Source organism: Carettochelys insculpta, chromosome 29 (assembly GCF_033958435.1).
Source record: "Carettochelys insculpta isolate YL-2023 chromosome 29, ASM3395843v1, whole genome shotgun sequence".
Taxonomy (NCBI): Eukaryota; Metazoa; Chordata; order Testudines; family Carettochelyidae; genus Carettochelys; species Carettochelys insculpta.
Window position 1 is genome coordinate 11,321,719 of NC_134165.1, and position 238,045 is coordinate 11,559,763.

A 238,045-nucleotide genomic window follows, 5' to 3' on the forward strand; every position below is an offset into this window, starting at 1 on the left:
CTGTGCACACAGCAGGACCTATCACCATCCCTGACAGATTTTTTTTTTAATCTACTTGCCCCAGATCCTTAAATTGCTCCCTCAGGGATTAAACTCAGACCCATGGATTTAGCAGGCCAATGCTCTAACCACTGAGCGCTCCCTACCCTCCAATTGCCTCAATGGTCTTTAGGCTGGGACACACACACCCCCACACCCACCCACACACACACACAGGGCTAGCAGGGTGCATTCACACTGGTGTGGAAGGAATATATGGAGACATGACTGTATAAAAGGATGTGTGGGGATTTGATGAGGTGGGGGTTGTGGTCTCAGAGGAATACCCCTTTGTCCAGCAGTCTACAGGCTCCCCCGTTACCCCTTGCCCCCCCAATGCAGCCGATTGCACCCAGACACTCCCATACATCCTTGTTCCCCTCCCCGCCCAACAGATGCTTCTTGCACACTGCCCTGGGAGATGATTTTTATTTCTTTTTAATCAGGAGACTGTCTTTTTAATGAACCTCTTTCTTTGTCTAGTCTAAGCTGATCACTGGGGTTACCAAAGCCAATGCTGTCGATGGGCCCAGGCCAATGGGCCCATTGAAAGCCATGGAAAGACTCCAGCTGACTTCACAGGCTCCAAGGGATACAATGAAGAGATTACAGGAGCATGGCAGAAACCCAGGGGGAGTGCTCAGATCCTTGGCAGGAACTTCCCAATCTGGGGGCTCTGTTGGGGTGAGCAGATCTTTATTCCCGCCCCCATAGGGCTGACTTGCAAACCCTTGTGTGGAGGGAAGTGGGCACCTCTGGCGTTGCCTCTTTTACTTCCCTACAAACAGCTTCAAGCAGGGCTTTGCCTGTGGGTCTGTGTCCAAGGCCAAGCCAGGCCTGTGGTGGTTCTGATGGCTTTGAGTGAGAGGCGCCGTCCAAATCGCCGGCTCCTATCAAACCCTCTTCGCTGTGTAATGGATCAGGAATGCAGGCCCCCTCCCGCAGCCCCCTCCACCAGAGCGTTTATTTCATATCCTGAAAAAATTAAAATAACTTCTGTGGCCACTAACCTCCCCCCCCCACTAAGTTAAATATAATAAAAGTGAGATGAAAATGGAGGGAAAGCAAACAGAACCCCAAAGAGGGGCTGGGAGCCTTCCAAACCGGAGAGGCTGGGATTGAGGAGAGAATGCGAGACACACAGCCGGACGCACACGTGCATAATGACACACATAGAGAGAGAGGGACAGGCAGACGCAGACAGGCGGACAGACAGATAGGCCTTTGGATAGACTCACAGAAAGACAGCGAAACACACACACGTGTGGCCAGCAGGGTGTGGATGTGCTGGGGTGGAAGGCACATATGGAGGCATGATTGTATAGGAGGATGTGTGGGGGTCTGATGGGTGTGTGTGTGTGGTCTTGTATGAACGCCCTTTTGTCCAGCAGCCTACACGCTCCCACATTATTGCATGCCACCCAATGCAGCCGGATACACCCACACACTCCCATGGATCCTTGTTTTCCCACAACCAACAGAGCATGCCTCCCGCATGCAGATTCCTCTGCGCTCACAGGGTATGTCTATACAGCAGCCTTCTTTCAAAATAAGCTGCTCTGGAAGAGCTATTCTGAAATAGCTTATTTTGAAATAACGCTGCTAAACACAAAAATACATTTGAAATACAGCATCTACAGACAGAGCATATTTTGAAATAGAGCCATCAGATGCATCATGGCTTATTTTGAAATAGGCTATGTTCCCCATCTACATTGCCCATATGTGCAAAGGGGCATGTTAATGAAGTGCTTCGGAGCCGGTTGATAAGGCACTGATATGCATATTCAGTATCTCATGAGCATAATGGTGGCCAGTTGCGCTTCGAACATGCTGCTTTCAGAACGTAGACTGACTATATAGTCACGGGTGCTTCAAAATAAACCCACACTTTGAAATTCCCTTATTCCCAATTCTTGCAGGCTTGTGCCCCATGGGAGGGTGGGGTGTGTGTGTGTGTTTGTTGTGTGCTCAGGACTCTTTGGTTGCTTTTAAAAAGTTGATGGTAAGTGAAACATGATCGAGGGAGCCAGGGGGGTGAATATGGGGAACTGCGGGGGTGCAATTGTGGGAACCTCTCCCAGAAGCACAAAGCTGCCAGTGCCCCCTCTACTGCTGTCCCCATGCCACCCGTGTGGGGGACCAGTGGAAGAGGGGAGCTAGCGAGATGGAAGAAGAGGCAGGAAGGCCGCAGAGTTGCGTTGCTTAGGGGCTGGCTGGAACCCAGGCGCCGAGCTGGTGGTGAGCGGCAGACAGCGGTGGGGTCGAAATGAGGCCGCGGCCCCTTTAACTCCCAAGCCGCTCCCCCCCTCTTCCCCCGCGCGCGCAGCCGGCGGGGGCGGGGAACGAACGCGGGCTGAACGGCGTGTCCTTAGCGAGCTTCCGTCGCGATCCGAAGCGGGCCCGGGAAAAGCTGCAGGGGCGGTTGCTTGGTAACGCCAGGGTCCTTCCACCCCAGCGCGGCCTTTTTCCCAGGGCCGGACGGCGCCGATCCGGTCCCAGCGTGTAGCACGGGCCCCTCCCCCACATATACCGCAGCGTGCGCCCCCGGGTCTCGGTAAAGTGTTCGCTCCTCAGCCATGCGCGGGGCCTGCTCTGCCCGGGGGGGGGGGGGGCGTTGAGCGGGGCACGGGGTCTCCAGGCTGCGTGGTGGGCCGGGGGCGACGAATTGGGACCCCAGGGGGTTCCCCTGACCCGGTGCTGCCTTGGCCGTGTGCCCTGCGGGGAGGAGGGACTGTTGGGGCGGGAATAGATGGGGGGTGACCGGGGGCAGCTGGGTTACCGTCTCCCTCAGGCCCTGCAGTGGGAAGGGGGACCCTGAGGCGGGGCAGAGATGATGGGCCAGCAGGAGCCCCCCCCCCCCGCCCCGGCGGGAGCTTCCCCTCCCCTCTCTGACCCGAACCCGCTTTCTCCCCGCAGGACGGGCCTGCAGCAGGATGTGCTCCTTGGCGCTGTTCCCACCCCCGCCTGCCCCTGGGGATGTCACCCTGTACGAATGTAACAACGCTCTGGTTTCCAGCCACGTCTACGAGAAGCTCCCGCTGGCTTTCCAGGACCAAGTGAGTGTGTGTCTTCCCCCAGGAGCCAGCTGGGCTCTGCTGCTCTGCCAGGGTCCTCCGCTAGCGCCAGCGGCTTCTTGGAGATGCTGTGGATCCAGGGAGGAGCTGCTCTTCCCGGGGTCAGGTGAAGCAGGGGACCGGTGGAGTGAACCAGACCAAAGGGCAGCCTGGCCTCTGTGCCAGGAGAGCTGCCTGTTGGTGTTTTTTGGCGGAGTAGGCTCTGAGCGCAGCAGAGCTTTGGAGTTCCGTGTGCGAGGTGGGGTTGGAACAGCAGAGTGCTGCTGCTTGCTCGACCCTTGGAGGGGCAGGCGCATCTCTCTGGTTTTAGCGGAGGAGAGGAATCTGTGCTTTCTGTCTGGTCCCCCTTATTTGAACCCCAAAGTAGGTGGCGTTGTCGCTGAAGGCTTTTAATGCATGGAAGATGCTACTGCCAATCATAAACCCTCAAAACCCTGTTGCCTCACAGTTTCGTTACAGCAACGAAGGGTCCTGTGGCACCTTATAGACTAACAGAAAAGTTTTGAGCATGAGCTTTCGTGAGCGCAGGCTCACTTCATCAGATGTTTTGTTACACTCCCACAGCTGTTGTCACGTATCCACCTTTGTCTCTTGCCTTATACTTGGATTGTAAGCTTCTTGGGACATGGGTTGTCTTTGTTATGTGTTTGCAAATTACTTAGCAGAATGGGGGCCTTGTGCTATGAGGGGGTACTCAACCTGCTTTCTTCGTAATTGAAGATAAGGAAGACTTTTGCTGCAAGTATTTTCCATCTAGCACCAAATTCACAAGTTGCAAAAAAAAAAAAATACTTTAAAGCATTTTTTTTAAATTAACCAACCTTTTAACAATCCGAAGGAGCTGCTGTGCCTACTGGTCCCATTTTTTCCTCCTATGTGACCACCTTTGCAGGAATTATAGTCCATTACCTATAGACTGCTTATTTCTCCTCCTGTAACTGTAATTATATTGTCTGCTCTGCTGGTTATGCAAGATGGTTCCTTATGCATGTGTTGTGATCAGGTAGCACTGAGTCATTAATGTCTTCTCAGAACACATTGCCTACCTCAAGTTGAGAATATATCCTTTAGATCCAGTTATAGGCTATGCTTGGTTCTATGGCTGTACAGCGCTGCGTGTGGCGGGGACCTGGTTAACGATAGGGGTTCCAGTACAAATAATATTCCACTTCTTTTTCTTCTTTCCTCACCTGCTTCATTTTTTAGTAAGTGAATTGAGAATATTTGCTAGTCCCGGGGCCTGACTCCTTCTTTTATTCACCGAACAGATACAGTCGGACAAACAGGACAGTCTTTCCTTATATGCTGCCTATGCTAATGTACCTCAATCTTGATCCGGAAATAGAAATAAGAAGCTGGTTCAGTCAGGCCCAGTGTTCCCTCTAATATTTTCCATTTGTGTGCAGAATAAACTTTTCTATGTGCGCCCAAGCATGTGCCACTGTGCACCACCAATAGAAACAAAACCCTAGCTGTGGGCGCTCTGCTCATCAACCGTGTGACATTTGAATCTGTCCTGAGCAGCCGCACAAGTGCACACTTTACAAGGAGTACTCGTCAGGCCTCTTTGCTAAAGCTGCCCACAAGAAAGGTCACTTTTGATGATGGTTTTTGTCATTATAAATATTGTCTTTTTTTCAATAATGGACACATTGCAAAGAGGCAAATTCTCTGAACTACATTGACACCACCTAATGTGTTCCATGCGTGTTGCCCGTCGATTGGAGAGTAGAAGCAGCTTTCACATGCTCTTTGGAAAGGATGGCTTGGAAGTGATTGTTTCGATGTCCTGTTCCCAAATGCTTCAGTTCTCAGTTCTCAGATCAAACTGTTTCACTAGAGTCTGTTTGGTTAATTATTGGTTTTTGTATTTGCAGTTGGCGGATCTGCCTGTCCTAACCATTCCCAAGGAAACCCTGAAAGCTCATAGCCGTCTGGAGCATAGCACAAAACCGGCCTTCATTCATCACCAGGAGACCCTCTGGAAGAGATGTCTCAATGCATGGTGAGCTAGGGCAAGCCCCTGACCTTGCTTCCCAGCTGGAGCCCTGGAGCAGAGCAGTGGCACACATGGCCTGGATTAAAAGCTCTGAGAATCCCAACCTGGCCTGTGGGATGTAGTTTGTCCACCCTTCTATTACCATAACACAAACAATAATTATCAATAATGTGGGATTTGTGAGCTGGAGACTGAGGGGTTACTGTTCTACAGGTAACCCTGATTGTTCTGGCTGCCATTTTGAATTAAAATTGTGACTCACTCACTTTCATTGTGCTATGCTAGCACTCTGTAGCACCGCTGCCCTGATAAAGCCCCAGGCTGGAAATTCTCCTTTCAGCCCTCATTCGCAATCATTGAAAGGGTTCTAAGGGTGAGTGGAAAAAGGTTCTGAACACCAGACATTTCTGCAATTTCCAAAGGTGGGCACATGTTCCTGTTTAGAGTCTGGTTGCTGGATTCTGTGTCCAGATTGTTTATGCCAAAACCTCTTGCTTACCTGCAGATGTGACTGGGGGAGGATACCTCAGCAGGGATGGGATGTTTATGTAAGGTATGTGACTGTAGTATCTGAGAGCTTCAGTGTCTTTAGGGGATTTTTCTCCCTTCCACTCTAGTGTGGCAGGGCAGTGCTGTTATCCCCACCAGAGAACTGAGGCACAGAGAGATTAAGTGACTTGCCCACAGCCCCATGGGAAATGTGTGTCATAGCCGGGAACTGAGCCTGACTCTTCGAGCCCCATGCTAGCAACCTACATTGCTGGAGGAAGGGCTCCTCCCACTCCCTGCTGTCTAGCTTAAAACTGTGGCCTTGTGATCTGTAAGACACTCAAGAGAGTTTTCTGTCCACAGGCGCGATGTGGGAATGTATGGGGTGCTTAACGAGATTGCAAATGCAGAGGAGGAAGGTGAGTCTAACTGGGGGATAAGAAAGCAGCCCTGGCAGCATGTTGCAAAAGAATTAGGTAACTGTCTCCCATGCCGTGATTCCTACAGTCTCTTTAGTCCCTCTCTCCTAAGATTCCCCCCTCCTCATCTATTGAATCTCTTTCTGTGTCTCTTTCCTTCCCACCTTCTGGGGGCTCCTCTCCCGAGTTACGTGAGCCAGTGAGGGAAAAGTTCTAGCACTGAAGTGGCTCAGCTGGAGTTAGCGGGGAAAGGGGAGTGGGGATGGAATGACTTCTTGTGAAACAGCTGAAGCTTGGTATGGGATTGAGATAAATGATCAGTTTTCAGAATGGAGAGAGGCACTACTGGTGTCTCCACCATTGTTCCATACTGGGACCAATCCTGTTCATCATATTTATAAATGATCTGGAGAAAGGGACTGATAGTGAGGTGGCAAAATTTTCGAATAATCTAACCAAGTTTAAGTCCAAAGCAGCCCATGAAGAGCTTCAGAAGGATCTCACAAAACTAGAATTGGGCAGCAAAATGGCAAATGAATTTTAATGTTGACAAATGTAAAATAATGCACATTGGGGGGAAAAAATCCCAACTATCAATACAATAATATAGGGACTGATTTAGCAATTACCACTTGAGAGAAAGCTTGGAGTCATTGTGGATAGTTCTTCGAGAACATCCACTCAATGTGTAGCAGCAGTCGAAAAAGCAAGCTATTAGTAATCATTACAAAAGGTATTGGGAATAAGAGACTATTTTACTGCCTCTCTAAAGCCATGGTACACCCACGTCTTGAATACTGTGCACAGATGTGGTCGCCTCATCTCAAAAGAGAGATCTTGGCATTGGAAAAGGTTCAGAAAAGGGGCGGGGGTGGGAAATTATGGATTTGGACTGGCTATCATATGAAGAGAGATTAAAAAGACTGGGATTTTACACTTTAGAAAAGGGAGACTAAGGGGAGATATGACAGAGTTCTATAAAGCCATGACCGGCATGGGGAAAGCAAATAAGGAAAAGATTTTACTTGTTCCCATAATGCACCAAATAAAGTTAATAGGTAGCAGGTTTAAAGCAAGCAAAAGGAAGTATTTCTTCATGCAGCGCAGAGTCAACCTGTGGAGCTCCTTGCCAGAGGATATTGTGAAGACCAGGACATGAACAGGATTCAAAAAAGCACTGGATAAATTCCTGGAGGGCAGGTCTATCAGTACTTATTAGCCAGGATGAGTAGGAATGGTGTCACTAGCCACTATTTGTCAGAGACTGAAAATGCATGACAGTGGATGGACCATTTGATTAGCTGTCCTGTTCATGCCCTCTGGGGCATCTGGCATTGGCCACTGTTGGAAGACCACAGTACACATGTCTTGACTGACACTCTATTTGGGGGTTGCTGTTGGACTGTGCTAGCTCAGTGCTGCTCCCGGGGAGTCTGCGCTAATATCTGGTTACTGTTGTGTTTAAAGTCACGTTTGCAGAGTAACATGCCAAGCCTGTAAGCTACAGGTGGCATATTGCTTTCAAATGAGCATCAGCTGCCATAGAACATCATAGTGTCCCCCACCCTGAAGGGTCCCAAATAAGCTGCCTGTGGGGAATTGCTCCCTTGTGTCCTCTGAAATAGCTGAGTGAATCACCTGGGATTTGCCTTGCTGGTTAGAGCATTAGTCCTCCTAGTTCTGTGTGTTGTTCCCAACACTGGTCAGGACCAGATGCTTCAGACAGAGGTACAAGAAATCCTCTGTGGGATACCTGGGACTGACGGGAAAGTTACTTCCTGACCTTCACGAGGCTGAAGTTGGCTTACTTCCTGAAGCAGGAGGGTTGAGATCCCTGTCAGAATGCTTGAGTTTGGGTTGGTGGTGTTTTCAGCTCTTGTTGTAACTGTGGTGGTTAATTTCAATCTTGAGTACTTGTGAACCATGTCAGCTCTCAGCCTCAGTGACGTTTTGTGGCTGAGAATTCCACATGTGCCCCACCTCTGTTCCCCGAGTGAGTATCTCCTTTCTGATTCTGATGGTCCATTTTTTTAAATTTGTCATTTTTCAGTTTTGTGAAATCACTCTCTGTGCACCTCACTCTGCACAATTCCTCTCCAATTTCAATGGCTTTAGGCTACAGCCACATGCCGCGGAAGATCGACCTGCTTAAGGTCGATCTTCTGGGGTTTCATTTCACACATGCATGAAATGAAGCTACCAGGGATCAACATCGACCCCTGTGCTCCTCATGGGAGGCAAGGGATAAGGAACATCAAAGAGAGAAATGCTTGCTTCGACCTTCCACAATTTGGACAGACATGGAAATCAATCATGGATAAATTGATTTTAGCTACATATTTGGCATAGCTAAAATTGCATATCAGCAGTCTACTTCTATGTCTAGTGTAGACATAACCTCAGAGCACTTCACTGTGGTTTTCCCACCTGTCGTTGCCAGAGTTTAACCTATGGCCCACCTCTGCTCTTTGTTGCCTTTCTCTCCGAGGTGTTTGCATTTCAATGGCGCTTTGGAATCCTTTGGGAAAAGCCAGAGCTACAGAAATAGATGGGATAATGGTCCATGCAGTGCAGACGATACAAGTGTTCTTAAATTTCCAGGTTGACTCTCATGTGCTCATCCTTCTTTGGTCCTGACTTGGAAAATCATAAATCCAGAAGAACTGACGGCCCTTTTCTTATACTCTTCTGTTTCTTCCTAGATCTCCAGTGGATGAAAACAGGTTCACGCTGGACTTTGACTCTGTGCCACTGGGTCTCTTCTCTCCATGGCTCGCTCTTTCCCCATTTGTCGGTGAGTACTGTGAAGAATGAATCTGTCCCTAACTTAGGAAATTACTTTGATATAACTGTGTTGCTCAGCAGTGGGAAAAAATCATATCCACTGAGTGACGTAGTTAAACAGACCTAAACCCCAAGGTAGACTCTGTTAACCTAGCTACCTCCTCTGGGGAAGGTGGCGTACCTACACCAACAGGAGAGCCCCATCCATTGCTATAGGTAGTGTGTTCACTGCAACAGCTGTACTGCGCAGTTTGTAGACAAGCTCTCCAAGTGTAATGGAAATGCTGGCAAATGTGGCCCATGCTGTGATGTTTGCTGATATTAGAGGGCATGTCTGTTTCCCTGACTCCAGAGCTCAGTCTCGAACTGGGTGTAACACTGGACCAGCTGGGCAGGAGTAGAAATGTTGTTCACCCTATAGTGTGGCAGTTATACAAGGCAACCTCATGTGTATTTGTGTTTGGGGCCACCCCATTGCCATCCAGCAGCATGAGTGGCACAATACGGGCATCAAAGAAGCTGGTCCCCTTGTCCAAAATAAAAATAGTGCTTTGAACTTGCAGCACTTTTCACTTCAGAGGACTTTACTTAGGTGGCCTGAGGACATTATAGCTGGGGAAACTGAGGCAGAGACCAGGGCAAGTAGTGTGTGCCTGTGAAGCTTAGTGAATGAGTGGGAATAAGAATTCAGGTTGCCTGAGTCTCAGCCCAATCCTCGGGGCTACAGCTGCCTTCAGGATCCCCTTTACGCAGAAAATTCAAATAGGGGCCATGAGTCCCCAGTCTCTGAATGCACTGCAAGGAGAGATTGAAGTGGCTATCCTAACTGATTAAAGATCAGTTGATACAGACATCCTGCTCCTCAGAGGGTAGCAAATAACCTAGTCTGGTCACTGGAATTTTAACCTACAGTCTGTGTATTTACAGAGAATGTCCCATCCCAGGTCATGTATCCAGCAGAGGCATAGAGCAACCTCAGAGTAATAAAACTAGTAAGATCTGCGTGTTGAGAAGCAGAGAGATGCAGTGAAAGGAGTACTGGAGTGGGACTCTGCAAGCTGGATTCTGTTCCTCCTTTGACACATGCAGGATGGGGAGAGACTGTCTAGGAACTACTACAGCGGAAAGGGATCTAGGGGTTATAGTGGACCACAAGCTAAATATGAGTCAACAGTGTGATGCTGTTGCAAAAAAAGCAAACATGATTCTGGGATGCATTAACAGGTGTGTTGTGAACAAGACATGAGAAGTCATTCTTCCTCTCTACTCTGCGCTGGTTAGGCCTCAGCTGGAGTATTGTGTCCAATTCTGTGCACTGCAGTTCAAGAAAGATGTGGAAAAGTTAGAGAGGGTCCAGAAAAGAGCAACAAGAATGATTAAAGGTCTAGAGAATGTGACCTATGAGGAAAGACTGAAAGAAATGAGCTTGTTTAGTTTGGAAAGGAGAAGATTGAGGGGTGATATGATAGCGATTTTCAGGTATCTAAAAGGGTGTCATAAGGAGGAGGGAGAAAACTTGTTCTTTTTGGCCTCTGAGGATAGAACAAGAGGCAACGGACTTAAACTGCAGCAAGGGAGGTTTAGGTTGGATATTAGGAAAAAGTTCCCAACTGTCAGGGTGGTCAAACAGTGGAACAAATTGCCAAGGGAGGTTGTGGAATCTCCATTGCTGGAGATATTTAAGAACAGGTTAGATAGATGTCTATCAGGGATGGTTTAGATAGTACTTGGTCCTGCCATTGGGGCAGGGGGCTGGACTCCATGGCCTCTCGAGGTCCCTTCCAGTCCTGGTATTCTATGATTCTTTGACCAAGTCACCAGCCCATCCTGTGCCTCTCTTCCTGCCTCCATTTGTCTGTTTCGATCCCAAGTTATTTAGGTCAGGAGCTGTGTAGTTGCAAGGCACCTGGCATAATGGAATCACAAACTGCTGATGACTGTTCTAAAATAATGAATTGAAAGTTGCTATTTAAAACTCAAGACATTTAAATCTCCTTGTTACTGGTGGCTGAAGTTTCCAAAAGGGTCTAAGGAAGTTAGACACTCAGCCTTATTGAAAAACAGTGGATAACCCTCTGCAAGTCATCATATGTTGCCGTAACGCCTGGCATGATGGGGTGCTCTGGGTCTGCTGAAACTGCAATCAGAAAGTATGACTGAGGCTATGTCTAGACAGCAGACTTTTTCTGGGAGACTGGAGGTCCAAACAGCACATCCGCTTTTCTGAGACCACTCTTGGAAAAGTGGATGTGTTCTACCAACATCCCTGTACACCTTGCGCCCCGAGGCAGAAGGGAGGTCCTGGCAGAGGGGCTTTTCCTGACATTCGTCCCCTTGTGGATGGGCCAACCTCTCCCAACAGAACTGCTGAAAAAAGATAGGCAAATTGCTCACCGCATTTTGTCTGTCTTTTCCCGGTATTTCCCCCTAATGTAGCCTAAGCCTGAGCCATGTGTAGGGTAGCTAACTAGCTCAAAGTTAGCTTGAGTAACAATAGCAGTGCAGCAGCAGCAGCAGGAGTACTTGCAGGAGCCAGCTGTTGATAATCATATATCTGCATGTGCTGCAGTCATGTGTCCCAGCTGCAATGTAGACACAGTCACTGAATGTTTCCTCCTCTCTGAGGAAGGAGAACAGGATACTGAAAAACAAGGGTTACATCAGGCAGAGTATTCCAGAGGAACTGGGAAGGCTGAGGAGTGCATTTAACTGATGACTGTAACTCCCACCAACTTCTTGAGACTCTGATATCTGCTCCCCAGGCAGCTGCTGCCTTCTCTGTGCGTGTTACCAGATCTGCTACTAACACCTTAATTCTCTTTTCATCTGTCCCTAAGCTATGCAGCGAAGACATGATTGCAGAGTTCTCCCAGGCTGTGGACTGGTAAGTTCTGTGCATAGAGGCTCTGCAGTGTGTATATCTAGCTGGGCTTTTGAAGGGTGCAGAGGGGACCAAGTGGCTGGAGTGTTACAGAGAGGAGGGGGAGTGCAGTGAGGAGTGTGCAGCCTGAGACTTGGGAGACCTGAGTTTGATTCCTGGCTTTGCCTTAGACAGGTCACTTTGTCTCAGCTCTCCATCAGTAAAATGGGCTTAAATGCCATGCCCTGCTTGGTTAATACATTGTGAAGAGCCTTAGATGATCAGACCACCCAGCTCACAGCATGTGCTTGTCATCCAGCTGGGCACTTGGTGTCGTTGTGGGTTCTCTCTGCTAACCGAGCTCCACTGATATGAGAGAGTGGGACTTGGTCCCCCACGCCGGGGCTCTGTTAGCCCTTTCCTAACTAAGGAGAATCAACAGTCATGTTGTGTCCATCTGACTTGCTGCTTATAGGAGGCTGTCTTCAATTGTGTGCACAGCCCAGTTGTACTCAACATTTTACTTCCTTTGGCACAGCATGAACTGGGGGGTGCTGGAGGTGGGAGATTGAATTTGATGTTTCAGCACTTGGAATCAGGCCAGGCCTACACAAGGAAAATAAGTCGATTTTTGGATACAAATGCGCAGCTAGACTCGAAATTGACTTAACTGGCTGTGCTTACTGAGGAAGGTCCGCAGGGGAGCTTCTCCCATTGACTGCTCTTACTCCTCGTGATAGCCACGTGTGTCTGCGTGCCGGCCCCTGAGAGGTCAATTTCGTGCGTCCCTACCAGACTCATGAAATTGAGCTCCCGAAGGTGGACCCAGAATGGGTTGGTGTTCTGGGTAATGTAGAGGTGGCCTCAGAAAGGCATATGTCAGGATATTGCTATATTTGACATGGCGCTTGTCATCCTGACACTGTTCCTGTGTATACTGTGTGTCAGTGGTACTTACTGCTGTTATGGGGGCCAGTCTGATTTATTTAACAATTTACAATGTATTTATCTTCCCAATGGCTCTGTGAGGAAGGGAGACACTCTTATGGATGGGGAACTGATGCACAGGAAGACTGAGGTGATTTGCCCACAGTTGCATGAAAAATCTGTGGCAAAGCAAGGGACTGATCTCAGATTTTCTGATTTGTTGGCTAGCACCCAGCCTTTATAATGTATATGTTCAACACTTCTGAAATGCAGCTACCTCTGGGGTGGAACTGAGGAGGTTGCTCATTCACTGCACAACAGGGGGGAGGGTGATAACACTCCATAGAGAAACAAATTCTCACAAGTTTACTCTTCTTGGGAAAGATGGAAGTTTGTAGCGATGTTGCTGGGATTTGAACCCGGTGTTTTGCCTTTCCTGAGACATCCCTTACTTCAGCACTGGGCAACCTGTGGGCCACGGGTTGTGTGTGGCCCATTGGAGTTCTGTGTGTGTCCCAGGAGATATCTCATTTACTGTTGCTCATGTTTAGAGTTGCCAGATTCCACTAGTTCCTGTCCATGTATTTTTTTTGTTTGTTTGTTTGTTTCCCTTCCAGTATTACTAAAACAAACACACACACACACACACAAAAAGCAAGGATAGGTGAATTGAGGTGTGTGCTGATTACACACAACAATGACTCAGAGCTGCGCGCTCCCTCTGCATCCAGTCAAAGCACTGCTCGGGTCCAGGCAGCATGCACTGCATATTCTAGGTACACAAGTGCAGTGCAAAACTGCCCTATTGGAGAGACTGTCTTGGTTACGACAACCTTGCAGCCCACTGAGTTGACGGAGGGCCACTCATGGCTCTCTCACTAGGCTAGGTGACCCATCACGATCAGGCAGTGCTGTTTTCATCTCAGCCTTTCAACCCCATGTGTGATCCCCTCTCTTGCTCGTTTTTTTTCCAGGGCTGGTTGCTCCATCCGGGCTTTTTCCTGGCACCCTCACACCAGCAAGTTTGCTGTGGCCCTTTTGGACGACTCCATCCGAGTTTACAACACAAACAGGTGAGGGGTGGTGAGTGGCTGGGGAGTCGGGTTGCTTGTGCTGCTGCTGGCAGAGTGAAGACCAACTGGGGCAGCAAAGCTCATGTATGGCTCATGCAGCGAGGTGCAGACACCTCCATTCCTGCTACAGAGAACTCTCTGTGCCCTGGTGCGGAGGCCTGAGTCACAAGCCACTGGAAACAGCAGTACTCAAAGGCCATGTAAGCAGTGCTTTCCTGGCTGAGCTTGGGGAAAGGAGGTGCACCTCCAGTTGTCTCCAGTCCTTTGTTCCAGCTGTAGCTTGTGGGGACAGGAATCTGAGTTGTGTCTGACCCGGCCTTTGTCAGATATCTCTTTACAGGGGCAGGCCTGGCTATGGTCTCAGTTTGTAGCATAGGATTGTTATCCCGGCTTCTGGTCTTTTTATGTCAGCATGTCCCTGAGCCTCTGCATCTCCCCCTTGCTTCTGCCTCATACTGGCTCTGTAACTCAGCTTGGCTCCCTGAGCTAGCCAGTCCTTTCATCACACGCCTGTCTTCTGCTCTTGTCAGGCTCTCTGTGGTCCCAGAAATTCTGACTGGACATTTAGTAAAGTCTCTGGATGGTCTGCTTCCAGTTTTTCTCTGCTTTTTCCCCCTTCTGTTGATCTGGCTGCTGTGTCTGCAGGAAAGGTGAAATGACACTGCAGCTTGGGGATATCTGGTGTCAGAAAGGCCTGGCCCTGGAGGTTAGTGACGGGAGCCAGAGCGTCAAATAAATGGCTGAACAGAAAATTCCCCAGCGTAGGGTCTGGACCAGCCCTGTTACTGAGGTGGCCCCTTGGGTCCTTCTCCCATCTCCTCTTATAAACCTTTCCTCTGAGCCTTTGTACAGGGGCAGTGGTTGGACACAGCACAGACCCCATGTTCTCTGAAGAGCAGGTATGTGCTCTCTGTCTCTTGTCACGTTGCAAGCATAGCTCCTAGCACAGAGACCTACTTCAGGCCAAATTTCACCCATCACCCCACCAAGCAGCAGCTGTCAGCAAGGGCTGATCCATCCTCTTCAGGTTAACACATAAGAAATCCATAAACCCCACATTTCCCTATTCACACCACTAGGAGGCTGGGCTAAGTAAGAGAGCAGAGCACATCTCAAGTGGTGCTTGGAGTTAGTGCCTCTTCCCATGTGATGGCTCAGCAGGCAGAGCAGGTTCAGATGGTCTCCCACTGGCCTGCGAGAGGCTGATTTAGGAGACATCTCCCACTTTTCCCTCTTGGGCATCTGTTAAATTTCATCTCCTCTGCAGGTCTCCCCACTCGCCAAGTGAGTCCCAGCTGGCAAATAAAGGCATCCTTAAAAGAAGACTCTCTCAGCTTGTTCCGAGATGCTGCCGGCTTTCCCCTTCACGGGCTGTATCCCCCAGCTGGACTTCCATGCCAGCACATGCCAGATCACACCCAATAACTGCTGGCACTAGGCTGCAGGCAGCGCCGGGCATGCAGCTTACACGGACTAGGTGTGCTGCCATTGCTCTGTCTTGTCAGCTTCAGAATGTTGCAGGTGCACCAGCCCCAAGTTGTGATCTTGTCAGTGTCCCCCAGGCTTAGCAGTGTCAGGGCCTGGCCCTTACTGCAAGGGCCTCCTCCAAAGAAAACCCAGCATCTTGCTGGAAGTGGGATTGGCTGCACTCAGTCTGTGGTGATCCAGTGTGTCACTAGGGGGCTCAGCCTTCCAGATTCACTATGAAACTGAGCTGCTGGGGAGTCTGGGATTGGTACAAGTGGTTAAGAACTTTCCCAGGAATCAGTCTGCTCTGGTTAAATTCAGCCATGCTGTAAATCCCCCTGGTATTCTCCATCTCCTGTACCGAGCTGGTGGTCAGTGCTATATAACAGCTGCTGCTCCACCCCAGAGGGGGCCACATTTCAGTGGAGTGTGCAGGCTCTTGCATTGTTTCTCTCGCTTTGGTTGTGCCCATTACTGCAATGTCTGAGTGTCTCATAATCAGCAGCTTGTGTTCAGAGCCCTCCTGTGAGGCCAGGCAGTGCTATTATGCCTACTGGCACAGAGACCAAGTGCATTGCCAGAGATCACACGGGAAGCCTGTGTAGGAACAGGGAATCGAATCTGTCTCTGGAGTCTAGGCTGGCGCCCTAAACCCTCAGCAGTCCTTCCTCTCCATTTAGGTCAAAGGTGCTGTACAAGTAGACAGACTGTGTTAGGTCTCAGAGTTATGCTGTATGCGCGTGCAGGGCATTCACCCAGATAGGTGGGGTGTCTGGAGTTGCTGCTTAGCAGGGGCAGACACAGAGGCGCCAGTTACCTGGCTTCTCCTGCTGTTGTCTCTCAGGTCACACCTTTCTCTCCTCTCTTGCAGTGCGACAGTGCCCATCCTGAAACACCGCTTGCAGAGGAATGTGGCCTCAATGGCATGGAAGCCGCTGTGTGCATCCATCTTGGCTGTGGCATGCCAGAGCTGTGTCTTGGTTTGGCACCTGGATCCCACTTCCCTGTCCACCAGGTAACCCGCCACCTGGAGACATGGGTGTATACGTGTTCTCTCTTCCCGTATTGCTGGCATAGCTCTGCTGACAAAGAGGCCATGGCTAAAGCAAGGGCCAGAATCCCATGTGTCTGGAATAGCACTAGTACGCACATCTCCTGGGTGGGTGAGCGAAGCAGCGTGCTGTCATTCAGAGCCCAGTGCAGTGGTGTTTGGCTCAATCACCTGACCTGACAGATGTGGCTCTATGCCCCTTGCATGCTGCCAGCCTCCTTGAAACATGTCTTGGTGGTTTGGACCCTACTCACAAGGTCTCTCTCTGCTTTCCTTTAGACCCTCCTCTGGCTGCGCCCAGGTGCTTGTTCATCCTGGTCACAGCCCCGTTACCAGCCTGGCGTGGGCCCCCAGTGGAGAGATGCTGCTCTCAGCCTCGCCTGTTGATACCGCCATGCTTGTGAGTAAAGAGGGCATTCTTATGCCTTTCTCTGCCTGTGTCCTCCTCTGGGGTGCGGCACGGCTGGTGAGATGTGGCTACCTCTCAGCTGGCTGAAATAGCAGGATCTGCAGAACTCTCAACCGTGGCCATGTGCCCTAGTGCAGTGTGTCTCAGCCGGGGTATGTGTATCCTTGGGGGTACAACAAGATCTTCCAGGGCGTATATCAGGTCATCTAGACATTTGCCTAGTTTTACAAAAGGTTACATAAAAAACACTAGTAAAGGCAGTACAATCTAAAAGTTCATTCAGAGAATGACTTGTTTCTACTGCTTCATTTATCTTATGCTGAAATGTAAGTCCAATGTTTCTATTCCAATTCATTTATTTTATAATAAGATGGTAGAAAGTCAGCAAGTTTTCAGTATTTGTCTACTGCTATATTTTTGGATGATTTTAGAAGTAATTTTTAAGTGAGGTGTAATGTGGTGGTATGCAAAACGAATCTGACTCGTGCAAAGGGTACAGTAGTCTGCAAAGGTTGAATGGCGTTTGTTTCAAAATCTCAGGTTACCTTAGGACCATGTTTCTCAGCTAGTGGTATGTGAGAGAAGTCAAGGGGTACTTACAATTTTTTTTAAAAGGAGAATTTTATTAAAAAAACAAAAAAAAGTTTGAGAAACACTGCTATAGTAGACTCGCTTGACCGTTTCAAAGGGTTTCCGCTAGTAACTGTGTGTCTTGTTGGGTTAAATATGGGACATCTGGATCTAAAAGGCTGAGCTTCTGCTGCTTGGCCTCCAAATCCAAGAAGCAGGAGTGGGCTCACATCTCTGTGGCCAAGCCACTAGAGAGGAACGAGGAGCTGTACAAGTGGGTGTTAATGTAGATCACGTTAGCATTATTCCCTCAGTCAGAGGTGCTTGAGGTAGCCTTAGATGGCTGCTGTGTTGTAGAGGACTGGAAGGAACTCCTGGGTCCTCAAGTCCAATCCCCGGTTCTCACAGGCAGCCCCTTGCCCGGAGGTCTGTCGAAAGCCTGCTGCTCCTTTCCAGCTGTCAAACTCCATTAAGACACCTAAAAGTACATTAAATCGGCTCCTGATCTTACTCTCCCATGTTGCTGCCCCAAGGATGCTGCGTGATGGTGAACAGGAAGGGGGAGAGCCTCTGCAGTTACACCTTGCCCAGAGGCGTCCAGGAGACAATCCCGCTCTTTAGATGGGGCTTGGGCTTTGAGAATCTGAGTTGCCCCTGTTCTTAGACTGACCTCTTTTTGTAAAGACCCCCTGAGACTGAGTCCGGTGTTGCGCAGCTGGTCATAGTGTCGGCTCAGGCCTGGCTCAGTTTTCGAATAGAGGTGATCGATTGCTGCAAAACCTAGCCCAGCTGCAGCAGGGAGTTGCCCCTCAGGGCTGAGCTTGGGCAGCAGAGTTTTGCAGGACCTGGCGGTGCTGGAAGTCAGGAATGAGGGGCAGTGGCAAGTGCTGCTGCAGGGCCTGGAGGGAGGGAACCTGACTGGACTAGCTGGACTCTGTGTCAGGGCTGAGGGGCATTGGCAGCGCGTTGTGTGGGAGACGCTTCAGACTAGCAAAGGGGCTGTGGGTTTGGATTTGAGGGGTTTTGGCAGAGCATGTACCTGCTCAAGCTAGCCCTGTCTGGGCAATGTCTGAACCCACTGATAGAATGTTAAGGCCAAAAGCTCTTGGCCTCTGGGCAGCCTGTCTGCTGCTAGGAAGAAGCCCCAACTTCAGTTGCTAGACTCTGCTTCTTGCTTCACATTACGTGCCATGGACTTGTGACTGAAGGCCCCCAGGGTGCTGGGGCCTAACGCCTCCGTGTGGGATACACAACTTTCATCGGCTGTAGAGAGCTGAACAGTGGGAGTTGGTCAGTGTCTCTCTTGATCTTTCTGGCATTACAAGAGCCTGCCTGGAAGAGAGCTGGGCCAATGAGCAGAGACTCTGAGGTCCTTTGCAACTCCCAGCTGTATGGGTTGGAGGGAGGTCTTGTTTTTCCAGTGTTACCCTGATCTCTTCTCCCCCTTCGCTTCCCTCCCTCTCTAGGTGTGGGACGTGTCCACGGAAAACTGTGTCCCGTTGCAGTGGTTTGGAGGGGGTGGAGTCACTTACCTTGCTTGGTCACCTGAGGGCAGCAAGGTGTTAGCTGCCACGCCCTCAGCGGTGTTCAGGTGAGGACAAGGAGTGCTGGGATCCCTAGGAGCAAGGTCTAGGGGCTAGAACATGGTACTGGAGTCAGGACTGTTAGTTTCTATTCCCACCGTTGGCTCTGGGGCAAGTCCTCTCCTTTTTCTGCATGGTAGCACCTTGATCTGTAAAATGGAGAGGCTGACATGGACACATCCCAGAGAAGTTGTCAGTCTTCATCTCTAAAGTGCCTTGAGATGTGAGGGTGAAGATAACCGAGAAGTTCTTCACAGTTTTGACCTCCTCTGCTTCAGGCAGGTGGGACCTGGCTGACAGGATCTCTGAGCTCACCATCACCCCAGTTTTTCTGGCTTCAGAGTTGGCAGGGCTTTGTTGTGTCTCTGTCCATCCCCGCTCCGCCCCTCTGATACCAGTGACATCCACCCCTCACCAGGCACCTTCCATCCAGTGTGCTCCTAATGTTCTACAAACTTTAGCAAAGTCTTATGTCACTCAAGGGAGCAGCATCTCTGTGGCTTAGTTACTCAGGCACAGACAGAACCCAGCAGTGCAGACAAACAGCCCCAATTGCCTGTGCAGAAGATGATGTCTGCCTGTTGGTGCCAGTCGTTTGGTTCCTCTCAGAGGGGCAGAACTGGCATGACCCTGGTCTCCGCGATCTTGGGTCTAATAACACAAGAGGTGAAATGGAGGTGCTGGAAAGTCAGCAAGAGTGCTCTGGCCTTCACCCCATCCTATGGTCTCTTGCAGGGTGTGGGAAGCTCAGATGTGGACGTGTGAGAGGTGGCCCACCATCAAGGGGCGCTGCCAGGTGTGTGGGGTTCAGGGTTGTTCTTGATTCGCAGCTAGTGAAGGGGAAAGCACCAAGCCAATGGCTCTTGTATAGGTTAAAGGACAAACAGCTGAACAGTGAGATCCTTGCCCCACCCCATACACAGCAGCAGATGCAACGAGTCACTTTGCCTTGACCATCAAGGTGAGACTAGGTCTCTGCTTTGTTCTCCAGGCTGCCTGGCCCCTTCCTGACACGCCCCTGGGAAATTGATCCTAAATCAATGTAGTGGTTTTTTGTGCTGACTCCCATTCTTTGGGATAAGATTGACCAGTCTCCAGTCCCCCCCCTTCTCCCATCGTAGGCAACCCCTTGCCAGAGGTCTGGGAGAGCCAGCTTGGAATGTGGCAGCCTCTCTTTTGTTTCTAGCTCTCAGGCTCCATTAAGTCAGCTAAAAATGTATTTGCAGGAAGGGCCTTGAGCTGGATCACGATGGCATAAGGCCAGTGTTTCATCCCCAGCACTCCTCTCACATGATGGAGTCTTCCCTTGTTCATGTGTTGGGGTGGGAGTTGTTTCCCACCGGAGGGTAAAGCCAAGGCCTCGAGATGTGCTTGTTAAACAGCCTGGGGTGCTTTTGATCAGAACTGAGGCATCATCCCCAGGGACCTGGCTGAATTCCGCTCTACCTCCCTAAACTACTCCCCCTGCAGGCCCAGCTGGCTGCTGGATTCTCCTTCTGTCCCTGTGCTAAACTGTGTTGTGTCACTGCAGTGCTGCTCGGCAGCTGCTGTGTTCGATGCGCATGTGTCTGCATGTCCCTGCTGGGTGAATGATGACATGTGGGTTGAGCACTTCAAAGCTGAGTAGGGGAGTTAGCGATGTGTCTTCTGTTAACGATAAGGGCAAGCTGTGTAGCTAACTCCCTAGACAGGGCTGAGCGTAAAAGGTGTGATGTAGTTGCAAGTTACCGTCGTGATCCAGTGGGCAATACGTGCCTTTCCTTCCCACAGACGGGGTGCTGGAGCCCTGATGGCAGCCGATTGCTCTTTACGGTCCTGGGGGAGTCGGTCATTTACTCCTTGTCCTTCTCGGAGTACAGTGGTGAGTACGGTTAAACTTTCCAAGAGGAGATTGTGTGATTTCTCCAGCCACAGGGGCTGCTTGGGTGCTTTCCTCCTATGTGTGCTTGTTCATTTCCTCCTGGTCTGGTGAGCCCACCCTGGCTATGAAATGCGCTGAAATACAGACCCACCAAAGCCAGTGTTTGGGCTCATCTGTCAGTCTTTCCACACCTCCTCCATCATCCAGCCCCTTGTGCCCTAGCACCCTGTAATGCTGTGGCCCGCTGGGGCAAGGGGAGGGAGAAAACTCCTTGTGAATTTCACGATGCTTGTGGCTCTGAGTTACTGGTCATTAGTCGGGGGTGGAAATGGAAGGGGATTTTTTGAGGCACAAAGAGAAGTTGTGTCCAACTGCCGTGGAGAATTGGCACCTCATTTTTCATTGAAACCATGAAAACATCCTCTTTGTGTTCTAAACCACAATGCAGCAGCTTCTGGGATGGGGCAAAGATGTTATGCAACAGTGTGCAGCAGTGGAGAAGAATCCTGCATCCAACCCTGAATGCAGGGGGGCAGGGTGGAATGTGGTCAATGTTGGGGCCAACGCTGCAGCAACGCGTCAATTCCACTGATCCCCGATGCCCAGCCTGCGATTCAGCAACTTATCTGAGAGGCAGAATTCACCTGTCTTGGGCTCTTCCATTCCAGGCGAGTTGCAGGGGCAAGTAGGTGGGTCGAAAACGGCATCTATTGTGGCGGACCTGTCGGAGACCAGCTTCGAGACACTCTATGGGGAGGAGAGGTGAGAGCGGGGAAGCTGGTGCTGCTACAGGGCTGCAGTGGGTGGAGCGAATGAGGAAACAGTGCCACAGATACAGTCCACGAATGGAAGACGCAGGTTCCGGTGCCCTAGAGTAACCCCTGTCCATGTTACTCGTGATACTTGTGTTGGTGGGTGGGGGTGTACAAGGGCAGTATGGAGTTCTTGCACCGCATCTTTTTCTTCCACTTCCACTGTGAGCAGTTTCAATGGAAGGTCAATGTCGTTGCCCACAGCCTGGTGCGAAACAAGGAGTCGGTTATTGAGGTCTTATCTCTGCGCCTGTGAGCTCAGCCCCGGCTTGCAGCAGTCCTGGGTGACTGCAGTGCTGGGTAACCTTGAGGTGGGAGAACGGGGGACTGCATGCAGCAGACAAACTAAGCTGAATTCAGCTGATGCCTGTCATTTGTGACTTCATCCGGCGGGAAGGGGTCCCAAGCCAGGGCAAGAGGTGGAAGACTGGTGGGGGGCCACCCTACGGTGCTACTCATCTTACGAGTCCTGGGGATGGAAGAATGGAGTGCAAAGTTCCTGTAAGCTTAGGGTGACCAACTGTCCTGTATTGGGCAGGACAGTCCTATGTTTGGGACGCCAAAAAGGTGTGTCTACTTATTTTTTAAAAAGGACGAATTGTCCCGTATTTAGGCCCTTGGGTGCTGGGGGTGGGGGTGGAAGTGCCTGTGGCTGCCGCTTTCCTGGGGGCAGGGGGCGGGCAGCTCCCCAGGGCTTGGTGGAGCTGGGAGAAGCTGCCTTCCCCCATATCTCCCTGTCTTCTATTTGGGACAGGGAGATACAGTCGCCCTATGTAAGCTGTGTGCTTGGGTGGCCGCTCAGGAGAGGTTCCGATGCTGCCCAACTGTTTAGCCCAGTGCCCACAGCTAGATTCTGTTTCTATGGGTGGTTCACATTCACGCATGCCTTGGTGCGCAAAAACAATTTATTCCGCGTATACATGGAAAAGATGAGAGGAGACTATGCTGGCGTGTATCCCGACATCCTACTCTGTCCCCTCGGATAGAAATTCTGTGGCACACAAGGCAGCTTGAAGCAGAGTTACCCTGCTAGGGAAACAGTGGGGCATGGGCTTCTTCCAAGACCCCAGTATTGGCAGTGGGGTGCACTAGCTCACACTGATGGCTGCTCTTGGCAAGATCTGCTCTAATACCCAGGGTGTTGGTTTCAGGATTGGAGGGGAAGTGCACTCCATGGTCTGGGACCCCAGCGGCGAGAGGCTTGCGGCTGTCATCAGAGGTAAAGCCTTGAGCCCTTCCCCTCCGCATCGCCCTTGAAATGGGCTTTTCTTAAGTGACCCTGCCTTCTAAACTGTCCAACCTTGGTTCCTTCCCCAGTGTGAGGTTAGACAGGGAGTGGAGGCTGACTAACACAGAAGGGGAAGGGAGGCGCAGCTATGTCTAGCTGGGTGCGGTGGCTTCCCTGGTGCAGTCCCCTCTCACTCCACAGCTGGGCCTCACCTGAATTGTGTTAAACATCTGCTCCTGACCCCAAACTCCCTACGTGCAAGCCAGGAGTAGGATGAACCTCACTGCCCCACTGCATCTCAGCCTTCACCTGCAAGCTCTCTGGAGCAAGGAACTGGAAGTTCATGCAGTACCCAGTTATGGGCCCTGGCTCGGATCTCGGCTCTACTAGAACAATAACCAGTGGAGAATTCAGGCTCTGTAGCTTCCATCAGGTCTCATCCTCTGAGACAATGTGGTGGTCACTTGGCAACACCTGTGCTGGTGGCTTTGATGTGGACCGCTGCCCACGAGGGAGTAGGTGGAGACCCACCCAAGTTAATAGTCTTGCTGTGACTTCCAGTCTGGGCTGCATGAAAACCTGCGACCAAAGGGCCATTCCCAACCCATGGAGCCATGCAGTCCGATGCAGGGAAGTTCTGGCTGCTGCATAGCAGGCCTGGTGCAAAGAAGAGAACTGCTGCAGTGGCAAGCCAGCTGGCACCCTCTGCTGTGCCACTCCCCCAGCTTACTGCAGTGTCCTGTCAGCCAGAGCAGGTCTGTTCTGTGAGGATTTAAGCAGGTAACACTACATGCTTGAGAGACTTAAAATAACCCTCTTATCTGCATTTTAGAGCTGCAAGCAGGAGGCTGCTGGGTTTCTTCCCAAAGCCTGGCTGTAAATGAGTCAGGGTGCACCTTTGTTCTGTAGAGCACAGGAACCTAAGTAAATAAATAAGGAGATAGGTTTATCTCACAGAGCTGGAAGGCACCTTGAGAGAGGTGACCGAGTCCCATCCCTGCACTCACAGCAGGAACTATCACCATCCCTGGCAGATTTTTTTTTTTTAAATCTGTTTGCCCCAGATCCCTAAATGGCCCCCTCAAGGGTTGAGTTCACAATCCCTGGGTTTACAACCCCAGTGCTCTAACCATGGAGCTGCCCCTCAACCTGAGGGGATATTGTTGTGCCAGCCCCCACCTCACCCCCCAAAAGCTGCTGGTAGGAGTGTGGACAAACCAGTGGTGTCATTCCTGCCTGGGGCAAAAGGCTGGCCTTGCTGGGCAGTGTTGTGCACAGGGTCTTGGTGGCACTGCCCATTCATCCGAGTTCCTCTTTGCACCACTCAAGTGATGTGAAGTGGCTTTAGCAGTGAGAATTGAGCCACCGTGTGTGAAAGATGTTTTTCCTCCATTGCCCTATGAAAGACCCACACAAGCGACATGAGAAATTATCTGCCTGAGGTATCTGCTTCCCCCAGCATGCAGTGCAAGGCACTCAGTAAAGCTACTAGTAAACTAGGAGGAATGCTTCCCCCTCAGAATCTTTCAGTTGTAGGTGTTGTATGCAGGTGTGCTCTGGTGAGACGCTGCTGAGAGCACATGGCTGGTTTCCCGGGTCCCCCCTCAAGCTGCGGGAAGCTGGGAACAAGCAGCAGCCTTGGTCAGTTTCCTGGCCCCAGCCAGTGGAGGGGAGCTGGGAGCCAGGCTGCCACCTGGCTCCCAGCTCCCTGCCTCTTTGGGGACTGGGAAACCGTTCCTGTCGGGCAGCAGCCAAGAGTCAGGCTGCCACCTCTGACAGGAGCAGTTTCCCCACTCCTGTCAGGGATAGCAGCAGTCGCATTAACCCGAGACATGTGCAGTTGGTTGTGCGCATCTCAAGGGTTTACTCTATTTCACTCCCTTCATACCCAGTAAACACTTTTAGCACCATCCTGTGTCTGTCTCTGTACTAAAAGCTGTCTTGTTATGGGAAATGCAACACTTGGATCTTTGCCCTTTGTTTGTTACACTTTAGTAAGGAGGTAAGAGTATCAAAAGTCAAACCCCAAATTTTATCAGCATAACAAACAGGGTTATAGGCTGACATGTAATATCCAGTGGCTTTTGATCACGTAAGTGCTCCTGGGGTTTCCAAGCTGGCATCTAACCTGCCTTTCTGGCTGTGTTGTAATGCTTTGAGGCAGAGAAGGAGGATCTGATTAGCATCCCCGTTGCAGCCATTGCTTCTGATAATGGTAGGGGTGAAGTTGAAGCTGCTTAGTGAAAAATTGCTGCATTTTCCTGCTGGGACCTGCTGAAAAATAGTGACTTCCTGAGGCATATCTCCCCGCTACCTCCTCCATCTCAAACCAGCATCCAGGCTCTACCCTTCTGTCTGAAAAATAGCCACCATCCCACTGACTTGCTTTTTTCCTCTTTGCAGGGAATCCTGAAACCCCCGAAAGCAGGACAGTCGTTGCTGTGTTTCGTACTCGCAACAGTCCCGTGTTTGAACTCCTGCCATGGTGGGTACTGGCAGCCTAAGGAGTGACCCTTAGTGCCAAATGCCATAGGATTAGAGACAGCCAGTGGTGCTGGGTGCTGGAGTTCTAGGGGGGCCACCGGTAACTTGCCCCTCCCCATGATCTGCCCTGCCATATCCCCACCGCTTCTTCCTGCAGAAGCACGGTGCTGTTTTTGTGACAGTCTTCTCTCCTACCACCATACCCCCTAAGCAGCACAGCCTGAGAGTAGTATGCGCTAGGAAGTGGGTAGGAGGGAGGAGGAACTGTTCCTATTAGTTGGTCTGACCTCCTTCAGAACACAGGCTGGAGAATTTAACCCCTGCTGGAGTGAGGTCCTGTTTTAGAAAGACGTGATGCTGGGTTCTTCATACCCTTCCTTCTGAATTGGCCCTGAGCAGGCACCAGGAGGGGGTGCTGGGGTGGACCGTGTCGGTTGGGGGCTGTTATCTTTCAAGTAAGTCACAAAGCAGGGTTCCCGACTGGCTGGTTCTTAAAGATCCCACGATGCTGGAGTGAGAGTTGGGGCACAGCTTCTGGTGTTCTGGTCAAATTCTGCTTTGTGGGGCTGAGCACCTTCCATTTGCATGAATTTCCAAAGAGACATTGCTGGATCAAGCCTAAATTCCCCCTTATTGAATGTAGTCCTTTTGATTCCTGCCTTAAGCTGTCAAGGGAATGTTAGTGTGTGCTGCATCTTGCCCCAGAAGTGGCTGCATTTGAGATAAAGCGACCTCCACCATCCTGGTCCTTTCCCATGCTGGTAGGGTGGCTTCTACTGAGCTTCTATCTTAAAATCCACACCAAAAAACCCTCCTTGCTGGTGTGGGGCTGAGTGTAATGAAGCTCTGCCTGATCCCCTGAAGGGACCCCTGTCCCTGTATCTCACAGCCCATCAATGGCTGGTGCGGGGGTGAGTGCACGAGAGGGGTGGATCATGAAGTCACCCTGTTCCCTCTGTCTTCTCTAGTGGGTTCCTGCAGGGCGAGCCTGGGGCTCAGCCACAGCTGATCGCTTTCTATCCATGCTTTAAGAAGGGGGCCCTCCTGACTGTGGTGAGTGCGGTCTTGCTTTATGAGCTCGTCTAGGGGGGGCGGAGGAGTTCATTGCTTAGCTGAGAGATTCTGAAGGTGGAGGCTTTCGAAACGCAATCAGCCTCTTCCCCAGCCACCTGTCCTCATGGGCCGCCCACAAGGGAGAAGACGGCTGGTTTTGAGAATGGGAGGGGCTGTTATCCTGGCACAGTCCCGCACACCGGGGGTCCCTAAACCTCGGGCGGCCAGGAGGATCCCTCAAAGTGCCCTGTTCTGTTCACTCTCTGAAGCACCTGGCACTAGCTGCTGTTGGTAGACAGGGCACGGGGCTAGGCGGCCCATTGGTCCAACCCAGTATGGATGTTCTTGCGTCCAGTAGCCTCCACAGCAGAGCGGGGCTCTAACTGGCTGGCATTTGGGGTGTATTGAGCTGTCCCGGTGCTCATGTTTCTCTCCCTTCTCCCCTTCCCCTCTCAGTGCTGGTCTACGGGGAGGATCAGCCACATCCCGTTTTTCTTCGTGAGCGCCCAGTTTCCCTGCTTCAGCCCCAGGCACAGCCCTGTTGTGGCCCTGAGCAGCAGCAGCACCAGCGTGCGGGAACAGCCCCTGTTTTCAGAGCTGTGAAGAGTGGAGCTGAGAGCCTGGGGCCCGGCTCCATTTACACCCTGCAGCGCCTTTCCTTGGCCTGCTATTCATGCTGTCTAAGGAGTTTCCTTTTGCCCTGCTGCTGCTTAACTCTGGGGCTTGCTCCCAGTCGTGGTTATTCCTCTCCAGCCTCATGGGGAAGAGAGAAGTGGTCCCATCACATCAACTGGGGTCAGCTGTGGTGGCAGCATATGCTGGGAACTGGCCGATTTTTCACATTTGTCAAGTCTGGAAGGGGAGCAGTTTTGTTTGCGGACTTGACTGAAGGAGCCGGCGCAAGATGCTTGGTGCTGTCTGGATTAAAGATCACACTTCCACTCCAGCTTCCTTTCTCTGGCACTTCCCTGTGTGATCTGGATACACTTGCTCTGCGTCCACAGCAGCTCATGGGCTTCAAAAAAAAAAACAACTTTTAGCTGCAACAGGAAACTTGTAACCTGCAGAACTCTCTACCACGGGATCACAGGGAGCGGAGAATAGAGGGGAGTTCATACAAGATTAGCCAATTGTGAGACCAATGCTGTCCACTGTTCCACCTGATTATAAAAGCCACATATGAGTCTGCTCCTCTGGGGGCCAAAGGACTACCCCTCCCCCAAGTTCATTTGGGGGGGTTAATACCTTACCACTGGCAGAGATGGGACACCAGACCAGCGTCGATTATTGGTTGTGTTCGACTGTAGCAATTCTTTGGGGTCCTCTCTGTTTTAAAGCCACCTGCCTTCTGGTTTATCCTGCTACTAATTTGGGCTTGAACTACACTGAACAGCATAAGCATCTGGGAGGTTAGTACAGACCTGGTGGGTTGATTAACTCCAGGGCACCCGCCTCGCCTCTCCGGACATGCTGGCTGGAGTGATGGGCGGAGATAAAAGGACTGCTTATAAATAACTTGGGGAGAGGACAGAGCTTTGCAAAGCTGCCCTCTGCCCTGGAGAGAAATGAGCGCATTGATGTGCTTAAGCATTGTACAGCCATTCTATGAACAAGCTCATTTTCTAACTTGAAAGGCCAGCTCAGCGCAAGCCAGGGCCTGCAGTATGGTTCCTGGGCTGGAGCCTTGCAAAACTGAGGTGCTGTTCATTGAGCATGATCCTGTGCTTTGTCCAGGACCCTCTGAAGCAGACGGGATCCTTTTTGCTGAGCTGAGGGGTGCCTTTAATGCTGCTTTGAAACCAGTGACTGAATGCATCAAACAGGTATCTTCTACCTGGACATGCCTGGGGCCCTCAGCCCCATGGTGAGTGCCCTCCACCCTGATAGGTTCTGGCTTAGTCCAATAGTTGCAGAGCATGAGGAACGCTTGACCACAGCAGAGAGAGCTGTGTTAATGGCTGCTCTTATCTCCACGGAGAAGCCTTCTCTGGCCTTTAATACCTAGCAGCTCCCTATGCAGGGAGCCGAAAAAGCAAAGTTTTCCAGATCTGACCAGTCCAAGAAGGAGCAGAGATAGGATCCAGGACACACCTGGGGGCTGCCTTGCTGTGGGAGTGAAGGTGTCCAGGGGCTGAGCCCCACATGCTTTGCTGGGCTCCCTGCACTGAGCTGCTCTCACCCAGGATTTCCGTCCCTTCGGGCCAGGCTGATGGAACCCACCTGAGCCCTCAGTGTTTTTCTTCCCAGAAATGAGCAGTGCTACCCAAGCCATGCACAGGGGTCTGCGAGGACACCAGGAAGTAAAAGCTTTGTGTGTGTGTGTGTGTTTGGGGGGCGGGGGGGAGGCATCTTAAGCCTAAATCTGCATCCACAGTGACTCATGCACAATGCTTTTGGTTCAGCCATAATCTCCTTAAAGCCCTTGCTGGGCTGGAGAAATTAAAAAGGAAAAGCAGTAACCTGTGTCAGCTGAGCTGTAAAGTCCATACTCCCACCACCCCCGCCCCTGCCACCATGCTCTCCTTGTTCTAAGAGGCAGAGCCTGAAATACCAGCATCCCCAGTGCCAGTCTCATTTCATTTTCTCATCTAATTTGTCCCCGAGTGTGGCTGAGTGCTGTTAAGCTACCACCCATGTTCCACCCCAGAGCTGGCTGCAGTTCAGGTCAAGGAGGAAGTGAGGTGTGTTACTTGCAAAGCAATTTACAGTTACTGTATTTGGGGTGAAAAGCGCGACTGGGGGGAAAGAGCTTCAGTCTTCTGCTCTCCTCCCGTGAGGCGAGAGACAGCGTGTGCCCATCTGTGAATGAGAGGTACTGGCTGGAAAGGGACAGATGGGCCAGGCCCACCCCGAAAGGCAGGATTACAGGAGAGGGATTTATGGTGGCTTCACTGTTAATCCCCCACGTTAAGCTATGTTATGTCTGCTGGGGGAGCTGGGACCTCTGCCTGGAATGGGGGACAGCATGGGAAACCTGCCCCCACACCCACCTTTTGCACCCCTCCCACACAAAACAGCTTCTGGCCACGGTCTTCTCTCGCTTCTGGGAGCCTGACTCCTGCTCCTTCCGCCACAGGACATGCCACGTGCCCCTCCCACAACTCCAAAGCCCACTCTGATCTCCGCCACACAATGTCCTTTGCCCCCCTCCTCACTCTGGCTCCCTCAGTCCCACCCCCTTTGCTTGCCATGCAACTTGCAGCCTGTCCAGCCTTTCCACCCTCCTGACCTCGCTGCCCGTCATCCCCAGTGGAGATGAGGCACAAGGCACTCAGGTTCAGGGGAGATTTGGGGCCCAGCTTGCTGGTTCTGACTGACAGCACCTGACTGCCATGTGAAATCACTCAGCCTCGGGCCAGGCCCTGCTTGTGCTTCTGGGCTTCCTAGTAACACCCTCTGATTGCTCAGCAAGCTGACCTAGTGCCCCAGGCCTGAGCTGGTTTTGTAAGGCACAAGGGAGCCACTAGCGGGTGTCTTTGTACTGGTATAACTGCTTCATGTTACGCGTGCACCTAACGCAGGTCGGGGCGACCTAGTAATTGCCTTTGGCCAAATGTGGCCTGACTCTGAACCCGAGTGAGGTTTTAGCAATCAGGGTCCCAGCCCTACCCTGATGGGCTACATTGCTATTTTTCACCCCTTCAGCCCCAGCCTCATGAGCCAAAATCAAAGGGCCCTTGTTCTGAGGGAGAATCCCTTTAACACCAAGTGAGCGCACATCTGTAACAGGTCAGGCTGGTACTGGACTTGAGCTGCTCACCTGAGTGAAAAGTCATCACTGTGGCTTCACTGGTATTGTAACCTGGGTTAGCTAAACCAAAGTTCAGCGTCCTAGGAACCCAAAGCCAGCAGGGACTCCTGTGATGGGCCAGCCTCACCACTCAAATGCTCTGAGAAAACAGCCACACTTGATTTGAAAATGACCTGTGATGGAGAACACACCATGCCCCTCAGTGTATTAGTGTAGCAGGGATGTGGTTGAGTCCAGCAGAGGGCAATCAAACTGACCTGGGGGGGCGGGGTTGGAGCCCAGGACCTGCGAGGAGCGGCTGAGGGATTTTGGTTTATTTAACCTATAAAAGAGAAAAGTGCAGGGTGGTTTGGTAGCAACCTTCAACTTTCTGAAGGGGGCACTAAGGAGATGGAACGAGATTGTTCTCATTAGTGACATGGCAGAATAAGGAGCAATGGTCTGAAGTTGCAGCTGGGGGAGGTCTAGGTTGGCTATTAGGAATAACTACTTCACCAGGAGGGTGGTGAAGCACTGGAATGTGTTACCTAGAGAGCTGGTGGAATCTCCATCCCTCGAGATTTTTAAATCCTGGCTTGACAAAGCCCTGGCTGGGCTGATTGGTCCTGCTTTAGGCAGGGGGGGGCTGGACTCGATACCTCCTTGGATCCAGCCCTAGGATTCTATGAGTCCACAATGGTGCAATGATTAATTGCCAGCACTGTTAAACATTTACACCTTATTCCCAGGCCAAATGGGTCTACCTTCCACTTCCAGCTTTGGCTCTTGTTGAAGCTTTAAGATCCAACTGCTTTTGCAATCCAAACCTGCCCTGCACCTGTAACAAACCTCCCCTACGCCACCCAACCTTGTTATACCAGTACAGTGTGTGTAGTGCAGACCTGTAGGGGAAAGGGCAGAAGCAAGCTAATTGCATGTATCCCAGTGTAACTGTAGCCCCACTGAGGGGGTGTGTGTCGGGGGGGGTTGTTCCACTCTCACTAGAGGGGAAGAGTTAAAATACAACAACTTGTGTGCATAGCCCAGGCTTAAATCAGAGTTTAGGGTCTTAGTGTCAGGTACCCTGCTTAGAAAATTTTTGGACAGAGCCTAAGTGTGTTATGCTGATGCTCCGTGGATGCGCTATGGCAAAAGAGAGGGACTCGTCTTATGAGTGTGTTTAGATGCCAGAAGAGAGAGGGCCGTTCATGGCACATATTCCTGCCCCAGCGTAAGGGAAGGGGCTTGGGGTGAGCAGCTGGCTTGGCTGCCGTGAAATCCAAAGGAAACTGCGGGATTCAGCAGGAAGGCAACAGCGACCTGCAAAGTTGAATGTGGAGATGGGCTCTTTATTCCGGCTGAGTTTTAAAAGCCCACTGGGAGGCAGGAGGAAGAACATGGCCGTCTCTGGGCGTAGCTCACAGCACCTTTCCCAGCCCCACTGGATCACTGCCAGCAGCTGCTTATGAAAGTGTTCCAGGACCAAGTTCACAAAATGCTGGAGGGGGTTTTTTATGGAAGGTCTGGCAAAAAAATGAGATGTTCAAGTAACTTGGAGCACTTTTAAAAATTACCATGTTTACTCTGGTGCCTAAATTAAGGATTTTGCAGTCTAAAATGAACCCCCTAGTATTGACATCACCCCTGGGCAGGAGCTTCTAGACCAGTGATAGTCAACCACAAGTCCCTAGTGGGTCACAGAAATGACAGCCTGGCCCCCCCAACTCCCTCATGTGGCTCTCTCGGTACTTGAGCACTAGGGCCCTGGGCTTACCTGCTCCTCGCCCTCCCTCCTAGCACTTTTGGAGCATATGAATCACCTGATCCCCACTCCTTCCCAGAGCTGGAACAGCTGCAAACAGCTGATTCAGGGTGTTCCATCTCCTGGGGGGAGGGGAAGGAACAAGGGTGGAACAAAATCAGGCAATTCCTGTGTTTTGAAAGTAATGGGAGGGAGGAAGGGAGGGGAAGGAAGCGGGGGGGCTGCAGCACCCCAGTGCATGAGAGGTGGGTGCGGAAGGAGGGCAGACGGGGAGTCTAGGCCACAGGTTGCCCACCACCATTCTAGACCATCAGATTCCTTCGGAACTGTCTCTTGGATCATAGGCTAAATAAATGGAGCTCCATCTATCTCTCGCTCTGAGGCAGATTCTCCAGAACCTGAATCATTCTTGCAACTCTTGTCTGACTCATCACGTTTTAAATCCTCCTCATTGAAAAGTGGACACCAGGACTGGCCACAGTAACCAGTTGTGTCCTTGCTGGTGCTCTGCACCAAGGTAATGCCACCTCCCGACCCCAACTCCATGTCCCCCCTGCTTTGTACATCCTAGGAGTAGGTTTGTCTCCTCAGTCGTTACATTGAGCTGGGACATCGTGTTCAGCTGGTTTCTACCAGGAGCTCCTCAAGTCCTTTTTACAGCAATGAAGAGTCCTGTGGCACCTTATAGACTAACAGAAAAGTTTTGAGCCTGAGCTTTCATGAGCACAGACTCACTTCATCAGATGCTGGTCTTGGAACTCTGCAGGGCAAGGTATAAATAAGTCCTTTTGGGTCTCTTGCTCTCAGGACATACTCCCTCTGTCTGTGAGCGGGACTTGCCTTGTTTGTGCCTACATGCAGGACTAGGTGTTCGGCCATGTGTTGATGTTACCCAGGTGATCTCCATTGCTGCCTCTCATGAAGCTATGACCACGCTGTGGGGTTTTTTGGAAATAGCTTCTTACGATGTTCTAACGTTGAAATTTGTTATTTCTGAAAAGCGCATTCGTGCTGCAAGAGCATTTTGAAGTGGAGCAGTTACACAAGAGAGCCAAATTTTGAAATAAGCGCAAAGGCTGATTAAGTCGTAATTACTGCTGCTTTGTACACACGGAGTGAATTTCGGAATTGAAAGACGGGTGGGGTGGGGTGTCAGCAAAAGTCATTCCTTCTGGTGGAGTTGTTATTTCAAGTGAAATGCCCTGTTATTCCAGAATAACAAGCTTTGCAATGTGGACGCAAGGGTATTTTTCGGGGGCAGGAGCGGATTTTCTGGGGGAAAAAAAAGTGTAGACAAGCCCTCACTGACTGTCTTCCTTGTTATTTAATGCCCGTCATGTCCCCTGCCAACTTTATTGAGGGCGAGTCCATGTTTTCTTCTTGATGGCTGACAGATACTGGATTGCACTGAGCCAAGGACCACTCTCAGCTGGAAACACTGGCAGTACCCTGATGATTTCCCATTAATAATTGTTTTGAGCTCTAGGGCTTAGCTAACCTTTCCCTCCACTTGCCTTAGGCCTTGTCCACAGGGGGCAACTGACAAGAATAGCTACAGAAGAATAAGCTATTCCAGAAAATTCTGGAGACTCTGGGTCTGGCATAGTGGTTGCACTTCAGATTCATGCCCCACCTTAGTCTGGAATAACTTCCCTGTGAAGATGAGTCTTAAGGGGCAACCGGGGCACATGGATGCTAAGTGACTTGCCCAAGGTATCCCAGGAAATCTCTGGCAGAGTATGAAACGGGACTCGCTGACCCAGGCACCACTGAGACGACTTTCCTCTAACCCTTCCAGCCCTCTGCATGGTGGTGCTGTGCTGATTTGTCAGCCATCACGGGCTAAAGTCGGAGCCTTTCCCTTTCCCTGGTCATGGCAGAGGCTGGTCAGAGGATAGTACTGAGCGTGTCTTCCTCCATCTCCTCTTCCTCTGGACTCGGCTGTTTGATAGGCAGAGACTTGAGATACTCCAGGTGCCTGCGGGTTTCGGCCTGATTCCGTTCAACGTAGTAGATCACGTAGGCGATGACCACTGCAAACCAGCAGAACATGGTGACCAGCATGGCCACATCTGTGGTCCTCTGCTGGCCGCCACAGAAGTCGATGCCGGCGTCAAGCAGGCGGGCAAAGGGCTGGCCGACATACTCCTCCCGGGCCGCGCTGGCGCACACCACGTCCTCCACTGTCTCAGCATCCAGGGGCAGGGCCTCCAGCAGCTCCTGCAGGGAGCAGCCACAGTGCCACGGGTTGCCGGAGAGGCGCATCTTGGCCTGCAGGATGGAGGCAGCCTCGGTGGGGCCCAGTTGGTGGAGCCGGTTGTTGGAGAGGTCCAGCAGTTGCAAGCGGCTGCCCAGCTCCCCAAAGGTGGCCAGGGAGATGCTCTCGAGCAGGTTGTCAGAGAGGTAGAGCTCCTGCAGCTGGTGCAGCTCCCTCAAGGCACCGTCCAGCAGGTCGGTGATCTCGTTGGAGTCCAGGTAGAGGACCCGGGTGTCATGGGGGAGGCCTGGGGGGATCTCCCTCAGCTGCCCGTGGGTGCACCTCACCACCCCACTCTCCAGCAAGCAGTGGCAGCCCTCAGGACACGCCAGGCTGCCCCGCTGGCAGAGAACAGCCACGAGGAGCCAGGGCAGCACTGGCATTTCAGCATAGCTTCTGGCTGTCCCTTTGCGGCTGGCTGGGGGACGCAGCAGGAAAAGAGCCCCAGGAATGCTGCTGCCCGGCCTGGAAAGCAACAGACAAACCCCAAACTGTAAAGAGCACGGGGACGAGGGGTGGGGGGGGGAGAAGCAGGGCAGTGTGTGTGTAGGGATGAGGGTCGGCTGCTGCCAGCTGTGGGGGGAAGAGGATGAGGGGCAGTAGGATTAGTGGTTAGAGCAGGGAGCTCGGCATCAGAACGCCTGGAATCGCTGCCTGGAGCCAGGAGGGGAGCGGGGTCTAAGGGTGAGACAGCGCAGGGGAGTCAGGACTCCTGGGTTCTATTTCCAGTTCTGGGACGGAAATCAGGCCCGGTAGTTAAACAGAGCTAAGCCGCAGGGGACTGCGGTGGCATCCCCAGAGCGGAGGGGTTTGGGGTTTAGGTAGAGCCGGGGAATCAGCAACCCTGTGAGTTATTTCAGCTGCAGGTAGCGTGAGCTGGTGGTTAGACCGGGCAGACCGCTGACCCGCCGGCGAGCCCCCGCGGCTGGCAGAGAAGTGGCGCTGCGGGGTAACGAGCAGAAGGCTGGGGCGCGGCTCTGGGAAGGGAGTGGGGTCTAGGGGTTAGAGCAGGGCGCGCACAAACACCGCACGTAGTAACCAAGTCAGACACAGCTGCCCCCCCCCCCCACCACGACTCCAGTGGGAGCCAGGGAGGGGCCGCGGAAGGGGCCTGAAGCCCTTCACGCTGCCAGCACCCCAGGGGGCTAACCCCACGTGCCACCCCTGCCCCCTTCCCCGCCCCACCCAGCCCGACAGCGACCCCCACGCCCCGCTGCAGTTGTGTCCGGCGCTGTCCGCCCGGGGCTCGTGCCGGGGGGCCTGGGGCGCCGCCCCCCGCCGTCAAAGCACCCACCTGGGCGGGGGAAGGAGGGGGGAAAACGGTCCCGGCTCCTCGCTCGGGCTCCGGCCTGGCCCGACCCCGCCTGCAAACTTCCCGGCGGAGCCAGCCCCGCCAGCCGACAGCGTGCGTCAGCGCTACGGGCCCCGGCCGGCCCCGCCTGCCCCCGAGTGCTGCCCTCAGCTCCCACCCCCGCCTTCTACCTCCAGCCCTCTTCCCCCTCCAGCCCCCCCCCCGCCTTCTGCCTCCAGCCCCCCCCCCCCCCGCGCCTTCTGCCCTCTTCCCCCTCCAGCCCCCCCCCCGCCTTCTGCCTCCAGCCCTCTTCCCCCTCCAGCCCCCCCCGCCTTCTGCCTCCAGCCCCCCCGCCCCGCCTGCCCCCGAGTGCTGCCCTCAGCCCCCACCCCCGCCTTCTACCTCCAGCCCTCTTCCCCCTCCAGCCCCCCCCCGCCTTCTGCCTCCAGCCCCCCCCCCCGCGCCTTCTGCCTCCAGCCCCCCCCCGCCTTCTGCCTCCAGCCCTCTTCCCCCCTCCAGCCCCCCCCGCCTTCTGCCTCCAGCCCTCTTCCCCCTACAGCCCCCCCCCCGCCTTCTACCTCCAGCCCTCTTCCCCCTCCAGCCCCCCCCCGCCTTCTACCTCCAGCCTTCTTCCCCCTCCAGCCCCCCCCCCCCGCCTTCTGCCTCCAGCCCTCTTCCCCCTCCAGGCCCCCCCCCCCGCGGCCTTCTACCTCCAGCCCTCTTCCCCCTTACAGTCCCGCCCCCCCACACTTCTCTGTCGCTGGCCCCTTACACAGCCCTCTGCCCAACCCCCATTCCCCTCCCTCCCCAGTGCTGACTCCCTCCCCCAGCCCCCCCCCCCCCGACAATGTCCCCAGGGGCCTGGTGGGTTCCCCCTCACTGAGCCCTTTTACAAACCAGGGGCTGCTGGGGCAGTACCTGGGGCGGAGCAGCTGGGGGACCCAGTCCCGGCACCGGCCGCTGGGAGACCCTCCCCCCACCTGCGGCTCCGTTTTCTGACGCCTCCCAGACACGCCACCCGACAACCTCTGACCCCCCCCCGTCCTATCCTACCCCCCCAATTATCCACACGTCCCCAAGCTCTGCCCCCCCGCCCCCGGGCCATACCCCAAGACACCCTCCAGCCCCCACCCCCTGGGCAGCTGCTCCTCTGCCAGCACAATCTCGGACAAAACTGGGGGTGGGGGGCACTGGGTAGGGACAAAGGGCGTCTGCCGAGCACCCCAGTTAGAGCAGCCCCCCGCCCCCCCGCTCCTGCTGGGACAGGGGTCCCGCCCCAATAGCCTGGGCTTAAGAGCACCTAAATCCAAGCGCTCAAACAGGCAGCACGAGGCCACAGCCCCATGCTCCTGTGCCCCGCCCCCCACCCCGGAGGGGCAGAGTTGGTGTAGGCACATGCTGCCCCAGGCCTGGCCAGGGTTGCAGACACCCCCAGGCGCTTTCTGCAGGCTGAGCCAGAAGGGCAGGAGGCTGCAGAGGTGAGTGGGCGCGTGTGTGTGAGTGTCTCTCAACAGCTGCCCCCTTGGTCACACTGCAGGGGTGTGTTCCCCACTGGGGGGCATCCCCCATTGGGACTGGGGGAGGTAGGGGAGATTCTCCATTGTTACCAGCTCCACCCTTGGGACAAGCCAGCTCCAGCTCTCCCGACTCCATCAGAGCTACACCCTCTCCCACTCCCAAGGCAGTGTTGCTTAGTGGCTACTGCATGGAATTTGGCCACGTGTCTGTTCCCCCTCCCACTGCTCAGCTATTCCTGGGGGTCCAGGAGGGGCAGGATAGGGACTTACTCTCATTTGGCCGCGCCACACCCAGGCCAACAGCAGCTACGAGCTCAGTCGTAGCCAGGCCAGATATAGAAACAGACGACTGGAGCTCCCGCCCCACGCCCACTGCTTCTGGGCCTATGTCACAGCCCCACAGAGCCAGCAAAGGGGCGGCCTCCCTGCAGAAACACAAAGACCCTCCCCTTGCCGAAGCAACCGCACCCCCCCCATCCCGCTGAAGCAGAGCAAAAGCTCCAGCAAACTTTCCGTGTTTTTTTTTGCAATCGGTACACTTGCTCGTTTCATCTAAACCAGGGGGCCTGGATCTACGCGCTTGGGAAACGCCCACTGAGAACAGGAGCGGGGCGTTATTTTCTGTGCCGGACTTGGAGGCTCTATTGGCCAGGAGGGGGCTGGACAGCCCAAGACGCACATTCCCGGGGGCCAGTCGGGGGCTGGGAATTCGGTGCTGTTGCTCTGCTGTGTACGTCAGGAGCAGCGGCTGTAGCGACGTCAGCATACCCAGGACTGACGTGACTGCTAGGGGCTGTGTAGGGGCAGTTGCTCTCCCTGGGAAAGGTGCCCCAGGCCCTCAACCCTCTGGAGAACGTCACAGCCGGCGTTATTGTTCAGGCACACGCAGACCCCGGGGCTGGGGCTGGGGCCAGCCTGGCTGACCTGGGTTACATTACAGCATGGCCTGGCCTTACTGCATGCACACCACTGCAGACAGATCCAGCACAAACAGACCTGTCCCTAACCCTTTATTATTCCACTCCTGGCACCCTTCGGTCCTTGCTGAGGTTCGATGGCTGGTCCCAACCCTGCAGGCATTTCCGCTGGCCGGGGCTCAGTGCAGGGGTGCTGTGCTGGCTCAGACCCATCCAGCACTCCTCCCCGAGGCTGGCTCTGTTGGACAGCCCGGGGGTGCTCAGCTGCTGGGCGTGTCAGGGCTGGTCTGCTGAGCCAGCGTGCTCTGTGCCATTCGCAGTGCGCCCTCCTGGGTCCGACTGCCTCCGATGAAGCCGTTGGCATGCACAAAAACGCAGCCAGGGATGCCAGTGAGCTGGGAAAGTGCCTCGTCCCGGACGCCGTGCCACTCCTCCGGCAGGGACAGGCTGGTAGGGGAGGAAACCGAGGCAGGAGGAAAGTGATATCACATTAGGAGCGGGTTCAAGATGAACCCAAGGAAGCATCTCTTGGCCCAACTTTACTCAGTGTTTGCATTGGTGTAATTATGTCTTTAGCGGCTTCCATCCCCAACCCCCATCTCTTCTCCTCAAAGGGCCAGAGGGTCACCTCTCCCCCACCCCCTGCAGGGCCCTCATGGGTCAACAGCGTGTTATGAGTCAACAGGGTGCCCTTGTAGCCAAGAAGGTTAACGGCATATTGGGGTGCATTAGGAGGAGCATTGCCAGCAGATCTAGAGAAGTTATTACTCCCCTCTACTCAGCACTGGTGAGGCCACATCTGGAGTACTGTGTCCAGTTCTGGCGACCTCATTACCGAAAGGATGTGGACGCATTTGGAGGGGGTCCACTGGAGGGCAAGGAAAATGATTAGGAGGTTGGAGCATGTGACCTATGAGGAGGGGCGCAGGGATTTGGGCTTGTTTAGTTTGCTCACGAGATGAGCGAGGGGTGATTTGACAGCAGCCTTCGACTTCCTGAAGGGGGGCTCTAAAGAGGATGGAGAGAGGCTGTTCTCAGTAGAGACAGAGGACAGAACAAGGAGCAATGGGCTGAAGGTACAGAGGGAGATGTGTAGGTTGGATATTAGGAAAAATTTTATCCCCAGGAGAGCAGTGAAGCACTGAAATGTGTTACCCAGAGAGGTGGTGAAATCTCCATCCCCAGAGGTTTTTACATCCCGGCTTGACAAAGTCCTGGCTGGGATGATTTAGTTGGGGTTGGTCCTGCTTTGGGCAGGGGGCTGGACTTGATACCTCCTGAGGTCCCTTCCAGCCCTGGGCTTCTGTGGGGGTAGGGCTCTGGGAACTGAGCATCTCACCGGTTCTGGAAGGTGTGAAGCCCGGTGGGAACACATTGAACTCGCCACTGACCACTCTGATCCGCATACAGGACAAACTTGATGGGTTTCTTCACCCCCAGCTCGGACTCCAGGCTGAAGAGGTGCTCCTTCCAGGGGCAGCAGCCCTGAGAGAACAGGAGGATCTCGCCACTGGGGTCCACCTGCCGGGGGAGAGGGAAACATGAGACTCAGGGAGGGAGGGAAGCAGAGAAAAGCTCCTGCAACGCAAGGCCACGATGACCACAGAGGATCACACCCTGGGGTGGGACTATTCCCAGCTCTGCTACTGACCTGCTGGGTGACCTTGGGCAAATCACTTCGCCACTCTGTGCCTCAGTTTCCCCTCTGGTGTCTACAGTAGGAACTCTTTGGGCAAGGACTGTCCCTAACCAAGTGTCCCGGCAGTTCCTACTCCACCAGGACCTGGATCCCAGGTTGCTGCTGTCCCATGGTTAGCAGTCACTGCTCATGTTCCCTCTGTGCTTGGGTAGCTGCTCAGGAGAGATTCAGGCATGGCCCGGATGATCAGCAGAGTGGTCGGTTTTCTAATAGTGGTGCACATTCCCACATGCCTCAGCGCATAATGAAAAAAATGATTCCACACGTGGATGGAAAAGTTTAGTGGGAACATTGGTCACTGCCCCGGGAAGGGCACTATGGATAGAAAGAAACCCACCTGCCTGTGAGCAGAGACACTGGAGGAGCAGGTGGGAATAACCACCAGGCCCGTTCAGTGACCAGGGACACCTGGGTACAGGGCATGCTGGGAGTCGGGACTGTTGGGTTCTGTTCCCAACTCGCTGCATGGCTTTGGGGCGGCTGCTGCCCACCTTTTGCAGGGCGGTGATTTCTTAATTCACACCCACTTCTCCGCAGAGGGGCGGTGGGTGCTGCAGGCTTCACCTCCCACTGGACTGTCATGTGCTTGGAGATCCCTGGGTGGAAGATGCTGGCAAGAGATAAGGACTATCCCTGGAAAGCCAAGGTGGGGCACGAGGCCAGCCCCCCACCCCCATGCTCTGCTCCCCCAGCTCACCCTACAGCCCAGCGTGCAGCCAATAAAGAGTGATCAGACTCCTCCACCCTGAGACCCGCCCCCAATGTGAGACTCCCCTTTACTAAGCCACCTGGGAAGCCAGTCGCCAACTCCAGACCAAGAGCCCTGCGTGCTAGGAAATACCTCAAAGCGCTTCTGAATGGCGTCCTTCACCAGGGCCCGGGCCGGCAGCCACGAGTGGTGGTAGTAATCGAGACGGTCCCGGAACTCCCGGCCCACCAGCTCCATTGCCTTCTTGAACCCAGCCTGGAGGAGAGACAAGCCAGGGATGTCAGCTGCTCCTTCCCCAGGCTGAGCAGACGGCCTGCACCAGAGAGCCAGGCTCAGAGAGCGGCCCCTGCAAGCAAGTGTGCGGCAGAAAAACATGGAGATATATCTGTCTGTCACGGAGCTGGAAAGGACCTTGAGAGGTTGCTGAGTCCAGTCCCTGCCCTCACAGCAGGACCTACAACCATCCCAACAGTTTTTTGTTACTCTATTTGCCCCAGATCTCTAAATGGCCCCCTTGAGGGCTGAACTCACAACCCTGGGTTTACAAGCCCAATGCTCTAACCACTGAGCTATCCCTCCGCTGCTGCTCAGGGCTGCCCAAAGGAGCTCAGTTCTGCTTCTCAGCCACGCCCACTGTGCCCTGCCCACTCCTCTGCTCAGGCAAGGAATGTAGCAGGCAACCCAAGATTCACTTGTGTGTGTGCAGACTCCTTCGCCCCACGGGGGCCTGTCCCCTGCGTCCTCAGTACAGCCCACCTGTGTCCTCCCCTCCGCCCGCCCCTCACACCTACTTCCGTGTCCTGGTTCGCATCATTCCAGCGGGGGTTGAGGTAGGCCACCCTGGCGCTGAGGTTGGTGGTCATGGCGTAGCGAGGCTCCCCGTCCCACTGGGCGATGCCATTGTCGATGGCATCAATCTCCTCCATGAAGTTCTCATACAGCTGGGGCAAGGGAGAGAGAAAAATGGGAGCTGACATCAGAGTTCCCGTGATTTTTCTCCCCCCGTGGGCAGAATAAATTTTGCTGTGTGCACCAAGGCATACATGGAAGTGTACCACCACTAGAAACCCAAGCCAGGCCACCTCGCCTGGACACCTCCCGATGGACTCAGACTGCTGACATGCAGCTCCGAGGCTAGAAAAACAGGCCCGAGTTGGCAGCTCTGGCAACCTGGTGACTTCAGCACCAGAAAGGGGGTTAACTCCCCCAGCCCTTCACATCCTCAGACCAAGCTGGAGTCTGCCCTGGGCTGGCTGCCAAATCGACTGCCCAGCTCCCCCTGAAGATCCTTTGTGGGCCACCAAAAGGCATGGAAAGGACCCAGCTCGGCCTTTCAAAGCCCACACACTGCATTTTCAGCTAGTGGCTCAGGACCTGCCCCAGCCAAGTCCCATGGGCGCTTTTCAAGTTAGGACAGGGTGAGCCTGTACCAGGACCCAAACTGGCTCCCAGAGCTTCTGAGGATGACAGCAGCTCCCTGCCTTCCCCTCTGTCCAAGGGGGGATGAATTCCCCCACACCCCTGTAATGGGAATCTGAGACATACCTTACGGACAGCGAGAGTGGCTGAGAAATATGGGTTTTGTGGGCCAGCGGTGAGCGCAAGGTGATGGTGCCAGGACTCCTGGGTTCCACTCCCCAGTCTGGGAGGGGAAGGGGGCCTAATGGTTAGAGCAGGAAGGGCAGAGGATCCAATCCCACCTCTACTGGTGAGTCACTGTTCCTGGGCAAGACACACCCCTGCTCCGTGCCTCGGTTTCCCCAGCTCTAAACAGGGCCAAGGACACCAGCCCAGCACACAGGAGGCTGGGGAGGACCCTTGTGTCCACAGCACTCAAGTGCTTTGAGCTCCTCAGACAGCAAGGCCAGGGAGGGACAGTCATGATTTCTCTGAAAAGGCCAACAGGGTTTTTCAGCCTTGGAGTGGGAGTGCCCCTGGCTAGTGAATACCCATCCTCCCTCTCCTCTCCCTACCTTATCATACAGCACCTGCACCACCGGGTCCTCCTCCTCCCGCTCCAACAGGCTGGCCAGGATCTGGGAGCCAAAATGGAAATAAACCAGCCCTGCGCTGCTCAGCTTTGTTGTCCAGGGCTTGTCAGGCCTCAGGCTGTGCACGGACTGTGCAAAAGACCTGCCAAAGGCGGGGTGGAGTTAGGCAGAGCGCCCAGGGTGAGCTCCTCTGCTGCCCACTGCCTGAGCCCATTAGGGTGTCTCTACACGGGCCAGGCTCAAGCACTCGGTGTTGCCAGACAGACACCTGAGCAGCCGCACTGCACCATAAAACTGAGCTTTCCAATGCTGGACCTGAGTCTGGCAGCCGGACTAACCGGGGTTGCCTGTACCCCAGGTGCACCTGCAGCAGCTCTGGAGAGATTGAAATGCCGCCCAGCTAATGAGCAGTGGTTTTTCGTTTCTATTGGTGGTGCACATTCACACACGACTTGGTGCACATAAAATTTATTCTGCACATGGCTGGAAAAGATTAGAGGGAACTTTAGTGCCAAGCCACTCATACAGCACTGCGCTGCCCTTCTGACTCAGGTCTCTGACTGGAGATGCGTCCATGCTGCCAGATGACAGGACTTCAATCCCAGTTCAGTGGGCCTTGAAGGCAGCTCTCCCTTCCCCTGCCTGGCTGGGTCCCAGCTCTGGAGGGTTTGCCCACTGGAGTCAGGCAGATCTGTGTGTGGACGGTGGAAGGTCTGGGTTCAAACCAAGAACAGTGGTTCACGACTTTTCAGGGTCACATCCCCCTGCTTCCCCTCCCATCTGGATCTGGGCCATGGCTCTTAGGGCTGGATGGGTGGGGGGATGGCGATACGACTGGGGTAAGAGAGCCAAGGGTTGGGCTGCAGATGGGGTAGGGGGTGGGGGCTGGGGCTGGAGAGAGAGAGACAGCCAGGGGCTGAGGCTGGAGTCAGAGCACAGCTGGGGGCAGGGATGGATGGAGACCTCTGCCTTAGAGAGAGAGCTACAGGCCCCAGTGAACAAGTACGTGCCTCAGAGTCAGGATGCCTGAGATCTGTCCAGTGACTTGACGTAGGGCCTTGGGCAAGTCCCTTTGCTCAGGACCCCAGGATGCTAGGTGCTGCATAAACAGTCTAGGGGAGGTCAGACAAAAAGCAGGAGGGGAAAGGGGCCAAGAACAAAAGGAACACATCTAAGGTCAGCGGCAGAGCCTGGAATAGAACCCAGGTGTCCCGAGTCTCAACCCAGCAGCCTGTCTACTACTCCACTCCCATTCCCCTCCTTGTTGCTATGCCTCAGTTTCCCCATCTATGCAGGCTACATTAGCTATTACAGCTCCAAAAACAGATCTTGGAGCCACTGTGGATCGTTCTCTAAAAACAGTCACTCTGCCTCTGGGGAATCCTTAAGAAAGGGAGAGATAAGAAGACAGAAAATGCCTCTCTGTAAATCCACGGTACACTCACATCTTGAATACTGTGTGCAGATATGGTCACCCCAGCTCAAAACAGATACACTGGAATTGGAAAAGGTTCAGAAAACTGCAACAAAAAAGATGAGGGATTTGGAAGCACCGCCACAGGGGGAGAGATTAACAGGATTGGAACTTTTATCTTAAAAACGTTGACTAAGTTGGGGGCATATAAGTGAAGTTTATAAAGTCGTGACTGGGATAGAGAAAGTAGATAAGGAAGAGTGATTCACTACTTCCCGGAACACAAGGACTAAGGGGTCACAAATTAAATTAATAGGCAGCAGGTTTAAAACAAACCAAAGAAATTATTGTTTTATACCATACACAGTCAATCTGCAGAACTCTTCGCCAGAGGTTGTTGTGAAGGTCAAGACATTCAGGGTTCAAAAGAGACCTGGATAAGTTCATGGGGGGTAGGTCCAACAGGGCTATTAGCCAGAGTGGGTGGGGTGTTGTCCCCAGCCTCTATTGCCAGAAGATGGGAATGGGATGAGATGATTACCTATTCTGATCATCCCCTCTGGGGCACCTGGCATTGGCCACTGTCAGAAGACAGGACACTTGGCTAGACGGACCTTTGTTCTGACCCAGTGTTCCTCTCTAAATGGGGGTGTGATGGTCCTGTCTTTTCCTTTGTAATGTGCTTGGAGACCTCACGTGCATGGAGTGAGCCTTGTGGTTCTGTCCTCACCTCTGGTGGTGGTCGTACCGGTGTTTCTGAGGGTCGTACTCGCCACCCACATCCACCACTACGTTGCACTCGGCCAGAAGCTGGGGGTCCCGCGTCCGGATGATCTCTGCATCCTGGGGGTGGGAGGGAATGAAAGCAGATTCCAGCAGCTGTCCCTGATGAAATGGTTTGTCTGAGCCACAGTGCCCCACATCACAACACTCTGCGGTATGGGTGCAGATTCAGCTCCACCCGGTGTTTGTCAGCAGGAGCAGGAGCAGGGCTTAAATGTGCCAAGCGGGAAGGAACCGGGGTTTTCTGGGCCTGCGGTCTCCTAGGAAAGAGGATGGGAGGAATCCCAACCCCAGTCCCAGAGGGCTCTAGGGAAATCCCAGTCCTGTAGAGAAGAGGGGATGGTCAGTGGTGTGGGTGTAGGTGTGTAGAGGTTCATAGAAAAGGAGAAGGGTCCAGAAGCAAATGTGTGCCAGGTATGAGGTCCCAAAGGAGGGGTGCCCAGGGCCACAGCAAAGGGGGTGCTGGAATCCCCAGGGAACGGAAGGGATACGTTCCCCAGTGGTGGCAAGAGAATGGGCATGGGACAGGCATTTTGGACCTCAGGGTGGTGAGATGGGTGCCCCAGGGAATGGGGCCTGTTCTCAGGGGGCAGGAAGAAGTCCTGATTTGTGGTGATCTTGGGTGGGGATTCAGGAGTCCTGGGGTGCACAAGAGGGTGGATAACTCAGTTAAGGGTCCGAGTTCCTGCTGGCGGGGGAAGCCGCTGCAGGATTAAGGTCCCCGCTCCTGGTGGGTAGAAGGGAGTCTGGGGGGAGATCCAAGTGGCCCAGGTCCTTGAGAGATGGATGGGGGTGAGCTTTGTGACACTGGGGAAGAGGGTCCAGGGAAAAGGTGTTCCGGTTGTGGGGGGGGGGGAGGTTGGGAGGCCCAGGGGGTGCGGACCCCAAGTCCCGCGCGGGGGGGGGAGGAGCTGGGGGTAGGACGGGGAGGTCCCAGTGCAGAGAGACCAGGCTGATGGGGGCGGGGTGTCAGGGGACGGGGATCCTCGGTTCCGGGGGCGGGGTGGTAATGGTCCCGATCCGGAGTGGCGGAGCCGGGTCCCGATCCGGGCTGGCGGGGCGCGGCGGGGCGGGGGTCCCGTACCCGGTACTGGGGCAGCAGCCGCAGCAGGTAGCAGGCCAGCACCTCATCGCAGTGGAAAGTGCCGCTGTGGGTGCCGATGCGCGGGGCCATGGTGCCGCGGGGCCGCTTGGGGCCGGGGCTCGCCATGGGCCGGGGGCGGAGCAGCAGCCGGCCGGCACGGAACGGGAGCTGCATTCGCCGCTAGCGCGCATGCCCCGGGGCCCTCCGAGCATGCGCAACAAGGCCAACTGAAGCCACTTCCTGCCCGAACTCTGCCCTCACATGCCATGTGCTACCGGAGGCAGCCAGTCCCCTAGCTGGCCGGGCAGGAGCCCTGCGAGGACCGGAGCTGGGTTCGCAGTGGCCGAGCCTAGGGAGAGCTCGTGAGATCGTCCAACGTGAGCTGCACCAGACGGGCCGGGGACTTTCCGCCAAATAAATCCCAGAGAGGGTTTTTCTTTAACACGCATCCCTCGATTTTAAAATGCTGAGGGCTGGAGAACCCAGGGTAAAGCCGGAGAATTTGTGCCCAGGGTGAGCTCCTCTCACCTGGGCTGTTTAGTTTGCCCAGCCTAATCCTGAATGCCTGAGGGGCCCCGTATAAATATTTCCGAGTAAAACAATGGAATGCATAGAAGAGGGAAATTGTTACATGTGTTTGCCAAGTGTTTAGCGCCCACAAATCAGTGCTGGATTTGAATGCTCAGCTCAGAGCTCCTAAATAAAAGATAAAAGCCAAAGCTCCAAGCCATTCGCAACAGCCCTGCGCAGCTTTTCATGAAAGCTCAGGGTTTGTTTACGAAAGCTCAGGGTTTGTTTACACACCTCTCCTTCAAGGAAAAAAGGCAGTCAAGTACCACTTTAAAAACTAACAAAGTAATTTATTAGGCGAGATTTCGTGGGACAGAAGTTCACCTAATAAATTATTTTGTTAGTCTTTAAAAGTGCTACTTGACTGCTTTTTGTTTTCATAGTATATGCACTAGCACTGCTTTCTCTGTTACTGTCTCTAAAGAGTGCAAGGGATGAACACTAATCAGGCATCAGGGTTTCTAAGGAACAAAACAAAAAAAGCAGTCAAGTACTACTTTAAAGACTAACAAAATAGTTTATTAGGTGAGCTTTCATGGGACAGACCCACTTCTTCTGACCATAGCCAGACCAGAACAGACTCAATATTTAAAGCACAGAGAACCAAAAATAGTAATCAAGGTTGACAAATCAGAAAAAAAAATTATCAAGGTGAGCACATCAGAGAGGTTGTTCTAGTAGGGCTATGGTCTGAAGAAGTGGGTCTGTCCCATGAAAGCTCATCACCTAATAAATTATTTTGTTAGTAAAGTAGCACTTTAAAGATTGTTTTTTTGTTTTGATAGTATATAGACTAGCATGGCTCTCTCTTGTGATTTTGTGAGAGTGCTTGTAGGGCTTGCAGTGGAGGATGTCTTGAAGTCTCTTCCAAGCCTAGTATTCTGCCATTTTATGATTTAGTTTGACGTGTGTAACAGGCCAGAAAACATCACACATGCATCTGACAGAGCAGGTCTTTGTCCACCACAGTTTATGCTCCAAAATGTGTTAGTCTACAAGGTACCACAACACTTCTTGTTGTTTTTGAAGATACAGACTAACTCAGCCACCCCTCTGCTCTTTCAGACGGACAGCCAAGGAATCAGGTGACTCCAGAGCTATGTCATAGGCATCCTTCAGTCTGCATAGACTATGGATCGCGCCCTTTAAAGTTTCAATTGAGGGCTTCATTTACAGTGTCTATTGTGACAATGAAGACCCCCCAGCTTTAAAGCAAATGAGAACATCTCTGGAGGGTTTACCACTTTCACAAGATTAAAACCGTACACCCGAACACCCTAGTTTTTCCCTTGCTGCATTGGGGGTGAGAAGTGGCAGGACACTGTTGTAGGACTAGGGCGTGGCCCTGGACTCTAAAGCAGTGGGAAGGGAGGGTGAACCCCTTGGAGAGGGGATGTGAAATGTTACTTTATGTCTGTGTATTCATATTTACATGCCACTTAATAAAGGTTTTCTATTCTACAGACTTATTTTCTTACAGGTGCCCAAAGGGTTTTATTCCTCCATATGAACATAACTGAAATGTCAGTTTTGAGTACCTTGGATGGGTTTTGGGGACCCTGCTAATTGCAGGGATGAACACTGGGGGGCCACTGTGAAAGGTTTACGCATGCCTGCTTTAAAGCATAGAATCACAGTCACTTAAGTCCAGTAAAGATTCAACCCAGCCCCCTTGAAAGGAGCTCTTCACAACACCATGCATTTTATTGATAAGGCAACTGCATATTACAAATATGAAACAGCCCCCAACTTCCTCTGTCATAACATTAAAGCTCAGAAGTTGGTTTCACATTAATACACATTTCTTCCAGCTTCTCTTTTTTTATCCATTAGAAAAAGCTTCAGGCCAACAGAAGGGTGGAAGAGGACACAGCAGCTGCCTCTATTCTTCATCCTCATAATTAAAATAGATTTCTTTTCAATTTTTATTTATAAAGTGCATTGCCTTACAAGCTATAGTATAACAAGGCAACAATAGAGTTGTGTTTCACATTCAGAAATTTCACACAAGCATTGTACACACTTGTTTTACATGCACAAATGGAAAAAATATCGCACTATCAATTCAAAAGAGCAGCTTTGAATTATTTAAATACTTGGCTTAAAATCTGATTTACAGTTTACAGTAAAACATTTCCACTATATTAAATAGTTATTTACATTTTGACACTAAATTACTGAACAGAATTTGGTGCAATCAATCAGTCTATTTTTAACTAAAGTTTTGTTAGCAGGATCAATATTTAAAAAAAACTAACCTCTTTCCCCACCACCCTATAGAAATGTTTTCTTTTAACTAAGCCATGATTATAGGACAGTAAAAATCAGGACTTCCCTATTTTCACTTGGTTGTCTATAGGTTAAGTTTCGCCAGTCAAGCCTTTACTATAGTGCTAGTTTTTCCCCAGGGATGGCTCTTCACTGCTATGCACAATGGTCATAGGAAAGAAATCACAAGGTCAAGCAGTCTAGAATGGTGGTTTTCAATTTATTTTCTTGCAACCCAGTTGAAAAAAAAGTTGATGCCCATGACCCAACTGAACCTCTTTTGAGTAGTGTGGGGGCTTTGGAGTGGGGCTGGGAATAGGGGGATTGGGGTGAATGGCCTGGAGTGAAGCAGGGGATTGGTGTTTGGGCCCCGGCTCACCTCCTGTGGTTCCCAGTCAGGGGTGCTAAGGCAAGCTCCTTGCCTGTTCTGGCACCACAGACTGTGCTGTGCCCTAGAAATGGCCAGCAGCAGGTCTGGCTCCTTGGTGGAGGTGTGGAAGCAGCTCTTGCCAGCAGGCACTTGCTCCCACAGCTTCCTTTGACAGGGAGCTGGCCAATAGGAGTGTGGAGCCGTGCCGGGGCAGGAGCAGTGCATGGAGCACTGTGGGGCTACCGCCACCTCAGAGCTGTATCTGCTGCTGGTGAGTGGTGCACACAGCTCCCAGAGGTCACTAATCATTTAGTGCTATAGTTAAGGATGGTACTGCAGCACAGCTCATGCAATAAGTGCCTGTCCTATCCTGCTTACAGTCCAAAGGCACAAACAGGTACAAGGCAGGGCAAACTCCAAGAGGAGTGAGGTATCTACATCTGGAATACCTTCCCAAAATAACTGGCTTTGAGGCAGCAAAGAGAAAGCATTGACTGGGTGGACTGATCTATGAAGCAACATGGCAACAAGGCACAAAGCCAACAACAAGGGAAATACAGGGAATGGCAGGGCCAGGGGAAGGTTGGATGGTGCATATGGGCAGGTTAAAGGCAAAAATTGAGGAGATTTAGTCTGGGGCTGTGAAGAGGATGACACCAATGAAGGAATCTGTGAAAGGGGCAAGTGTCTTGGCAGCAAGGTATTGAGTCGTCTGTCCATCCCATCTGGCAGTAGCTGGAGAAACAGCTAGGGTGAAGAGGAGGTTTTCATCCCCCTCCACAACAGGGGATTGCTCCTCTGTCATTTGGCTGCCAAAAAAACAGGCACTGAAGCAGCAAATCCAAATGAGAAGAAGAGGGGGCTTGGAATCAGGGTAGAGTTATGTTAGAGTTTTCAGAAGCAGTTTTTCCAAAGAAAATTGGGGTTTTGGCTATGAAATTTCACATTTGCATCCTGAGAGAAAGGTCAACTCTTCTGGTATCAGTTGAGCACTTCTTGGGTTTTTGATGAGACGTCAACATTTTCCATGGGAAATTTAAACAATTTTTGAAAATCAGAAAGTTCAGCACTGCACCTCCCCCCATCAATTTTCCAGCTAGCTGGGAGTCAGAGCCAAGATTCAAAGAGAAGGCAGAAAGTGGGGGGAAAAAAAGGGGCCCTTGGTCCAAGGAGAGTGGGCTGAACAGTGCCCCAGAAGAAAGCTAGCAGGGCTGAGGCAAGATACATTAAAGGAGCAGCCGAGACATTTGACAAGGCAGAGAGCAGAGTTGAGGCAGCAAAGAGCAAGTCCTCACGGGTGCCGGATCTTCTCCAGACACCCAGAGGAGAGCAGTGTTGGGAGTAGGCCTGTAGCAGATCTGGGCAGCTTACACATGGACGTGACCCATACCATGGGACCAACCAACAGGGGAATCAACGGAGGTTAAAAGACACAAAGCATATAGATCTATTCAATGCAGTAACAAGACAGCTATATTTAAGGCACTGATGTCAAGCTCAAGTGACAACTGTATTCCACACCACAGTGATTTTTTTCCAGGGAAGGGGAGGAACTGCCTTCCCCATGGCTTTTCAAACAAGCGCAGAGACCAAGGAGGAGGTCAGTTCCCTGAGTCCCAGTGAGCAACATTTCAGACTGGCCAGACTCAGGAACACAGACAGGAAAAAGGTTCACTGTGCTGTCAGGAAGCTCCAGGCACTTCACCCCTGCAAAGAGCCACTTTCATTCTTACTATCAAAGCAAAAAGCAGTCAAGTAGCACTTTAAAGACTAGCAAAATAGTTTATTAGGTGAGCTTTCGTGGGACAGACCCACTTCTTCAGACCATGTTCTGGTCTGGCTATGGTCTGAAGAAGTGGGTCTGTCCCACGAAAGCTCACCTAATAAACTATTTTGCTAGTCTTTAAAGTGCTACTTGACTGCTTTTTGCTTTGATAGTGTATAGACTAGCACGGCTTCCTCTCTGTTACTTTTTCATTCTTACTGTTCTGATGACACCCAGTGGGCACAAAGAGGAATTGCAATCCAAATGAAATCAAAGCCGTCTCTCCCCCAGCTGGGGCATGGGATTTCTTATGAACCACAATATCTCCAGGGATTTACTTATCATTCCTATCATCCCACCTTTTCTCAACCATGAAAGGAAGAACAACTTTGGTTTCTCTTTGAGGATTCCCTATAAAAATTTAAAACACTCGTGTTTTATAATGCTGTGTCCCAAAACACCTCTTCCTCACACCCCTGTGCTGTGCAGCTGGGTACTTCAACTGCGCACATGTAAAACTGCATTCAGGTATTGAGATACCTAAGAAGCAGATGACAGGTGGGGTCTCTATTCCCATCTCAACTTCAGCTTTCTGGGAATTTTACTCAGTAAAGAGGTTTTCCTATTTATATTGAATCAAATAATTTTATTAAAACATAATTCAGGGCTGACTCCTGTTGAGCTGTGGCAGTGAGCAGAGCAGTGACAGTCGGCATTTCAGGTGTAACAACACACAGGAACCGGAGCAAAAGCATCATTTTAAACAAGAGAAATAACCAATTCCACATAGCCCACAAGAATATATTCATGGACTCCCTGCTCTCTGAAGTCACCTGTTAGTGAGTACTGCTGGCTGAGTTTTTTCCACAATTATGAAAATAGCTTTAAAAAAGGAAACATTTCTTCTCATCCCAGATCTCACCATCCGGGGGAATTTGCTCTCCTGCATTAAGTGCTGGGAGGTTTTGGCATATTATATAAATTGTTTTAATAAAAACTTCCTGAGAAGTGCATAGGACCATCCGATGTGTAACACAAATCTTCTCACATAAGTGCAAAAAGCAGAGAAAGCAACATCATTGCCATGCTGTAGCCACCAACAGAGGCATGTGAACATAGAGCTTCAAAGCCCAATACTGTTAGCATCAGGGAAATAAGCAAATCATTTACAGAAGCAGGAGCTAAAGGTGCATTTCAGTAGATGGCAAGTAATTTTCACAATACACGAAATAGACCTTGATTCCAAACATCATCTCCACACACAACGACTCATGGAAATGGAGGGATTTTCATTGCCCTTGTGGCATTTGGTTTTGCCATAGCTGGCAGGGCCTTTGCCCTCAATAGAGCTTGACCTACTGGAGGCTCTGGAGTGGACACTGTCCCCAATCTTTATCATTTCCTATGTTTGAACCTAGCCTAGCCCAATGGAGCATCTGACCCAATGTAGCCTGTGTCCTGCAATGCAGTGAAAGCAGGACTCCTAAAATGCACAGAAAAAAATCACGATGAAAGGCTGGGATCATTTCAAGCCTTAACTGGCTTTGTGATGTATTACTACACACAGTTTATCGGCTCCCTTGTCCCTTCTTTTCTTAGCTCTAAGAAACCAGGACTTAAAACTGAAATCTTGCTGCAAACAGGACATTTCAGGGCAGGAAAATGTGAGATTAATCCTCTCCTCAATTACCTCAAGATGTTGCACATTTAATAGAGTTGGAGAATAATTCGTTAAGCAGCTGTTTAATAACCACCCAGACCAGCAACCACTCCACTGGTCACCCCACAGGCTGAAAGGGAAATTTTGTTCCTGATCAGTTATCTGCTGTATCATCTCAAAATCTGGCAACATCAACACTGAAACAAAAGTGATACAGCAGGTTGGTTAGCATGCACTTTCCTGCTTTTAAAGATCCATCTTCACTCTACCACAGATCAATGGTGAAACTGGCAGAGACCTCTTCCAGTCTGGCTACACTTCTCAGAGCAGCCCAAGAGACTAGTGACCTTACAAATAACCCATTCATTCCTGTCACATTAACAGGGACACAGACCACAACGTGCCACTGTGTCTGAGATCTGAGCCAATGGAGATCGCTCCGTTATAGGCAGCAGTACAGGAATTTTTCTCCCTTGCTATGCATTTTCCTATTTATTTTGAGTCTAAGATAATTCAGTATTTTGCGGCTGGTTGCGGAGGGGATGGGTACATATGCTGGGATCATTTCCTGCCTCTGGGATGGAATAAGCCAGCAATTCTGAGCATTCAGACTGCAAGCTTTGGGAAGGATAGGAGGAATAACTAGGAACTGTTCTCTCACCACATACAGCATTAGGGGTTTGTTGAAGCCATGAATTTTCTGCTCACCCATGAAATCCCAGCCGTTTCCTCCTGACCAATGGCCGGATAGTTGACTGTTTACTTTGTCAAACAAGCCAACAAAGGCCCTGCTTCAAGAAGGCCCTGGTCTGAAGGCAACTTTGAAACAGCCACAAAGGGATATGTGAGCTGGTTACAGGAGGCAGGCAATCAGGAAAGCCACTTTCTGGAAGAAAAAGCAGCTTAGCTGGGTTGGCTGCTGCTCTGCAACAAGCCAGCCCAGGGGATTGAAGGAGTGCAGAAAACACAGTCCTACCCAGTAGTGTGAAACTAAACTGTATCTATAAACAAATGCGGGGTAAGGGTCACACCCCTCCACTCACTACCTGTGGGAATCAGACTGACTCCCTTTACTTCGGGGTGTGCTCTCCTGCATCCAAAGTCAGGAGATTTCATTGCCAAAAACTTCAAGGACCAGTGGGGTGAGCTGCATACTGTGCTCCGGCTTGAAGGAAAGGCAGCGGTACTGTTTGGAATGCTCCTCATTCAGGCTCCGCAGGTCTGCCAGCTTTTGGATCATCTTGGCATAGAGCAAGCGGTTGCCTGGGGGAGGATGTTTGCACAGAATATAGGTTTGCAGGACCTCTGAGAGGCGGTCCTGGAGCGACTCCACCAGAGCAGTGTCCTGCACGCCAGGGCGGTCTAGAAAGCAAAGCACACAATTCATATCATGGGAGAGGTTTAACTGGTTCGTACTGTCTGGGCTGGTCTAAGCATAATCCTGTCTCAGTGCAGGGAGATGACGCTGAGATGCACATCTATCCCAGGCTCTAGGAGCCCTATTGCTATTGCATGAAAACAATCAGCTGCACTAAATCCTTTCAACAGAAACAAACATCCACCCACTGAAAGCTCCTTCCCCCTCCCTCAGTTAGGAAGCATGTTCTCAGCCTTCTCGCTCACACAGAGGGGTTTGGCAGTATGCTTAGACTATTTCAGGCCAAGGAGGTGAGCAGGTTCCAGGATCACAGAGCCCTCTCCTCTCTCTTAGCAGCTGTGGCCATAGGGAACAGGGAGAGAGAGAGAGAGAGACCACTCTATCAAGCTGGCCAGTCCCAGGTCACATATGGCTTCACAAGACATAACTGACTTGGGAAAACGACAGGCAGCCCACACAGATCCAAGAACACTGTTGTCCTACTACCAAGTGAGAAGCCCCTCTCAGTGAGTCACTGCTGTGCATCAGCATTGGCCTCGGAGGGGCTTAGGGTGTAAACCCCTCATCCTCCATGCAGCATCTTGTCAAGCCCTGCGTAAGTCTAAGCCCCCTGCCTCAGCAGTAGCACTCAGGGCTGCGGTGCTAGGCTCGTATAGAAGGCTGATGGTTAGTTTTGTAGGCCCTGTCTGAAGGTGGCAGCCAGGCGACTTGCTAATTTTTTCCATTCATGGGCAGAATAAATTTTATACTGTGCATTGTGACATCTGGGGATGCGTTCCACCATAGAAACACACAGGGCCAACAGCAGGTGCTCTGCTAATCACTCAGGGGCATCTGACTCTCTCCTGGGCAGCTGCCCAGCACTCAGTTTATAGGGAACACCAGTGGCAGCCCCACTTCCTCACTACAGATAAAATCAGCTCATAGGTGATTGGCTCCGAGCATGGAACATGCAGCCAGACATCAAGTTTTCCTTACCAGGGGAGAGAATGCAGATGCCCATCAGCAGCACATGCTCCTCTTCGTGAAGACTCAACTTCTTTAAGGCGATCTGGAATTTCACGAGCGGTTCCAGCAGTTCCAGGCTGTGACCAGCTAAAAGACAAAAAACACAGCACACCCTTCAGAGCAGTCCTCTGGGCCTCCTGGGATTCAGCTCTCGTAAAGGCCAACTGCTAAGTGAAAACAAAGCCAGAGAGATCAGAGCTATCTGCAACAGGTCCGTCCACCTCAGAGAGTCTGGTCAACGAGAGGACCAAACAAATGCTTGAAAATTTATCAGGACCAACCTTTAGTTCTCATGTCGCAATTAAGCATTTGTGTCACAGCTCTAATAAACCTGAATGTTGCTACTCTAATCATGTCCGTCCCACTGCTGCCTCCTTCCCCAGATGTATCAATGCTCTTCATTCCAGACCCACAATCCTCCCTATTGTTTTTTTTTCCTGGGACTCCTTCTCGAAGAGACGCTTGCTAAATTGTAAGACTTTGGAGCAGAGACCTTGTCTTCATATCATACAAAGCTAGGGTAGGGAACCTATGGCCTACAGCCTGGATCTGGGGTACACACCTCCCACTCCCCGACAGCTGGTAGCCCACACTGCTACTCCAGCCCTGCCCCTTGCTGGCTCTGCCAGGCTGGGGGAGGAAGCAGCTCCGCATGCTGCTACTCCCCCTTCCCCCTGCAGCTGGAGGAACAGCAGTGTAGGAAACAGCTGGTCTGGAGGCTTTTCCCCTACTACTTCCACTGGCTGGAATCACCACCAATGAGAGCAGTCGCGGGGGGGAGGGGGAAGAGCAGCAGGTGGCATGGAGCCATCTATGCCTCCAAGAGCTGTGCAGGTAAGCAACCCTCACCGACCTTATGTGCCCTACTCCCTCCCAGACTTCCAACCTGCGACTATATTTCCCTCGAGCCCATATCCCCAACCCCCAGCCTGCTCCTGAATCTAACCTCCCCTCCAGGCCTCCCATCCCACTCCTCAAGCACCCTCCCTCCAGCCCAGACCCCCAAACCCAATCCTCTTCCTGCTCCTGCACTCTGCCTCCTATCCAAACCCAACACCCTCATCCCCATCCTGCTCACCAGGAGCCCACACCAGTACACTGAACCCCTCCTTTTCGGCCGCACCCCAGAGCCTGGGGGACACAATCTATTAGCTCTCGGCCCCCAGAAGAGTTAATCTGGCCTGGGGAAGTGCTGAATCTCAATCATCTCTCCTCTGCCCTCTGTGGGGCTGCAGTCAGGGGCCACATCAGTGAGGGTTGAGGTTTTTGTTGCTGGTTCTCAGTTTTGCGTCCCCTGACTAATTTTTCTATGGCCTCCCAATGCAAAAATGGTTTCCCACTCAGATCTAAAGCATCTGCACATGCTGCTGGTGATACACACTTTAAAGGCAAATAATTTTCAGAGCAGGGAGAAGGAATCATGGACACTTGAGGATCCTGGAAAAGTCAGCATGCTGATTTCTAGATAGTGGACTTACAAAAGGCGAGCATAGGGGTTTAACACAGTGCTAGGGAAGACAGTCGTTTTATTCAAGTGTCACATCTTGCGCTACACTCGTGACCTGTGGAACATCTGCATGCATACTAGCTCAACTTGCCTAAGGATTTTGGGGAATTGATAATTTCCAAGAATTTACTGTTGTAACAGTAAGAGGTTGGTCTAAGCCATCTGTTCCGGAAACAGGAACTTCCCAACTGCAGTAAACAAATGACAGCAGCAAGGACTGCATTACTGGAAACTCAAATTTCATGGCCAGACTGATCTGGGGTCAGTGATTGGTCTCTTCAGATTGTGGTGGGATTTTTGGTTTAAGTAACAACCTTTTATCACGAAGTTCAGTTTTTCTGGTTGGCAAGATAGACTGTCGCGCCTAAGAGGACCTGACCGCCTGTGACTCCAGGATAAGTTTGGCTAAGTGATCTAGGAGTTCACATTCATTGCTGGCTTGGGGGAAAGCTAATTACAGAACACACTTGATTTGGAGTGTCTGCTCTGTCCTGAGGTAGACACTTACAGTCATGAGCTGCGCCAGGACGCATGACAAAGACCTCATCTCATAAATAACGGATCCCTCTATCAGATATACAGTATTCACTTTGTATAGGTACTTAGACTGATCATGTCTCCTCTTAGGTAGATGAAACAGACTGAGTTCCTGAAGATTCCTAGCAGACATGTTATCAGGTCTCCTGAAATCTACCAGCATCAAACTGGATACAACATTAAGTCAGTCAGCAATAGCTCTTAAACTCATTAATTTCAGGTACCTCCTCTGGGCTCAGGAGACAGTGAAAAGAGGTCAAGTACAAAGACCTGTTACATTAAGGGCAGGAAAACAGTTTGAGTGACAACTTGTGTGTGACTTTGGCAGAGACTCATTCTACCAGATGTAGAGGCTCATGCTCTCTTCTCCATCACCCCATCTGTGCTTTTCTCCCATATTCTAATGGGTATTATTTTCAAATTACTAGTTAAGGCACTAAATATACATGCCTTGTTGGGCTCAAGTAGAATGTAAAGGGCATGAGGGCCTAGTGCGGGGGCTCTGCACAGGTATGCTTATAAAGTTTGTGGGTGACGCCAAGCTGGGAGGGGCAGCAAGTGCTTTGGAGGATAGGGTTAACATTCAAGGAGCGTTGTAAGCAAGACACAAGAAGTAATTCTTCCTCTCTACTTTGAGCTGATTAGGCCTCAACTGGCATATTGGAAAAGGTCTAGAGAAGAGCAACAAAAATGATTAAAGGTCTACACAACGTGACCTATGAGGGATGACTGAAAGAACTGGGTTTGTTTAGTTTGGCAAACAGAAGACATAATAGCTTTCAAGTGCCTAAAAGTGTGTTCCAAGGAGTAGGGATGCCAGATAATAAAGCCTGTACTGTACTAAATTATATTAAATGCAAACATCTACATTAAGGGTTGGGAAAATCAAAGAGAAAAAAAAAGTTATCATTCACCAAGCAACAAAGCTGCCATGTGCTTTGGATACAGCGACAGCCAGAGCTCATTTACCTTGGGTAACGTCAGTGACTTGGTACTTGAATTCATTGCTTCCACAGGCCCATGCCATATCCTCCAAGGAAAACGACTCGTTTGAACGAAGCATAATGATTTCAATGGCACTGGACTTCAATAAGGCAATCTGGTCCTCTGCAGTCAGATCCCTGAACATTGAAAGGTTGTGGTGGGGAGGGGGAGAGAGGAGGAGAATGATCAGCAAGACTTCAAGTAAATCTAACCGAACTTTGAAGAAACCCAAATCTGAAGTGGCTCTGTTCCACCAAAGCTCACCACCTAATAAATTATTTTGTTAGTCTTTAAAGTACTACAGGACGGCTTTTTTGTTTGCGAAGATACAGACTAACACAACTGTCTGTGACTGCCCAACCCTCCAGTTAGATTGCCAATGGACCTGCAACCAAACACTGCCTAGATAGGGAATGTCTTCTGGCTCACCTCCAAAAGCAACCGTTCTGGACTACAGAAACACAAAAGTAGAATGAAGCCCAAAATTCTCTTTAGTGGGTGGTCATTTGGAAATTGAAGACCCAAAATTGCAGTAAAAAGATACTGCAGTTCACCTGGGATGAAATGCTTAAGGGAACTGGAGTTGGGAAAAGGGACCTAAAAGACCTCTTACACTTGCAATATCCCCTTAGAAACCTGAAAAGAAAAATTTCCCTTACTGCCATTCCTATTTGAAAAGCTGGTATTTCCCTGGGCTTCTAACATAAATAAGGACACCATCATATTTTTAAATTATCAAAACAAAAAGCAGTCAAGTAGCACTTTAAAGACTAGCAAATACCACAGTCTATACCCCAGGAACACCAGTCCTGGAACCTTTCCCTGCAACAAAGCCCGCTGCCAGCTTTGTCCACATATCTTCTCTGGAAATACCATCACTGGACCTAACCAGGTTACTCACAGAATCATGGGCACTTTCTCATGCTCCTCTACTAACATCATATATGCCATCATGTGCCAACAATGCGCAGATGCTTTGTATATTGGACAGACTTCTAACTCCCTTAGACAAAGGGTCAACGGGCACAAAACAGACATCAAAACACTCCAGATTCACAAACCAGTTAGTCAACATTTTAATGGAATGGGGCATTCTGTTAATAACCTAAAGGTATGTGCGTTACTGAAGAATTATCGCACCATTCTGGAAAGGGAAGCAGCCGAGGTGGCTTTTATATTCAAATTTGGCACATTAACACATGGTTTAAATCGTGATGGGAACTTTCTGAGTCACTATAGGGGCTCGTCTGCATACTTGGCTCAATCTAATTCTTGACTTCCCCCCCCGCCCCTCCACTCTCCGATTTGCTCACCTTGATTATCTTTTTCTGATTTGTCCTCCTTGCTTACTGTTTTTGGTTCTCTGTGCCTTAAATATTGAGTCTGTTCTGGTCTGGCTATGGTCTGAAGAAGTGGGTCTGTCCCACGAAAGCTCACCTAATAAACTATTTTGCTAGTCTTTAAAGTGCTACTTGACTGCTTTTTGTTTTGATAGTGTATAGACTAGCACGGCTTCCTCTCTGTTACTATTTTTAAATTAGTTTGTTCTGCAGTAGAACTGAGCGGCCCCAGTCCTAGACCAGGGCTTCATTGTGCTAGGTGTTGTGCAGACGCAGAACAAAAAGGCAATCCCTGTTAAAGGGATTTGATAACGCAATAGTACTGACAACCAGCACGCATAGGTATCAAACAGTGTTTGCACTCTAATGAGAAGGCACTGTAGCTTAGTGGAAAGACCGTGGATCAGAGCAGTCAGGGAACCTGTTGTGACATTCCCCAGGGCACAACCTGGACTGCTGAACAGCTGTGTCCCCTCAGTTCTCCAAGCTGGGGTGCCTGTTACATTACTTTGCTGTGAGGCCAGCCAACCTCATTTGCTCTCATGTGGCCTCCAGCACATACATCACTCCTGGCTATGCCATATGAGCACTATGACCAGCTGCTCCTGAATTACACAGCTGGCTTAACCCCAGAAATATGCATCTCCTACTGCCCAGCCCCATCCTGCTCAAAAGAATCTCCTATAAAGTCAATCACTGCAGTAATAGAGAAGGATATATACCAATCTTAATAGCGCAAAAGAGTTTCCCCAAACACTCCAGTTAAGATCAAACAAGAATAGATTAAATGTTTACCAGTAATGAAACACAAAAGTCAGAAATGGTAACAAGAAAATAAAAGTTAAAGTGTAACTAATATTAACTCAACAAGCTGAATCAATTCAAAGCAAAGGTCTCTCTAACTACTTGCTCCAGCAATCTTACTGGCTGGTTTCCTGTCAGCCAGGCCCTCTCCCTTAGTTCAGTGTTATTTCCCTTGTCCTTCAGGTGTTGATGCCATGGGAAGAGAGAGAAAAGTAGTAATTTTCAGTGTTTGTTCCCCATTCTTACATTTTTTTCTTCTCTGAGAATCATCTCCAACTGGGGTTCAGGAGACAAATCTGTGGAGCCCGGAACCTCCAGCTGTTCCTTTGCAAAGAACTGCTACGTCACGTCAAAGGTCAATCTAGCTCAGTATTCTGTCTTCCACCAGTGGCCAAGGCCAGATGTTTCAGAGGGAATGAATACAGCAGATAAATGTCAAACGTTCTATCTCCTGTTGCCCATTCCCAGCTTCTGGCAAGTAGGGCTGGGGACACCACCCCTGCCCAACCTGGCTAATAGCCATTGATGGACCTACCCTCCATGAATTTAATCAAGTTCTTTGAATCCTGTTATAGACTTAGGTTTCACAGCATCCTGTGGCAATGAGTTCCACAGGTTACATGTCATGTGAAGACATTTCTTTGTTTGTTTTATGCCTGCTGCCTAGTAAGTTCATTTGGTGACCCCTAGTTTGTGTGTGAAGAGAAGTAACACTTCCTTTTCTCACATCACTCAGTTTTATGGAATTCTGTCACATCTACCCTTAGTCATCTCTTTTTCAAACTTAAAGGCCCCAATCTTATTAATCTCTTCTCATATGACAGCTGTTCCATATCCCTTATAATTTTTGATGCCATTTTCGTACCTCTTCCGATACATCTTTTTTGAGATAGGTGATCAGATCTGCACACAGTATTCAGGTGTGGGCACACCCTGAATTTATACAGAGACAACATATTTTCTATCTTCTTATTGCTCCCTTTCCTAATTATTTACAACTTTTTTTTTTTTTTTTTTTTTTTGGCTTTTTTGATTGCCTCTCCACATGGAGTGGATTTTTTTTCTAGGGAATGATCCACACTGATTCCAAGATTTCTTTCTTGAGTGGTAATACCTATTTTTGACTCACTGTTTTATATGTATAGTTGGGATTATGTTTTAGAATATGAATTGCTTAACATTCAATATTGATAAGTGTAATAATGTTACACATTATGTTGCACAGTCACTAAGTTTTATGAGATCTCTTTTTAGCACTTTGCAGTCTGCTTTGGATGTAACAATCTTGAGTAGTTTTGTATTATCTGCAAAATTTCCCACCTCACTGGTTTACCCCTTTTTCCAGATCTTTTATGAATAAACTGAACCTCACTGGTCCCCAGATATAAATTTCTCCCCTACACCATTTTTCCTGTCATAGAACAGCCACTTATCCAGCGAATGAACTTGAACATAGAATGAACACCGACATGGCTGTGGTGCCGGTTTGCCTTTTGTCTCTGAGCAGGTAGTTTACAGTGGCTTTTCAGCCTTTGGAATACATCTCAGTAATATAAACAGCAGGATCTTACAACTTTACGTACAATGTTGCCCCATATATTTTACCAGGACAATGATAAGCAGCAAATTATGAGTTTTCAAACATCATCTGATAAGGCAACCCTCCCCAGTGCCCCAGGTGCAAGACCTGAGGCAACCTCCACCCCATGCAGCAGGAATTGCCCCACCCTGGCTCTGCCTGAGCCCTGTCCCCTTATCTGCTCATCCTACACAATGAAGCCTGGGCATTACTTGGGACCAAACACTGCAGGGGCAGGAGGAGGTACCTCCCCTTCCTCCACTTCACTCACCAGGTGTGCAGTGGGAACAGCAGCCTGCTATGTACCGCCGTGATGGGCCATGCTACCCTCCTGGCCTGCTGCATCTCAGTCTTGGGAGGCTGGTGGGGCATGGCATGGCACAGTGCAGCGCAAGGGTGGAGCAGGTTTTTGCTTCTGCCACCCATGTGGTAAGTGCAGAGAGAAGGGAAAGTGATCCCTGCCATCTCTGCTGCACAACTTTTGGGCCCAGGTAATCTCCCATCCCTCCTGTCCATAGCTCAGATAGGGCACCCAGCATGCGCCCCCCCCCGCCGTGTCTGCCCCAGTTCATCCTACTCTGCCTGGAATAACTCCATTAGCTACAATGGATTCACTCTGCATTTACTCCAGCATGACAAATCAGAATTTAATAGGAGGGTTCAAAGATATACTGATGTCAACTTGGAAGAATGAAATACAAAAACAAAAGACAAATTGGGCTTTACTAAAATGACAGCACACATCGGGGTCTAACTCAAATCCAGGATTAGCTTCTGGAACAAATCATCAGCCCACAATAGTATAGGGAAAGTGACTAGAGAACAGCAACAGCTGTTCCTGGAATTCCCAGAAACAGAACCTTTGAGAGCACTGAAGCCATGTGAAACGGACAGGCAGTGCCACTTGAGTAGAGCATTGAGGTAAATGCTTCCGTTATTCCTCCTGGGAACTCTTGAAAAGTTCTCATCCTATTGCCATTCAGTGCTGAAACTAGCAGTAGCCACTTTCAGTCCAGCTGTACCCCTCCAGAGCAATCCACAGAAGATCAGACACCTTCTAGGAGTGATCATCATGCCAAGGTTACAGAACATTTTACTGAGTGATTTGTAAACTGAAGAAAATTGGTAGGTAACAAAAGATCTTAAAAACAAAAGTTAGTGATTAGATCTACACTTGCACTTTATCAACCAAACTTTTGTCATTCACGGGTGCTTAAACCTCCTTCCTACAAATGAAAGTTTTGCTGCAAGTGATAACGTGACTCCTGCTTTGTCAGCAGGACACTTTCCTGCTGAGGAAGGAATGCTGCTCATAGTGGGTGAAAGAATTTTGTTGGAAAAGGTGCTGACAAACAGCGTTTTCACACACTGATTTTTAGTGATGGAGCTGTGCTGACACAGCCTTATTGCTAAAAGCTGCCTGGTGCAGACATAGCCCTAGAAAGGGCAGCATAAGCAAGACACACCAAACGGCGGGGATTCACCAAGCTGGGAGTGTTTTGTGAAACCAAGGGAATGAGCTTGGATTGAGTTCTGAGATGAACAGGAAGCTAACAAAGGTGGCTGAAGACAGAGTGACTTTGGCTTTGGTGGGTGTTAATCAAGTGCTTAAGTGTCTTGGTGAGCAGTGATAACTAGGCTCACACATTTTCAGAGTTAGGTAGGTGCTCAAGTACTGTACTGGATGAGGGCCATTGTGGATACGGAAGCAACAGGAACAGAAGAATCAGCAATGGCTGCAGTGTAGGTAGTCCTGAGGGGCTGAAGGACCACGAAAGAAGAATGCTTGGGTGTAAGGAAGCAGTAGAGAGGAGTTCAAGAAAGTGAACAAGCTGCATAGAGCAGGATAGATGCGGAGTTATTTCAACCGAAAAAATAAAATAAAATCAAAGCAACATCTGCCAAAACTTCCGAGAACATACCATCCTTACCTGAACCCTGGGATCATTTTTGCAAAGCCAATTACTTTCTGTATGCTGTAGCTAACAAGGTCAGCCAGGTGTGGCAGCATGGAGAGATGTGGGATGTTAATGTCCACGGAGGGGCTTTCGTTAGTGTCCTCACTCAGCATCATGTTGGAGAACATCCTGTGCTCTATGGGCTCTGTGGAGGGGAAAGAGATGGAGATTTATATTGGTTGCACTATTTTCCTATGACAGGAAGTTAGTTCTCCAGGATAAAAAATCAGCCAAGAGGAGAGAGAGTCAAAGTAAATAACCACACAACTGCAACATTTGTATTCCTGTCCATGGGCACCACTGCCCCTTGTCCTCAGACGACTTAGGCTCGGGAATAACTCAGTAAAAATAACCAAGAGAAGAGCATGCAACAATCTCACACTACAGGGTTCTTAGCTATCCTTGGAAAAGGAGCCTTCAGAAGCTGCTGTGGCAAAATTAGGAGACTTTAGGAACCAAAGCAACACTAAAGCTCTGTAAAATCTGCAATCTCTCATCTGGCACCATCACCGTCAGCCTCCCTCCAGTCTATATCCCTGCCTTGCCCTTCGCGGGTTGGTTTCCTGGGTGCTGAGCACTTCAAACTGAGACCTCCCAGGGCTGAACTGGTTCAGCATCTGTATTGCTCTTCATGGTGGCAGTAGCACCAAATCTGAGCCTTGGCTGGGGGAGACCAGAGGCTCTGGCTCAGCAGGACAGGGTAGGGGACAGCCTCAGAGAGCAAGAAAAAAAAAAAGGGGCGTCAGTGGCACGCCAGCAGCAGACAACCCTAAGGGCACTTCTGTGACTCAACCCATCCTATTCACACCATGCCATTGCACCTCACTCCCAGACACTCAGCCATAGCCACTGTTTTAAAAAACTCCACTGCCTGATACCACCCGTGCAGCTAGTCACCTCTGGCATGTCTGTCTTCTGCTCCCTGCTCTTCCCCCAGCTCATTTATTTACTATCCTCTTCCTACCTATCCCTACAGCTTCCCTCTGTTCAACAAAGACACATACCTACCAGTGAACCCAGTGAGCCTACAGTTTCCTCTGTCACTGGACTCTCTCCCTCCCCAGGCCCAACTCTAGCAAACTCCCTCCCCATGGTTGTTTCCTGATCTCTGTAGCTTCCTAATCAGCCACATTCCTCTTGCTCTCTCAAAGATGCTGCAGCACTGGACCGGGCGTAACTATTGCACATTCCTGCTCTGTGCCAACACAGAGATATTTGCATGAGTTTGCTACGATGATGCCCTGTACAGCAGCTGTCCTCTGCCATTTACCCAGTCCCTCCCAGCCACACAGCCCTCCAGTCTGAGGGGTTGCTTCAGATTTGGAGCAAGAGAAGATGCCACTTGTGCTTAACTCCTTGTCCTTTTGAGAGACTGTAGCCACGTAAGCCAATTCCCCCTCTTCTTTCACCCCATGCTCTGCACCAGTAAGCAGCAGATATGACTGGGCCCTATGTCAGTTCTCAAGGACCTGGGTTATCGAGGAGATGTCTTGCGCTGGAAGCCAAATGCAGAATTAGGACAGGATCCAACAAAACACTGAACATGCTTAACTTTAAACACACGAGCATCCCCATGGACTTCAATGGGATTATGCACGTCTACTGTTAGGTACGTATTTAAGAGAATGCATGGTGGGGAGTGGGGCACATTTGATTTCCTACATGAAGGACCCAAAGAGTCAGAGCTGACAAACTGGGTCATAACAACTATTTAAAAGAGCAACCCACAATTGCTTAAATCCCTCATCATTTATTGCAGAGTAACTGAGAGCCATACACAATACCTGGAGAACTGCTGAAAGTATCTGCTGAGTCTTCTGATGAGGAGCCATGCATTAGGATGGATGACGATCTAGTTACTCTTTTGTGTGAGTTGATTCTCACAGGAGGCTGGAAGAGAATGCAGGGACTGACTGTACCTCTGAGAAAGTGGGCAGACAGAGGAACACCATATTTTTCTGTGTGTGTCACCCAGGGTAGAAGGAAGTGGGTCTTTAACCACCACTACCACTACCACCAGGAATGGGCAGGCTAGTCAATTGTTCCTGGGATGGTAAGGTGTCACAATAGGGTTGCAAGGCTGATTTAGAAGTATTTAAATTGTGGCTTTTGACAGCGTCAGCCATGTGTCCTCTTTTGCACCTCACTCAGAAATTTCTGATTGAACCCCATAGCTTCTGTTACAGTTACAGCAGGCCTTTTGGAAAGACATCAAATCTTGATTTATATCCTTCCAGTGATGGGCAGCTGCCATTGTCCCTTATGACCAGATTTTGAATAGAGTATAGATAGAGTGATGTTCTGGGAGAAAAATTGCATTGGCATTTTCAGCAGAAGTCAGGGAGTTCCCTAAGCTCATTCATTCCGAACCTACAGGGAAGGGGGCTCATAAAAAAGTTTTGGGAATGGGATCATGTCCATCTTTCTGTCCCATATGACTAGTTAGGAGGAAGGTCTCAAAATTTATGTTGTAATACTGGATGAGATAATGGAACAGGTAGAGACCACTGCTTTAGCTTACTTATCAGAATAATGGCACAGCCTTCTACCACCAGCAGAGGTCCTCCTAGTAACAGCAAGTGGGAAGACTTAAGCAGGAAAAGAGAAAACAGGTCCTGGAACATACCCGGAACTGGGTGAAGTCAGAGTAGGTTGGATCATAAGTTTTGTGATGGGCCTCAAGGAGAATATCAATGACTCTCTGCTGCTCCTCCGATAATCTGGGCTTCATGCTCTCTTTAAGAGCCTCCTCCTCCTTTCGCTTCGTTATCATCTCTCTCTTTCTCTGGACCTCCTCGTCAGTCAGAATAACTGTTTACACACATGTAGCAGGGGAAGAAAATAAACAAGAGTCAAAAATGATCCAGGAATTATCTACAAATACCTAGACATGGGTAAACCCAAAAGTTATTGCAGTGGATGACTCTGGAGTTTGCTTCTGAGACAATAACCTGTCCCTTTGGTATTGCCACATAATAATAAAGCTGTATTTTCTCCCTCTTGCTTTAGATCTTCTGAATTAGCAGATCACTGCTCCCTGTTATTTCAGGCCTGGTTCAGCAATGTCACTACTTCCATAATTCTAGGGAAGCATTTGATCCAGTGTTAGATGTACTGAGAAAGGGAGAGAGAGAGAGAGAGAGAGAGAGAGGTAAGGCATTTTGGTATCATCATCTCTGAACAGCTTGGCTAATAGCTATTGATGGATCTCAACTTCATTACTTTTCTTTTTGCAACCAACTTACACTTTTGAGCATCACGTCACCTGGTAGAAAGGAATTCCATAGGTTGACCCTGTGTTGCGTGAAAAGAAGTACTTCCTTTTGTTTGAAACCTGCTGCCTCAGTACGTTCTATCCCCAAGTACGTATTTTTAAAGTATTTGCAAAAGACATATGAAGTGCGGTACCTAGACTCCTCATCTGGCAGGGCTTCATGTTCCACTGTTGACTCAGACAGCCCTGTGTGGGGGCACTGTAGCAGAAAGGGTAATCTGCTAGGTCAGGGAACTTTGAGCAGTGGAGGAAGTATCAGATTGAAAAACCTTTGTGTTTAGTCAGAAGCACTAAGGCTGGTTGCCAAGTGCCTGCTAGCCCTTTACGAAAACCATGTTGACTGTTCCCCAACTATTTACGTTCATCTAAAGGTCTGACAATACAGGTTGAACCCTGAAATCCATAACTCTCTAATCTGGACAAGAGCCCCCGGCCATGAGCAGGGGCCAGGTAGCCACAGCTGAGCTAGTGGTCAGGAACCAGCAGCCAGGATACATGCTGAACTGGGAGCAGAGCCCAGTGGCTGGGAGCAGACTGACAGCCCACAGCATAATCCAGAAGCGGGGTCCAGCAGCCAGTAGGGGAGCATGATCCTCAAACTCCCAGATCCAGGACCACTCAGGTTCCAGTGTTGCCAGATGAGGGAGGGACGGCCTGTATTGTTTTTTTAATATAGCTTCAACAAATTTGCCTGGAACTGAAAATCAGGTTTACTAGCCTGTAATTGCCAGGATCGTCCCTGAAACCCTTTATAAAAATTGGCATCACACTTGCTACCTTCCAGTCATTGGGTACAGAAGCTGATTTAAGTGATAGGTTTGAGACTACAGTTAATACTTCTGCAATTTCACATCTGAGTTCCTTCAGCTCTCAAGTGAATTTATCAATCTGTTCCAATACCTCCTCTAACGACACCTCATTCTGGGACTGTTCCTCAGATCTGACACCAAAAAAGAATGGTCAGGTTTGGGACTCTCCCTCACATCCTCAGCCATGAAGACTTATGCAAAGAATTTAGTTTTTCTGCAAGGGCCTTATTGCCTTCGCATGATACTTTGGCATCTTGATTATCCAGTCGCTCCAGGGGTTGTTAGCAGGCTTCCTGCTTCTGATGTACTTAAGTTTTACTATTAGTTTTTGAGTCTCTGGCTAGCTGTTCTTCAAGATCTAGATTATGATTAGGGCCCTAACAAATTCATGGTCCACTATGGTCAATTTCACAGTCATTGGATTTTAAAAAATAATGTTTAATAATGTCAGCTATTTAAATCTGAAAATTTCCAGAGTTATAATTGTAGGGATTCAGACCCAAAAAGGAGGTGGGGGGAGGGGCGCGGTGTATTGCCACCCTTACTTCTCTGTTGCTGCTGAAGAGTGGCAGCTGTTGGCCAGAAGACCAGCTCTGATGGCAGAACCTCCCTAGCAGCAGTGCAGAAGTAAGGGTTGCAAATTATGATATTTCCACTCTTACTTCTGTGCTGCTGCTGGAGGAACACTGCCCTCCGAGCAGGATGCCCTGCTAAAAGCCACTGCTATCTGGCTTCCCAGAAGTAAAGGTGTCAATATTGCCCCTTAAAATACCCTTATAGCTCTCCTCCTTGCAAATCCCTTTTGGATCAGGACCCCCAATCTGAGAAAAGCTGGTCTTCTCTGTGACATGTGTATAGTATAGGGCAAAAACACACAAGACCACATTTCATAGAGGGAGACCATATTTCATGGTCCACGACATGTTTTTTGTGGCTGTGAAATTGGTAGGTTGCTAATATTGAGTCTTTTGAAGAGCTGATTTCACTTACTGTTTATATCCTAACACTTTAGGAAGAGAGGTTATAATAAAGAACCACCCTTGTAGAAAGTCTTCAAAATCCTTAAATTTTGGTCCTGGCATTTTTAGGAGAGAGGAACAAACTGTTTCATGTTCTTGTGAAATTAACATTTTAAAGGAATCTAGTGAACAAAGCATGACTTGAAACTAAAAATGCAGTAGAGCTCTTTTTCCACACACAGAATTCAAGTTTGTCCATTTTTTCGTCCCCACCCCCACAAATGTCTCATCAGGTTTCACGTGTGTGGTTTCTTGCACCATCAAAAATTGTGAAGAAAATTCTAGACTTGTAATTATCATGCCCTATGCATGACCCTGAACAGCACTGCAGACATGGCAGCATACGAAAAGTCAGATTCTCAATTCCTCTTTGAAAATACTGACAATTTAGAAAAAACAATAAGTCGTCCTTTGGCACCACATAGACCAACAGATATTTTGGAGCATATTTTGGGTGTTTTGTGGGCAGAAAGCTTATGCTCCAAAATATCTGTTAGTCTATAAGGTGCCACAGGACTTATTGTTTTTGATGATAGACTAATACAACTACCCCTCTCATATTGTCATGGTCAGGAAAGGTTTACACTACATTGCATTGCACTCTGCAGATACAGTTTAGAGAACTCGCAACATTTCCTTATGATTATATAGATTAATTTTGCCAAATGTACACAATTCAGTGACTGTGACACTGCACACAACAATATTTGTTCAGCAAAAGCTACCTGAATCTGCTATAAAACACAAGCTATACCCTACTCCCAGTTAAACTTGATTAGCAAATATTAGCAGATTTCATGGGATTTTTTTAAAATGAACATTAATGTGTAGGCTTAAAATGCACTAGTCAGAATGTGGAGGATTTCTAAAGGACCATGCAGCCTCATCTCTATATATTTATAACTTGATTGAGCAAGGCTGTAAGCCCATACTTAGTTTTAAACACATCGTTTAGCCAGACTCATGAACTGAAGTGATTTGCTGATTTTTGGTCTTTATATAGATCAGAGTTCCGCATACTAAATGAAGAGTCACAGCGATTTTGGCAAACAAAAAATCAGTCACAGTTTTCTCGGATCACTGGTCTTTAAAACCATTACCGGTCCCTCAGCCAAACTGTGCTTTTTTGGCTCTGGTCTAGGATTCATCTCAGTGATTTCCAGGATTTAAACCGGTGTACTCTGCACCATCCGAAAACAAAATGTCTGATATTCTAGCATCACAAAACTCAGGAAATTCAAAGCATTTCTCCTCCTTTGACTGTATCTTCTCCCCTTTCCACATATGTTTATTACTGTTCAGAATATTAACTTTGTCATCTTGCTACTATACATGAGCAGCAGTGGTTTCTAGCTACCACTCTTGCCTGTATTTCAGCATACAGGTTGTGACTTTCTGTATTCCCAAGGTCACATCATAGTACCCCCATATTTACCATGGTGCTATCATTATATGTTTGTGCAAAGTATACCCTGTAAGGTATCATTCTAAAAGTCTTGATCTGTTGAACATTAATATCCTGTTGACTTGCACGTGCTGTCATTGCATCTGAGGTTATGAATATTGACTATGTACCAGTATTTTAAATGTGTCTGCTCTTTGGGGTGAGACACACAAGATAGTTTAGATCCAGTTTAGCTAGCACATTGTGAACAAACCATTCGAGGTCACAGCCCATTAAGAAACAAAATAGGCTATGGAAGAAGTTTATCTCCACCTGATGGACTTTCCTTTGAATGTCCTAGTGAAGATATAGATATTGGCTCCTGCTATGACTCATGGAAGCCTGTACAGACAGGTGACCAGCTCATGCATCACTGGGTTCCATCATATGCTTGAACTTTTCCACTAACTGTGCTGGGGGCTTTATTTAGCACAATGACATTCCCTCAAGATTGAAAAAGGTATAAAAAGGGGAAGTGACATCATCACTTGGGCTCACGCCTCTCATAACTCAACAGATGAAAACACCTTAGAAAAAGACTGAGTTAGGGATGTGGTCCCAGGATGAAGGGATTTCTAGCCTGTGTATGGAAGACTGGTGGACTGTTTGACCATAAGGGTGAGACACCACTTGATTCAAATATTGTCTAATGTATAGAACTTATGGCAATTTTGTTTTAGTTCTTAAGTAATCACATTTGAGCTGCATACTACTATTTACAATCACTTAAAAGCTATCTTTCTATACTTAATCTGTTTTATACTTTTTACCCAAAGCAGTGTGCTTTTTGAAGTACAAAGGGAAACCTGCCCTGGAACAGGGGCTGACGCATTGTCCTCTCCACCTTAAGGGAGGGGTGGACTGGAAAATAAAGTTACACTGGTCAGGCTTTTGACCACAGAAAGATGGTACAGGTCTAGGGTCCTAGGCTGAGAGGCTGCAGGGAATGAGCCGGTTCCACCAAGCCGCATGAGCGCTCACCTCTCCCTTCTACAGCCTGTCGCCCGACAGTACACCCTCTATTTTTTTCCCATCTGTGGGCAGAATAAATTTTGGTATGTACACCGAGGCTTGTGCAGATGTTCACCACCAGCTGAACACAGACGGTGGGTGAGCAGCTATAGGCAGACTCTGCTTATCAGCCAAGCAGCACCTGAATCTCACATGGGTGGCTGCCCAAGCGCTCAGCTTATAGGAAACACTTGTCCCCACCCCATCCCTTTTTCAAAGCCCCTACCCCACACCTTCCTGACCCTAGTTCCTCTCACACCATCCCTTGTTGTTCCCTCCCGCAAGCATGCCTTGTCCTGTCTCCTCACCCTCCCTTCCGGCACTCTATAAAACAGCTGGTTATGTCAGGCCAGAGGTTCTGGGAGGAAGAGGAATTAAGTGAAGGGGTTGCCAGCAGGTGGAAAACTCAGAGGAGGAGGGAGAGCTGGCTGCTGAGCACCCACTCACCACTCACCCTCCCGCCCCACAAAGAAGCCTCTCTATTGTTAGTTCATGAGTGACTAGGAGATACATGAATGTAACTGCAGTTGGGTGTTTCCCTGACTATGTAAGTACAGGACCTGGTGATGACTGCAGCTTGCCATGACCTCACTGTGTGAAAGGGAGGCACACTGGCTAAGCCCTGCAAATCCACAGAAAATTGCAAATCCACGGTTTATCCACACGCACAGACGTAGATGCACCACTCATTTGTGTGGATATAGATGCGGACACCAATTTTGTATCTATAACACTGCAAATTTGCAGGTACCTGCAAATCATTTTTGCAGATGCCGATACTTATTTTGTATCTGCACAGAGTTCCATAGATTGGTAAGCAAGATGGCTCAGCAGTGTCTAAATTCCAGGTTGCACCCCAGGGAAATTGGCCTCCCAGGTCTCCAGCCATACAGAAGCATGAGCTCGAGTACCTGGTCCCTTGGCTTACAGCATATGTAGGGCCAGAGAGATTTTCTAAACCCTTACCTGCCTTGCTATTTCTAAATAAAGTTTGCTTGCATGATGGGGCCAAGGACATTTTGGTAATTTGCTTAACATCTTCAGCTCTCCCTGAAGTCAGTAAGGGTCAAATATGCCCTGCACCTCATAACATCAGGCTCTGAAACCCAAGTTTCCCCACAGAGAACAAGGAGAGGTTTAGGTTTATAGCTGAGTTTTCAGAGTTCACTTTACAGCTCCTAGCGAGAGCAAGAGGAGCTGCTGAGTGTGGAGTACTTTTGAAAGCCTGACAACTTATTTCGGTGTCTACATGGCAAATGAGCAGTATTGAAAAGCTAGCTTTAATTGCGGGTGCTATGTTTCTTAGGAAAAAAAATCTAGTCCTTATACATTTCCTGAGTCATTTGGGTAAAGCCCTGGCCACATCCAATTCGGAGACTTGTTTGTTTGTTTTGTGGTAGCCCATACAGACATCAATCAGAATGAACACCTCAATATCCCTCTGTGTTGGAGAAACACATGTGCCCTGCCACAAAAAAGTCTTCTAGGCCAGCTGAAGAGAGGCCCCCGCATAATTTGCTGTTGAGGTGAGAACAAACACAAGCTACTTCAGCTCAGATGGTACCTATACTAAAATGGTCTAGGCCCCCCAAAGTACAACAAATTGAAAAGCATTAAAACCGTAACTATATGGCTATTAACACATGATTAAAATGGATCCTGTGGCATAAGCACAGAGAATTTATCATCTTATTTCATCTTTTGATAGAGTTAAGGACAGCAACTGCAGTTTTTTCCACCCCCCGCATCGAAACCCAAAGCCAAACAGATAATAGAAAGGTCCTGCTTTAATACATTGACTTAACTCACCAGAGTAAATACACCTCGAAGGGTAGGTAATAAACCCTAAATACAGCAAAGAAGAATTTCACATTTGTTAAGACATTAATAGTCTTTTAACCGATCATTAACTAATTAAAAAAAGACTTATGACTGGAGGCTTTTTGCCAACATTAGATTGCAGCAGGAATATTTTACTTTGGTTAAGGTGGAGTTTGGAATGAGAGGTTTGGCACAAAAATAAATAAATAAAAAATAAAAAGCACAATACACTTGATGTAGCTGTGCTTAGAGGTAACATAAGGTACGACAGCCGTGCTAGGTAACCTTCAGTCAAAGTTGTAGGATTTCGCCACCGGCATTTTTCCAGTATAATTTTTTGAAGTTGCATAATACTCTATATGCCTCAAAATTATTTAAAATCTAGAAGGCCCTTAATGGAATGTTCCAGGCCAGAGGGATATGCTAGCAATTACACTACAAGAACTAGTAATAGAGAGAAAGCCGTGCTAATCTATATACTATCAAAACAAAAAAGGAGTCAAGTAGCACTTTAAAGACTAACAAAATAATTTATTAGGTGAGCTTTCGTGGGACAGACCCACTTCTCCAGACCATAGCCATACCAGAACAGACTCAATATTTAAGGCACAGAGAACCAAAAATAGTAATCGAGGTTGACAAATCAGCTGGAATTTGCTTTAGTAAAATAATTTTTGTTTGTTTACATTACAAATTAACCAGGATAAAAGACTGACAAATACAAATCCTCCTTTAATATCCAGCCTTTGACAGCAAAGTGAGGACTGCTCAGTTTCAATGAGCAACTTTTAAAAAGAGAGTTAGCAGTCAGGGTTCCTACACCAGTAGACTCTTTTATAGAATCAGATATCTGCAAATATAAAGAAAGGAAGCAGTGGACAAAAGTTACGATCTCCTGATCTCATTGAAGGTGCTGAATTTTGATTACAGAGTTTGAATATTCCATATCTAAAATCAGGGGTCAGCAACCCCTGGCACAGGTGCCAAGAGTGGCACGTGAGCCAATTTTCATCGCACGCAAGGAAGGAGCTCAGCCCCACCCCTGCTCCACCATACAGCTGGGAGCTTGCTCAAAGCCATGCCTGTGGATTTAAAAAAGACCAGCTAATGCTACAACTGCCACCTAAATGGTAAAGCTTGGCATCTTAATTTATTGGGGAAGGTCCTTAAAGAAATAGGCTGGTGGGGGAGGGAAAAAAAAAAAATCACTGAAGATCAGACAGAAGCTACTGAAGCAAGTTTCATAGAGCTAGAGCTTTTATTTCGCATTCTATGTCTCTTTCCAGCTACATAGAAATAGAACAAGATTATTAACATGAAAACCCTGTTTAATACTGGACTTTTTCTTCTTCATTAAAAAAGATTAAAATGATTTTTAATGGTGTTCTGCCATAGTACTAGGCAGACTGGAGTCCTACGTACCAGTCTGGAGCTTGTTTATCGCTAGTGTTATGTTAATATTGCTCAGGCCTTTTGCTCCAAACCAAAGCCAGAAGACCAGCATTTCAGCTGGGCAGCACACAAGCTGACCAAGTGCTGTCTGTAAATCCAGGGTGGATTCCTGACCTGCAGTCTGTGTCTTCAATCAAGTCTTCCTGCAGAAACTTCCTGAGATTTATGCAGAAGGACATGGACTGTGCTCTGCACAAGTGTGTTACCCATCAGCAGCTGGCAGAGCATTCCCTGTAATAGGAGAATTTAGGACAACAAAATGAAAGGGCTGGAATGTTCACGATACTGTTTCGATGGGCAGCAGTGGGGACAGGCCACACCAGGTGGCTCACAACCCAGCTGGAATATAGTTGACTTGATGGTTGATCTGCCCCACGCAACACATTAGGAACTCCCAAAGTTTACAATGATTCATAGTTAGGCAAGAGATACCAGTAGCATAACAGACAAATTCCAGGATGCTAGATGATGCAAAATTTATAAATAAAATAATGAATCACAGCTCCATGACGTGGTTGGTCACAGAGCCACTGTAGGACTCTATACATCCTGGGCTTTTCACATTTAATACACAAATAAGATTAAGAATGACAAGGGAGGGCCAGAAGTGATCCCCTGGATCACCCAGTCTGACCCCCTGCAACTTCACCGGGCAACTTAGTCCCAGCAGATGGTTTCAAACCAACAAAGAATCCAGCTTCGCACTGGATCACAACATAGGGAAGCCTGTTAACTGCTTTCCATGGGTGCCCCCATCTTCCGGGAAGCAGCAGCACCAGCAGAAATTGAAAGACTTGCCTAAAATTGCTCCTGTCAGTGCTTTGCAGCTCCCTTTGCCTCTCAACACCTCAATGCTGCTACCATCACCAGCTGGGGTGGGTCTCATTCCATGAGAACTGCTGGTATCAGGCCCTTTGAAAGGTAGAGCTGCAATAGTAAGGCAAGCTGCAAAACCGCAGGCTACAGAAGAAAAACGAACAAAAAAAAGTGACTCAGCAGCAGGACACAGGAAGAACAAAAGAAAAAGGGGAAAAGGTTGGAGTGGACCCCACCAAAGAGTTAAAGTGCAAGCCAAACTAACATTTGTTCCTTGTAAAAAAGAGTCGCCCAACTTTGCTGTTACAGACAGCGCTACAAAGCACTTGCCATTTCCAATGTGCTTCAGAAGCATTAAGGAAATCCCTTAACACTGGACAGTACCATTCCCTTATTAAGGAACGTGAAAATGAGACAGAACAATTTAATAAAATTATTTGTTCAAGATCAGAGCAAGTCAGTGGGAGAACCATGAGGACAACATGTGTCTCCTGGTTCCCATTCTCAGCCAACAAGGAGGGAAATATCAGCATTCTTGTCTATTCACTGCAAGTCAATGCCTGCTCTGAAGAATTTATTTGAAAAGAAACATACATACAGGAGGGATCAGGATGCAAAACAGGTATGCCATTGAGACACACTGGTCTCTAAATTCAAAACATACTTGCTATATCCAATTTCCCCCAGCATTCGTCAGCTTATAGGAGCCACAGAAGCAGGTTTTGAGAAGGCATATCCAAAGAAGAGGTCCATAGAAGTGAGGTGGTCAAAGCCAGCAGAGCAGCTGGGACTGTAACACACCAGAGGCGAAGGCATGCAGGGGGGGATAGAGGAGGAAAGGCCATAAAAATGAGGGAAGGTATGGGAATGGGGCTGATGAGAAGAAAACCTGGAACAGTAGCTACGGTAGCTAGGAACAGGCAACCAGACCAGGATGACAAGGCATCATGAAGTAGCAGCAAAACAGATACTCTGGTGCAGCAAGGTTGTACCTTATACCCACCAGCACAGAAGCAAAGAGGAGGTTCGTGTAAGTGGGGTCACAAACTGGCAGTATTCCCAACATGCAGAGGCATTATGAGTTATGGCACATGCAAAAAGAATCCTGTCCATAACACACCCTTCCATTTAGGGCTCACAGAACAGGCAGTGAGTGAGTGAGTCTTGTAACTCACTCTAAATGATTCATCCTTCCTGGGGAAAGGAAAGCAATAGTATATAGAAGGGAGTGAGCACCACAGTATGTGAGCCAGCTACTCTCCTGCTGCCGTCTGCCTCCCTTGTTCTCAGCAGCGCTGCTCCTCTGCCCTTGCTCTTCAGAGCATCACCACAACTAACAGCAGGCCCTCAAGGTCAGACCATGCCAAAATCAGGACATTTTAAAAATAAATACATTTGGAGTTTTTTGTTTGCTTTCTGATTAGGAATCTTTGGGGGTTCAGGTGTCCTTGCTTCTCTGCAACTGTGAGTTCTAGAATCCTACTTTCAAAAGGAAAGCGAACACAGATTCTTACATAGTCACCTGACTCCAGGAGCTAAGGCTTTAAAGAGTTAAAAATTCAGAGCTTCCAAAACTTCTGATTAAGTCCTTGGAGGTGACAACACTACTTGGCTTTGTTGTTGCTGACAAAGAAACACTTACTACTGTAAGACAGCAAACGTGCAATAGCCACCCTGCTGGAAAAATCTTAGTGAAGACAAGGCACCTATCATTTTTATTTACCTTTATAGCTATGTGAGGTCAACACTTAACCCTCTTCCCACAGCTGACCTTATAGTAAGGCCACAAGACTGTCTCCACCAAGATTTCACCAAAGGATACTGAATGTTTTTAATTTGCTTTACCCCGGGATAGTGAATATCATCCCAGGGTAAAAATACCTCCCCTCCTTCCCCTCCCCCCGCAGAGGAGACAGATTAAAAAGGGAGCTGTAGCAGACCTGGTGCGCTTAAATCGGATCCGACCCGCCAGCACCATGAGTGGCATAAGAGCACAAAGAGGCAAAGGCAGCTGCAGTTTTCTGTGCGAATGGTGAATGTTCATGTTAAGAATAAATACAATTCCTTTCAGACACAGCTGATCAGAGTGATGCTAAGCACTGCATTAAAGGAGAGGAATTTCTAGAAACAAATGGGAATTAAGCACCCAATTCCCACTGTTTTTCCTGGGTATCTTTGCATGTCCAAAAGAGAGAGATAATAAGAGCCAATGGTGCTGTATGACCTGTGATGCAGAGAGGTCCCCGAGACAGGGACCTAGGAAGCTTGTCTAACAAGACTGGATCCATCTATTGCTGCGAAGCAGCATTTTACTTGGATGGCAAAGATCCTTTATTTCTTTTTAAAATTACTCACAGTCCTCTTTGCCAGATTTTTTTAACGTCAGTTCCCAGCCCAAAGGCCAGTCCTTGCACAATCATATTATTCTTTGCTCACAAGATAAACTGTCTACCACATTCCAGATTTTGTTTCCTGACCTTTTTCTGTGTTTAAATGCAATTCCCATACATATTATTCAGAGAAACAAGGGATGCTGGAAATGCCACGTCCAATTTATAGCTTTTAGGAACACGGAATATTAGGAATGAAACTCAAGAGGGCTTTTTTGACCTCTGTATTAAATTAAAATCACAGCAAAGAACAGAAGAACATGCCATGATTTCTAACACTTTAGTGCAAGGGGAAGACAAGTTGTTTGGTTTGTAAGAGAACAAACCCTATTGTTCCAACATGCCATCTTCTGGCTGCAGCTGCTCTTGCATCAGAAGATTGGTATTAGCTGGGTACTAGTGAATTCTGTGGGGTGAATTCCAGGTTTGCATGCTATTAAAACTACTTCTCTCCACCCATCTTCCCCAACTGACCCAGGAAATACCGCAGTTACTTCCAAATAGGCTCCCAATCCCACCTACATTTTCCCGCTTATGACTGCCTTCCTCCTCTCCTTTCACATTCTTGCTCCCTATTTACCTTCTTCCTGGTGTGCTCAGTCACCTTTGTACTACTGTCCTGGTAAATACCATCCCCATCTCTGCCTTGCTGCTTCTCTTCCCACTGTCTGCCCTGCACCTCCACTCTTAACCTCCCACCCTCCTCCAGATGCTTACCTATTTCTGCAATTCACCTCTGAAAGCACCCCTCTTTTCCAAACCCCACTCCCCAATGAATTTCCAGACAAGTATCAGTAGTGCTATAGTTGAGAGTGTAAATCCTGACTCACCAAAAGCAAGGTAAGCAGCTTCTGCAAGCATGCCAAATTGTGGTCAGTGGACTTTGTGCACATGGTACTCCAGCGTCACAGCTAAATACACAATATATATGCTGACTATTTATGCCAAATTATCTGTGGCTCTTGTATATAGCTGTAACATTCTAAGGACCTTTCCCAGACCTGATGTAGAATTTTGAGTGGCACAGAAATTTGTCTCTTTTGCCAACACAAGTTGACCCAATAAAAGATATCCCCACACCCACCTTGCGTCTCTAGTATCCTGAGACCAATATGGCTACAACAACACTGTCTAGCCCAGACTAGAGTGAAGAGCCAATGACTTTCGGCTCACAGACTGCAGAACGGTTCATCCACATATTGTCAAGAGATCAATAGTTAACCTACAGTCTAAGCTAATAAAGATATAGGTTGTACCCAAGCAGAAATCAGGACTAACCATAGTGTGATCAAAGGCACTGAATTAATAACAACTTTAACCAAGACTCTTGTCATTTCCCAATAGATTAAGTTCAGAAGTCGTCCTTGGGTGATGACAAATTAAAAAACAAAAAACAGGAACTCTGAAGAGTCTTGCTGTCTGTGTCTTGCTGTTATTTAACTCCTTTGCTGCTAGATTATGCTGCATCTTTCAGGCAGAGGTGGAACAACAACTATAGACTTTCCTGCACCCCCACATAATCAGTAAGAAAGTCTCTGACCCAACAGTTCACACTTTAAATTAGGCGAAACAGAAAAAGGGTAAGGGGCAAAACAGAGGCAGAGAGGGGGGACATGATTCGCCCATGGGTCACAGGTTTAGTTGCAGTACTGGTAACAGAACCCAGGTCTTCTGAGTCCTACTCAAGTGCATTGCCTGTTAGACCACAAATGACTTTCAGAGGTTCAAATGGAACATCAGCCCTTACACATCTGGTATATATGGGCACAAGTGGAGGGCAGTTTTGTTAAAAGTGTTTGCTGCTGCCTGTTACAGTCAGTGGCAAAACAGAGTGGAGTACCCAGAGCACGCTCGAAATTGTCAAGAGTTGCAAACTGGAACTGTCAGGGCTGCTCTGGCTGGTTTGAGTCAGATATTTTATGAGCAAGTGAAGAATAGCTGTGGGAAATTGCAAGCATGACTGCTCATCACAGTAACACATCTTGAAGTAGAATTCCTCAACATGTTTACTCACATTCACTTAGGAGGTGTTGAGCTCTCTTATCACGCACAGTTGTGCCAGTGGAAAAATGGGTCAATGGTATCAGTGTCCATTATATATACTTTAAAAAAAGCGTGTGGAGTGAACTACCTGGAAACGCTTTCAATTAAATACCAATTTAAACACACAGGCCTTGGGTGAGATGCAGACAATTTTTTTTAAAGCTCTTTGAGTTTGCCAATTCACTGGAGCAGCTTTTCAACGTTTATTCGTATTCCATGCAGCCTAAAGCTCCCACCCCAGCAGGGCTGAGGTCCCATTGTGCTAGACACTGTACACTACAGGTGGAGAACCTATGGACTGCAGGTTAGATCCACCACTGCAGCTTGCCTGGATCTAGCCCATGAGGCTCAGGCCTCGGGTCCCCCACAATGCAACAGGAAGCCCACACTGGTGATCCAGCCCCATGACTCCCTTGCAGATGAAGCACAAGTACGGGCTTTCCACTGCAAGGGGCAACCCTGAGCTTTGCCAGCCAGATACATTTAAGACAGGACTGGAGTGGGACCTTGGGCTCTGCCTGGCGTGGGGAGGAGAAGGGGGCTCCTGCACACTGCCATTTCCCCCTCTGGCTCCAGCTGGGGGAATGGCAGTGCAGGGAAATACTGGGTTGGAGGCTTTTCCCCTGCTGCTCCCACTGGCCAGAATTATGGTCAATGGCAGCTCTGTGGAGTGCGGAGCCACACCAGGTAACTGCCCCCACCACCCATTTCACACATGCTTTTTTTTCCCCCCCCAAGATCCCATCCCACTCCTGCACCTTCCCATCCTGATTGCCTACCCTCAGTCTGCTCCTGCATCCTCCGTCCTTCACAGATCCCTTATCCCAGCCCCTTCCTGCAGCCTCCCTTCCTTCTCAGGCTGACACCCTACCGTGAGAAGTCAGGTAGTCCAGGAAAGCAGGCTTGGGCTATGTCAGTGCTTTCAACCTGTGGACCAGGGACCCCAGAGGTGCACAGAATATATCTAAGATTCCAAAGGGTTCCTCTCCTCCATTTGATTTTTTTAGGGTCCACAAATAAATAAAACACCACTTGTTTACATGGTGCCCTGGACTTTGGCGACTACACCAGTTTAGTTGGGTGTGTTTTAAAAATCAATTTATTTAAATGAGTGTGAACACCCACCTGGATGTTCTTAATAAAAGCAATTTAAATCAGTGCATCTATGTGTTCACATTGGTTTTTAGACTTGTCTACCACAAAAGATGCACTGCTTTAATTATACCAGTACAGTTTAATCAATGAAACTCCCCTTTCGTGGCTGCAGTTCTACTGGTATAAAGATGCCTTCCACCCACAGAGGGAGGGGGAAAAAAAAAAAAAAAAAGTCAGCTATATCTGTAAAAAGCATCTGCATAGAAATATTGGGCTGGGAGGGACCTCAAAAAGTCCCCAAGCAGCGTGCCCCAAGGCTCGGTTGTGGGTCCAGTGCTGTTCAACATCTTTATTAATGACCTGGATGAGGGACTGGATTTCATCCTCCGCATGTTTGCAAACAACACTAATCTGGGGGAGAGGCAGATACATTGGAGGGTAGAGATAGGATCCAGGGTGACTCAAATAAATTGGAGGATTGGGCCAAAGAACTCTAATGCGGTTCAACAAGGAGAGGTGTAGAGTCCTGCACTTGGGACGGAAGAATCCTAAGCATTGTATAAGCTGGGGACTGACTGGCTAAACAGCAGTACAGCGGAAAGGGATCTAGCAGTGTTGGTGGATAAAAGGCTGAATCTGAGTACACAGTGTGCCCTTGTAGCCAAGAAGGCTAATGGCTTATTAGGGTGCATTAGGAGCAGTATCGTGAGCAGATCTAGAGAAGTGGTTGCTCTCTCCTATTCAGTACTGGTGAGGCCACATCTGGAATACTGTGTCCAGTTTTTGGCCCCCTGGTTTAAAAAGGATGTGGATGTGCTAGAGCAGGTTCAGCAGAGGGCAACAAAAATGATTAAGGGGCTGGAGCATACGACCTATGAGGAGAGGCTGAGGGACTTGGGCTTATTTAGTTTACGGAAGACTGAGGGTTGCTTTAATAGCAACCTTCAACTTCCTAAAAGGGGCTCTAAAGAGGATGGAGAGAAACTGTTCTCAGTGGTGACAGATGGTAGAACAATGAGCAATGGTCTGAAGTTACAGAAGAAGAGGAGCAGGTTGGATATTAGGAAAAACTATTTCACCAGGAGGGTGGTGAAGCACTGGAATGCATTGCCTAGAGAGGTGGTGGATTCTCCATCCCTAGGAGGTTTTTAAGTCCCAGCTTGACAAGGTCCTGGCTGGGATGACTTAGTTGGGGTTGATCCTGCTTGAAGCAGAGGGCTGGACTAGATGACCTCCTGAGGTCCCTTCCAGCCTGATGAGTCTATGATTTGCATAAGTTTTATTTCCTGTTTCTTAGCATTGCCTGAAACTGGGGAGAAAATACACTAAACCACTCCATGCCCCTTTCTTTCCAGTCTAAGCATCTCTGCTCACTCACCATCTCCAACACTGAGCAACCACAACTACAGTCTATGCCTGTGTGTCAGTAGAATGCCACAGCTATGCCACTATAGCACAGACACTTCCTACAACAAAAAGGAGTTTTTCCACTGGTAAGTATTCTACCTCCTTCAGTTGTCACGAGTTAGATTTACAGAGGAGTCTCTTGTTGACGGAGCCATGACGACGCCAGCTGTCAGGTCAGCTTGCCCACAATGCTCAGAGACATAAGTCTTGTCTATACTGCCATGGGCAATTGACCTAAGTTACACAACTTCAACATAACATAGCTGAAGTAGACATACTTAGGTTACCACAGTATTTTCATTGCAGTAAGTTGACAGCTGATGCTCTCCTGTTGACTCGAGCCACTCTTCTCATTTTGGTGGAGTACCAGAAGAATGCTCAGAAGTTGATTTATCGAGTTTATACTAGATGTGAGAAATCGACAGCCAGTGGAGCAATTGCTGCCCTTGGCTCCAGAGGGTAGTGAAGACAAGCCTACTGCCACGTATACTTAAAGGAAAGTCATGTCTACTCCTTGCCCCTCGACCTGTCACTGAAACCTTGTCTCTCAACTCCCACTCATTGTCATCTCAGCACATTCCTCGTGTGCTTTCAGACCGTGTCTGCACTGCCATTTTCGGCACTAAAGTTTTAGTCATTTAGGGGTGTAAAAAAAAAAAAAAAAAATGTCCCGTGAGACAAAAGCTGAAAAGCTCCAATATAGTCAGCGTGACTCCCAGCGATAAAGCTGTTCCACCCCCATTCAGGGCAAGTTTTGTTTTAAATCATGAGAGAACTCTTCCCTAGCACTGACTACACTGCCCATGTCGTAGCATTGCCATGGCTGCACTGTAACATGGGCAGTGCAGATGTACCCTGAGATGCCTCTCTTTAACTCCAGCTCTCTCTCTAATCTAATCACTATCCCTTCTCCTTCCTCTCAGCTCCCTGAGCAAGCCATCTTCCCCACTTGACACCACATCTCTCCTAGACTGCCCTGCTAGCCAGCTTCTCCCTCTACAGCCCTCAAAAGTCATCAAACACTTCTTATCCAAGTCAGGGCTTTCACATGGCTGCTTTTTTTTTTTTGGCGCAATACGCTCAGACCCCAGGTTGGAAACCACTGCCTGAGATCATGTATCTGCACTACTGGACTAAAATCAGACCAGTTTCACTCTGTTGCCTCTTGCATAAACAGCAATAGGGATGTCTCAGAAAGAGGAGGTATCTGTTGAAAGATCACTCCTTCTAGGAGTTTTAAACCTGATTCAACCTAATAATAATTGAAGTATGCTTTGTTTGGAGTCCCATTCATTTAACGAGCAGTGAAACGTTCAGAAGGTCCGTTTTTAGTTACTCTGAGTTAGATTTTTAATAAAATATGGATTTCAATAAATCTTCATTTATAAAGGTAAATGCTATGCACCTTTGCTGAGGCAGAAAAACAGACTTCCATTTTGCTGCTACTAAATTTTCCTGCAGTATTCATGAACTAGTGCAAGTGGATATAATCCCCTTGATTTCAGTGGAGTTGCACCTGCTTATGCCAACCCCGCGATGGACTCCAGTAAACAGTCATTCATTTGCATCCAGTTGGCTTTTTAGATTCACATATTTCAAAACATTTTTCCTTTCTAATAAGCACAACATTTGCTCTCTCTCAAAGGCCATTTGTATAATGGTTACAAGATAATGTCAGTTGAAAAACAAACTTTGTTCTCAGAGAACGATCTCCTGCCATGGAAGGAGGCCTGTGAAATTCCCGCCCCCCCCCAATAACTACTTCTGGAATAGACCGAAAAAACCTCTAATTCCAAGAAACATTTTCAGAATTGTCTAGATGCTGTTGACAAGTGGATCTTACTGACGAAAGCTCATTATGTAATAGATTGGTTTGTCTTTAAGGTACTACAGGACTGCCTGTTTGTGCTGCTCTCTAAACAGCCAGGGAACAAAAGCATATTTAAACAGTCTGCTATACCAAATTCTGTGTGGTATCTTACATTACCCAGTGGACCCCCAAAGTGCTTACACAGAATCCAAAATAAACCATTAACAGAAGACTGAGAGCAGTCTATTAACTCTGTTAACATGCACATGAGCCTTAACCTACGCCCCTCCAGTTGGCCTACCATGCTCTAGCAAGAGACTGTGTCGGTGGGACTTGATTTAGAGTAAGAACTTTACAGGTGAAGATATAACCTGTTCTTGAATGCAAGTAAATTGTAAACTGGCTACAAAACAAACAAACAAAAAATCTGCAGTGTCAGTGGTTACCCAGGGTTAACCAGGCCCTTTTTCCTCTTTCCACGGGACCTCACCTACTAACTAGTTTTACTGGAATCTGTCTATTTGTTAGAAACATGTAGATTTTTCCACATGTGCTGAAGGTACAAGTATCTTCTGGAGCATTCCAGTAAATTCTGGTTTTTGTTAAAGGGCGATAAGTGACGTTCCTTAGCTGCACCCACTTACATAATGAAGCTGTTTTTTCTCTCTCAAATACAGAAAGTTTACAGGAAAGAGAAGTGTTACTGAAATTTTCAAAACTAGTTGCAGACTTTTAAATCCATCAATCATCAGGTGGCACAAGGTCTTCTGAGCCTGTGCCACTGGTTTTCCTAAAAAGACAGTCAGTCATTCTCTTGCACCGTAAGGGTGAGGCTGGCTGGAAGAGAACAAGAACTCTCTCTGAACAAAACCACAGAGGAGACACCCCTCCTCTTTCCCAAGTGGAGCTGACCCACATTCCAGCTGAAATGGGACAAGAAACAAGTGTTGCTTCCATAGTGTCTGTTCCGCTTCCCCATACGAGAGGGGAATCTCCTCTGCAGATGAGAAGAGGGAGTAACTAAGGACGGCCACCAACCCTCAATGAGACTCACCCTACTTCAGAAAACCATGGGGGAGAAGCCAAGTCTGATTCTCCCCTGCTTGCATCATAGCATGCATCATTTATTCCTGTGCAAACTGGATGCAATACACTAATATTTTGATAGAATAATACTTCACACTCATTTGTGCATGTAAAATACAAGGTACGAGGCAGCGCAGGGTCTTTTGGCTACTTGCACAGGTTCATCCTATACACCATAACACCCAGACTCTGCAAGAAGCTGTAATCAGAACCTCAAAGCTCCTGCAGGTTTCTGATCCAATGAAGGCGGATTATTTTGGTTTGACTTGAATCTGGAGGGAAGTGAAAAGAACATGTACGAACAAACTCATAGGACATGTATTAAGAGTTACTTGTCTACCATGAAATGGGCAAACTCAGAAAAAATAACTATTTTGATAACATTCATTTGCTTGAACTCAGTTGAACTATACTCTCCTGAGTTATTGCCCAGGCCTCTCCTCTAAGCACTGTTCAGTGCTACCAGGAGACTCAAGGTCACAAAAGAGAACTCTGCTGAAATTAATACCAACAAGAAATACCATTAAGGAAAAACACAAGGAAGTTCCACAGCAAAAAACCCAACAGTTAGATATATGAAGCCAAAGTTACATGGAAAATTTCTAAACAGAAGTACAGCACAAATATTTCTACTGTTTGATTTGATAATATGCCACCAAAGAAAGGAGTGTCCACAATCTGGAGGCTGTTACTACCTTTCTTGAAACCTACTAAGGAGGATACCTCAAAAGAGACAAGTGTGATGGATACTGTCTTGCAAGACAGTAGATCAACAATGGACAACACTGCCATTCAGCTCAAAGAACTTCTCGAATGGCACAGAGCCATTTCCACCTTTACAAATCACAATATGGAAACTAAAATAATTAATCATTAAACAGCTCCCTCCGCAGGAACCATACGTATTGATGACATCCTGTTATAATCAAAACAAGTCCTGTGAAATCCTGAGATACATGAGGAAAATGTTGGTCCACCTTTTCAATTCAGGAAACATCAGGCAGTACAGTCATGAACAGATCACAATCTCTAGTGGGTAGACATACGTCTCATATCACAATGCTCTCTAGAAAGAAATAGGTTTAAAAGACGGCTTCATTTCCATGCCGTTAAAAGGTGAGCAAACTGCTTTGTAAACAAAACTAAGAGCAGCTACTTCTAAATGAGACAATGACAAACTCTGTTTTAACATGGCTAGGCAGAAGTAAGATTAACTAGATGACCTAAATGGGTTTTTATCATGTCTAATTTCTATGGAATTCAATTTTTAAATAAAGCAGTCCACCTGTTCCTGCTGTCTGGAGAAAATACAAGGTTTCAAAGAAAGGCCGGGCAAGAGAGATGCTTGGTTGGGAAGCTGAAAGCTCATTTAGAAAGCAAGTATCTACAGAAGTTAGATGAATGTGAAACACACAAAACTTGTCTGGATTAGGAAACTGTACCCATCATATTTCAATGATGCAACTGATTACTGGGGTAAGTTGATTTAGTGCTGTGTGTCTGCATTAAGGGTATCCATCCATACAAGGTATACAGTTCCCTAGTTTGATTCTATTTGGGAGCAGTGTATTTCGTCTCAAATTTAGTCTACTGCAAAAATTCTTCTTTAAATCATTGTGAATACTAAAAACTCAACTCACGACTGTGGATCTTCTTAACCATAAATTCCTGCAGTGTAGCTACAACCCTAATTAAAATTTAGGATGGGCAAGTGATGCATAAAGTGATCTATACACTACTACAGATCTGACTTATTTGTCTGTTCCATGGCAGTGTCTAGTTATTCTAGGCACCTCCATTTTTGGGTACTTAATGGAAGATATATCCTAAAGAGGCCTGATTTTCAGGGGGCAGGAACCGACAGAGAACAGGAAGTGAATGTTTATTTCCAGTGGGTGGAGCAGAAGTTGGTGGTTAGAAATCAGAGTCAAGAGTCAGAACAGGAGTCAGAGGCCAGGGTCAGAAGCCAGGAAGTGGAGCTAAGGGTCAGGATTGAGCTACCTGAAGTGGGGAAGGTTGGGAACAACATAGGAGCAAGGGTAGCAACAAGCAGGCACAGGCACTATCACAGCCATGAACAAATGCTTTGAGCAGCTCTTGAACAGCTGCTTGCCTACTGACTTTTCCAGCCAGCCAATCAGGCAACCTACTACAGGTCATCTATGCTATTTAGGTGGCCCAGAGACGCTGCTCTTCCTACAGGGGCTCAGCACCTCTCTCAAAAGAAGCCCCTTTTAGAGATGACCCCTGAGCAAAGAAACAAAAGCATCTAGAGAATCGCTAGTCACTTCTAAAGATTTAGGTCAAACATTTTGAGCTAGAATTTTCAAAGTGACCCAATAAAATGACAGTTGGTCATCTGACTTAGTCAAGTGCCTCAACTCCCCAGGTTTAAACAACGGAAAAACAAAACACACAAAGCAGAGAATCACTGGACACTTGTACTGTATACTCACATTCTTTCATCATGCCTATGTCCACACAACGCTTCAGCCGGCAAGCTTGGCAGTGTCGTCGATTATCTTTGGTGATTCTGCAGTCACTGTTGAAGGGACATGTGAACACTGCTTTTCTTTTCATGCTCCTCCTGAAAATAAAACACAGATATGATACCTTGATTTGTAACGCAATACATGTTTACTGGAGGACAGTCAAACTTTTTACACACCGTTTCCTTACGCTTTACATGAGTGTGCTCGTACCACTGTCTTCCTGACTTTCACTCACAAACCCACTTATGCCAATCTCACTTCACGTTTAATATCAGTTTTCTTTCTTAAAATGTGTGTTACCCTTCACAACAGGAATGCCACAAGCTTCCTTTTCTTTTTCAGAATCAAGACGTTATTAGCAACATGATCAAAACACAGATACTGCACATATTAGAGGGTGGAGTTATCCAACATTTCAAGATCACGTATTGTTTGTTATTTAGATATGGAGTTGTTCATTGTTTGGCTTTTAGACATTGACCGTTTATTTAAAATAATTAGGCTTTTTTTTGTTTTTGTTTTTTAACTTTGCAATATCATTAGGAGCCACAAAGAAGTCCTTAAGAGCTGCAGGTTGCAGACCCCATGTTTTAGTGTGTTTATATAAATAATATTGTATATGGTGTGCTTTTTAAAGACTAGTTAGTAGAATCATCAGCGCTTCCACATTAATCTTGGTTTCTGTACTGCAGATAACACAGGAATCATTCATCTTTCTTTTGAATGAAGACTGCAGTGTAATTCACAGCCCAACTGTGAGCACAGGCTGAAATTTTCTGGAGGAAGTTGTATAATTTGAGGAGATGAGAATACAAAACTATTTTATTTTTTTTTAGAAAGGAGGTGAAGTGTGATGAAGCAGCAGAGACTGGAGCAAGAACATCTCCAAACAGAGCGCTAAATAGCAAAGATACTGGGAAGGACAGCAGCCCAGGCCCGGATAGATACACTGTAATTTTACAGCCCAGAAGCCAAGCCTTGTGAGCCCAAGCGGGCCAGTCACAGGTGTTTTATACCCAACCCCACACAGGTAGAGAAAGATCTCAGGTTGCCAATTGGACCTGCAAGTTAAAAGGTACTGAGAGGCAGCATAGTATGATATTTAAGGGACTGGGAGGCAGGAGATCTGCATGTTATTCCTGGCTCTGCCACTGACCCTGGTGAGTAACTTCGGGCATTTTACTTTTCCACTCCATACCTGTTTCCCTTCCCACCCTTTGTCTTGTCTATTTAGATTGTTAAGTCCTTCGGGATAGGCTCTTCCTGTATTTACATATAATGCCTAATAGCATGGGGTCTTTGGAGCCTGAAGGCAATACAAAGCATAGTAGCTCAAATTTGGCTCTCTTTTTAAAGTTATGAATCAATCCCCTCTCCCTTCCCCTTAACTTTTCATTGCTCCTCTTCTGTGATTCATGCAGTGGTTCAATCAAATGCACCAGGGCACAGAAGCATAAGAGACTCCAGAGGTGAGAACTCCAAGCAAATCTTTTCTTGGCACAAAGCCTTAAATTGTGTTTCCAGCTTGATCTTGTAGCCTTTATGCACTAGTGTCTACCAGGCAATTCAGAAGGAAAGGCTGAAAGACAGGACCCTATAAAAGCTAATTATAACCTCATTACATTCATATGTTTGCTGTTCATTTAACCCAAAGGGGAAAGCAAGATCATCGGACATACTGTAAACTGAAGTTTGGTTCCTGAACAAGATTAGATGGGCCAAAATCTCCAATAAAAACTCTCCCCTGTGGAACTACTCTTACTGTAGTTCTGAAATACAGCTGGGGCAGCAGTGTTTAGGAGATGGGGCCTAGAAATCAGCTTACCTGGGTTCTATTTCCAGGTCTGCAGAATGACTGGGCAAATCACTTTGCCTTATTGCCAACTCTCTTGATGTTATCACAGGTCTTGTGATATTTGATGCATAATTAGGAGGATAAGAGCCCCTGGCTTTCATTAAAAAAGTTTCTATCCCTTATGCTTATGGAGAGAAATTTAAAAAATGTGACCTGAGTGTATCCTGCACTGCACATTGCCAAGCAGAGCAGAAGAGGAAAATGACAAGGTTTTAAGAGGTTTTTCAAAAGCAAACCTGATTGCTCAGAGCACATGAGCATCTTGCATCTTTATTACAAGAGAAATAATTACAGAGTGAGTGCAGTGGGGGCAGACATCCGATCAAAGGAGCACAACAAGACCACAGGCTGACAGGCTCTGTCCTGCTCCTGTATATTTTTATAAAACCTTACAGAACTTGCCCTTTCAAGGCTCACTTAAAACTATGTCCCAGGCATACTACTGAAAAGTAAAGATAACCAAATCCCTTCCTGCACTAATCTTTCCCATGTGCAAGCACAAGCAGGTTCTGTAATCAAATAAAAGCAGAAGAGCAGGCCAGTGCATGCCCACCCAGAGGTGTTTGGGGCTCTAACCAAAATCTGAAAATGAGGCCCTCCACCTATCCCCCTCCTCCCCATCCAAGAAAAATCACTCAGTGGAAGAGCTGGAGTGAGACTGCCCTGCAGCAATGACTCCTGTCACAGGAGGCTGCAGCCGGCTCCCCACTCTGGGAGTTACAACTCGACACCTGGGATTGCTGTACTGATCAGGTCTGGCCAAGCTGTTTCTAGGAGTCTACCAGGCCAAATCTGCAAATATGTGCCAAAGATGCAAATACCACGCTGTCTAGGGGCCCAGGGCAAACTGTCCCCAACTCTGAGCAGCCTTGGTGTATGTTCTCAGCGTAGCAATGATTCTCTCAAAGCCCAGAACTCACCTGCTTGGATATCAGTGAGAAATGGAAGATATTTCTTCTCATGCTCTCCTTAATCAACTACCTGCTGAGTGCTTGAATTAAAAGTTCTCACACTGTGCAAAAGCTCTGGACAGATCCACGTGACTTCAGGAGGAAGAAACTAAACCTGCATTCAGCTAAATGCGAAAAATCAACGTGTTGCAATTTTCAACATACTCTACTGGAAACCCAACTGAGAGTGCCCAACACATAGAAAATTAGGCACACAATTTAAGCTAAGAAGCTTACAAGAAATGGAAACTTGGACAGACAACTAGGGAAGAGTATAAATATATTGCTCGAACATGCCAGGGTACAATCAGGAAGGTCGAGCCCAATTGGAGTTGCAGCTAGCACGAGATATGAAATGTAATAAGAAAGATTTCTACAGATATGTTAGTAATAAGGTGGTGATCAGGGAAGGGGAGGTATGAGGCTGTTATTGAATGGGGAAGAAACCTAGTGACACATAACGTGGAAAAAGCTGAAATAATGCTTTTTTTGCCTCTGCCTTCAGGGATAAGGTCAGCTCCCAGACTGCTGCATTGGGTAGCACAGTATGTGGAGGAGGTGGGTGGCCCTCAGTGGAAAAAAACAGGTTAAAAACCCTAATGCACCTAAGGGTGCTGAGGGAGTTGTCTTATGTGATTGCAGAGCCACTGGCCATTATCTTTCAAAATGTCTGGCGATTGGTGGTGGTCCCAGATGATTGGAAAAAGGCAAATGTACTGCCCATCTTTAAAAAAAGGGAAGAAGGACAATCTGGAGAAATACAGACATGTCAGCCTCACCTCAGTCCCTGGCTAAATCATGGACAGGATCTGCAAGGAAGCCATTCTGAAGAGCTTGGAAGAGAGGAACTGATCAGGAATAGTCAGCATAGATTCACCAAAAGCAAATCATGCATGACCAACGTGATTGCCTTCTATGATGAAGTAACTGGCTCTGTGGTTATGGGGAAGGCAGCAGATGTGATACCCCTGGACTTTTGCAAAGCATTTGATAGTGTCTCACAGTATGCCTACTTCAAGTTAAAGCAGCATGAATTAGCTAAATGGACTGTAAGGTATCTAGAAAGCTGGTTAGATCATCGAGCTCAACAGATTGTGATCAACAAGGCTCATTGCCTGGTTGGTGAGCGGTATCAAGGGGAGTTCGTCAAGCAGGGGCTGGTTTTGTTCAACATCTTCTTTAATGACCTGGATGAGGGTATGGATGGCACCCTCAGGAAGCTTGCAGATGACATTAAGCTAGGGGGAGAGGTAGATACACTGAAAGGTAGCTATAGGTCCAGAGTGACCTAGACACACTGGAGGATTGGGCCAAGAGAAATCTGATGAGCTTTAAAAAGGAGAAGTGCAGAGTCCTGCACTTCGGACACAGGAATCTCAAACACTGCTTTAGGTTGGGGACTGACTGGCTAAGCAAGAGTGCTGCAGAAAAGGGATCTGGGCTTTACAGTGGGTGACAAGCTGGACTTGAAACAACAATATGCCCCTGTTGTTGAAAAGGCTAACAGTTTTTTGGGCTGCATTAGTAGCATTGCCAACAGATCTAGGGAAGGGATTAACCCCCTTTATTCAACATTGGTGAGGCCACATCTGGAATACTGTGTCCAATTCTGCCCATCCCCACCTTACAGAAAGGTTGTGGACACACTGGACAGAGTCCAGAAAAGGGCAACAGAAGTGATCAGGGGGCTGCAGCACATGACTTATGAGGAGAAGCTGAGGGATTTAGGCTTATTTAGTCTACAGAAGAGAAGAGTGATGGGGGATTTGACAGCAGTCTTCAACTACCTGAGGGGGATTACAAAGAGGATGGAGAGAGGCTGTTTTCGGTGGTGACAGATGACAGTACGAGGTCTCCAGTTGCACTGGGAGAATTTTAGGTTGGTTATTGGGAAAAACTTTCACCAGAAGGATGGTGAAGCACTGTAATAGGTTACCTGGAGAGGTGCTAGAATCTCCATCCTTAAAGATTTTTAAGGCCCCACTTGACAAAGCCCTGACTGAGCTGATTTACTTGGGATTGATCCTACTTTGAGCAGGGGCTTGGACTTGACTTTCTGAGGTCTCTTCTAGTCCTCTGATAAGTTTGAAGAGACATTTGGTTCAAGCCTGGGCTAGGATCACACTCCAACTGGTATTCATATGGGTAGCTGTTTAGGTTGTAAGCTCTTTGGACCAGGAAATCTCTTTTTGGGATTCATTTACAGAATGCCTACCACAGTGAAGTCCTGTTCCTTGACTTGGATTCCTCTAAGGTGCTTCCACAACACAAAAACAATAAAACATTTACTCCTAGGGAATTCTGCTCACTGTGCACGCAGAGAATTCAAGTTACCCACATATTTGCTTCTCTGAAGAAAAGTGACTTGGGGAACCAAAGGAAAGCTACACGAATAGTCATGTGTTCTACCCCACCTGTGAAGGTGTGTCATCTTGGGCACTGGGAGCAGATGGGGGAAGAAGCCAGTCACAATGGGGTGGGTCTGGGATGTCAGACAATGGCTCCTACTCTGTGCCAGGATCAGATGCTAGGTCTTAGTTAAGGCCGGACAGGATTACTTTGCCTGTGAGGAGCAGCTAGTTCAGATTCCAGTCTATGGCTGAAGCTCTGAGGTGATGTGAGAATACAAGTTTATAGTGCATGCCTTAAGTTACTTGAGCCGGCAACTGCTCTATGGATATTTACATCAGAATGTATTCCAGGCAAAATACAAAGAGAAGAGAAGAGATATTAAAAATGTGATTCAGATTCCCATGCACCCCACAGATCCACTCCCCACACCCATGAAATAGATTTTTGGCAGCACACTTAATTAGAAAATTTAATTAAAATTTAATTAAACAAAATGAATAAAAACATTGGTTGGACCAACTAGTGATGGCCTACTATGGGAGGCGGTGGTGCTGGTGAGAGGGAGTACTGAGAATTCACCATCTCAGAGATGCTATTTATATTTTGTTCTGGCTTAGTCTTTTACTGAAAGAAAAAAAAGTCTGATTTTCAGAGAAGTTTTCAATTTCACTCTCTCAATCTTAATCAGTACAATGACCTTTACTGACAACTACACCCCCACGTCTAACACATTTGTGAAACCTGTGAATTGCTCAAAATTTCTGCAAATTACTTTGTCATAACCAGAAGCACAGAGGAGTACCAAGTGGCATATTTTGTTATGCATGATCTATCCCCTAGAACTGGGGGACTATCTGCTTAATCTTAGCAAGTCATTTCACTCCTCACTTTATGGCATTTCCCGCTCCTTTTGTGTTAGCTGTAGAGATCAGCTCTGCGCTGCCTATCTAGGTATTTATACTGCACTAAATACCTAGCACAATCAAGGCCTTGTCTATGAATGGGGCTCTAAATGCGCAGCTGCAATTTTAAAGGAGTGTTCCATAGGTTAAAAATCCCTGACTGCCCATAATCCCAGCTAGCCCCATATTTTCCAGATGCTGTAAAATTTCCAAATTTAGGCCTAAGATTTCCAGAGTCAGTTCATTCATTCTGGTTGCCTTCCATTTTTAGGTGTTCACTCAGTGTCACAGTGGGCCTGATTTTCAGAGCCAAGAACCCACAACCACCAGTGGAAGTCCACAGAATATGCAGGTAATTGAAATCTCTCTTTATTTAAAAAAAAGGCCCAAAGTTTCTCAAGTTTGGCTACACAACATTTGAAAGTAGCCACAACAAGTGCATAGTTTAGAACATATATATGTAAATGGATAAAACAGAATCATCCTCAAAAGGGACTCCCCATTACAAAACCACGCCTGCCATTAGCTTCAATTACACAGAAAGGTTTGGGAGGACAGAAGAGTGTTCTGATGTGCAGTGAAGGTCACCAAATCTCTCCTGAACCAAAGATTTCCAAGGTTAAGGACCCCAGACAGGAAAGATCTGGTTGCTAGCGCCCTCTTTAAACCACATATAGTGTCAGCTTCTGTGCCTTAGATGACTACAACTGTAGCAATGTCATCCTGCCATTTGGCAGATTACTGGCAAGGGCCTAAAAGTATATGTCCAGTGCCTTCACTTGGAAAATCAGCTGGTAGGTTCTGCAGCTCACTACATAGGAGAGACATTCCCACATGCAAATTAGGAAGATCTGCTCAGAGGCTTAGGGATCAGAAACTGTAATTTAAACTCATTAATTAGCAATTATAATTGTCCTTACATGTTACAGTATTGCTACATGTACCATCAAAACCTCTTACCACCAGCTGCAAAAGGAAGTCACACCTGCATACCAAGAAATCACTGAAATTAAACAGGTGGGAAAGACAGGCCCTGGGAAAAAGACAGGAAATCCCACGGACAACCTGGCATGAGAATTAAGAGAATGACTGTGAGAAAAGCAAAGTGCTTGGGTCAACTTCATGGCTACGGCACTAATCTGTCATTTTCGTGAGTTGTAGTCTAGACTTTAGCAGTCTATTTCTAGGCAAGAGGAAACCTGACATCATTGTTAATGTTTCTTTAGTTTTCCTAGATAAAAAAATATTTTGTTTAAAAAGGTATTGCCATAGGGATATATACTGGGAAGGGGGAAAAACAAATTGAACCAACTGTCTCAGGAGGAAAAAGGAAAAAAAAAGATAGGATCTTCTCCCCCGAGGACAGACCGGTGGAGTTAAAAGATCCCCACAGGGAGCACTCAGAACAGTCATCTCTACTCATAAGGCAGACCAAGTAGGATTCTATTTTGATAAAGAGCAACAACACTGACTTGCAGTGTGAGCATGGTGACTGCACAACTAAGAGAGGAAGCGTGTTCGTCCCCAAACAAATAGATGGTACATGGCAAAGTTAAATTCCCTGAGATTTGCCTTTGGTAACACTCACTGAAAGCTGCAGTTCTTTGGCAACACTTTGGCCTGTACCCATATATAATGTTCCCTCTAATCTCATCCATCCATCCATGTGCACCGAGGCATGTGCATGCACATAGTCAGTAAAAAACAAACCCTCGTGGTGGGTGCTCTACTAATCGGCTAGGTGGTACTTGAATCTCTCCTGAGCAGGCGCACAAACACACAGTTTATAGGGAACCAGAAGAGAGCAGTGCAGTGATTGCAGGGGATGCCTTAAGAGTAGTACTTTTGGTCCGCACCGCTGTGGTGGAGGGGTGGGCCCGTCCTAATACTCACTGGAAGCAGCAAGGTGCTCACGGTGAGTGAGGGTAGCTACACTGGGCTTTGTGCACCCCCGCCCCCCATATCCCCTGCCCACATGTATGTTTGCAGAAGTAGAATAATTGCTATAAACTCCATCCTGCAATTTTGTTTCAGATTCCAGGCATTGGGTTACAAATGCAAGACAGACAACTACACCCTGCCCAGAAATGCATTTATCAAGAGACCCAAACTGCATTCCTACCAGGAAGAATTAGGACTGGCTTGTTCAACCCGACCCTTGAACTGAGACAAAGAGCGAAAAAGTCCAGAGGGATAATTTGTGCCTGGTTTCTTTATCTTAGTTTTGTCTGCAGCAGTCTCATACATTTAGTGAGCAACTGAACAGTTCATGAAGGTTTATTTCCCTTGTCTGGGTGACACTGTCTTATGCAGAAGGTCATTAAGGCCTCCAGCCTTGAAACCTATGATTCTACTTTAGTGTTGTCATATCTTTAGCACACATAAAGCAGAGTATCATTTTCTCTTAGTAAATGTTCATAGTACCACCCTTACACAAGACCCTTTCAAACAACAGATGTGCCAGCTTGTGAATTAATTATGAGACAATTTCTACCTAAAATTATTGAGCCTGACTCACGATTGCAGGAGAAAACTATCAAATGTCATTTTTTTCCCCTCATCTGTGGCTGGAGAAAAAACTCCTGACATTTAAGTGTTCTATCCCACCATTATTAGTCAGGTGCAATAATTTTACTTAAAAATTCTTGGTCAACCAACCCCAAAGCTGGCAACAGTCATCGCAGCTGCCCACAGCTGAGAGCAAGAGCCCCTCTTTGGAGGGCCTCTCTGAAGACAGGCTCCCAATCTCAACTGTCCAGGAGTCCAGCCACCTGTGATGTCAGTAGATGTGCCAACTGGGAGCTCTTTTAAGTCTCAGAAACCAGAAGAGAAATAAAAGAGACCCCAAATTTTCATTAGAAATCCTCACAACTTTTAAGGCAATCTCATGATTGCTGGGGGGAAGGGGGTCTGACTCCATGCTTCCTCTAATTTTTTCCATTCATGGGCAGAATAAATTTTGTGCGCACCAAAGCATGTGCACATATGCACAGCCAACAGAAACACGTTGCTTGCTGTCGGTGGCTGTGGGTGCTCTGTTAATCATCTGTGTAGCACCAGAATCTCTCCTGGGCAGCTGCCCAAGCGCTTAGTTTACACAGAATACCCGTATAACACATGATTTGTCAGTGGGATGGGATGACAACACTGCAGAAGTAAAATGTCCCTGATACACAGAAGTTGCAACACAAAGGTGAGAGCCGTGGCAGACAAGGGCATGTTCAAAGTGAGTAGGGAAAGGGTAGTCTATGTGGATGGAATCCTTTAAGATCAAACAGACCTTTAGAAGTTTTAGAAGGGAAGGAAAAAAGCCAACCCAAAATGGTGAGCATTATTGAAGAGCACCCTGCGAAGTTAAACCTGAGCTAGTCAACATTTTTTGGGAATTTAAACTTATGGGGAATTTTTTTAATTGTAAAAGCTTTCCACTATGTCTACATCAGGAGTGGGTGAGGGAGGAGTAGTGAGCCATGGGTGGAGAAGACTGAATATACGATGAAGCACAGGATGGGGTGTAAAAATAGGAATGGAAACAGTAGCAGCTTTCAACAGAAATTGAGGAGAGGCCACAGAGCCTGAATTTAACGTGAAAGGACAGAGGAAGCCAGTTATAAGACTTGGCATGTGGGAGTCAGTAAGAAAGGTACGGTGGAAGGAAAGTGATCTTGGCAACTACCTGTTGGACACATGCAGGAGAGAAGATTGAAAATAATTGGAGTAAGTGATAAGGAGTTACAGACTAAAACAAGACCATAAAAATGGAGAAAAGAATGGATTTAGGAGAAAAGGGATGAAATAACAGAACTTGGGGGGGAAAAAAGACAAGCCATGGAGACAAGCTGATGAACTTGGATGACTGGTGATACTATCAACACTAAGTGACAGGGAAAGAGAGGAAAGGGCTGGATGAATAGATTAAAGAAATTCTGCTCTTGTCAATCCACAATATCTCCATTGACTTCTGGGCTATCACTCCAGGATTATTCTGTGCACAACAAATTTAGTACAGTTAAGAGATTCTGAGCAATCAGCCAGTGCTCAAACACAAGGCCAACTGATACGTATTAAGATCATTAGTAAACTGTGGAACTGTGACTTGAAATGTCAATTGGCCAAAGATTATCTAGTGTCTGTTAGTACAAGACATTTCAGTGTCTCTGTATGAACTAATACACTGCCTTGTAAGTGTGTAGCAGTTAAAGGGTCTTCCTAGGCCCTGCTGGTTTCAAACATTTGTAACTTTAGAACTATGATGAAGATGCACTTTAGGATTTATAGATGTGTCAAAGCCAGTTTTCCAGTAAGAAAAATCAGTTTAGAAGAAAACCATCATCACTATGTGCTCTTGCGGATGCAGTGCAGCACAGCCATCTAAGCGCACATCAAGATTTGGCCATGCAAACTGCACTCAGTACAAGCAGGCAAGGGATCTGTCTGTGGAATGAGCCAGAGAAGACTGAATTAATGTGGCGCCCAGCCACCTTCAGGAAAAGTTGCACTGGCTCTTGGGTAAAGCTCTGCCACCACAGCCAGAATGACATTCAGAGTGACTACCACTGTCTTTTCAAAATTAAGAATCTCCCCCCATGCAGAAACCACGCTAACCCTATGATGGAAAAGGGGCCAGAAATGCCATAAAATCTGCTAGAGAGAGTCCACATTTGTTTTATGTGGCAGGCACTCACATGCTACCACAAAGGGCAGCAATACAAGATGTTCTGTCACACGGAATCCCTGGGCTCCCTCATCCAGTATGCGGCAACTCTTGCATTCCTCTCCAGTGAGCACTATACAGTAGGTAGCTATACAGCGCAGAGCTGGTTTAGGATCCATACCTAAAAGTACCTTCCCCATATCATTGCAGTATTGTTTAGCAGAGGCTTGACTGCTATTTCTCCATGAGAGGCAGGTGCAGTACCCAGTAGGGGTGGAGGGTAAACGAGCTTCTCATATGGACAGGTGAAGCAGGTCTGGAAGGAACTAGTTTTGTCCCAAGGTCCTGGACTGTATCCCTCCCACAAGATTTCACTGTAAGAGACGTGGGGCTTCCTACAGCGCATCTGGGTTCAACATGTGACCCATGAGACTTTTTGTTTACGATCATTCACACAAACGGTTGACAGATTCCACTGGTTTCTGTCCACATAGGTTTTTTCCTACTGGCATTACTCAAGTGATATGCACGTAAAGGCACCTGAAGTGAGGTGCACACTGACTGTATACCACCCTAACTGCGAGCTGTGAACTCTCTCTGAACTGTAGCAGCGCTTTGATTGGATGCAATTGGCACACCCCACAAATTCTAGGTATGCAAGTCCTACCCCAGGAGACTGTTTTGATTATGAAAGTCTTGCAGCTCACAGATGAAGGAGGGCCACATGTGGCCCACTCACTAGCCAGGGTGAGTCACTGCATAGCTACTTCCTTCACACAGCCTAGCCCATCCTCCTGTTGTAAGAAACCTTCTGGACAGGTGTTTAATAAGACTTAACATGTAACCATAAAAATAGGGAAGTGTTGGGGTTTGGGGCTATATAAGAGTCAGGAAGCAAAAGACTATAACCAGTGGAAGCTATTTAAAGTGACAAGATTTGGCTTTGGGTGGAATGATCGTGGAAAATCATAAGTACCAGTTTAAAAATGGTTTTAAAATGATTGAAATGTTTGTAAACCAGAAACAAAATATTCAGAATATCCAGGTCTGGAGAGGGGGAGCCCCAGGACCGGGAGGTTGCCAGATATTCAAATATTCTGTCTAATAGTGGTATCCCTAGCAATGCATAACACTGAAGAAAAACAAGATTAGATATTAAGAAACAAAAATATAAGCAGAGTACTTTATAAACCTAAACTGTATTTATATTTACTTTCACTATACTGCACTTGTGGAAAACATAACTAAAATTTACCTATGATTAAAATACTAGTTATTTGAGATTTCTGGCTAATAGAATGCCAGACATGAAAGGGTTTACTGTACCATGGATTTTGGAAAAGGAGCTTTAAGAAAGAAAGAAAAGAAGCAAGCCAAGAAAGCAAGATAAAAACACTAATATTAAATCTTTGCGTGAGCCCATGGCAACTGCTTAAGAAAAACCAAGCAGGTCTATGGACAGTATTTGTGCTGCTTTAACTACATTAGTTTAGAAACAGATATAGCTAATAGAACAAATCTCTTAGAGGAGGTACAGTAACTTCAGTATAAATGGTGTTTATATAGTCTATATGCAAGAATTTACACAGGTTGAACCTCTCTAATACAGCACCCTCAGGGCCTGATGGGAGAATTTGCTGGGTCACGCAAGGTCATATTATCTAGCAGCATTACCAACACTTCCTCTGCTTACTGGGCTCTTAGACACTTAGGGGTAAATTACAGCTAAACAACAGTACAGACCATTAAGAGCCAGGAATGGTGGCTGGAAACATGGTCACATGTGATAACTGGTCATCCAGATAACTAAAATCTTGCTGGATTATGGAGTTTGCCAGATGAGAGAGTTCCAGATTAGAGACGTTCAACCCGCATCATGATTCCAGTACAACGGTGAGAGAGACTTTTGTTTTGATAGTGTATAGACTAGCATGGCTTACTCTCTGTTACTATACCAGGGTATGTGCAGCTTTAATTATATTCAGGTAAAAAAAATTATCCCCAACTAAAATAGTTTAATCCGTACAAAAAAGGGTGTAGGTAGGCCAACCCATAATATCAGTGTTTCAGAAGATGTGCATACCTCTAAACAAAAAGAAAAGCCTACACAGAGTAAAAACTAAGGGAGAGGGAAAACTGGCAATTTATCCTCTTCTGTGTCACTATGACACAATTCTTGGTATGCGTCACCCAGGCTGCATGAGCCGTATTAGCTGATGATGCTGAACACGTGCATAGAAATGAACACCTGAAAGACGACTTACTCACTTAGCCACAGTAATTGAGGAAAATGTTGTTCTAGTTATCTGGGCTGCAGTGTAACCCAACTGGAAAACAAGCTGTAAAGCTGTGGTATGCAAATATCTAGCACAGTAATTTCTGCTCCTATTTGGCTCCTATAGCAATGGAAATTTAGGTTTTTAAAAACCCAAGCTCAGTTTTAGGTATGAAGTGCATTCCCACTCCCCACCTTGTTTACTTTAATTCTACAACACAGCTAATCCTACCGCCACCTGTTACTATTGCCTCATTACAATGCTAAATGCTTAAATGAGTTTTGCCTTATATTAGTCACAGTAGCTATTATCCGATTTAATTATAGCAGCTGTTAGTAATTACATAATTTGTATCAAACAGAAGATGTTCCCATGCAAATCATCTAGTATTGTCAGTACATAAATATTCTGTAGGACAGACACAACTGCTTTATTACAGATAATTACTGGGTGAGGGGACAATTAGCATACAGAAGTCCCTGTTGCCTGGAACCCTCTAAGTTTGCTCATAGCTGCCCTAGCAGCTCCCAGAGGGAAATTCACCTTTAACAGTACAGAGCTTATGCATCACTTAAATCCCTTTTGAGACCTATGTCTTACTTGAATGTCAAGAGGAGAGTTTGCTACCTGGTGGAACCTTCTAACAGGTGTTCTCTGATTAGAGAAAGAGTTTATTATGTGTGTCCGCCTGTGTATAGAGGCAGGAATAGGAAGCAAAAGGAGAGAAAAAAAAAGAAGAGCCAACATGAACAGGAGAGGAACTCCACAAGTGAAAGGAAACATACCAATGCAAGGGAAACGTGGGTCAGAGTCTCATTTCCACCATTTTGGCAATGTAACAGGTCTCAAACTTTACAGTTCTTCCTCTCATACAACTCACTATGCGAAAAAATGCAAAGACCCCTACACAAATATACAGGCTGTTTTATGTTAGCCAGTATCATTTTACTGTATAGAATACTCACTGGACTTTTCAGCAATTGTATTAGTCATGGCCTCCTGCATCAGCACAAAAGTAGTTTAGATCAGTGCACAGGTCAGACAAGTTTGCTCAAACGTACGACATTCAATTTTGCAATGAGGCTGATCGTTCTAACAAGGAGTCAAAAAGCAGGAGGATCTTCTCCTTTGCTCAATCTTCTTAATTAGTCAGATTGTTAATTGACGAAGACTGGTTTCTAGTTAGTTTTCATTCGCATCAAAAACACCACTTACCTAAAAAATCCTTTGCAGCCCTCACACGTCATGGCATTGAAATGAAAGCCAGTTGCCTTGTCCCCACAGACACCACAGATACGGGGAACATTCCTATCAAATTCACCAGCGGGGTCAGGAAGAGGTGTGCCTGCTGCCACTGTTTCCATTTCGGAGACTGAGGGAAAAAGCAAGAAGGTTACAGAGACCTCTTTACAAAAGGAGTCTTGTTCAGCAATTTCAAGTTGGAGGCATTGGATTTCTCCTGACTCACTGGCAAAAATACTTCTGTGTCGCTCTCTGTAACGTACAAGGAACATAATACAGGAATGCGATGGAATCACAAAATGTTCACATGCAGATTTTGATCATCTGCCCAGTAATTGCATTACTAATCTTCACTCCACTGATTGTTCCAGTCTGATCACATGTACCTTGAAGCAGTCTTTTTTAGTTAACCTGGGGAATGTATGTACATGGATACATGCCAATCTGAAGTTCATCTTTTGTCCCTACCCATTCATGCTTTTTTCAGAAAAAGTTATGCATTAAGATTGTCACTTGGAAAACATGCAGAAACAAGTATAATTTCCCCTCTGCACAAAAAGGAAGTGACCCAGGTACACCTGTGCCACTGTATGAGGAGATGAGTAATATCACAAACACAAGTCAAACACGGCCACTTAAGTGAGCAGGTTTTTCTGTCTTGTTCTAAAACAAGGGGGAGGAGGGGGTAATTGCTTGCATGCTTGATTGGTAGATTTGTTTTAAAGGATGAAGAGGAAAGGGCTGCTGCTTCACAAAAAGGAATTCAGACATTGCATATACTATATTATGTGCTCTGTGGCAGTGAACCTTAGCATTAAGCTTATAGGTAGATTCCCATTATAACCTCATTATTACACAGAGGAGCTCACAGAATTGCTGGGCCCCTGGGCAAGGTGGGTGTGAGTGGCTTCATGCTCCCAGAAGAGGCAGGACTGCCGCACCCCCCAGCCAGCCATTGGTGCTCCCCAGAGCACATTGTGCAGTACTCTGGAAGTGATTTAAAAGGTCCAGGGCATGCTGGCTGCCTCTGCTACAGCAGCAGTGGCAACAGCAGCTGGCAGCCCAGAGCCCTTTTGAATTGACAGGCCCCAGGGCAATTATCCCCTTTGTCCCCCTTCTCCCAATGGGCCTGTTAGTACAATACAACATGCTTATTGTAACTGTAGATAAAGTTTTCCACTTAGACTACTCCAGATCCTTTTTATGAAGCTCAAATTGCTAAAAATTTTGAACTTCCCATGGTATCCAGGCCTTGGTGAATAACAGTCTCTGGCTTAATAAGGGGAAAAAACTTCTGTGTGCCTGCGTATATAGTGTGTTGCATATAGTTTTAAGTTTGTACTTTTTACATAAAATTATTGCTTGTCAGTTACACACAGGTGGTTTTGAGCTACTTTTTGATTGTGGAACTCATCTTTGTGCATGATCAAAATGTGGAACTGGTCAATGAAGCCAACAGAAAGACCAGCTTCAGCCTTCTGCTCTCTCCTACCTGTACTCACTACCCATGCTTGAACTCAGATTACATAACTGCAAGTTACTGAAGGAGGGTTTTTATTTTAAAAGCTTTCAATAACTTTACCAGAATATGCAAGTGTTTTTATTGTTCTGCCAATGTTAATTCCCAATTGCACCAGACTTTCAGAAGTGCTCAGCACCTGCTATACACAGTGGGACGTATGCTCCCACTGTGTTCCAGGGCAGCACACAGCATTTGGCTAGAAGGTGACAATCTGGTTATTTATTCAAGCACCTCAGGTGGGAGCTGAGCTGGCTCTTGCAGTTTTGAGGTTACATAGAGACGACTGGGTTCCATTCCCAGGTCTGCCAATGACCTTCAGGAGAGAATCTTGTCACTGCCATGCCTTAGTTTTCCCCTCTGTAAAGTGGTATTAACTCTCCCACAGAGGAACTGAGAAGCTTAAGTTAAAGCAATGTACAAATTCAATAAAAGTATGCCTCAGACAGAACTGGGACATGACAAGTAATACACTTGTGCTCTATTTAATAGATACTCTCTCTGTAAATAGCACTGAATTTAACTTACTCCAGTGTTTAGGTTGCCTGAGTAACTGATGTTAATTTACCAGGCATGAGGGAACTGTAATGTCTGATTATCGGTTGCAGCAAGGCAGTTTTATATGGCTATGGCAGCATCGCAGGGCCTCAAAGAGCAGTGTAGAGCTCCTTTGATGTACATGAGAACCAGGGCCAAAAAGTCTTGTTTATAAACTAACATTCAAGGCTCCTTAAATAAAGCACCTATATGCAATAGAATACAAGAATGTATTAACCTACATATCTTCTGGTACTGGTCTAACCATGCTCTTTAGCTTCCTACCACTATCATGAGGAATATTATTACACCTTTCAAGTGATGAAAATACCTATGCCACCATCTGAAAGTCTTTTTCAGCGAGTACCGGAATTATCCTGTACAATGCTCTCTTCAGGCAGTGATTAATCAACAACCAAGGCCCCAGATTCAATAGTCACATGAACAATAAAAAGGCATTAAGTACAGTATTACTGGCGTTTGTTTTTTTTTTTTTTAACTCAACCATTTTTAAATTTTGATTTAAACCCATTTCTAAAGAAATTAACCAATGTTTCTTGCTAAAAAAAAGCTAATCCACAAAGTGACTGGAAAACTGCACTCCACCAAAAAGCAAATTGAAGGTTTTCAGAAGTACACAAGGACCAGATTTCTAAAAGGTGGTTCAGGCAGCTAGTGTAATTTTCAGAAGTATGCTTACCATCCACAGGCAAATATCTGGCCCAAGTGATTTAGGCCAATCAGCTCTTATTTTCGAAAGTCACATAGGCACTCAAGAGCCTACAGTCCCATTGAAATTCTATGGGTCTTAGACTAAGACATTGAAATGCTGCAGCTATGCTGCTGTAGTGTTTCAGTAAAGACATTCCTGGCATGATAGGAGGGGTTCTCCTGTCCATGTAGGTATTCCATCTCATAAGGGACCATCGCGATCATTCAATCTGCCCTCCTGCACACCACAGGTCATAGTGCCTCATCCACCCACTGCTGCAATAGACCCCTTTGTTTCTGGCTGAGTTACTTGCTCAACCTCACCTCCTATGTAGATACCACAAAATCAGTGTTTCCCAAACTTAACACATTTGCGTACCCCTTTTGGGACTTCAGCCTTATCAGTGTACCCCCTCTCCCAGTGCCATTCCAGTGTTTACCTTCTGATTTTTAGTAATATATTTTCTGATGTGTACCCCTTGACATCCTTTCACACACATATACCACACTTTGGAAAACACTGCAGTAAGTCAATGGATGAATTCTTCTATTGACCTAGCTACCGCTGTTGGATTAACTACACCAAACAGGAGAATCCCCCGTTGCTGTAGTGAGCATCTATACCAAACTACTTCGGCTATATACCGCTTTAGTTGTTTAAATGTAGTCATATCCTATGTCACTTCTGAAAATTGGACTTGCATGCCCAAGCAGTTTAGGCACTCTTCAACGTTCTACCCCTTAAAACACAGTGAATGTTTTTCACAAGTGCATTTAAGGGCTGGGATTTGCAGAGGTGCCTTAGAATGTGACTGAATTTTAACTGATCTGGGAAGCCTCACTACTTTACAATTCATCATACCCTGTGCGCTCAACTCCCTCAGGGTCCTACAGAAACCCCAGCCAAGAATTACAGGGATTCAGTCCAAGCTCTATTAGAAACTCACAAAGATCTTGCTCTTGCCTGACATACTACAGAAGCAAGCAATAGGCTTCCCAGTACAGAGATATTCCTTCTGTAAGAAATGACTACTTTACCGTCATCCAGAACATAAGTCGCACCGTCCTGGTATAGCCCCCAACAGTCCTGAAGCTGTGACATGGAACAACCTGCAGTGAAAAGTGTTGTCAATGTAGTTACTCAAAACATTAATGATTGTTAGACAAGTCAAATGGATAATCTCAGGTTCTTCATTCAGTCTGGGAATTTACACCTGCCTTTAAATCTGACGTAAGCAATATACATTACCTGGGTGTGGTGTTCTCAAAAATAACCCCACCCTCCTCACCACAAAAACGTCTTGCAGCACCAAATGCTATGTTCAGCTTTCCACGGCTGAGAAGTTCTCATAAATAACTGTGCCTCCTGTAGATTAAGTGACATTGCTAACAGGGCACACTGCCCTCCAGAGGCCCAGGCCACGCAAGCTGCTTTAGGGAATCTGAGCAGTGCTAGGGGACAATCCATCCAGTGCTTAGACACAGGAAGAAGAACAAAGGATGACACTGATGCAAAGCTAGTTTATTTAAATTTTGATAACGTTTCCTATAATGTAATTTTCACAATTCACTTCAAGTGCTTAACAGTGAGGTACTGGCAGGTTCGTGTGGGATGGAGTTAAGTAGCGCTGAATGGCTTTTCCCAGATTTGACCTTGATTCAACAAAGGCATAAGCACGAAGTCAGTGAGATCATTTAAAAGTTGAAAGTTAGATACATGTTTAACAACCTTGTGGAACGGGAGCCTTATTTCTTTACTTTGCTGTCCTGCTGGCACAAGTACAGAACAACAGTGGTTTACTGTGTGCATTCTCAGAGCCCAGAAATAATGAACCAAGTTAGCTTTTTTGCTTTGGTGCCACTATGTTAGAACTATATGGATTAATCCAGTAGTTTTCACACTGTAGATTGGGACCCCAAAATATGGTTGATACCATTGTAATGGGGTCACCAGCAGGGTTCCCTGTAACTTTTTCCATCCATGGCCAGAATAAGTTTTGTTATGTGCACCAAGGCATATGGGGATGGACACTACCAACAAACATACGCTGCCATCTGTGCATGGTTTGCTAAATCAGCTGGGTAGCACTTGAGTCTCTCCCAGGTGGCCACCCAAGTGCTCGTCTTACAGGACACATTCGTTACCAGGACCAGCCTTAGACTTTCTGGGATGTGTGGCTGAAGCCCAAACTCCACCCCTGGCAGTGGGACTCAGGCTCTGGCCCCTTCTCCCCGACTTGCACCAGTGGAGCTAAGGCTCTACACCTCCATCCCCTTCTTGTCACAAGGGGATTCTGCTGCACTGAATGAACTGCTGAACTAATCTATGCAGCTGCTCTGCTTCCTTCTCCAGATCTGAAGAACTACAAAGCTCAATAGCTTTCACCTTCTACCAACAAAAGTTGCTCCAAAAAAAGATATTACCTCATTTACCTAGTCTCTGTTCTATGAAGTAGACAAACCTACTAATTTCTCTTTCCCCATCTTCTGGGGGGAGTCACTACCATCAGTTTCCAGTTTTGAAGAATAAGATATTAAGATATTTAAAATATTAAGGTATAGGGCAATGGAGAATCAGACCCTCTACACACAAACTTTGCATATGCTCCAGACTTGGGATTCTGTATCTCTCGCTCTCACATGAATACAAAAATCTGTTAGCTTCTCTTTTGTCTTTTGCCAGAGACAACATATGGCTAAGAGTAAGGCCATTGCCTAAACAAAGAACACTATCAGTGCAGTAATCGCTGTGCCATTGTGACAGATACTGCAACCCGTACAATTTTTGGAGCAGGGAGATGACAATATTAACATTATGAATGGTTTAAATAGGATTGTGTTCTACTGCATAGGAGAGCGGGGAAGGGGCCAACCACTAGAGTCCTGCAAATGCACAGATATCTACAGCCATAACAGTGGATAACTGCAGGTGATTTTTTCATACAAGGATACAGATATGGTATCTGTGCAGAGCTCTAGTACAGGAACAAGAAGGAGCAGGAGAAACTTCCCAGCAGTTGTAAACAATCCCAGAGATGTTCCACCCCACAGTGTAGTTTGAACAGATGTGAAGAGCCCACTTTTCGAGAGACTAGGTAACAAATAAGGAAGGATGAGATTAAACTGGACTTGTGGTCTTCCTTTTGGTTCAGCAAATGGACAGTACCTTCTGTCCCAGGAAAAGCCCCAACCCTTCCTTAAGGGTTGGAACGACTGTTGATCTGTCAGACCGATCACGTGTAAGATGAGGGATTTCTGGCTTGTTTGGTGAGTGTGTAGGAACTTGTTGTTTGTATAGGCTTTTTTGTCCTAAAAATAAATGTACTCTGCTGAGAAAGACCACTGTGGTCACTGGCAAGAAAAAAAACAAAAAACAAAACCAAAACACTGAAGCAGGTTTTGCCCACAAAAGCTCATGACCTAATAAATTTGTTGGTCTCCAAGGTGTTGCAGGACTGCTTGTTGTTTGTGAAGCTAGAAAGTAATACTGCCACCCTTTTAAGACTCTGGTGCAAGCCGTTCAGCAGACATGCTCACTAGGGACAGGACACTATGTCGGGGAGCTGTACAGTCTTAAAAGCCATAATCATCAGAAATCAGGATGGACAATAATCCCTACCCAGCAGTAGGTGACAGTTGAGACTCAAGACTAGAGTGGGTGTTCCTATAATGGACCATGCGGGGGAAATACAAGAACAATTAACTTGAAAGTCTTCCTTTTAGGTCTCCATAAATCCAGCAGATCAACTCTGAATCCACAGGCCACACTGACTGTGAAACATGGCCAGATTCCTCAACTCATTTGGACTCCCTAGCCCTGTGTCTTTAAAATAAAGATATTTTCCAAATGATTAGTTTTAGAGTTAGAATCCCAAACCCAACGGAAGAACAATCCAGCTGGACTCCATACTCATTTTTGCTCTACTTTTAATTCTTGTCCATAATCCAGAATGTCCTGGATTTTTCAACTCACTGCCAAGGTTCAAGATGCAAGTTTTCCACCCTTCGTGCTCTTGTTTGCCTGATCAGCAGGGACATTAATGTAACCCACAAGCTTCATTAACCAGGTTACTCAGATACTGTAAAATGCGCACTGGATTATCTAGGCACTGAATATGTTTGTGGAGGATGTAGAAGTTTGCTGGGACCCTATATGGAGAAGACAGTGATTTGTCTACTTTCCATCCTTTCCACTCTGCCCTTTACCCCAGCACAGGAGAGGATGGCACTGTGCTGCTTGCCATTTCTGCATCATCTGCCAGCTAGTACCTTGGTGCCCAGGTACTATAATGATTAGGAATGGCTGTATTCTTCCTTCCTGAAACTTATCACTTAAGCATGCCAGCTCAGTCTTTCTGCTGTCCTCTCTACCCACCTGCCATGCAGCAGCTTCCTTTTCTCAGCTCTCACAGAACGTCCACCAGACTTAGTCACTGCTATGCCCTTGTGCTCTACTTAAGCTGATGGAAATAGGTTGCCCCAACATCTCTGTATTTTACTTCAGTTCTAGGGATGTGGATAGGACATGACAAGCCATCTAACATTTTTCCAAATTGTCCATAATGAAGGTGGCTTCCCTGGCTGAGTGTGACATTGTTCTTTAGAGAAATGAGAGTGCAATATTAAAACCGATTGTCCTGCATCCCTTAAAACAATACTAGATGAAGAGATTTGAGAGCATTCTTTGTTGCTATCTACATAAAGCCAGGTAAACATTCATAAACAGCTGGCATGCTTAAGTGATAAGTTTCAGGAAGGAAGAATACAGCCACTTCTAATCACTACAGTACCTGGGCACCAAGGTTCTAGCTGGCAGATGATGCAAAAATGGCAAGCAGCACAGTGCCATCCTCTCCTCTGCTGGGGTAAAGGGCAGAGTGGAAAAGATGGAAAGTAGACAAATCACTGTCTTCTCCATCCTCCACAAACATATTCAGTGCCTAGATAATCCAGTCAATACTAGCCCCGAGTCACACTGACCAAGTGCTCCCTGCTCTGATGAGACTGTGGCCAGTACATCTGCAGGAAGCAGAGAGCACACTAGCATCAGCACTCTAGTTCCCACCATGCCTGTGCAGTTTAAGCAGAAAAGAAAAGCAGGCTGGTCACGGCCAGTGTTTCCTGTAAACTGTGTTCTTGGGCAGCCATCTAGTAGAGATTCAAATGCCACCCAGCTAATCAGCAGAGTGCTGATATCACGCAGCAGCCAGCAGCATGTGTTTCTACTGAGGGAGCAAATCCACACCTGCCTCAGTGCACATAAAAAATTTATTCCACACATGGATGGAAAAAGTTGGAGGGAGCATTGGTCAGGGCTACCTTTCTGTACTTGCTATAGGGTGAGGTAGCATTATTACTCTTGCAATCATACTGTATATGCTTCATCCCTGTAGTTTGTGCTTCCTGCTATTAGCTTACTTAAAATTTTAATGAAAAGCAAAGGTGGTTTGTCATTAAAACTACACAATTATTCTGCTCTCCAAATAAGCAGATGCAGTCACTATGGAATTAGCAGGCAGTTTAGCACCATTTCATGTTGGAATTCCCGGAATATGTTACTCAATACTATAATGATCCATCCCGGCTTCTGATAGCAGGGTTGTAGGCCTGAAGGAGTTTCCACCCACAGCCATTAAAAGGTGGCTGTTTCATCAGACTGACGTTCTTCAATTTTTGAAACAGCCCAAACTATCGTCTTAAGAACAGTTGGCCCTGCTCACATACCTCTGACTGGGGAGTTGACGGCTGGGTGTGGGGGAGGGGAATGGGGTGAGTCAAACCAGTCTCACATCTGTAAGGAGATGACCTGGTTATTTTTGTCCCAGTAGAGTCTAAACAGAGGGTCTAAAAAAAAAAAAAAAATAATCTATGCAAAACCAATGGGAAAGTTCAATAAGTCCTACTCCAATGAACAGAGCAAATGGAGGTTAAAAAAAAAATGTTTAAAAGTTAGGAATCTTCACGGTTAGGATGACAAGCTTCCACTGTTAGGTTGACTAAGAAAGAAAGAAAACACAAAACCACTATAGTCACACTGAGCTGGTTAAGAATACAGTATGACAATTAGAACACCATATTGGGACACTACCAGACAAAATACACAAAGTGGACGCAATTACAGTAAGGAAGCCACTAAGGTGAACCATTAATGAGATGGGAGGAAACACTAATACACAACAGTAAACTTTTTCATATCCGGCAACCCCGGGATGTTCAAATATTCTGCTTAATAGAGGGGTGGTTGTGGGAGCCCTGTCAGGGGGGCAAGGGACCCTGCCAACCCTGCGGCAGGGAGCTGGCTAGGGCGCAGAGCCCCTCTGGCAGCTCCAGCCCCAGGGAGCAGGCTGTGGCTAGGGGCACTTCATCAGCTCCAGGGCTGTGGGAACTTGGCTGGGGACTGGGGAACCTTGGCAGCCCCAGGGCTGGGAGCCCCTCTGGAAGCTCAGAGGAAGGCAGTGCAAGCACTAAGCAGACCACCCCAAGGGGTGGTGCATTGCTCCTGCACTCAGTTCAGGAAGCTCATGTTGGTGCCTGTTATTTAAGAATTCCAGTTGAATGAATACTAAAAAAAAAAAACAACAGAGTTTACTGTATGTTCAATTATTATTTGTGCCCTTCTGTTCCTTCTTACATAGAAGTGACTGAATTCCTATAAAATACACAAAAACTCCTCCCAATAATGATTAAGGTGATCAAGTTTGCCAGAACATTTTTACATTTGATCCCTCTACAGCAGGGGTGGGCAAAAAAAAAAAAAAAAAATTAACTTCAGAGGCTGGATCCGGTCTGCCAAGCATTCCTCTCTGGCCAGCTCTGCTGATGAGCAGAGCATGCATACTTTCAGCCAGCTTCATGTGTTCAGCTGCCCTTACCCCTACCTTGTTCCATCTGCAGCTGAGCTGCTCTTAGGATTCTCCTGCTAGCTGCGAAGAGGGGAAGATATAGAGAGGGGAGGAAAATGCTCAAATCGGAGTATTCCCTGTACCCCATCTTGGCAAAACAGTGATTAGGGAGAGGGACACACAGCAGAGCTGCTACACTGAAGTATGGATGGTAAGTGACTCAGGTGTGCAGAGCAGGGGAGGGGGAAAGACAACAGAGCGGGACAGATTTCCTTAAAGAGACAGAAGGTAACTTCTCTCAAACTTACTCAGCAGCGGTCAGGACACACATTGTGTCACTGTCACACATACCCAGTCTGTGCCACACTGCAGCACGCAATCCGTGTCACAAAGCATCTCTCACACTCACACACAGAATTTCTCCTTCACAGCCCCTCTCTCTCTGTAACCTGCAGCCCTTCTGGGTGGGAGTCCAGAGTCAGATCTGGATCAGTATGGAAGTTCATGGAGTGGCTCCTCTGTAAAAATTAAATGCTCACCTCTGCTCTACAGGATGTTTTGTTTTATAGTCACACGCTACTATTAGCATGGATGGGTGAAATTGAAGGCAGGATTCACTAAACTGTAGGTATGGGCCTGCAAAATTTGGAATAAAAAAAATCCATGGGGGGCCCTTTTTCTCCAAAAACAAAAAGTGCATGGGGGTGGGAGAATGAGTGGTAGACTAAGTAACTAGCTTGGGACTCAGATCTGGGGTCACTGCAAAGCTACCTCATTACCCACTTCCAGCTACTCAAAAAAAACACACCACCTCAACATGCATATACAAAAAAAGCTTTCCTTTCCCATGATGCCTACAAAAACTTCACAGTGGTTAGGACTGCTAGTGTGAAAAGAAACCTAACTACCATGACGACCAATATTATCCACTAGTACCTCAGGAAGTTCCTAAATAGAAGCTACTGAAATAAGACTGATTTTATATTACCAAGGAGGTTCCAGGAGATCTGCACTAAAAATAATGACGTAAAAGGTATCACAAAGAGGACAAATGGAGGTGGAGGGGGTGTCTCTCAGGATTAGGTCAGAGATGCACCCCCACCCCCACCTTCATACTTAACTCTACTTTAAATGTTTCTGCTTGGGAACAGACTGTTTCCACAGCCAAATGACAGAAGGCAAAGTGCTGTTCCGTGAACCACATGTTTACTACTCTGGAAGTTCCTATGTGGGGGTGGGTAGACAGACATGGGCTGGGCCAGATTTAACTGCTGTGGCTCAGCAAGCTAGCGACAAACAAGAGGAGAATTCTTCTGGGGAACTCAAATGCGTAGACAGATGCATGCTTTGCATGAAAACTAAGGAGGTCTATTAAAAAAAAAAAACCCCAACCAGTTCTGTAGCACCTTAAAGACTAACAAATGTATTAGGTAAATGAGCTTTTGGGGGTAAGACCCACTTCTTCACATTTGGTTAGGTCTACGTAAGCAAAAATAATGGAGAGGATCTTCTATTCCAAAGGAGGAAGTGCAAAAGTTCAGATAAAGTCACAGAATAAGAAGAAGAATTAAAAATCAGAGGTCCCATCTTGGGGGACATCTGAGACGTATGCGAATGATGCAGAACGGTAGAAAAACCACAGTGACATTACCGAAAAGACACATTCACGGAAGCATTAATCCTAAGAGTCCAGCTAAGTTTGGATTAGGCTTTAAAAATGATAAGATTTAAGTTAAAAAAAAAAAAAAATGCAGAGATGAGCAGCATGGGAAAAACCATCAAAAAACAAGGACAGAAAATAAACCCTGAAGAGAGACAACAGGTTTCTTAGTCTGTGAGACAAGACAAATAGCCTATAATAAGAAGAAATTCCATAGCATTATTCAATAGTAACAGAGAGAAAGCCGTGCTAGTCTATACACTATCAAAACAAAAAAGCAGTCAAGTGGCACTTTACAGACTAACAAAATAATTTATTAGGTGAGCTTTCGTGAGACAGACCCACTTCTTCAGACCATAGCCATACCAGCACAGACTCCATATTTAAGGCACAGAGAACCAAAAATAGTAATCAAGTTGGACAAATCAGAAAAAAATTATCAAGGTGAGCAAATCAGACAGTAGAGAGGCAGAAGGGGTCTTTAAAGTGCTACTTGACTGCTTTTTTGTTTTTTAGCATTATTCAAGTTATCCTTTTGTGTCTTGTTCTTAGTTTGTAGTCCAGATGCAGAAAGTTATCTAGGAACCAGAGATAGTGAGTAAGAGCAAGATCTAACAGACAACTTGACCAACAGCGAGCTTGCAAAATCCTTCCAGCACTGAAATATATTGTCATTGAAAGGATCACCAACAGTAGATGGCAACCAGTGGCCATACAGAGAGAATATGACAATTTAGAGAGCACTGGAATAGAATTAGCATCTAATTCTAACATTCAGCACTGATCCCTAAACAGATAGGATACTAACCTTTTCAGTTCAAAATCCACAGGGTTTTGTTAGGCAGACTGACATTAAACTTAGAAGAGGAGGGTGGAGGGAGTGGGTATGTGATGACTTCTCATTTCACTAGAAGTCTGGAAATCAATTTAAAATAGTTAGAAGATGGACAATCTGATTTGACATTACCCATGACAGCACAGTCACTTATATCAAGGAAAAACTATATATGACATGGGTATGAAATACCCATGAATCCAGAATATAAACAACTGGTACAGGGAACTATAGACCAGATTATCCATTGTCTCCCCCAACAAAGGAGTTAAAAGAATACTCAAGAATCTTTCATCTTAAATTTATCAGCCTCAGGAAGAACTGGAAGTGCTAACAAATAAATATAGCTATGACATCGTTGGCATCACAGAAACTTGGTGGGATAATACACAATTGGAATGTTGGTATTGAAGGGTACAGCCTGCTTAGGAAGGACAGACAGGGAAGAAAGGAGGGAGGTGCTGCCTTATATATTAAAGATGTACACACTTGGACTGAGGTGGAGATGGACGTAGGAGATGGATGTGTTGAGAGTCTCTGGGTTACACTAAGAGGGGTAAAAAACAAGGGTGATGTCCTGCTAGGCGTCTACTACAGGCCACCTAGCCAGGTGGAAGAGGTGGATGAGGCTTTTTTTAAACAACTAACAAAGTCAAGCAGGGCCTCAGATTTGGTGGTGATGGGGGACTTCAACTATTCAGATATATGTTGGGAAACTAATACAGCGGGGCACAGACTATCCAGTAAGTTCTTGGACTGTAATGGAGACAATTTTTTATTCCAACAGGTTGAAAAAGCTAATGCGGGGAAGCTGTTTTAGATTTGATTTTAACAAATAGGGAGGAATTGGTAGAGAACTTGAAGGTGGAAAGCAGCTTGGGTGAAGGTGATCATGAAATCATAGAGTTCACAATCCTGAGGAAGGGTAGAACAGAAAAACAGCAAAATAGAGATAATGGATTTCAGGAGGGCAGATTTTGATAAACTCAGAGCTGGAAGGTAAGGTCCCATGGGAAGCAAAACTGAGGGGAAAAAACAGCTGAGGAGAGTAGGCAGTTTTTCAAAGGGACATTATTAAGGGCCCAAAAGCAAGCTATCCCACTGTGTAGGAAAGAAAGAAAACATGGAAAAAGACCACCTTGGCTTAACCAGGAGATATTGCATGATCTCAAAATAAAAAAAAAGGAATTGTATAAAAAAAAAGTGGAAACAAGGAAAAATTATAAAGGATGAATATAGGCAAACACCACAAGAAAGATTAGAAAGGCTAAGACACAAAATGAGCTCAAACTAGCTACAGGCATAAAGGGAAACAAGAAGGCTTTTTATAAATATATTAGAAACAAGAGGAAGACCAGGGACAGGGTAGGGCCATTGCTCGGTGAGGAGGGAGAAACAGTAACAGGGAACTTGGAAACGGCAGAGATGCTTAATGACTTCTTTGTTTCGGTCTTCACTGAGAAGTCTAAAGGAATGCCCAACATAGTGAATGCTAGTAGGAAACGGGTAGGGTTAGCAGTTGAAATAAAAAAAGAACAAGTTAAAAATCACTTAGGAAAATTAGATGTCTGCAAGTCACCAGGGCCTGATGAAATGCACCCTAGAATACTCAAGGAGCTCATAGAGGAGATATCTTTGGAAAATCATGGGAGACAGGAGAGATGCCAGAAGACTGGAAAAAGGGCAAATATAGTGCCCCATCTGTAAAAAGGGGAATAAGAATAACCCAGGAAACTACAGGCCACTCAGCTTAACTTCAGTGCCAGAAAAGATAATGGAACAGGTAGTTAAGGAAATCATCTGCAAGCACTTGGAAAGTGGTAAGGTAATAGGAAACAGCCAGCATGGGTTCGTAAAGAATAAATCTTGTCAAACTAATCTGATAGACTTCTTTGATAGGATAACGAGCCTTGTGGATAGGGGAGAAGCAGTAGATGTGGTATACCTAGGACTTTAGTAAAGCATTTGATACGGTCTCTCATGATAGTCTTATCAAGAAACTAGGCAAATGCAATTTAGATGAGGCTACTATAAGGTGGGTGCATAACTGGTTAGATAACCGTACCCAGAGAGTAGTTCTTAATGGTTCTCAATCCTGCTGGAAAAGTATAACAAGTGGGGTTCTGCAGGGGTCTGTGTTAGGACCGGTTCTGTTCAATGTCTTCATCAATGATTTAGATATTGGCATAGAAGATACGCTTATTAAAGTTTGCAGATGATACCAAGTTGGGAGGCATTGCAACTGCTTTGGAGGATAGGGTCATAATTCAAAATGATCTGGATAAACTGGAGAAATGGGCTGAGGTAAACAGGATGAAGTTTAATAAGGACAAATGCAAAGTGCTCCACTTGGGAAGGAACAATCAGTTTCACACATACAGAATGAGGAGAGACTGTCTAGGAACTACAGCAAAAAGGGAGCTAGGGATTATAGTGGACCACAAGCTAAATATGAGTTAACAGTGTGATGCTGTTGCAAAAAAAAAAAAGCAAACATGATTCTGGGATGCATTAACAGGTGTGTTGTTAACAAGACACGAGAAGTCATTCTTCCACTCTACTCTGCACTGGTTAGGCCTCACTGGAGTAGTGTGTCCAGTTCTGGGCATTGCAGTTCAAAAAAAGATGTGGAAAAACTAGAGAGGGTCCAGAAAAGAGCAACAAGAATGATTAAAAGTCTAGAGAATGCGACCTATGAAAAAAGGTTGAAAAGAATTGGGCTTGTTTAGTTTGGAAAAGAGAAGATTGAGGGGAGACATGATAGCGGTTTTCAGGTATCTAAAAAGGGAGTCATAAGGAGGGAGGAAGGAGAGAACTTGTTCTTCTTGGCCTCTGAGGATAGAACAAGAGGCAACGGGATTAAAAACTGCAGCAAGGGAAGTTTAGATTGGACATTAGGAAAAAGTTCTTAACTGTCAGGGTGGTCAAACAGTGGACTAAATTGCCAAGGGAGGTTGTGGAATCTCCATCGCTGGAGATATTTAAGAACAGGTTAGATAGATGTTAACAGGGAAGGTTTAGATAGTACTTGGTCCTGCCATTGGGGCAGGGGGCTGGACTTGATGGCGTCTCGAGGTCCCTTCCAGTCCTAGTGCTCTATGATTCAATTCAGTTACAAATAGTCTCCCGTGTAAAGGGGAAGAAATTTCCATCTCTTTGGCCATTTATACCTAGACTGGAGATGTATAAAGGAACAAGACTGCTCTGACAGAGGATTAATTGGATTAATGTACCCGAGACTCGAATTTTTAGCTACCATGATTAGAACAGATTCCCTAGGGTTCTGCAGTAGGCACTATTTTCCTCAAGTCAAACATTTTTCTTCACGCAACACCCCTTAACTTTTTGGAAGGCAACTATGCTCACCACCACACCACTTTGTTATGCAGCTTTATACTTCTTCCAGGCTTTAGCACTTAGTGTATATTGGATTCTCAAATGGCTACATTTTCTATGGCAATTGCAATTAGCTAATGCTTAATTCCCTAGAACTGCAAAACAGGCACAAACAAGTTTAAGTCTTGACAGAAGGAAGATATTTTCGCCAGATGACCATTCTTGCTAAGGAATTTAGTCTCTCTAATTCATTGCCTGCATAGCAATTTCTGTATCACAATCACAGTACAGAACTGCCTTGTTCAGTAGTTGACTAAATAAACAAACAGACAACTATAAAATGTTCCAGTTTAGACAAAGATAAAAGCCAGGAATTGATGCTAGTAAAGGCTCAAACCAACCTTACTTACACTTGAGATGGAAGAATCCCAAGCATTGCTACAGGCTGCGGACCAACTGGTTAAGTACCAGTGCAGCAGAAAAGGACCTGGGGGAGTGGATGAGAGGCTGGATAGGAGTCAGTGTGCCCTTGTGGTCAAGGCCAATGGCATATTGGGGTGCAGTAGGAGGGGCATTTCCAGCAGATCTAGAGAAGTTATTATTCCCCTCTACTCAGCAATGGTGAGGCCATATCTAGAATCTCATGTCCAGTTCTGGGCCTCAATATAGAAAGGATGAGGACGCACTGGAGCAGGTTCAGCAGAGGGCACTGAAAGCGATTAAGGGGCTGGAGCACATGACCTATGAGGAGCGGCTGAGAGATTTGGGCTTATTTAGTTTGCAGAAGAGAAAATTGAGGGGCGATTTGATAGCAGCCTTCAACTTCCTGAAAGGGGGGGGGGGGGAGATGTAAAAAGAGGATGGAGAGCTACTGTTCACAGTGGTGACAGATAGCAGAACAAGGAGCAATGGTCTGAAGTTACAGAGGGAGAGATGTAGGTTAAGTATTAGGAAAAACTATTTTACCAAGAGGGTGGGTAACACATTCCAGTGCTTCACAAGAGAGGTGGTGGAATCTCCATCCCTACAGGTTTTAAACCCTAGCTTGACACGGTACTGGCTGATCCTGCTTTAGGCAGGGGGCTGGACAACAACATGACCTCCTGAGGTCCCTTCCAATCCTAGAATTCTGTGATTCTAGGAGATTAAGGAAAACAAAATGCAATGCAAAGAGTACCTCATTATCAGATTACCCAACACCAATTAATAAGTTTGTGGGAAATTTGGTTTGCACTTACAGTTCTCAATAGATCTCACCTCAGTGTAAATTCTTACACCCATTGCAATATGGATTTATAGACATTTACACATGGTCAGTTCTCATTTGGATGCTGTGTATAGTAATGTCTCAGAGCCTAGATAGCAGACAGTCAAGTATGGGAAAGCGTCTAGAATGAGCAACAAATCTAATAACCTAGGATTTAAGTAATAGTGGTGGTAAGATTAGAGTGCTCAAAGGCCTACAATAGTGGAAGGCCCACTGAACTAAATGCTGTGTGAATACAGCAAGAGAATCCCTGTCCTAAAGAACCTGCAATCTAATTAGACAAAACAAAGAGTAGGAGGGGACACACAGGTGAAGTGACTGACCTGAGGTCAAACAGCAGGTCAGTAGTAGAGGCAAGACCGGAACCCATGTCTTTGCCATCACCGTCCTACACTTTATCCACTGAACTATGGTGCTCCACAGAGGCTCTTCTGATGAAATCTATTTAGTCTAGCGGCTGCAAGGAGAACTAAGTCTGAGTTATATGCAAGAGGGACCCCCATGTAAAGGCAAAAAGCAGCAGTTAGGATAAGAGCAAAACCTAGAAGTTGAGTTTATAATGGGTCTAGGTTGTGTAACATAGAAAGAGGGCCATACGTGGAGCCACTAGTGCTAATGAATTTAGAGTATTGAGGTTTCCCATTTCATGGCCTTCTTCGTTTGGTATAAATGCCAGGGGGAAAAAAAAAAAAACACCAACACCACCACCAAAAAAAAGATTGCTGTAGTTAATACACAGTGACACCATTCAAAACCTCACCATTAAAGAGACATATCACCACTTACGTTACATGACTATTCTATTCCCTTTATGGTTCACATTTGTTTAACAATACTGATCAGTGAAAAACAGAGTGATCCTCCCTGCATTATCATAAGACACTTTGGCATGGTACTTTGAAATTCAACAGGCCTTTTCAGTACAAGTCTGGCTATCCATTATGTGTAATTATGACAGATGTGCAGTCCCTCTCTGGAACAATAAAATTAAATCGCTTCCTTTGGCAGCTTCAGAGAACCTTATTATTCAGCTGCCTTTTATGAGAGTTATTGAACTGATGTCTGCTGGCTTCCTAACATAAAATATAGATACTGGAATCATAATAGCTCAGTATCTAACAAAGCTATTTGATGCAGAGGCCTAGATAAGCTGGCTATGGACAAAACATGCTAAAAATTTTCCCCCAATAACTTAAGTGTCAGCTCTGAGCCCTAGGCATTTAACTGAAAGTAGAAAGGATTTTAGACTAGTACCTCCACCTGTGCAAGAAAACAAAAAATTACACAGAAACATGGAGGTGAGGCACAGAGTCGTTTCCTCAACATTGAAATATCCACACAATAATAATTACATTTAGATGGATAATTTATGCATGTCCATACACTGCATCTAGGATTTATGCACTATAATAGATGCACTTACATCCCTAGGCATCTACTTCCCTGAATGGAATTTCCTTTAAGCCCCACTGCAGTTCTAACTGGGGAGTGGTTCTCTTCTATGCTGTTCGCTGTGTCTTGCTCGTACGCATAACTGCCAACCTGCATCCTAGCATCACCGTGCTACAATGCTGCATGCACATCTAGCTGCCGCATGTGGCTTATTTCTCCCTTTCCAAGTTGCCTCCACCAATACAGAACTAAATCCTCCATTAATTTTATTGGTTATCATTTTCACTTGAGCTTCCAGAGACCCTTATTAGGATCATGGGCTCCTTTGTGATAGATGTTGAACACAAACCTCTCCAGGATGACAATCCTGAAGTGCTTCCAGTAAGATGGTTGAGGGCAGAAGACAGTCACTGGGCTGACACTTTCACAGGAGAATTCAGACATACTAGACTTGGGCTTTAAGTAAACTCAGCGCTGCTGTGTGGCATGAAGAAATAATTTTCTTTGCAACCAACAGTTGAAAAGAGAAAAATTATTCTGAGCTAGCGTCAAAAGATGTAACATCCTAATTTAAAAAGGGAACGGTTACCTCATTAACTTTGAGGAACTGAATGGCATCAGGGCCTCTCAAAGCTGTGCAAAGGTTTTAACAGTCAAACAAACCCATCAACACAAGCAATTTGATTATGGATGTCTACAAAGCCAGAAAGCTGTAAGCTAATATAGTTAGACCCAAGCTACTGAAAAGCAATGTCCTGGTATTAAAAGTTAAAAAACAAGGAAAGTTGGCCAAGCAAGGTTATACACTGAACTCAATGACATTTCTATCTATAAACACAGGAACTTTTGCGTGCAACAGGAAAAAAAAAAATCCTAACTTTTAGGTAATGGAGAGAATCCTATGGATTTTGGCCGGGGTGGGAGGTGTGTGTCAAAAACTGGAAGGGTATTGTAAAAGCCCTGGCCAGAGGCTGTGAAATGGCAACAGAGGTTAGATCACTTGATGATTACCTGTACTGTTATTCCCTCTGAAGCATCTGGCATTGGCTACTGTCAAAAGACAGGCCATTGGGGAAAAACCAACCTTTAGTCTAACACAGTAGAGCTGTCCTTACATAGGGGAAGAACGGGGCACTGAATCCCTTTCTTTTGAACTCTCCAATTCACTGCCAGAGTAAAATTGTACAGAATCACTAATGTCGGGTGTTCACTTACATGACCAGCAAGTTCTGAAAGCAATTGCAATACGTTGTTAGTGTCATGTCTTCATGCAAATACCACTTCATGCTACCACTGGTTAGATCATGGCGTGCAGGGTCCTGGGACTGGTTAACTTAGCTACTTCATTCTGGCCAGTTAGAACTGCTGAGTTAAAGTCAATGGTCTGAGATATGCAGGGGGTCACGCTAGAGCAGGATCCAGTCAGGTCTTAATATATGTGAAGAAAAAGTGTCCATTTGGACTACAAGAATGTGTTTATTGTATTCTTGATGTCGTAATGAACTATAAATCTGGCTTTACATGGTCTAACTGAAGAGTAAACTCTTTTACAAAAAGACAGGGTGGATTAAAAATCCAGGATTTAAAATGAAAAAAAAAAAAAAACCAAAAAAATTCTAATTAAATTCATTTATTTTGAAAGACAAATCAATTTAAAATTAAATTAGACATTAGGCCAACCTACATTAAAAAGGCTAAAAACTTACCATAATCACTAAACTACTTCAAAATTACACAATACACATCTCAAAGTTGAGGCATGGAACAAACGGCAAATCACTGGCTAAGCATCTGGAGCAAAAGTTAGTTTAAGTGCTGAACCAAATTTTGGCAGCAGTAGCCTCTTCAGTAAGTCTAGACAAAAATCTTTTCTTCAACTATTTCAGTTCAATGATTAATTCATGCAAATAAAGAACAAATTGGAGATTTAAAAATAGCAGAAAAGATGGTCTTCCTTTTCAAAACTATGATTTAAGAGGATGAGATTTACTCGCTCTAACCTCCTGAAGAACAGGGTGACCAGATATCCATCAGTTCAGGTCATTAATTATGGCGACTTCTTTTGTCTGATAAATCTGTTAAATATCCCCGGAGAGCTATCCAGCACATTTAAAGTTTATTTTTATTTAAGAGGGAAAACATGTAACTTATAAAATAATTTTTAATTCTAATTTCCATCCACATAGAATGTTTCTCAAATCAAGAATAAACAAATTTAAATAAATAAAAGATGCATTATTCACTGTTTTCTAATACAGAAATTGTTAAGTTAAACAGCTATATATAGACCTAACATACCCTCCCGATTTGCAAGTGTGTGTAAAGGGCTCTCATTGTCTAGCTACTCCTAATTAGCAGCCAGGTGATCTGCCTTGGCCCTCCAGCCTGGCATAAAATTTTCCTCCTTTCTCTCACATGAATTATGGATCACACAGCAGGCTGCCACCAGAAGGGAAATGTTCCTTTTGCTGAGATGTAACTGAGTCAAGAGGCTCCTGAGCCTGTCCTTTAAATGGCCAAAAGAACATTCTACTACCATTCTGCACTTTGGGCTGCCTGTGTATGGCTTAATGAGCCAAGGTAGCAAGGGGTAAGCTTTCCTGACCATCCCACACTAATACTGGGGAAACAACCCTTGTGATTCACTAGTGCCTGCACCACTATGGGGAAGTACCGCTTGTGGTTTATGTACTCTGTAGCAAGGTAGTCTGGGGCCAAGGTAGATGGAATAACATCCCTATCTCCCTACTGCAGTTAGGGTACCCCTTCACAGCAAAATCATCCACTATGTCCCGCACATTTTCCAGAGTTGATGTCTGGCATAGCAGAAGGGTAATAAATTGCCTTGGCTACATGCATCACAGCAGCCCCCACTGTACATGTGCCCACTTCAAATTGATCACCCACTAACTGGTAGCTATTGCAAACTTCCACAGGATTACCACCACTCCTGAACCATGAGAACCAGTCTCATTTCGATATTGCAGCACTTCAGGGTGGGAGAAAGCAATTTTCATGGAAGCGGCCTTACACATACGGAAGTTTTTTTAGCCACTGCCGATTGTCCCATACCTATAGAACAATGTGGACCCACCAGTCTGAATGGCACCTGGCATGCTGGTTTGCTGTGTACAAAGCATCAAGTGCAGCCAGCATCTCCTCATTTCACCTATCCAGTGTTTCATGCTTGTGTATATCTGTGTCCTCCTCAGAGTCTTCATCACTCTGAAGGCTGCTTAGGCTATGGCTATAGTAGACACAAAAGTTGACCGCCAACATGCAATTTTAGCTATGAAATCAATTTATCGGTGGTCATCATCCATGTCTGTCCCCATGGAAGGTCAACAGAAGAAATGCTCCCATCAACCTTTATTCCTTGCCTCTTGCAAGGAGTACGGGGTCAAGGTCGACCTCTGGTAGCATCATTTTTTGCACGACCAAAATGAAACCCCAAAGATCTTCCAGTGTAGTGTGGCTCTAGCCTTAGGCTCTACCCATACTGCAGCACAATATATCAGATGCTCTTAATACTTGCCACAACACTTTAAAGGTGGATGGGCTCCATGCTAGCCTTGCAACAGCATCTGCATGGATGTGAAAAGAGGGCATGAAAACACTTTTTGCCGTTGCTTTCGAAAGGGAGGAAGTGGAGAGAAGTGCACTATGGGAGGCTGATGACACACACCTAGAACTACCTAGGGCACTTGTTTTGTCCCAGACGACACTGGGAGCTTAACCCACAATGCAAGGGGGCAGCATGAACTGTAGGATGGGTCCTCACAGTGCATTGCTGACACAGTCAAAGCTGCCTACCCTAATGGGGATACATTCCATCAACTTAATGTGCCAGTGTGGATATGCACCCTTGACTTTACAAAAATCATGTGCTACAAAATCAAGCTTAACAAATTCAACCTAATTTCCTGGTGCTGACATCCCTTTAGTGTAATAACCAGCAGTTACAGCACACCCAGTTACCTCATCACCATCCAAAGAGTTTTGTAGACATCACAGCACAGCAAAGTTTTAAAGGAGAAATGTGAGCAGCCAGACAGGATGAAATAGCTGCTAGTATAATCACAGAAGCAAAAATTGACTGTACTAGGCCCAAAAATAAAAAAAAAACATTTAGATTAATAGCTCAATAATGTTTTCAGTACAAGGTCATTGCCAACTCCAGTGATTTTATCCGAGTCATGCGTTATGTGGCATTTTTGGTTTTTATTTAAAAGGCCCACCTCCTAAAATCGTGTGATTGTGTACTGGTGGTGGGGATGGAGAGTTTCTAGGCTTCATGGTTATGGAGACAAGCTGGAAAACATGAATCTTAAAAGGCTCAAAAAAAAGACAAAATGACCCAGCAAAGTTTTAATGCAAATTTTCCTGGGGGCCTAGAACATGGATTTCTGAATGTCCGATACTCGTCCCTGTATTGCCAGTAAAATAAATTGCACCCTTTATACAGAGTCCTCAAAGTAGAAGTTTCTGGAAGTAATTTCTCTATTATAGGCAAACACTACAGTCAGAGCTGGTCAAGGAGTTTTCGTGGCAACAGTTTTCCATTGCAATGTATGTAATTTTGTGTAAATTTTTTTTTTTTTTTTTTTTTTTTTGCTAGAATGCACTAATTTATTTTTAATGGGAAGGAGTCTAAATATCTTAATTGGTATCATTTTGCTCTGACTTCAGTGTAAAATACAGCATTAATGTTAGGGTTCACATATTAAATATATACAATCAAGTATTATGTATTTAATTATGCATTTTAAATATGTCTGAATATAGACTATTAAAATTATGCAACAAGTCTAAACCAGTGGTGTCCAACACGTGGGCCCACGGGCCAGAACCTGGGCTGCAGAGCCTTTTAATCTGGCCTGTAGAGACAGCAGCGGCGCCATTTTTAAAAGGTGGGTGCGCTGCTCTCAGGACTGGATGTGGCATGGTGTGACTCCTGGGGCTTGCGTAGCTCAGTATAGCGCAGCTCTGGATGCTGGGGTGTGTGTTAAGTCTGGGGGTGGCTTGGGGCTGCGAGGGGTGAGGGCATCAATTCAGGGCTATTTTGTGTTCGGCCCCCGGAACATATAAAAAATTGCCATGTGGCCCCTGCTGGGGCAGGGGAGTTGGACACCACTGGTCTAAACAAAATGAATCAACTAGTCTCTCTGACAGGAGTATCGCATCAGTGGCTAAGAGTCAAACTGGAAAGATATATCAAGTGGGGTATTGCAGGAATCTGCCATAGGTCTAGTTCTAGTCAGTATTTTCATGAATGATTTAGACTGATACAGAAATACACAGTCTACGGTTATACCAACAAGTTTTTCTGACAAAACCGGTGGAACATCGGCATGCAAAATGCATTTTGTCAACAAAACTCAGCACTTTCACTGGCAGTGTTCTGCCTCTCAGCCATGAGGCATAACCCTGCTGTCAACAGATTCGGTTGACAAAAAAAAAGGCTGGGTAGATGCTTGGCGTGGCAGAGGGGCTTCTTTCAACAGACAGGGTATCCAGAACAATGGGCAGCCCTGTCTAGCTGTACTTCCACGTTCCTGTTTTGATAGATAGAGCAGTCTTCCAAGGGGCTTTTGTATGCGGCTGCACTCTGTCAACAGAAGTTTTGCCAGGAAACTTCTTCCAACAGCAACTTCTGTCAACAGATCATTGTAGTGTAACCGTAGCCTGCAAGTTTGTGAACAGAATCTAGCTGGGAGGGGTTACAAGCCCTTTGAAGGACAAGATTAAAGTTCAAAGTGATCTTGAACAACTGAAGGACTGGCTGAAATAAATCAAATGACAAATGAAAAGTACTGTACTTGAGGAACAATCAGTTGCACAAATACAAAATGGGATGACTGTCTAGAAAGAAGAACTATAGAAAAGGATTGAGGGGTTATAGTGGACTATAAACTAAATGTGAGTCAGCAATGTAACAGTTACAAAAATTGTGTGTGTGTGTGTGTGTGTGTGTGTGTGTGTGTGTGTGTGTGTGTGTGTGTGTGTATATATATATATATATATATATATATATATATATATGAGAGAGAGAGCACGAGCGAGCGCGAGCGCACACGTCATTGAGAGATGTATTAGCAGGAATGTTGCAAGCAAGACAAGTACTTCTTCCACTCAGCACTGATAAGATCTTAACTGGAGCATTCTGTCCAGTTTCTCGGCACCCAACTTCAAAAAGACAGACATAATGATTAAAGATCTAGAAAACATGACCTTCAAGAGGGTGGGGGGGGGGTTTGTTTAGCCTGGAAAAAAACAGCAGCGTGACAGGGCACATGATAACAGTCTTCAGTTCATAAAAGGAGAAAAAAAAAATGTATCCCCTTGCTCAACCAGTAAGAAAAGGACAAGCAGCAATGGGCTTAGATTTCAGTCAGGGAGATTTACAGTAGACATTGGGGGGCGGGGGGGACGACATTTAACTGTAAAGGTTGTTAAGCACTGACACAAATTACCTGGGGAATTTCCATCACTGGATGTTTTTAAGAACAGGTCAAATGCTTGTAAGGTATGGTCTAGATCAGGGTGGGCAATCATTTTTGTTGGGGGACCACTCCAATAACTGGGAGAGTGATCATTTTTCTGTGATATTAGCAAAGGGGACAAAGTCTGGGATAGAAGTTGATTTGATATAGGAGGAAACCGAGTATGGGACTGGGATGCAGAGAGTCTGGGTGGCGGTTTGTGTGCAGGAGAGGATTCTGACTTGGGGAAGAGGGTGTAGGAGGAAGTTGTGACCTGGCTAAGGAAGTTGGGTGCCAGATGTAGGCTCTGGCTTGGGAGATGCTTACCATAGGTTGCTCTGAGCAAGCAGCCCAGTAGGACCCTCAGGCAAGCTCCCTGGGTGCCATGCCCCCTTGTGCTGTTTGAAGCAGCCAGCTCTAGGGGCCAGCATGTACAGCTCTGCACAGAACACCCCTCGGAGGCAGAGGGGAAGGGTCACCAGGACCTGCATGTGCCTTCAAGCACTGCACAGCTAGCTCCCATTGGCTGGTTTCCATTTAATGGGAACTGCGAAGATTATATGAGGGGGGTGGGAGAGCACATGGAGACATCCCTCAGATACGTATGCTGGCCCCATTTTGAGCAGCACATGGGGGCATGTCAAGAAGTGAACCTGCCCCAGGGTTTCTCTGGGCCACAGATGGCCCAGAATATCACGAAAAGCTAGATCCAAGTGTTTGGCAGACCAAAACTGGCCCATTGGGTGTATTTTTCCCACCTGTGGCCCAGGTAGTCCTCAGTAACTGCCTCAGGACAGGGGATTGGACTCTCTACGCCCCCCTCTAGTCCTACACTTCTAGATTCCATCAAAAAAATTTTTTTTTTTTTTTGGAATTTGTTTCATGGGGAATTTTGGCTTTTCACTCTGAAAAGTTGAGGTAACCTAGGAAACAAATTCTAGTTCCTAAGCAGCTTTAGCTAAGACAGTCTTCCTTGTAGAAAAAAACAGCTATAGCTTTTTTTCTTGTGATAAGTCAGCATTCTGCTTCTGATGGGCAAATGCTAACGACTTGAGAAATAACCACTCTAGATGTGCATTTCACAAATAAGTGCTATGTAGCAAAGTAAAAAAACAACCCACAGAGAGGTAGCCATGTTAGTCTGTATCTTCACGAAACAAAAAAAAAAAAAAGCAGTCCTGTAGCACTTTAAAGACTAACAAAATAATTTGTTAGGTGATGAGCTTTCATGGAACAGACCTACTTCTTCAGCTCTGGAATATTCTGATAAAAAAACCTCAGACGGCTTTTTAAAGACATTAGCTCCAGTGTGTGCACCAAAACAAATTCTTCCTAGTATTACCATGCAGCAGGACATCTTTTGTTGCATCTGGGTCAGACCACGTTGACCTAGTAGATTTGTGTTTGGACTTCTCTTTGGACTCAAAGCAAAAGAATAGGAACTCTTCTAGTTGTCCCTGTTGCAGGCTCCTATGCAGGAGACTTCTGCAAGCTGCAAAGCGTGCATGAATAGGAAAAATGGAAGGCCAGTAAGAGGCAGGAAATTCTCAGCCTCTCCAATCTATACTTATGTACTATCCCAGTTGAATTTGGTTATATTTCTTATTGTCCTAAGGACTATGGTGTTTAAAAGAAAGGAGGGAAAGACAGTTGTCTAACATGGGATAGAACATTATTGGGATTTGGCTTAGCAAACCACAGCTGTGAAAAGTGGGAAATAAAAAAAATGGGGGTGGGACATAACAGCTGGCCAACTTTAAAAATATAAATCTAATACAGTAGACCCCCAGCTTATGCAGAGGTTGCATTCTTGCACAATCCTGTGTAAGTCAAAATTTCTCATAACTCCGAGGAGCCAGGAAACTGACCAGTCAGTAGCACTGGTCAGCTTCCTGGCTGCTGCCAGGGGTGACAGCCTTACTCTCTGCCCCTGATAGCAGTGAGAGTCAGGCTGCTGCCACTGACAGGAGCTGGAAAATTGACCAGTGCAGCAGGGCTGGCCAGTTTCCCCACTCCTGTGAGTGGCGGAGAGCTACTGCCTGGCTCCAGGCTCTCCATTGCTAACAGGAGCCAGGAAATTGACCAGAGCTGCTGCACTGGTCAGTTTCCTGACTCCCTTGAGTGGTAGGCACCCAAGAGCCAGGTGCCAGCTGCCCACCACTCAGTCACGTTAACCTGAGATTAACACATGTCTCAGGGTTCTACTGTACAGTGAAATTTCATAAAACATGTCTTATGAAAAAAAAAATCAAATAAATTCGTGTTTCCTTTTTCAAAAAACAATGAACTTATGAACATACTAAACTGCTCTGGCTGGCTAATTTAAAATAATGTCTGTTTCAGTGAGTTTAAATATGTACTAATCTGGAATGATTAGTTTCTGAAGGCTTAAAAGTATATTGAAAGCATAAAATCAGCTTAGAAATACTGATGAATAAAATGTAAAACAGAAGGACTGAATCATGTATTCTATAATATTTAATGTCATATTCAGCAGGACAAAAACCATTACTAGAACTGAGCTAATCACATCTACTGATGGCCTCTACTTCCAAGGTTTGTTATCCTGCCAAAGAAAGATAATAGGTTGGTTTACTTGATTTTTTTTTCCTTTGTTAATGACCATTATATATCATTGTATTAGTTTCCTGGTGCTTACAAATACATTGGGAGCATTTTGATTCAGAGTTTTGTTATGGTCTCATCTCTTATTTAAAAAAAAAAAAGAATAGAACTCAAATACTGTGTATGAACTTAACACTTGTATAATACTATAGAAAAGTAGATATCCTGCCTGGGAAACTAAATTCTCCGTGTCAATGTTTTATTAGATTAGAGGTCTGCATGGATGTCTGATTTTATTTATTTTTGGTGAGTAAGGATACTTGGCAATTGGAAGGATGCTTTGAGGAAGTCACATGGGATAATTCACTTTTGACGCAACCTGAACATCTAAAACTGCCAGCACATGGAAGAAATAAAACAAATTCTGTGCCTTCTTTTGACTCAAATAACCCAAGCTCTTTCAGTTCTTAAGAATTCTGAGAGCCAGTCTGTTCCTTCATATGTGATGGATGAACCCATAGTGAAATGTTGGCAAAAGAAAAGATACCAAACCACTTCTGATACTACCTAAAGCACCACTCATTCCAGAGTCTCTCTGGTGTACTGCAACAAATCTGTGTCAGAAAGCGGAAGGATGAAACAGTCACTGACTTGCCTCTGCAGGTCCACTTAAAAAGAGAAACATTGCTGAAGGTCCCCCCCGCCATCAGATTTAACACTCCCCACCGCCAAATTCTCTGAAAAAAAAAAAAAAAAAAAAAAAAAAAAAGTAACAATCAAGTAGCTAGTCAAGATTTGCAGTTCTGCTAGGAGGTACACACATTGGAGAATTCTGAACAAGTGGATTACAGTGCTACGTGCCAGTTGGCAGATAAGACTATCTGTTCCCAGAAAAAAAGAGAGCCAGACTAATAGAACAAACACTTTGCTTAATCTAATTCTTGACTCCCCCAACCCTAGCCTCTCTGCTCTCCGATTTGCTCACCTTGATTTTTTTTTTTTTTTTCTGATTTGTCAACCTTGATTACTGTTTTTGGTTCTCTGTGCCTTAAATATTGAGTCTGTTCTGGTATGGCTACGGTATGAAGAAGTGGGTTTGTCCCATGAAAGCTCACCTAATAAATTATTTTGTTAGTCTTTAAAGTGCTACTTTACTGCTTTTTTGTTTTGACAGTTATACAATGTGTCTCCAGCAAGACAGCCACACCAGAGAAAGGGTTAGCAATTTAAAGGCTGTCACATTAATCTTGTTAAACTATATGGATAATTTTGTTCCCTCCTAAATTTCATAAATCCACAAAGCTCTGGGTAGGGCAGTCATCCCTGAGTGACTAATAAAGTACTAAAACAGCTGTTTACAGAACACGTGCTGTTAACATATACTTACCTGGTGGGAGCATAGTTCAATAGTAACAATATATGTAAGCTTGGAAGATTAAATATTCAGTTCTCAAGTTTTTCTTACCTGTAAATGGTCAGTGTGTGTCTGTATGGTGAAACTGACTTTTACTGATAATTTACTTTGCATATTTTGACAAAGTTAATTTGTGTTTCAACCATTGTAAATCGTTAGCTTTTTGAATCTATTTTTCATTAAATATTTTATTTCCTTCCATAATTTCCTGCAAGTATAAAAATGTAAAAATCGACAAAAAATAGATAAAATGCTTTAAAAACAAAACAGGAATTTAGTAGAGGTGCTAAGCAGTCACTCTTGAGTGACTGACAGTCTCAAAAACTGACCCACCCACTCCTTTCAATCTTGCCCCCAGTTTCTAAGATACTTAGAGACCACAAACGCAACTATTTTTAGTATGCAAGTCTGGGTATCGCTGGAAATATATATACATTGGTAGACATCAGTAACTCAGTCTGTAAGATTCTGTGAATATGAAGTTCAACTTGTTATCTAGCCACCATGTCATTCACAACACAAAGAGGGGAAAAAGTAGCTCTTCAGAGAGCACAAATCAACAACTATTCAGACTTTGCTCCGTGGATTAAAAGTGGCTCTTGCTTCACAAAGGAGCTTGATGGGTAAGCCTAGCACAAACTAGCCCCTATCTACTTTTGCCACCTAGGACCTAGCAGGTTTCTTTCCACTTCCAGCAACAGCTAGGGCTATTTCCTGAGCACTTGGAACAGGTACAAGACACTTAATAGGTCAGACCAGTGCAAATGATACAAAAATCTAATGCTTTATAAATATACTAGGTTATAATGGAATGTATAATAAAAACGGGAAGATTTGTCAGAGGTCAACAGCTCCTTGCTTTTAAAGTTAACCAGAGAAGGTGATGAAAATTATTTGGGACATAGGTTGAGAATGCAGTCAGAGCATCACACTTACATAGCAGGTGTGCCATTGAGCAGCTGAAGCTAACTAAAAGAATTCCTCTGTTGAATATTCAACACACTAGGGAAAGCTTATGGTACTTGACATGGGTCTAAAACACTAGAGTTCACAGAATTTCTTGCCTACTTCAACTAACTGATACTAAAGAACATTAACGTAGAATGTTAAGGAGGTACCGCAGCCTCCACAGCTCGCTTTATGCAAAGTTAAAGCATTGAAGGAAAAAAAAAAAAAAAAGCCTATTTTGTAGGCTGTGAAGCTACTGTAGGCAGCTATTAAAAAAACACTCAGACAATTAACGAAGAGGCTCTTGCTGTGCTCCCACATTATCCATTGGATACAAGTTTTTAAAATGACCAGGGTAAATAAAGAGAGATCATTTACTGGCATAAGATCACTAGATACATATATTCATAACTGATGCAGTTGGTATTTATTTGCAAGCAACCATCCCCAGGATCTCTCCTAAAACGTAAAACAAAACTCAGCCCACAGGGCAGTCTTCTCCATTCTGATGGCATTGCTAGAGGGCACGGAATGTGTGCTCTTGTCTTTGGTTGGAGGACACATTCTTTCATAATGCCATTCAGAAGGTGGTAGGATCAAAACTTGCTCATTATCTTCTGGAAGGGAGTTCCAAAGGGCAAGGGCATTCCACAAAAGAAACATGGTACATGGGGTCCAATAATTGTCACATAGGTATCTGCCAGTTCCAGGATCTCCTCTGATGGTAACTGTCATCCCAAGTCAGGAGAATGTCAGGTCATGTATTCAACCAAAGACCAAAAGATGCCATGAAGTGGAATTGGCACCAGAGTAGTCAGAGAGGTAGCTGTGTTAGTCTGTATCTTCACAACACAAGAAAGCCATCTTGTACCCACAACAAAATAATTTGTTTGGTGACAAGCTTTCATGGGCCAGACCCAGATCTGGAAAATTCTGATAAATGAGGATTGAGACAAAGAGGATTTAAGAGAGAGACTGAAAAATAAAAAATGAAATAAAAACTGATGAATCAGCTAAATAGGACAGAAGAGGAAGAAAAATGCTTACTGCAAGTGTCTATTAAGTTCAGCAGACTGCCTGGAATCACTACAAATATCAAAGATAGGGAGACTGTCCTTGTAATGCATAGGGAAATTGATACCATTGTTGAGTCTGAGGTGTAAAGTATCAAGTGACGAGGGAGAAATAGTAACAGGGAATTTGGAAATGGCAGACATGTTTAATGATTTCTTTGTTTCGGTCTTCACTGAGAAATCTGAAGGAATGCCTGACATAGAGAATGCTAGTGAAAAAGGCGTAGGTTTAGAAGTTGAAATAAGAAAAGAACAAATTAAAATTTACTTAGAAAAATTAGATGTCTGCAAATCACCAGGGCCTGATGAAATGCATCCTAGAATCCTCAAGGAGCTGATAGAAGAGGTATCTGAGCCTTTAGCAATCATTTTTGGAAAATCGTGGGAGACAGGAGAGATTCCAGAAGACTGGAAAAGGGCAAATATAGTACCCATTTATAAAAAGGGGAACAAGAATAACCCGGGAAACTACAGGCCAGTCAGCTTAACTTCTGTGCCAGAGAAGATAATGGAACAGGTCATTAAAGACATCATCTGCAAGCAACTGGAATGTGGTAAGGGAACAGCCAGCATGGTTTTGTTAAAAACAGATCATGTCAAACCAATCTAATAGCTTTCTTTGACAGAATAACGAGCCTTGTGGATAAGGGAGAAGCGGTGGATGTGGTATACCTAGACTTCAGTAAAGCATTTGACATGGTCTCACATAATATACTTATCAATAAACTACGCAAATACAACTTAGATGGGGCTACTATAAGGTGGGTGAACAACTGGCTGGATAACCTTACCCAGAGAGTAGTTATTAATGGTTTTCAATCCTGCTGGAAACGTATAACTAGTGGGGTTCTGCAGCGGTCTGTTTTAGGACCAGTTCTGTTCAATATCTTCATTAACGATTTAGATATTGACATAGAAAGTACACTTAAGTTTGCAGATGATACCAAGCTGGGACGGGTTGCAACTTCTTTGGAGGACAGGGTCATAATTCAAAAGGATCTGGATAAAGTGGAGAAATGGGCTGAGGTAAACAGGATGAAGTTTAATAAGGACAAATGCAAAGTGCTCCACTTAGGAAGGAACAATCAGTGTCACACATATAGAATGGGAAAGGACTGCCTAGGAATGAGTACAGCAGAAAGGGATCTAGGGGTTATAGTGGACCACAAGCTAAATATGAGTCAACAGTGTGATGCTGTTGCAAAAAAAGCAAACATGTTTCTAGGATGCATTAACAGGTGTGTTGTGAACGAGACACGAGAAGTCATTCTTCCACTCTACTCTGTGCTGGTTAGGCCTCAGGCTGGAGTATTGTGTCCAGTTCTGGGCACTGCAGTTCAAAAGATGTGGAGAAACTAGAGAGGGTCCAGAAAAGAGCAACAAGAATTATTAAAGGTCTAGAGAATGTGACCTATGAAAAAAGGTTGAAAGAACTGGGCTTGTTTAGTTTGGAAAAGAGAAGATTGAGGGGAGACATGATAGCGGTTTTCAGGTATCTAAAAGGGAGTCATAAGGAGGAAGGAGAAAACTTGTTCTTCTTGGCCTCTGAGGATAGAACAAGAGGCAACAGGCTTAAACTGCAGCAAGGGAGGTTTAGGCTGGACATCAGGAAAAAAGTTCTTAACTGTCAGGGTGGTCAAACAGTGGAACAAATTGCCAAGGGAGGTTGTGGAACCTCCATCGCTGGAGATATTTAAGAACAGGTTAGATAGATGTTAACAGGGATGGTTTAGATAGTACTTGGTCCTGCCATTGGGACAGGGGGCTGGACTCGATGGCCTCTCGAGGTCCCTTCCAGTCCTAGTGTTCCATGATTCTATGATAATCAAAAAGGAGCCTGCTTCAAGCAAGCCATCCATCACTTCAGGAAGCATCAACTTGTTTCTTGCTTCCCATGATCAATTCAAGGGACTAAATCTGCCTGAGATACTAGGACACCTAAGTGGTAGCACTGTTTGGATGTGATTCGAAAGAGATAGTGCTGAAATAGTGTACATGTTAATCACTTTCAAATCCAGGGTCTAATGACCTCCTTTAGAAGTCTAATACACATTGAATAAAGGCTCCAAAAAATAGGAGCTCAACATTGATCCAAACTATGGTAACACAAACGTCTGTTTGGGGCGACAGGACCACTAATAATGTCTCATGCTAATTACTGGTCTAAAGGATATTAGCAGAGGTCAGCTGCAATTGGAGAATGTTCTCTCTACTGGGGTGGCTGAGAGGATAGCTCAGCAAGTTAGAGACAGGGTGATATTTTACAAAGTCATTGGCACTAAGCAACACCTCATGAACTGGTTGGACTAGTCTAGTAGACTGCTCTGGGGAAAAAGCAAAGATCTTTCACAGGTTTCCACCCATAGAGGTCTGAGTCACACACATACCGGTTCATTCATTCCTCAGTTATGCAAATGTTTCCAGGTACTTGATTGGGCCAAAAGCCATATGAAAGTGTGCTGTACCCACCAGTCAAATAATTAGATTCCTGGAGTCCAGACAAGTGGTCTCGTATAGGACGACCCTGGTCAAGACAGAGAACTCAAGTAGGAACACTTCCTGTATGAAAATTAATGAGGCAAGTGAATGACGCAGATGGGGGAAAGATATACACTTAAACAGCAGCAATCTGAAACTTCATTTCCCACCTTGCCCCTGCACAACTCCCCCTTAGAATTGTCACCATCGGGAATCCACCCAATCATCAGAGAGGTTGGGAAATCCATGTTGGGAATCTCCTCCTCATGGTAAGAAATATACTTATTAGGGAAAGCAGGGAACAGACAAGTTAAAGGCTCTTTAGAATCCCAATATAGCAGTGTTGGAGCAACATGAGACACGCTTCAAATAAGGTAGGTCATCTCACCAGAGTGGCACTCCCACTGATACAAAACACAGGAGCGTGGGGGAGTAACACTTTGTCCCTGGGTGCAAGCTTTGTGGACTCAGAAGAACAATTGCTAAGATGCTAGATAGTTGTGCACTGCCCCACCTTGAACTCCAAGGGTAAGAATTCTTCAGAGCACTCTCTCATCTGGTCAAGAGGGAGAGCATTTAAATGTTTCTTAGAAGTTGGATCTGTGTATCACTTGTTTCCATAAAACACCATCTGTTCTGCACAATATTTGTCATTAGTGACAAACTCAAAACTCATCCACAAATAATCAGTAAAAGAGAGGGAGCCGTGCTAGTCTATATACTATCACAACAAAAAAAAGCAGTAAAGTAGCACTTCAGAGTCTAACAAAATAGTTTATTAGGTGAGCTTTCATGGGACAGACCCACTTCTTCAGACCATAGCCATACCAGAACACTCAATAATTAAGGCATAGAGAACTAAAAATAGTAATCAAGGTTGACAAATCAGGGAAAAAAATCAAGGTGAGCAACGATGATTTTTTCCCCTGATTTGTCAGCCTTGATTACTGTTTTTGGTTCTCTATGCCTTAAATATTGAGTCTGTTCTGGTATGGCTATGGTCTGAAGAAGTGGGCCTGTCCCACAAAAGCTCACCTAATAAATTAAGTCTTTAAAGTGCCACTGGACTGCTTTTTTATTCCACAAATAATCAGTGGCAGATGTCTTTAGAGACCAAATACAAATAAGATAGCAGGGGTAAGAGATATGACATGCAGTTGGACAAAAAAAAAAAAAAAAAAAAAGAGGCAAGTAGGGATTTTATATTTTGTTTTTAATTTCCATTTCTTTTCTAGAACAATTATTTTCCCAAGCTACTTCTTCCACTGGGAAGTCTGCCTTTAGCTTAGTTAACATGATTTCCATACTGATATTACTATTCACGTAATTGCAGTACCCATCTGTTTATACTGCTGCTTTCCAAGGGGCAACATATTCACATCCAGTTAACTCCAGGATATGGCAAGGATGGCATAGAGGGAAAGTTCTGTTCTTTGAAACAGTTCCACCCTTTCACAAATCATAAACAAGAACAACTAGTGTGCGCCAATAATGCCCCCCTGGCCTGTATATTGGATGAACAAGACAGTCAGTGTGCTGACGGATAAATGGACATAAATCTGACATAAGAAATGGTCACACACACACAAACTTTTAAGTGATCATTTTAACCTCCCTTGACATTCAACCATAGATTTTAAAGTAGCTATTCTTCCACAAAAGAATGTTACCACAAGATTACAGAGGGAGACATCTGAATGAGAATTCATTTACATGTTTAACACCATTAACCTTGGCCTGAATAGAGGTCTGCATTTCAATGGCAATTTCCCCACCTTTGATATTGAGATACATCCACCTTAATTTGCTCCATTAGTTGGCCCTACAACTGACATTCTTTTAGCCTCTCCCCCCGCCCACACACCCCACATTTCCCTCCAGTTCTCTGAAATATAAACCAGTGGCAGGAAACCCATAACTTGCAGTCTGGATCCAGACCTCAAGGCTCCCCTCTGGGCTCGTACATCTGGCCTGTGGTCGGGTTGGGAGTGCAGAGCCTGAGCCTTGTGAGTAGAATTAGGCAAGCCAGGGCCAGATCCAGACCACTGACTCTGCTCAGGGCAGGGAGAACAGGGAGTGGCTCCAGGCTCCACCTCCGTTCCCCCAACCAGAGGTTGGGGTGGGGAAAGGAGCAGCTTCATGCAGTGAAGGGTACCAGGAATGGTGGGAGAGGGAACAGAGCCATGTAGGTCTGGGAGTTAGCAGGTAAGTGCTTACCTGTCACCCAGACCACATACCCCTTGACCACTCCTCTGCCCCTTCCCATCAGGAACCCCACTCCCAGCCCCTTTCTGTGCCCTCCCTCCCACCTGTACCCTTCCCCAACCTCCTCCCAGACCCCTCACCCATCCCTTCCAGACTCTATACCCCAGACACTCTTGTGCTCTTCATCCCACCCAGACCCCACACCCCAGTTGTCTCCTGCACCCCCTCACCCACACAGCTCCCCCACAGCCTGCCCCTACACCATAACTGGCCCAGATTGCACACCTGTGCACCCCACTGCTACCCAGATCCACACACCCCCATTCCCAGCCTCCTCCTATACCCTCCCTCCATCCCACCCAGACCCCATAGCCCTGGACCCCCACTAGAGTCAGGGAGTTTTCTCCCTGCTTTTTTTTTGGGGGGGGGGACTTTTAACTTGTGTGACCCCCAACTGATTTGTCTAAGAGTCAGTGGTCTGTGATCTGAAGAAGTTTTTCCACTCCATTGACATCTGAAGAGATAGGTTTTACCCACAAAGGGTCATGATCTTTTAAATTTGTTAGTCTATAAGATGCCACAGAATTTCTTGTTACTTGTGAAGCCACAGACTAACACGGCTGCCCCCAGAGACTTTTTACTAGCATGGGAAAGTGAAGGTCCATAATGGAAGTTATCATCCTTCATATTAACTATCCCAAAGTACATTTAAAATTAAATAATGCAATTACTGGAGAAGGTGACAATTTTCCTTCCTGAATTTTGGAAGGAAATGGAGAGTAGACAATTAACTTGCTTAGCCTCAAAGATCATCACTTTGTTTAGTTAAAAAAAAGCCATAGTTCAGGGCTGACATCAGCAACCTTTCCAAGGCGGAGCACCAAAATTTGACATCGGGATCTCTATGTATGGTCCAAGTGCTGGTGATACTTTTTAAAGTCACTAATAGTCCTACTTAGAACAGCTGCTTCATAAACTAAGATACAGAGTTTTACTATTTAGGGGCTGGTTGGTAGCATTAGCTAGCGTTTTGTTAATCCAGAGGTGTCATGGTTTTGAGCAAGCTCTTGGCTGCCTGGAACAGGATGGAGGCGGGGCTGAGTTCCTGCCTCATGTGCCGATGAAAATCGTCTCACGTGCCATTCATGGCACCCATCCTGGAGGTTGCTGATCTGCTATAGTTTATACCTACTTGGACTGACAGTTCCCCCAGCAAGCGAACCATCAATTCCCCCTCCCAATCTCCCTTCAAATCTCAGGTGAAAACACACAAATTTTAAAACCCAGTTTCTTGCTTCCTCTGGTACCTGGCTAGATTTAGTTATTGCATCTCTCACTCCTAACCAACAATCCTTTTTCTTTCGGAAACTATTTCTTGCCTTCTTATGCTATGTAGTGTGTTTCCCGTACCTCATATTCCGAAATACTTGGAGGAAAAAACAACAAAAGTTAAGAGGTAGGGAGGAGTTTTCCTTGCATTAAGCAAATCCTAGGCTCAGAATTTTAAACATCTTGAGAAGATACAGGAACACATATAAACCGTTAAACTAAACACACATATTGAGGAAACAAACAAGCAGCCAGGTGAAGGAGAAACAGAAGGCTGAACGAAAAGGAGTTTCATGCAGCTTTTAAAAAAACTGTAGGGAATGTGGCAGAAGGAACAATGCTGCTGAAGGCTGGGAGGAATGTGTCTCCCAGAGATCATTTGCATGAGAATGCAAAGGTGTGCATGTGTGATACCTTTTCAGGCAAAGCCTAATGGGTAGGAAGTAAACCATTAGATTTGGTTTATTGTAAACATGTAGTTGTAAAAATCACAATTTAAGCTGACACTTAGTGTGGGAGTTGCGAGATCTCACCAATGCTCTGGGTTGTTGTGGGGGACAGGGCAGTTATAAGACATTGATTACACAGGGCTCCCTGGTTTAAAGCATTGTAAAGGAGGAGGGGAACGGTACTGGTTGAGCGTCTTGGCCCTGCCTATGCCTTGGCCCTATAGCTATAAGACTGGCTTGACTAACCCTCCCCACCTGTTGAAAGATGCAGCTGGATTGTTTGTGAAACCCCACACTAGAGATAAAGAGCTGAAATCACAGAGTAGCAGCTGGGGCCATGCAGAGCTGAAATCACAGGGCTCTGCCTCACAGTGATCCCAAGCAGTGGAGTGGGGTTGGGAGCAGCGGCGGACCGGTGGGCGCCCAGTAGGAGCAAGGGGAGGCTGCAGACAAGTGGACAGCTAGTACTGCCCTGGCAATGTATCTGTGGGCTTTGGGACTGCACTGCAGAAGGTACACCCTGTAACTGCATGTGGGGTAAAGGGCCAAGAGACCCAGCAAGAGACTTGGTTCTACTGCATATGGGGATGGTATCTTGGTAAAGGGGTTTGTCTCTTCTTTGCTTAGATATACTGCATCTGTCACTGTAAGCTTGGGGTAGATTATGGTCATTAAACAAGCCATTTCTATCTCAGACTCTGTGCTTGCGACGGGGGGCAGGGGGGAGAACCGCCTTACAGGCACCGAGCACAGGGGTGAAACTGTCCCAGGCCACTGGGTGGGGGCTTGAGCTGGTTGGTTGTATCCTTGACAGGAAAACCCCACAGGAGTTGAACCCAGCCCTTCTAGCAGGCATCTGGCATTAAATAGAAGGGTTACAAAACCAATTTTCAAGTATTATGCCAAACCCCAGAATGCCTCATGATATCAGGACTCAATCCTCAAATGGTGTAAATTTAAACCATTCCACTGAAGCCAATACAGCTATGTTTGATTTACTGGCTTCCAAACTTTGGGCCATCAGAGCTTTAATTTCAGCAATTCCTAAAGTCAGGGAAAGGGAGGTTGTACGAAATCCTTTCATCCCATCACTTAAAAATAACAAATGCAAAAACAGTCTCTGAGGGATAGCCACATTAATCTGTGGCTTCATAAAGAACAAGCAATCCTGGAGCACCTTAAAGACTAAATTGTACAGTATTGGGTCATGAACTTTTGGGGGTAAGAGCCACTTTGAGAATAAACTAAATCTGTAAGTCTTTAAAGGTCACCAGGACCACTTATTAAATGTGAAAATGTAGCCAAATTAGACAGAATGGCAAGAATAATGCGTGCTGTGACTCTGAACTGTCAAGTAGGCGAATGAGGACCAAGTAAAGAGCTGAAGAACTAATTTAATCCAAGTAGTTAAAATAAAAATGCCGTTCAGCTATGGCAGGGTCTTACAAGTGTGCATGCAGCACTGAAGAACTGAGAGGTACTTAAGGCAAGTCTTAGAGAACAATGGTTTGCTGGCAAATCATTCACTACTTACACATTCATCACTGCAGCAATTAACAGTGGGATGTCCCACCAATTCCCACTTGCTCAGGTGCTAAATACAGAGCTTCTGTGGGAAAGCAGGGTAAATTCAGAATTCAAGGCCTACAGATTAAGGATGAGCTTTAGGAAGTGGCAACCCATGCAGAATATGCCTGAATCTTCATTAAAATTCAAAAGATAAAGTAAATTTAAAAAAAGTGATGCTTTTGATTAGGTAAGAACATAAGAGCTGCACTTTCACTGCCAGCAAAAGCAAGCGAGTTATGGCCAGGATTTTAGGCACTTTGATCACCATAGGCTATAGTAACAGCCAGTATTAAAAAAAAGGGGGGATGGTTTCCTGGCATATGGATCCCTCCCTCACAAAAAAACACAAGAAGAGAACTTTTGGTCAGCCCAGGGAGATATTCTGTTGAGTAAGGGAGAGACATCATTTGATGCATGGTAAAAATATCTGCGGTCAGATAACTCCTTAAATTCAGATCATTTGACTCTTCCTAGATCCATATAGAAATCTGTGCTATAGGCAGAGAAAAGACTCATGGTAGGAGCTTTAATCCTGATTTCACACACACAGGCTGCCTACTCTTACTGAAAACTTTGATTTGGCCATTAGTATTCTTCGAAATGGCCATGCTAATGAGGCACTGAAATGAATATTCAGCGCCTCATTAGCACGTCACCAGCTGTGCCACAGTTTGCTCACCCGCAGCTCGTCTACACAAGGATCCTCTTCAAAAGGACCCTGCCAGCATCAAAATTCCCTTATTCCTACCAGCTGATAGGAATAAGGGGATTTCGATGCTGGCAGGGTCCTTTCGGAAGAGATCCTTAGGTAGATGAGCGGTGGGTGAGCAAACTGCAGCACTTTTGAAGTGCCTTGGCCAGCGGCATGCTAATGAGGTGCTGAATATTCATTTCAGCACCTCATTAGTATTCTTTGATTTGGCCATTAGCATGGCCATTTCCAAGTTTTTAGTAAGTGTAGACATGACCACAGAGCATTTGGTTGCGTTTTGCAAGAAAAGGCTTAAAAATCTCTCAGCATTCCCAGTCTCTCTCCATCTAATAAATGTCTCCCCATTAAATACAAACCTTCTCCCACAGGTGAGCTGAGAGATCTGCAACCCAGGATTTGTCTATTAATTGAGTTTTTAGGTTGGAATGGAAGAGTTGAGGACTGTTCTAAACTCACTAAATTCATTGGACTTATTGACCACGAAAGCCCTCCAACCAAGCTGCCCATTTTCCTATATGCCTCCTACTCAGAGCTGAAACCTCAGCAAAGGCCAGGTCTCCTTTTCCCCCTGAACTGCACCACACCTTCAAGTATACAGTTCAGGGGGCAATTTAAATTTTTGTAGCAAAGCTTTTTATAAAGTGCTCATAATATTTATTAATCGTCTGTCCGTAAGGGTGAAACTATCCAAAAAGCCTTTTGCCCCGACGGTAACGGAACCACCTATCATTCTCTTCCCTAGTTCAATGTACCTCCCCCCACCCCTTCAAAAGCATTTAGCAATACACCCATGTCATCCCTGCTTTCTAAAGCAAGGAAAATAATTTGGAGCCTATGCCACTCATTGGGACTGGACTCTGGTTATCCTGGCACAGTCTGTCCACCTTGAGCTGACCTTGGCACTCATTGTCTCTCTCTAATAGCAACAGTTTTCCTTCTCCCTGGTGCATTAATGCTGTTTCTCCCAGCCTTCTCTCTTGCTCCAGATCTGCAAGCAGTCTGATTTCCTGATGCATGCTTTCCCTCACCAGTTGTTCCTTCAACTGACCTAACTGTTGAGCCATCCACAGTTCTTGTTGCACCAGTGCCTTCAATCTCAATGGAACACAGTTGCCATTAGTCATCTTTTATAGGCCTCCCTCCTCCTGGGCTCTGCATGTGGGCTCAATGTTCCCTGCAAACCTGAGCAATCATTTCTCTTTTGCACATGCAACTGTAGAAAGACACAGCAAGCCAACTATCTATAGTCCTCAGTACTAAGCTCCCTTCCTCTGCATAGCTCAGCTAGCTGATTTTTCTTTAGCTATTCATAGTTTATTTCCACCCCAACCCACCACTTTTTTTTTTTTTTTTGCTAACCCTTTTCAAAGAGGGCAAGCCTTTTCTCGGTGCTTTCCCCTTTCGTGGTACTTACTTTCACTAATGTTGGCTCTTAACAATAATTCACATCATACATCCCACCCTATATGAGTCACATGTCAGGGTCACTGTGCCTGTATTTCCCCTCTGTGGCCCTTTGAGGACTACTCACCCCCACCTTTCTTGGGTGGTCAAGCACATGCACTCCTCTCCCGACCTGGGTTTTTCCAAGGCTGCACAGCTTCCAGCCTACACAGTTATTCCCTGAAAGCCAGACTATATAACCAGGCCAGTGTCTGTGCTTTACTGATGCTAAGGCTATGAAAAATGTAACTACTGCAGTTTAATTTCTTCTACTGCAAGAAGCCTGGAAATGGCTCTGATATGGCTGAATGATATTCATGCTTCGCAGATCTGGAAGAGGTGTAGATTATTAAGATCTACCTGAAAAATTAGATTTTAATCCAGTAGTATTGTCCAGTAACACAGATTTCCTATTATAAGCTAACTATGGTGTGCTGCAACTTGCTTTTGGGTCACGAATGGACAGTTTTGACAAGACCAGTGGGGATCAAACACAGTACATAACTCCACCCTATACAAACCATACCTGCCTCTATCTTTTCATAATCTTTGGCAACACCTTTATGGCATATTAAAGTCTCTCATTCATAGAGATTAATTGTGTGGTTTGTCATAGGATTCATAGCTCAGTGGCTTGAGCATTAGCCTGCTAAACCCAGGGTTCAAGTGCAACCCTGCAGGGGACCATTTAGGGATCTGGGACAAAGATTTGAAGAAAAAAGGGTGGGGGTGGGGGTAGATGGTGCTTGGTCCTGCCAACAGGGCAGGGGACTGGACAACCTCCCGAGGTCCCTTCCAGTTCTGTGAGATGTGGATATGTCTAACAATCAAGTTAAATGTTCAGTAGTTTTTTCCATGGATGCCTGGGATTCTGAAGCAATATGCAACTTTTTAAAATTTGAGTTATAAAACTCAATTTACATGGTCTAATCTTGCACACTAGCCTTCTCTGCCACCTTTGTGCAATCTCAGTACATAAATTAGTCATCCAAACAAACAATCACTAGACAAACACTAGACACCCAAACAACCACTAGACACTCAGAAGGCTTGTCTATATTTAGATGAAGGTCAACTACTAGCACAACTATGAGTCCTACAGTTATATTAAAGAAAGGAAATTTCAGTAGTCCTCAAATTTCTCTAGAAACAGATTAATTCTACTCCTCAGGGATTGGGAAAGGGAGAACAGCACAGAGCAACCTGAACTTAAAAAATAGTCTGTTTTGAGTTAAGTTTTTTAAGTAAAATCAGACAAGTCAGAAAACTGTTCAGACTTATTATGAATGTACAATAGTTTGAGTCAACCTCACTTTTCTTGTATTCAAAACAAGTCTGATTTTTTTATATAAAAGGTAAAGTGACCAGATGTCCCATTTTTAGAGGGACAGTCCTATATTTAAGGCCTCCTGAAGGTGTCCCAACTTCTTAAAAATTGGCAAATTGTGACTTATTTTATGTATTCCCCTCTCCCCTCAAATCAGTACTGATGTGTTCTGCTGCTGGCCAGATCTCTGCTTGTCATCTACCTGCTCAAATCATGAGGAGTGGCAGGAATTCTAGTGGCAAGTGAAAAGGGTGGGTATACAAGACAGGGCGTAGAGCAAAAATGCAGCCCATAAACCAGCAGGGAAAGCAGCTAGCCCCATCAGCACAGCCCCTGCTGGCAGCAGGGTCATGCCCTCCATCACATTTCTAGCTAGCATTGGGTGAAGTGGTAAGCCACCTCTGCTGCCCACCTATTGTTCCTTACAGGCTTACCCACCCTCCAAAATCCCTGCTGTCCCATGAGGGTGCAATATGGAGAAGCCTGTCCTGTTCCTGGCACTAACTGAAGAGCCAACCCATGATCTGAGCATTGAGCTCGCCAAAAGCCTGGCTTGTAGGCTGAGCCAATGCCCCAGGAAAGCCCAAGACCCTCTGGCTCAGGGCAGTGGCCAGGAAGAGCCAAGCCTTTCATGTGCCAAAGCCCCACACAGTGCTAGTAGATGGGAGCCTCTCTGGTCCTCAGCTAAACTCTGATGTAACAGGCAAGGGGTGAGTAGTTTGCAGCTTGCTCACAACCCAAACCCAGAGGCTCCACAGCAGCTCCCAGGGCAGAGGTTTAGCATGCTCTTCACACCCCACCAGTATCGGGTCCTGCTCCATCCCAATGAGTGCCCTTCTCTGATGAGCCACTTTTCTGACTGGGTATGTTGAAGCCCCTGCAGTCAAGTTCCCTGTGCCCTGGTGCACAGGGCATTCAAAAGACTTACACCCTGTGATAAAACACCCCTGCACTTTATGAAAATTGGCTTATGAATATAAATATGCATAACTCAGATGCTTTGGACAAAATTCTTCTTGTAACCTATCATATTAATGTTACAGTCTGCTGAATCTGTATACCCTGATGAAGCGGGTCTTTGCCCACAAAAGCTTATGCTCCAAAATATCTGTTGGTCTATAAGGTGCCACAGGACTTCTTGTTTTTGAAGATACAGACTTACTCGGCCACCTTTCTGATACTTATCCTATCTTTATGCACGTACCTTTCTTGTATGTGTGATGTTAGAAATATGGAGCATATGTCTGTTCATAGTTTTAAGTGTGCTAATAAGGGCCATCACTGGTGCCCCAACCCAGACAACAGGGTGATCAGCTTAATGACTTTTAAACAGATTTGTTTGTCCTGGCTGGACTATCTGGGTGGCCAGAAGCAGCCTGGAGCCATTAGCTGCCTTTTGACACTGCAGCTCTGCAGGGAGGAGGGGACAGCTGCATCCACCCACACTGCATCAGTGGTAAGGGGTGGGGTGAGGAGAGGTGGTCTACCAGATCATGGCTCCCACACAGTCCCAACTTCCACCACACAACTTGAAGCAGATCCCATTGTTTCTGTCTTGCACTGTGTGAAAAAGACTGCTGCTGCCCCCACTTTAGCGAGAACCTAGTGGAAATCTTGGGGGGGGGGGGGGAAGCATGTGACCTTGCATCCCCCTCCCCCCCCCCACATTGCCACAGGAAGACACCATGCCAGTTATAAGGAGAGGTAGGTCCATCCTAGGAGATCAGCCAGGCATGAAATGAGGAGTGCTAGGCATGCAAGATTGGGTTAGTCATCTCTCAGATGTGACAGAGGTTCATGGGCGAGTGTGTATGTATCCTCCTTCCTCTTCTCTAAGGCCTCCAGGTTCAAATGAGAAGGTAAATAAGAAGAATACAATTACATAATATTTCTTTTAGCAGGGGCTCAGTCAACTTGATGTTAATTTGAATGTTTGTACGACCGATTGCATTTGAACTTGCTGAATGACTAATTTTACCAGAAACAACAAGAAGTCCTATGGCACCGTATACAGTAACATAATTTGGAGCATAAACTTTCATAGGCAAAGACCTGCTTTGTCAGATTTTAGCAGGTGTCCTCTATTCAGCATAGTGAAATAGGATCATACTAATGAAGGATTAAGTGTAGTCATAAATTTACACCTGACATCAATACCCACACACATCTCCAATCCAAACCCTTAAAATAGTAAAATAAAGGTACCTAGTTACAATTTGTGACAGACAGGATCGAAGACACTTGAATCCAGAGATTAAGTTGTTTATAAGTGGAATATTTTCTAGCGCCTTTATACTATGACCATGGAACACACATCTGTACATGTTTTTCAAAAATCTGTCAAGTCTATTCTTGATGTCATGGATCCAGGGACACTCACACAAGCATTTGTATTCATTTTTATGGGTTCAAGTCTTATATTAAAATCTAAATAATAGCACATCTAGCCCAGCATTCCATCTGCCAGCAGTGGCCTGTGTCAGATACTTCAGAAATAACTAAGAGTACTAGGCAATATGTGGAAATAGACAACAGGAGGAGAGAGCTCACTCAGTGACCACCTGTAAGGTTCACTCCCTCTGGAGCATCTGGCATTGGGCACGGTCTGAAGACAGGATAATTTGCAAGCTGGACATTTGGTCTGACCCACTATGGGCATTCTTAAGACCTTTTGGAACAGAACTTTGTTGCAGTAGAGCCTGAGACACATCACCTGGCATAAGGCCCAGCTGAGATGAAGCAAAGTTAGTGAGTCAAGTTGCAATCAAAAGTCAGGCCCTGTTACAAAGCAGATACCTATCTAACACAGGGACTTGCCAAGACCAGGACTGTCATTGCAAAGGCACTAGCACTAAGTATTTATATAAAACATCCTGATACAAGGTTATGGTGTAAACACACTCCTGTGATATTAAGGGGGTAGCAGGGCAAGAGGGTTCACACGTCCTTACGATAAGGTCAGGATGATGAACAGAAAGGTCAGGACAACGGATGAAGATGTTTTAACTGAATTTACAGGTACAAGATAAAGGGTGGTAACTAACTATGCCCAGAGGGACAATATGTACATGCTTGTATCAACATATAAAAGAGGGATCACAGGGAAAAGGGGTGTTTGTCTGGCTGAGTGGGGGAAATGGAAAGTCCTGCTGCTCACTGAGCTCGTCCACTGTTGAAGGTACACCACTACTATGTGTGCCTGGGAGCCTGCACAGCATCCTTTGATATATAGCCATGCAGAGAAAGCACATCAATTGGTAATTATCTGTGTATAAACACTTGTCAAAGGGTCTCTGAAAGTCCGAGTACACTATATCAATTCATGTAATTCACATTTTATCTAAATCACCCGTTAACAATATTTCCTGGTACAGAAGTTAGGCTTCAAAAGACTAATTGCCAGGATCACCTCTGCAGCCTTTTTTAAAAAAACTGGTACTATATTAGCTACACAGAGGCTTTTTAAGCTACCACAGTTAATAGTTCTGCTATTCCACATTTGAGTTCCTTGAGAACTGCTGAATGAATGCAGTCTGGGCCTAGTGACTTATTGTGGTTTCATTTATCAATTTGTTCCAAAACTGACAACTCAGTCTGGTACAGTTCCTCAGATCAGTCACTTAAAAGAATGGCTCAGGTATAGAAATATTCCCCACATCCTCTGCAGTGAAGAGATGCAAATTCATTCAACTTCTCTTTTGTCTTTCCTAAGGGCTTCTTGTCACCTTGATCGGGGTCAGCAACCCCCAGCCCTCCTGCCCCATGCAGCCAGAAGCTTGCTCAAAGCTATGCCACCTGCGGATTAACAAAAGACCAGCTGATGCAGAGCTTTACCATTTAGGTGGTTGATAGCATCTTAATTTATTAATGAAACTGTTGTAAGTAGGACTATTGATGATTTTAAGAAGTATCACCAGCACTTGAACCATACGTACACATCAAAAGGTCAAATTTTGGCACTCTGCCTCAAAAAGGTTGCTCAACCCTAGCCTTGATCATCCAGTGGCCCTATTGATTGTTTGGTAGGGTTCCTGCTTCAGAATTTCTAAACCTCTGATATTCGCATTTCTACATAAGATGAGACACTGCCAACCTGACTTAATTTGCTTCATTAACAACTGGCCCTGATAATGACAGGTAACTTCTTTTGCTGCTCTCTATACCCTGGATTCTGTAATTTCCACACTACTTATCTGATGAAGTGGATTTTAACCATGAAAGCTCATGAGCTAATAAATTTGTTAGTCTAATGTGCTACAGGACTGCTTGTTAAAAAAAATTACAGATCGGCACAGCTAACTCCCCAACACCCTGAGATTTAGATTTTGTGGGTTTTTACCCACAGATTTTGGCCTGTCTTCTTATACTTTGACTTGCCAGATTGTGTTCCTTTCTACTTCCCTCAGTGGTATTTGCCTTTCAGTTTTTAAAAGATGCCTTTTTTGCCTCTAGCCATCTCTTTTACTCTGTGTAGCCACGGCACTTTTTTTTTTTTGTCTTAATCTGGGATATACATTTAATCAGAGCCTCTGTTTTTTAAAAAAAGTTTAGGCAACTTGCAGGCATTTCACCCTGGTGACTGTTCCTTTCAATTTCTATTTAACTAGGATTCTCTTTTTTAAAGGTAGCATTTAACTTCAAAGGGGGAAATACTATAGTGGGTTTCTCTGGGGTCCCCCCCACCCCCAAAGGTGTTCTAATTTAATTTACATTATGCTTGCTATTAACAAGCGGCTCAGCTATATTAACCTCTTAGAGCAGATCCTGCATGCCACTTGGGACTACATGAAGAGTTACCCCTCTCCTTGTGGGCCCCATGACTAGCTGTGCTAAGAAAGTCATTTTATGGTACTTGGAAATTTTCCCTCTGCATCCTGTCCAAAGGTGAAAAGTCTCAAATCAAACATGAGAAGAGCTGAAGCCCCCCCGCCCCACCCCCCCACTGATGCTAGGTTTTGTGTTTTTGTAGCCTCTCTGTCATCTCCCTGGGCATTTCACAATCACCATCACCATTCTGATCAGGCAGCCAATAGCATATTCCTAGTTCACTATAGTCAAGCAGGGAATTTCTATCCACAAAGAATCTAAAGTAGTTTGATTCACTTTACTATATTTGACTCCATGCTCTTTCATTTACTGTGCCACTCCTCCACCAGCACAACCTAGTCTATCAGTCCTCTGTATATTGTGCTGCAATATTACTTTGCCCCATTGCATGTAATTGTACCACCAAGTTTCTATGGTGCCTTTTGTATTAATATCCTTGTTTAGAAAAATACTGATATGAGTGAATTTCAGAGAATGGTATTAGTGTTATTTGCCCCAGTCCCTAAATGGCCTCCTCAAGGATTGGACTCACGACCCTGGGTTTAGTGGGCCAATGTTCAAACCACTGAGCTATCCCCCTCCCCCACCCAAAAAAGTATATTATATAATTGGAGATACACATCTCCTAGGACTGGAAGGGACCTCAAGAGGTCATCTAGTCCAGCCCCCTGCTCTCTTGGCAGGACCAAACACCATCCCTGACATCTATTTGCTTTTTTAGACAAGCATTTAAACCTTCTACATATTTGAGTCTATGCAACTGTGTTTGTTCAAGAACTCCTCCTAAACAATATGAGCTGGGACCACCAAATTTGGTGTACAGCTTCCTCCTATAATTTAAAGCAAGGTAAGGGTTTGATTGTGTTGGGTGGGCGGGAGGAGAGGATTGAAACTCCCCCCACCCCTCAAATTCATTACTTGATCTTCCCCTTCCTGTCAGGGAGCAAGTGCTGTTTGCTGCATTCCTCCCTCTGGCTAGGGAGGACAGGTAAGCTCTAGACTTTGCTCTTACTCTCACACAGGGGCAGGAAGGGAACAAGAAGCTGGGGGTGAGGAAGGACTCAGGGAAGGGGATTGGGGGTGTGTATGGAAGGGGAAAGGAGTCAAAGCAGGGGGCTAGGTTTGTGGGGAACTTGAGGCAGGGGATTGGGGTACAGGAATCAGGGCAGGAGGCTGAGAAGGGGCTCAGGGCAGGGAGTTGGTGTACAGCAGATACATTTTCCTTTTATTAAAAAAAACCCTCTCATCACTATTGACTGAAGAACCCAAACAATGCCAGGCAAATTTTTGCTAGTTTGCCAATATTTAACTGTCTGTCTGTCTTCGTGTGCTATAACTGAATGGGACTCACTGGACAGTTTTTCAGTTTCTACCTGCACTTTATGAAAGGGTCCTAAGGGATCCCTCTCTAAGTCATTTGCTCTTCTTTAGCCATCAGGTTTCTTCTAGCTCTCAGTTTAAAAAGAGCCTAGAGGAGTTTTTAATCTGGTTCTGTTTTGGTTTAGATGAAGCCCATGCTTCCTGTGTAAGTTCATCCTTTCCTAAAGGAAAAAGCAGTCAAGTAGCACTTTAAAGACTAGCAAAATAGTTTATTAGGTGAGCTTTTGTGGGACAGACCCACTTCTTCAGACCATATCCAGACCAGAACAGACTCAATATTCTGTTCTGGATATGGTCTGAAGAAGTGGGTCTGTCCCACAAAAGCTCACCTAATAAACTATTTTGCTAGTCTTTAAAGTGCTACTTGACTGCTTTTTGTTTTGCTAGTGTATAGACTAGCACGGCTTCCTCTGTTACTTTCCTAAAAGGTTCTGCAGTTCCTAATAAGCCTAAGTCTTTCCTCCAGAAAGCATCTCCATCCACACATTAAGACTCTGCAGATCTGCTTAAGTGGTCCTGCACACAATGGAACTAGAAGCATTCTCCGAAATGCTACCAGGGAGGTCCTGGACTTTAATCTCTTACTTAGCATCCTAAATTTGGCTTCTAGGATTTTTGATCTGCCTTACCCTAGGTCATGGATACCTACATGTGCCACAACTATTGGCTCCTCCCCAGCACTGCATATGTATCTGTCTAGCTGTCTTGATATGTCTACAATTTCACACCCAGACAGCAATTCATCAGGAGGTTTTAGTAGTCATAACAATACCAGCAGTTATCTCTTTGCAACAACTGAGGTCCCTTCTCATGGGCAGGATATCATGACCATCTGAAAACAAAAAAAAAAAAAAACAAAAAAAAAAAAAACACTTATCAGGACCCTAATACCAAAAATAACTTTCATGTTTAAACTTTACACGCTGAAAAATCCTCCTGACTTCAATGGGATTTCCTCTAGTCTTTGATTTCATACAGCTACTTAAGCTTTTGCAGGATCTGATCCAAAGAGAGAAGTGCAGAGCTGAGCATCTCTTGCACCAGAGTCCTGGTTTGAAAGTAGGATTAAAAGAAGCTAACTTTTCAATTGTCTGTGCAGCTCATGAGTCTGCCCAAAAACTATCAGCTTGCTATGGTGCCACTATTTAATACAAAATAAAGCTGCAACAACAAAAGGTTACTGGAATGGAAAGAGAAGTAGTATGTGTAAACTAAAAATTGTGGCTTGATGTTCCACCCTCTCCAAAAAACAAAGATTAAAGATGCCATAGAGCTGTCAAATATAAGCACAATACTATTTAATATCTGAATCAGTGCCAAGTAACTACAGTTTGTAGATTCTACATGCCAAAATACTACAGCAACATTACTGCCCTTAACTTTTGCAGGTGGGAGGGGGGGAGGGAAGAAAAAAATCCAAAAGCTTTTTTGTGTTAGACAAAAATATTGCTGAAATTGCTAGCTCAGGGACCAGTTAAGACTTTCAGAACAGAGAGAAGGGGAGAAAACACAACTTTATTCCTAATTTGAGGGGGAAAGTCATGTCAAACGAAAATGAAAAGGAAATAAAAGATAAAGTGAAGTAAATGGATTGTTAAACCTACTGAATATTAAATTAGACAGACAGACATTAGGGATACTTTTCTAAAATAAATCTTACTATACCGACTAACACAGCTACCCCCTCGGTGTTTCAGAAAGGTTATCATCTCATGCCTGCATTAAGAAAATTACTGAGAAAGATCACACTACATGCAGTGAATGTTACACAAAATTAGCAGAATTGGAGCAGGGAGACTGAGGGAGCATGTAGGAACTGGGTAAATCAGTAAGCTAGATTTTAAAAAGCTATTTACCTGCAGTACTTGATCTCTGGAAACATGCAGCTATAAGAGGTCCTGGCAGGCAGGTCTGTCTCTCTAGTGACAGACTGGTGGAGTTGACTAGTAAACTGAGAATATAGGACTCTGAGCAAAGCTGTAGTCATGTGACCCAAAGGCAGCGTCAGAATGCCCCAGCCCTCAATTGTCAGTTCCTTTTCTAGCAACATTGCTGACGATTCACAGGAAGCAAGTGGGCGAGACTGGATCTGTTATGATCATGTACTTTTGGAGAAACAAATCACAGGTTCCGGTAATGTTTACCCCTTTCCAGGGATAAGTTTTGATAACAGAGCCTTACTCAAAGAAAGTTGAGAAGACAAAACTTCTAGAATCTAAACAGTTTACAAGTCAGTGTAACCCCAAAGGCACGGAGACCGCCTACAAGAGAGATTGAAGTCTCGGCTCTATAGCCTTGGCTGAGCGCCAGTAGCTCACGTGATACACTAGCCCCTAATGTCACAGGTTCAATTCCCTCCTGCCGAGGGACCAGGGTTGTCACTGCCTCTGGGATTACATCAGTTTACTTTGAACTAGAACAACTTTAGGGTCAGAAAGTAGCCTAAGCAAAGACATTTGGGGCTGGGAAGGAGAGGCTATGTATATCTGGAGAAAAAAAACAAAACAAACAAAAAAAAACACACACACACTTTAGTCACAACTGGAGACAAAAATCTCCTCTTCCCATTCACCAAGTGGAGGAGAACTTTACTGAGCTGCTTTGTATTCTGAACATTCCATCTCTGACCCTGCAAAGGACATTTACATTAAAGCAGGATGTGAGTAGTCCCATTACTGTCACTGAAATCTTCACATTTAATGCTAGTGATCAAGTCCTCTGTAGACTGTAGGCATCCTTCAGTCTGCACAGACTATGGATCGCGCCCTTTAAAGTTTCAATTTAAGACTCCATTTACAGCGTTGAAAGCTTTTAACACAGAACAGGTTAAGTTTTGTATTACCAGGGTTTCATTACTTTCAAAACAATATTCACACACATTTTTCTAGGTTATTGAATTGCAAGCTAAACAAACAGTTACTTAAGAAAAATCTCCTTTGCAAGGACTACTGAACTGCATGGTCACTGACTATACATCAAATAAGATTACATCTACACTTACTGCAACAATTGATCTAGTAAATACATGTTAATCAAAACGTTGAGAATGTCCCCATCAGCCTCAGTGGCTGAAGAAGTAAGTTGAGAGGTGCATTTGGCACTGTGGGAACAGTGCCAAAAAAGTCAAGATACTGTCAACTTCAGCTACACAATGTAGCTGAAATTGAGGATCTCAGTTCAAGCTTATCCCTAGTGTAGAGCTGGCTTGAGTAAATCCCAGCGTGTTTCACAGTCATTGGTATGAATAATTATTATTAGCAGTATTACAGTAGCACCTAGAAGATCAAGATTGGGGCCCTATTATGCAAGGCACTGAACACACATACAAAATGACACTGCCTTGAAAAAGCATGCTGTCCAAGTAAACAAGACAGACAAAAAGCAGAAACATATGAAGTGACTTGATCAAGATTGCCCAGAAGATAAGTACCACAGACATGAACAGAAACCGAGTTCTATGAACTCCCAGTTCTCATTGTTTCATCCAGTTGGATATTAAGAAGTAAGTTTCTGCCCTATCTGAACATGAAGGAGACAAGGCCAGAAGGAAATAACTTCACTTCTGACCACACAAGTCTGAGATAACTACAATTATACTATTTTTAGCCTAAATACAGATAAGAGCTCCACACCTGAAGTCACAGGTCAGAGGATTGCAGATAAAGCAATATACTTATTAGCAAAGAGTGTGATACTACCCTGGGGAGAAAAAAAATCCTCAGAACAGATTTGAACTAACCAGCTTGGTCTCCATACTCTTGTAAGTCAACATTAAACTATCGAATACTTTTTAAAAACAGGAAATATGCTGACTTTAATAGTCAATACCACCACCCATAGCCTTCTGACTAGCAGTACTAACTATGTAGCAAGTTACCTATAGATGACAAAGTGCAGTGTGAGGGCTCTCAAAGTGCATCACAAAAGGAGTTAGTTATTACCATTTTACACATGAAAAATCTGAATCAAGCAAACAGATTAAGTGATTTGACCTGTCACCCAGGTCAGTAGCAGTACTGGAAATACGTACCAGGTCTTCAAGTCCCAGTTTAGTGCCCTATGCACTGAGCCACACATTTACTCAATTGACAAAAACTTGGTGAATGACCCCAGTTCTGAAATTGAAAAGCTACATGTACTTGTGAATTAAGCAAAAGTATATTTAGACTGCAAGCCTATGTATCTTATCTGCATTCTGTAAAGCACAATTTATGGTGCTATAAAATATTTACAAACAACTACAGTGTCAGCATATTCACAGACTCTACCACTCATTTATAGAAATGAGAGACTGAGGCCATATCTATCACCAGGACTAAACTAGCATACCTAACGACTATATCACGTGTCACCATAACCCCATAGTGCAGAAACAGCCTATACAAGATTTTTTCCATCAGTGTATGGTCATCACCTCGCTGCATGATGACAGTTAAGTCAATGGAATAATTTTTCCATCAACCTAGCTGCATCTACATTGCAAGGATTAGGTTAGCATAGCTGTGTCACGCAGGAGGGCAGCTGGCTACTTCACACCCCAAGTGAATAATTATATTAACCTAAATAAGTGTAGGACAATGAGCCCTAAAGATTGGACGTGCCTAAACTAAAATCAGATGTATAGTAATCTGCAAGGAGACAGACAAGTTCTTGAAATATGAGGAACAGATGAAGATTTTCTGCTACTACTGACAAGTATACAACACTGACTTAGAAAGAAAGGGTTAAGCAAAATCAGATTCACATAATGTGAACATCATGCTAATCAAGGGTCCCTTATTTCAATGGGTATTGTCCATATTAGTCCTAAACTTCTTTAGTCTACGTAAATGTTTCTTCACTCTAAAGCTGCATTTACACTAGCCCCCTCCTTTCAAAAGGGCTGACATGAATATGCAGCACCTCATTAGCATAATGCCAAACAATTTGAAATTGATGCTTTCGAAACACATGCCACACATGTAGACAGGGGGCCTGTTGAAAGGACCCCCTGACTTCAAAAGCCCCTTCTTCCCATTTGGTTTTTTGTTGTTTTCTAATGTGATTTGGGTGGCTAATATGTTGCAATAGGGCTTGGCCTCACTCATGCCACCAAGACAAACTATGCTAGTATACACATCAAGCAGAAGCAGTGAAGGGGGAACTATGTATTTTAGTTTGATTTTCACAAAATTAGATGATAGGGCAACCAAAAAAAGGCAAATTAATTTTAGTCTTGATAAATGTAAAGTAATGCATGTTGGAAAAGATAATACAGCTATACATACAAAATAAAGGGGGCTAACTTAGCTATTAACACTTGAGATCTTGGAGTCATGGAAAGTTCTCTGAAAACAGCCATTCAATGTGCAAAAGCAGTCAAAAAAAGAAACGTTATTAGGAATCAATAAAGAAGGGATAGAGATAAGACAGATACGGCCTCTATATAAATCCATGGTATACCCACATCTTAAATATTGCACACAGATGCGGTCGCCTCATCTCAAAGAGACCCCCTGGCATTGGAAAAGGTTCAGAAAGGGCAAAAAAAATGGATTAGCAGTTTGGACCTGGAAGAGAAATTTCAAAGACTGGGACTTTTCAGTTCAGAAAAGGGGAGACTAAGGGAGGATATGATGGAAATATATAAAATCATGAAAAGGTGTGGAAAAAAGTGGATAAAGAAAAGTTAATTTACTTGTTTCTAACATAAGAACTAGAAGTCAAATGAAATTAGTGTAGCAGGTTTAACACAAACAAAAAGGAAATATTTCTTCACGCAGTGCATAGCCAATCTGTGAAATTCCTTACCGGGGATGCAGTGGTTACAAGGACTTTAATAGGGCTCAAAAGAGCTAGATAAATTCATGGAGGATAGGTCCATCAATACTTATTAGCCAGGATGGGTAGGAATGGTGTTCCTAGCCTCTGTCTGTCAGAGACTCAAAATGGGTGGCACAGAAGGGTTACCCGTTCTGTTCCCTGCCTCTGGGGCATCTGTCATTGGCTGCTGTCAGAAAACAGGTTACTGGACTAGATGGACTTTTGGTTTAACCCACTACAGCTGTTACGTTCTCATGATTTGCAAACAACAACTCCAGCCTCTGTAAAACACAGGGCTTAACGCTCCACAGCCATCACAAAACTTTTATGCCAGATACATACCTTTCAACAGAAGACATTCTGATACCCTCTATGCAATCAAAAAGTATGAACTACCACCACACTTCCAAGGTCATTAGAACAAAAGCTGCTAAAAATTCAGTTCCTGATGCAGTTACACGAAACCACAGTTTCTCTGCTCTGGCAGCATGAAGGACTTAAATTGGGTATGATGCCTCTTTACACTGCCAGTGTGGTATGTAAGACCCTGTGGCTATGTCTACACTAGAGAGTTCTGTTGGCAAAACCCACATTTTGTCAACAAAACCCATGGAGTGTCCACATTCCCAAGGCGTTCTGTCAACAGTAAATTCACAGAACGCGGTGCTTTTGTCAAAAGCGTTCTGCCACTCCCCCATGAGGCAGAACACCTCTGTCAATAGAAAGCCAGTCTAGATGTTCTGGGAGAAACTCCTGTTGACGGACAAGGGTTCTGGGACACTGGGCAGCCCTGTTTGCTGTGCTTCCAGCTGACTGTCAACAGAATGGATCATTCTTTTGAGCCACTTTGCAGTCTAGCTGCTATCTGTCGACAGAAGTTTTGTTGGAAGATAGCTTTTGACAAAAACTTTTGTTGACAGATCACTTTAGTGTAGACATAGCCTTAGAGGTAATTGAGGATTCAGTTTTCTGAGCTGAAGTAACTAATTTTTTTGGAATGTGTGTTTCTGTAAGAGACAACATTTAGAGTTGGCTATTAATGCCAAAAGGAACCATAAGTAATCAATGGATAATTTGTAATTCTAAAATACTTTTGTAAAGAGCTACTTACCAATATGCTGTCAACACAAATGTTTTAAAGTCAAGATACAGAAGACTGATATTGGCACCTGCTGATGCTCCAGGCAAGAAGTATATAATCCTGGCAACAAGGTGGCAGTCTCTAGAATCAAGAGACATGTATTAATATTTCAGATGACATTCACATTTTCAACAAGCTATAACCCAGAGTTGCTTCTCAGAGTTAGGTTTATGTTGATAACATTAGTACCATGTGCATGGAACAAAGTAGCCTTTCTGAATTACAGATGATTCAGCAAGTTACTTAAGCACATACCTCTCTAAGAATGAAAATAAGGCCATTGAATTTAGTGGTGCTGTTTAAATACTGTGCAGAATTTGTGCCTAATTATTGAAAACAACATGCTACTTGTAGTGATCTCTCTAGCACAGTGAAAAGTAGTGATGATAGAAGGTTGGAACTCAGTCTGCATATAGAAGGCGAAGCAAAAAATGGCGGTCTCTGTCCCATAACACAATTATTATGGCTTCACAATACACAAATAAAAATATTCCTTAGCTTGACCAAGAAGAAAACCTGATAGCTAGTTTAAAAAGGTCTCAAACCCCTCCCTCTTCTTCTTTCTGCCCCTTAACCCCAAGAGATAATATATTAAAATCTCTGTCAGTTGATAATTCAACTAGAAAGTGCTAAAGCCCAAAGAAACAAAACTCCCATATAATATCAACCAAGGACGGTTTAAAGCACTAAACATATTTGATATTTCAGCCTTCTTCTCTTTGGATATAACCAAACAGCAAAGAACATTAACTGGTATGCGTCATTTTTTCCACTAATCATCCATGGCTTGCTTATTTATCTTTTGCTAGGTAACATCTGCATTGTAAGCTGACTTTAAATGCACACACAAATTAAACACAAGTAACTGGATTTGGGACTTCTAGGCATGATTCAATTTCTCCCAGTCCCTTTACCCTTCGGCAATGGCTATTTTTAGGTCTATGTTTTAAACAGTTGCTTTTAGTTTGGGAGGCTCAATTTGTGACACTTTGTGTCTTATTTTCAGGGCCTGTAAGCACCCTCTGGTCCATGCAAATTTGGTGGAAGCTGAGCTCAGCACTACTGAGCAAAAAAAACACCCAATCAGGCTCAAATTCAATGAGAAACAGAGACATCCAAAAGACAAGGGATACAGGTGTCCATCTGGAATCTAAGAATATCCTTCACATAGCCTTCCAGTCTCAATCTAGTAATTAAAAAGCTTTGTTTTAGATGTCTCACCAAGTCTTCTCCACCCTCCTCATCCACACAAGCTATTCTCATCCGTTGTATTTTCCAGAACATGGCCTCAATAACCATCAGTTGACCCAGAATACCCTGCCAATTTTAACAAGCAAAATATGCTAGCATTTTAATTCTCCTCCCCTTAAGCATCTTATTTGCTCAAGAATGAGTTAAGGGGGAAAAAACAAACAAAAAAACAAACAAAAACACAGCAACTTTAAACTGACATGAGTCTTTGACCTGGCTTATCTGGCTGGACTTTTGTTCCCTTTCTAATCTTGCAGTTTATATTCCTCCTGTTCTGATTTACCAGTCCCTCACTCCCTCCCTCCCCTGCACAACTACCTGCTGTTTCTACGTGCCAGAGTTGCTGTTAACCTTCTCACTGACATTAGATCAGCCATTTGCATTATCAAAACTACTTTCTTTCAATAGGCTATAAAGCATTTGGGAGTCAATTTCCTTCCACCCAATGAAATTGTTATTTTTCCACCATAAAGAACTACATTTCTAAAGCTGGGGAAGGGGTTATACAAGGACTAAAAAATGAAATCCCTCTCTCAGGAACTAATATTTAAGCAACTTAAAACACTTCCTCTCCCCTCTCTGTGAGGAAGAAACTTCTAAAGACTTAAGCTTTATCATTCAACTTCAGGTGACTTGGGATAGGCAGACAAGGTAGAAATTACATGATATCTGTGGACCCTGCATGGGCGAAGCCTTTCTTTCCCACAATATTTTTTGCAGTGGCAAGAGACCAACAGTTATTTAACAACATGTTTCTGTACAGTTTGCTGGAAATGTTTTTATAACAAATTCATGGTGTTACACTTTGATTTACAGTTAAGAGTTTATTCATTTCCATGTGTTTGGGGTTGCTCAGCATACACAGAATCAGGGCTTTTTTTCAGCAAAACCCAAAGGACACTTACCTGCAAAATGTATTTAGGTTTATGAGAAGCTCTAGAATAGGGCTGGACAATAACTGGCCCACAGGCCACACAGTTCACCAGGGTTAGTCCTGTTGGGGGGCTAGACATTTTAGTTACTTAAGCAGCTACAGGTACAACCACTCGCAGTTCCTGTTGGCCAAGAACGGCTATCTGTGGCCAACAGGAGCCACAGGAAGCAGCATGTGGCAGGGCTAACCATAGCAAAACGCATCTAGCCCACAGGTGGCCTATTGCCCTCCCCCTTCTAGAGCATGCATGCCATCAGTTAGTAAGTACCTCGAAAGACCTTATTTTGCTAGAGTCACCAGGTACTTGCAGCTCCTCTCTTGCCCAGTGCCCTAGGGCAACATACACAGTTACTCGGCATCTTTAAGTGGAGCTACAAAAATTGGTTGAGAGATTCCAGATGAGCACATTCTTGGACCAAAGCTCTGTTGTAATAGAAAAGTCTGCAGGTATTCCAATATCCACTGGCAAAGAATGCAACTGAACAAGAAGGTGATCAATGCACAGTAGGATTTCCAGATACTTGCATGGGCACTTCTGAGCCATGAGTGCCCAGGAACATAACCACCTAAGGTATGCTGGCAAGAGTTCTTTTAAAGGATAAGGTAGCATTAGCTATATCCTACATTCATTCCACTTGGCCATCCCAATCCTCAGCTACTCTGAAAAGATCTCCACAATTTAATCTGGAGCAGTGCTAATACTTTGAAACCCAGATTAGTTTGACATCTACAAAGTAGGTTTCTTCTGTCAGCTATCCATGGGTCTTTTGCAGACAGGAAAAGCTAACAGTGAGTCGAAATTACAAGCTTTTTAAACCAAATTAAAGTGTTTTGGGCAGCTCATGGGGACAGAAGTTTAAATGCTTTCCCAAAATCAAATTTCCTAATAAGACTCATCTTTAACCAGTGTAAGCCACACACCACATGGCAGGATATGAAAGACAGTCACACTTGCCTGTGGTGAGTTAAACTATTTCTTGGATAGGTTCCATCAGTTTTTGCAGAATCTAAGCTTTTAAAAACTTTAAAAAAAGTCTCTAGCACTTGTGCTGCACAGATGCATGTAGCCAACAGTATCGTCTTTCCCAAACAGACAACTCTTGTGCCTCTGCTGATGCTCAGTGCTCTGCCAATACAGTACAGTGAGAACTGGCCAGTCTTGGAACCCTATACTTTAAAGTGGGAAATTTCCTGAGCTACTAGGTTAATATGATTGAATGGCTTGTACAGATCTTGTTGTTTTTCCAGCATTTAGTCAACACTGACCTTATGAATAATATACTAGCTAGAATGCCATAACTTAAACAAACCGTGTTCGAGAGCATGCGGATTAAAACCCAAATCATCCAGCGTAAGACACAGAGGTCCTGTTTTGCCTCTACTTTGCAATACATCCAACATGAAGGGTTATTTAAAAGTTCATGGACAAAACTGATATTCCCATAACAAAGGGCATTGGAGAAAATATTCCCTCCAGCTAATGTAATTGTATACATATACTATTATTTTCCTCTCCCATCATGTCTGCAAGAGTTGAGGGAAGGTTGATTTTAAGACATCTGAAATCTATTTGGATTACTGCCAGTATGTGTACCCCAAACTGAGTAGATCTACCTCATATGCTGAGCTAAATATACTCCCACCTTTAATTAATTTGAAGCACAGAAGCCTTGGTTTCACTGCAATACAATATTATGCACCTCAGAGGTACAGATGGTACTAGATCCTGAATCTCCTTAGTCCTAACCAACAAAGAGAGAAGTTTGTCAGGAAGCTCACTTTTAAACGCCAGGATTCTCCATTTCCCCCCCCGCCCCCCGAGCTCAGGATTTTTCAAAGTAAAATTTAAAAAAATGCAAAAAACTTATTATCTGATCATTCTTTATCCAACTGCCCAAGACTCCAACACTTCCACACAGAAGGTCACCAGAAGTTTCAGCTGACTTGTTTTAGTTTTGGCTAAATTACAGGAGGTATAAAAATGCTTTTAAACACACAGTCAGCACTTTAGCCAAGGACAGAAATAGCTGCCTCTCCACAAAGTAAAGTTATATTTGCACTTTACATGTTATATAGCTGTTTTAAGTATCTTGGTATCTAAGCAGAAAAAAAATGGTACAAAGCAAGCAATACAGAAACCAAATTTCCTCATAATCCAAGGATTTGTTTTGCTTCCTGTTTCTCAAAGAGTAAGTCTGAACTTCTGTGGTCCCTAATATGGACGTGTGATCCCATCCAAGACTGGTCTCAGACCTTCAAGACCACAAGCAGTCTTTTCTTGGCATTTTCCAACTGCATAATCCCTGTGGAGCACGATCACTTGGGTAAATTGTGAGTGATGATATGAAGTCTCAAATTGCCAAATCCAGTGGGAAATCTCTGGAAGATTAGGACCAAGACAAGTTTGTCCTAGAAGTTAAATGGGGGCGAGGGGAGGGGAGAGCGAGGCACTAGTATTTTCTACAGAAAAATAGAGAGAGAGAGTTTGCATTAACTTCTATTGGTGAAGACATGAATCAGTTGCCCAATCTATATCATGGTGAAGCAACAAATAGTAAAAATCTAAGGGTTTTTTTTTCCCCGTTATTTTCAATCTATTGTAAATCCATATGTACAATATGAGGGTGTAGTGTCCTAGCTAGCCAAAATACATCCTTGCAGAATACATCTCATTCCAGGACAGCAGCTTTTTCTGGAGGTGGGGTTGTGGAGGATAGGTACGTGAGTTATTATGCAAGAGGATAACAGAACTCGTTTTCATACATGTTTTAGGAGTCTCCTTTAAGAAGGATTCTAAGTTTCACACAGATTTCCATGAATAACTGCTCCTAATACAGTAAGTGAATTTTTACAGACACAGTATTCAGTACCATTTACCCTCCCTAGCCACTATTCAGAACATAGCTCAAGTCTCTAGCACATTTGGTTAAAACTGTTCTGATCTGACTAATCAGTACACTTAACTCTCACATAAGATTAGTTGATCTTTCCTGCATTTCAAGTTTGCTGACAGATTCAGAAAAGGCTCCTTAATTAGAATGCAAAAAAGTTATCTGAATGACAGCAAAAATCTTCCTCACAAGCACATGCACTTTCTCAAGCATGTTAGACTCACAGCAAACCTTTCAAATTTGATTCCGTTTGTAAACTGGCAATACTGTGGTAAAAAAAGAGGCTTAAAAAAAGGGAGTAGTAAATGACTAAGTTTTACATAATTTTTCTGTGTGGGGCCAGTGACAGGTTAAATATTCTTTAGAGACTATGCTGTCAAGGCCTTTATAAAGCCACAAGCCTACTGACCCAGCTCACACCTGCTAAACTGCACATGCAAGAGAAGAGTTGATACACAAATGGCAGCAGCCACAGAGTCTGGATTTTTCAGACTCCATAGTAAAGGCTGAATTCTGAACAAAGTTTCCCTTTGGAAGGAAATGCATATAGTCCTGCACAACTTCTTAAACTGAACCCATAAAGGAAGATGAGTCACTGACCTCATCTAATGTGGGAGGAGAGCAAGTCATAGAACAAAGCAAGCCCTAGGAAGGATTTTCATGAAAATTGGCTTATGTGGAAACTTATTTTAATATTAGAAGACTGCCAGAAACCAGCACTTTGCAGTTACTACATCAGCAAGTTAAAGTCCCAAAAAGGAAGAGAAATCTTTTCACACCTTGCATCTTTGCCCCAAGCAGACAGACACTTAACCCTCTTAGCTCAACATGCCCATTTCCTTTCCCTGCTTGCTCCCCTCCCACAACTTTCTCCACCCTGTCACACTGGGGTTCAGAGATGCCTTCATCTTGTATCTATGTCCCAGATACAACCCAGAGAAGCCCACAGTTAAGGAAGGGGCTGTACACCAGGGAGTTTACCCCATGAAAATGAAGAAAAAAAATCTTGCAATTAGATTCCAAAATGGCAAATATAATTAGGAATATATTGGAACAAGTCACTACAAATCTAGAATTTATCAGAATTAGAGGGATTATGTCTGGATTTTAGTCAGGCATTCTATACTATACCTCACAAAATCTTAACTAGGAAGTTAAGATTCAATTGGCTCAGACATAATAGCGCCTGTGGATTGTGAGCTGGCTGGAAAACTATAAACACAACAGTTATGACAAGTAGCAAAGTCACTGAGAAAGCAGGGTCAAGACTTATTTTTAACATGCTGAATTATCTACAATAATTAATAAGCAAAATATTAAGGACATCCACATGGTAATCAAACACCAAACAGCATATAACTATTCTGCTGACAGACAGCTAAGGGGTCTGGTTTTTCACAACAGTTTGGCAATACTTGTAATCCCAATAAAGCCTTATTAAACTGAGCTGACATTCTTAAATTAAATGGAAATGAGCTGCCCACACCACTGGGGATAGGGAAACACTGGGTGGGTATGTACCTAGGGAGATTAGATGAATGGGAAGAGATTTTAAAGAGATTCAACTTAGAAAAATGCAGCTAGTGTTTTGGAGGGTGGGGAGAGGGGGACAATCTAAATTAGCTCCTTCCAAGGAACAAGCAGCCAAGGAATTAGTAATGCTGAAAGCCCTTCTTCACCAGGCTAGACAAAAAGTTAGCCATCAGTTTCTATAGCTTTGTGGCTGCAAATAAAGTAAACAAGCTTAATGCAATTTTAGGCACAAGGAGGTTTGTGAGGCCTTCTATACAACCACACAAGGAATATGGCCTTTAATTGTAGGCACTAGGTTACCAGACAGAAATCAACAAGAGTGCAAGTGATTAGCCATCGAAGAAATTAGGGAGGCTGGAGGCATCCAGTAGGGAGAAAAGATTCAGAATGGAGTGGAACTTGGTTGAGTGACAGCTGGGGAGGGGGGGCTAAGGGGACCACGAGCCTAAAGGGGCAGGAAGGGTATAGGCAGGACTTCAGCTACTGCAGAGTATTTCCCAGAGCCACCCCCGCCCCATGCCTCCAACATGCTCTACAAATGCCAAAGGGAGGGGGGTGCGAACATTTACCAGAGCTCCACTCCAGCTGCACTGAAGCTGCGGGGATAGGTCTGGAAGGGGAGTATTAAGGGTAGCCCAAAGCAGGAGTGGAACTGGACAGAGGAAGGGGGAGGGGGAGGAAGCCCCACTTCTGCCCAGCCTCATCCCTCACCCACTCTGGGCGGGGGTGAGAGCCAGCACCCCCCACCCCTGCACCAGGCTCACTCTGCCCCCCCATGAGGGAGAAACTAGCACCCCCGACGGGGGGGGGGGGGGCGCAAGCGGGCACCTCAGAGCCAGACGGCGCTCCCCGCCCAACCCAGCTCAGCTGCGCCCGCCGCGGTACCTGCGCGTGCCGGTGGCGCCAACCGCTCGCCGCCCCGCACCCACCCCGCGCCGCCTTTTGACGGGAAGCTACCGGCTCCCCCGCCCCGCCTCACCGGGGCCGGGAAGAGCCCGCCCCCGCCCCGCCCCGCCCCGCCCGCTCCCAACGCCCTCCACCGGCGGCTGAGGTGCCCTCCTCCGGCTGCCGCCGGCCCAGCCATCCCCTACTCCCCGCTGCTGCCCCCAGCCCCTTCCCTCCACCCTCCTGCTGCCCCCAGCCCCGCACCACCCCCAGCACAGCCGCCTTTGCAGCCCTGCCCCTTCCCTCCGCCAAACCTGTCACTCTCCCAGCCCTCTAACCCCTAGTCTGCTCTCCCTACCCTGTCACCCCCTCCCCCTTCTCCCCACCAGCTCTACCCTCTGCCCCCACCGACCCCCAGCTGCCCTTCCCTGTCCCCTTTTCACCAGCCCAGCTGTGCCACCACTGGAGCCACCCCCTATCCCCCCTTCCCTCCCCTCCGTTCCACCCACCAACCTCCCCTACCCTCTATCAGGCCTGCCCTGCCACCCCCGCTTTGCTGCACATGCCCCCCCCGCCCCGGCTTTGTCCCACTTCCTGCAGACTCAGGCAGGGATGTCTGCAATGATGAACCCTCCAGATGAGAGCTCAGTACGTCTGCTGGCCGGAGGAGCTAGAAACTTTTCTCCCCGCAGCGCATAGAGATGCGTGGATACAGCCTACTGTCCAAATCCAGCCTCTGTGTTTGGCATGCTCAGGTCTAGCTTTTCCACACCAAACAGAGGAGCTTGACACACTCAGTGAAGTCATCTACGGGACTAAAGGAGTCTGGGTCTTCTCTTGTACATTCACAGTCACCAGCAGCTTTGTCAGTACAGTGTACTAGTGCGCAGAGATAGAGAACCGAGCACCTTCTCTTCATAGGCTTCACACAGCATAGCATATATTTTTGGGATGGCTGCTAAGCAAAAGAACTTTCAAGTAAGTTGTTTGAAATATTGCACTTTTTAATGACAGCAGTTGAGACACTCGGGAAAGCACGTGTATGCCAAATGGTTTTATGAATTGCATCAGTACAAACCACATCAGCTGTAATAGGGTCCAAGTTGGGCTCCTCCCAGAACAGATGTCAGTAGCAGTACTGAACATTTTTGCACTTGATTAAGTACTAAATCAGGGTTGCTCTGTCACAGTGTGTTTTTCCGCTCACCTCTTGGCTGCCTGGGTTGGTACAGCACTGCATCTGCTGGCACTCATGGCCAAGAGTGGGACTGAAAAATGAAACAATAAAAAAAGTTCTATAACTCCTCGGTATCTCAAATCACCAGCCAGACTCCCTGCTAAAGGTTGCTGTTTGGCATGGACACACCATCCAGACACAAACCTATACTCCAGACCCATATACCCATTCTGAATGCTTTTTGCACCATGTAGTCAGCAGAATAACAGGCCCCAGGTGCACAAAGAGAATCTAGCAACTTTATAAATTCACTTAGGGACTCTGCAGAGCCCCAACAAATGTCCCCATTCTAGCCCAGACAGAGCTATTTTACAAATAGGGAGACACAGCACAGGGGACAGATGAACCTAGACCTATCTCAGGCAAGGAACATGCACCCATCCCCTAGCTATGCCCAGTGGAACTGCAGCACCTAGAGAGAGGTGCATCTCACCTGACCCACAGCTCAGAAGTAGTCCTTTCTCCACAGGGCAGCCTGCATATTGAGCCCTTCACCCTCAGCCACACTCCACAGCAATGATTTAAATTCAGAAAAACAAAAGCCAAGTTAAGGACCCAGGCAAGAGCAACGCCCAGTAAAACCTTGCAGTGAATAAATAAATAAATAAACCTTGCAGTGAATAAATAAGTGTTGGCTGCTGCTGATGTGTCCCTCTCCCTGGCCCCCCAAAGATTTAAATACCAAACCAAGAGGTCTGATTCAGACTTCCCATCCATCGAGGCACCATTAACTGGTTGCATCCACACCCTTCAACAAACCCCAGATTTCAACTGCTGTTTGTCCTCTGACCCAGAGACCTCCTTACAAACCCCACTCTGTTCCCATCTTGCCTTCCCCACTCCTGTGCATCAATAACTCACTAAGTTCTTACCACATGACCTTTCCAGGGCCCAGCCTTTTATTGGGTGTTCATCAGCCTCTTTCCTAGCTGGGTCTGCTCAGCCCTTGTACCCCAAGCCCAAATACCTGTTCATAAAGAGGATCTACCACAGGCCAGAGCTATTTGTCTGGCCAGTTTGCTGCTAATAATAATTATTCATCATTATAATTGTTAATTGTTAAAAATTATAATTAACAGCTCTCCAAATCTAGAGGAAACTCTGAGGTACTGTTTTACTCTGGCAGCAGTGGCTTTTCTTTTCATAGGCTATTTTCTGTTCCCGGCCTATGCCCTAGGCTACAGCAGTTTGGTTGCATGTATTCTTGCCTCACCTATGACTGACCCTGCTAGGGCAACTGTGGTCAGTCAGAGCAGAGGTTTTTAACTAAGGCGTGGAGCCAGGTGCCGTGGCTGGAGCCTAGAGATGATGGAATCTAGTACCCTTGAGGCTATGATGGCTCCTGGCTTGTTTAAAGCATGCAGTAAGGCGATGCTGAACTTGTTGAATGGACTTGTTGCAACTGCACAAGTAGTCATGGAAAAAGAACACAGAGCATAGGAGCTATTTGTTCATACTTCTAAGTTTAAAGCACTGCTGTGGTAGTGATTTAATGCACAGAGTAGCCACTGTAGAAGTTGTGGGAAAAAGCTCTCCCAGCACTGTAGATAAATCACCTCCATGAGGGGAGTAGCTAACAGCACTGGAAGTCTATTTACACAGACAGACACAGAGTTGTTTTTTCACATCCCTGAGCAAGCAAGCTATGGTGCACTAAAATGGCAGTGCAGACAAGCCCTGAGGAGAACTCAGTTCCAGACAGCATGTCAATATAGAGTCAGGTGAGTCCAGAGGGAGGGATATGTGTGAAGGACCTGGGGCAAACTGCTTCCAGTGCCTCAGGTGCCCCCACCCTGCTCACCAACCCCCTCCCCAGTCAGACTGGCCAGGGATTACCTGGGACAGAGCATGATAGGAGACAGAAGTGGGAGCAGGTGGTTGCCTCCCCCTCCCCCTCCCCCTGCAGAGAAGTGAGGCTCAGAAGGCTAGTAAGTCATGGCAGAGCACAGCAGGCTGCTGCTTGCTGCATGGTGAATGCAGGGCAAAAGGAGGCGGCGGCGGTGGCTGCTGCTGCTGCTGCTGCTGCCACCTGCCCCCAGCATCTGCATCCTGCTCCAGGTAATCTTCCCACCTCCAGTCCATAGGATGTCTGGGGCAGCCGCTGCAGGGTACCCATCAGCATGGGGCCTATGGCAGCTTGCCCCTATGGATGGGATGGCTCTGGGTGAGTGGATGCAGCAATTCTATGTTCTGTTAGAACAGGGCCCTGTAAATTATGGCCCATGGGCTAGATGCAGCCTGTCAGGTCTTTTACTCTGGCCCATGTTCCTACAGCAGCAGAGAAGATTTTGCATGCTGTCTCCACCCCCAGCAAAATCTCTAAGCTCTTATTGGCCAGAAAGCAGCCAATGAGAGCTGAGAGATTTTGCTGGGGGTGAGGCACTGCAGCACAATTTCTCAGCTCCCATTGGCAGGTTTCTGGCCAATAGGAGCTGAGAGAGCTTGCTGGGGATGAGGGCAGGGCATAAAACCAAGCCCTTCCCATCCCAGTACAGTGAGCCAAATAGACCAGTTGGGGAGTCTGTCTGACAGCTGACAGCTGCTGGCTGGGAGCTGCTGAGGTAATTGTTTCCTGGCCAGAGTCCGCCTCTGACACTTCACCCCAACTCACTGCATGACCCTGCACTACATCCTACACCACTCTCCCAGGCCACAATCCTCTCCTGTACCCATATCCCTTCTGGAGCCTGCACCCCAAACCTCTGTTCCAGGTCACCACCCAAACCCTCTGCACCCTCCTGTCTCAAGTCACAGATCCTTCTTAGATCCCACGCACCCTCCTACATCCCTCCCCCAGGTCAGAATCCTCTCCTGCCCCCATATGCTTTCCCAGGCCCTGTACCTCCAAACCCTGCCCCAGGTCACAACCTCTTCCTAAACCCAACCTCCCTCCCAGACCCCACATCCCTTCTATACAGAAGTGTGGCCCTTAACCACTTACCAAAAACTTAGAGTGGCCCCCACCATCAAAAATTATTGCCCACCCTGTGTTAGAGGCATTATTGTCCTGTGGCTTGACTACTGTGTTGGCCCTCAGGGGACCTTGTTGCAATCCTGGATCTGCTGTTGAATTGCTGTGTGACTTTTGGCAAGTTATGGCCCTCTCTAGGCCTCTGATTGCCCTCCCTTGGTCAAGTTCGATAATCAGCTCTTTAGTGCAGGGACTGTCTCTTAGGGTATGTCTACACTGCAGCCTTATTCTGAAATAAGCTATTCTGGAATAGCTATTCTGAAAAATCTTATTTCAAAATTATGCTGCTACACACAAAAATGCATCTCAAAATAGCATTTATCTATTTTGATATATATCATCTAAACACACACAGCCTATTTCAAATTAAAGCCATTGGGCGCACTATGGCTTATTTCAAAATAGGCACTATTCTCTGTCTTAACAGGATCTCTTTCGAAGTACCTATTTTGAAATAGGTGCTATTCCTCATGAAATGAAGTTCACCAATTTTGAAATATGCCAACTGCTATTGTGAATTTATTTTGTAATAGCATGTGCATAGTGTAGATGACATTTTAGTTATTTTGAAATAATTGTGTAGTATGACATAGCCATACTGAACTCACTGCTGTGTTGCTGCAATTGTGCAAGAGTTTGGTGCTATCGTTCTTTTGTAGTGCACATGAATACAGCTATCACAATAGAGTGTAGAGTTAGTTCACTGTCAGAAGAATTATTAGGCTCTTTCTTTCTCATAACTCAGGAAAGATTTCAGGGCTGCTCTAAGTGTCAGCAACCCCAGAGGCCTGGGCCCTCCTCTGACTCTGTCCCATCCACTGAACAATAATATTTTTTATGCACAGCAACTATGAAATCTTCCTGAAAAAAAAAAAGACTGACAACAAAAAACAGCAACATATACAGCAAAGACAAAATGAAGTAATTTAATCAGGTATCATAGTAATGAAGAAGTAACGTTGTATCTGGTTTTAATAACAGAAAATATATACATGCGCCACACATCATTGCTAATTTCTATGCCACTGCAGCACACCTGGTTACAGGGAACTTCAAGGGCAGCAGCTGGCTGCAGGTTAAATATTGGTAATGCGCAGCTGTGTAATTATAATGTTGTTATTTTAGTTCTTTTTTATATTTATAATGAAGCTCATAATGAAAACACCTCACTGATCGTGATCAGCATCACAGCTCTTATGTTCTGAAATCCACCTTCTCGGAAGAGTGCATGGGGCTGGAGTGCACTGGAAGACCTGGATGGTACTATGGCTTCCTCCCATGAACCCACCAGTCTTTCTCCCCTCCCCTGCCAAATAACCCTGCTTATTCCCTCCCCACAATCTCTTTGGCCCACACCATTTTCCCTTTAATTTCTCTACTCCTCTGACTCCTAATGCTGGCCCCTGCCTCGAAAGCATTCACATGCCTAATTTCTGTCCCCCCACCTCCAAGACTGATAATACCATCAAAATCAAATTGCCACTTGTCATTCTCAAATTACAGCACTTTAAAGGAACCTATTCCAAAACTACTTTTGTTTAATAGGGTTGGCTTATCCACAGTTATGTTAACTGCTGGTTGGGTGAGTTCACACCATTTGTGTAAATGAAATTTGTCTGTGATTTATCTAAACATACTCAGTACCTTATTCTCTGTTCAACAGACCAAAGGGAAACAGATTTTGGGGCACAGATGGTAACTCAGGCTTGGTCAAATGACCTCACATTTGGATCATTAGTGCTACTCTGCATCCCCAGGAGGTGGACTTCCAAGCAATCAGAGTAACCATTCAGACTTTAGAGCACTTAGGTTGCGTTTTAAAGCTCATAAAATGGTGGGAGTCAGTGGAAACCATCTGCTGTTTTTCTGTAATTTGTCAGCCCTGGTGGATCCCTAGATCTTGGTACTGCAGGGAGGGGAACCTCAAGGCTGAATCCTGCTGCTGGAGAAGTGAAAAAACAAGGAGGACCTTGAGGTGATGGCTGTCCTCCTGCCCTGCTTGATAGCAAGGACCCCCCTCCACACACACAGACCAGGCCTAGGAGAGGAAAGAAAGGACAGTGGAAGGGAGAGGTGTGGAGCACTGGGGAGGAGCACAGTTTTGGGATGGGGTGAAGGGTCCTGGTAGAGACTGGCTGCTGGCACTTACCTATTCTTGGAAGGTCCCACTGCTGAAAAAAGGGAGGGGTCTGTCCCCTGGAGATGGAAACATGGAAGGGCAGGGTCAGGCCAGGTCAGGCTGCCCGGCACAGACTGCATGCTTGAGTGGCATTTAGGAGTTTGATGAGCACTAGCAGGAAACACCCCTGTCTCCCACCAGATACAGCAAGGTTCCCCATATAACATTTCAGAGTGCAGACCAGACCCTGCAACCTGATGAGCCTCAAAATATTTTGCTGCTGTAGCTCCTATCTGGGTTCTTCCCATGCTGCCAAATAGCATGTAATTCACACACTGAGTCCCTGTGTATAGCCACATTCCTGGTCCAGCAATCTGAACCCAGCAGCCTGTTAGGAAGTGACCACCACACACTGGCTTCCAGCAGCCTTGGCTACTTGCAAGGTGATCCTAGGAAATTCCCAGAACTGGATTTCCCCCTGAAATCTTTTCTGCACCACAGAATCCTAGGACTGGAAGGGACCTCAGGAGGTCATTGAGTCCAGCCCTCTCCTTGACAATCCAGATGTATTAGGTCCGTTTGCCCTTCTAAGGAGATGAACATGCAACAGTTTGCTTCCCTAAATGAGTTATTCACATAGTTTACAACACTAAATTAGTTTTGGATGAAGAATAAAGCAAGTGTATTTAATGTGCTAAGCAAGTACAAGCACAAGGCTTTAAAATAAAAACTTGAAGCATTTTATCTTTTATTCTCTTGAAACCTACTAATAAACTGATCAAACTAGACTCGGTTCAAGGTGAGGTAACTTACTATATGTTTCCAGTAACACTACTGACCAAACCAGTGGAGCCGACATACCTGCTGGAGCCATGGGCAAGGTGGGGAGGCAGCTCCAAGCCCCAGAAGGGGCGGGATCACAGGTAGAAAGGGCAAGGCTGTTTCTAGCTTCCACCAGGCGGCACTCAGTGCCACACAGAGTGCACTGTGTCTCTCCACAGGCTGCCTGGAGGGTGCTGTGGAAGTATAGGTGGAATTTTAAGGGCTGGGGCTTTAGCCTCTACTGTTGCTGCCATGGTAGCAGCAGTGGCACCCAGGAGCCCTGGGTCCTTTTGAAAGACCAAGTCCTGGGCTTTTGCCCCTTTGCCCCCGCCTTAGCAGTCCTGGACCAAACCCTCAGGCAGGGTTGGCCCCCAAAGTCCAATGGCTGTTTCTTTCATCCTCTTAAGTGACAAGAAGAGAAATGGACCAGGAAAGATAACACGAGGTATCTTTGCCCCTCACCTTCATAATTCAGCCACGCTTTGAAATGCATTTTCCTGAGGGCTGACTCTAGTTCAAATTCAAACAGCAAAGAAGGTGACATGGTATCTTCTGATGAAAGAGGTTGCATGCTGTTTTTTCTCACCTCTGTGCTGCAATGCAAATTTGTCTTCTGTCTTTCCCCTCTCACTGTCAGAGGACTCTGTTTACATCGTCTATGAAACGGCATATTCCTATGTTTATGACCTGCTTGACGAGTCCTGCCTAACCCAGCTTACGTGGGTTTCAGCATGTGCTAAGGATGTTATTCACTGGAAATTCAGAACCATATATGCTGGATTGAGGGGAGCTCCTGCACCCTCTGGCTTGAAGTGATTTCTATAATACAGTATACAGGATTTACAGTTTGGCTGAATTACTCTCAGCACCGCCCCCGCCCCCCGCCGTACAAATTGTTCCAGCACCCCATGACTTTGCTATATGATTCATCATATTATCGACCAACCAGTAGTGAGTTTTCAAATAATACCTCACATGTATCGTGTCTACACATGCACACTACTTCGAAGTAGCAGCCCCAACTTCGAAATAGCGCCCGTCACGGCTACACGTGTTGGGCGCTATTTCGAAGTTGAAATCGACGTTAGGTGGCGAGACGTCGAAGTCGCTAACCCCATGAGGGGATGGGAATAGCACACTACTTCGAAGTTGAACGTCGAAGTAGGGCACGTGTAGACGATCTGCGTCCCGCAACATCGAAATAGTGGGGTCCGCCATGGCGGCCATCAGCTGAGGGGTTGAGAGACGCTCTCTCTCCAGCCCCTGCGGGGCTCTATGGTTATCGTGTGCAGCAGCCCTTAGCCCAGGGCTTCTGGCTGCTGCTGCAGCAGCTGGGGATGCATGCTGCATGCACAGGGTCTGCAACCAGTTGTCGGCTCTGTGGATCTTGTGTTGTTTAGTGCAACTGTGTCTGGGAGGGGGCCCTTTAAGGGAGCGGCTTGCTGTTGAGTCTGCCGTGTGACCCTGTCTGCAGCTGTTCCTGGCACCCTTATTTCGATGTGTGCTACTTTGGCGTGTAGATGTTCCCTCGCAGCGCCTATTTCGATGTGGTGCTGCCCAACATCGAAGTTGAACGTTGACGTTGCCAGCCCTGGAGGAAGTGTAGACGTTATTCATCGAAATAGACTATTTCGATGTCGCTACATCGAAATAAGCTATTTCGATATAGTGTGCACGTGTAGACGTAGCCATGGTGTATTTTGTACAAAGATTATTACACTCATTGGCCTTTCAGGACCACTTTTCCACTTGCAGGGCATCTGTGGGATATACACCCCAGCATACCTAATCCTTTCCCCGTTTTGTCTCTGAACCAGGATTTGTATTGCAGTACTGGGGTGCAGAGAGCTGCTGTGACTGCTCAATGCCCCCTTAATGGTGGCAGCAGAATGTACCCACTGAATCAAGAAGCTATATCAGCTGCTGTATACAAATATGAATAGTAACAGAGAGGTAGCTGTGTTAGTCTGTACTCCAACAAAACAAAGCAGCAGAAATGTAGCACTTGAAAGACTAACAAAATGGTTTATTCGGTGATGAGCTTTTGTGGGACAGACCCACTTCACCCTACTTTTTTTTCTAAAAGCCCAGTAAGAAGTGGAAGTGTTGGTAATGCTGCTAGACAATATTGACCTCCAGTGGCTCAGCAAATTCTCTCATTCAGCACTGGTCGGGTCTCAAGGGTGCCAGACTGGTGAGGTTCAGCCTGTACCATCACACCTTCTGTTTCAGCATAGTTATACCCTTAAATCTATCCTTTATGGATCAAGGTGTAAAATCTGGTTCATATTGATTTAGCACCATCAATAGGCACCTAAAAACATGTGCCCATACAGTTGCACTGATTTAACATCTCCTATTTATATACACCTACCTACCTCATAGAGCTGGAAGGTACGTCCCATGGTCATCAAGCCCAGTGCCCTGCACTCACAGCAGGACCTAGCACCATCCCTGACAGATTTTTTTTTTTTTAAATCTAACCTGCCCCAGACCCTTGAAAGGCCCCCTCAAGGATTGACCTGACACCCCTCAGTTTACGAGGCTAACGTGCTAGCTACTGAGCTATTCCTGTCCCCTCTAGTTACACCCATACAACACTGCATGTAGACCAGGCTTCTGTTGCTTTTTGAACCTGTTGAACATTAGGGTTTGAATACAGGCAAGGCCTTATGTTCAAGAGCCAGAGTGAGACTTGTATTTAAATGGCCAGACTTGGGTCTACCACACTGGCCGTTCTATTGCCTCCATCTTTGAGGCTGCATGCAATTCTTTGGGGAACATTTCTCAACGATGACAAAAGTGACATTGGTTCCGCATGACCCCTGGCTCTGGTTCTGCAAGTTATTAGCCTGTTTCCAGGAATTACTGGGGGAGCTTCTCTCGGTTGTGTTATGCAAGAGGTTCGTCTAGATTACCAGAATAGTTGCTGCTGACCTATGACTGACAACTGGGCAGCTGCTCTGAGCTAAGATGAATTCCACCCCAAGAATGCAGAGAGTCTGCCCATGTGGATTCAAAAGACGCAGCAGGCCTGGGATAATTTCATTCTTTGGTTGTACACTACAGGGTCAGTGTGTACTGTGTCCCTTGCTGTCCCTGACATACAAAAAATGTGCATGTGTCATACACTCTAGCTACAAAGCCTGGCTCTTTAGCTCAAACTGCAGCAGATTAGGCAGTCAGCTCTGGAAAGCCCTGATGTTCAATCATCCATATTGGCTCAGGGTGGCTGTATATGGCAATCACTGGGTGCGATATTAAAGCTAGTGCTAATTAGCTACCTTGGGTCCTGGAGCAGTGAAGCCCAGACTGCCCAGAAACCTGGGTAATTTCCCATGTGGAACAAGGGCATGTAGCTAGAACTTCACCGCTTTGGCACCTGAACTACATGAGCTGGCCCTGTGATTATGGTATAGGCAGATGGCAGCTGTCACAGGTGTATGTAGGGAGGGGAAATTTAAGGAAACTTGCACCTTTCCATTTGTAGCCCTTGCTCTCCCAGGAGAAGGCAGAGCCATAGGCTTATCCATCCACTTCCCAGAGCTGCCCAAAGATCTGGCTGCTGGCAGCATAATGCCCTTCTTTAAAGGATGGGGAAGCAGTGCTGCAGTCAGTTCCCAGGTGCACAAACTAGTCCTGAGCAAATTCACGTTGTTTTGCTCTCATGAAGCTTCTGTCAAAGGAAGGGCCTTTGAGGGTTGTAGCAATCTCTAGATCATGTCTTTACCTGTTTAAAGGCTAAGATTGTACCAGCATTTAATTACCTGCTGGGTTTTCTGTCTGGAGGGATGACTAATTTTGATTGATCTGGATTTACAACAGCCCTCTTTTGTGCTGGTCTTTAGTCATATTTCCTGCAGACTCCGGGCACCAGCATTTGTGCACACATTGTACTTCTGCAATGTGCTCTTGCTTAGACTGCAAAGCAGAGATCTTCCAAGAGATTTGGATCCTTCATTCCCATTAATTTCCCTTTCTTTGTCCTTCCATCCCTTCTAGGGATGTAAAATCCCATTTAATTGGTTAACCAGTTAAATGCTAGGTTTAACCCTACCCTCCCACCCTGCTGCAGGGCCCGCCAGTGACTGGGGTGACCTGGCCCAGCTGGAGTGTCCCTGCCCATGATGCCACTATGGATGGAGGGGGTGGCACTTCAGTGCAGCTGGAGAAGTCCCCATCTGCAGCAGCCCAGACTGGGAGTGCTGTGGGCAAGGATGCTCCAATCCAGCCAGGGCAGTCCCCGTCTATGGCAGCCCTGGGCATGCCACAGGTTAGGTGCTCTCCAGCCAGGATGGAGCAGTCCTGTTCCACAGCAGGGGAGCTGTTCTAACCCCACTGCCCCCTTGCCTTACCTAGTGCCCTATACATCTCCCACCTTTCGGGCCTCTGCAGATGGGTCTACACCAACCCAGGCAGAGCACCCCTGCCCATGCAGCGCTGTACTGGTTAACTGGTTATACTCTAACATCACTGTTTCCTTCCTCTTAATGACTCCCAGCTTTTTCCCATGTATACTGTTATGACAGGAGTCCACAGATGGTGTTGTCACACAGAGTCTTACCCATTCTTAGCGTACAAGCAGCATACAGTCCTTGAAGAAATGTTGTATTGCTACTAGTTTTGTAGTGCACATTCTTTTTGGAAGAGCCATTGGGAGCAGTAGAATTTGTTCTCAGCCTCAGTCTCTCAAACTAGAGTTGATTTTTGGGGTATCATTGCTTCCTGGAAATGAAGCATTGACTGCTGGGCTGAGATCTGTGGAAGAGGGGATTTGACTGCCTGCTGTTTGTGACCCACTCTGTTCCAGGGCTGGTGTATTACTGTGAACCAACAAGTTAGAAGGAGAAAACACCCAGGCTGTGCTTCACTGATTTCTGCACTACTGGGAAACTGTCATGCAAGGGCCCAAGATCTGCTACCACGTAGCAGAGAGATGACAATGCTTTCTTCTTACCTCAAGACTTTTCTGATATCTCCCAGTCACTTAGGAAAATTACCTCCTTTCACACCAGTGCAGAGACCCAGCACAAAGCCTATGCAAGACTTCAGTACCAGGTAAGTCCCCAAAACATCCTGATTTACATTACACACCAATATTTCATCTGCATACAGATTTTGTGCTCTTTTTATTGGCCTTCTGGATTTGCAGCCTTTCACCTGATATATATGATCTCAAAATTTTCTCTGCAACTGTGAGGGATAGAGACTTATTTCCCACTCCCCTACCCAATAACCAGAGCTGAGCATCTCATGTAATCACCTGATTCCAGAAGCTGGGGCTTTAAGAAACACCTAATATTACAAGACTTGGAAACACAGGGACTACCATATAAATCTGTACAAGATTTCAAATAACTAAGCTGTTTCCTCATTTTCATTCTTGACATATGTCAACAAAAGCATCTGTGAATTCAAATTTTAAATCAAGGTTTAATATCTTTCTAAAGGGTTTGGTCTAGGAATTATTTTGGAGAAGTTCTGTGGCCTAACTTGTGGAAGAGGGCAGACTGGATCCTCACAATGGCCCTGTCTGGCCCTGGAATCAATGAATCTATGACTTGGAGCCCTCTGTATAAAATGGTGAGGGAACTTGCAGTAAACTCTAGTTAAATGCTGACAGGATCAAAGCTGGCCAAATAATGAATTTTCAGTTTGTTGGGCATTCCCAAAGGAAATCAAGGTTTGGGGAGGAGCATGATAGAATTGCAAACATTTTTTTAAAAATTTCAATAAATCAGAATTTTTTTAATGTAGATTTTAACATTTAATTTAAAAAAATTAAAGGAACTTTCTAAACAAGAAGTATTTTCTAATGGAAAGACCAAAAGCTTTTGTTCTAAAAATGTGTTTGTTTGTTTTGGATGAGTTTTGGGGGATTTTTTCAAAATGAATAATGATGTCAAAAAGGTACAAATTCACAAAACATTTTGGTATTATCAAATCTGCATTTTTCACATTTTTGTAAAATTTGGGCTGGCTGAATGTCTTGCACATCTTCTGGCTGCAGGAGAAACTGGTCCTTTGACCGACTGCCTGTGAAGAAAGTAAACCTGCATCAGTAAAAAAAAAGAAGAGGCGTTTGACACATCAGCACAACAGAAGAAAGGCACTGCTTTCTTACCTATGAACCACAAACTGTAAGTTCAACAACTTTAATTTGCCTTGGAAAGATGTTTTGCTAAACGTTTGTAAATTGGTTTAATGGTGCCGATCAGAAAAATAAATCTTAAAGTCAATCAAAATGTGCAGAACTTTGCAGTCAGCTGGGGTGAACACTAGTTATAATTGTGCAAGACAGAGTTTGTGGGGGCAAACAACTTTTCACAGCCTCACAGTGGAGAAATACAGCCCGGCAAATTCTCCCTCACCCTGGATCTTGTGTGAAATGAGTATAAAATGCTACTAACTCCAAATTGTGTTGATTAGAAGCCATGTGCACTGATGTCTCTGACTCCAAGTGCTCACAAATCACGTGTCAAGCCTCTCCCTAAATCACTTGATTGGCTTAAAGATCAGAAAACTTTAAAAAAATAAGAAATTCGAGGTTTTTTTCACCAATTTCTGGGGTTGGAGATCTCAGAGATCACATAGATTTGCTATAGGAGCAATTCTACTTCATCATTTTCAATGAGAGGTGAGATTCTCACATAATTCCATGACTCCAGGCACTGGGGCTTTAAGGAAAACACCAAGTATCATAAGAGGATAACATCATAATGACTATACAAAGAGTGGACTGCAGTAAAAACAATTTGTTGCTCAGATTCGTTTGACTTCCCTTGGGGCCCCATCTACACTCCAGAACTTATGCTGACTAAGCCCCCTGTGTAGGTGGAGCATTTGCCAATGTATCCCAAAGGACAGAGCCTTCCTTGCAAAATATGTAGTTGCACAGGGCACCTGGAAATCTGGGGCATGTCCCCGCACTTGCCTCTTCCTAGCTCCGTCCTATGGCTCTACGTCTTCTGGAAAGCATCTAGTTAACTTACTAGTGAAAAAGCCTGGTCAGAACCTGTGAAAGAGCCATTCGAGAGGTAATGAAACCATTTAACAAGCATTTATCAACCCCTGTCAATTTCTGAATTTACTGTCTAAGGGTATGTCTATAGTTACTGGAAGATCAACTCATTCAGGGTTGATCTTCTGGGATTCAATTTAGCAAACCTAGTGGGTCCTGGTACTTCTTATTCTCACGAGGAGTAAGGGAGGTGAATGGGGGAGTTTCTCCCATTGATTTCCCTCTGTGTGGACAGCCAGAAAAATCAATCTTCAATGTGTCAGTTCCAGCTATGCAATTGTCATAGCTGGAACTGTGTATCTACGATCGATTTTTATGTCTAGTGTAGACCTGGTCTTAGTCTACAGGACCAAGAGGTGATGTGTGGGGGGATCGCATGCACCCCACAGCATTGCCTCCACCCCAAACACTCACCATCAGCACTGTGCTGCTTCCAGTGAATATGGGAGTAGTCCCACTTCTCCTCAAGTGGCAAAGCCTGCGAACATCTGGAGTTTCTTAGCTCATGTTGCCCTCAGACTGCGCCACTCCAGGGGAGGCAGGGAAGGTCTCCACACCCACCAGAAGCAGAGCAATGCCTCTGCAGGCGGAGGTGGGGCATGGGCAGAGCAGAGGAGGAGAGAGGGTGAGGCATGGGCAGAACAGAGACAAGGAGGATCAGGAATGCTTGGTGGGGGTGGAGCTTAGGTTGGGGGGTTCCCCCCCAGAATCCCTCCGCTAGTCTCCTCTGACAGGACCTTAGTTTAAATTTAAAAAATTAATTTGATGCTGAAGATTATAAAATATCATCTCTAAAAAATCTTCACCCTCCTGACTGCCATCACGCATAGGGCACCAGTTTAATAGTACTACCTAGGACCCCCAAAATCTAAGGATGGCCCTGCCAAAGAACACTAGGTAAGGTAATGTGAGTGCTCTTCTGTTGGCATCATTGTGTTTATGCAGGGGCATTGTCTGTGTTGCTATGTTGGCAAGGGAGGGGATGAAATTTTTATACTCCCCCCAACATAGCACAACTTCCTAGTTCAGTGTATGCCTGGGATTTGGGCTTCTAACACCTCCACATCCGGCTATCTCTGGCTTTGGTTTACCGATGGATGAGATCATCATCAAAAGTGCACATGTAACCCACACACCACAGGGTGTGATTCACTGTCCCATGTAGCAGTACCTAGACCACTTACATAGAGAAAGATTGAGTCTCTTCTACAGCCTTAGCTGAGAGCTTGCTGGCTTTTAGCTCAAATGGTAGAAGCTCCTGCACTAAGCTCCAGCAGTTCCAGGCTTGAGTCTGCCTGTGGGAGGTTACATGTGGGAGCTCTCTGGGGGCTCAGGTCCAACTTCCTCAGCTTGGGAGAAGTATATAGCCCACACACCTACAGGGTGTGGTTCATTGTCCCATTTAGTGGCACCTAGACCACTTACATGGAGAAAGAATGAGATTGTGTCTATGTCACGAGGAATATCAACCTGGCCAGGAGGGATCTTCCAGGGTTTGATTTCATGCACGTGGTAGGGACATGCAAAAGTGAACTATCCGGGGTGGGCAATCAACCCTGTACTCCTCAATATCACAAGAGGAGTGAGGGAGGCCCCTTTGTGAGGACGGCCAGGTAAGTCAGTTGTAGATAAATCGAGTCTAGCTACACAATTACTATAGCTGGAATTGTATAGCTGCATTTCACCAGTGTGGACCTGGCCTAAGTCTCCTCTGGCACTTTATCTGTGAGTTAGCTGGCTTTTAGCTCAAACTGTAGAGGCTCCTGCACTACGCATCAAATGGTCCAGGTTCAAGTCCACCTGTGGGCAGTTATACACAGAATATGAGGACCACTGTACTACTCAGAGTGAGTGTGGCTGATGGGAGTGACCCAGGTAGGATGTAGCAAAGATCCCAGATCTGCTTCAATCCTGCAAATCTGTGAATCTCTGGGAGGGCCACCGGGGCAATACCAAATAGGGTCAGGGTATGCAGTCCTGTGAGAGTGTGGTGTACACAGTGGTTTTTTTCCTCCATCCTGGTGAGATGGCCAAATTTATTAATATAACAAGCAACTGAAGGAAGGCCAAATCTTTCTCTGACTGTGACATTTGCACAAAGTCAAACCACTTTATGTTCAGGATTCAGTGCTGACTGTGCATAAGAGACGCCACTAGGCCTGCAAGTCTGCCTGTAAGAGGGGTCAGGTGTCTGACCCGTACAGCAAGGCAAGTAGTACATGGGTCAGCACAAAGACAGTTATGCATCCATAAGTGACATGCACTTCACCCAGGAGACAGTAAGACCTGTTTGTCGAAGAGCAACGTCTGGATTGCTGTGACTGTTTGAACTCTGCTTGCTGCCTAAGGCAGCTGAATTTGTCAGTGAGAAGTGACATAAAGTGTCTTGTGTTAGGGAGAGTTTAGGGTAATAAAACAAACCCAGGTGAGGTGCTGATAAGATCCATGGAGAAGTATGGACCCTTAACCAAGCAACTAGAAATAAGGTGCAATTTTTTTGTCAGTGGGGGTAACTAGCTGCTGGATCAGAGGTGATACTTGGGGGAGCACAGGGAGTCACATGCACCCCCAGAGTTGGGGGCTCACCCACCATCAGTGCTGTGCTGCTTTGGTGAGTGCAATGGCAGTCCTGTGTGGGTCCTGGAGTGGCATGACCCAAGAACAGCATGAGCTTCTAAGGGAGGTGGGCCAGGATTACCTGACACTCATTGGAAGCAGTGTGGCACTTCTGCAGGAAGAGGTGGGTGGGAATGGAGGAGGGGTAGGGGGCAGAACAGGGGTAGGAGGAGGAGGGGCATTGGCAGAGCATAGGAAAGGAGGAGGTGGGGCCTGGGCAGGGCATGGGCAGGACAAGAGCCCATGGCCAGTGCCCCCTGGAATTCCAGACACACATGGATGGAAAAAAAAATAGTGGGAGCACTGATCACATGGCATTGTTTCTGCTCTCTGACAGGATGATTTGAAAAGCATGAGCTATCAAGAAGGTTGAGCAAAGGCATCTCATGTGAACACCCACTGGCACAAGTATTGCACATTCACACACAAATTTGGCTCTTCAGCTGAGAGATTGGGTGTGGCTGAATTCCCTGGGTCACATTTAAGATCTATAGGCAGAACCACATCTCTTGGCTTCCAAAGACAGCATCTGCCTTATCTGGTTGCTGTAGCATCTATGGGGTTCTCCCAGAATCAGGACCCTCTTCTACTTGGTGCTATACGGACATATAACAACAGACCATCACCAGAGAAACTGCAATGTACGTAGAGTAAGGCTGGGAGGGGAAGTGACTCACCCAGCGTCCCGTGGCAGGTTAGCAACAGCAGACTCCCATTGCAATGCCTTGTCCACTGGATCCGTTATCATCTTAAGACATACACAGCTGACTGGGGCACGACTGGTGTTCCAAATTGAGCAGTGCCCTGTGCTGGACATGCCTAGGATCACCTCTGGCTGTGGGCAGCACTAGCTCCAGAGACCTCAATCCCCCAGCCCCATATCCTGGCCCCATCACACCAAATACCCTGGCCCTCTATCCCCTGCTCTGCCTTCTGGCTCTGTTAGACTCAGTTCCCTGGTCCTCGACCCACTGCTCCACCTCCTAGGCCTGTTGGACCCAGTCCTCTGGCCCTCTGCCCCATGGCCCCAATCCCTCAGCCCCCCTTTCCCAGCCTTGACCTTACACCCTCTGCCACCCCATGCTCCAGCTCCCAGCCCCATCAGACACAATCTTCTGACTCTCCACCCCTTGCTTGTCTTCCTAGCCCTGAACTCCCAGTCCCCCCACCTGCTGCCCTCCCAGCCATCCCCCACAGCTCCTGCCCCCAAAGCCCAGAGCACAGCCACACCCCCTGGAGTGGCTGCCTCCCACTTCATATGCAATGAAGGATGCAGGTGCTTGGGCTGTGTAGGGCACCAGAAATCTTAAGGAACTCCCTGACTAGATCACTCTCTCAGCACCTGTCAATATTTTGTTCTTTGCACCCTCTTCAGGGCCTTTTCTTTCAGGTTTTTTCCATCAGCCTCCTTTACGCTCTCATATCCTGCCAAGTTCTTAGAAATTGGTTTGCCCCAGGTCACCTGCTCCCAGCCTCTCGCCTGCTATAACACCATACTGCTATAACACCCTTATCCCGCACCCATGGGGGTTGTGTTATGTCATCACAGGGCCAAGTTTTAATTTCATCCAGGCAATAACTACATGTAGGACTGGGTGACTAAGTCTGGAGGGGCACATCCTAGTTGTACAGTGCTGGACAGCAAGGCAGTGCAGTATGGTACTTTCCTAATTGTGGTCTCAAAGCTGATGGTGTTTAGGGCAGGGATTGTCTCCCACTCTGTGTCTACACAGCACACGTGGATCCCTGAACTCTACTATGGAAAACAGATAATGGTCATACTGATTTGGCATCTTTTTGGCAATATTATTATTATTGTTTTTTTCTCTAGCGTCTAAAGAAGATAGCCCATTGTGAGATGTGGCAGCTGAGCACAGGATGCTTAGGTGGACAAAGACCAGGACATGAAGACATCACCATGGCCCTTCTGCATCATTCTCATGCACAGAGCCCAGAGAAGAATACAGCCAGTGTGGGAGAGAGTTGCTGTTGTGAACAAACTCAGCATAGCTGGCTACTAGCTCAGGTGATGTTGGGACTGTACCACAGGTGTGACTGCCCTTTTGGATACATTTCTTCTGTGATCCCAATGGTTCATCCTATTAATACAAGATGGTCCCCCAGTAGCTGGGTGGGAGATGGTTTTCCCATCCCACAAAATTTTTGCAAGTTCAAAATATTTTGCCATCTACCTTTTGTTATAGTCACAGAGAGATAGCTGTGTTAGTCTGTATCTTCACAAAACACAAAAAGCACTCATGTAGTACTTTAAAGACTAACAAAATGATTTATTAGGTGACAAGTGTTCATGGGACAGACCGACTTCTTCAGATCTGGAAACAGTGCTTTTGATATATTGCCCTGCTCTAGAGGTACCATTAGCCTCATGAGTATGGGATTCACTGGTGAGCTGAGAGATCCTGGTTCAATTTGCTGCTCCCATGGTTATTTGTACAATGTGAAACAACTCCCAAGGAGAAAGACCCCACTCTTGAACTCTTGAAATAAGGCACTCAAGGTAGGATCTAGTAGCAGAAGGACTTGAAGCTGTATCTCCCATGTGTCAGATGAGTCACATAGCCAGGGGGTTTATTCCCAGGTGTGAATTTTTCTTTGAGTTTGACAAATTTTTCTATCCTGGACATGGGAAATATTTTTTATCAAAATGAAAATCTTCTGTTTTACTGATTTGGCATTTTCTAAAGGAAACCCCATTTTGTCAAAAAATTCCCAACCAGCTCTCTCCCCTCTGGACCAGGCTGTCACAGGAGCTATTAATGGCACTTGACTCTGGGATCACTGGCTCATCAAAGAGGCAAGCAGGAGCCTTCTTCGTCCAACCTAAATCTCTCTTGCTGCAATTTAAGCCTATAACTTCTTATCATATTATCAGAGGTCAAGAAGAACATTTTTTCTCCTTCCTCTTTTAACGCCATTTTTGGTACTTGAAAACTGCTACCATTGTCAGGGATTTTTAATCCCTCGGGCATAATCATCCCCGTGGGCCAGGGGAAACAAGCCTTTGGCCATTAAACATCATTACAGGGGCAGGTAGACTCTAAAAGGTACATAGGCTGCCAGTTAGCAGCGCCCTGTAACGGTCACTCTGTGTCAGTTGGTTTCCCCGGTAACCTGAACTCACAAACACCTCAGAATCATGGATTTGAAATCCAGGCTCCTCATTGGATGCAGGTGAAGCAGCTTCTAGAAGCTTCCCTGGCCTGGAGGACCTGTTTGAAAGCATGCACTTAGAACTCTCATATGGAAATCACCTCATGAATCATGCATAGACTCTGTGTATATAAGTCAGGCTGGTCCTGGCATTCGGGGCCCTTGGGTACTGCGGGCAAGGATCCTGCTGACCCTACATGGAACAGCGAGGCCACTAGGCGTCCACTGAGAGTTCCGAGGCCAGGCTGTAAAGCTGAAGAGAGCTGAATCACAGCCGCAGCTGCGGCCTTGAGCTGAAATCACCTCAGCACTCGCCTCTAAGCGGTGCTGGCTGAATCACTGCCATGCTAGTCATACCTAGCTGCACCATCACTGTCAGGACCCTGAGCCGCCTTGCGGCCTGAAGCAGCGTCTTCGCACCATCGCACCTCACCGCTCCCTAGCTCACGTTTGCGCCAAGGAGCACCAAGCAGCCCTGAGGTGGATCAGGCGGGCGGCGACCTGGGCTCACCACTAGGGTGAGGTACTGCGTGCAAGCCTGTTGAAGCCCAGGGCCTGCCATCACAGCGGCACCTTCGCTCCCGCCACCTGCCATCTTGCGGCATCGATGCTTCACCACTACCAGACTGGACTCATACTGGACAGGACCTTATCTAACCGGACTGGAACACGTAAAACTTGCCTTGACACAACTACACACATAGACTAAACACCTTCCCACCTGGGTAATCGGGACCCTCTACGAGGGAACGGGGGGTTGCTCCTCCGTTGTTCCCTTCTCTGACGAGGGGAGGGAAGTGCCCAGGGGTCTGATCCCTTAAGGCCGGGCCTGGACGCTCAGGCAGGGTTTTTCTCCATACTAACAAAGCCTAAGCACATTTAATTAATAATTAGTATTTAATAGTTAAAGGTAGAAAGTTTAAATTGTTATAGTGTGTTGCTCTTAATGATAAGCCTTAACTAACCTTTATCCCTCTACCCTGTATCCCTCTATCCATACTCACCTCCTTTAAATAAACTGCAGGACAAGGCATTGCCTCCCTGCCTCCCTTAGCTGTTAATCCTACCACAGTGACCTGAGGAAGAGCATAAGCCTCCCAGGTACACTTAGTTGGGCCCACTAAGAGGGTACCGGGGACCCCCAGAAAATAAAGGGACAGTCCCGACTGGCCCTCGGGTACCAACCCCTTGGGTTGGGCTAGCAACCCGACCCCGCATGGAGGTGGGGTTCAGCACCCCCACTCCGGCTTTGGAAGGAGACAGCGGGGATTTCTAAACTCCCAACAACCCTCATTCCTAAACCCCTCTATCCTTCCACCCTCACTCCAGTAACCAAATTTTTTACCTTGCGGAGTAATAAAATCAAATTCAAGGATTAAGGAGCAAGATGGATACAGTGTCAAACATAAGTGTAGGTATTAATAGAGTGTAAATAAGTTTGTTCTTTAAATTGTTACTTGTTGCATCCTGACCTTGTTGTGTTCCTTAATAAAAATCTTAGTTACTTTGTTTTTTGTCCTTTCACCCTTGTCCTTGTCTCATTGTTCCTGCTAGCTACTCCTTTCCAGGAGGCTCAGGGCGGAGTCCAGAAACTTACCTGGGCGGGCATTATCCTGGCTGGGTTTCATAGCGGGGATTTGGTCTGGGTCCTGGCCTCAAACACACACGGAGTTTGCTCCCTTATTCAGGGACTCATTTAAATATTATTTACTTGACCATCCAGAGAGTCCTGTCAACCATGTCCCCTCTCAGTCTTCTCTTTTCCAGATTAAACAAACGTGAGTCTTTCCGTCTTTCCTCATAAGTCATAGTTTCAACACCTTTAATCATGTTTGTTGCTCTTCTCTGGACCCTCTCCACATCTTTCTTGAACTGTATGCTCAGAAGTGGACACAATACTACAGTTGAAGCCTAATCAGTGCAGAGTAGAGTGGAAGAATTATTTCTCTTGTCTTGCTCGCAACACTCCTCTTAACGCATCCCAAAATCATGTTTTCTTTCTTTGCAACAGTGTCACATGGTTGATTCATTTGTAGCTTGTGGTTCGCTATGACCCTAGAACCGTTAATGCAGTACTCCTTCCTGGACATCACTTCTTATTATGTATTCAAAAAACTGAGTCATCCTAAATGGAGTACTTTGCATTTGTCTTTATTAAATTTCATCCTATTTACCTCAGACTATTTCTTCGGTTAGTCCAGATAATTTTAAATTCTGACTCCGTCCACCAAAGCACTTGCAACCCCTCCCAGCTTGGTATCATCTGCAAACTTTACAAGCACCAGGAGTGAGTCACAACCGGGGACAGTGGGTGAAGCTTCTGCTTGGGGAGGAAAGCATCCCAGCCTGTGGCCCCACCCATACTCCACCCCTGCTCCTCCCAGGTCCTGTCCCTGCTTCACTGCCCCTCAGCCTCCCCATTCTCTCCCTCTTCTCTTTGCTCACCCGTTCGAGCCAAATCTTTGAACCCACGTGTAGAAAATAACTTTTGGGGAAAAACACTCTTCTAAAATTTCTTTCTAAACATAATGGAACATGTTTTCCACTGTATGCCAGAATGGGAAGACTGGATATGTATAAATTACTAAATCTGGGATTGAAAAAAATGTTAGTTACAGGGTTTTTTGATATACCTTGGACTTTGTCAGAGATTTCTTTGCAAAAACTTTGTAGTAAAGGCAAGTCAGTGGTCCTGCTGAATACAATATTAAATATTCTAGAATATATGACACAGCTCTACTCTTCTTTACATTTTATTCATCAGTATTTCTGAGGCGATTTTATGTTTTAAATGTACTGCAAAGTCTCCGTAAAGTAATTATTCCAGATTATTACATATTGTGACAGACCACAGGCAGCGTGCTGCAAAAGCCTAGTGGAAGTCAAATGTACCAGGAGCTGGGTCAAGACCTTTTTGTTCCTCACCTAGGCTCACAGAGTGTGGCCAAGCAGCAAAGGCAGGCAGCTGGGGTTCATTAAGAATAAGTCTGCAGAAAAAAGTCTAATCAGACACCTGCTGCCAGTTAAGGCCTTTTGGCTCACTACTAGAGGTTTTCCTACAGGCAGAAGGAGTGGAAGGAAGAAGAGGAGTGGACCAGGAAGGGAGGCTGAAGGACTGAGGTTTGGGAAGAGAGAAGAGACTCAGCCAGGTACAAGTGGGAAGGTGCTAGAGGGAAGCAGTGAGAGGGAAGTGGTGGGAGAAGTGGCCCAGGCAAAGGCTGCTGTGTTTGAGGCAGGGAAAAAGCCTCACCAGCTGCTTCCCACCTAGGGTCCCTGGGCTGGAGCCCAGAGCAGTGAGAGGGCCTGGGCTCCCCACACCTTTCCCCTGGAGAGCTGCCCTAGTGGAAGCATGGGAGTGTCAGAAACTTATGAAGGGGTCTTGCCTTCCCTTCTGGTGATTTTGTCTGTGAGGAGATGGCTCGATAAGTGGAGACCATTGCCTCTGGAAAGACCAAAGGCAGCAGAAGAGCCACTGTGAGTGTCTGAGGCACACACTAAAACCTACCAAAAAGCGTAGAACCCATAAGGGGCCGACAAGGGACTTGTCACAATATTTAAACTCATTGAACAAATATATTATTTTACATTAACCAGTCAGAGCAGTTTAGTGTGTTCATAACAAAGTTCATTATTTTGTGGAAAGGGGAACACTAATTTATTTTGTGTGATTTTCATAACAAGACATGCTTATGAAATTTAACTCTATATTTCTGTCAATATATGTTTCAAAAGATTTTAGGCACATCAAAGGATTTGATATCTTAGGAAGGTACTGATTTGGGTGGAGGGTTCTCTTAAAATAGTTTATCAAATAGTCAGAAATAAAAGGGAAACTCATTTACCCAGCTTCCTGGAAGAAAAGGAAAGTTGCCCCTATAAGAGCAAGAAAGGAGAGTAGGGAATGGATAGAAAGGTCAGAAAGACTTTGGAAGTAAGTTTTGTCCTGTAGTAATTAAAATGTTAATATTTTAGATCAGGATTGTCTTTTGAAGAATTTATTTGAAAAGCTGTAGGTCTGAAGATCCAAGCATTCAAGGCTAAAGCAGAATACTCAGATTGCTATGCAACAACTTTTAGCGATGTGATTTTATAACTTGCAGCCACAAAATAATGACATATTTAAAGCAAATTTTAAACTTAGGTTCTGTAGACATAGTAATGTGCAACTGCTTTTGTCAGTAAATAGCGTTGGCACATGCCCATTAAATAGTTTTATTACTACTAAAATTGCTCTTTCACAGGTTTAGTGTTATGCTAGTACGATGACCATCTGTCCCATTTTTCCTGAGACAGTTATTTAAATTGTTCCCCAGGCATCCCAACTTTTTAAGAAAATGGGCAAATTGTCCCATATTCTGTGGGGCTTTGTTCCCCAGCACCCATTGTCTGAGGGCAGCAGCCTCTGCTGCCAGGGAGCCCTACTGCAGGACAGCTGCCCAGTTCCCTGGCACCCTGTGCCTTGGGGCAGCACCCCCACAGCCAGAGAGCTCCTCTGTGGGGAGGCTGCTCTATTACCTGATGCCATGTGCCTTGGGGCAGCAGCTCCTGCTGCAGGGGAGCTCCACCGTGGGGCAGCTGCCTCGTTCCCTGGCACTCCACTCCTTGGTGAGGCAGTTCCTGCTGTGGGGCAGCTCCTCTGTGGGGCAGATGCCCTGTTCCCTGACCCCCCTCTGCTGGGAGGCTGTGAAGCCTCTATTCTCAGCACACACACAGACTTCACCAAGATGTTGCCAAGTCCCCATCCTCCACTCCCACTCTTCAGGAGCCTGTGGAGCCCCCATCCCCAGTGCCTCACCATGGGGCAGCCGCCTCCATCGCCAAGAAGCCTAACATGGGAGAACATCTCTGGAGGCAAGTGTCCCCTACTTGCCATAAGGCAGTGTGGTCACCCTACTAATAGGTCAGGCAAGCTGGAAGCATTATCACTTTTAAATTAATAGATCCACTGTGAGGGAAGAGTCACCAGTCTGCAACAGCTAGTTGTGAGTGCTCTCTGGATCGGTCAGAATGGGCATAGGGACAGGAAGAGGGGAGACCTTGAGCACTAAGACCCAGGGGAGGCACTGCTTCCCTTTACCTCTTATACCTGCTGCCCATGGTCACAACTCAAGTAGACATACATGTGCTTGTTTTTCTTTAGCTAGCACCTGAAAGTGGAAATGAGGAAGCAGTGGTCTGGGCCAGCCATCTTTTTATGTAGCGAATGGGCAGGGCAGAGGATGGTGTGTGTACACATCTACCTGTGCTGTAAATTATCCCTTCCAGCTGCTGTGAAGACATATCTGCAGAGAAGGGCCCTGCAGGAGGGGTTTCAAGAACCTGAGCTAGTCTGAAATTGGAGGGAGGTAAGATGTAAACTTTAGGTTAGGCAGCCAGACATACGGATCCCTTACAGAGCTAAATACTTTCTTCTCCTTTGTACCTTCTGCCTACTGTCAAGATTAAATGTAGATTGAGAAGAATTCAGTTTTTATTGTTTTACAATTTCAACTCATAAATGCAAAGTTTACTTGTAAGCCTGTTTTTCCACCAATTTTTTATCTATGCAAATTTTCGCTGTTGTGGGTAATTATGTGTGGGTGGATCAGAAAATAGGGAAGCCAGACAATAACGTTTCATGGCTGTCAAAAGTTGAGATTCAGAATGTTAAAGCTTTACAACCCTTAAAACACCAGTGGGCAACACTTGTCACAATGTCCTCTAAATAGCCTTAAACCACAGTCTCTTCCCTTCTCAAGCAACATAAGCTCTTCCTTTGCCTATCTGTGAATGTCAGCTATTATCAGTGGGAATGTCTTTTTGTCAGGTGTATGTGTGCGTGTGGTGAAAGCCGTATTTTTCCGAGGAACATTGAATCCTTTCGAATCTAATTATATGGTGTTTTGTTTTGAGAGGGTTCATTTCGGTCACAGAGGGAAGTCTTGCAAGGCAGCTGGAGGCAGTGAGGCCTGCTGGATAATTGCAGTTGTTCAACTGGTTGCTGTCGGTTGGCCTGCCAATGGTGGGGGCATATGGGGTGGTCGTCCCGGGCCCCATTGATTCAAAGGGGCCCATGGCTCCTGGACACCTACTGAAGCAATAGCTGAAGCTCCAAGCCCTTTAAATTGCTGACGGAGTACTATTCTGCATGGCTGCCAGGGCAAAGGCACCCAGAGCCCCAGCCCCAACCCAGCCCCTCCCACACGAGGTCCTGCCCCTTCTGGGGCCACAGAGCCAGGCTTCACTCTACATGTTGCCTGGGGGGCTGCAGAAGCTGTGAGACCCCCTGTGCATCTGAGAGTAGAAAAATGCTGGAATTCTACCTCTGGACAGATGAAGGCAAAGGTCTGCTTACTTACTGGGTGGTCAGAGGTGCAGCTAATCCTGATTCCATAGACATTTCGGATGTCAACCTACTGACAACTCTGGGCAGTAGGAGAGCACCACACCCTTTTCACATGGGGTGAACAAAAGCACAACATACGCTGATGAAGTGTGTGTTTCTCCATATCCAAACCTTCCCATGACTCTCTCCCAAACCTTCATTATCTGTTCCAACCTTCATGTTCCTATCTCCTCAGATGATCAACACATCTCTGTTTGGTATCTCCTTCAACATCTTTGTCAAGTCTTTATAGAACAGCTTGATCTCTTCCTCTGTACCATCCAATGTGGGTGCATACACCTGAACGACCAAGATGTTGAACGCTACCAAATCTCAACACCATCATTCTCGCGCTCATTGGTTCATATCCTAACAATGCTCCTCTAGCTCTTTTGCTAAAAAGGAATCCGACTCCTGCCTCATGCTTCATTTTGTTCCCTGACCAGATGACTTCACAACTGCACATATCTCACGATGCCATCCAGTGCATCTCTGTCAGTCCAAGTGTATCACATTGGTATCTCTGCATCTCCCTTTGAAGCAGCTCTAACCTTCCACTCACCCACAGTGTTTGGATGTTCCATGTTCCAGTTGACAGTATATGTGTTAGTTGTAATTTTCTTTCAGTAGGCAACTTATTGACCCAACCCTGATTGCTCATTTACCTTGTTTATCTGAGCAACGTCTGAGATGGCATCTTTTATCAGTTAGTCGTACTGTCATCGGATTTCATTTATATTGTTTTACAATCAGCGTATTGTCACTCATCTGACCAACCCTCTTCCTTTATCCAGGCTTGGGACTAGGATGGAACCCCTTGAGGCTTCATGGTGGGGTTAGGAAATGCCTTACACACACTTAATCTGAGGCAGAGCTAACCACTAAACTCTTCTTCCCTGAAGCCTATTGCCTGAACCATAAGACCATCTTTCCCCAGTTTGGGCTACAGCCATAAGACTTCTCCATCTTGAACCACCCTCCTCTCTCCCCCTGAATGCAGTCTACTGCTATATACCACAATGTACCAAAGCAAGGAAGTCCTGTATGGGTTTGCATGAAGCCTGAGATGAAAACCTGTGCTGTTCTTCCTCAGATTCCTGCAGTTCCAATCAGGTAGCATCAAGCTATTAGAAGTCAGAGCAGCAAGGGTAATTCTTTACAGCAGCTGCAGCTCTTCACAACACATAAGCTGTGTCTACACGTGCACGCTACTTCGAAGTAGCGGCACTAACTTTGAAATAGCGCCGGTCGCGGCTACACGCGTCGGGCGCTATTTCGAAGTTAACTTCGACGTTAGGCGGCAAGACGTCGAAGTCGCTAACCTCATGAGGGGATCGGAATAGCGCCCTACTTCGACGTTCAATGTCGAAGTAGGGACCGTGTAGACGATCCGCGTCCCGCAACGTCGAAATTGCCGGGTCCTCCATGGCGGCCATCAGCTGGGGGGTTGAGAGATGCTCTCTCTCCAGCCCCTGCGGGGCTCTATGGTCACCGTGGGCAGCAGCCCTTAGCCCAGGGCTTCTGGCTGCTGCTGCGGCAGCTGGGGATCCATGCTGCAGGCACAGGGTCTGCAACCAGTTGTAGGCTCTGTGTATCTTGTGTTGTATAGTGCAACTGTGTCTGGGAGGGGCCCTTTAAGGGAGCGGCTTGCTGTTGAGTCCGCCCTGTGACCCTGTCTGCAGCTGTGCCTGGCACCCTTATTTCGATGTGTGCTACTTTGGCGTGTAGACATTCCCTCGCAGCGCCTATTTCGATGTGGTGCCGCGCAACGTCAAAGTTGAACATCGACATTGCCAGCCCTGGAGGACGTGTAGACGTTATTCATCGAAATAGCCTATTTCGATGTTGCTACATCGAAATAAGCTATTTCGATGTAGGCTTCACGTGTAGACGTAGCCATAGAGTCAAAGGGTTGGAAGAGACCTTAAGAGGCCATTGAATCCAGGCCCCTGCTGAAAGCAGGACCATCCACATACTCATCTTGAAAATATGTCGGGAAGATTTCTTTTTGACCCTCAAAAACTTTTTAACAAAAAGTTAGGAGCACTGAAACTGCTGTGACCCAGAGAACAGAGCTGGCAGTTAACCAAACACCCGGCAGAAAAGTCACACTCTGAAATCTGTTAGGGAAGAAATAATTTCCACAAAATAAACTTCCTGATTAGGGGACATGTGGGAGTGTAAACACACACTGATCGCTTGGCTGTTTTGGTAATTACACAGGTATAGGACTATGACGGGAGCTTAGGCTCTGTGGGCTGGAACAACTCAGTTCAGAAAGGATGCTCTGACAGCGTGACAACTCCAAAGCTGCAGGGGTTCACCACCTCCTGGGTCTGACGTTGGAGCATTCAGCACTTGTTCAGCGTGCGGGCTTCCCTCAATGAGTCCACCCGGATGGGACACTGGGGGGAGACTTACACATTCCCCAAAAGGCCAAGTACCCCAACTCTTGCAGTCAAAAATGTAAACATGCCCTTAATCCCTGCACTGACAGGCTAGATCCTCAAAGACATTTAGGTACCCATCTCATAGACGTCAATGAGAATTAGGTGCAACAGGACTGCTTGTTATTTTTAAGGATCTGAGTTATATTGACAGGCACATCCTGCCCTGAGGAACTTACATATAGTGTAAGTACAGCACAGGCAGGAGACAAAGCGACTTGGGCAAGGTCTCACAGGAGGTCACTAGCAGTGAATGGGCTGGAACCTGGATCTCTTGAGGTTGACCTTTTTCTGAATTTTGTCTGTCGCTGGGTTTTGGGGGTGATGGGCAGATGCCTGAAAGCTGCAGCACATAAATTCACCACTCTCAAAGCAGTGGAACAGGTTTCTCCGTGCTTGTTGAGATGCTGGAGCAATTGATGCAGCTGAGAGAGGGGCTCATTTTCAGTTCCTATGCTTTCATGTGGGTGGTTGTCCATGAAATAATGTTCCTGGGCATGCTGTCTGATGGCTGTTTCCATTAGCTGATAAGAGGAAGTAATGGGAGGTCACTGGAGCGTTTTGCATAAACAGTTTCTCTGACCTGGCAGGCTTTTATGTTTAATCCCTGGTGCAAAATTTACCAAGAAACTGATTAAAATCAGCGCTGGGCAATTCATCCTCACAATGAGGAGCTATTTATAGACACGGGTGCTGATCTGTTTGTGTAATCTCCTAGACAGCCTGGCAAGGGTAAAAACAGAATTTGCCGTTTACCAGCACTCAGTGATGTCTTTAACACACTGGGAAGGCTGGCAGCACAGCCAAAACTTGGGGTTGACTATACCTATAATATCACCATGGCACAGCTGTAGCAAAGACAGTACAGTAGGACCCCGCAATAAAGGCACTCGAGTTGCGTGTATCTTGGGTTAACACAAGTTTGAGTGGCAGGAAGCTGGTGCCTGGCTCTGGGCGACCTGCCACTAAGGGGAGCCGCGAAACTGAGCAGCACAGTAACACTGGTCAGTTTCCTGGCTCCCATGCATGGCAGCAGCCCAGATCCAGGTGCCAGCTCCCTACTGCTCAGAGGAGCAAGGAAACTGACCAGGCACCAGCTCCCTGCCACTCACAGGAGTGGGGAAACTCACCAAGAAGGCAACCTCCGCGTAGGTTTGGGGTATACTGAGCCTACAGCAGTGGGAGGGGCTAGTACCCTCACAAATTTCTTTATCCCTTCCACACTTCAGGGACACACACACAATCCCTAGGGCTCAAGGCATGACCTTATTAATTCAAACTCCCACACTTACCCAATTCCTAGGGCTCAGGATGTAATTTGTGGTGATTGTGCAGGATCTGTGCCACTGAAAAGTCCTTACACAGTAATATTCTTAATCTCCATTTTATTGACAATTGCCCAGCAAGCAGAAGTCATGCTAAGCACTCAATGTCATGCTTACCAATCCTGATAAAGAGAGGCAGACTTCCCCTGTTGGCCAGACAAATTCAGTCTCTGTGGATGCTGGTTGCTGCACCTCACGGTCATGCAGAGGAGTCCTGGCAGCTCTGGTTTTTAGGTTGTCAAGGAGATGAGTTATTTTTCCAGGTCTCTTTCCCACCTTTCTCCTTCCTTCCGGCTGTTTTTCCTTCTTAGACCCAGTTTATGTAGTAAAACTTGAGTCCTGCATAGCTATAACTTGACCAATTATTTTAGAATAATTTTACTAACCAATCATAATCTACTGTAACAGAATTACCCAACCAATAACACCCCCCACCTTAATTTGATTTACACCGAGCAAAATTAATTCTACAGCAGACAGAAACAATTACAAACCAGACTGAGATCATACAAACAATAGGAAAGTGAGGAAAATCATCCTAGAACTAGGATTCTACTGTCTCAGCTACTGATAAGTAGTTTCTCGACAGACAAAATTCTGTTAACTAAGTTTTGTCTACCCATTTTGAGATTTGTTTCTTTTCTTGGTATTCTTTGTAAGCAAACAGAACTGCATCAAAGCATCACCTGATCCCACCACCAATTTCTTTTCCTAATGGAAACAACTGACAAAACCCTAGATATTGGCTAATTGCTTGGATCATAAGGGGAACTAGTGGAAGCTAGATCATCTCTCAGTTGTGCTGGGTGCTGTGTAAACACAGAGTCGGAGACAAAAGTCCCTGTCCCAAAGGACCTGCAGTCTAAAGAAACAGACACAGATGGGAAAGGAAAGAGAGGCAAAGTTACTTACCCAAGATCATACTGCAGCTCAGTAGCAAGTCTTGTGCCCAGTTCTCCTTAGCTCCAGGGCTTTACCTACCCAGTGGGCCAAACTACCTCTCAATGGCAAAGCTTTGTCTATGTTATTCATCTAGCACACTCTAGATTTTAAAATAGGGTGCTGTCTGCAACTAGATGCAATAGGAAATTCAGCCACTCTCTTCCAGCTCTAAGAACTTGGGCCTGGCCTACACACAAACATTGCAGCATATAACAGTGCGTGTAACAGTGGTGGGCAACCTGCTGCTGTTTTTCTCTGTTAACTTTCCACAGCCATCACCACTGCAACTCTCAGCGGCCACCATTAGCCACGCCCAGCCAATGGGAGTTGCGGGAAGTGGCAGCCCGCACATCCCTGCAGCTAGGCCAATCAGAGCAGCGGACGGCAGTGCCTGGGAGAAGAGGTGAGGGGGCACAGCACAAATCAAGCCACAGTGGGCTTAAATTGCAGCAAAGGAGGTTTAGATGGACATTAGGAAAAATTCCCTAACTGTAAGGGTGGTTAATTACTGGAATAATTTGCCTACAGTGGTTGTAGGATCTCCATCAGTGGAGACATTTAAGAACAGGTTGGATAAATATCCAATAGTGATGATATAGATGGTGCTGGGTCCTGCCATTAAGGCAGGGGACTGGACTTGGTGACTGTAGTAAGTACAGGCCCAGTATGAGGCCTTAGGCCTGAACCAAAGTAATGGTCAAGACTTTGCTAACAGAAAGCAAAGTTCAGCTGTGAGCTAAAGGAGTGCATTGCTCACAGAAGTTGGCGAGAAGAGGGTTGATGCTGCATAAACGTATCTACCTAGCAAATTGAAGTAGGAACATGGTACCAGAACACCCTACCCTGGAACATTCCGCAGGTAAGAAAGAACAGGCTGACCCATCCCAATGACAGGGGCAAAAGGGTAATATGATGGATAGAGTTGTTTTGTTCGAACCAACATGTACAAGGTGAGAGGCGGCACCTGACTATGTAGAAGGGTTGTACCTCAGGAGTGATGTGTAAATTGTTTGCACCTGTGTATAAGAATGTACTCCTGGGGTGTGGTCTGGGTCCGGCCGAGGGGGCAGTGGAAAGTCCTGCCACTGGTTGAACCGAGTCCATTGACCGCGGGTGCATATTTGTAGTATGCCCTGACTTAGACTAAGAAGTCTACAGGGAACTACTATTGTGTCCAATACGGCAATAAACCTGGCCGACATGCCTTCGCACCTTACTAGACTCTGTGGTCACTGGGGGTTCTCTTCGGGTCTGCTGTGTTGGCTATCTGCAGAGCTGGGGCAGCGCACAGAGGGAACACATGCACACAGTCGAGTGATACCAACATTGGAGAGAGCAGAGCACCACGCTGGTAGCATCTGACAACAGTGACCTCCTGAAGACCCTTCCAGTTCCAGTATTCTATGATTTTATGGTGGGTTTAAATCAATGAAGTGTTACCTGAAGATGAGCTCTTGCGTGGCTGCCCACAAGAGATTCAGGTGTCATCACACTGTTGAAGCACAAGACTTCTCTGTGTTTAGGTGGCTAACATTCAGCTTTATTGAATTCAATAAGGCAACAGATGAACCAAATTGGACACTAGTAAAACCAGGTCCAGCAAGGCTGCTTGATGCAGCTAACTCTAGTATTTTATACCCTTACACAAACAAAGCCCAGTGTCAGAGGCAATTTAAATCACTTCTCAAAGAGAAACTGTTATCAGCAAAGAGAAACAGGTACCAGGGAGCTGGAGCCTTGACTCCAAACAGTTCATTATCACATTCCATAGAACTCATGCCATTCCCAAGTAGGTCAAGGGAAGTACAGACACTTGTGTGCGTGCAGAAGTAAGGGATGTGAAATTGCTTCTTATACGAGATGGCTTCCACAACTCTGATTAGCAGAGTTCCTACAGCCAGCAGCCTGTGTTTTTTAGTGATGGTGCCTATCCACATTTCTTGGTGCACAGAACAAAATTTATTCCACATATGGATGGAAAAGTTTAGAGGGAACCTTGATGTCCACATGTGGGTTTTACTAAACCAATTTAAACTTCTAGTTCAATTATAATGTTGCAGCCTTTTGATGCAGACCATGCCTGAGGTACTTGTCCAGATCCCCAAATGTTGGGTGAATCAACCTAGTTTTGTTACATTTATTGGACTCACACCAACAGGGAATCTGGCACAACAGACTTCACTAAACTGCTACTTTACACCAGATGGTGATCTGACCCCTTCAGCTTCATTGGCACTATACACAAATTTACACCAGCTGAGAATCCATCCTTCTAATTACTAACCCCTTTACACTGAGGCTTGCATCTCTATAAATAGCATCTCATTGTGAGGGAAAATTCATTGCCCAGTGCTGATTTTAATCAGTTACTAGGTAAATTTGGCTCCAGGAATGAACCTAACCCCCGCCCCCCCCCACCCCTTGTCTGAGAAGCTGCTTACTTGAAATGCCCGTGACCTCCCATTGCACTCTCTTATCAGCAGCTATCTTTATGTCAGCTCAAAAGAGCCAGTTACACTGAGCATCACATGGTGCTGAGGAAAATGATTTCACGAAAGTGCCCGTTCATGAGGATCCTCACTGAAGATGAACGTGGGGAGAAAGCAGCTCCTCTCCTGGCTGCATCAGTTGCACAATGTCTGCTCAAGCACAGAAAACCTCTTGCGCCCCTTTGAGCGTGGTGAGTCAGAGGATGCAACTTTAGCATGCAACTTTCATCTGCCTACCAGAGCCAAAGCCATCCATAAATAACATCAGAAAAGTCCGTTCTTTGGAAAGGCCAGCGTGGCTTCATGGTTGGTGTGCTAGACTGGGCTTCTAGTGCTGTGTGCCTCAGTTTCCCCATCCTTACAATGAGGATGACATGACTTCTTTTGTCATCTCCAAATGGAGTGAATTAATCTTGCCACTTGATTTCCAGAGGTTCTGGCACCTGACAATTCTCAGCTCCTTAGAAAATGATCCCTCTTCGATTTTCCAGGTCAGGGAGTTTGTTGGTTGACATTGCATGAGTTCAGCTTCCATTAAGAGCAGAGGTTTGTCTGCTAAGTTGCACTTGTGCCTAGGGCATTATACAGTGGATGGAAAAAAAAAAAACCATATATACTGGAAACAATGACGCATGAGACATTTTTCTTGCCTGTCCTCAGAGGTTTGACGTGGGAGTCTACAAAGAACAATTTGAATAGTCGTTGTGCATTGAATGCATTGCACACCCTGTATTTAGCCAAGTGTTTTTGGAGTGAGTGAGGTGAAATCTTGTACTGGACCGAGTTCTGCTGGTGAGGCAGACAAGCTTTGGAGCTACACAGAGCTCTTCTTTGGGGCTGGGAAAGATCCTTAGAGCCCTCTCCGCTACAGAAGTACTTTGGGATAACCATGGCTCTGATGGGGTGTGAATAATCCACACGTCTAAGCAAGGTAGTTATACCAGCCCAAGTGTTGGTGCAGACAAGACTACACCAGTGGTAGAATTTCTCCTGCCTCTCATGGAAGTGGGGTTGTTAAACTGACAGAAGAGCTCTCTCCCGTCATCTTAGAGCATCTTCACCTGTAGTGCTACAACCAGAGCTGTCCTGTCCATAGGATGAAGCGGGGCAGCTGCCCCAGGCTCTGTGCTTTTGGGGACCTCGTGGTGGCCACGCCAGCCATCCTATGGACATGAGAGACTGGAGGGTTATGGGGCCTGCTGCTGTGGCAGCGGGGGTTGTTGCCTCCCCACTCACCACATGGGCAGCAGAAGCTCAGAATTCTGCCCTGCTCTGCTGTGCTGCCCTCCCGGCCCTCTGTGCCCAGCTTACACCTCCCATGTGGGAGGGATCCCTGCTGCTACAGCACCTGGCCCCAAAATTCGTTGGGCAATGTTGCTCAGAGGAGGAGGTAGACAGAGAGGCAGAGCCTGCAGTGCAGCAGGGTGGAGGATGGTTGCTCCCAGCCCCACATGGACCCCCTCAGTACAGCCCTGGCTACAGCTGCATCAGGACAGCTGTGCTGATGCAAGTTTTTAGCGTAGACAAGCCCAGAGCACTGGATCAGGAGTTAACACACTGCAAGAGACCAATGGCATCTATACAATCCTAGCCCAAAGGGGGCATCTAAGGAGTTTTAGATTGCTGTAAGAAGCCATAAATCCAGTGTCTTTATGAAGTCCATGATTTGGGGTGTCTAGCAAAATTATGGATTTACATTTCCAGGCCTCCCTTTGGAAGGTGCTGCTGCCTTTCTCCTCTTGATGAGTGTAATTAACAGTCTTTGTCTTTTCATGTTTCTTGATGGCTCATTTTGTTTCATTGGGCCTTGTCCACTGACTCTGAATGCTGGGGGAAGGGAATAAAAATCCCTTACTAGAAGGGACTGTAGCGCTGTGCTGCTTGGAATTTGAAAAGGACAATATTTCTAAGCATAAGCAAGGGATCCCAAGCTGCTTGGCTTGGCTTGGGATAGCTCTAAAGGCGATAGAAAGCTTGTCTATCAGCCCATAGCTGCTTCTGTACCTGTCAGAACCTGAGACCAGGGCTCATTTGTGTGTATGAGTGTTTATATGTTTTAGCCTTGTAAATAACTTTATTATTTTTCCTAGTTAATAAATCTTTAGTTAGCATGTTAATAGGTTTGGTCATAATCATTGTCTTTGGTATGAAGTATAAGGGGCCAACAGGCTCGCGTTGTCCTTGGGGAAGGTGGGGGGCAGGTGGGCTGGCTCTGTGCCCCCAGAAGGTAGAACCTTGGGCAAAAGGGGTGGGGCTAGGGCTAGCTTTCCCTAGATGGAAAGGGTGGGGGTCCAGAGGCAATTTAAAGGGTTTTCTGCTGCCTTTTGAATTGCCAGGCACTGTTGCCCACTTTTTGCTGGGCCTTGTTGAAAATGACCCAGGTTAAGTGACTGGTCCTTTGGAATTGGAAGTAAACTGAATATTGATCTGATATGTTGTGTAAGGGACCAGCTATCACACAGATAAGTTTCCCTGGGTGGCAAGATACCCCAGAGGACCCAAAGATACTGTCAGTTTCTAGGGTCAGGTGCTATAGTGCTTGAGGATATCACACTTATTGGGTTGGTGAAATCTAAGATAGAACTCACTACCAAGCTGGGGTTTGTGCCCTGCCTCTTAAGTCTATGGCAGATAGTTTGACAATAACTACTTTAGATAAGCAGAAAATCTGCTGAGTTTGAAACAAGAGATCAGCAGAAGTCCAAAAACCCACAAGTATCATGAGACTCTTGTTAAAATCACAAGAATTGACTACTACGTATATTGCTATAGCACCCACTTGGATCCCTGGAACTTAGAGCCCCATTGTGCAGGGTGCTGTACAAACATCAAGGCAGTGTCTGTCTTAGGAGGGAGTGCAGGGTTGCCTAACACATGTTAGATAACCCTGATCTTTTCCCTAATGTAGATGCATGTTAAAACTTCCTCTCTCCGTTTACTTACATTCCTCCTTGATCTTAGCCAGCTAAATTGAGGTTAATCAGAATCTGGGAAAGAGTATAAATTAAAACCTTTTTCCCCAATCTAGACAAATTTAGAGCAAGAGATACTCCTGTGCCTCGGCATATACATAGAATCATAGAATACTAGGACTGGAAGGGACCTTGAGAGGCCATCAAGTCCAGCCTCTTGCCCTAATGGCAGGACCAAGTAGTGTCTAAATCATCCCTGATAGACATCTATCTAACTTGTTCTTAAATATCTCCAGCGATGGAGATTCCACAACCTCCCTTGGCAATTTGTTCCACTGTTTGACCACCCTGACAGTTAGGAACTTTTTCCTAATGTTCAACCTGAACCTCCCCCACTGCAGTTTAAGTCCATTGCCTCTTGCTCTATCCTCAGAGGCCAAAAAGAACAAGTTTTCTCCCTCCTCCTTACGACACCCTTTTAGATACCTGAAAACCGCTATCATATCGTCCCTCAATCTTCTCTTTCCCAAACTAAACAAGCCCAATTCTTTCAGTCTTTCTTCATAGGTCACAATCTCTAGACTTTTAATCGTTCTTGTCGCTCTTTTCTTGACCCTCTCTAATTTCTCCACATCTTTCATGAACTGCGGTGCCCAAAACTGGACACAATACTCCAGCAGAGGCCTAACCAGCGCAGAGTAGAGTGGAAGAATGACTTCTTGTGTCTTGTTCACAACACACCTGTTAATGCATCCCAGGATCATGTTTGCTTTTTTTGCAACAGCATTGCACTCTTGCCTCATATTTAGCTTGTAGTCCACTATAATCCCTAGCTCTCTTCCTGCTGTAGTCATTCCTAGACAGTCGCTTCCCATTCTGTATGTGTGAAACTAATTGTTCCTTCCCAAGTGGAGCACTAGCATTTGTCCTTATTAAACTTCATCCTGTTTATCTCAGACCGCTTCTCCAATTTATCCAGATCATTTTGAATTATGACCCTATCCTCCAAAGCAGTTGCAACCCCTCCCAGCTTGGTATCATCTGCAAACATAATAAGTGTACTTTCTATGCCAATATTTAAATTGTTGATGAAGATACCGGTCCTAAAACAGACTTTTGCGGAACCCCACTCGGTTCCATTGCCCACAAGAACAGAGGGCCGGTTGTTAGTAGAGATTTCTGTGAACAGGTACAAAGGGTATTTTTAAAGTTATTTAATTAACAGGGCCTTACTAAGTCCAGCATCAGGTCTACTGCTGCTGGCCAGTGTTCCTTGTAAGCTGAATGCTTGGGCAGCCACCCGGGGAGATTCACATGTTGCCCAGCTGATTAGCAGAGTGCCCACAACTACTAGCATGTGTTTCTAGTGGTGGTGCACATCCGCACATCGCTCAGTGCACATAATAAAATTTATTCCATCCATGGAATAAACTGAGCCCCTGGACTACGAGTCAGGATCCTTGGGTGGAACACTGATGCTGGCTCACTTTCTCCTTCTTGGTTTTCCCGGTAGCTGCGCTTAGAAGGTAGAACTAGTAGGAATTTTTTTAATGGATGTTTTTTTCCCGTAAAAGGTTCAAATATAGCCAAGTGATTAGGACACACACCTCAGGGTAGAGGAGACCTACAGTCAAGTTGCTGTTCTATGTCAGGCAGAGAAGGGAGTTGAATCTGGGGCAGTCTGGTCTCCACTGAATGCCCAAACCCTTAGGCTATCGGCTGCCTGGGGCTGGTGAAGATAGCTCTTGTTTTTCATAGAAAGTTTCCGATGCCAAATGAAACCTCAATGGTTTTCCCTGTAATGGAATTCCTGTTTTCCGGACAGCCTTATTTGAAAGTCAAATAACATCCCTTTGCCTCACCTCATGCTGTTTTGTGGCTTGCAACCATTCTTTCCCAAACTCCACTCCCACTGCTTAGCACGTCCTCAAGCCTCATGTTTTTCAGGGTTATTTGTCTGTCCTGCCCCTTGCATCTAGAGCGCCCTCTAGGCCAGTGGTTTTCAACCAGTGAGCCATGAGAACTGTCCAAGTGTGCTGTGAAATGTTGCCAATTTCCCCTCCCTGTGGCTCAAGCTGCCTGAGTCCTTGCTGGTGTGGGGTTTGTCAATTTCCCCCTTGCAGTGGCTCTTTGCTGCTTCTGCCTGAACAAGCTGGAGTGGAGCCCTCCTCCACTCCTTGATGTGGCAAGAGGGAAGGAGAGAAGACAGGAGCCTGTTGGAGCTGGGACGTGGTTTAAATGCCACGTCCTGGCTCCAACGGACTGACAGGGAGGGGAGCCTGCTTTCAGTGGTTACTCAATTACTCAACATCCCTACCATGGTGTTGAGCAGATTTTGAAAATGCATCTGTGCTCGCTGTCTAAGACAGTGTATTCTGTGATGGGTTTGAAACATTAAATTTAGCTTAGCTTGTTGTATGCATTATTTTGTTGCAAACCTCTCTAGTAAGACCATAAGCATAGTAAATGTGATGTTTATGAGCAATTGATTCAGCTGAAAACAGTGGGTGTGCTGTGGAATTGTTTGTCTCACTGAAGTGTGCTGTGTTATTGAAAAAATAGGGATCAATGACCTATGCCCTTCTCCGGGTCTCATTGCCCCTGGAGATGTAATGCCTGCAATGTCCACGCTTTCTAGTTACTTCGTATGGTCTTTAGGCCCCCCACAATGCTCACAACTGGACAGGTCTTTTGAAAGGTCTTGCCTACGTCTGTCCAAACTCCCACTCTCTTAAATGGTGCAGGCTGTAGCATCTAGGAAGCCCAGCGCTGGATTCTTTCATCTTCTCAGTGCTGCAGTGTTGGAATTGCAAAGCCCTGGAGTAGATGTTTGTGTAAAGACACATACTTCCATTGGCCTGTAAAAAAAGTCCTTTTGGTGGGGAAAGAGGGGCTCTGAAAAAGCTCACCCTTCCCTGCTTTCCGAAGCCTTGGAACCAGGTTGCAGTAGGCGTTGTCCTCTTCAACACCCCAACATGGCAGGCCTTGTATGGTTTATGAAATTCATTTCACAACTTTATCAGTAACATATTGAGCTACCTGTTTAACTGGAAAGACTGGAACAGCACAGACCACACCAGGTAGAGTCACCATACTTAATAGCAGTGGGATTATCTGAGCCAGAAGGCAACTGAGCCAATGGTGTAGGAGTCAATCCTCAGAGGTCTGGGAGTTAGGCACTTTTCAGGAGTTGGCTTTGGCTTCTATTCCCAGCTTGGACACTTCTGGGTAAATTCAGCAGGGCTGTCATTAGAATTTATGAAGCCCCATTTGCCCCCTCCCCCGCATGCCCTACAATGTGACTTGTTCTTACGCCCAACCCCAGGCCCCCATGCTCTCCCCATTCCCTCCCCATGTCATCTTACCTGGGAGAGTAAGTTGGCCCCCATCCAGGGGGAACCAGTGGCACAGGTAATCAAGTAACCCTCCCCACCCTGTGTGCCTGCTCATATCACCACAATTTGGAATACCACTGGGACAGCAGAGGAGAGTGAGTTGGCTCCTAGAGAGCTGACTTACTCTTACCTGTTGTCCCAGAAGTGCCCAGAATTTTTTCATGCCTCACACAACCATGTGTTTTGCATATGTATAGGGACGTCCCTGGATTTGGGCAAGTTGTGCTCTGTGCCTCACTTTACCCAGCAGTCAATTTGGGAATAATGACTCCGCCTTTCTTGTAAAGCAAGTTGAGATCTAGTATTAGACACTGCTAAAGATTCTTGTGCCAGATGGTCTCTAGATCAGTTGTTCCCAACCTTTTCACTAGTGCAGACCCCCAATCACCCCCAACCTTTTCGTGGACCCCCCCATCAAAGCCAATTCTTGCTGCTATGTACAATTCATTAGATGAAAAAGAAAACATAAATAATTAACATTCAGACCAGGGTTCAGAAACATTTCTGAGGCAGAGTGCTGAAATTTGACTTTTGACCTCTACTTACAGTCCAAGTGCTGGTGATACTTTCTAAAGTCACTAATCATCCTACTTACAAAAGCTTCCTTAATAAATAAATGAAGATGTAAAGCTTTACCTTTGAGGTGGTAGTTGGTAAAATTGGTTGGTCTTTTGTTGGTCTAGAGACCAGGCAGCTTGGCTTTGAGCAAGCTCCTGGCTGCATGGTGAAGGAGAGGCGAGGCAGAACCCATGAAAATCAGTTCATGTGCCACTCTTGGCAACCATGCCAGGGGTTAACTGACCCCTGATTTAGTGGGGTGGATGCATCACTCTGCTCATCAGTCTCCTTTCTCTTCAGTGAGCCTGATTTCAGCCACAGATCATGTAGAATGTCTGGCTAACATTTGCATGCATGTAACCATTGCCATCGTTTTGTCATACAAAGGCATAGATTTTTCAAACAGCAATTAATAACATTCCTGGAAGATATTTAATTTGAAAATAATCATTGATTGTAACTTTGCAATTTATTTAAAAATGACCATAGAAAATAAGTTTTATTTCTTTTCTTTTTTTTTTCTCACGGACCTCCTGCAATACCTTTAAAGGCCCCAGACTGGGAACCACTGCTGTAGGGTCTCTTCTGTCTCTGGATTGTCCGAGCACCTACTGAATAATTAAAATGAAACCCAGCAATCTTGCTGCTTTCTTCCTTCCCAGCCCCAACTACTTTCTCTGGGAGTGTGAAATGAGAGAAGGTGCAGGGAAGGAATGTGAAGCTGAGTGGGGTACAGGGGGATGTGTGGGGCAGAGAAGGTGGAGGAAGTGGAAGAGGCAGGTGGCATTCCTGCTGTGATATTCTGTTTATGTGTTCCCACCAGCACAAAGCAAGTGTTTTTTGGGTGGAAGCCAGGAATTTGTCGTGGCTCTGGGCCCGGTATGTGTTTTTGTGGGTATGGGCAGATTGGGCACTGAAAGGCTAGCAAAAAGCAGGAAGGTATTTTAATCTGGGAACATCTAAGTAAAGTTCACCATGGAAACTGAGCACAGATTTGGCATTCTAGGAAAGCACTTCAGGGATCAGTTGGTATCCCGCTAACCTTGCCAACATGGTGGGAGTCACAGCTAATGGGCTGTTCCTTGGAGCCCCTGAAATGGGAGTGCTGGAGGTAGCAGATCAGGAGATGTGTGCTCTTGGTCCTCATCACATTCCAGTCATTGGCTGCTTCTTCCTGTGTCTGGTGTCTCTGGAAACGAAAGAGAACCAGATGGATTCTCCAGTCCAGTTCATGCAACATAGCAGAGAGTACCCAATGTAGAGTTCCTTCATTTCTGAATATTCAGGCCCTAGTTTTCTAGGTATATTAATTCATTGAGTGGGCTGTGGGACTCAGAAGTGCATTGTATGTACAAAAGCATCAGGGAACAGGAATATGAAAACCTCTAGAGTTATAGTCTCAGCTAGCATAGATCAGCCCAAGTCCACCAACATTAACGAGGCCAGATCTTCAACTAGAGTAAATCATCAGAGGTCCATCAGCCTCAACACAGCAATGCCCATTTATGTCAATGAATAATGTGGTTGTCCCCAGTGTTCCCTCTAATTTTTTCAGTCAATGTGTGGAATAAAATTTATATACACCACCAATAGAAACACATGCTGCCAACTGTGAGCGCTCTGCTAATCAGTTGGGCAGCGCCTGAATCTCTTCTGTGTGACCGCCAAAATGCACAGCTTACAGGTTACCCTGGCTGTCACTCTAAGCATGCTCAGTGGCTTAACACAGATATTAGCTAGCAGAAATGCTCCTGGGTAGTGTGGTCCAGTAGTGATGGTACTAAAATAGGAGACAGGGGATGTGATTTCTAGTCCTGCGTCTACAAGTGGCTCCCTGCGTGAAACTAGCCTGTTCCCTCACTGTGCTTCTGTTTCCTCTCCTACCCTTTTTCTACTTTATTTCTTTACATTGTATATTCCTGAGGGCAGGGACTATACAATGCCTACCTAGAACAATAGGGCTGTGATTCTAGGGTGGCCAGTTTTAGGTGCTACTGGATCACATCAGAGAATTCAAAATGTCTCATGCAGGCTGTAGCAAAGTACACACAGCCCTGCATTGTGTCATGAGCCTCCAGGCAAAAACATAGCAATATCTTGCTCATGATAGGAGCTGGTCATAAAAATGGAACACACTGGAAAATGCCAATCTGTCAAAACTGACACGTTCCATGGGAACATGTCAATTTCTGCAAAATTCTGGTTTGGTTTTTTTTTTTTTTTTTTAAAGTAAAACTTTCCATGTTGACCTTGCGGGCATGGCAGGGTACACATTTTTCCTTCAAAATGCCTCTTGGTCTCAAATGCATTTTTCCACTTTTTTTCTTATTTTATATTGTATTATTTAACAGTATAGATCAATAGTTCCCAACCTTTTTACTATTGCAGACCCCAATCACCCCCCCAACTGTCCAGGGACCCCCATCAAAGCCAATTCTAGAGACTATGTCCACTTCATTAAATGAAAAAGGAAACCACAACATACATTTTCAGACAGCAATTCATGACATTATTGGAAGATATTTAATATAAAAATAATTGGCTGTAACTTTGCAATTTATTTAAATCTTATTTTCTATGGTGATTTTTATTTATCTTTTCTTTTTTTCATGGATCCTCAATATTGAGTCTGTTCTGGTACAGCTATGGTCTGAAGAAGTGGGTCTGTCCCACAAAAGCTCACCTAATAAATTATTTTGCTAGTCTTTAAAGTGTTACTTGACTGCTTTTTGTTTTAACCAAATCCCAGAATTTCCCAAAAAACAGAAATCCCAGTTCCTGGACAGCTCCACTCAGTAAGAGGAGAAGCCCCCCCACCATTTTGTCAGAACATTTTCCTACAAAGTCATTTCATTTCCCAAGAACATGATTTTTTTTTCCCCATGACCAAGCCAGAATGATGGTGCTTTTTGAGAGGTGCATTGCAGTTGGTATCCACTGTGGTGACATATTCAAAATTGCCTAAGTGACCTAGGAGCCTGTCCCAGTTCTCAAAGGACCTAAGGATACAGACAGATGCTTAATGGGATTTTTCAATCTGCAACTTTAGGTACTTAAATCCCCTTTTTAAAACGGTGCCCTAGACACTTAGCAGCTGTAGTCTCAGTGAAAGGCAGGCATTGGCTACACTGCAGAGTTAGGTCAATATAAGTAATCTTGTATCCATCTATTTATACGTGTATCTCTGGCTGACATATGTCTGAAACAGCTCGCCATGGTTGTGTGCTGCTGCGTAACTACCAGGCCAGGGGAAGTAATTTTGCATTTCCATGGATTAGATGTACTTCTGCCTGGAGTAGATAAGAGAGATGGGCCCAAGAGAGCCAACAGGGAGAAGAGCCATGCAAGCACATCTGCCTGCCAGCTGTAGAAATGTGAACGTCACAAGACTGAAGGGGTGGATGCAGATGAAGGGGTACTATGCAGACCAGCAGCAGTGTGGCAGGGATCCCTGGGGACTGTAGCAGGCATATCACAAAGCCAAGGAGGCTGACCAATGATCTGGAGCTAAGCCGCAGACCCGCCACTTCTACAGTGAGCCGTGTGTCTTACTGAGCAGAGACCCATCAGCACCTAACAGCCCCCATCCCTTTTGAAAATGGGACCTAAGCATTAAGTCATGTCAGTGCTTTTGAAAAGTGTGCCCTGTTGTCATTTCAGTGAAGATCACTGGCGGTGCTGAACAAATAGGAAGCTTCCAGATGAAAAATAAAACAAAATAAAAATACATGAATAAATACAAACTTTATGGAATTGTCAAGCTCTTTTCAACAAGAGGAAGTGAGGGCTGGTGGATTGGCTGGAAAGGTGGCATGTAAACCACCTGTTTGGGGAGACTAGTTCCTGGCCCTGCCCTTCAGCCCAAGGCCCCACCCAAGGCCCCACCTGTTCTGCTCATCTCCCCTGCTGGAGCTCTGAGACCAGAGGAGCCCTGTCCTGGGTCCCAGCTTGTTGGCTGCCCCCCAGTTCCAAAGCCTTAGGCTGCATTGGACACTGGTCCCCACCAAGCACCTGAAGCCTAGAGTGTTGGGCCCCAGCACCCGTATTATTGCAGTGGGTGGGCAGCCACAGCGCTGCCCTGAGTCCCAGGATGTCAGCCAGTACGTATAGCCTGAGGTCCATCCACTGTAAGGAAGAGAAGCCCCTTTGGCTGGGACCACAGGGTAAGAGCACGGAGCAGGAGGGGGCTTCAAGGCAGAGTGTGGGCTGTTTGGCAGGCACAACCTGCACTTACCAGCTGCATATGACTGGGTATTGCACTGGTCCTTCAGAGACCATTTTAATAGTCCTAGCTCTGCCACTGATCGACCGTGGGAAAGTAATTTTGCATCTCTTCATTTCAGTTTCCCTTTCTGAAACTGTTTTCCGCAGCCCAGTAAAACGCATGGAGAAGCTCTGGAGGAAACTGCGCTATGTAAACAGACCTGGAAAGGTTATGCTTTTGTCAGCGGACATCGATTTCACACTACACACGCACACAGAACAACAATGTTTCCATCTGTCATAATAAAAATGTACAGATAGGCAAAGTTTTTAAAAAATGCTGCTTGAGCACATATTAGTGTCAATAGCCAATGATTTAGATGTTTGAATTAGGCTTGTTACAAATGGACTAGCAAATGAATAGGAAAAAAAAACGGATAAGAGTTGTTGATTTAAGGCTATTTACTGTGTGTAATTTGACATGATATGTTGACAATTTGGGTTGTAATGGTTTATAAATCATTATCTCCTTGCCTCTCGACATCTGCTGTCATTAAATAATTCTATAACTATCTACAACTGTGAAAATTTACACCTATTACAACCTGAAGAAAATGTGCTTCAAAATTAACCTCGGTGTTACCTGTTGAAATGATAGGAAAATAAAAATCTGCCCAGGCTATATATAACACCAAAGATCCCCAGTAGAACTGAACGGACATTCAGATCTCTGAGTGGGGGCCCACAGCTTTGTGTCCTCAACTGGCATAACAAAAATGGTGGTAGCAGATTTAGAAGGTGGACAAAGGGTCTGGCTTGGTGGGGCATTCCTGTCCTTAACTTTGTGAAGACCAGAAATCTACCAGACGAAATAACCACATGAATTGTCACAAGAATGTCACCAAGAGGGTTCAGTGCTGGATGGGGGAATGGGGTTGGAGCGGTGTTCCCTGTAAGCTGAGTACTTGGGCGGCCGTCCATCTGATTAGCATGTGTTTCTATTGTTAGTGCACATTAGCACATGCCTTGGTGCACATAAAACATTTATTACACCCACAGATGCTAAAAAATAGAGGGAACATTGATTTGAGTGGAGAATCTTTGGAAATGGGTAGTCTGAACCCTAAACAGGTCAATGGAAGCTGGAAAATATCTACACTGTCTGGAAACTTTGAATTGGATCCAGCTATGAGTGATGCAGGATCTAATCCGTCTAGTTCCCTCTGTCCATTGCTGCATCCACCCATTCTAGGTTTAGGGCTCACTGAATGGTAAAATTTCCATTGCCATAAATGGTGCAGGATCAGGGCCTTATACTGCAGCTGTCCCTGGGTATCTGAGCCCCTTCAGTTCAAAGAAGAGGCATCATCCGATGGTGCTTTTCCCGAGCCCAGCAGGATGCAGATCATGGGGTTTGGCTTTGTTAAAGTGGCAGTGTTATTTCTGCTGCCCATCACCTGCCCTGACAGAGCTGAATTGGAGCTGAAGAGAGGCAGTGATTCAGGCCAGGTGTACACTAGACCCGAAAGTCAATTCTAGATACACAATTCCAACTCCGATAAGTGAGTAGCTGGAACCAATGTATTTAGGATCAACTTATCTGGCTGCCCTCACAGAGGGAGGTTGACAAAAGAAACTCTACCATTGACCCCCTCCCCCCGGCTTACTTCTCATCATAATGAGGAGTACAGGGGTTGGCTGCTGAGCCCTGATAATTAGATTTCATGTGTCTCCATTAAGCGCGTGAAATCTAATGCTGGAAGATCGACCCTGATAGGGTCTATCTCATGGTAAGTAGAGATGTAACATTGCCCACACTGGAATCATAGAGGAAGGGACCAGTAATTTCCTAGAGCAAAATCTGCTTGGAACTTGGCGTAATCAGGGCTCCTTGGCTTACGCAGGTTCTTGTGCCATGATGTGATACTCTAGCAGGAGTTCACAGAAGCAGCACCTGGCCCGTAACACTTTAGGCAGAGTGGAAGGGATCAAGAAGTGAGCACTGGGAGGAGAGGGGCTTCCAGGATTTGAAAGCTGAGAGGGAATGGGAATGACTACCAAGTGCATCCTGCTTGTAAGTAGCCGGGGATCAGACGAGCTTGAGGAGCAGAATGCTCAGACCTTGGACAAACAGAAGCCAAATCCTCATGTCTGGTTTGGAGGATGCAGGGGGCTGGACTCGGTGACCTCCTGAGGTTTCTTCCAGTCCTGGGACTCTATGATTCTATGATCCCAGGAACTGAGGCCCAAACCAACACTCAATAGGAGGGAGGTGATTCTGAGTACTGAAGGCAGGGGAAGCAGGGGCTCATAGGAGCCAGGTGTCAGCGCTACTGTCAGGTGAAACAGGGTCCCATGAGAGCTGAGTGCCAACACAGGGCTTTGAGTCAGCAGAGGCTCACGGGAGTTGAGCCATCCAGAAGCCCACAGCTGGCACACAATCATAGAATACTAGAACTGGAAGGAACCTCAAGAGATCATCAGGTTCAATCCAGGGACCCCGTGGCAGGACCAAGCACCATGAAATCCTCCCTGTTAGATATTTATCTAACCTGTTCTTAAACATCCCCAATGATGGAGATTCTACAACCAGCCTAGGTGTGTAAAATTTCAGCCTAAATTGTTAAAGTTTGACAAAGTGATAACCAACGCAAAACGGGCAGGTAATGGGAAGTGTTGAGGCAGCCTCAATAACGGACCCCACCCAAAATAATTTGGGTTTCTCTTCTTAGTTCTACAGAAAGCTCGCCATCTAGAGGCAAATACCAGTAACTGCCACTGTTGCATATGTGAATTTCATGATTCAATAAAGTTGTTGTGATGCACTGCAAACAGGGGCACATAGAGCCTGACGCTGAGCTCAAATCAGTGCTGTGGTGTTACAGAAGAAATTCTGTCCCGTTCCTTAGCCCCTGTTCCACTGGGTGGTACTGCACCGTTACAGGAACTTTGTGGTTATCTAACTACCATGTTGTAGCCCAGCTTTGGCCTACCATGCAACAGCTCCCAGGGGCACTGGAACAATTTCTATAGTCGGGGTGCTGCTGAGAGCCATTGAACCCAACTGCAACCACTGTATATCATGGAAACCACTTCAAGCCATAGTATGCCGCACCCCCTGTTCCAGCACCTGTGACAGCTCCCCTTTGTTTTCTGGCTCATCTCTGCACCGATCAGTGATACAAGACCATGCATTGCTGAGCACTAGAAGGAGGTTACTAACCACAGATGCTGACTTTTGTTTTTGCCAGTGGATGCTTTTCTCTGCCCGCCCCTTGCTTCTCATGCAAGCAGAGGGCAGGGCTTCAGCAGAAAGAGGCTAAATGGAGGCAGGGTGGCAGGGGGAAAGGTCTTTGGCCAGAACCTGGGAAGCAGGGCCACCATCTGGGTGCTGGGGCCAGTTTTCCCTGTAAGATGAGCTCTTGGGTGTCTGCCCAGAAGAGATTCAGGTGATGTCCAGCTGATTAGCAGAGCTCCCACAACCAGAAGCATTTGTTTCTACTGGCAGTGCACATCCATACATGCCTTGGGGCACATAAAAATTTATTCTGAACATGCATGGAAAAAATTAGAGGGAACATTGGCTGAGGCCCACAAAAACTTAGTATCTGACTCTGCTGGTGCTGGTATTTTTTTCAGTTGGTGATTAAGCCCCGACACACCCAGAGTCAGCCCCTATGTTACTAGTGTCTTGTCTGTAAGAGGTGAACCGGGAAATCATGCTGGCATTTTGCTGCTGGGAAGGAGAGAGTAAATGATCCATAAAGTTTCCATCAGCAACATCAATTGGCAGCAAGAAAAAAAAAAGACACAAAGAAGATGCCTTGGCCTCTGGAGGTGTCAGCTTATGCGGTGCAGGTGATAAGTTTATTGTGAAGTTTTCATGCAAAAAATTTCACTTTTAAATATGCAAAGGTAGCAAAGGAGAAAGAGGCTGTTGATTACAATGAGAAAGAATCCAGCTTTCCATTCTGCTTACATGGGCTGTTGCAGAATGGGAACATTTTAAACTTTTGTTTGTTGATTGTCCACTGTGCTGAATTTAGAAATACAGGCCTGCTCTTTTTCGGAGCTGTTTATCAATATTTTGTGATGGCTGAAATTTTTTTTTTCTTTTTCGAAGGCGTGCAACAAGGTTTGCCATTTTTGAAATAAGCCAACCACTATTTTGAAATAATTTCAAAGTAGTGATTCTGTTGTATAGATGCTCGCACAGTTATTTCAAAATATGGGTGATTATTTTGAAATAACTTTGCTGTGTGGACATAACCTGAGCTGTCCACGATCCCCCTTTGAATCCTTTCCTCCCCTTTCAGGAGTGTGGGGAATTGAACCTGGGGGGTCCCAGCTGAATGTGCTGAACACGGGGCTAAAAGTGACAAGCTGGATGCTATCTCCTCCAGCCGTTTGGGGGGTTGACTGCTTGTTATTTCTGCAAGAAATACCCTTGGGGCCCAAGCCCCCTGACTCCAGCAGAGGGGCTCCTGGTTGTGGATCATGCATGGCTGCTTGGATTTAGGCACCTATCTCCCTCAGGGGGCAGAGATTAGCACACACCCCTCTCATGGGCCTTTCCCATTGGGTAACTTAGGCAGCTTCTGCCTAGCATGTTGGCTTTTGTGAATCATATTTTGAGGTTCCTCTGGGTGTGTCAATCAAAGCTCCACAGCATATCTGCAGCTGGCATGGGTCGGCTGACTCAGGCTTATGGGGCTTGGGCCGTGGGACTAAAAACAGTGCAGCCCTTTGGGCTTGGACTGGAGCTGAGGGTCTCAGAGCTGGGACTCCTATAGATTCCTAGGGCTGGAAGAGATCTCACGAGGTCAGTGAATCCAGCTTCCTGGCCTAAGCAGGACCAAGCCCAACTAAATCATCCCAGCCAGGACTTTGTCAAGCCAGGACTTAAAAACCTCTGGGGATGGACATTCCACCACCTCTCTAGGCAATGCACTACAGTGCTTCACCACCCTCCTGGGGAAATAGCTTTTCCTAATATCCTACCTTGACTTCCCCCACTGCAACTTGAGACCGTTGCTCTTTGTTCTGCCATCCCTCACTACTGAGAACAGCCTCTCTCCACTCTTTCTTGAGCCCCCCTTCAGGAAGTAGAAGGCTGCTATCAAATCGCCCCTCACTCTTCTCTTCTGCAAACTACATAAACCTAAATCCCTCAAATTCTCTTCATAAGTCATGTGCTCCAGCCCCCGTCATCATTTTTGTTACCCTCAACTGGACTCTCTCCAATGTGTCCACATCCTTTCTGTACTGGGGACCCAGAAGTGGGCACAATACTCCAGGTGTGGCCTCACTGGTGTTGAAATCCTTCCCTGGAAACTGGAAATTATGATGTGTGCTTTTGAAAGGGTCCATATCCTATATACAGCTAGCCAGCAGGATCAAAGAGCTGATTTTTGAAAGCAGAAACCCCTTTATTGGAATCAGTGTGTTAACAGCCCCAGATCCATCCAGATTACAATGGAAAAATCCATTTTGTATTGGGAGGGTGCTTCAAATTAAAAAAAAAGGGGTTGGGGGGATGATTTTAAAAAGTTTGAGAACCTCTCTCCTAAATGTAAGGTGGCAACCATACCCCACCTGTAGCAATAACATCTCACCCAACCCATCACAATAGTAGTAAGCAGTAGTTACTGTCCATCAGAAAACTAATGAACGTTAAATATTTTGTGTGTGTAGAGATTTGAAGGAGGAGAATATAACCTTGGGGATTTTTTACAAGGCATCCTCCCACATGTTAGGTCCTTATATAGTTTTTACAGCCCTCTTATTTTATCACCTGTTTATTTGCCTTTGGGAAATTTTTGTCACTTCATTATGGTGGAGACACATTCCTGGGCAGGTTGGCAGGGGAAAGGGTTAGGTGATATGACAGGTGAAGTGGGAAGGCAGAAACTCTGTCTCGGCAGAGAGCAGCCACTGAGGAAGGAGTAATTTGCCTTTATAGCTTGGGAAGATGCTGAGCTGAACCCTGACCCTGTCAAAATAACAAACAGCAAAGATTTTCCAGTCATAAAAATCTAAGGTGGGAACACTGAGGGCCAATAAAATGGATGGAGCAAAGATCAAGCTCTCTTGTTTTCCATCCCAGACGTTTCTAGGCAGCACTTCTGGACACTGATGGGGGACACTTCTATGGCTGTACCTAGAGGGATAGCTGCCATGCAACCGATGGATAAGGAGAGCCTGGTCACTGAAGGTTGTTCAAAATGTTTCACCTAAGCTGTTTTTCAACAGGAAATCAGCTTGTCTGCTTAATGACAATTTTCACAACAGATGTCTGCTTCCTGTGGAAAAAATTGATTTCTCGTGGAAAAAACAACTTCCCCCAAACCAATGTTTCCTCTAATAGTTTCCATCCATGTACAGAATAAATAAATTTTGTTATAGGCACTGAAGCATTTGCAGATGTGCACCATCAGTAAAAACACACTGTGGGCTCTCTGCTAACCAGCTGGATGGCATTTGAATCTCTCCTGGGAGGCCATACTAATGCTCAGTTTACAGGGACTATTTTTCTGACTCAAATATTTCGATTCTGAAATGTTGCAGGCATGGCTTGGAGGAACTGTAGTTCAGTTGCCTCTTGTCCCCATCATCCTCTGCTGGCTGAGTTCTTCTGCCTGACTATGTCTCCCATGATGCACCATGTTTAGGGACAACCATGATCCACTATCTCCCCTCTCCAAGAACAGACAACAGGGTATGTCATGGGATCTGTAGTCTGATCAGGGAACACACCCTTGAGTGGAGAATGCAGGAACAAGGCACCTGAACTGCACCTCCCATGAGGCACTGCAGCAGCAAATCAAAATATTTCGGGTGTTTGCATCTGGGCTGAAATTTGCAATGTTCTGCAGAAAATGTTCACAGCTCTGGTTTCTGGGTTTAAACACAGGCTGAGATGAACTATCTCAATGAAGAGATGGGACAACTCCTACCACTTGCCAGAGGGGACGCATAGTCCACCCCCTCCCCCAGTTATCAGGTCTGAAAAAGTAATACTTGGCTCCTATACCATTTTTCATCTTTAAATCTCAAATCACTTTATAGAGGAGGGTTCTATCCTTATTCCTGTTTTACAGATGGGAAAACTGAGGCACACTGCAGGGCATTGCCCTGCCCAAAATCTGTCCACCAGAAGAGCCAGGAATAGAATTGAGATCTCTTGAATGCCTATGCAGGGTGCTAGTCACTAGACTGGGGTGAGCAAACTTTTTACATAAGGCCCCACTTTTTGTCCCTGCAATTAACAGAGCCCCCCCCCCGCATCTAATGTAATCCAAACCAATAGAAATTTCAGTTTATGGGTGGCAATGTGTAATAGATAGATATGCTTCTTTCTGGGACTTACCTACTTACTGACAAAAAAAATCACATGCACCAGCCAAGTGACCTCAATCACAAATTAAGATAGAGAATTCATCTGCCCCTGCAGCACAAAGTGGCCTCAATAGATTTGCAAAAGCCAAGGTTGTTCTGTGAAATGGCTAGTTTCCTGAGCCAGAACCTCCTTGGGATATATTCTTAGTTGGTAAAAATTGGCATAGCCATAAAGATGCTCTCCAAGCATAGAGTTCACCTCTGTGCACAGGGGCTGCATGGCTTAACATGTAAAAAGAGAACTCACATGGGATTTAAGAACCACTGAATCCTTGAGCTGCCCTCTGCACCTGCATGAATTTCATCCTTTTAGGCCTCATTGCTCCAGCATGAAGATTCACTCTGAGCAGGTGAGTAGGGTTCTCGCTAATTTTTTTCCATCTAGGGGCAAAATTAATTTCGCTATGTGCACCAATGCATGTGCAGATGGGCACCACCAATAGAAGCCCATGCTGCCCCCTGTGGGTGGCTCTGGGCAGTCCGCTAATCAGCTGGGCAGCACCTGAATCTCTTCTGGGCAACCACCCAAGTGCTCATCTTACAGGGAACACTGCAGCTCTGGACTAAGTCCTGAGCCTTAAGACCATGTTGATGAAAGTTTGGTGGTCCAGTGAACTCGGGCTGGGCTTGTCTTCACTGGACAGTTAACTTGGGACTCGGCCAATCCCATCTACAAAGGAAACCCTCTGATTTAGGTACTTTAAGCCTAAGCTAGCCAACTCAGCAGGGGGCAAGGCTCAGATTTGGGATGGGAATCTGCCTGGTACTTTGCAGCCATGATGTGGGCAAAAATCACTGGAGTATAGATAGTCCTCCAGTGCCCTTCCCACAAGGATCAACAAATTCTTCCACAGTAGGGTGGAAAAGACTAGGAAGAAATGGGACGCGCCCCCTGTCACATGTCAGGAAGGACCCAGCAGTGGGAGAGGCTTGCTCGGCTAACTGAGGTAGTAATCATCTGAGCAAATTGTGCAGTGAAAATAGATCTTTAGCTATTCTGGGCATGGGTGATGCATGTTGGGTGCACAGAGGGCCTCATGCATTCCCTTCCCACAGGGTCTGCTCTCCCTGCATTCACCATCAGCTCTGCCCCACTTCTGGTCAGTGTGGGGATTGTCCTCCACTTCTCTCAGAGCGACGCAGCCTGTGAGCAGTGTGAGCTAGGCAGGGCATAGGTCAAGAGGGGTGGGGCATGTGTGCGGCAGGGGATGAAGCATGGGCAGGAACGGGGAGAGAGCATGGTGGGGCACATGGGTGGTGCCCCCCCACCCCCGGAACTCCCACATTAATTGCGTGCCTCAGTTTCCCATCTGTACAGTGGGCATAATAACATGACCTAGCTTCACAAGGAGCATGGGAGAATCCACACACTTTTTAAAGGCTGCGAAGTGGCCAGATTGCCTAGGAATGAGTGCCACACAAGCACCTGAAATATATTCGCACTGAAAACATGGCTTCTCTATGCCCCTTTGGGGGTGTCAATTACTATTACATGCCCTTTAAGGACCCAGTACATAGCCAGAGTGACGGGAAGTGGCCACAGTGAATGTAAATGTCCATTGGTCCCTGTGAAATATTTTCCCTGTAAGTTCTGGATCATAGTGCATCTGGATTCTACTTGTTTATTATTTTTGCGTTTCGTGCCTTTTCGCAGACGGGCTGGGATGTGTGGCCCACAATGTTCCTGGGATTGTTTCTCTCTCTCGGCTCCTCTTTCAGCTCTGAGCGGAAGCACAGCCTTGGTTTTGTTCCGCAGCTTCCTCACCACCGCTGGGTTTTGTGATCTGTCCCCTCCTGGCTCTCATTTCCACGTGAATCAGTCTCTTTTTCTGCTACAGCTGAGTCAGCCTGTGGCTGAAATCTCTGCCCCCGGGTGGGTGTTGAGGGAGACTGTGCTGCTGTGGGTGAGGTAGCTGATTCTGTGCCACCACCCTGAGTGGTGAACTCTAGACATTACACTCTGTACTGTGACTGGTGCTGGGTGCTGAGGTTTGGAGATTGGGAGTATAGTCCGGTGTGGCCAATGGTTTGCATTTCCTGCCACCCTCAATCCCGGTGACAGAAGGAATGTGAGTTGCTGAGATGTTTCTTGTCCATGTCTTGCTTTATTTTCATTGGCTATCCCCTTTCTTTGAGCTCAGACCTGTAATTCCTGCACTGGCTTTGGGATGCTTCAGGAATGTGATGCTGGATGTTTTCAAGCCATGAAATGCCACAGCTCCAAACCTTCCCTTTGAAAGGCCCAGGAGGCTGTTGTCAGTAGATGCAGAAGGCATCAGTGAGCGGTTCCTCAGCTGATGTAAATTGGAATAGGTCCAGTCAAGTCAAAGGAACAACACTAATTTACAGAAGCTGAAAACCGGACCATCTTCTGCAAGAACTTCGGGCTGCTGGCATCATCCAGGAGCCCACACCTCTCTAATATAAATTCTTGGGGTGGGACTTGTATATACAGTGCAGTTGGGGACCTTCAGGTGCTACTGCCAAAGGAATAATACCCTGTAATTGTGGGGAGAAGAAAGAGGAATGTCATATTGGCGAGAAAAAAGAACAGTTTTCATTCGAAACTAACTAAAGTATCTGTTTGGAGCTGAGTGAGTAATAATAATTAATGTAGCTGTCTGCAGACCTGTCTGCACTACAGAGTTATTCCAGAATAGCTTATTGCGGAGTTGTTATTCTGAAATAAGATACTCTGAAATAACACGTCCACATTCCAGGGAAGCCTCAAAATAAGCAATCTTATTCTGAAATAGTGCGTCCACACACAACAGAGCCTATTTCGGACTAGAGCCCCTGGAAGAACTGCTCCCAAGGGCTCTAATCCAAAACACTATGTCTACGGAGCAGCTTTATTTCAGAATAAGCTATTCTGGAATAGCCCCTCTTCCCTGTCTACAAAGCCCCGATTCCAAAATATCCATGATGGAACACACGCTATTCCTCACAGAACAGGCGTGTCCAACCCGCAGCCCGCACGCGGCCCTGGACAGCTAGTAATGCGGCCCCACAAGATCGTAAACTTTTCACATTATTATGTGATTTATATACATTAACTATATTATATATTTTATATGCAGCCCAAGACAATTCCTCTTCACTCAGTGCGGCCCAGGCAAGCCAAAAGGTTGGCCACTCAGGTCATAGAATGAGGTTTACCAAATTAAAAATAAGCCAGCTGCTATTTCAAAATTATTTTAAAATAGAGGCTGTATTGTGTAGAAGCTCGCAAAATTATTTCAGAATAGCAGCCCTTCTTTGGAAATAACTTTGATGTGTAGACACACCCTGCGTGTGCACCGAATACAGAGAGATCAGTGAGTGATCAGCTATGCCAAGAGTGGAAGATGATCTTGACTACCTCCCACTCCCAGAAGCAAAAGTCATTTTCAGTATTGGACCTATAGTGGCTATTGACTTTGAGACATCAGTTACCAGTCCCGCCTCTGATACCATGTCTATGCTACGGTGGAGAAGATAAGATGAAAACTACTTTCTTCTGCTAATTACCAATTTGAAAGAATGTTGCATGACTCCCCTTCCACTGTTTTGCTCTGCTTCACCAAGTCTGCCCACTTTGCCCAGGTAGAGGGTAGGAATGCTAAATGGCAAGAGTAACTGTTGCCATATTGAGGCCATGTGGTATGGATCCTTAGACAATCATATTCACGGCCCTGCCAGTGACCTTAGCCCAGTCACATCCCTTCTCTGTGCCTCAGTTTACTCACCACCTTTTGTCTCTTTAAATAGTCAGTTCTTTAAGGGATGACCTGTCCCTTGTGATGTGTACAGTTCCCAACACAACAGAACCTCAGTCTAGGTTGGAACCAATTTGTGCTACTTAACTCATAACTAATCATGCACTAACTAATAACTTGAATGTTCAGTGACAACCTTAACTTGGAACTTACAAATCTCTTTTAAAGAACTGTAACCATAACATTTTTTTTCATCAGTGTTTTTGGAAATGGGAATAATTCTGCAACTTTCTTGAAGAGTAAGTTAATGTTTTGTTTGTGCATTTCGGCTATGTCTACACGTGCACGCTACTTCGAAATAGCTTATGTAGAGACATCGAAATAGTCTATTTTGATGAATGGCGTCTACACGTCCTCCAGGGCTGGCAACGTCGACATTCAATGTCGACGTTGGGCAGCACCACATCGAAATAGGCGCTGCGAGGGAACGTCTACATGCCAAAGTAGCACACATCAAAATAAGGGTCCCAGGAACAGCTGCAGACAGGGTCACAGGGTGGACTCAACAGCAAGCCGCTCCCTTAAAGGGCCCCTCCCAGACACACTTGCACTAAACAGCACAAGATACAAGCCGACAACTAGTTGCAGACCCTGTACATGCAGCATGGATCCCCAGCTGCAGCAGCAGCAGCCAGAAGCCCTGGGCTATGGGCTGCTGCACACGGTGACCACAGAGCCCCGCAGGGCCTAGAGAGAGAGCATCTCTCAACCCCTCAGCTGATGGCCGCCATGGAGGACCCCGCTATTTCGATGTTGCGGGACGCGGATCGTCTACACGTTCCCTACTTCGATGCTGAACGTCAAAGTAGGGCGCTATTCCCATCCCCTCATGGGGTTAGCGATTTTGACGTCTCGCCGTCTAACGTCGATTTCAACTTCGAAATAGCGCCCAACACGTGTAGACATGACGGGCGCTATTTCGAAGATGGCGCCGCTACTTCGAAGTAGTGTGCATGCGTAGACGCAGCCTTACAGTGTTTTGTGTTACTGGATTCTGATGTTAATTTATCTTCCTTGTATTGATTTCACATCAATGTATTTACTATCAGGTAAGTTTTAGACATGTTTATGCCAGTGCCTGTAAAAGCAAAAACAGGCCCTAAGACTTCATGATGGGGTACAGATTGGAATGCCACTTCAAATGAGTCCCCTGATCTGAATTACACAGCTGGGCCCAGAAATCCTCATGTTCAGTAAAATGCATGGTGCCAGTTTCAGGGTCTGCCTGTAGTTCATGTACTTAAACACTTCCTAGTCCCCATCCTGGGCTGCCTCTGAGGAAAAGCCATTGTGGCTTGAGGGAGAAGAGTAAAAAGGATGGCTCTGGCGCCCTCTCGGAGACTTGGCTGGGCTTTGTTCCTCCTCTGAAATCTGACTTCTATTTCTAGATCCTACTGTTTCCTTGTGGCTGTTCTCTGTCTCAACTGCTATCTTTAAATTTCAGGTTCCAGATGGGGTTGAATTTCTTGTTCAAAATACTTATGTTCTGGGAAACAACCATGAAAGGCAAATCTGTCTGGACCATCTGGTTCTGTGCAATACAAATTACATGTTGCCAACTTATTCTTCCAAGGCCGTTTTTGTGCTGCCATGCACCAAGTAAACCATATGCTTCCTACGGAGCAGGCCCTGTCCTGTTTTGTCTACTGTAAGCAGAGCCATAGGATGAAGTGGGGAGGCCACCCCAGGTTGTGCATTTTTAGTGGCCCTGAGGCATCCACCCCAATCATCATACAGGGGGGCCTGGCACCACAGCAGCAGGGGTCACCCCCCGCTCACCACGTCGGCAGCTGAAGCTTGATAGCCTGCTCCACTCTGGCCTGCTGCCCTCTTGGCCCTCTGCACCCTGCTTCTCCATAGCTGTGGAAAGCAGAGGACCCAGGTGCCAGAGTGGTCCATGCTGCAAGTGGTCCTGCTGCAAAGAAGCAGGGCACAGTATGCTGGGTGGTGGCGGGGCACAGCAGGGCGGAGCATTCCTTCTGTTCCTAATGCTCATGTCATGAAATATGGGAAGGCAACCCCTGTTGCTGCTATGCCAGGCCCCATAGCCCCTGGCAGCATTGCTCAGGGGAGGGGGTGGGCAGGGACAGGGCTAGGGAAGGGGTGGAACCTGTGGCATGGCAGGGGGTTGCCCCAGGCCTTGCCCCCGAGACCGGCCCTACCTGTTTGAGCCTCACAGAAACCCAGTTAACTCGGTTGCTGCAAGTCAGATTTCAACAGAAACAATTTTACCATCTTCAGCCTCTATCCATTTTCTTAGATCTTTGAGGCTTTTTAATTCCCTCTGCCCCCAGCCTTGTTATTTCCCATAATTTTTTTCTGGGTGCTTTCTCCTGGGGAGAGTATGTACCATATTTGACCTTTCAAAAAAGAGGACACCCCTGAGAGGGAGTTTATCTGTATCAGTATCCACCAACTCACGTTGTATTAATGTACCATATGTACTATAACACATTAATACAAAATGAGTTGGTAGATAGTAATACAGATACACTCCCTCACAGGGATGTACTCTTTTTCGTATGGTAACCCTAGATTATTATATTGCCCATCTTGTTGTTATCTGATGTTCCCTGATTCCTCTCTGTTATTGGTCTTTATTTAATCATTGTTGAAAACAATGATGATTATTAAAAAGTTTTCCCCATAGTGTCATGAAAATCTGCTACACTAATGGGTTTCCTCTTGGACTGCAGCGTTAACAGCTAGGAGATGGTAAGCTCTCTGGGAGCAGACACACCGGTCCACAAACAGGTCTTCAAAGTGCATTGGAATACAAATTCATTATTATTATTACTACTGGGACCCCGCGGGGAATTTTCAGAAGTGCCAGAAGGTGCATCTTCAGTGCAAAGAAAAACCTGTGGAGAAGAGCTAAAGGCATCAGTTGACTCAGGTCCACAGGGCTGTGGGGCTAAAATGAGCAGTGCAGACCTGCCCATTTGGGCTGGAGACTGGGCTCTGAACAGGGCGTCTGTGGAGGGCCCAGGGGAGCCTCCATAATGCAGGCCCAGCCCTTCCCCAAGCCTCACCCCTGCCCCACCCCCATCATGACCCTTCCTGCTGCTGCTCCCCCACTTCTCCCATGTGATGCAAGCCAGGGGCCAAGAGGCAGCAGGGGTCGCCCTGCCCCTACCCTCGAACTCAACCTGGTGGCAGGAGCTGGACCAGCCTGGCACCATGCTCTGCTCCGCTCCTCCCAGCCCAGCCCACTGCCTCTCCATTCTCCGTGGCACTGAGAAGCAGAGTGCCTGGAGCTGGGGTGCTTTGCTTCTAGCTGCTGTGGAGAAGCCAAGAACTGCAGAACCAGGAGAATGGCAGTGGGGTGGAGCTGGCTGCTGAGCTGGGTGTGGGTGCAATAGTTGGGACAGGAGGTTGGGAGGTGTAGGGGGGGCTCAAGGCATCCCCAAGGCTGGCTGGGACTGCAGTGCCTGGCTAGTGGCTGCTGCTTGAGATTGGAAGGGGCCATGCTGCTTGGCCTGTGAGTGCTCCCTGGGGTCTTTGACAGTGAGGCCAGCACTGTCTGGCTGGTGGTTGCTCCCTGAGGCAGGCCAGGGCTGTGCTGACTGGCTGGTGGTTGCTCCATGGAGGAATCATGGCAGCAGGGGCTGTGGTGCCCAGCTGGGAGCTGCTCCCCAAGGCCAGCTGGGGCTGCACTGAGTGGCTGGCGTTTGCTCCCTGTGGGGCTGCAGTGACAGGAGGGTGCAGTCCCCAAATGGGATGGCAGGGGCCTAGTTTGCTGGCTGGGCTCCACTCCCCTCTCTCCACACCAGGGCCTGGCACTGGGGCCGAGTGTTTGGGTTGTGGCTGTGGGACAGGAGGGCCACTTACTGCTGGAGGATGGACAGCAAGATTAGGGTGACCATCTGTCCCACATTAGGTGGGATGGTCCTGTATTTGGAATGGCAAAAAGGTGTCCCTACTTGTTTTTTAAAAGGGACTAATTATCCCATATTTATGCCCTTGGGAGCTGGTGGGGGGGCAGGAGCACCCACTGCTGCCACTTTCCCGGGGCGCCGGGGCCAGGAGAGCCCGCCACTGCTGCTTCCCCAGGGCTCTGGGCGGGGAGTGCCCATGGCTGCGGCTCCCCTGGAGCTGGGTGCAGCTGGGAGGAGCTGCCCCCTCCCCCATTTCTCCCTCCCCCCTATTTGTCACCCTAAACATGCAGATCCCCACCCTCAACCTTCTCTTCTGTTAAAGGTGCGCCTGCCTCCCAGTGGTTATTCTGGAATGTAACTGTCCCCTGTGCTTACTGCCCCCTGAGATCATTCCAGAAAATAACTCTCCCAGCTATCAGACCCTATCCTTTCCATGTAATGGAGAACAATCACGTTCCAGGCACATCCCATTGTCAAAAAGCTGGAAAGCGTGTTTTAGTTTTCCTATCTAATAATGAAAACCGTATGTGAAAGGATGAGATCTACTATTTCAAAAATCTTGAAGGATGTCACAACCATCATACACTAACTACAGATAACACTTCATTTGTTTACTCAGTCATTACGTTTGTACACAAAGCAGTTTCTTATGTATCCAGACCATTGTAATGTAATTTTACTTGACAAAAAATTAAATATTTGGTTTTATATATTTTAATTGAATTTGAATTTCAGTCCATATAGGCTTGACACAAATCACAAGTAAAAAAGCTAATAGCTAGTAAATTAGAAATGTGTCATTCACTATTTGACAACAAAAATATAAAAATTAAAAATCTGAATAAATGTAAATTCAGCTGCATAATTGCTTAAATAAATGTGTACAGATACAGCATATCCTCCTAGTTAGAATTTGCAAATCAATGTGTTTTAATGGTTTTATGACAATCAAACATTTTTTAGGAAAATAAAAGCATAAATGCAACAGACAACTAAAATGGAAGATTTAAATTAAGTATTCCTGTCTGCCGATTAGTCATGATTACAATTGGTAATGTCACTCATTTTTTAAGTTAGTGATGACTGAAAAATTGTAAGCTGTTTTCAACTTCAAAGAGGGGCACTTTTTGAGTCATTGCCACCCCAAAATACACATTAAAAGCATTCTTTTACCTTAAAGAAGCACGCACACTTTCCTATGACAATGCCACCTCCCTACAAAAATGTAGAAACAAAATCAAAATAAGCACTTTAGGTTCAGATATTCAGAGCTATCATAGAGTTTGAGATGCCCAAATCTATCTATCTATTTTATAGTGTCATCTATCCCTGTAGTATCAGGATGCCTTCCCTGTAAAATCAATAGCTATAGTCTCTGCTGGACATCAAAGCCCATTAAAATGAATCATAATTGAGTGTCCCCAAAACCTCTGGCTGGCTTTGAAGTTCCGCCTACCATGGATACGTGGGTGGAATCGTAAGGTAACTCTGGAATCCTCAGATCAGAAACTGCACCTGATGGATTTCACATCTCCACAGTGTGTACTGCATATCAAGCCTTCTTTCGAGGGCTGTGTCCTGTGTTAGCTCTATTTCTTTCCATCCATGGGCAAAATAAATTTTATTATGTGCACCCAAGCATGTGAAGAGGTGCATCACCACTGGAAACACATGCTGCCAGCTGCAGGTGACTGTTGACACTGGGTGGCACCTGAATTTCTCTTGGGCTACCGCCCAAGTGCTCAGTTTACCAGGAGCACTGACTGCACCCATTACTATTAACTTGAAAGAGATGACTCTGCTAGACTCAGTGGGAGCTGGTTCATTAGAGCCTATGTCGTATGACATCTCTGGACAGGAGGGAATTTTGCCCTTAGCTATTCTTATCTGTATTGATTTGCTATCTACCCTCCCCCCAGCAAGTGAATTCTGCTGTACTAGCTGGAAGTTGCTGATCATTTGATTCATCCATAGCTAATCAAAGGTCACATCAGGGTTATAACAAGGAGGGTTGCAATACTGAAAAAGAGAACTGTTTTTTTTTCCTGTCACTAGTAGATTCAAAGAAGCTTTTGCTCTTCTCCCACTTAGCCCAGGCAAGGACACCATGACCTGTTCTCAAGTTCAGCAGGTTCTTGAACTGTCTGTACCCTTGGGTTGCCACAGCAACAGAGTTCATCTACAGACCACCGACCCCTTAGCTTGTGTTTGCAGCCAGATGTGCCTGGGGAATGAAAAACTGTGTGTTTAAGCCTCTGTCGCTTTGCTGAATCAACCTCCGTCATGCGGCTCGTCTGCCAACCTTGCAAAGGCCTTTAAGCTTAACTCCATGTTTGCCTGTAAGGTGATAATATTTGACCGCGTCATTGGATCATATAGATGTAAATACCCATTTAAAAAGTTAACCAGTTATATGACTACAATTAACTGAGGGCTGGGGCAGAGCAACTGGGGTCCTGTGGTGGGAGCTGCTCCAGGCAGGGGCTGCCACAGCCGGGTCCTCCCAGCCAGCCCACCACTCCTCCTGCCAGCCCTGCGTGGGTGGAGCTGCTCCAGCCCAGCCAGCACACCACACCACAGCCAGGGAGCAGGATGCTTTGACCAGCTGCTGCATCCTGGGCAAGGGGCTGCTCTGGACGGGCCTCTTACGCCAAAGCAAGAGGCTGCTCCCTCCAGACCTAGCTCCCCAGTTAATGGGTTACCAAGTAAGCATGCCAGTAAGGCTAATGCTTACTGGATAACCTGGTAAAATTCCAGGGATCCCTGCTAATATTTCTCCCCAAATAAGACAATTGAAAGGGGGAAGATGGGGCATACATGGAGCCCCTGATGTTTGATTAGCACAGCCACTGCTTCAATCACCTCACCAGCTGTTTCTGGACAAAACGACTGGAGGGATGGCTTCCCTCATAACCATACCCGTACACATTCTCTAACGGTATTGAACATGTTGATACGCTGAATGATTTGCCTCTCTGACAGAAAGAATAATACAGGGAGGGGCCCTGGGGGTCATGAGGAGAAGGGGGTGTACACACAGCCCATGGGATGAGGAGGTTGGGGGATCCTGGTATGAAGGGAATGGGGGCCCCTAGCATGAGGGGAAGGTAGATCCCCTAGCATGGGGTGAAGTGAGAAATAGGGAGAAGGGGTAAGGAGGTTTCGTATAGAACCTCCTTCGCATTGGAGAATAGGGGACCCTGGAATGAGAGAAGAGGCTATGGGATCATGGGAGGGAAAAGATGGTTCACACAGAGCCCCTGCCATGAAGGGAGGAGGGGTTCCCTGGAATGGAAGAAAGGGGGCAAACAGACCCTGGCATGTAGAAGAAGGTGGGAACAAATGGGGATTGTGCGGAATGCTGGAGCACGCAGACTGCCTGGTGTGAGGGGTTTGGGGAACTTGGTTTTGCCAAAGGGGATGGGAGAAGGCACTAGACATGGAGGGAGTGGAAATTGGGGAGCACACAGAGCTGCTGGTATGGAGGAAGAATAAGTGTCTGTCTACACAGCAAAGTTATTGTGGAATGTCTTATTTTGGAGTTATTATTCCAAAATAATTTTTTCCAGAATAAGGCATCTACACTACAGGGAAGCCTCAGAATAAGCAAATCTTATTCCGAAATAGTGTGTCCACACATAAGAGAGCCTATTTCAGATTAGAGCCTCTGGAAGCTCTGCTTCCAGAGACTCTAATCCAAAATACTATGTCTACACAGCAGAATTATTTTGGAGTAAACTATTCTGGAACAGTTTATTTTGAGATAGCCCCTATTACTTTTCTGCACAGTCCTTTTGCAATATCTATTTCAGAATAGGCACTGTTCCTCCTACAGTGAGGTTTACCAAATTCAAAATAAGCCATCCACTCTTTTGAAATTATTTCAGAATAGGGGTGGCGTTGTGTAGATGCTTGTGAAATTATTTTGAAATAACTTTGCTGCGCAGACATACCCTGAGGGACCCTCGAGAGACCAAATATACACTGGGCCATGTCTACATGAGAAGCCTCTGTCAACAGAAGTTTCTCTTGGAAAAGATTTCCTGGCAAAAATACGGCAACAGATCGAATCTATACATAAAAGCAGATCAAAAGAGCAATCCACTCTGTCAACAGAGAGCAGCCAGACTGCCCAGCCCTCTCTCAACAGAATGGCTGACCGGAAGCTCTGCAAACAGGGCTGCCTGGTGAACTGGAAGTCCTGTCTGTTGACAAAAAGGCCCCAGAGCATCTACATAGTTTTTTTTGTTGACCGAACACTGTTGAGAGAGGTGTTATACCTGGATGGGGAGAGGTATAATGGTGCTGCCAGATGTGCCATGTTTAGTTGACAAACTGTTGACAAAGGGCATTTGCTGTGTAGACACTCCATGTTTTTTCCTGGCAAAAGCCCAGTTTTGCCGGGAAAAGCTGCTCATATAGACGTGGCCCTGTATTCACAAATATAATGCTCTCTGTACAAGGTATAATTTGAAAACTCGTAACTTACTGAGCAGTATTGTCCTGATAAAACGTGTGGGGCAACATCACAGATGAAGTTACAGAAGTTACCCTCTGTTTCCCCTTCTGTGGTTCTTCTATTGAAACTGGATATTCTTCAGAACCTGTGGCTGCTTCTGTCCAGCTGCTAACATGGTGGGCTCTGATCCTTGGGTGCCACTTAGAACATTAATGAGAACACAGACTGCTGTTAAACAGAGCTAAGATACTGTAAATGCTTTGGGTATTAGGAGGCATTCCTGGGTCAAAGTCAGACAGGGGCATATATGAGGTCCACAGTGTACAGACACTAGAGGTACCCATTGCTTGAGAGTGATCCATGCAATCTGATGCTGAAGGGGACTGTGTTTTTAGGTATAGCATTTCAAGTCTACGTGCATGTCGTCTGGCAGTTTCTGTTCTACAGTCAGGAGGACATGTACTGACTGGGAGAACATGGGACTTTGTTTATATGATGAGGTTACTTTGGAAAGGTAGTCAAGGGGATGTGGATAAGCTGCAGTATTGACGATGCCAAGCATTTAAACATCACGAATCAGCCCCCTTTGCTCTGTCATAAGACTTTTAAAACTATATGGTAATAAATGTTTGTTTCTTTTCATTCCCGTTGTGCCTTTAGTTAGTGTCATTTTTATACATCAAATGAAAGCTGAGATTCTCACCTGACTGTATGACTCCAGGGTGAAGGAAAACACATGGGGAAGTTGCCACAATTGCTCAAAGATCAGCAGTGGGGGGCAGAAGGGGGGAGGGCTGAAAGCCTTCACCACTAATGCCCTGAAGCCTAAATGGGAAGGGGGTGCCCAGAGGCTGCTGGGTGGAGAGGAGGGCAATGGGCTCAAATCACAACAGTGAACAGCAGTCCTGTAACTTTTCCTTTCAACAAAGGCCATTGCCAACTTTGTCCATATAGCTATTCTGGGGATACCATCACTGGACCTAAACAGGTTATTTACAGAATCATGGGCACATTCTCATGTTCCTCAACTAACATCATATATTCCATCATATGCCAACAATGCCCAGATGTTTTGTATATTGGACAGACTTCAAACTCTCTTAGACAAAGAATTAAAGGGCATAAAACAAACATAAAAACACTCCTGATCCACAAACTGGTCAGTCACCACTTTAAGGGAGTGGGCCATTCTGTTAATGACCTGAAAGTTTGCATCTTACTGAAGAGGAATTTTCACAACACTTTGGAAAGGGAGGCTGCTGAACTCTATTTTATATTCAAATTTGACACATTAACACATGATTTGAACCAGGATGGGAATTTTTTAGGTCATTATAGGGGCTCTTTTGCATACTTGGCTTAATCTAATTCTTGACTCCCCCCTGCTCCCTCTGCCCGTCTAATCTCTGATTTGCTCACCTTGATAATGTTTTTTTGATTTGTCAACCTTGATTACTATTTTTGGTCTCTGTGCCTTAAATATTGAGTCTGTTCTGGTATGGCTATGGTCTGAAGAAGTGGGTCTGTCACACGAAAGCTCATCACCCAATAAATTATTTTGTTAGCCTTTAAAGTACTAGTGGACTGCTTTTTTGTTTAGATAGTATATAGACTAGCACGGCTACCTCTCTGTTACTATTCAACATGGAAGTTGTGTGCTGGGATGATCCTCATTTCTGAATTTGGCACACACGGTCTGGTTGCAATGTGGCTGTGAATCAGGACAGGGTTCCCAGATTCTCAGCTGGTGTAAATCAATCATTGAGTAAATACAGCTATACTCATTTATGCCAGCTGAGACACTCAGTCGGTCTCCTAACAGAGTTGATTTCTTTACAGTTCTTCCTGGCCCTCTCCCAGTGCAGTTCTCTCTTCTGCTATCCTGCTGCATCTCTCCCCAGTAATGCTGCGTATACTTTGGTAACCATGTATAATGCAACAGTTTCAGGGAACTGGGTTCTGTTATATTTAGAGGCATATGTCAATCCCCCATTTATTGGGGACACAAAACACGGGATAACAACACTTCTATTTTCTCAAGACTCTGTGGATTGCAAACCCTCTGGGGACAGGGAGTGTCTCTTCTTATGTAAGGCTTTCTCATAAGGGGAGCATCAGTAGCTGGGGTTGAACCCACATCTGCTGACCGTCACATCATGAACCATTACCACCTGTGTACTTGTGCTAGTCAAGGTTGTAGCAGTCCCTTTGATCTGAACGTGTGGCACAGTCACTTCTAAAGGCAGTGGATTCGATCATACAAATGGACTTTGGTTATACAAATCATAATTTTAAAAATAGGGGCATTTCTTATGGTAGCTGCAGGACTTAGCTTACATGGGCTGCTACCATCATGGGAATAATAAAGAACAAGCACTTAGACCATGTCTACATTCACAAGTCGAAAACGACCTATCAGCTGCCGGCAGTCAGCCCCTGTACACCCCTATCAAGAGCAGTAAGGGAGATTGACTGGAGAAATTCTCCCATTGACCTTGCTTAGTGAAGACGTCCAGCTAAGTCGATTGCAGATATGTTAATTCTATCTACTCAAATGCTAGAATTGTGTATCTGCAATTGACTTACTTGCCTAGTGCAGACCAAGCCATAGCGAAGTACAGCAAGGTTTCTATAGATGCAGTCAGGTTATGGAGTTCAGCGCAGGGCACCTGGATCTAATGCAGAGAAGGGAACAGCAATTCAAAGAGACCTAGCGATTGTTCTTAAAAGTTTGGGGGCGATTGGCCTGGTGGAATGGGTGGGGAATTTATTTGTGAATGGGCACCTACCAGCACATCCCAGCCAGAATGGGAACACGTCTCTGACCTTGCACACAAGCTGCGTGGGAGGATCCTGCTTCAGGACCAAAATGGGTTTTAAATCATAGAAACCCGCAGCTGTCAAATAAAAGGTTAATGACTTGATGATAGGCCACATCTCAGGTAGTTGCCTTTAAAACTTTTACAGTCTTACCTTTGGCCTAATTATATTTGATAGCTACCACTGTTACTGTGGTAACACCAATACTTGCAAACAGCCTCTATAAAAATTGTGATGGTGACTGCTGTGTATAAAACATAGGTGACCTCCCATCTGCCGCCCATCAGGCACTGGCGGGACTCTGTCTGGTACATTGCTGGGAACTGTCCTACAAGGAGGGTCCTTGCTGTTGGGAAGGAGTTGATTCTGCTACATCTACGTATACTGTAGGGCCAGCCGCCATCCAACAGCCCACAGATCGCAATGGGGAGGGCAGTAATGTGGTGGTAGGATCTGTGGGAAGTTCTGGTAAGCTGGCATGCTGCATACCCTGCACAACAGCAGGGAATCTCTGGGCTGGAGGTACTTTTGGTTGTGTAATGCCTTTGTCACTCTGCCTGGATCACTGCATGCTGTAACTTGGCATGTCCTTCCAGACCGATCAGGATCATACTGACCTGTGGGACTGAACTGTGATTTTAATTTTAATCCTGTTCTCTGGAGTTTATCAGAATTTACAGGGACAAATTTGGGTATATTCATCATCCCAACAGTCTCCCATACACCAGTGGGGAGTGGTTTCAAAAATCCACCACCTCTGCTGGGTCCACCTTTATTTATTCTACTGTTTCTTTTGAGTTTTCCTCTGCAACTGTTCTTGTTTTGCCTGTAAAACACAGATCCTTCCTTGCTTGTAATCATAATTACTAACCCATTTCCACTGAATTTCATGAAAACACCCACCTCTTGCTAAAGGAAATGTGCTTTTCATTTCAGACCTGCTGACCTTTCCTGCAGAAAATCGTCTTCTGGAAACTACAACACATTATGCACGTAACCATTTTTAGTGAGCCTAAGGGACTTAGTCGCCCAAAGCTTATGGAAAGCCAAGTGCCCCTTGAGTCTACTGACTGAATGCTACTTTCAAGATATGTAAAAGTAGGGGCAACAAAATCAGCTGCAGCAAGTTGTGCTCCATAGCAATTAACACACCCATTTTAATCAAACACACAAATTCATTCTCAGAGGTATGCATGTGCATGGTGTTATGAACTGCATTGATAGATGGATACCACTACTGGAAACTGTATCCTTGGAAAATGTGCCTTCTAGTCAGAATCTTAAGAAGCTTGATCGATTTTCTTTATCCAAGGCATGGTTAAGAGGTGGCTTAGTCATGGTCTACAAGTACCTCCATAGGCAAGAGATTTCCGATACCACCTGGCGTGTTCATCTAGCACACAGAGGCATAATGAGATTGTATGGCTGGATGCTGAAACTAGACAAACATCAGACTAGAAGAGATGTGCAGCTTTTAACAATAAGGGTACTTAACCACTCAAACAAGGCACCTTGGGATGTGGATTGCACTTAACGCCTTTAAAGCAAGCCTGGAGGTCCTTCTAGTACATCCAGCTGGAGCTCAAAGGGAAAATATGGGTTTGATGCAGAAGTGGGAGCTGGGGCTGGGGAGGGGGAGATGAAAGAGGTGAAGCCAACAATGTCTGTAGGCCCCTGGGCAAGGTTGTGCGGCTGGCCTGCCTTTCCAGAAGGGGTGGAAGGAGCAGAGCTGGGGGGGCAGCCATTTCCCCTCCTTCTCAAGTACAACCCACCTCCTGCAGCCTTCAGAGCCGCATGGAGCATGTGGGGTGATCCAGTGACCAGCTGTCCCCTTTTTAAAGGGACAGTACAGTATTTAAGCCCTCTTGCAGGTGTCCGACTTTTTTTTTTTAAATGGGTCAAGTGTCCTGTATTTTCTGTCTTTCCCCTCCCATCAGTACTGGTGGGCTCTGCTGCTGTCCAGATCTTCACTCACCAGCTGTCCTCTCCTCCCACCAGCAGTGAGCGTGTGTGAGTGTCAGTCCAGTGGCTGATGGGGCTGGTAGTGCAAGGCTGGTGATTTGGCACAGCTGCAGCCTGCGGGGCTGGCCACTCCCCGTTTGTCCATCAGTGCAGTCCCTGCTGCAGTGCCTCCTCTTGGCCAGGAGATCCTGTTTCCAGCCAGCAGTGGCTGCTTGCTGAAATGGTTGGTGAGTGGGGGCTGGTGGTGGGGCCCTGTCACCTCTGGAGTGTGAACGCCCCCTCCGCTTTCATGTCAAGTGTTTTGAGACCTCAGGTTTGTGGAGAAGAGGCTGAAAACATGACCTGAGTGTGTCCTCAAGGCTCAGAAAGCAGACACAAAAAGACCCACAATGAATTGTTTATTTCTCTTTCGGATCATTATTTTAAGCCAGTCTCATGATTTTTGTATTTGGCTCCCAAGGTTGGTCCGCCCGAGGCTGAATTTGCTCCCAGGACAAAGAATTTTGCATTGACATAGCATCCCTTGGAAGCTAAGTTTCACGTTTTCTATTCCAAGAAATTAAGGAGGAGGGAGCAGGGGTGCAGGAGATGACAGAGTTAGTGGACAAATTCCACCTGATACAAGTGGTATGTGGACACAATGTTTTTGTTCCTGGGTAAGTAAAAAGTTTCTCCATACAAAGAAGTCTCTGACCACTTAATACAAGGGATGCTCACATTTGTCAAGCAGACCATGCTCCTGGATTTTCCTGTACATGACCTCCTTTTAGATCCTCCAGTCTCCATCCAGACAGTTATCTGAAATATGAAAAATTTCCCTGAGAATCTACAACCACTTCCAGGGGAGTTGCGGGAAAGGGTCTGCCAAGAACTACCAGCAGTGTTGGACTTTGGAGTTGTAGAGGAATCTCAAACTTAGGGTGACCATATTTCCCTAAGATGAATATGGGACACCTGCTAAAATTACTTGTATTTAAGTGAGTTCAATGGCATTCAAGCAGAACTATGTGGTTAAAATGTTCCAAGTAACATCAAGCTGACGGAGCTCCTGTTTAAAAAGAAATATTACATACCTGGAGTCTTTTGTTTACCTACTTATCTTTAAGGTTTGCAGTGGGAGAGGTGGTGCACACACACTCCCGTACACCTCTCTTGCATAGGAAGGGGGGTGACTGACTGAAATGACCCAAACCATCCCTGTCCATAGACTGTCAGTCTTTTAAGATGCTACAGGACTGCTTGTTTTTTTTTGTGCATCCCTATCCAGTGCTCTCCATTATTAGACACATGAGCAGAGGAGTGAGTAGGGCAGGGAGGTGGCACTGCAGCAGTGAGATTGAGGTTGGACACTGCAGCCTGTTTTAGGGGCCAAAAAAGACGTTGAAAAGAGTCCAATGATTTGAGGGCTAACGAAAAATGCTTCCTTGTGAGCTATGAAGCCAAATTTGTTCAGCTTCTACAAAAGGAGGCTGAGGCGTGACTTGGTTGAAGTGTCAAAGTGCCTTCCTGGGGAGAACATGACAGGTATTAAAGGGCTGTTTAATGTTGCAGAAAAATGCAGAACCAAACCAGTGGCTGGAAGGTGAAAACAGACAAATTCATACTAGAAATAAGGCACAGATATGTCACAGTGAGGATGATTCACCACTGGAACAAACTACCAAAGCAAGGGACAAATTTTCCATTTCTTGATGTCTTCTGATGGTTACATGCCTTTCTGGTGTGTGTTTGGATCAAAATCTAGTTACTGTAGGAGAGGGCGGGGATATGCAGAGGTCAGATCAGAGTATCTAATGGTCCCTTCTGGCCTTAGCGATGTGCTGAGCATGGCACAGGGAGCTGCTACTGGTGCTTTACTCTGCCATTAGTTTGATCCCCGGAATCAGCTGTCATTAAGTGGGATGACCCAGGGGAAGCCACTCAAACCTCCAAAGAGGCTGGCCAGGGTCAGGACACCAGCCTTACAAGGGAGGGGTGGATGTGGCAGCGACATCAGAAAGCCTGCTGTAGGACCTCAGCCAATTGGGGGACAGTGGTAGGGAGGGGGTGATCTCACAGAAAGACCGTGACATCAGCCAGGCAGGACAAAGGGGAATACAGAGGCAACTCCAGAGAATCCCATGACTTTGCAGCAGCAGAGCTCCTTCTCAAGATCTCTCCTTGGGGACTCAGAGGGAATTAGGAATAATGTACGTGAGCATGAGGAGGAACCTCACTGGAGTTTTCTCCTTCCCTAAATATTGAGTTTGTAGTTCCTGATTAGAAGGTAAGAGCCTCAGAGAGGTTTGGAATCTGTTACGTCTGATCTACTTGGTACAGCTGAATTCTAGACATAGAAATCACTAGGTTAAGGTGACTTGATTTCCTACCATGGACTTTGTCCCATAGAATCACTGGGGGCATTGGGAAGTTGTCCTTTTAGGTTTCCCTTTTCCTCCTTCCCGCCCTCTTTCTCTTCTTGTTTTGCATCTTTCCCCCTTTTCAATATGTGAGCTGGTCCCATCCTTTCTGCACTCCTGACTCATGGACAGTTCATTGGGATGGAGACAGACCCCATTCTTCTTGCTGGCTCAAAAGCCCTTGATCAGAGGTCACTACCTCCCCACCACTGTCCCCCAATAGGCTGAGGTCCTGCAATAGACCTTAGTGATGTCACTCCGACATCCACCCATTATGTAGCGCCATAGGTAATGTGTGAACTGGGAGGACTACGAATCTGAGAGTGTTCAGCTTTGCTCCTAGTTACGTGCCACTTGTTTAGCAGCTGGATCTACTTTTCCTTAAAGCAGCATTTTACTCAAATTAACGTGCCCTCTAGTGACTTTCTGCGGAATTGCAACCTACGTGGCAAACGGACAGGAACTCAGTAGGAATCTGATTTGTACCATGGCAGTGCCAATTAATATGAATGCCCTGTTGCACTAAGCTCTGCACAAACACGTTCCAAGAGACAATCTATGCGTCATAGAGCTCACTTCTAAATAGACTCGTGGGGTTTGCTAAATCATACCCCTGACATAGTTGTGTCAACAGAAGCCCTCACATAGATGCAGTTATCCTGGGAAAACCATTTGTTACCCTGTATTGCTTATTTCATTCAAGGAACTAATATAAACTATACTGGTTACACTTATAACCATAGAATATTAGAACTAGAAGGACCTTCATGGCAGTACCATGTGTGGCTCCCTGTTAGATATTTATCCAACCTGTTCTTAATAATGGAGATTTTACAACCTCCCAAAGTAATTTATTCCAGTGTTTAACCACCCTGACAGGTAGGAAGCTGTACTGGAGTTAGGGTTAAAAAAGTCACACCTTTTACAAAAGTAGTTATATTGGTACAAAAATTGTACGTAGCTCAGTATTCAATTTCTTATTTCTTGGTCAGACCATGATGTAAACTGAATTTCCCACTCACAACTTTGTGTGTGTGACAAGATTTGAAAAAGGCCCATTTCCTGTCCCTGGTTTATTGAAGGTACTGATAGTAACCTCAAAAGCCACCACGGATGCAGGAAAGCACCTTTTCAATCCACATTATTGCCGCAATGGCAGCTACAGTGAGTCAGACTCACTATGTTTGTTGTGAAGGGGGGCCGAACCCAGGGAGTGATGGGAAAGAGTTTGTCAGATAGTTCAGCACCTGTGACAGAATTGTGCATGAAAACTCAAGTTTGCATTAAAAGAGAGACCCCCTCAGGCAACTTTCCACAGCCTTTCACTGTGGGCAGTTCTCTCCATCTGTGAGGAGTAAGGATGTGAGACAGGCTTGTGACAGCATAGCCCCGCAGCATAGTAGACCCAAATTAGAATGTAAGAATGACCATATTGGGTCAAATCAAAGGTCCATCTAGCCCAGTATCCTGTCTTCTGACAGAGGCCAAAGCCTGAGGCCCCAGAGGGAGTGAACAGAACACATAATCACCAAAGCTATCACTCTCCTGACATCCATTTCCAACCCCTGAGAAAAAGAGGCTAAGGACACCATTCCTACCTATCCTGGCTAATAGTCATTGATGGACTTAACCTCCATGAATTTATGCAGTTTTTTCTCTTTCTTTAAGCCTGTTAAAATCTTGGTCTTCACAACCTCCTCTGGCAAGGAGTTCCAGAGGCCTCCTCCATGCTGTGTGAAGAAAAACTTCCATTTGTTAGTTTTAAACCTGCTACCGATTAATTTCATTTGGTGACCCCTAGTTAACACCACCTCACCACTTGCTATTAGCAGCCTCGTTTCTTCCTTCTTGTAACATAACTGCAACTACATTGTGGCTTTTGTTGGCATGTCTATGTTGGTCAAGAGCATGCCAATATAACTTTTTTTGTGTCGGACAACCTAAGTTTAAGGTATTCTCATCAGGTATTCTGAATTGCCAGCATCTTATGCAAATTGTGACACAGAACCAAGTTCGTTTCCTACATCTGAGATACAAACAATGGAGACACCTGGGACTTTCCTGAGCCCATAAAAGTAGATAGCTAGTAGTTAGGGTTACCATATAAAAAAGAGGACACCCCTGAGAGGTGTCAGTATGTACCAACTCACGTTTATTAATGTGTCATAGTACATCTAGTACATTAATAGAACATGAGTTGGCAGATACTGATACAGATCGACTCCCTCTGAGGAGTTTTCTCTTTTTGAAAGGTAAACATGTTAATCCTCCCAGTAACACTTACTGGGTAGCTCTGCAGATTTCCCAGGTCACTTACTTCCAGAAATAATGCTGGGAAAAACCTGGTCAGGTGACAATCCTAGCCTGAAAACAACAAGAAGTCCTGTAGCACCTTACAGACTCACAGATATTTTGGAGCATAAGCTTTTGTGGGCAAAGACCCACCATACATTAACTATATATTTTATATGCAGCCCAAGACAATTCCTCTTCACTCAACGTGGCCCAGGCACGCCAAAAGGTTGGACACCCATGATCTAGAAGGTGCCACAGGACTTCCTGCTGTTTTCGAAGACACAGACTTAACTCATCTACCCCTCTAATCCCAGCCTGATTCACTTCCCCACTGCCCACATTGGAAGGGCAGCACTTTGCACGGGTGAAGTGACTATGAAAGGTGCTGATTAACAGGGCCCACGAAACCACTCGCTCTGTTCCAATCCTGCACCGCCACCAGCCATTTGCATCCATGCCAAGTGGGGGTGAAACGCTGCC

The 238,045-nt window shown here is 46.1% G+C and overlaps 4 protein-coding genes across 14 annotated transcripts; 1 reads left to right on the top strand and 3 right to left on the bottom strand.

The window, feature by feature from the left end:
- The first annotated feature begins 2,454 nt into the window (after nt 1-2,454).
- Nucleotides 2,455-30,212, top strand: AAAS (aladin WD repeat nucleoporin). Its single transcript, XM_074979634.1, has 17 exons — nt 2,455-2,596; nt 2,959-3,098; nt 4,994-5,121; nt 5,968-6,023; nt 8,726-8,817; nt 11,645-11,691; nt 13,569-13,667; nt 16,006-16,149; nt 16,465-16,585; nt 18,631-18,755; nt 19,483-19,543; nt 20,518-20,608; nt 21,277-21,370; nt 22,572-22,639; nt 25,052-25,133; nt 26,101-26,185; nt 26,642-30,212. Exons 2-17 carry the CDS (start codon nt 2,976-2,978, stop codon nt 26,786-26,788), a joined length of 1,563 nt encoding a protein of 520 aa, XP_074835735.1. The 5' UTR covers nt 2,455-2,596; nt 2,959-2,975; the 3' UTR covers nt 26,789-30,212.
- A 158-nt stretch (nt 30,213-30,370) lies between these two features.
- On the bottom strand, nt 30,371-35,358 carry LOC142003123 (leucine-rich repeat-containing protein 3-like). Its single transcript, XM_074979814.1, has 2 exons — nt 35,229-35,358; nt 30,371-34,399 (listed from the first exon to the last, which is right to left on the bottom strand). The coding sequence occupies exon 2, from the start codon at nt 34,315-34,317 to the stop codon at nt 33,565-33,567; it is 753 nt and encodes a 250-aa protein (XP_074835915.1). The 5' UTR covers nt 34,318-34,399; nt 35,229-35,358; the 3' UTR covers nt 30,371-33,564.
- Nucleotides 35,359-37,745: 2,387 nt separating this feature from the next.
- MYG1 (MYG1 exonuclease) lies at nt 37,746-45,529 on the bottom strand. Of its 2 annotated transcripts, none has more exons than XM_074979916.1 (7): nt 45,382-45,529; nt 44,203-44,315; nt 42,041-42,200; nt 40,859-41,008; nt 40,200-40,322; nt 38,999-39,180; nt 37,746-38,106 (listed from the first exon to the last, which is right to left on the bottom strand). In XM_074979916.1, the coding sequence occupies exons 1-7, from the start codon at nt 45,511-45,513 to the stop codon at nt 37,920-37,922; spliced, it is 1,047 nt and encodes a 348-aa protein (XP_074836017.1). In that variant the 5' UTR covers nt 45,514-45,529; the 3' UTR covers nt 37,746-37,919. The 2 variants fall into 2 exon arrangements, with proteins under 2 accessions (XP_074836017.1, XP_074836016.1); XM_074979915.1 differs by having other exon boundaries at nt 45,340-45,529.
- Nucleotides 45,530-50,423: 4,894 nt separating this feature from the next.
- VDR (vitamin D receptor) lies at nt 50,424-156,591 on the bottom strand. Of its 10 annotated transcripts, none has more exons than XM_074980118.1 (13): nt 156,481-156,591; nt 150,340-150,399; nt 134,318-134,407; nt 109,759-109,878; nt 105,073-105,144; nt 101,241-101,397; nt 87,001-87,131; nt 65,694-65,878; nt 64,852-64,957; nt 63,041-63,212; nt 57,372-57,523; nt 54,329-54,445; nt 50,424-53,334 (listed from the first exon to the last, which is right to left on the bottom strand). In XM_074980118.1, exons 5-13 carry the CDS (start codon nt 105,134-105,136, stop codon nt 53,075-53,077), a joined length of 1,344 nt encoding a protein of 447 aa, XP_074836219.1. In that variant the 5' UTR covers nt 105,137-105,144; nt 109,759-109,878; nt 134,318-134,407; nt 150,340-150,399; nt 156,481-156,591; the 3' UTR covers nt 50,424-53,074. The 10 variants fall into 10 exon arrangements, with proteins under 10 accessions (XP_074836219.1, XP_074836218.1, XP_074836220.1 ...); XM_074980117.1 differs by lacking the exon at nt 156,481-156,591 and adding an exon at nt 151,424-151,477; XM_074980119.1 differs by lacking the exons at nt 150,340-150,399; nt 156,481-156,591 and adding an exon at nt 151,424-151,524.
- Nucleotides 156,592-238,045: the final 81,454 nt, after the last annotated feature.

Bases quoted from the DNA above. Each gene is read 5' to 3' on its own strand.
- AAAS (XM_074979634.1), top strand. From the start codon at position 2,976: ATGTGCTCCTTGGCGCTGTTCCCACCCCCGCCTGCCCCTGGGGATGTC. The intron at 11,692-13,568 runs GTAAGTTCTGTG...TTTTTTTTCCAG, and splicing joins TTCTCCCAGGCTGTGGACTG to GGCTGGTTGCTCCATCCGGG. The intron at 21,371-22,571 runs GTGAGAGCGGGG...TGTTGGTTTCAG, and splicing joins ACACTCTATGGGGAGGAGAG to GATTGGAGGGGAAGTGCACT.
- VDR (XM_074980116.1), bottom strand. From the start codon at position 150,379: ATGAGAAGGGACCTCAGTTGTTGCAAAGAGATAACTGCTG. The intron at 64,958-65,693 runs GTATGTTCCAGG...ATTCTCTTCCAG, and splicing joins CTGACTTCACCCAGTTCCGG to CCTCCTGTGAGAATCAACTC. The intron at 57,524-63,040 runs GTAAGGATGGTA...TTCAATGTTCAG, and splicing joins AAAATGATCCCAGGGTTCAG to GGATCTGACTGCAGAGGACC.
- LOC142003123 (XM_074979814.1), bottom strand. From the start codon at position 34,317: ATGCCAGTGCTGCCCTGGCTCCTCGTGGCTGTTCTCTGCCAGCGGGGC.
- MYG1 (XM_074979915.1), bottom strand. From the start codon at position 45,513: ATGCAGCTCCCGTTCCGTGCCGGCCGGCTGCTGCTCCGCCCCCGGCCC. The intron at 44,316-45,339 runs GTACGGGACCCC...TCCCACCCCCAG, and splicing joins GGCTGCTGCCCCAGTACCGG to GATGCAGAGATCATCCGGAC. The intron at 38,107-38,998 runs GTGAGATGCTCA...CTCCCCTACCAG, and splicing joins CTTCACACCTTCCAGAACCG to CCTGTCCCTGCCGGAGGAGT.